The sequence below is a fragment of the Ranitomeya imitator genome, chromosome 2 (genome assembly GCF_032444005.1).
Source record: "Ranitomeya imitator isolate aRanImi1 chromosome 2, aRanImi1.pri, whole genome shotgun sequence".
Taxonomy (NCBI): domain Eukaryota; kingdom Metazoa; phylum Chordata; class Amphibia; order Anura; family Dendrobatidae; genus Ranitomeya; species Ranitomeya imitator.
The window spans coordinates 560,627,870-560,855,515 of NC_091283.1; the positions used below are offsets into that span (position 1 = coordinate 560,627,870).

General features: G+C 44.3%; 3 protein-coding genes across 4 annotated transcripts; 1 reads left to right on the top strand and 2 right to left on the bottom strand.

The window, feature by feature from the left end:
* Window positions 1-17,855: 17,855 nt before the first annotated feature.
* Window positions 17,856-80,416, bottom strand: ACOX1 (acyl-CoA oxidase 1). 2 transcript variants are annotated; one of them, XM_069752060.1, is made up of 14 exons: window positions 80,235-80,416; window positions 79,665-79,824; window positions 74,171-74,331; window positions 45,397-45,504; window positions 44,924-45,043; window positions 44,717-44,832; window positions 44,463-44,632; window positions 44,153-44,315; window positions 43,856-44,046; window positions 43,601-43,780; window positions 21,984-22,089; window positions 21,760-21,903; window positions 21,159-21,365; window positions 17,856-18,443 (listed from the first exon to the last, which is right to left on the bottom strand). In XM_069752060.1, exons 1-14 carry the CDS (start codon window positions 80,341-80,343, stop codon window positions 18,393-18,395), a joined length of 1,986 nt encoding a protein of 661 aa, XP_069608161.1. In that variant the 5' UTR covers window positions 80,344-80,416; the 3' UTR covers window positions 17,856-18,392. The 2 variants fall into 2 exon arrangements, with proteins under 2 accessions (XP_069608161.1, XP_069608159.1); XM_069752058.1 differs by lacking the exon at window positions 74,171-74,331 and adding an exon at window positions 45,716-45,876 and having other exon boundaries at window positions 80,235-80,405.
* A 46-nt stretch (window positions 80,417-80,462) lies between these two features.
* On the top strand, window positions 80,463-102,960 carry TEN1 (TEN1 subunit of CST complex). Its single transcript, XM_069752061.1, has 4 exons — window positions 80,463-80,596; window positions 86,739-86,848; window positions 97,471-97,628; window positions 102,366-102,960. The coding sequence occupies exons 2-4, from the start codon at window positions 86,760-86,762 to the stop codon at window positions 102,494-102,496; spliced, it is 378 nt and encodes a 125-aa protein (XP_069608162.1). The 5' UTR covers window positions 80,463-80,596; window positions 86,739-86,759; the 3' UTR covers window positions 102,497-102,960.
* Window positions 102,961-103,930: 970 nt separating this feature from the next.
* Window positions 103,931-152,810, bottom strand: EVPL (envoplakin). Its single transcript, XM_069752057.1, has 21 exons — window positions 152,632-152,810; window positions 140,751-140,850; window positions 140,188-140,342; window positions 138,468-138,591; window positions 136,936-137,058; window positions 136,211-136,249; window positions 134,403-134,564; window positions 130,677-130,784; window positions 127,705-127,800; window positions 123,765-124,037; window positions 123,085-123,242; window positions 122,703-122,800; window positions 122,341-122,546; window positions 121,939-122,117; window positions 121,174-121,312; window positions 120,089-120,282; window positions 116,429-116,579; window positions 112,493-112,576; window positions 110,312-110,422; window positions 110,139-110,231; window positions 103,931-107,551 (listed from the first exon to the last, which is right to left on the bottom strand). Exons 1-21 carry the CDS (start codon window positions 152,706-152,708, stop codon window positions 104,093-104,095), a joined length of 6,129 nt encoding a protein of 2,042 aa, XP_069608158.1. The 5' UTR covers window positions 152,709-152,810; the 3' UTR covers window positions 103,931-104,092.
* Between the last annotated feature and the right edge of the window lie 74,836 nt (window positions 152,811-227,646).

The window sequence follows — 227,646 nt, forward strand, 5'->3', positions numbered from 1 at the left end:
ACCTGGCTTTCTGTGCCCGGGCCTTCCCTCACAGGAAAATTATCACCATTGGACAGCATACCTGTGTCTCCAGGTCCGGCTCCATCTGGATCTTCCCTTTGCTGCGAGAAACTCTCTCCAGGCCGATTTGCATTGAGACACAGTCCATTTCAACTTCAACAAGTACATCTTTACTAGGTTCTTCCAACAGTACATCCAAAGTTTTCACAGCTTTTACAACAGGCTTCATAAAACGGTGTTCCTTTCCATTCCCTGCACTTCTCTCATGGTCACATAACACAGGCCCAGGTTGTACTGTCCCTGGCAGTTCCTCTGCACCGCTTTGCTACGGCTACGCATCCCTCGGTCTGTTTCACACCAGACACAAGATCATTAGTTCCCGGACCCAGAAGCCATTGGGAGAGCGAGCTGCCCTTCTGTGCTGTTTCCTGCACTTGTACCACAACTCTACTGTCCAAACTCACTGCATCTGTAGATTCCTCCAGTCGTTTCGCACCGGCCTTGAGGGTCTCTACCCAAGCGATGAGTTTCCACATACTGGAACCGCTATTGGCCCCCAACTGTACTGTTCTGATGCTCTTGATGACTGGGCCCCACTACTTTAACGTTATGTGGCTGCTGTGGAGCCCTGAGCCTATAGCCCATGTGGACGGTTTGAGCGTCCCTCACCCTCTGACTCTATTCTAACACTTATAGCAACTTACCATACAGCAGCCTTTCCTGCTATTAACCATCTATTTACTCTATACACTATAATACCCCCATCTAGTGGCTATAAATGGGTACTACACTGTCCCTACCCACTAAACATTTACAATAGAAAATATGTACATTGCAGCAATAGTAAATACAACATAGGACATTTCTATAGTAGCACAAATCAGCAATAAAACATTACATTAAATAGAGCACCCGGTACGGGGGTGAGTAAGGAAGCAACACACGGTAATACACACAATAGTGTAGCAGTACCAGATTAAGGAGTGATAATACACCAAGTTAGTGTAGCAGTATCCCATTTAACAGACAAATATACATAAAAGGCAAAAAGAAGCAAAACAATGCATCATGTCCCCTACAATTAGAAGGGTGAACTGTGCGACATACTGCCTATTATATTATTATTTATTTATATATATAGCACCATTAATTCCATGGTGCTGTACATGTGAAAAGGGGTTACATACATGGTTATAGATATCGTTAACAGTAAACAAATTTACAGTGACAGACTGGTACAGAGGGGAGAGGACCCTGTTCTTGCGGACTTACATTCTTCAGGATAGTGGGGAAGAGACAGGAGGTTGGTGTGCTGCAGCACTGGTGGTGGTGAGGCGGCAGCTCGGGTGGTCGTGGCAGCAGCTCGGGTGGTCGTGGCGGCAGCTCGGGTGGTCGTGGCGGCAGCTCGGGTGGTTGGTGACCTGGCGGCAGCTCGGGTGGTTGGTGACGTGGCGGCAGCTCAGGTGGTCGGTGACGTGGCGGCAGCTCAGGTGGTCGGTGACGTGGCGGCAGCTCAGGTGGTCGGTGACGTGGCGGCAGCTCAGGTGGTCGGTGAGGTATTATACTATATATAGTGGTGGTGAGCCTATGGCAGAGGGGGCATGCGCGCCATCACCTCAGCCCTCGCGCCTCCATGGGGAGCTCTGCATCGGGGTTGAGGTAGCGGCACAGTTCGGCAGGCCTCACAGGAGCACGGCGCCTCCAGGACAGTTTGGTTTCCGTTACTCTGGGGATGTGCATGTTTGGGAAGGGATACTTCAGTGACCGGAGAGTAGCGCATGTAATGGCGCGTGTACTTATCCTGATGCCTGACCACTGGGCTGATAATGTGTGTAGTGATGAGAGCATGTGCATATTGTGTAAATGTAACTGTCAGTAGAAATACAAATCCAAGCACTGGTCACACACAGACACATGTGGTCGGTGCTGCTAATGCTTATTGAACAGCTCCCAGTTTGTGGGCACAATGGTTACTGTGAAATGTTTTCTGGGGGGCTTCTGACTAATCCAGGGCACACTAGGTGGTGCCTCACCTGGACTGTCATGGGGGAGGCGATGTAAATACAGTAATTTGTCATTTGCAACTCCATCAGGGCAAGAATTTATCAGGTAGTCGTGGGGGCTCATATTGTTCTGGCTCCAGGACTGTACAGCAGGGGTGTCAAACTGCATTCCTCGAGGGCCTCAAACCATGCGTGTTTTCAAGATTTCCTTAGCATTGCACAAGGTGCTGGAATCATTCTCTGCAGGTGATTAAATTATCACCTGTACAATGCAAGGAAATCCTGAAAACATGACCTGTTTGCAGCCCTCGAGGAATGCAGTTTGACACCCGTGCTGTACAGTGCAATGTAATTGTACCAGAGATGGAAACCTAGGATTAGGCCTGGACTATGGATGCTCAATGTGGCTAGTAAGAGTCAAACTGCTAATGGAAGGGAACAATCGCTGTAGCACAGCCTGCACTAATGCGCTATAAGGGTATGTGCACACGTATTCTTGAGGTCTGTGAAAACCGCAGGTATAAGGCACTGTGTTTTACCTGCGGAATTACGGCGGATTTACCGCGGTTTTTGTGCGGATTCCACTGCGGTTTAACACCTGTGGTTTTCTATTATGGAGCAGGTGTAAAACCGCTGCAGGTTCCGCACAAAGAATTGACAAGCTGCTGAATGTAAACCGCTGCGTTTCCGCGCGGTTTTTTTTCGCAGCATGTGCACTGCAGATTACAGTACAATGTAAACCTATGGGAAACGCAAACGCATAGGAAACTGCTGCGGATCCGCAGCAAAATCCGCAGCGTGTGAACATAGCCTAATTCTCTGTGCACTACGGCCAGTAGACCCAGAGGTGGAAAGATCATTGATGCAGCTGCACAGGGGCCCAATAGGTAAAGGGGTCTGTTCTTGTACAGGGGCCCTTTTCTGTCTCTGTCTGCTATTGAGTATACCCATAGATGCTGCAGTTAATAGTTTTAAACTGTTTAACTGTAAAGCACTGCGGAATATGTTGGTGCTATATAAATAAAGATTATTATTAGGGTCCACCGAAACAAAGTGGCCAGACGGTGGATGATCCATCTGTCATCCCATAGGCTCCCTAGTTGCAAGATGTCGATGGTTTGTCATTGCAGTTGGAGACTTTCTGATACTCTTGTGTCTGCCATGTATACCTCCACCGTCTGGGCTTCAGAGCAGATTGGTAAAATGACAATACATTGCACTACAGAAGTATTGTACTAGTGATCAAGTGATTGCAGGTTTAAGTCCTAAGTTTATAAGGGAACTAGTAAAAAAGAAAAAGCATAGTTACTTACCGATAACGGTATTTCTCAGAGCCCATGACAGCACCATCAGAGAGAGGGGATCCACCCTTTTGGGACAGGAAACCTATAGGATAAAAGGGCGGTACCTCTCTCCTGCGTCAGTTTGATTTACAGAGCATCAGAGGTCCTCCAGGTTAGTGACAACAAGAAAATATACACTTTTAACATATTGCTAAACAGGATTACACCGTGTCTATAATAAAAATACACACTTCGTATAATAAAGTGCTCACCGCACACGTGATAAGGGGTGGAATAAGCAGGTGCTGTCATGGGCTCTGAGAAACACCGTTATCAGTAAGTAACTATGCTTTTTTCAGTCGCCCATGACAGCACTACCAGAGAGAATTTCAGAGATTGTTGCTTAGGGAGGGACCACAGCCTGCAAAACCCTTCTTCCGAAGGTTAACCCCTTCACCCCAAAGCCTGTTTTCACCTAAGTGACAGGGCCAATTTTTACAATTCTGACCACTGTCACTTTATGAGGTCATAACTCTGAAACGCTTCAACGGATCCTGGTGATTCTGACACTGTTTTCTCGTGGCATATTGTACTTCATGATAGTGGTAAAACTTCTTCGATATGACTTGCATTTATTTGTGAAAAAAACAAAAATTTGTCGGAAATTATGAAAATTTAGCAATTTTCAAACTCTTAGTTTTTATGCCCTTAAATTAGAGAGTTATATCACATAATATAGTTAATAAACAACATTTCCCACATGTCTGCTTTACATCAGTACAATTTTGGAAACATAATTTTTTTTTGTTAGGGAGTTATAAGGGTTAAAAGTTGACCAGCGATTTCTCATTTTTGCAACAAAATTTGCAAAACCATTTTTTTTACGGACCACCTCACACTTGAAGTGACTTTGAGGAGTCTATATGACAGAAAATGCCCAAAAGTGACACCATTCTAAAAACTGCACCCCTCAAGGTACTCAAAACCACATTCAAAAAGTTTATTAACCCTTCAGGTGCTTCACAGGAATTTTTTGAATGTTTAAAAAAATTGAACATTTAACTTTTTTTTCACAAAATTTTTACTTCAGGTCCAACTTGTTTCATTTTACCAAGGGTAACAGGAGAAATTGGACCACAAAAGTCGTTGTACAATTTGTCCTGAGTACGCCGATACCCCATATGTGGGGGTAAACCACTGTTTGGGCACATGGCAGAGCTCGGAAGGGAAGGAGCGCCATTTGACTTTTCAATGCAAGATTTGCTGGAATTGAGATCGGAGCCCATGTCACGATTGGAGAGCCCCTGATGTGCCTAAACAGTGGAAACCCCCACAAGTGACACCATTTTGGAAAGTAGACCCTCTAAGGAACTAATCTAGATGTGTGGTGAGCACTTTGAACCTCCAAGAGCTTCACAGAAGTTTATAATGTAGAGCCGTAAAAAAAAATGTCATATTAATTTTCACAAAAAATGATCTTTTTGCCCCAAATTTTTTATTTTCTCAAGGGTAACAGGATAAATTGGACCACAAAAGTTGTTGTGCAATTTGTCCTGAGTACGCTGATACTTCATATATGGGGATAAACCACTGTTTGAGCGCATGGCAGAGCTCGGAAGGGAAGGAGTGCCATTTGACTTTTCAATTCAAAATTGGCTGGAATTGAGATCGGACGCCATGTCGCATTTGGAGAGCCCCTGACGTGCCTTAACAGTGGAAACCCCCCACAAGTGACCCCATTTTGGAAAGAAGACCCCCTAAGGAACTTATCTAGATGTGTGGTGAGCACTTTTAACCCCCAATTGTTTCACTAAAGTTTAGAATGTAGCATTGTGAAAATTAAAAAATCATTTTTTCTTTCCACAAAATGATGTTTTAGCCCGCAATTTTTTTTCCCCAAGGGTAACAGGAGAAATTGGACCACAAATGTTATTGTCCAATTTGTCCTGAGTACGCCGATACCCCATATGTGGGGGGGAATCACCGTTTGAGTGCATGGCAGAGCTCGGAAGGGAAGGAGCACCGTTTGAAATGCAGACTTAGATGGAATGGTCTGCAGGTGTCATGTTGCATTTGCAGAGCCCCTGATGTACTTAAACAGTAGAAACCCACCACAAGTGACCCCATATTGGAAACTAGACCCCCCAAGGAACTTATCTAGATGTGTTGTGAGATCTTTGAACCAACAAGTGTTTCACTACAGTTTATAACGCAGAGCCGTGAAAATAAAAATATTTTTTTTCCACGAAAATTATATTTTAGCCCCCACGTTTTTATTTTCCCAAGGGTAACAGGACAAATTAGACCCCAAAAGTTGTTGTCCAACTTGTCCTGAGAACGCTGATACCCCATATGTTGGGGGGAACCACTGTTTGGGTGCACGGCAGAGCTCGGAAGGGAAGGAGCGCCATTTGAAATGCAGACTTAGATGGATTGGTCTGCAGGCGTCATGTTGCATTTGCAGAGCCCCTGATGTACCTAAACAGTAGAAACCCCCCCACAAGTGACCCCATATTGGAAACTAGACCCCCCAAGGAACTTATCTAGATGTGTTGTGAGAACTTTGAACCAACAAGTGTTTCACTACAGTTTATAACGCAGAGCCGTGAAAATAAAAAATATTTTTTTTTCCACGAAAATGATATTTTATCCCCTATGTTTTTATTTTCCCAAGGGTAACAGGACAAATTGGACCCCAAAAGTTGTTGTCCAACTTGTCCTGAGAATGCCGATACCCCATATGTTGGGGGGAACCACTGTTTGGGCGCACAGGAGAACTCGGAAGGGAAGGAGCACTGTTTTACTTTTTCAAAGCAGAATTGGCTGGAATTGAGATCGGACGCCATGTCGCGTTTGGAGAGCCCCTGATGTGCCTAAACAGTGGAAACCCCCAATTCTAGCTGAAACCCTAACCCCAACCCTAACACTAGCCCCAACCCCAACCCTAACCCTAGCCCTAACCCTTGCAGCGCTGGGGTCCTGGGTTCTAATCCCACCCAGGACAACATCTGCAAAGAGTTTGTATGTTCTCTCCGTGTTTGCGTGGGTTTCCTCCGGGCACTCCGGTTTCCTCCCACATTCCAAAGACATACTGATAGGGATTCTAGATTGTGAGCCCCAACGGGGACAGTGATGATAATGTGTGCAAACTGTAAAGCGCTGCGGAATATGTTAGCGCTATATAAAAATAAAGATTATTATTATTATTATTATTAACCCTAATGGGAAAATGGAAATAAATTCATTTTTTTACATTTTATTATTTTTCCCTAACTAAGGGGGTGATGAAGGGGGGTTTGATTTAGTTTTATAGCGTTTTTTTGGCGGATTTTTAGGGTTGGCAGCTGTCACACACTAAAAGACGCTTTTTATTGCAAAAAATAGTTTTTGCATCACCACATTTTGAGAGCTATAATTTATCCATATTTTGGCCCACAGTCATGTGAGATCTTGTTTTTTGCGTGACGAGTTGACGTTTTTATTGGTAACATTTTCGGGCAGATGACATTTTTTGATCGCTTTTTATTCCGATTTTTGGGAGGCGGAATGAACAATAAACAGCAATTCCTGAATTTCATTTAGGGGGGGGCGTTTATACCGTTCCACGTGTGGTAAAATGGATAAAGCAGTTTTATTCTTCAGGTCAGTACGATTACAGCGATACCTCATTTATGTACCGCATATACTCGAGTATAAGCCGAGATTTTCAGCCCAAAATTTTGGGCTGAAAGTGCCCCTCTCGGCTTATACTCGAGTCAAGGTGGGTGGCAGGGTCGGCGGGTGAGGGGGTGAGGGCGCTGAGGCATACTTACCTAGTCCCAGCGATCCTCGCGCTGTCCCTGCCGTCCCACGGTCTTCTGTGCTGCAGCTTCTTCCCCTCTTCAGCAGTCACGTGGGACCGCTCATTACAGAAATGAATAAGCGGCTCCACCTCCCATAGGGGTGGAGCCGCCTATTCATTCCTCTAATCAGCGGTGCCGGTGACCGCTGATAGAGAAAGAAGCTGCGGCACCGAAGACCAGGCAGAGGGACAGCGCGAGGATCGCCAGGACTAGGTAAGTATAGCATATTCACCTGTCCTCGTTCCAGCCGCCGAGCGTCGCTCCATCTTCCCGGCCAGCGCCTCCATCTTCCCGGCGTCTGCGCTCTGACTGTTCAGGCAGAGGGCGCGATGACGCATATAGTGTGCGCGGCGCCCTCTGCCTGATCAGTCAGAGCAGAGACGCCGGGAAGATGGAGGCGCCGGACCGAGACGCCGGGAGCTGCAATCAAGGGAGGCGAGTGTTTTTTTTTTTTTATTGCAGCAGCAGCAGCGGCGGCGGCAGAGATTTATGTGGAGCATCTATGGGGCACAGTGAACGGTGCAGGGCACCGTATATGGCACATCTATGGGGCACAGTGAACGGTGCAGAGCACCGTATATGGCACATCTATGGGGCACAGTGAACGGTGCAGGGCACCGTATATGGCACATCTATGGGGCACAGTGAACGGTGCAGAGCACCGTATATGGCACATCTATGGGGCACAGTGAACGGTGCAGAGCACCGTATATGGCACATCTATGGGGCACAGTGAACGGTGCGGAGCACCGTATATGGCACATCTATGGGGCACAGTGAACGGTGCAGAGCACCGTATATGGCACATCTATGGGGCACAGTGAACGGTGCAGGGCACCGTATATGGCACATCTATGGGGCACAGTGAACGGTGCAGAGCACCGTATATGGCACATCTATGGGGCACAGTGAACGGTGCAGAGCACCGTATATGGCACATCTATGGGGCACAGTGAACGGTGCAGAGCACCGTATATGGCACATCTATGGGGCACAGTGAACGGTGCAGAGCACCGTATATGGCACATCTATGGGGCACAGTGAACGGTGCAGGGCACCGTATATGGCACATCTATGGGGCACAGTGAACGGTGCAGAGCACCGTATATGGCACATCTATGGGGCACAGTGAACGGTGCAGAGCACCGTATATGGCACATCTATGGGGCACAGTGAACGGTGCAGAGCACCGTATATGGCACATCTATGGGGCACAGTGAACGGTGCAGAGCACCGTATATGGCACAGCTATGGGGAAATATGAACGGTGCAGAGCACTGTATGGCACAGCTATGGGGAAATAATGATCTATTTTTATTTTTGAAATTCACCGGTAAATGCTGCATTTCCACCCTAGGCTTATACTCGAGTCAATAAGTTTTCCCAGTTTTTTGTGGCAAAATTAGGGGGGTCGGCTTATACTCGGGTCGGCTTATACTCGAGTATATACGGTAATTTTTTTTATGTTTTGGCGCTTTTACACAATAAAAACTATTTTATATAAAAAAATAATTGTTTCTGCATCGCTTTATTCTGAGAGCTATAACTTTTTTTATTTTTCTGCTGATGATGCTGTATGGCGGCTTTTTTTTTGCGGGACAAGATGACGTTTTCAGCGGTTCCATGGTTATTTATATCCGTCATTTTGATCGCGTGTTATTCCACTTTTTGTTCGCCTGTATGATAATAAAGCATGTTTTTTGCCTTGTTTTTTATTTTTTATTTTTTGCGGTGTTCACTGAAGGGGTTAACTAGTGGGATAGTTTTATAGAGCGGGTCGTTACCAAATATGTGTACTCTTATTGTTTTTTTTAATTTACATAAATAAATGGATTTACTGGGAAATGTTTTTTTTTTTTTGGGGGGGGGGGGATTTTTTTTATTTTTTTTTATACATTCTATTTTTTTTTTTTAACTTTCTACCATTGTCCCAGGGTGGGACATCACTGTATTAGATCAGATCGTTGATCTGACACTGTGCATAGCACTCTGTCAGATCAACGATCTGACAGGCAGTTTAGCTGGCTTTCCGGCGCCTGCTCTCAGCAACTCTCAGCAGGCGCCGGCTAGCCAGGTCATTTCATGACCCGGAAGGAGTCCGGCGGCCATCTTGGATCCGGGGACTCCTTCCGGGTCACCGGAGCAACGCGATCTCATTGCGTTGCTCCAGTGGGAGAGCGCAGGGAGCCCCCGTCCCTGCGCGATCCACCTCTATGCCGCTGTCACTACTGACAGCGGCATCAGAGGGGTTAAATGCCCGCGATCGGCGATAGCGCCGATCGTGGGCATTGCTGAGGGGTGTCAGCTGTCATACACAGCTGACACCCGCACCCGATCACCGCAGCGCTCAGCGCGAGACCGCGGTGATCGGTGCGCCGTACTAGTACTGCTGCTGGCACAAATGCAGTGTCGGCAGCGCAGTACTAGTACGGCGCATGTCACGAAGGGGTTAAGTCAGATGAAGAGGCTAGGTCTAAGCGGTAGTGTCTAAAGAAGGTTGAAGGTGATGACCAGGTGGCCGCCTTACAGATTTTGTCTATTGATACCTCCGACCTTTCAGCCCAGGAGGTCGCCATAGCTCTTGTAGAGTGCTCTTTGAGTCCCTCAGGAACTGTATTTCCAGTGGACGAGTACCCAAAGGCTATCGCATCTGTTATCCAGCGAGCTATAGTGCTTTTGGAGGCTTTGAGTCCTTTTCTAGGTCCCTGAAAACAGATAAAGAGAGACCCTTCCTTCCTATGCTGTTGGGAGGATTCTAAGTATTGTACTAGACACCTTCTCACATCTACGGTGTGGATTTTTTCCTCTTTCTTATTTTTAGGATTTGGGTAGAAGAAAGGAAGGATTATTTCCTGGGACCTGTGGAAATTGGACGCAACCTTGGGTAGATAAGCAGGGTTTGTTAGGATTACCCTATCATCCATGATTTGTGTAAAGGGAGGATTTGCAGATAAAGCCTGGAGATCACTTATTCTACGGTCAGATGTTAAAGCTGTGAGAAGGGCCGTTTTAAGTGATAAAGTTTTAAGTGATATCGAATCTATGGGCTCAAACGGGGGTTCTGTTAGAGCTGACAAGACTAAATTTAAGTCCCAGGTTGGTAGCCTTTTTATGTTTAAGGGTTCAGATCTTACAGCAGCTTTAATAAACCGTGTTACCCATGGATTAGCAGCTATATTCTCACTGTATAATGCCCCTAAAGCCGCTATTTGCACCTTTAAGGTGCTTACCGAGAGGCCTAGATCTAACCCTTTTCGTAGGAATTCTAACACTTTAGCAACTGGGACCCCATCTTGTAATTTTACCCCAGAGGTGGACAGAAATTTTTCCAGGTTTTGCCGTAGATTTTAGTTGTTACTGTTTTCCTACTTTTCAATAGTGTGGAAACTAATTTATCCAAAAAGCCCCTTGCCTTTAGTAGTGACCTCTCAAGTTCCACGCTGTCAAGTGGAGACTCTCTGACTGGGGGTGGAGCACCGATCCCTGCGATAGGAGGTTCGGAAGATCTGGAAGAACCCAGGTATCGGTGACCGATAGCATCCTCAGCCAGGAAAACCAGGTCCTTTTGGGCCAGAAGGGGGCTATTAAAATGAGCCTCGCCCTGTCCTGTCTGATTTTTCGTAGAACTGCAGGGATGAGCATAGGAGGGGGAAAGGCATATGTAAGACCTTGAGAGCAGGGAATCATGAATGCATCCAGTGCAGAGGGCCCTTCCCTGGGGTCTTGAGAACAAAATTCTTTTACTTTTCTGTTTTCTACACTGGCAAAAAGGTCTATTACAGGGACCCCCCATAGTTTTGGTGATCTGATCGAAGATGCTTTGATTTAGTGTCCATTCCCCCTGTTTTAAATGGGTACAGCTTAAGAAGTCTGCTTTTTGGTTCTCTACCCCTTTTATATGTAGCGTAGGAAGTTGTTCTCTGCTAAAGTGAAGATTTTGGAAGTGGTCTTCATTAGGGCTTGTGATCTGGTCCCCCCCTGGTGTTTCAGGTAGGCTACCACTACCTGATTGTCCGAGAAAACCCGGACATGATGCCCCTGTAGGCTGTGAAGGAAGTATGATAGAGCGCGGCTGACCTGTCCAGACTCCCTGAGTGATACTGTTGCCCAGGTGAGCTCCCCACCCCGTGGGACTCGCATCCGTGGTAACTATTCGAGATATGTCTATTACCCAAGGGACCCCCTTGGATAGGTTGTTGGAATTCAACCAACAAGCTAGGGAATGAATAGTGTCTGAATTTAGAGTCATATGTCCTTCTAGATGTCCCTTTAGTGTAATCTGATTCCTCAGAATGTCCCACTGGAGGTTTTTTGTGTGGATCTGTGCCCACTGGATTGCTGGGAGGCAGGCAGAAAGGGATCCCAGGAATGACATCGCTCCTCTTAAGGTCATATGAGGGTTTGAATGAGCTTTTGAGACAAGATTTAATATTTTTTGTTTTTTTCTGGTCTGGAAGACGACATTCCTGTGTTATCGAGTCCAAAGTTAGGCCCAAAAACTCTTGAACTCTGGTTGGTTCTAGTTTAGATTTTTGGAGATTTAGAAGCCAGCCTAACTTTGTTAGAGTTTTTATCATATGTTATATGTTTTTTACATTGTTGACGACAGTTTTGGGCTGAACTGCTGACAATTAGAAAGTCGTCCAAGTATGGTACTGTCACGGATCCCTTCTCCGTGGTGTCACTTATTCGTCACGTGCCTGCTCTCACACGTGACTTGGGGTTGTGCCTGCAAGGGTTAATCTATCTCCCCACTCTCAGTCCAGCATTCAGCCTCTGTCCTATGCTGTAATGGGAGCATAAATCACACACTGACCCAGGCCACACACCCGCTCATACACGCTGCCACCACTCATCGAATAAACGGGCGATGAGTCCCGGAACTAATAATACTAATAATGTCTATCACTCATAAGGCTCACACACCTTAGGCTATGGATTCTTTTAGAACATTTAAAGGTTCAACTATTAAAGTTTTATACTTTAATAACAAAAAGTTCAATGCTTACAATAAGAAAAAGGTATAAAAATATGCTAATAAAAAGACATACAACTTATGGAAAACAGTATAAAAATAAACAGGAGAAACTTACAGAAATTATCTAACTGGTAGTTGCTTTCTGCTCCCTGAGGGTAGGATGAATGTAGATTGGATCACACCAGCTTCTCAGGCTGCCCCATCATGTGAACACAATTCTCTGTCTGCAGCCTAAATTTATAACTTTGGTCTGAGGTCAGGTCTCTAGACCGGCCCCTCAGGTTAATATCATAATTGCAGGCTGTTTGATTGGCCACGGCCGCTCTACTAATGAATATATATTATTTTCCTCTTGAGACACTTGTGACCAGGTTCCCAGGAATAGATAGCCTCAGGCCGCAATTAGCATCTCCCCTCCAAGACCTAGGAAGTGCCAAATGTTACCTTCTTCTTGGCTCTAGCGAGACCTCCTGTTGAGATATGGAGACACAATTTCTACTAGTCCCAAGGAAGTACCTATTAACACAGGTGCGACTTGCTTTCAGGACAGATGTTACATTAACACTAGTCACACATATAACCCTAGCCATATGTCACTACACACATATAGATATATATACACATTTCACCACAGGTACCATTAAAATGTATTTTTCTCTTAGATGGGCCATCATTTCTGCTATCAATTTGGTAAATATACGGGGTGCCACTGAAATGCCAAAGGGAAGGGCTTTGTACTGGTATTCCCTTACTTCCCCTCCCATGACCACTGCTAGTCTGACGTATTTCTGGGAGTTCTTGTGGATGGGGATGTGATAATACGCGTCGCTGAGATCCGATCATGAAGCAGTTCGGAAACAGGTTTTTGATTGTTGATTCAATTTTGAAACTTTGGTTCTTTACATAACTGTTTAGCTTCCGCAAGTTTATTATTGTGAGGAAGGACCCGTCCGGTTTTGGAACCAGAAACAATGGGGAATAAAACCCTGTCTCTCGTTCCAGTGGGGGAACTTCTTGAATGACGTCTTTGTCTATGAGCTTTATAATTTCTTGTTCCAACGCATGTTGTTGCTGGGGTGAGGATTTTAGTGGGGTGACCACATAGTTTTGGGGAGGAAGGGAAGTAAAGTTTATTTGAAGTCCCATTTTTATCAAGTTCAAAATCCAGACACTGGTTGAGATTTCTTCCCAGGCCGGGAGGTATTGAGACAATCTCCCTCCCACTCTGGGGGAGGTGTCACTTAGGGGTCTTTTTATCTTGAGGAATTTACCGAAAAGGAACCCCCTATCTCAACTTTTCCCATCATCCCATCTGTTCTGTTCCCTTGGGAGACGTCTCCGAAAAAACTTTCTATTCCGAAAGGGCCGCTTAACAAATGGTGTGGCCAGGTTAGGGAAACCTTTTTCCTTATCCCCTGCCTTTTGTAAAATGTCATCCAGGGTCTCCCCCAACAAAAATTTCCCCTCACATGGAATTGAGCAAAGTTTCTGTTTAGTTTGTAGGTCGCCTGGCCAACTTTTTAGCCATAACATCCTACGTGCTGCATTAGATAAAGCTGCTGATTTAAAAGTGAGTTTAATAGAGTCAGCTGATGAGTCCGCCAAAAAAGCTGCCGCCCCTCTAATCATGGAAATCGATTCTATCACTATAGTTCTAGATACACCGTCTCTTAGTTGTTTTTTCTAAGTTATCTACCCAAATCATTAGAGATCTAGAAGTACATGCGGCTGCTATTGCAGGCCTTAAACATCCCGCTGCCGATTCCCAGGCCCCTTTAATGAAGGTATCAGCTCTTTTGTCAAGGAGATCCTTCAGAGTTCCCATGTCCTCAAAGGGCAGCGCAAATTTTTTTGAGGCCTTAGCTAGTGCTACGTCAAGTTTAGGGGCTTTATCCCATGAAGTAGAATCCTCTTCCTCAAAGGGATATTTCCTTTTAAGGGAGGGTACCGACGAGTTTTCTCTCTATGGCTTTTCCCACTCCTTTTTAATTAATGCTTGAATATTTTCGTTAAGCGGGAAGACTCTGCGCTTTTTTTACCTACTCCTCCAAACACAATGTCCTGTACCGTTTTGTCAGGACGGGGATCCAGCACCCCCATGGTCGATCTTACTGCCTTCACAAGGGCATCAACTTCATCTAGGAGGAGGAGGAACCCCGCCTATCTGAATCTCCATCGTCAGAACTAGAGGAATCGGAGTGGGAATAGGGTACAGGTGTTTTCTCTTTAACCCTTTCCCCTTTAAAGGGATTTAAACGCTGTCTCTACCTCTGATTTAATTACAGATTGTAACTCAGAGGCGAAATTAGGGGTTTCCTCACAAAGGACTTGTCCTATACAGGAATCACACAATTTCTTATCCCAGGTCTGCGGCAAAGCTTTTCTGCACAGGGGACAGGACCTGTGCTTAGTTTTCTCCATTCTTTTTCTCGCCTAAAATAAACGGAGAAGAGGGGACCCCAATTATTTAGTGAACTTTCACGAAGATCACTCACCCATCTTGTGCAGCCACAGGTACCAGTTCTGGAGGAGGGATAGGATCCTGTATGAGATCCGTAGGTGGTGGTGTCGGCTGGTTAGCAATACTGGAGCCTTTACTCTACTGCATGGAATGGCTGCTGGAGCGAGTACTGCGGGTGCCGGCAGAGGATCTCTTTCGCATCCGGCTTGTGCTGGTGGTGATGCTGCTGCTGCGGCTATAATGGCTGCGGCGGCTGGAGCTGCTGATCGCTGTCCTCCATTATTAGGACTGCATGCAGCAAGGAAACACTTCCACGCTGATTTTTAAAAGAGATTTGGTGCCAATCCACCCTCCCCCTCCAGGGCTTCGTCATCGGGAAGCGCTGATCCCCATACATTGATCTGTGCATGCGCGTGCTGCTGCCTGGGACCCGGAAGTAGAGATGCCGGGGTGGCGGCCATCTTGGTGCACCCTGCACACCGTGCGCATGCGCCCGCCCCAAATCAGGAAGCACTTGTGGTCCCCGAAGCCCCTACCCCAATCCGGGGAGGCGGCAGCGCTTCCCTCCACGCACTCTGCAGACCCCTCGGTCCCAGCAGTGGAGGCATCGGACACCGCAAAGGCCATAACAGGGGCCTCCACCCCATCATAGCTCGACTGGCCGGCCCCGGATCTTCAAGGTACCGATCCTAGAAGGTTCCCTGTCAGGGACAGGAAACCAAACTGACGCAGGAGAGAGGTATCAACCTTTTATCCTATAGGTTTCCTGTCCCTGAAGGGCGGATTCCCTCTCTCTGGTGGTGCTGTCATGGGGGACTGAGAAAAAGGTGTTAAAGAAATAATAGATAGGAGGCTATGTCATGGCACTGGGTTCTGCCTGTTACCCCTCTGCCATTCTCTATCTCTGCTCTCTGTCTTGCTTTCTGCTACTTTTTTGATTCTACAATTTACCAGTTTCTCTCCTCTGCCTGCTCCTTTTCATCTGTAGTCTGGTACCCCTGCTTCTTGTTGCCTCTACCTGCTCTGATACCCCTGCCTGTTTTCTTGTTGCCTGTATCTGTTCTGTTGTCCCTGTCTGTTCTGCTGGCTCTGCGATAAGCCTGCCTGCTCTGATGCGCATTCTTGCTCTCGGTTGCTCCTGCCTGCTCTGTTGCCCGACTGCTATGATACGCATGCTTGATAACTGTTGCCCCTGCCTGTTCTCTGCTGCCCTTCCTGCTCTATGTTAGCACTACCTTTTCTCTGATTCACCTGGCTGCTCTCTGTAGCCCTTGCCTGTTATCTTAGGCTTCTTTCACACTTCCATCTTCCAAATCTGCACAGGATCCGTCAAGACGTTGAAATGACGGATCCTGTTCAGATTGTGGAAAACGTGTGCACTGGGCCCGTCTTTCTGACGGACCCGTGGAGGCTATGTACACCGGTTGTGGGATGGCTTTTGTGCTATTTTTTGATCAAAAAACAGTATTACTAAAAACTCTGTGTTACTTAAATGCACTTTTGCTTTTTTTACCTAGTTACACCAGGGTTTTCGCTTACTTTTTTCTCTTGTAGGTTTTAATGTTTTGTGGCCAATGTGTACATGCGTTTAACCTCTGCATGTGTACCAACTCAAGTTTAGCTCAATGTTTGTGTTTTTTTTTCTCTGTAATTGTTGCATTCTGTGCAAGCTGGGGTGTGGCCTCCCTGTTTCTGAGCTAGAGACTATATAAGGCTTCTCCAGTCTAGTGTTTCACTGGTTGGGCCCAGTCCTTTTGTCTGCCCTTATTCACATTGAGGTCAACATTGACACATGGTAAGGTTTTAATATTAGACAGTGTAGGACTGTCCCGATCAGAGTTACCTTGACGAGGTGGGATGGCTTGTGCTATTTTTTGATAAAAAAAAACAGTATTACTAAAAACTCTGTGTTATTTAAATACACTTTTGCTTTTTTTACTTAGTTACACCAGGGTTTTCGCTTACTTTTTTCTCTTGTAGGTTTTAATGTTTTGTGGCCAATGTGAACATGCGTTTAACCTCTGCATGTGTACCAACTCAAGTTTAGCTCAATTTTTGTGTTTTTTTTCTTTGTACACCTGTTGTGTATGCGTCTTCGCAGTGGTTTTCCACTGCGAAAACGCATACACAACACAACACAAACCAGGTAAAAAAAAAAAAAATTGCAGTATTCTCACCTACCGTCGTTCCCGCGCAGCGATGCTCCCGGCAGGCAGCGTTCCTAGTAATACATTGCGAAATCTCGCGAGACCGCAACTTCTCGCGAGATTTCGCAATGTATTACTAGGAAGTAACGCTAGCTGCCGGGAGCATCGGTGACGCTGCGCGGGAACGCCGGTAGGTGAAAATATTGCGATTTTTTATTTTTTTTAATTATTTTTAACATTATATCTTGTTACTATTGATGCTGCATAGGCAGCATCAATAGTAAAAAGAGAGAGCGAGCGAAAGACAATTTCCCTGACGGGAAATTCTTCCACGCATGCTCAGTTTGAAAAGACTGGGTATGAACGTGATAGTGCTTCGTGAAGCTTTGCAGACTGGACAAAGTCGCAGCTTTGCAAAGCTGTTGTGCTGACGCCTGGTGTCGAATGGCCCAAGAAGCACTGACCAACCGAGTCAAATGCACCTTAATCCCTGCTGGGACAGGGGTGTTCCTGACGCGGTAGGATTCCTGAATTGTGGAGCGAATCCACTTGGCTACAGTGGCCTTTGAGGCTGGTAGACCTTTCCTATGTCCCTCCGGAAGCACAAACAGGACATCCGACTTACAGAAGGAAGCCGTGCGAGATATGTACCACCGAAGAGCTCTAACTACATCCAGAGTATTGAGAGCTTTCTCGATACGATGGGTTGGTACCGGACAGAATGACAGCAAGACAATGTCTTCATTGAGATGACAAATATGTAGGTTGTTTTTTTTTTCTTAAATGGTGTTGCACTTCAGACAAAATATACTCTAATTTATTTAATCTTCTTGGTGCCCTGTTTAGTCAATAGGGTGGGGTCCACTGGTTTCTACTCAACTGGCTCTGCTTGACGGACAAGTATCTGCAAGTGTGTGTGAAGAGGCAGTGAAACTTGTTATGATATAGCCTCTCGGATTCATGATGTCCATGAAACATTGTAGGATCAACATCAGGGACATTCCCAACACAACATCACAGTTTAGTGCAGCTTTTTTTTTTTTTTTGTCTATAAAGTGACAACCTCTGTAATTTCTTTATAATGTACAGGCAGACACACTGCCACCTATTCGATGAAATAATGACACAGACACATAAGAAGTCCAGACTGTTATGTACATTATTGCATTAATTACAGTTTATAGTAGGTCACTAGTTTCCAAAATGGCGACATGACAATCTTCTCTTTTCGACCCTGTAGATTGTGTCGGACAGTATAGAAAAATATTATAGTAGTTACCATTTGTCTAGACTATCCAACAAATTCTAAGACATTTTCTAGTTCATTTAGGCAGAAAACTATTTCAAATACAAATTATGCCTACTGGCTAGAGACCGCATAATCCTGAAGATGGCACCCTCAAACAACAAGGACGGGGTGGGTGTTTAAAATCAAGATAAGATTTAGACCAAAAAAAAAAAAATGAATGTATGTCATTAGGGTATTCAGTACAGGTTGACTGTTAAAAATATAAAGTGACGCTAGCAGAAAACCATTACTGTTCCCATAGACTTACTGCTTAACATTACTTTATAAAAGGTAAATCAATAGGGGGAAAGCTCTTTGCAAAGAAAGCTAAAAAAAAAAATTATACAGTGAATTGTGTTGCTCCTGTTTCCTTGCTCTTTAGAAGATGAATCACAGCTTGGACTGAAGAGGTTTCAGATATTTATGGAAGGACGCATGAACCTTGGAAAGAAAAAGAAGCAACATTAGTTTTAATACATCTAAACAAGAGATCATGTAATGTTGCTCATGCGCAGATTACTATAGCCCAGTGTTCCCCAACTCGGTTCCTGGAGAGCCACCAACAGGTCATGTTTTCAGGATTTCCTTAGTATTGCATAATTGCATCACCTCGACAGGCAAGCATTCATCCATCTGTGCAATACTAAAGGAAATCCTGAAAACCTGACCAGTGGGCTTTTGTGGACTGGAGTTGGTGGACACTGCTAGCCGATGATGGGTGCTCCGATGCAGGAACATCGACATGGGTAATACTGTCACATAGTAGCCAAACAGTATAAAAGTCACAAGGGATAAAATGAAAGCAAAAGAGAGACAGAGCGACTCAACAGCTGGAGGGGTAAAAAAAACAAACATCTGAGGCTCCTTATATTAACTGTAGCCCTAGAAGTATACACACTGTATGAGGGTATGTGCACACGTCAGGTTTTTTTCCTGAAAGTCATTTTGGCTAAGAAATCCGCAAAAAATCCGCAAAAAGAATGAGCATGTTCATTTTTTTTGCGGAATGCGTTTTTTTTGCGGTAAAAAACGCATCCATCTGAACAAAAAATCCGGAATGCATTCTAAATGATAGGATGCATATTTTTAGCGTTTTTGATGCGGAATTATAGCGTTTTTATAGCGAAATTCCGCAAAAAAAACGCTAAAAATCCGGACGTGTGCACATACCCTAAAGGCTAGGTGCATCCAGAATTTTTTCTCCCTGCACTTACAAGAACAAAATGTTGAGAGTGTATGTTTTGCGGTTTCAATTTTAAGGATGGCATATGTAATGTGATCCTTCTCTGAAGTAAGATTTTAACAGTTCTCCGAATGATCCGTGCAGAAGAGAAAAAGTGCCCAAAAAGTGTGTGTTGAGAATATTTCTCTAATGCCAGGGTCACACATGCGAGTGTGATGGGAGAAACTTGCGCGAGCCTCTCGCATCAATACCCGGCACTCGGGACCAGAGTGTGCGGCTGCATGTATTTCTATGCAGCTGAACACTCCGGTCCGAGTGTCGGCGGCAGTGCCGGGTAATGATGTGCGAGCTTCTCGCATCACACTCGCAAGTGTGACCCTGGCCTAATCTGATGCATTGCAAAGTTTTTCATCTTTACTTGTGCTGTCGATTCATGAAAAATAAAAAATAAAATATGCAGTTGCTATTAAACTTTTGTCCTTTTTGCCCTAGACCTTTGCTGATATTACCGTTAACATCTTCACAGTGGAGGAATTAGTCATGCTCATTTACCACCCATGGATACCAAAGTCATCAAACCTCTAAACAAGGAATCTACTATATAATTGTCTAAGGGTCACTTCAGTCTTTCTGTCCTTCACGGATATTCATTGGTCGCGGCCTGTCTGTCTGTCATGGAATCCAAGTCGCTGATTGGTTGCGCCAGCTGCCTGTCATGGCTGCCGCGACCAATCAGCGACGGCCACAGTCCGGCGGAAAAATGGCCGCTCCTTCCTCCCCGCAGTCAGTGCCCGCTCCGTACTCCCCTCCAGTCAGCGCTCACACAGGGTTAATGGCAGCGTTAACCGCGGTGTAACGCACTCGGTTAACGCTGCTATTAACCCTGTGTGACCAACTTATTAGTATTCATGCTGCCTATGCAGCATGAATAGTAAAAAGATCTCATGTCAAAAATAATAAAAAATAGTTACATACTCACCTTCCGGAGCCCCCGGATCGAAGCGGCCGGATACCGATGTTCCTCGCGGTGCCCCGGTGACCGCTCCATGCATTGCGATCTCGCAATGCACTCTTCAGACCGGAACGCGCGATGAGCATCGGTAACCGGCCGCTTCGATCCGCTCCAGAAGGTGAGTATGTAACTATTTTTTATTTTAATTCTTTTTTTTTTTCAACAGGGATATGGTGCATACTACGTGACTGGCCAATATACTACGTGGCTGGACAATATACTACGTGACTGGGCAATATACTACGTGACTGGGCAATATACTACGTGGCTGGGCAATATACTACGTGGCTGGGCAATATACTACGTGGCTGGGCAATATACTACGTGGCTGGGCAATATACTACGTGGCTGGGCAATATACTACGTGGCTGGGCAATATACTACGTGGCTGGGCAATATACTACGTGGCTGGGCAATATACTACGTGACTGGGCAATATACTACGTGACTGGGCAATATACTACGTGGCTGGGCAATATACTACGCGGCTGGCCAATATACTACGCGGCTGGCCAATATACTACGCGGCTGGCCAATATACTACGCGGCTGGCCAATATACTACGCGGCTGGCCAATATACTACGCGGCTGGCCAATATACTACGCGACTGGGCAATATACTACGCGACTGGGCAATATACTACGTGACTGGGCAATATACTACGTGGCTGGGCAATATACTACGTGGCTGGGCAATATACTACGTGGCTGGGCAATATACTACGTGGCTGGGCAATATACTACGTGGCTGGGCAATATACTACGTGGCTGGGCAATATACTACGTGGCTGGGCAATATACTACGTGGCTGGACATTATACTACGTGGGCTATGCAATATACTACGTGGCTGGGCACTATACTACGTGGACATGCATATTCTAGAATACCCGATGCGTTAGAATCGGGCCACCATCTAGTTATGTAATAAAGATTTAGAGATTTGTGGAAAAGTCCCTTACCTGTGTTTTATTCAGGGGTGACTTCTTTGCCCATTCGAACATGTTTTCATAGACATTTCCATCATATCTCCCAAGTACACCGCCCAGCTGGGTGTCTGTGTAGTCAAATGCATCCACCAAAGCTACTGCATTAGGCCGGATTACTACCAACAAATCTTTAATCCGCTGCTGTATCTGCTCCAACTGGACAGGTGCCAGGAGGCCAGCCTGCAGGGAGGAAAAAATACTGTAATATTAATCCCTTGTTACCTGGCGCAATGACGATGTACATTTTTTTTTTTATAAAATGGCAACAAAAGTGAATATAATATATATATATATATATATATATATATATATATATATATATATATTATAATTGTCTAAGGGGTACTTCCGTCTGTCTGTCTGTCTGTAACGGAAATCCCGCGTCGCTGATTGGTCCGAATGCACGATTTGGTGATTGTATGACTCCCAAAGCACAGCTATCCCCATAATTTATAGGACGTTCCGAACATAGAGGAGTCAAATGGCTGGGGACAGAACTGCAGGCCGCATGTGGCCCCTATGCAGCTGGTTGTGCGCCAATACATCTTCAAACATGCCCCATTTGCCCATGTACCTGCAGAAAGTCTCCAGTATTTCGGCTGATTCCATGCAGCGTGTAGAGGAGACAGAGGGTGCTCAAGATCCGAAGAGCAGCCACATCCAAGACCTCTGACAACTTGTCCACGAAAAGCTTCACGACCACATAATGACAGTGCGCCTGGAAATTAAAAGTATTATAGTAGCAAGAAAGCCAACAACTGGAATAAAGAGGTTTAACTATTGACGTTCTGGTCTTACTTCGGTTGCCTGGACAAGGTCCACAGAGTTTTTGTTCCAAGCATCTTCTTTACGCTTGCCACGTTTCAGATCAGACTGGACGTTTTTGCATGCAGCCACGATTAGCCTAGAACACAGACATGGAAATGAATGACCGGCCATAAAAGATACAAGGTGTGATAAAGAAATAATCTGAACTGTACTGACTGCAAACAGCTAAGAATACATATAACGGCTTTCCATTAGCTGGTGAGATGCAAACCCAGAAACTGTGATAAAAAGTATGACCCATAGGCTGATCACATTGACACCTAGGAGAATATGGCAGCAAATGTTCAATAACTCAGCAGAATCATTAAAAGCAAGAACATTGTAACAGTGAAAATGACTCATTGGGTGACATTATTGCGATTATGCCCGAAATTGGAGTAAAAAAGTAGCTAATTGCGGTGCACACCGTTTCTGTGCCAAAAAGTGCAGCTTTTTAAACATTTTCCCACTACTCATGGCACCTTAAAAAAAATTAAAAGGGAATGGAGCTTCGTGGAAGGTGAGGGGTTGACACATGCGCTAACAAATTTGTTATAGAAAGTGGTGCAAACTATAGTGCAAATCTATGCCAGCCGATGGTGTAGCTATGACTTCCTGGAACAGGAGCAGCATGCCTTCCGCCCAATTTATTCAGAGGCTTGCTGCTCCTAGTAAATCAGGCACATGTTACACACGGTTCCATTTTTATCACACTTGCACTATACAACAGTGCTCCGGTCACATGATCAGGCTCAATCAAGTGATCCCCTTTCATGGCTGCCGCGACCAATCAGCGACGGGCACAGTCCGATTAGTCCCTCCCCTCCACTCACTGCCCGGCGCCCGCTCCATAATCCCCTCCACTCACACAGGGTTAATGGCAGCAGTAACTGCTCGCGGTGTAACACACTCCGTTACCGCTGCTATTAACCCTGTGTGTCCCCAACTATTTACTATTGATGCTGCCTATGCAGCATCAATAGTAAATATATGTCATGTTAAAAATAATAATAAAAAAAAAAAACCTGCTATACTCACTCTCCGCCGCCTTTCTCGCTCCTCTCCACGCTCCCGGGACCGCTCCATTGCAAGCGGCAGCTTCCGGTCCCGTCCCAGGGCTGGTGTGCGACAAGGACCTGCCGTGACGTCACGGTCATGTGACCGCGACGTCATCATAGGTCCTGCTCACACCAGCCCAGTGGGACGGGACCGCAAGCTGCCGCTTGCAATGGAGCGGTCCCGGGAGCGTGGAGAGGAGCGAGAAAGGCGGCGGAGGGTGAGCATAGCAGGACTTCAACGGGCTATAGGTGAGTATGTTTTTTTTTTTTTTTAAGTCTCTATACTACGTGGCTCTGTGCTGGGCAATATACTACGTGGCTGGGCAATATACTACGTGGCTCTGCTATATACTATGTGGCTGGGCAATACGTGGCTCTGCTATATACTATGTGGCTGGGCAATATACCATACTACATTGGCTTTGCTAAATACTATGTGGCTGGGCAATATACTACGTGGACATGCATATTCTAGAATACCCGATGCGTTAGAATCGGGCCACCATCTAATTATATATATATATATATATATATATATATATATATATATATATATTTATTTTATACTAGATGGTGGCCCGATTCTAACGCATCGGGTATTCTAGAATATGTATAGTAGTATATAGCACTGCCCACATAGCATATAGCAGAGGCCACGTAGTATATAGCACTGCCCACATAGTATATAGCAGAGCCCACGTAGTATACAGCACAGGCCACGTAGTATATAGCACAGGCCACGTAGTATATAGCAGAGCCCACGTAGTATATAGCACAGGCCACGTAGTATATAGCACAGGCCACATAGTATATAGCAGAGCTCACGTAATATATAGCAGAGCCCACGTAGTATATAGCAGAGCCCACGCAGTATATAGCAGAGCCCACGCAGTATATAACACAGAGACTTATGTAACCCAGCCCACGTAGTATGGCAGCTTTCTGGACACCGTCCCCGGCCCGTCTGTCCATGAGAGGAGCAGATGTACAGGCGGTTGTGAGAGCGGTGGAGGCGACATCTCCGGCAGTGCAGGAGCAGCACACGGCCCGTGCATAACAATAATAGGACAGTGTGTAGATGGCGGACAGGCCGAGGGCCCTGCAGGACTCCACAGTGCCGGCACATGGGCTGGCTCCGAAGAGCTGTTCACGTGCGGGGTGATAGTCCGCCCTTCCTGTAGTCCGGCACGGAGGCCGTTGCTAGCGGAGGACATCGTGGCTGCTCCCGGTTGTGTGCGGAGCCCCGGGCACAGGTCAGATGATGGCGGCCGCTGTGATCTTCCTGTTGTATTTCCATGTCCCGCATTGTGAGCGCTCGCTGCTTCCTCACCATTATAACCTGGTGCACCATGTGCGGGTCATGTGTCAGCAGTGACGCACGCAGGGGGCACTGACGGGGGGGTGAGTAGGGAGGGGCCAATTTGCACCACTTGTTAGCGGTGACTGGAGGGGAGTATGCGGGCGCCGGGCACTGCAGGGGAGTAGGGAGGGACTAATCGGACTGTGCCCGTCGCTGATTGTCATGGCTGCCGTGACCAGGCAGCTGGCGAGACTAATCAGCGACGCGGGATTTCCGTTACGGAAGTTGAGGACAGAAGGACAGAAGTACCCCTTAGACAATTATATATATAGATGAGCCGACCGTGCTCATTACACAACTACCCATCGGCTATAAACTATATATTCAGCTGACCGTGCCTCCTCCTAGCAATCGCCGGGAAAGAACCAACCTTGCAAAATTCCTGCACAATCAGCTGAATATACAGACACCGTAAGGCGGGGACCTGGGTGAGAGGCTGACACATGCAGTGCGCATGCCCAGGAATCCCAGCCCCGCACTGTGCATAATGCATAACACACTGCGGGGCTGGGATTACCAAGGTGGGTGGCCGCACTGGCGCAGTCTGCAAGCCTGGCTGGGACGTCAGATGACCAGAGCTTACTGCGCTTGCACGAGACAGTACTACACAGCGCAGGCGACGGATTTCATGGAAAAACAGCGTGGAGGGGGCGGCGCCCGGAGCCCCTGAAGATTTGAGTGACGGCAGTGTGGTGGTTCAAGCAGGGGGGTGAGGACCCGCCTCCCTGGATAAAGACAGGCATTTTGGAGAAGTTATAAAACGCTTTATTTTGGGAATACATGCACCAAAAACTAAAAGAGCCACCTTGTTAGAATGCAGCATTACTGCTGCACAAGGTGGCTTTTTTAGTTTATAACGGCTGGAGGGGGTGACAGTGGCCCTTTAAGTCTGCATTCCAAATGATGCTCCTTCCCTTCCGAGCTCTGCCATGCGCCCAAACTGTGGTTCCCCCCCACATATGGAGTATCAGCGTACTCAGGACAAATTGGACAACAACTTTTGGGGTCCAATTTCTTCTCTTGCCCGTGGGAAAATAAAAAATTGGGGGCGAAAAGATCATTTTTGTGAAAAAAATATGATTTTTTATTTTTACGGCTCTGCATTATAAACTTCTGTGAAGCACTTAATGGGACAAAGTGATCACCACACACTAGATAAGTTCCTTAGGGGGTCTACTTTCCAAAATGGCGTCACTTGTGGGGGGTTTCAATGTTTAGACACATCAGGGGCTCTCCAAACGCAACATGGCGTCCCATCTCAATTCCAGTCAATTTTGCATTGAAAAGTCAAATAGCGCTCCTTTGCTTCCGAGCTCTGTCATGCGCCCACATATGGGGTATCGGTGTACTCAGGACAAATTGTACAACAACTTTTGAGGTCCATTTTCTCCTGTTACCCTTGGTAAAATAATACAAATTGGAGCTGAAGTAAATTTTTTGGGAAAAAAAGTTAAATGTTCATTTTTATTTAAACATTCCAAAAATTCCTGTGAAACACCTGAAGGGTTAATAAACTTCTTGAATGTGGTTTTGAGCACTTTGAGGGGTGCATTGTTTAGAATCGTGTCACACTTGGGTATTTTCTATCGTACAGACCACTAAAAATGACTTCAAATGAGATGTGGTCCCTAAAAAAATGGAGTTGTAAAAATGAGAAATTGCTGCTCAACTTTTAACCCTTATAACTCCCTAACAAAAATTTTGGTTCCAAAATTGTGCTGATGTAAAGTAGACATGTGGGAAATGTTACTTATTAAGTATTTTGTGTGACATATCTCTGATTTAATTGCATAAAAATTCCAAGTTGGAAAATTGCGTAATTTTCAACATTTTCGCCAAATTTCCGTTTTTTTCACAAATAAACGCAGGTAATATCAAATAAATTTTACCACTAGCATGAAGTACAATGTCACAAGAAAACAATGTCAGAATCACCAGGATCCGTTGAAGCGTTCGAGTTATAACCTCATAAAGGGACAGTGGTCAGAATTGTAAAAATTGGCCCGGTCATTAACATGCAAACCACCCTTGGGGGTAAAGGGGTTAAAATAAAAAACAAAACATATACTCAACTTCCGAAGGCCAATTGAAGTCCTGACGCCTGTGTGCGGTGCACGCGGCAGCTTCCGGTCCCAGGGTTGGTATGAGCGCAGGACCTGTGATGACGTCGCGGTCACATGACCGTGACGTCATGGAAGGTCCTTCTCGCATAGCATCCTTGGCACCAGAACCTGCCGCTTGCACTGCCGAGGACAGCGCGCCACGTCGGAGGGTGAGAATAACCTTTATTTTATTATTATTATTATTTGTAACATTAGATCTTTTTACTATTGATAACAAATACCATTGATACATAATTTAGAGAAATACTTCGGGAAAACATCCCATATCAGTTAGGACATGGTAACCAGGACACTCCAAAAGCATATATCCTACAAAGACTCCATGGAGTACAAAGTCCAATACACTCTAATAAAAATTCAGTAATTTTATTAATAATAATACAAAAAATAAAGCATAACAAAACATAACTACAAAGTAATGACACAGACTTCAGACATGATGCTTATACAGAAAGAACAAGGCAACTGTAGTAACACTCGGGGAAGATAAAGCAGATCACCCGTATTACATATGGTACAGCGTATACTGAAAAAGTGCTTAGTGCAATCTAAAGTGCTTAAAAAGTATGAAACTATGTCCCAAACTGGGGAACATAGTACACTACACACTGTATAACCTACGGGACCAGAGGATAAATATAAATGCCAAATATCCTCTGGTCCCGTAGGTTATACAGTGTGTATGTACTATGCTGTTAGCCCCCCGAGTAAGCCCAACGCGAAACGCGCGTCGGGGCTGCTGCAGAGACAGGCACTGGCACATGGGTAAGATAAGCGGCGTATTTGGCATTTATATTTATCCTCTGGTCCCGTAGGTTATACAGTGTGTATGTACTATGCTGTTAGCCCCCCGAGTAAGCCCAAAGCGAAACGCGCGTCGGGGCTGCTGCAGAGACAGGCACTGGCACATGGGTAAGATAAGCGGCGTATTTGGCATTTATATTTATCCTCTGGTCCCGTAGGTTATACAGTGTGTAGTGTACTATGTTCCCCAGTTTGGGACATAGTTTCATACTTTTTAAGCACTTTAGATTGCACTAAGCACTTTTTCAGTATACGCTGTACCATATGTAATACGGGTGATCTGCTTTATCTTCCCCGAGTGTTACTACAGTTGCCTTGTTCTTTCTGTATAAGCATCATGTCTGAAGTCTGTGTCATTACTTTGTAGTTATGTTTTGTTATGCTTTATTTTTTGTATTATTATTAATAAAATTACTGAATTTTTATTAGAGTGTATTGGACTTTGTACTTTTTACTATTGATGCTGCATACGCATCATCAATAGTAAAAAGTTGGTCACACAGGGTTAATAGCTGCGTCAATCGAGTGTGTTACACCGTGGCATAATGCGGTCCATTAACGCTGCCATTAACCCTGTGTGAGCGCTGACTGGAGGGGAGTATGGAGCGGGCACTGACTGCGGGGAGGAAGGAACGGTCATTTTGCCGCCGGACTGTGCTCGTCGCCGATTGGTCGTGTCAATGGTTGTGGACGTTTTGCCACGACCAATCAGCGACTTGGATTTCCATGACAGACAGAGGCCGCAACCAATGAATATCTGTGACAGACAGAAAGACAGACAGAAAGACGGAAGTGACCCTTAGACAATTATATAGTAGATAAAGGGAGGGTTAAATAACGGAAAAAATTGGCGTGGGCTCCCGCGCAATTTTCTCCGCCAGAGTGGGAAAGCCAGTGACTGAGGGCAGATATTAATAGCTTAGAGAGGGACCATGGATATTGGCCCTTTATTTTAACAGCTAGAGCCACAAAATTTTGCACACATACACTTCTAACATTAGTAGTGAGGAATATGTATAAAAAAAATAAAAAAAAAAATAAAAAAACGGATATGAAAAGGTTTACTGCATGTAAACCATCTATGTACATAATTGTCTAAGGGGTACTTCCGTCTGTCTGTCTGTCCTTCTGTAACGGTTATTTGTTCGCAGATTGGTCTCGGCAGCTGCCTGTCATGGCTGCCGCGACCAATCAGTGACGCGCACAGTCCGCAAGAAAATGGCCGCTCCTTACTCCCTGCACTCACTGCCCGGCGCCCGCATACACCCCTCCAGTCTGCCCTCACACAGGGTTAATGGCAGCGGTAACGGACCGCTGCTATTAACCCTGTGTGACCAAGTTTTTTACTACTGATGCAGCCTACGCAGCGTCAATAGTAAAAACATTGAATGTTAAAAATAATTAAAAAAATAAAAAATGATTATATACTCACCTACGCCGCCTTTCCAGCTCCTCGCGATGAAACCGGCACGTTCCGGTCGCACGGATGGTCTGGCAGAAGGACCTGCCATGACGTCACGGTCATGTGACCGCAACGTCATCACAAGTCCTGTGCGCCTGCGCGAACAGGACCTGCCGTGACGTCACAGTCATGTGACCGCTACACGGTCATGTGCCCGCGACGTCACGGCAGGTCCTGCACGACAAGGACCTTGCCGCCGGGAGCGTGGCGAGGAGCGGCAAAGGCTGCGGATGGTGAGTATAGCAGGACTTCCAACGGGCCTTCGGAAGGTGAGTATATGTTTATTTTTTTTTTTACGTCTCTATACTACGTGGCTCTGTGCTGGGCAATATACTACATGGCTGTGCAATATACTATGTGGCTGGACAATATACTACGTAACTGGGCAATATTCTACATGGCTCTGCTATATACTATGTGACTGGGCAATATACTACGTGACTGAGCAATATACCGTACTACGTGCCTCTGCTATATACTACGTGGCTGGGCAATATACTACGTGACTGGGCAATATACTACGTGGCTGGGCAATATACTACGTGGCTGGGCAATATACTACGTGGCTGGGCAATATTATTATTATTATTATTTATTATTATAGCGCCATTTTTTCCATGGCGCTTTACATGTGAGGAGGGGTATACATAATAAAAACAAGTACAATAATCTTAAACAATACAAGTCATAACTGGTACAGGAGGAGTGAGGACCCTGCCCGCAAAGGCTCACAATCTACAAGGGATGGGTGAGGATACAGTAGGCCAGGGTAGTACGTGACTGGGCAATATACTACGTGGCTGGGCAATATACTACGTGGCTGGGCAATATTCTACGTGGCTGGGCAATATACTACGTGGCTGGGCAATATACTACGTGGCTGGGCAATATACTACGTGGCTGGGCAATATACTACGTGGCTGGGCAATATACTACGTGGCTGGGCAATATACTACGTGGCTGGGCAATAACAGGATTTTTGGTTGCTTACTGTAAAATCTGTTTCTTGGAGCCTCCATTGGGGGACACAGGAACCATGGGTGTATGCTGCTGCCACTAGGAGGCTGACACTATGCAAATAAAAAAGTTAGCTCCTCCTCTGCAGTGTACACCCCACCGACTGGCATTATACTCTCCAGTTAGTGAGAAAGCAGTAGGAGAAAAGAACAAGGTTGAAAAACCATAACCACAAACTTGATGAGAACTGTAAACGTGAGAACAGTCATAGAACATATAACAACAGAAACTTTGGGAGGGAGCTGTGTCCCCCAATGGAGGCTCCAAGAAACAGATTTTACGGTAAGCAACCAAAAATCCTGTTTTCTTTATCGCCTCTCATTGGGGGACACAGGAACCATGGGACGTCCCAAAGCAGTCCCACGGGCGGGAAATACCGGATTACTCACCGGTAATGCTCTTTTATAGAGCCCACGACAGCACCCACTAGAGAGAGGGGATCCGCCCCTAGGAACAGGAAACCTACAGAGAGATAAAAGGGGCGGCCCCCCCTCGCTCCTCAGTTGTTTTACAGAGAATAGGAGGAACCGCTGCCAGGTTTTAGTTAACAGGTTCAGGTATACACACACACACACACACACACATATATATATATTACACACACACACACATATTTACAACCTTATACTACATTTTTCTAATATTTACACCTCACCAAAGAGCACCACGTGCAACTATATAAAGAAAAAAAGGGAGGGATGTGAACGGGTGCTGTCGTGGGCTCTATAAAAGAGCATTACCGGTGAGGAATCCGGTATTTTCTATTCGCCATGACAGCACCCACTAGAGAGAATTACAGAGACTATAGACTGGGTGGGTTTACTGAGTCAAGGACCGATACCCCAAAGGTTAGATCAGAAGCAGCTGATAGGTCTAATCTATAATGCTTATAGAAGGTATTAGGTGAAGACCAAGTTGCAGCCTTACATATAAGGTCTATTGGCACATTCGCCCTTTCTGCCCAGGAAGTCGGCAAGGCTCTTGTAGAGTGTGCTCCTACATGCGTTGGAGGATCTTTTCCTCCCGCTTTATACGCCAAGATTATGGCCTCTCTGATCCAGCGAGATAATGTGTTCTTTGTCACTCTGGTACCCTTGGTTTTACCCTGGAAAGACACAAAGAGAGCCCTACTCTTCCTCCAGTCCCTAGTTCTCTCTAAATAGGCCAAGACAGTCCTTTTTACATCTAGGGTATGAAGTCTTACTTCTTCTGGAGTTGAGTGGATCTCATAAAAGGTAGGTAACAAGATCTCCTGAGATCTATGAAAAGTAGTGGCTACCTTAGGGAGATAGCAAGGGTCCGTTTTCAAAATTATCCTATCTGATGTCACCGATAAAAAGGGAGGATCTATAGATAGTGCATGGAGATCGCTCACTCTTCTAGCGGAAACTAATGCCACTAATAATACAGTTTTCAAAGAAATATTTTTTAGTGAAGCTGTATGGAGAGGCTCAAAAGGCGACTGTGTTAATGCATCTAGGACTATAGATAGATCCCACTGAGGAACCTGTGGTATGCTAATTGGCCTTGATCGCTCACAAGCAGATATAAACCGGGATACCCACCTATTACCCGCAACATCATAATTAAAAAGAGCTCCTAAAGCTGAAACCTGAACCTTCAGAGTGCTTACGGAGAGTCCCAATTCCAGACCCTTTTGTAGAAATTCTAACACTGGAAATATAGGAACTTCAGAAGAAAGTTGTGCAGTATGGAATTGAAGAAATTTTCTCCAAATTCTAACAAATTCTGGTAGTTGAAGGTTTTCTACTCTTCATAAGAGTATCGATTAATCCACTAGAAAACCCCCTCAGACTTAGTAACCGCCTCTCAAACTCCAGGCAGTTAAGTTCATGCCCTTTGCCTGAGGATGGAGGAAAGGTCCCTGAGATAGCAGGTCCCTGGACTGAGGCAGAATCCATGGATCTGAAACTGACCTCGCTCTCAGCCATGAGAACCATGGCCTTTTGGGCCAGAATGGGGCTATTAACAGAACTCTTGCGCCTTCCTCCCTTATTTTTCTTATTACAATCGGCAATAGATTCCATGGGGAAAAAGCATAAGCCAGGTCGAATGTCCATGGAACCTGGAGGGCATCGAGCATGTCCGGCTTGTCCTCCCTGCATAGAGAGGCAAACACCTTGACTTGACGGTTGGCTCTTGTGGAAAACAAGTCTATTTGAGGAACACCCCATCGAGCTGTTATCAATTTGAAAATTTTTCTGTTTAGCATCCATTCCCCCTGATGAAGAGTGTGACGGCTGAGGAAATCGGCACGAAAGTTGTCTGTGCCTCTGATGTGCACCGCTGACAGGGATAGCAGATGACCTTCAGCTAACTCCATGATGTCTGATGCCACCTCCCTGAGTTTGTCTGACCGCGTACCTCCTTGATGGTTCAGATAAGCCACCGCAGTGGTGTTGTCGGAGAATACTCTTGTATGAGAGCCGCTGAGCTGAGGAAGGAAGTGAAGTAGGGAATAATATATAGCCCTCAACTCTTTGACATTCGAGGAACTATTAAGTTCTGAGCTGGACCAAAGATCCTGAACCCACTGATCCTGAAAATGTGCCCCCCAGCCTTCAGGACTAGCATCTGTGGTCACTATACTAGGAGGGGTGATTACCCATAGAACCCCCCCTTGAAAGATTTTCCCGATCCAACCACCACCTAAGGGAGTGTAATACTTCCGACGTTAGGAAAACTGTTTTATCCAGACCTCCTCTATTCTTAATGTCTTCCTCCAAAACAAATTTTTGTAGATGCCTAGAATGGAACTGTGCCCACTGGACCGCCGGAATGCACGATGTTAGAGAACCTAGTAATGACATGACCTGTCTTAACGACATACTACGCTTTTTTTATTGCTAAGGATACTTTATCAAATATGGAAATTTTCTTATCCTCAGGAAGCTTACAAATCTGGTCAACCGAATCCAGAAGGAGCCCAAGGAATTTCTGACACGTTACAGGCTGAAGTCTGGATTTTTCCCAATTAACCAGCCAGCCCAGGGATTGTAAGGACAACACTACCTCCTGTAACCTCTGCTCACACTGTAGGGGGTTTTTACCTACAATCAATAGGTCATCCAAATACGGAATGACCAAAGTATCCTTTACCCGTAAAAAAGACATTACCTCCAGGAATAATTTAGTAAAAACCCTTGGGGCCATAGATAAACCGAAGGGCATTGCCCTGTATTGTAGATGACGAATTTGCCCCTCTATACAAACTGCTACCCGAAGAAATTGCTGGTGTAAATGATGTATAGGAATATGGTAATAAGCATCCTTAAGATCCAATACTACCATGTAACAGTTTAGAAATAGATTTTTTTTTATGGCCGAACGAATGGATTCCATTTTAAATGTTCTGGGTCTTATAAAGGAGTTTAGCTTTCTCAAATTAATTATAGTTCTGAAAGAGCCGTCCGGCTTACTAATCAGAAACAAGGGAGAGAAAAATCCCCTCCCTATCTGGGAAGATGGAACCTCTACTAGGACTTGTTTGAGTAAGAGGGATTTAACTTCGGTTTCAAGTGCCTCTTGCTGAGGCCTGGATCTTAAGGTGGTAAGTAGGAAAGAATCCAGAGGGGTTCTAATAAAGTCTAATATGAGGCCTGAAGATATTAAATCAATAGCCCATGGATTAACTGTTATTTCTTTCCATTGATGACTAAATTGTTTTAGTCTTCCACCCACCGGAGAAATATAATTAACGGAATTTATCTGCTGGCTTGAAGGGGCGTTTATTAACCCCTTTCTGCCAGCTGACGGAATAGTACGTCAGCTGGCAGATCCCCTGCTTTGAGGTGGGCTCCGGCGGTGAGCCCACCTCAAAGCCGCGACATGTCAGCTGTTTTGTACAGCTGACATGTGCGCGCAATGAGCGCGAGCGGAATCGCGATCCGCCCGCGCCCAATAACTAGTTAAATGCCGCCGTCAAGCGCTGACAGCGGCATTTAACTAGCGCTCCCGGCCGCGCGGCCGGAGATGCTCGCACTGCGGACCCCCGTCACATGATCGGGGGTCAGCAGTGCATTGCCATAACAACCAGAGGTCTCCTTGAGACCTCTATGGTTGTTGATGGCTGATTGCTTTGAGCGCCACCCTGTGGTCGGCGTTCAAAGCAACCCTGCATTTCTGCTACATAGAGGTGATCTGTACTTCACCTCTATGTAGCAGAGCCGATCCTATGGAGGCTATTGAAGCATGCCAAAATTAAAAAAAAAAGTGATTAAAAATATAAAAAAAATAAAAAAAATATATAAAAGTTCAAATCACCCCCCTTTCGCCCCAATCAAAATAAAACAATTTAAAAAAAATCAAACATACACATATTTGGTATCGCCACGTTCAGAATCGCCCGATCTATCAATAAAAACAAAGGATTAACCTGACCGCTAAATGACGTAGCGAGAAAAAAAATCAAAACGCCAAAATTACGTTTTTTTTTGGTCGCCGCGGCATTGCATTAAAATGCAATAACGGGCGATCAAAATAACGTATCTACACCAAAATGGTATCATTAAAAACGCCAGCTCGGCACGCAAAAAAGAAGCCCTCACCTGACCCCAGATCACGAAAATTGGAGACGCTACGGGTATCGGAAAATCGCACATTTTTTTTTTTTTTAGCAAAATTTGGAATTTTTTTTCACCACTTAGATAAAAAATAACCTAGACATGTTTGGTGTCTATGAACTCGTAATGACCTGGAGAATCATAATGGCAGGTTAGTTTTAGCATTTAGTGAACCTAGCAAAAAAGCCAAACAAAAAACAAGTGTGAGATTGCACTTTTTTTGCAATTTCATCACACTTGGAATTTTTTTCCCGTTTTCTGTTACATGGCATGGTAAAATCAATGGTATCTTTCAAAAGTACATCTCGTCCCGCAAAAAATATGCCCTCACATGGCCATATTGACGGAAAAACAAAAAAGTTATGGCTCTGGGAAGGAGGGGAGCAAAAAACGAAAATGAAAAAGTGGAAAAAGCTCCGGGGGTGAAGGGGTTAAACAAATTTCCTTTTTGTTTGAAATCTTTATTATTCCATCTGTCTCTGAAGCCTCCCCTCCTTCCGAATGGTGGCTTCCTGAACGCCCTTCTGTAAGACGGAATAAAGGGATTAGGAAACCCTTTCTTCCTTTCACCCGCCTTAGTGAGTATATCATCAAGGACTGCTCCAAAGAGGTACTCACCCTGACAGGGTATGGCACATAATTTGGGCCTAGACTGGGCATCCCCCTTCCAGTTTTTTAGCCACAATGCACGCCGAGCCGTATTGGAGAGGTTAGCCGTTCTGGCCGCAAGGCGGAGAGAATCTATTGAGGCATCCGATATAAAAGCCGCAGCACCTTTAATCAGAGGAATAGATGCACGTAATTTCTCCCTGGATACGCCATTTTTAATATTTTGATCCAGCTGTTCCAGCCAGACTAGCATAGACCTGCCAGTACACGTGGCTGAGATTGCCGGTTTGAATGCCGTGACACAGGCTTCCCACGATTTCTTAAGAAGTGCGTCTGATTTTCTATCCATGGGATCGGATAAAGAACCTGCATCCTCCACGGGTAAAGAGGAACGGCGAGATGTAGACGCAACCGCCACATCCACTTTTGGTATTTTAGCCCAGGCATTCAAATCCTCGTCATCGAAGGGGTAGCGTCTCTTACAGGATATTGGCACAAACCCCTTTTGACCTCTACTCCACTCTTTCTTAACGAGGTCCTTTATGGCCTGGTTTACCGGAAATACGTGGCCTTTTCGCTGAGAAAGACCAGCGAACATGACTTCCTGTGGCGTTTGGGGTTCTTTTGACTCAGATAACCCCATCGTATTCCTCACTGACTTAACCAAGTTGTTTATATCATCAGTTGGAAAACAGACAAAGTCCTCTTCCTCTGAAGAATTGGACAGCTGAGAGACATCTGTGTCAACCTCCCCACTCTCTGCTGAAGTATCAGCTTTAGGTGAGGATACTCTTCTACTTCTTTTTTCAATATTTACGGGGGGACCACCTCCCAACGACTGAAGTTCTTCCCGAATTATAAGCCGTATCTCATTCATCTTAACAGACTCCTCCTGGTGCAAGGTGTTATCTATACACGCCTGACACAAACTTTTAGGATAGGAGTCAGGCAGGGGTTCGGTACACATAGCACATTGTTTGTGCTTGATCTTCCCCGTCCTCTTTGCCTAGGAAGAATATAAGCAGAGGAATCAATATAAGCTTCAATAAAGCTATATATACACTCACCCAGCGTATTATCTTATACCGGCTGCGGTGTTGCCTTAGCTTGGGATGTGGAACGGGACGACTTCCTTCCCGATTTGTCAGTGGAGTCACTTATTCTAGAGTGTCCACTACTCTTTTTCCTGGCCTCACCACTGAGTACAAGTGGCTCTTCCACAGGGTGCACACAGACCTCCTCTTGGGACGACATAATGGCACACTGACTGCACTACTAAAACACATTTATAGTGCAGTAACTACCTGTGCACGCCCTTTCCTCCGCTGCAGTTTTTTTTTTTTTTTTTACTTACCGAAGTCCGTATAGCGTCAGGGCAATGGAACCGCCAGAGAATCCAATATGGCGGTTCCCCCGGAAATGCAACACTGACCTCAGAAGTTCAGGCAACTGCATCCGGATCCCGGCTTTACTGCGCATGCGCCGGCGTCTCTGCGTCTTGCCGGCAGATTTCAGTACCCACAGCCGGTCACCATGATACCCAGGGACCGGGGAGAAGCCGACACACCGTCACATCATCCGGAGGGCACCCATACCTGACCCAGGACCGGACGAACCAGGTACATGCCGCTCTCTTGGTCGTTCCAAACAACGATCTCCCAGCAGAGAGATCGTTGCTAAACTTCAGGCCCCGCAGTCGGCCGCAGCAGATGAGGGGGGAGCCAACAGGAACCCCCGACTCTGTCCACCCGCTCTGGAGCCCCTGTCGCTCAGCAGAGACGCACAGCGGCCTCCAGGCGGGTCTTCCTCTTCTACAGCAACTCCATAGAGTCTTCTCTGTGGGTTCCCTTCTAGGAACAGGAAACCAACTGAGGAGCGAGGGGGGGCCGCCCCTTTTATCTCTCTGTAGGTTTCCTGTTCCTAGGGGCGGATCCCCTCTCTCTAGTGGGTGCTGTTGTGGCGAATAGAAAAAACAGACTTCCATCAGGTCAGAGGACCCACCACTGCCGCCTGCAAGATCCTTCTGCCTAAGCTGGCGTCCGCCGAAGCGTAGGTATGGACCTTGTAAAATTTGGCGAACGTGTGGATGGAAGACCAAGTTGCCGCTTTGCAAAGCTGTAGGGCGGAAGCCCTGTGGTGCACCGCCCAGGAGGCGCCGACTGCCCGGGTAGAGTGAGCCTTAATCCCAGGAGGGGGCTCGCTGTTCTTGACCCGGTAAGCCTCCAAAATTGCCATTCTGATCCAGCGAGCGATAGTCGCTTTAGAAGTCGGTTGGCCTCTGCGCGTGCCATCAGGAATGACGAAAAAAGAATCCGTCTTCCGGAAAGTGGACGTTCTGTCCAGATAGATCCTCACTGCCCTGACAAGGTCCAGCTTGTTCAACGATCGCTCCAGAGGATGAGTCGAAGCTGGACAAAAGGAAGGTAGAACGATGTCCTCGTTGAGGTGGAAGGTGGAAACCACCTTAGGAAGAAAACAAAGTGGGAGCCAGAAGACCACCTTGTCCTGGTGAATGACCAAAAACGGAGGACGGCAAGACAGGACCACCAACTCGGAAACGCGGCGAATAGACGTGATGGCCACAAGAAAGGTCACCTTCCAAGATAAAACTGATAGAGGAATCTCCCTAAGAGGTTCAAAGGGGGAAACCCTCAGAACGTCCAGTACCAGGTTCAAGTCCCATGCGTCCACAGGGGCCCTGTACGGCGGGACAGCGCGGGCTACTCCTTGAAAGAAGGTCTTAACCTGTGGCCAAGAGGCTAAGGTCTTCTGAAAGAGGATGGAAAGCGCAGAGACCTGACCCTTCGGGAGCTAAGAGCCAGGCCCGAATCCAGTCCTGCCTGAAGGAAGGCCAAAAGAGAAGGCAGGGAAAAAACCATAGACGTTACGCGGTTGGACTCGCACCAACGGAAGTAAGCCTTCCAGGTTCGGTAGTAGATCCTGGAAGACAAAGGCTTCCGAGCCTGAATCATGGTGTGAATCACCCGGTCAGAAAGGCCGGACGCTCTTAGAACCGCGGTCTCAACAGCCACGCCGTTAAACTGAGCGACCGAGAATTCGGGTGGCAGATTGGACCCTGGGACAGCAGATCGGGCCTGTCTGGAAGGCGCCAGGGAGTGTCCGCGAGGTTGACGAGCTCCGCGAACCAAGCTTTCCAGGACCAATCCGGGGCGATCAGGATGACCGGCACCCCTTCCGCTTTGATCTTCTTCAACAGTTTTGGAAGTAATGGAAGGGGTGGGAACAGGTAGGGCAGCTCAAACTGTGACCAAGGAATGGCCAGAGCATCGACGCCCACTGCGAGAGGATCGCGGGACCTGGAGACGAACTGTGGAACCTTCCTGTTGATTCGAGACGCCGTGAGATCCACGTCCGGAGTCCCCCATCGAAGACAAATCTGATGGAAGACCTCCGGATGCAAGGACCATTCCCCTGCCGTGAGGCCCTCGCGGCTGAGGAAGTCGGCGGCCCAGTTGACCACGCCGGGGATATGCACCGCTAATATCACCGGAACCGTTGCCTCTGCCCAAAGGAGAATCTTGGATACCTCGGCAAGGGCCAAGGAGCTCCGGGTCCCCCCTGATGGTTGACATATGCCACAGCCGTGGCGTTGTCCGTCTGGATCCGGACTGGAAGGCCCCTGAGGATCCTTTCCCAGTGGCGGAGGGACAGAAAGATGGCCCGAATTTCGAGGACATTGATTGGCAGAGATGACTCCTGCGACGACCAACGGCCCTGAACCGTCAAGTTGGGAAAAACCGCACCCCAGCCGATCAGGCTGGCGTCCGTTGTCACCACCTGCCAGTGAACTGGAAGGAAGGACCTGCCCTGGGAGATGAGAGGTGACGTCAGCCACCAGTTGAGAGACCGCTTGACCCGAGAAGAGAGTCTGATCGGCCAATCCAGGGAGAAGACAGACCTGTCCCACTGAGACAGAATGGCTTGCTGAAGGGGTCGCGACTGAAATTGGGCAAAGGGAATCGCTTCCAATGTAGCTACCATCCTCCCCAGAACCTTCATGGCCGATCGGAGGGAGGGAGGCCGAGGACCCTGGAGCAAGCGTATGTCCCGACAAAGAGTGGATCTCTTGTCTTTGGGAAGGAACACTCTGGTCTGACGAGTGTCGAAAAGCATGCCCAGAAAGATGATGCGCTGAGAAGGAATAAGGCAGGACTTCTTCCGGTTGACCAGCCACCCGAAACGGGCTAAGGTGTCGAGAACAAGGGACAGGCTTTCGTGAGCCTGAGAAAAGGACGGAGCCTTGATGAGGATGTCGTCGAGGTATGGGAATAGGACCAGGCCTCTGACTCTCAAGATGGCCATCAGCGGCGCCATGATCTTCGTGAACACCTTTGGAGCAGTTGTGAGACCGAACGGCAGGGCAACGAACTGAAAATGTTCTCGTTGCACTGCAAAGCGCAGGAAACGGTGATGTCCGGGAAAAATCGGGACATGGAGGTAGGCGTCCTGGATGTCTATTGAGCATAGAAATTCCTGGGCCTCCATGGAAGCAATTACTGAACGAAGGGATTCCATCCTGAAGTGTCTCAGGCGAACTCTCCTGTTCAGCAATTTGAGGTCCAGAATGGGGCGAACCTTGCCGTCTTTTTTCGGTACCACAAAAAGATTCGAGTAGAAACCCGTAAACCGTTCTTTTTCTGGGAAGGGAAAGATTACCCCGGATTTGAGCAGAGAAGCGATGGCTGTGAAGAAGCCCGGAACTAGAGCGGGATCTCTTGGAGGACGGGATTGGAAGAAACGATCCCGGGGTCGAGAAGTGAACTCTATTTTGTATCCCGAGGATACAACTTCCCTGACCCATGCGTCCTGTACTGCGGAAATCCAGACGTCCCTGAAAAGGAGAAGACGGCCGCCCAACCTGGGAGTTGGGCTGGAGTCTTGCCGAGAGTCATGCCGAGGTGGATCTTCCAGTCCTGGGCCTGGAGGATCTACCCTGGGAGTAGCGAGGTCGCCAGGATGGAGTGGGCCTAAAGGACACCGCCTTCTTCTCTTAACGTGCCTGTGGCCTCTGTTGCTGCTGGGAAAAGGAGTTTGACGCAGCGAAGCAACGAAAAGGCCGAAAGGAGCGAAACTGCCGTCTAGGAGGAGGGCGACGAGGCTTAGCTTGGGGGAGAAGGGAACTTGTACCCCCGGTGGCGTCCTTAATGATTTGGTCCAGCTGGGAACCAAAGAGACGAGAGCCCTGGAAGGGCAGACTAGTGAGGGACTTCTTAGAGGATAAGTCCGCCTGCCAGGCCTTGAGCCAAACGGTCCGACGGATGGCAACGGCATTGCTGGAAGCCTGAGCCGCACAAGACACGACATCCAGGGAGGCAGAGACCAGGTATTCACCAGCGTGGGAAATCTGGTTGGCAAGTTCCGCTAGTTGCGCGGGAGGCGCCCCGTCCAGGATACCTCGACGTAGATCCTTGGCTCATTTTGAGATGGATTTTGAGACCCAAGAGGAAGCAAAAGCTGGACATAGAGCCGCTGAAGCCGCATCAAAAGCTGACTTCGCAAAGGATTCTATAACCCTATCGTTAGAATCCTTCAGAGATGCTCCGCCGGACAGTGGAAGCACCGTGTTGGTGGACAGCCTGGAAACAGGGGGATCCACTGAAGGAGAGACCGTCCAATTGGCGGTAAGTTCTGGTGAAAAAGGATCTAACACCCCCAGGCGTTTTCCCCTCTGAAAACGTTTGGTCGGATTCTCTCTCTCTCTGGACAAGATTTCCTCGAATTCAGGATGAGGAGCAAAAAATTTAGAAGGTGGTTTGGCCCGTCTAAACGAAACCGCCTGATCTGCGGGTTCCGTAGAGGGATCCTTTATGCCACAGGTTTGGTTTATTGCCCCAATGAGATTCTGGACCATATCCCTCATGGTGGCGATTTGGTTAGAATCCAGCTCCGAAATATCCTCCGAGGGCGCATCAGAGAATGCCTCGCCTGACTCAGAGGATCTGGGGGACGCCGATCGCAGAGGAGGACCGTGTGGCGAGATGGAGCAAAAAGAGGACTCAGACCGACGTTCCGGTCTGGACCTTTTCTGACTGATCAAGGAGGGTTCGGGCGGCGGTTCCTGCGACCCGCTGGCCACTGCAGGGGTAACCGATCCAGCACGGACACCAGGGTTTGGGACACCCGTGTTAAATCAGCCACCGATTGTGACAGAGAGGAGGCCCAGCCTGGGATGGGGGTATCACTCTCGGGCGGAGCAGCCGGGGGATCCTGGGCGGTGGGAACAATCGGGTTGCTGCAGGACTGACAAAGTGGGGAGGACTGAACTGAGGGAAGTTTGCTGTTACAGGACGAACATGCAAAGTACGTGACTAAGGCAGAAGAAGAAGAGGTGGGGGGACGAGAGTGTCCCCCTTTAGAGGTAGACATTTTGAGAGGTCCCTGAAGAAAATGCCAGTGGGTTAGGGGACAGTGGGGCAGAGGGGGGTGTCAGTCTGCAGTGCAGCTACTCACGGACCAGGTCCTGGAAGATGTCCCACTTGCGGTGCAGAACTCCCTGTATTCTGCGCAGATCGTGTCCTGTGCCCACAGGAGAGTGCGGTGGCGAAGATGCGGCGCGCTGCGTGAGCTCCTGCAGCTGAGAAGCGGTGAGCACACACAGACGCTGTCCCTTGTCATGTGGGAGGAAGGGGGCGGAGCCAGCCACAGAGGCGCCGGTGAGCAGGGCACAGATGTCGGGCGGGAGAAAAGCCCGCCCGAAGAAACAGGAAGTGGGCGGAGCGCGGCAGCTGAAGTAGGCCCCGGGAGAAGCCGGGGCCTAAATTAGAAGCCGGTGACCGCTGAAATGTGTGCGGGCGCAAAGGAAAAGGTGCGGGCGCAAAGGAAAAGGTGCGGGCGTCCCGCTGACAGGCGCGGCAGCCGCCGCATGCAAAGAGGAGCGCCGGTGCCGGAAGTAGTCCCCGGGAAGAGCCGGGACCTATATTAAAAGCCGGCGGCCGCAGGAGTCACCTAAAAGGGTATGACCGCCGTGGAAAATTTCAGCGCGGCTACCTGTAGGGGGGGGGGGGCCGCGCCGCAGAAGGTAGAGCGATCGCAGCCGTGGGGAAGCAGCGCGGCCGGACATCAGAGCCGCCGCGCAAAAAAGATGGGCCCCAGTTTTTGTCCCTAATAGCCCCAGTGCAGAAAAGGTGCGGCCGCAGGGATAGTAGTGCGGCCGCAGAAATAGCGCCGCACAAAGAGCAGGGAATCCAAGAGGCCCCCTAAGCACTGATAAGGACTCGGAGCACCAAAGCTCACCTAACATCCCACGCAGTCGTACTAACCTTAAAAAAAACATGGAGGATATTAGACGTCCTTGGAGCTGGTGGACGTCCTCGTCTCCTCCAACCGACAGGCTCTGGAAGGCGAGTGGGCGGGGGACGGAGCCAGGACCGGACTTCTGAGCACGCTTGTGTGCTAGGCTCTTGGTCCTGGAGAGAGATCTATGAGAATACGGGGTGGCAGTACACGCCGTACTCATAGTCCGCTTTGTGGGACTACAGGTGTGACTATTCACCCTGTATCCCTCTGGAAAAACCTGAAAAGAAACGACGCACATTGAGGTAGATAAGGGTCTAATGAAAGACCCGTGTCCACCTCCTACTGACACTAAGCTAAACTGAAGAGTATAATGCCAGTCGGTGGGGTGTACACTGCAGAGGAGGAGCTAACTTTTTTATTTGCATAGTGTCAGCCTCCTAGTGGCAGCAGCATACACCCATGGTTCCTGTGTCCCCCAATGAGAGGCGATAAAGAAATACTACGTGACTGGGCAATATACTACGTGACTGGGCAATATACTACGTGGCTGGGCAATATACTACGTGGCTGGGCAATATACTACGTGGACATGCATATTCTAGAATACCCGATGCGTTAGAATCGGGCCACCATCTAGTGTCTCATATCCTGTCGAGTTTAATAAGGAGATGGCAAAAGCCGGCAATTGAATTACCGGTTTTTCTGCTATCTAGCTCTGTATTAAATATAAATATATATATGTGTCTCACTGACATATTATACACTCCTTGACAGAAGTTATGTCGCTTATCCGTGTTATGTAAATAAAAGCTTATAACCTGACGTTAAATTCCAACACGGCGGCCGGTCCCAGCGAGTGGCCGCTGCGCGCACCCAGATCAACAGGCAGGCGCCCGGACCGAGAGCCCCCGCTATGAAGGAGACTGACCCAACCCCAGGAGTGCTCGCAGGTATCAGCAGCAGATGTCTTGCAGTGGGGAAGGGAAAGGCTGGGCCCCCCGATCTCCACCATCTGCACAGCACCATCGGATGATAAGCTTGCCGTTCCTATCCACAGTGGGACAGGAAAAACACTGGTGGGTGTAGTGGGGAAAGTTCCTTTTAACCGCTTGTTGTTCCTGTCCCACTGATGGTAAGAAGGACCTCCTCCAATGGTGCTGTCAGGTGGTGAACTGGAAATCTCTATTCACAATTCCCCATTAGGAAATCTAAAATTACCTTTTCAAATAATATCCTATTATAGGAGAATGTAGCAAGAAGCATGGTGGGAGATGTAGCCCAATTCATTATTATTACAGATTAGTTATTAAATGCATTCACCATGCCTCTACCTACCAAGCTGCCCGTTGTTTATAGGCTTCCACTAGACTCCCCAGATCATTGATGTCCATCACCAAGGATTGCCCAGCCAGGGGTTGAGCTTGCACGCGCTGCGAGGACACATCATTGAGGTAGGAGACCATTCCTCCAAGGCGTTCTCCAGACAAAGCTGCAGTATAACTTTTAAACAAGAACCTGCGAAAGAACGTATAACTAATGGCAGTTTTTGATCTCAGTAGCATTTAACCCACTGGAGAGCCCCTTGCTTACCTGGCTGTCTGCAGCATCATTACTGTATTCTCCCCCTCATAGGTACATGCAGGCGTAAATGTCACGTAAATGTCAGGGATTCCACTACTGCAGGAGTATCCATGCCCTCCACATGCCATCCTGCACTCCTCAATACCATAGCTTGCAACCCATGTAGTAAAAGCTTTCAATCCCGCCGAAAGGGCATGAAGCTGTGAAAAGACGTGGCACGTTATGCATGGGTGATTCTATATACACCATGTACAGAATATAATGTAAGACTTGGTCACCAGCCATCACGCCATCAGCTAAATTCACCTCTGGAAGCTCACTCAGGTTCCCTTGCTGGATGTCGCCTGTTATTCTATGGTACGTTTGGCTCATGTAGGAGCCTACAAACTGGAATGCATAAGCTGTGGCTAACAGTGGGAACAACTTGTATTGCTGGGTCTGGAAGTCTAGGATCTGTGGTTCAGGCTCCCTGCAGAAGAAAAAAGGGAGTCAATTATGGTAGATATACATTTGAAAACTGTGGCCAACAGCCAACTCCCAGGAACTCCCGTGTTCTCTACGAGTACAGTTTGTATCTTCTTACTGGTATGGCAAGTTGTAGCTAGTGAATACTCACCCAGCTCTGATCTCAGACTGATGTCTTACAGCACTGTAGCGGACAGCAATCGTGCAAGCTCTGGAGAGGCACAGAGCAGAGTCCCCAACAATCATGGAACGGATGAATACCATGGTACCATAGGTCAGCTTATCACTGAGCGGTTTCACGTATTTTCCATCTTGTTCCACCTGAGGAAGATATATAATGGCTGCACATAAAAAGGAGGGGATATTTGAGATATTCCTTCTCCTTATGTGTGTGCAGTGTCTTACCTGTGCATATTTCATCAGCATGTTCTCTCGCGGGATGCGGAATTTGTCAAATTTCAAGAAACCATTGTCTGTTTCATCGTATCCAAACTTGGGCCCAATGTCTCCAACAGTCACACCTAGTAGTGATAGGATGGCCAAGAGGAACACAACTTATAAGACCATTACTTTTATTGAATGGGTTTTTAGTGCATTTTAAATAAAACCCACCTGGCAAAGGCTCATGGGTACTCATGTGACGGATAGGAACAATAAAGGCATGTAGACCCTTGCATTCTCCTTGGGTGTAGAGCTGTGCCAGTACTACAGCATGGTTGGAGGTTTTACCCACTATTTATGAAAAACAATTATTAATATCGCGAATACTGATGGGTAGTACTCTTAAAAGGTGTCCTCCAAGACTCCCCTTAGGATAAGCCATCAAGGTTTGATCACTGAAGAGTTTCCTCTTTAGTACTCCCGAAGATCAGCACACTGAAAGGAAAGGGACTCTTTTAGAAACATTAAAGCTATTTCATTGTGCTGATATTCAAGAAGCCGTGGAGGTGGGACATCTACCGATTAAACACTGGTGGCCTATTCTAATTATGTTCTTTGAAGTGTTGGAGAATCCCTTAAAAACTTCCCTTAAACCTTCAAATATGATAGGCAAACCCCAAATCTCCACCCCAACAGTCTCTTACACCCTCCAGGCCACCATTTGAGGGAGGATACAGTAGGGCTGTTCAGAATGAACTCCTGCGTAGATGGGTCATAGGTGGCTGTTGTCTCCAGTCCTCTCAGATGGGTTCCTGGAATGAATAAAAAAAGGATAGTAAACAAAATCCAGATAAAACAACCCGCAATACCACCCAAATAATGTAAATGGCATGGCAGTGCTAACCCTCCCAGAGAAACCTGCAGAACATCTAAACTACATAATTACATTTAAGTATGTAAGAAACCTGAATATTGTTACAATAAAACCCATGTGAGGTCAAATGTGGCAAAAGCGTTGGTTACCATGTCCCATTTCAGTCTGGGCGTATGTTCCAATGATCTCCAGGTTCCAGGCAGGCATGAAGAAGCGATCCTGCTGCTCGGGAGTAGCCTGGTTCAGCAGAGTGGGCAAGAACATGCCTAAGTGCAGGTCAAGGGGCTCAGGACGGCCCTGATGTACAAAGCTGCAGAGGAATGGGATGGGGTAGAAGGAAGTTTTGGAAAAATCGGGCAATCATCAAACAGAAGGTACAAAGGGGTGTGAAGAAATTTGGAAATCGAATGGTGAAGTGATTTCATAAAGAAGAACAGAGAGGAGAGAGGGAGAGAGAAGAAAATGGTAAGTGAATTGATTTCTGTGGAAAAACAGAAGACTGAATTGGTGTGCCAACCCCAATCATTTTAACCCAAAAAACAGATGTCACAGGCCACGTAAAAGGTTAGCCAATGTATTTATTTATTTTTTGGTTTTACAAACCAGCTACCACTATAATAATAGATTGCATACATATTTTATTCGATCTACCTCTAACCCTCTCATGGCGCTCTGTCTTTGTTTCACAAGGAGCACCTCTGGAGGGACAGCGGTGGATTGTTGGAGGGGTGAAAACAAAAAATGTAAGTTATTACGGTACTTCGGCAGCTCAGCTGTTCATAAAAAATAAAATATAAAATGATTAATTGGTTAACACCCTTTTAAGTAGGATCAATAAAGTAATCTTTGATCAATAGAAAAATAAATCCCAGCTGTATTAGTAAAGGTTCACCAGGCCAGACAGATGAAGTACTATGAATGAACAAAACACTAAATGTATCATAAGATACAAGGCAGTACCAATCTACAAAAGGTAAAACTTGCCTGTCGGCCTTCAAGAAGTGAACCTCACATGGAGGTGACCAGGTCATTCATGGAGTTAACAGGTATTAGACTCGACCACCATCACAGTGTGTAGATTATCCATGTTGCAGGCTGCTGGGTCAGCACAACTGCCCTCATAAGGAACTAGCAAACTTGACCCTTCCCTACCGGTACTTTTTGGGCCACAGCTTAAAAGTGAATATTCAATCTTTATCATCAGAGCGTTTCTAAGAGCTAAAAAATCTGTCCAAATTATATTTTCATTTATTTTATAACAGTGGAAACTCTGTTCTCTTAGTTGCAAATCACCACATTATCTGAGTAGGTGTGTAGGCAACTCGGAGCTTACTGCAAATCTTTAAATTTAATATAAAAATACAAAATCCAGTAAATCCCCCCTGGTGACAGAATTTCAGCAATGAAAGGCTCATCTGGAAAAGGAAAAAGGAAAAAACACCCAGTTAAAAAATACTTGTTCAATCTACCACAGCATTGACATTCATTGCATGTGATCACTGTAGACAATCACTACGGTAGCTATGTTGATGCTAGCTTGAAATGGAGCACTTCTGTGTTCTCCATGAGAGAGCCACTGCCAGACATCTCTGGTGGCAACTTAGCTCTTGAAAAAATAAAAAAAGATGTCAGATCTTTATCTCCCCAGACGATTTTCTATCATCACATACACATTAGACTGTCGGCTAAACCCATAAATCTAGTTGGGTTCGGTTGACATTGGTCTAATGTGTATGAGGACTTTGAGGCCACTGAGCTAAGTGAAAATATGGAAAAATGGGCCCCATGCATGGTTCTTACCTACTAGCACCCCCCTTTTTTAAAGCATCACAGCTTGTAAACGCTTTTTGGTAGCTAGACAAGAGTCTTTCAATTGTTTGAGGGATTGCGTTTACTAGGGCGTCCTTGGTGGGTATAAGTACTTTTACACTACTGCACTTTAATAAAATTGAGGCGTTCTTGTGGTTATGCATTGATATTTATATCTATTTAATAATTGGTTATTTCTTGTGGGGTCATCCATTGAATAAAGATTTTTTATCTTGGATATTTACAGTTTTTCGGAAGGACCAGGTCTTTGGTTCTTAGGCAATTTACCGTTGACCACACTACCTTTTTTACCTTCCGGTTTTATGGGGTGTTTTTGTAGTTTTTTTTTCTTATGTTTTTGTGTATTGTAATGAATAAAATGATATTTATTGATGGTTCCGATTTTGTATATTTTTCATTATTAGAAGTTTGGATGAGTTATTTATTGGTCTTTATCTGTATTTGGCAACTCTATCAAAGGGTGATGGTTGTTTATTTTAGTATTTTTTATTTTTTTGCCTTTCCAGATCAAAATTACTACATTAATCCTCCTCCCCCCTCTGGTATTAGTTTTTGTAGCATTGGGTCCTCTGAGCCTATATGGTTTGTTATATACCTGATTTTAACCCCTTTACCCCCAAGGGTGGTTTGCACGTCAATGACCAGGCCAATTTTTACAATTCTGACCACTGTCCCTTTATGAGGTTATAACTCCGAAACGCTTCAACGGATCCTGGTGATTCTGACATTGTTTTCTCGTGACATATTGTACTTCATGATAGTGGTAAAATTTCTTTGATAGTACCTGCGTTTATTTGTGAAAAAAACGAAAATTTGGCGAAAATTTTGAAAATTTCGCAATTTTCAAACTTTGAATTTTTATGCAATTAAATCACAGAGATATGTCACACAAAATACTTAATAAGTAACATTTCCCACATGTCTCCTTTACATCAGCATAATTTTGGAACCAATTTTTTTTTTGTTAGGGAGTTATAAGGGTTAAAAGTTGACCAGCAATTTCTCATTTTTACAACACCATTTTTTTTTTTAGGGACCACGTCTCATTTGAAGTCATTTTGAGGGGTCTATATGATAGAAAATGCCCAAGTGTGACACCATTCTAAAAACTGCACCCCTCAAGGTGCTCAAAACCACATTCAAGAAGTTTATTAACCCTTCAGGTGTTTAATAGGAATTTTTGGAATGTTTAAATAAAAATGAACATTTAACTTTTTTACACAAAAAATTTACTTCAGCTCCAATTTGTTTTATTTTACCAAGGGTAACAGGAGAAATTGGACCCAAAAAGTTGTTGTCCAATTTGTCCTGAGTACGCTGATACCCCATATGTGGCAGTAAACCACTGTTTGGGCGCATGGGAGAGCTCGGAAGGGAAGGAGCGCCGTTTGACTTTTCAATGCAAAATTGACAGAAATTGAGATGGGACGCCATGTTGCGTTTGGAGAGCCACTGATGTGCCTAAACATTGAAACCCACCACAAGTGACACCATTTTGGAAAGTAGACCCCCTAAGGAACTTATCTGGATGTGTGGTGAGCACTTTGACCCACCAAGGGCTTCACAGAAGTTTATAATGCAGAGCCATAAAAATAAAACAAAATTTTTTTCCCACAAAAATTATTTTTTAGCCCCCAGTTTTGTATTTTCCCTAGGGTAACAGGAGAAATTGGACCCCAAAAGTTGTTGTCCAATTTGTCCTGAGTACGCTGATACCCCATATGTGGGGGGGAACCACCGTTTGGGCGCATGGGAGGGCTCGGAAGGGAAGGAGCGCCATTTGGAATGCAGACTTAGATGGAATGGTCTGCAGGCGTCACATTGCGTTTGCAGAGCCCCTAATGTACCTAAACAGTAGAAACCCCCCACAAGTGACACCATTTTGGAAAGTAGACCCCCTAAGGAACTCATCTTGATGTGTTGTGAGAGCTTTGAACCCCCAAGTATTTCACTACAGTTTATAACGCAGAGCCATGCAAATAAAAAATATTTTTTTTTTCCACAAAAATTATATTTTAGCCCCCAGTTTTGTATTTTTCCAAGGTTAGCAGGAGAAATTGGACCCTAAATGTTGTTGTCCAATTTGTCCTGAGTACGCTGATACCCGATATGTGGGGGGGAACCACCGTTTGGGCGCATGGGAGGGCTCGGAAGGGAAGGAGCATCATTTGGAATGCAGACTTAGATGGATTGGTCTGCAGGCGTCACATTGCGTTTGCAGAGCCCCTAATGTACCTAAACAGTAGAAACCCCCCCACAAGTGACCCCATATTGGAAACTAGACCCCTCAATGAACTTATCTAGATGTGTTGTGAGAACTTTGAACCCCCAAGTGTTTCACTACAGTTTATAACGCAGAGCCGTGAAAATAAAAAATCTTTTTGTTTTCCCACAAAAATTATTTTTTAGCCCCCAGTTTTGTATTTTCCCAAGGGTAACAGGAGAAATTGGTCCACAAAAGTTGTTGTCCAATTTGTCCTGAGTACGCTGATACCCCATATGTTGGGGTAAACCCCTGTTTGGGCACACAGGAGAGCTCGGAAGGGAAGGAGCACTGTTTTACTTTTTCAACGCAGAATTGGCTGGAATTGAGATCGGACGCCATGTCGTGTTTGGAGAGCCCCTGATGTGCCGAAACAGTGGAAACCCCCCAATTATAACTGAAACCCTAATCTAAACACACCCCTAACCCTAATTCCAACGGTAACCCTAACCACACCTCTAACCCTGACACACCCCTAACCCTAATCCCAACCCTATTCCCAACTGTAAATGTAATCTAAACCCTAACCCTAACTTTAGCCCCAACCCTAACCGTAGCCCCAACCCTAGCCCTAACCCTAGCCCTAACCCTAGCCCTAACCCTAGCCCTAATGGGAAAATGGAAATAAATACATTTTTTTTTATTTTTCCCCTAACTAAGGGGGTGATGAAGGGGGGTTTGATTTACTTTTATAGCGAGTTTTTTAGCGGATTTTTATGATTGGCAGCCGTCACACACTGAAAGACCATTTTTATTGCAAAAAATATTTTTTGCAATACCACATTTTGAGAGCTATAATTTTTCCATATTTTGGTCCACAGAGTCATGTGAGGTCTTGTTTTTTGCGGGACGAGTTGACGTTTTTATTGAAAACATTTTTGGGCACGTGACATTTTTTGATCGCTTTTTATTCCGATTTTTGTGAGGAAGAATGACCAAAAGCCAGCTATTCATGAATTTCTATTGGGGGAGGCGTTTATACCGTTCCGCGTTTGGTAAAATTGATAAATCAGTTTTATTCTTCGGGTCAGTACGATTACAGCGATACCTCATTTATATCATTTTTTTATGGTTTGGCGCTTTTATACGATAAAAACTATTTTACAGAAAAAATAATTATTTTTGCATCGCTTTATTCTCAGGACTATAACTTTTTTATTTTTTTGCTGATGATGCTGTATGGCGGCTCTTTTTTTGCGGGACAATATGACGCTTTCAGCGGTACCATGGTTATTTATATCTGTCCTTTTGATCGCGTGTTATTCCACTTTTTGTTCGGCGGTATGATAATAAAGCGTTGTTTTTTGCCTCGTTTTTTTTTTTTTTTTTCTTACGGTGTTTACTGAAGGGGTTAACTAGTGGGACAGTTTTATAGGTCGGGTCATTACGGACGCGGTGATACTAAATATGTGTACTTTTATTGGTTTTTTTTTTATTTAGATGAAGAAATGTATTTATGGGAATAATATTTTTTTTTTTTTTCATTATTTTGGAATATTTTTTTTTATTTTTTTTTTTTACACATTTGGAAAATTTTTTTTTTACTTTTTTACTTTGTCCCAGGGAGGGACATCACAGATCAGTGATCTGACAGTTTGCACAGCACTCTGTCAGATCACTGATCTGACATGCAGCGCTGCAGGCTTCACAGTGCCTGCTCTGAGCAGGCTCTGTGAAGCCACCTCCCTCCCTGCAGGACCCGGATCCGCGGCCATCTTGGATCCGGGGCTGGAGGGAGCAGGGAGGCAGGTAAGACCCTCGCAGCAACGCGATCACATCGCGTTGCTCCGGGGGTCTCAGGGAAGCCCGCAGGGAGCCCCCTCCCTGCGCGGTGCTTACCTGCACCGCCGGCACATCGCGATCATCTTTGATCGCGGTGTGCCAGGGGTTAATGTGCCGGGGGCGGTCCGTGACCGCTCCTGGCACATAGTACCGGATGTCAGCTGCGATAAGCAGCTGACACCCGGCCGCGATCGGCCGCGCTCCCCCCGTGAGCGCGGCCGATCGGCTATGACGTACTATCCCGTCCAGGGTCAGATAAGCCCAGGGCACCTCGACGGGATAGTACGTCTAAGGTCACAGAGGGGTTAAAGGACACAAGTCAACGTATTGTTTAGGATATGGATGAGGTTTTGCTAAATTATCCAAATGAAGGTAATGCTGCCCATGCACAAAAGCAATAGGAGAATGAACACACTGCTGAAATATTAGCGAGTCTGCTTCATTTAGATTGATTGCAACAGTGATTAATAAGAAAATTATCATCATACAGATATGCCAATAAACTCACATCACGGCACGGCAGCAAGACAAAGAAGCGCAGAGCAAGACTGGGTTCACACAGGGTACGTTACTAGGACAGGATTTTACATAATGTATCAATTCCGATATTACTTCCTCTTATACAGTACAGTTTGTATTTGATATAGCAGCACATTGTAGTTTCTATTCGACCACACTACATCACTGCATGAATCCAGGCTATGGCTCAAGACAGTGAATAAGAGACAGCAAAATAATTCTGGCAGCTATTTTCTATGAATAAAACAGGCAACACTGAAATAATTACAAATCCATATTTCTGCAATTTTTTTTACAAAGGAAAATAGGACTTTAATTTGAAATAAGTTCACTAATAAAGCAAATTTTCTAAATGATTTGCACATCTTGTACAGTAAAATGTCTTCATGGTCACTTTAAAGATCAACTATATGAGTGGGAAGGAACTTAATAGGAGTATAGCAGGTATGGAACATTGGGGAGGGCTTTTTTTTTTTTCAAATAATAGTCAGTTGGCTACATTTTTTTGCTTTTTATTTCTCAATCACTTTCAGAATATTAATTACTAAGAGGCCAATAAACCGATTAGTGCACTACCACACGAATGGTGGTCCCCTAAACGGATTCCCATACTTGTTGTAGTAGTATGCAAAGAGCTGGGGGTCCATTTAGATGAGCCGACCGTGCTCATTACACAACTACCCATCGGCAATAAACTAATATATATATATATATATATATATACACACACACAGTGGGGCAAAAAAGTATTTAGTCAGTCAGCAATAGTGCAAGTTCCACCACTTAAAAAGATGAGAGGCGTCTGTAATTTACATCATAGGTAGACCTCAACTATGGGAGACAAACTGAGAAAAAAAAATCCAGAAAATCACATTGTCTGTTTTTTTATCATTTTATTTGCATATTATGGTGGAAAATAAGTATTTGGTCAGAAACAAAATTTCATCTCAATACTTTGTAATATATCCTTTGTTGGCAATGACAGAGGTCAAACGTTTACTGTAAGTCTTCACGAGGTTGCCACACACTGTTGTTGGTATGTTGGCCCATTCCTCCATGCAGATCTCCTTTAGAGCAGTGATGTTTTTGGCTTTTCGCTTGGCAACACGGACTTTCAACTCCCTCCAAAGGTTTTCTATAGGGTTGAGATCTGGAGACTGGCTAGGCCACTCCAGGACCTTGAAATGCTTCTTACGAAGCCACTCCTTCATTGCCCTGGCGGTGTGCTTTGGATTATTGTCATGTTGAAAGACCCAGCCACGTTTCATCTTCAATGCCCTTGCTGATGGAAGGAGGTTTGCACTCAAAATCTCACGATACATGGCCCCATTCATTCTTTCATGTACCCGGATCAGTCGTCCTGGCCCCTTTGCAGAGAAACAGCCCCAAAGCATGGTGTTTCCACCACCATGCTTTACAGTAGGTATGGTGTTTGATGGATGCAACTCAGTATTCTTTTACCTCCAAACACGACAAGTTGTGTTTCTACCAAACAGTTCCAGTTTGGTTTCATCAGACCATAGGACATTCTCCCAAAACTCCTCTGGATCATTCAAATGCTCTCTAGCAAACTTCAGACGGGCCCGGACATGTACTGGCTTAAGCAGTGGGACACGTCTGGCACTGCAGGATCTGAGTCCATGGTGGCGTAGTGTGTTACTTATGGTAGGCCTTGTTACATTGGTCCCAGCTCTCTGCAGTTCATTCAGTAGGTCCCCCCACGTGGTTCTGGGATTTTTGCTCACCGTTCTTGTGATCATTCTGACCCCACGGGGTGGGATTTTGCGTGGAGCCCCAGATCGAGGGAGATTATCAGTGGTCTTGTATGTCTTCCATTTTCTAATTATTGCTTCCACTGTTGATTTCTTCACTCCAAGCTGGTTGGCTATTGCAGATTCAGTCTTCCCAGCCTGGTGCAGGGCTACAATTTTGTTTCTGGTGTCCTTTGACAGCTCTTTGGTTTTCACCATAGTGGAGTTTGGAGTCAGACTGTTTGAGGGTGTGCACAGGTGTCTTTTTATACTGATAACAAGTTTAAACAGGTGCCATTACTACAGGTAATGAGTGGAGGAAAGAGGAGACTCTTAAAGAAGAAGTTACAGGTCTGTGAGAGCCAGAAATCTTGATTGTTTGTTTCTGACCAAATACTTATTTTCCACCATAATATGCAAATAAAATGATAAAAAAACAGACAATGTGATATTCTGGATTTTTTTTTCTCAGTTTGTCTCCCATAGTTGAGGTCTAGCTATGATGTAAATTACAGACGCCTCTCATCTTTTTAAGTGGTGGAACTTGCACTATTGCTGACTGACTAAATACTTTTTTGCCCCACTGTGTATATATATATATACACACAGTCAGAAATCTTGATTATTTGTTTCTGACCAAATACTTATTTTCCACCATAATATGCAAATAAAATGATAAAAAAACAGACAATGTGATTTTCTGGATTTTTTTTTCTCAGTTTGTCTCCCATAGTTGAGGTCTACCTGTGATGTAAATTACAGACGCCTCTCATCTTTTTAAGTGGTGGAACTTGCACTATTGCTGACTGACTAAATACTTTTTTGCCCCACTGTGTATATATATATATATATACTGTGTATATATATATATATATACAGTGGGGCAAAAAAGTATTTAGTCAGTCAGCAATAGAGCAAGTTCCACCACTTAAAAAGATGAGAGGCGTCTGTAATTTACATCACAGGTAGACCTCAACTATGGGAGACAAACTGAGAAAAAAAAATCCAGAAAATCACATTGTCTGTTTTTTTATCATTTTATTTGCATATTATGGTGGAAAATAAGTATTTGGTCAGAAACAAATAATCAAGATTTCTGACTCTCACAGACCTGTAACTTCTTCTTTAAGAGTCTCCTCTTTCCTCCACTCATTACCTGTAGTAATGGCACCTGTTTAAACTTGTTATCAGTATAAAAAGACACCTGTGCACACCCTCAAACAGTCTGACTCCAAACTCCACTATGGTGAAGACCAAAGAGCTGTCAAAGGACACCAGAAACAAAATTGTAGCCCTGCACCAGGCTGGGAAGACTGAATCTGCAATAGCCAACCAGCTTGGAGTGAAGAAATCAACAGTGGGAGCAATAATTAGAAAGTGGAAGGCATACAAGACCACTGATAATCTCCCTCGATCTGGGGCTCCACGCAAAATCCCACCCCGTGGGGTCAGAATGATCACAAGAACGGTGAGCAAAAATCCCAGAACCACGCGGGGGGACCTAGTGAATGAACTGCAGAGAGCTGGGACCAATGTAACAAGGCCTACCATAAGTAACACACTACGCCACCATGGACTCAGATCCTGCAGCGCCAGACGTGTCCCACTGCTTAAGCCAGTACATGTCCGGGCCCGTCTGAAGTTTGCTAGAGAGCATTTGGATGATCCAGAGGAGTTTTGGGAGAATGTCCAATGGTCTGATGAAACCAAACTGGAACTGTTTGGTAGAAACACAACTTGTCGTGTTTGGAGGAAAAAGAATACAGAGTTGCATCCATCAAACACCATACCTACTGTAAACCATGGTGGTGGAAACATCATGCTTTGGGGCTGTTTCTCTGCAAAGGGGCCAGGACGACTGATCCGGGTACATGAAAGAATGAATGGGGCCATGTATCGTGAGATTTTGAGTGCAAACCTCCTTCCATCAGCAAGGGCATTGAAGATGAAACGTGGCTGGGTCTTTCAACATGACAATGATCCAAAGCACACCGCCAGGGCAACGAAGGAGTGGCTTCGTAAGAAGCATTTCAAGGTCCTGGAGTGGCCTAGCCAGTCTCCAGATCTCAACCCTATAGAAAACCTTTGGAGGGAGTTGAAAGTCCGTGTTGCCAAGCGAAAAGCCAAAAACATCACTGCTCTAGAGGAGATCTGCATGGAGGAATGGGCCAACATACCAACAACAGTGTGTGGCAACCTTGTGAAGACTTACAGAAAATGTTTGACCTCTGTCATTGCCAACAAAGGATATATTACAAAGTATTGAGATGAAATTTTGTTTCTGACCAAATACTTATTTTCCACCATAATATGCAAATAAAATGTTAAAAAAAACAGACAATGTGATTGTCTGGATTTTTTTTTTCTCAGTTTGTCTCCCATAGTTGAGGTCTACCTATGATGTAAATTACAGACGCCTCTCATCTTTTTAAGTGGTGGAACTTGCACTATTGCTGACTGACTAAATACTTTTTTGCCCCACTGTATATACACTATTGAACCCGTTCTACGCCCGGGTGGCGAGCATCTATATTGGTATATGGACTCCATCCTGGTATGTGCTGCTCCATCCTGCGTCCCCATCCTGTCATGTGCTGCTCCCATCCTGCACCCCCATCCTGTCATGTGCTGCTCCCATCCTGCGCCCCCATCCTGTCATGTGCTGCTCCATCCTGCGTCCCCATCCTGTCATGTGCTGCTCCATCCTGCGTCCCCATCCTGTCATGAGCTGCTCCATCCTGCGTCTCCAACCTGTCATGTGCTGCACCCATCCTGCACCCCCATTCTGACATGTGCTGCTCCAATCCTGCACCCCCATTCTGACATGTGCTGCTCCATCCTGCGCCCGTTCTGTCATGTGCTGCTTCCATCCTGCACCCCCGTTGTCATGTGCTGCTTCCATCCTGCGCCCGTTCTGTCATGTGCTGCTTCCATCCTGCACCCCTGTTCTGTCATGTGCTGCTCCATCCTGCGCCCCCATTCTGACATGTGCTGCTCCATCCTGCGCCCGTTCTGTCATGTGCTGCTTCCATCCTGTGCCTGTTCTGTCATGTGCTGCTTCCATCCTGCACCCCCGGTTCTGTCATGTGCTGCTTCCATCCTGCACCCCCGTTCTGTCATGTGCTGCTTCCATCCTGCACCCCTGTTCTGTCATGTGCTGCTTCCATCCTGCACCCCCGTTCTGTCATGTGCTGCTTCCATCCTGCACCCCCGTTCTGTCATGTGCTGCTTCCATCCTGCACCCCCGTTGTGTCAAGTGCTGCCCTATTCTGTCATGTGCTGCTCCCATCCTGCGCCACCATTCTTTAATTTGCTTCTCCCATCCATATGCCCCATACACTGCTCCATTATGGTTGATGGCCCTGTGACAAAACACTCTGGGATCGCCTTTGCTGGGGTCAAAGGACACGTGGTTTGTGCATTGAATCTGAGGCGTACAGCAGGTTTCTGAGCAGGCTGACCTCAGGTCAGATTTATTAACGTGAAAGCAACACAAAAAACAAAACATAAAAATAAACCCTAGCCTGTCCGGCACTAACTAAACAAATACGTTGCTATCTCAACAACTGGGGGGGCTTCTCCCACCCAGCTAACATCATACAGATCTTGAGCAGAGCTCTTCACTCACGTTTGTCTCACACAGGCAGGCAATCTGTGTGCCCCAGGCAGACACTGGAAACACCCAGCTGGTCATCTTTTATTCCTGCAATCATTAACCCATTAGCACCCTGAAGATACTGAGTGGCCTAATTCACATAGGACAAACACCTGGGCGAGATATACCTGCCTCCATCTACCACACCAGCATGAGTCTTACATATCCCCCCCCCCCCCCCTTGCTCAGACCACTCCGGTCGAGCAAGAACACTTTTGAAACAGTGCACTCGGGATAGGGCATCGGCGTTCCCCATCTGCACCCCAGGTCGGTGCTCCACCGTAAAAGAGTAAGCCTGCAGGGCAAGGAACCACCTGGTTACCCGACTATTACGGTCCTTGTGGAGGTGCATCCACTTGAGAGGGGCATGGTCTGTGACCAGCCTAAACTTCCTACCAGCCAGGTAATACTTGAGGGAGTCGAGAGCCCATTTAATGGCTAGGCACTCTTTCAACCACGGCATACCTCTGCTCATGTACATTCAGTTTCCGACTGAGATAGAGGACCAGGTGTTCGACTCCGTCCCTCACCTGGGAAAGTACAGCTCCGACACCAGTATCAGAGGCATCAGTTTGTACCACAAACTCGCTGCTGAAATCAGGAGTCACTAGTACGGGCTGAGAGCACAAAGCCCGTTTCAGGCTGTGGAAGGCCTCTTCAGCAGCTGAGGTCCATTTTACCATGACGGAACCCTTCCCCTTGGTAAGATCCGTCAAGGGAGTAGCCATGGCTGCAAAATTGGGTATGAACCGGCGATAATAGCCGGCAATCCCCAGGAAAGCCTGCACTTGTTTCTTGTTCACTGGTTGTGGCCAGCCCTGAATTGCCTGTATTTTGTCGATCTGGGGTTTAACCACTCCTCGGCCAATCACGTAGCCCAAGTATCGGGCTTCTTCAAGCCCCATGTGGCATTTCTTGGGGTTTGCCGTTAAACCTGCATCTCGCAGGTCATCAATCACGGCTTGTACCTTCTGGAGATGAGTTTCCCAGTCCATGCTGTAAATTACGATGTCATCCAGGTAGGCAGAAGCGTACTGTCTGTGAGGCCTCAAGACTCGATCCATCAATCTCTAGAACGTTGCGGGAGCTCCGTGAAGTCCAAACGGCATATAGACATACTGGAACAGACCTTCCGGTGTAGCAAATGCCGTCTTCTCTCTGGCCGCCTCGGCCAGAGGAATCTGCCAGTACCCCTTTGTTAAATCCAGGGTCGTAATGTATCGGGCTTTACCAAGCCGGTCGATCAACTCATCGACCCGGGGCATAGGGTACGCATCAAATTTAGAAACTGCATTCAGTTTCCTAAAGTCATTACAAAACCGGATGGAGCCATCCGGTTTAGGTATCAACACAATTGGACTGGACCAGGCGCTGTGTGACTCCTCAATGACTCCTAAGTCCAACATTGCCATCACTTCCCGGGAGACGGCTTCACGGCGGGCTTCCGGAATCCGGTAGGGCTTCACATGAACAGTGACGCCAGGCTCTGTGACAATCTCATGTTTCACCAACTTCGTCCGGCCAGGTTTTTCGGAGAAAAACTGTCGGTTCTGTAACAAAAATTGCTTAACCTCAGATTTTTGTCGTTCTGAGAGAGTCTCAGCAACCTGCACCTCTGGTACAGTAGGTGAACAAACCGGACGGGGCAGATCCGCCGTTAGGGCAGAGCGGTCTTTCCAGGATTTTATCAGATTCACATGATAAATCTGTTCCGGTTTTCTCTTACCCGGCTGGTACACTTTATAGTTCACTTCACCAACTCTTTCTCGGACCTCAAATGGGCCCTGCCATTTCGCCAGGAATTTACTATCCACCGTAGGGATTAGGACCAACACCCTATCGCCGGGTGCAAATGTACGGACCTTAGCGCCTCTATCATAACTTTGCCTCTGTGCTCCCTGGGCCTGTAACATATGGTCCCTAACAATGGGCATGACAGCGGCAATACGATCCTGCATTTGTGTTACATGGTCGATCACCGTTTTAAAGGGAGTGACTTGACCTTCCCAGGTTTCTTTTGCGACGTCCAGCAGTCCCGGGGACGACGGGCGTACAACAGTTCGAAAGGCGAAAATCCTGTGGAAGACTGGGGAACTTCCCTAATGGCAAACAGCAAATAGGGTAACAAGTAATCCCAGTTCTTCCCATCTTTGTCTATCGCCTTCCGGAGCATCTGTTTTAAGGTTTTGTTGAAGCGCTCAACCAGGCCATCTGTTTGAGGGTGATAGACAGACGTACGCAACGGGTCTATTTGTAAGAGCCTGCAGAGCTCCTTCATTACCCTCGACATAAAGGGAGTCCCCTGGTCGGTAAGTATCTGTTTTGGAATTCCCACCCGACTAAACACTTGTACCAATTCCTTGGTGATCGTCTTGGTAGCTGTGTTATGCAAAGGGACGGCTTCCGGGTAACGAGTGGCATAGTCCACGATGACGAGGATATGTTGGTGCCCACGTGCGGATCGGGGAAGGGGCCCAACCAAATCCATCCCAATTCTCTCAAAAGGGACCCCGATGATAGGAAGGGGTACCAAAGGGCTACGGAACTGAGATTTAGGGGCCGCGATTTGGCACTCTGGACAGGACTCACAATAGTTACGCACATCACAATGTATTCCAGGCCACACAAAACAATGCAATATCCTTTCTGTGGTTTTCTGTACCCCCAGATGTCCCCCCATTATATGTCCGTGGGCCAAATCCAGTACCTTCCGCCGATAAGGTTTGGGTACCACTAACCGTTGCACTGTGTCTTCCCCTTTTTTTTCTACCTGGTAGAGCAAATCATTTTCAAGAACCATATACGGGTACGCTAGCCTAGTGTCAGGTTCTACGGGTACCCCATCTATCATTTTTACATTTTTCCTAGCCGGAGTCAGGGTAGGATCTTTCATTTGCTCGCTGTGGAAGTCATCCACCTGGACTCCCAAATCTGGCAGGCAGGGTGCCGGATGGCTGTCTGCCTCCGCCTCTCGCTGAGGTTCCTCAGTTTCCTCTGTTTCCCCCGCCATGACGGAGAAGGGGTACTGAAGGTTAGATTCATTAACCTCCCCAGCAACATCTTCCTGTGGGGTCTCCTCTAGGGACTCGGGACCTCCAGATGGCATGGGAGAAGATTCACGGGTACAGCTACCGTGAAGGAGTAACTGATTCTCCCACAACTGCCAGAAATAGGGAAAATCCCTGCCCAGGATTACATCATGTAACAATGCGGGAACGAGTCCCACTTTGTGCTGCACTGACCCATAGGGAGTAGAAATCCATATGACCGCTGTTAAGTACGAGCGGGTGTCACCATGCACACACGTCACAGAAAACTTGTCAGACGGACCAGACGGAAGTGCCACCAGACTAGCTTTCACCAGAGTCACCACACTTCCAGAGTCTAGTAATGCCACAACATTTTTCCCATCAACAGATAATTCACACAGGTGTTTCACTGTATCATTTTGACCCGCATTCACACTCACTAGCTGTGTAACCAAAGACATGCGTTTTCTAGAGTCTATAACGTCGCACTGCATGGGTTCAGCGGTAACAGGACAGTTCGCAGAAACATGACCCTTCTCATGGCAGCGGAAACACCTAACAGGTCCCCTACTGAGACCACCGTCCAATACTCTTGGTCTCGGAGTGCGAGCAGTCCCGGACTCCTCCCCCACAGTTTTAAGCGATTTTCCTTCACCCGTGGTCCCTGGAACAGTCTTACCGGTTCCACGAGGAGGAGGCACAGTCCGGGGTTTGGCGGTGTCGTCGGGAAGTCCTTCTGCCACGGAATAACGCTCGACCAACTCCACAAGTTGATCCGCTGTCGTGGGATTTCCTTGGCTTACCCACCTTTTCAGCGCTGGGGGTAGTACTCTCAGGTACTTGTCCAGGACAACCCGCTGGATTATTTCGGGTATTGTCAGTACCTCGGGTTGCAGCCATTTCTTTGTCAAGTAGATCAGGTCGAACATCTGAGACCGCGCTGGTTTATCTTGCTGGTATGTCCACTGATGTACCCTCTGTGCACGGACAGCCGTCGTCACACCTAGCCGGGCCAGGATCTCAGCTTTCAGCTTCTCAAAGTCCTGAGCGACCTCCGGGTCCAAATCATGGTAAGCTTTTTGGGCCTCGCCGGAGAGAAACGGGGCAATCAAATCGGCCCACCGTGCCTTCGGCCACTTCTCTCTCAATGCCGTCCGCTCAAAAGTTGTCAGATATGCCTCGACGTCATCTTCTGCAGTCAGCTTTTGCCAGTATCGACTCACATGGATCCTTCTGGACTCTGCTTCCGGGTCAGCGTCAGGCATGCTCACCAGGCGCTGCGCCACCTGTTGGAGAAGTTGGCGGTCTGCAACCGTCATGTCCAGTAACTTCTTCAGCTGTGCGGCCATCAAGCGATTAGCTTCGTGCTGTGCGGCAGTGGCCTGCTGCTGTACGGCAGTGGACTGTACTAAGGCTTTCACCACGTCTTCCATGCTGTCGCCTGTGCCACGGTATGCCCGCATTCTCCACCACAATGTGACAAAACACTCTGGGATCGCCTTTGCTGGGGTCAAAAGACACGTGGTTTGTGCATTGAATCTGAGGCGTACAGCAGGTTTCTGAGCAGGCTGACCTCAGGTCAGATTTATTAACGTGAAAGCAACACAAAAAACAAAACATAAAAATAAACCCTAGCCTGTCCGGCACTAACTAAACAAATACGTTGCTATCTCAACAACTGGGGGGGCTTCTCCCACCCAGCTAACATCATACAGATCTTGAGCAGAGCTCTTCACTCACGTTTGTCTCACACAGGCAGGCAATCTGTGTGCCCCAGGCAGACACTGGAAACACCCAGCTGGTCATCTTTTATTCCTGCAATCATTAACCCATTAGCACCCTGAAGATACTGAGTGGCCTAATTCACATAGGACAAACACCTGGGCGAGATATACCTGCCTCCATCTACCACACCAGCATGAGTCTTACAGCCCCCATAAGATGCTCCATAGTGTATGCCCCCCGTACACTGCTCCATAAAGGTTTATGGCCCCCATAAGACGCTCCAGTGTGTATGCCCCCGTACACTGCTCCATTATGGTTTATGGCCCCCATAAGATGCTCCATAATATATGCCCCCGTACACTGCTCCATTATGGTTGATGGCCCCATAAGATGCTCCACTGTATTATATGCCCCCCATAAGATGCTCCATTGTATTATATGCCCCCCATAAGATGCTCCATAGTATATGCCCCCCATAAGATGCTCCATTGTATTATATGCCCCCCATAAGATGCTCCATTGTATATGCCCCGTATGCTGCTGCCATATATATATAAAAAATAAATAAATAAAAATTCCATACTCACCTATGGTCGCTGGGCGCCGAGTGCTGGGGGGCCTGAGCAGGCGGGGACACCGGCGCGCTGTGGGGGTCAGGTGCCGGAGTCACCGCTAGCTCAGGCCCCCCAGCACTTGCTATACTCACCTGCCTGTCCCGTTCCACCGCTGCGCGCCGCCATCTTCCGGCTCCTCTGGCTGTGACTGTTCAGTCAGAGGGCGCCGCCGGCGCGCATTAAGTACGTCATCGCGCCCTCTGAACTGTGAACGTCACAGCAGAGGACCCGGGAGACAGAGCCGCACGCAGCGCTGGAATGGGGGACAGGTGAATATACTTACCCTCCTGGCGGTCCCTGACTCTCCGGTGGAGATCGCGGTGTGCGTTCAGTGCTTACGCATATCGCGATCTCCTGGGAGTGTCACTCTGTGGGGGCCAGACTGCGCGGCGCTTGCACAGTCTATAAAGGCTTCGGACAGAGTGACGCTCCCAGCGTTATATTATAGATATATATTCCGATGTTTACGCACACATCTCAAAGGAAACTATATATTTCGTTAGTCATGTACAGTAAATTCACAGCCTGAAATGTCAGAATAAGCTAGATAGAATTGATTCTTTGCGTGTATAGTTTACTGTACATGTACTTTGCTAATAAGTAAAAAAAATAAAAGAAATGTTGTTGGGTCCCCCAATTTTTAATAACCAGCAAAGGTTAAGCAGACAGCCGTAGGTTGATATTAATAGTCAGGAAAGGACCATGGATATTGGCCCCTTACCAGCCTAATGAGACCACCCCTCAGACGTTACCACTCACCTCGGCCGCCGGAACATACTGAGAGTACTGTGAGAACCAGCAGCAGTGATGTCATTAAGGTTACCGCAAGTCACAGCAGGCGATTCTCACGGGGAAGCTCAGTGTGAGCCACCAGGTGTGAACTGCGCTCGTCACTGCCGCTGGTTCTCATGCTACACTCAGTATGTTTCGGCGGCCAAGGTGACCGTTAAACGTTACTCATGTCTACGCTCATAACAGCCTCCAGATGTAGCAGAGTCAGGGATTGTCATGGGACGTCCATATTATGAAATGTGGTGGACTCCTGTGGATTATTTGTTTATGGTAATTTCTAACCATGTATAAGTATATAAGGGGACAATACAAATATCTCGCTGAGGATCTGTTTATACCAAGGAAGGTGACGGGCACAAGGGGGCATTCTTTGCGTCTGGAGGAGAGAAGGTTTTTCCACCAACATAGAAGAGGATTCTTTACTGTTAGGGCAGTGAGAATCTGGAATTGCTTGCCTGAGGAGGTGGTGATGGCGAACTCAGTCGAGGGGTTCAAGAGAGGCCTGGATGTCTTCCTGGAGCAGAACAATATTGTATCATACAATTATTAGGTTCTGTAGAAGGACGTAGATCTGGGGATTTATTATGATGGAATATAGGCTGAACTGGATGGACAAATGTCTTTTTTCGGCCTTACTAACTATGTTACTATGTTACTATGTAATTAATGGGTAAACCAGGATAATTGTTGGGGAGTGCTTCTTATAATTAAGACTTTTTTGTGTGTGTTTATTTTTACTATGGGGTCAGACACCTCTTCATTAATAACCCCTGGGCTTGTTGTCAGCGGATATTCGACAGCTAACATCAACCCAAAAACCATTACCCCAACTGTCAACTCACCACAGCAATCAGGAAGAGTTGAGGCACTTAATGGATGTGCCATTTCTAGGGCGGCTGAGGGTTGGTCTTATTAGACTGGGAAGGGGCCAATATCCATGGCCCTTTTCAGTCTCTGAATATCAGCCCAAAGCTGTCTGCTTTCCCTTAGTTGATAATTAAAAATAAGGGGCACCCCACATTTTTCTTTTATTAGCTAAATACATGTACAGAAAATTACATATGCAGAGCACTGATTAAATATATCACTGACAACTATATTAGTTTGATAACTAGCTTTAAATTAAATAGAGAATTACAGAAAAATTGCCCACACGGAAATTTGCCAATTGCAGCATCACAAAGTTTCAGATCTATGATATTTGAGGTGCAAGGTGAAGAATGCCCACAGAAAATTGCCCACAGGCTGAATTATAGGTTAAATGCTCTGTAGGACGGGGGATAGTATATGTATGTATACATGAGATGCTCTGCAGGGCAGAAGAATAATATATAATTATAGGTGAGATGCTCTGCAGGACAGAGACTAGCACAGAGATATAGGTTAAATGCTCTGCAGGACGGGGGATAGTATGCAGGTATACGTGAGATGCTCTGCAGGGCAGAAGAATAATATAGAATTTTAGGTGAGATGCTCTGCAGGATAGAGAATAGCAAAGATCTATAGGTTAAATGCTCTGCAGGACAGGGGGATAGTATGCAGGTATACGTGAGATGCTCTGCAGAACAGAGAATAGTATAGAAATATAGGCGAGATGCTCTGCAGCATAGAAGAATGTCGGCGAAAATTGCCCACAAAACAACAACAACTATCGACAAGTTTATTAACCCCTTAGTGACAGAGCCAATTTGGTACTTAATGACCGAGCCAATTTTTGCAATTCTGACCACTGTCACTTTATGAGGTTATAACTCTGGAACACTTCAACAGATCCCGCTGATTCTGAGACTGTTTTTTCGTGACATATTGTACTTCATGTTAGTGGTAACATTTCTTCGATATTACTTGAGACTATTTATGAAAAAAACGGAAATATGGCGAAAATTTTTAAAATTTTGCAATTTTCAAACTTTGTATTTTTATGCCCTTAAATCAGAGAGATATGTCACAAAAAATAGTTAATAAATAACATTTCCCACATGTCTACTTTACATCAGCACAATTTTGGAAACAAAATTTTTTTTGTTAGGGAGTTATAAGGGTTAAAAGTTGACCAGCAATTTCTCATTTTTACAACACCTTTTTTTTTTTTAGGGACCACTTCACATTTGAAGTCATTTTGAGGGGTCTATATGATAGAATGGTGTCACACTTTTGTTATTTTCTAAAAACTACACCCCTCAAGGTTCTCAAAACCACATTCAAGAAGTTTATTAACCCTTTACGTGCTTCACAGGAACTGAAACAATGTGGAAGGAAAAAATGAACATTTAACTTTTTTTTGCAAACATCTTAATTCAGAACCAATTTTTTTTATTTTCACAAGTGTAAAAACAGAAATGTAACCATAAATTTTGTTATGCAATTTCTCCTGAATACGCCAATACCCCATATGTGGGGGTAAACCACTGTTTAGGCGCACCGCAGAACTTGGAAGTGAAGGAGCGCCATTTGACTTTTTCAATGCAGAATTGGCTGGAATTGAGATCGGACGCCATGTCACGTTTAGAGAGCCCCTGATGTGCCTAAACAGTGGAAACCCACCACAAGTGACACCATTTTGTAAACTAGACCCCTTAAGGAACTTATCTAGATGTGTGGTGAGCACTTTGAACCCCCAAGAGCTTCACAGAAGTTTATAACGTAGAGCCGTGAAAATAAAAAAATCGCATTTGTTTACACAAAAATGATCTTTTCGCCCACAAATTCTTATTTTCACAAGGGTAACAGGAGAAATTAGACCACAAAAGTTGTTGTGCAATTTCTCCTGAGTATGTTGATACCCAATATGTGGGGGTAAACCACTGTTTGGGCGCACCGCAGAGCTTGGAAGAGAAGGAGTGCCGTTTTACTTTTTCAATGTAGAATTGTCTGGAATTGAGATTGGACGCCATGTCGCGTTTGGAGAGCCCCTGATGTGCCTAAACTGTGGAAACCCCCCACAAGTGACCCCATTTTGGAAACTAGACCCCCCAAGGAACTTATCTAGATGTGTGGTGAGAACTTTGAATGCCCAAGTGCTTCACAGAAGTTTAGAATGCAGAGTCGTGAAAATAAAATATATTTTTTTCCACAAAAAAGATTTTGTAGCCCCCAAGTTTTTATTTTCACAAGGGTAACAGGAGAAATTGGACCGCAATAGTTTTTGTCCAATGTATCCCGAGTACACTGATGTGCCAAATGTGGGGGTAAACCACTGTTTGGGCGCACGGCAGAGCTCGGAAGGGAAGGAGCGCTGTTTTGGAATGCAGACTTTGATAGAATGGTCTGTGAGCGTTATGTTGCGATTGCAGAGCCCCTGATGTACCTAAACAGTAGTAACCCCCCACAAGTGACCCCATTTTGGAAACTAGACCCCCCAAGGAACTTATCTAGATGTGTGGTGAGAACTTTGAATGCCCAAGTGCTTCACAGAAGTTTAGAATGCAGAGTCGTGAAAATAAAATATATTTTTTTCCACAAAAAAGATTTTGTAGCCCCCAAGTTTTTATTTTCACAAGGGTAACAAGAGAAATTGGACCCCAAAAGTTGTTGTCCAATTTATCCCGAGTACGCTGATGCCCCATATGTGGGGGTAACCCACTGTTTAGGCGCACGGCAGAGCTCAGAAGGGAGGGAGCACCATTTGACTTTTTGAGCGCAAAATTGGCTGTCGTGTTTGGAGACTCCCTGATGTACCTGTTGTGATCAGGTGATTCAGAACCACAATGGACCTTGTAGTTCAGAGCACACAAAGTGACCTGACAAATACCAATAAAATAGGACGAGCTCTGAGACGTGGGAACCCTGCTGACCGCAATCCCTAATCCTATCAAACCACACTAAAGGTAGCCGTGGAGCGCTCCTGACCAGTCCTAGGCGCCTCAGGCACAGCCTGAGAAACTAGCTAGCCCTAAGATAGAAAAATAAGCCTACCTTGCCTCAGAGAAATACCCCAAAGGAAAAGGCAGCCCCCCACATATAATGACTGTGAGTTGAGATGAAAATACAAACACAGAGATGAAATAGATTTAGCAAAGTGAGGCCCAACTTACTGAACAGACCGAAGATAGGAAAGATTGCTTTGCGGTCAACACAAAACCCTACAAACAACCACGCAGAGGGCGCAAAAAGACCCTCCGTACCGACTAACGGTACGGAGGTGCTCCCTCTGCGTCCCAGAGCTTCCAGCAAGCGAGAAAAACCAATATAGCAAGCTGGACAGAAAAAATAGCAAACAAAAATAACACAAGCAAAACTTAGCTTATGCAGGATAGACAGGCCACAGGAATGATCCAGGAGAGAGCAAGACCAATACTGGAACATTGACTGGAGGCCAGGATCAAAGCACTAGGTGGAGTTAAATAGAGCAGCACCTAACGACTTAACCTCATCACCTGAGGAAGGAAACTCAGAAGCCACAGTACCACTCTCATCCACCAAAGGAAGCTCATAGACAGAACCAGCCGAAGTACCACTCACGACCACAGGAGGGAGCTTGGCCACAGAATTCACAACATGTACCTAAACAGTGGAAACCCCCCAATTCTAGCTCCAACCCTAACCCCAATACACCCCTAACCCTAATCCCAACCCGATCCATAATCCTAGTCACTAACCCTAACGATAATCACAACCCTTACCCCAAAACAACCCTAATGTTAACCCTAACCATAACCCTAAATCCAACACACCCCTAATCCTAATCTCAACCCTAACCTCAAACCTAACCCTAATCCCAATACACCCCTAATCACAACCCTAACCTTAACCCTAATCCCAAACCTAACCCTAATCCCAAGCGTAACCCTAATGCCAACCCTAACCCTAATACCAACTCTAATCCAAACCCTAACCCCAAATCTAACCCTAACTTTAGCCCCAACCCTAGCCCTAACTTTAGCCCCAACCCTAACCCTAGCCCTAAGGCTACTTTCACACTTGCGTCGTTTGGCATCCGTCGCAATCCGTCGTTTTGGACAAAAAAACGGATCCTCCAAATGTGCCCGCAGGATGCGTTTTTTGCCCATAGACTTGTATTGCCGACGGATCGTGACGGATGGCCACACGTCGCGTCCGTCGTGCACTGGATCAGTTGTGTTTTGGCGGACCGTCGGCACAAAAAACATTCAATGTAACTTTTTTTGTACGTCGCGTCCGCCATTTCTGACCGCGCATGCGTGGCCGTAACTCCGCCCCCTCCTCCCCAGGACATAGATTGGGCAGCGGATGCGTTGAAAAACTACATCAGCTGCCCACGTTGTGCACAATTTTCACAACGTGCGTCGGTATGTCGGGCCGACGCATTGCGACGGCCCCGTACCGACGTAAGTGTGAAAGAACCCCAACCCTAAATTTAGCCCCAACCCTAACCCTAGCTCTTAACCTAGCCCTAACCCTAGCCCTAATTTTAGCCCCAACTGATGTTCTCCTGTCGGTCGGCAGATGGCGATAGATGGCGGGCGCACTGCGCATGCGCCCGCCATTATCTTTTCCCCGGCAGCCAGGAGGAGCATCAGGAGGATCCAGGGACACAGGTGAGTATGATAGGGTCCCCAAATCCCCCTATTTCTCTGTCCTCTGATGTGCGATCACATCAGAGGACAGAGAATTACACTTTGATTTTTTTTTTTTTTTGCGGTCGCCGGTAAACAGTTAATTACCGGCGATCGCAAAACAGGGGTCGGTAAAACCGACCCCGATCATGTTCTTTGGGGTCTCGGCTACCCCCGGCAGCCGAGACCCCAAAGATTCTCCCGATGCCGGCCGGCGCACTGCGCATGCGCCCGCCATTTTGAAGATGGCGGCGCCCACCGGGAGACACGAGGAGCACCGGGGGAAATAGGTGAGTATCGGGGGGCTATCTGGGACCCCTTTTCTCTGTCCTCTGATGTGCGATCACATCGGAGGACAGAGAAATTAAAAAGAGATCGCGTTTTGTTTTTTTTTGCGATCGCCGGTAAACGGTTAATTACCGGCGATCGGAAATGCGGGGTCGGTAAAAAAAACCCCGAATCATGTTCTCTGGGTTCTCGGCTACCCCCGACAGCCGACACCCCGGAGAAAATCCGACTCTGGGGGGCGCTATTCACTTTTTCCACAGCGCCGTTAATTAACGGCGCTGTGGTTTAAGTACCCTTAGCGGCCGCCGTTAAAAGGCGTATCGGCGGTCGCTAAGGGGTTAAGGAGTTCTAATAACAACAATAACAAGTTTATTAAACAATCATTGCACACCTGCAAACAATTTGCTGCCGGGTGATTGTCCTTGATTTCCATGGGCTCCATTGAAATACAATACAGCACAACACAGGCAGCAAAAAAAATGCAGAATGGATTTCAACAAAAATTTCTGGGCCCGGTTTACTTCTCCAGGTTCTACAGATTCGGTTCACTCATCCCTAGTCCCAGAGTACGGATTCTGTTCTTAGGAGTTGTCATTCCACTGTGCCAACAATAATTCTACTCTCATTGTGGTGTATGTGGGCCTAGAGACCATTATTCCACTCTCATTGTGGTGTGTCTGAGCCTAGAGACCCTTATTCCACTCTCATTGTGGTGTGTCAGGGCCTAGAGACCCTTATTAAAATCCACTCTGCATTTCCTTCCATCCTAAGCCTGCCTGCACCTGCAGCATATGTGTATGATGCATAACTAGGTAGGGTGTCTAAAGGTACCGTTACATTAAGCGACGCTGCAGCGATACAGACAACGATGCCGATCGCTGCAGCGTCGCTGTTTGGTCGTTGGAGAGCTGTCACACAGACAGCTCTCCAGCGACCAACGATCCCGAAGTCCCCGGTAACCAGGGTAATCATCGGGTTACTAAGCGCAGGGCCGCGCTTAGTAACCCAATGTTTACCCTGGTTACCGTTGTAAATGTAAAAAAAAAAAAAAAAAAAAAACCAACACTACATACTTACATTCCCGGTGTCTGGTCACATGCCTCGCCTTCAGCTTCCAGCACTGACTGAGCGCCGGCCGTAAAGTACAGCGGTGACGTCACCGCTGTGCTCTGCTTTACGGCCGGCCAGATCTCACCAGTCAGTGCGGGAAGCTGAAGGCGAGGGACATGACCAGACACCGGGAATGTAAGTATGTAGTGTGTTTTTTTTTACATTTACAACGGTAACCAGGGTAAACATCGGGTTACTAAGCGCGGCCCTGCGCTTAGTAACCAGATGTTTATCCTGGTTACCAGTGAAGACATCGCTGAATTGGCGTCACACACGCCGATTCAGCGATGTCAGCGGGTGATCAGCGATGAAATAAAGTTCTGATCTTTCCCCAGCGACCAACGATCTCCCAGCAGGGGCCTAATCGTTGGTCGCTGTCACACATAACGATTTCGTTAACGATATCGTTGCTACGTCACAAAAAAGCAACGATATCGTTAATCGATATCGTTATGTGTGACGGTACCTTCCCTCTTGGTAGTCATAAGTGGACAGGGAAGGAAGTGCATGTCCCAGATTCACTGCCACTGAAGTCAATGGGAGAGTGGAGCTGCTATGGCACTTCCGCTCCTCTGACAGATTCTGACAGAATCTCACTTTTCTGCGGTGCCTACCCACTGAGATGATAATGTATTAGATCTGACCTGCAGTCCCATGTAACTCCACATATAATACAGTGATTCTTTTGTGGGTACTGATAGCAGTGATGGCTCCTCTGGATCACACTGCTGCTGTTTTTGCATGTGCTGCTGTTCTGGGCTGGTGGGAGGAGTAAGGCAGAATCAGTGAGAGAGGAGAGCAGACTAGATCTATCTATTGCTGATAATGACAGACTGCTACAAACCACAGACCTTCAGCATGTTTGCAGTTTTGCACTAGGTCAGCTGTAAATCACAAGTTGATCACACATCATGGGAACATCCTCACCTTTCACCTCAAATATCATAGATCTGAAACTTTGTGATGCTGCAATTGGCAATTTTCTGTGTGGGCAATTTTCCATGTGGGCAATTTTCAGGGAACCGATAAAAGCGCACTGCATACACGTCATACGGATGCTCGGAGAGATAAAAAATGCATTGTACTCACTTAACACTCATCCTACTTTTCTGGAACAACATTGGGGTGTGTGTGTGTTTTTTTTTTTAATACGCTAGTGTGAAGACAGGTTTAGCACAATTGTTTTGTGCATATAGATTATCATTGCTATTGGCAGCACATCTTGTTTCTGTTGCCGATAACGATTACATTTTGGCATGACAATCAATCACTCGACGACCGAGCGTTCTATCGAATGCGTCTTTTCAATTGCTGGCTTCTCTAAATGAACCTATAAATGCTCAAAGAGTTTAACACCTTAATAAAGTCACATTTAGGCTAATGCTACACGGTGACAAGTGTTGCGAGACACTGAAATTGCCGTGTCGCATTACAAAAATCACATGTAATGATTTCCAATGGTGTCGCATTGCACAAAGTTGGAAATATTTCCAAATAACATTTTCTGTAGCAAGTAGCATTTAACAGACTTGCCATAGTCAAAGCAAGTTGCATGTGACCTGCAACATGGCTGCTTTGTTTAGCGCAAATTCAGAGCTTCAAAATAGTCACGCAACAGCAAGTCACAGACAAGCTGCACAAATGCCTTTGTTGTGTGACACACGGATTGTAGCTCCAGCTTTAAATGGAGTGTTGCTGCTTTTTTCTTCTTTCTTGGATAATAAGGTGTTTACGTAATGCTGCATGAATTGGTCACCAACCAGTACATGTACAGACACAGAGGGCTATTAAAGGGAACCTGTCACCCCCAAAATCGCGGGTGAGGTAAGCCCACCGGCATCAGGGGCTTATCTACAGCATTCTGGAATGCTGTAGATAAGCCCCCGATGTATCCTGAAAGATGAGAAAAAGAGGTTAGATTATACTCACCCAGGGGCGTTCCCGCTGTTGGTCCAGGTCCGGCGCCTCCCATCTTCACCAGATGACGTCCTCTTGTGGTCTTCACGCTCCAGTGCAGGCGTACTTTGTCTGCCCTGTTGAGGGCAGAGCAATGTACTGCAGTGCACAGGTGCTGGGCCTCTCTGACCTTTCCCTGCGCCTGCGCACTGCAGTACTTTGCTCTGCCCTCAACAGGGCAGACAAAGTACGCCTGCGCCAGAGCATGAAGACAAGAAGAGGACGGCATCGTAAGAAGATGGGAGGCCCCGGACCGGACCACGACGCCCAACGCAGCAGGACCAACCACCCCTGGGTGAGTATAATTTAACCTCTTTTTCTCATCTTTCAGGATACATCTACAGAATACCTCAATACCTCAGTAAACAGTAAGGCATGCATATATAAGTGTGTTTCCTGTGGCGTGCCCAAGTCCTAGTATACGACCCACCCCGACGCGCGTTTCAACAGTTCTTCTTCTCATGCCTTACTGGTGCCATGGCATAATTCAGATAGTGGTTACAGCTTATATTAGTGCTCCTCTCAGCCTTCCTGCCATTTAGGCTAGCGTCAGTGGCTTGGTTTAGATGCGGTATTAGGAGGATCACATTGATTAGGTATCACACTGTATTAACCTTTGCCTGTTGTGCACGGCATAGCATTTGATGTGAATTGTGTCCTACTCCTAGTGGCCTCTAGTTTGTTTTTTGAGGTACCTAGGTATTATTAATATATGTAATTTTTTGTTAATAAAATTTGTTGTATTTTAACATTGCTTGTGCCATAGTCTTTTATGGTATAGAGCTTTGAGGTATTTTCACGGAATGTGACCAAGCTATGTTTAGCTTGGGTTAATTGGATTAAATGCTGGTGGGCTTAGCTCACCTTCGATTTTGTGGGTGACAGGTTCTTTTTAAGGGATTGGGAAAAAAAATCCTGGCGAATATGGTCAATTTTTTATTCTAAATAATTGGCCAAACTGTCAGCACTGAGGCCGTGGTCAGGGCCTTAACTCTTGGATTGAGGAGGGAATGAAAAGTGTCGAAGAGACGTTTAGGATTGTTGGATCGTGAGGTAATAATGGTATTGAAATAGATTTGGAGAGGTGAAGGTATCATAAGTGACTTGTGCTCCTCTTTCCCTGACCAGGAGCTCTGGTATGAGACGACCATGAGCTGGAGCAGCTCTGCATGGTCATACACAATCATTACACAGCAGGGGCTCATTTATAACATTATCTCAGCGCAGGAACATTTTTTTTTTTTTTTTTTGCATATAACCTAAATAGGCAAAACAACACAACAGTTTTTTCAAAACTAAGAAGCTTTTTTTTTTTAAACTTAGGAGGGGCATTGGAACACTAGAAAGAAATGTTGAGGCCTCACTAAAGACTGTGTAGAGGAAGAACCTGTCTGTATTACCCATAATAAGCAATCACATTGCAGCTTTCATTTTACCACAGCCATTTTAAAAATCAAACCTGAGCTCTGATTGGTTGCTATGGGCAACAAAGAGGTTTTTCTTTTGGACAGCTGATATATGAGGCCAATTTTTTTTTACATTTTTTTTACATTAATAGTTAACATAGTGTGGGCCACGGGCAGCGATCGTAGGGATTGTAACTAGTGATTGCAAAACAGTACTAGTGCAGCACCAATGTCTTACTAGCTAAGTGCAACCTAGTCACTACAGCTATTTATCACCCTCTCTGCTATGCCTGCAGGTCTCTCCTGGCACTGCCAGTACCACTTGCCATTCTGCCCAGTTCAAAACTAACCATGCCCCAGTTCGGTCTGTGCATAGGTGCCAATGGCTTGTAGATTCTTGGCAAGGGGCAGCCACTTCTTGCACTGTGATTCATTGCACTGACTCGCTAGCGTGTTGCTAAACATGCTGTAATGTAAGCTCAAGGGATCCGTCTGAGAGCCTCGACATGTTCTACAGGGGAGAGACAAAAGTCAGAAAATCAGCAGATTGGTGGAGTACATAGAAAATATTGATAAAAATAGAAATAGATGTATAAGATGCAGCTGTCATAGGGTGCGGCTTTTTTATTCTCATTAAATAGTGCATTAACAGTAGTTAAAGTGGTATTCCAATCTCCAAGATCATATCCCAATATGTAGTAGGAATAATATTAGCAAATACCTCCACTTCGAAATGTAGTATAGTTCTTCTGATTTGCCAAGTTGCTCTCCCCATGTGCAGGGCATTGCAGTAGCTTATGCATCCATGGTTACGCCCACTAACAACTAACTATGAGTTGTCGTAACCATGGATATCTAAGCTACTACAATGCCTGCATATGGGGTAAATGACATAGCAAATCAAAAGAACTAGACTACATTTCTAATTGGAGATATTTGCAAATACTTTTATTATTACTCCTACTACATATTGGGATGGGATCTTGGAGATGGGAATACCCCTTTAAGGTTACAAAATGAGTATTAGAGCCACTATAATGCCCATAGGGGTTGTCATCCAGTTTTCCCGAGAAGATTTGAACTGGGTAGTCATCCACAATGTTATTCTGGGTTTTTTCCAGAACTGAATTCAACTCTAAAGAAAATGTGTTGTAGCTTTTATAATGCTTTTCCACTGCCGCGCCTCACACTGCTCAATCATGCTGCATCCATTCAAGAATCCTTTTGTCTAAACTGCATTTTTTTTTTAGGCCGTTCCACTTGCAGCATCACCTGTTGCGCATACACCAAGCAAGCCAGATCCCCACACTTTTTAGCAGCCACCCCCCTATTCTTTGGTACCACACCACCTGCATCAGACTAGAGCCCTACTTACACACGCAGGTCAATGGGGAACAATTTGAAAAAAAAATTCTGTTGAGTTAGGTTTTTGAGCTGATTTATACTAAAATTAGCATGCTGATTCCAAAAACGTTGTCAGTTTTTTTTTCTAGCACGTCAAGTTTTTCCTCCACAACTTACCTGCCAGAGAAGCACAATTGCACTGATATCTGTAATAAGACTTGTTATCTGATTACAATTCGACTCATATAGAGCTACGTGGCAACTTGTAAGAGTGGTCACAACTGAGACAGTGTGGTGAGAGGTGTGTGCAGCTCCCAATACGTCATAATTATCAATATCTTTATCATAGTAGGAATAAATAGGATTTGTGATAGCTTTTCTCTTTACATTGGGCGCTTAGTTGTAGTTTATATATCTTTTATGATTTTTTTTCTTTGTTAGTTTTCAAAGCTTGTAACTTTCCATCTCAGTGTTTTATTTACATATGTACATATTTCCTTTGTTTCAGATCATGTCTGCTTCTTATATATTTCATTTTTTGTTCATATTTGTACTATTTAAAAAAAACAAAACACTTTTTAGGTACAGTAGTTTACATATTTTTGAGAAGACAAAAATCCTATAGTTCAAAAACTTGACGTGATAGAGAAAAACTGAGATCATTTCTGGATTCAGCATCCAAAAATTAGTTAAGAACAGTTGTCTGACCTAACTCTTAAAAAACGGTGTTCCCCAGTGTTATCCGAGTAAATCTGCATCTCTGCTTTCTGTACTTCCATTTAGAAAAACGAAGGCAGACTTTTGTACAAATCACGGAAATAAAAAGAGATGGTGGACGGTAGCGCAGATGCAGCATGGGAAAAAAAAAAAAAAAAAAAAATTAAAATATTCTCTATCCTCCTCTGTGCAAATAACTATAGTATGCAAATTGTCTCTTCAGAGGAAGAGGACTGAACTCTAGCGCCACCTATAGGAAGTAGCAATCCTAACAGTCAATGTTGACCCTTTAACGAGACTTGTCACATGACTTAGGATAAAAGCCAAAGTCAGACTCCATTTGCAGACACTTTGTTTCGGGGGTACTGCCACTCATCAGTGCAAAGTGTGAGATCTGGTTTGGCTGGGCGACAGGTGTCTGACCGGGATCCAAGAAGTAATGTTTGTCCTTCCAGAGAGTGACATGTTAAGCCTGACATGCCGAAAAGAGGAGGCTTAAAGCCACAATGCTTGTCTGGGAAATATGCAAATTGCCTCTTCAGACAGGAAGAGGACTAGAACTCTAGCGCCACCTATAGGAAGTAGCAATCCTAACAGTCAATCTCTAACGAGCCTTTTTACATAACTTAGGATAAAAGCCAAAGCAGAATCTCAATTTGCAGACACTTTTTGGGTGCTACTCCTCATCAGTGCAAATTGTGAGATCTAGTTTGGGTGGGTGAGAGGCGCATGAGGTAATGTTTCTCCTTGTGGAGAGTACCATGGCAATTTGCATATTTAATTTCCCAGAAGAATAAAGCTTTACAGTCTCCTCACATTGGCATGCCAGGCTGGGCATGCCATTCTCCATAAGGAGAAACATTAGCCCCTGAATAACTATAGTAGAACACCATTGGAAAGTAGCCACCAGCCATATTTCAGAGTCTGTTCCTTTCATTTGTAAGATTAAAATGTCTACAACGACCATTTTACTCCATGTAACATTAACCTCTACAGATTTGCACTTTGGTGCCGGGAGGGACCATTCGCGCCAGCACTTTGGACAGTGCACCTATTTACTTAGTGCAAAGCAAGCATCAGTCAGGCAGATGGCAGTGTACAGCGTGATACCACAATACTAGGGCAGAGGTGAAGTCCAAGGTATCTACAGGTGACTGCGGGGAGTGTGTACAGAGGTGACAGCCATGCTACACTGTCAGCCTACGTGACCTCAGAGAAGAGGAGGAAGAGAAACAAAGAGGAAGGCAGCTCTCGCCATACCAGCAGGTGGACCATACAATACAGTGAGAGAAACCTTCATTATAACGAGAGCACGTTCTACAGCCAGGACGTCTACATTAAGAAGACATTGTTCTCTACCGGACTCATCAAAACTCAGATTATTATGGCAGGCTTGGCTCACTTGCTCTTTAGGCTGAACGTTGCTGCCCGTTCACCAGGGCCAATAAGGACACAAGGTTTTTGGGTGGGATTTGCAATGGAGTGCCACCCACTTCTCCAGAGTCCACACAGACTGCCACGAATCTGTGGCTTATCGTCTGCAAACTGTGCATGCATTTCATGAGAATTACAGCAAATTGTGCCCTTGCTATATTGCAAGGAGTGAAATCCGCTATGAAAATCCAACAAACCATGGATCTGAATCTACAACTTGTAGGAGAAATATGGGAAAATCTCAAACCCAATGATCACTATAATTCGGTAAGAATCTTACCTTGTCAAATCCGCAGGTAAAATCCACAGAAATTACGCTTAAATTAAAAGGGGATTTCAAACGAAACCATTTATCACCTATCCACAGGGCAGTAATTAAAGGACACGTGCCAGGTCCCCTGAGCTTTCCATACCACATGGTGAGAACTTTGCTCTAATAAAGGCTTTACGTTGCAGACAAGCCTTGCTAGGTTCTTAAAATGAGCTTTATTCTGCGGCTCCCCATACTAACGAGCAATTAATCGTCCATAGGGGTGCCTCTTCCCACAGAGTAGTCCTGCCATACTACATGCTAGATTGGTGGTTTGGAGCACTTTGGGGACCTGAAATGTTCAAGCTTGTGGAAATATAACATCCGACCAAGGACGACAAATGAAAGGAGCATGCATGTTCTCCCTATATTTGCTCAGATTAATCCGGTTTCCTCCCACACTCCATAGACATACTGGTAGGGATTTAGATTGTGAGCCCCAATGGGGACAGTGATGATAATGTCTGTAGAGCGCTGTGGAATATGATGGCGCCACATGAGTAGACTGTTCAGCTGGTTCTGTAACTACTAGACCAGCTATATGGAGAAACAGAATTAAAGGGAACCTGTCACCTGAATTTGGCGGGACCGGTTTTGGGTCATAGGGGCGGGGTTTTCGGGTGTTTGATTCACCCTTTCCTTACCCGCTGGCTGCATGCTGGCCGAAATATTGGATTGAAGTTCATTCTCTGTCCTCCGTAGTACACGCCTGCGCAAGGCAAGATTGCCTTGCGCAGGCATGTACTACGGAGGACAGAGAATGACCAAAACCGGTCCCGCCAAATTCAGGTGACAGGTTCCCTTTAACTCCTGTGGATCTTCGATTAATCTCCTCTATGATCATGTGTATAGAGGGGCTGATGGTTTGAGTTTTTCACCTCTACTTTAAAAGGAGTCACAAATCTCAATTAACATCTAATATTTCTAAAATTATTAATAAACTCAGTCCATGAGCAACACCCTGAGATAAGAAAAGTGTTGAAGGGACAGAACATGAGAAAGGTGTCAGGCGGCCACTCATGGTGTCTGACGACCGGGCGCTCATTTGGCCTTCAGATATCCCCCGCGACTTCCTCACACAAACGTGCACATGAATGTTCGCTCGGCAGAGCCATGAAATGTTTTTTTTTTTTTTTTAAAGGGGCAAGTAGAGAAAGCCCCTTCCCGGCAGCTTTGGCAGTGGCTGATCTCAAGCACAAAAAGGTCAAAGAACTTCAATTCCAACCGTATAATCATCATCTCCCTGAAACAATCTATGGGGGGAAAGAGTTGGGAGGTCCGCATACATAGCGTCAGATTCAGCCAACTTTAGTCTAATGTGTATGGGGCCTTTAAATCCCAGCTACATCACATGTGCAGCGCATGCGGTATTATTTCTAGCTCTGAACGCCAGGGGCACAGTACGAGGAGGAGTTTCATCCTGCACCCTGGAGTAAGGTACAATTCTGGCTCTATGTGACCTGAACGTACAGTTTATAGGACCTTATCTGCAGAAGAGATTAGATTTTACAGTCTGTACAAACTCCACGGATTTATCGCTACGCACAAGGTCGGTCGATCCAAACAGATAACACATATATACAATGCTGTAGAACGTGTCACCTGTATACCGGGAATTATATTATCTTCTAGATGGTCCACGGCTCAGGAAAAAAATCAGGAGAATTGCTGAGATCTCCATTAAAGGAGAAGTTTAACCTAATATATTCCCAGCACCAATGTTTCCATTGTCTCCCATGAGTCTAGATTTACTTGGCAGCATCAATGATGCAGTATACTGGACAAGTGACCACAACAGCGCATCATTGGTCAGAGGTGACGTGTCCACACAGAAGAAAGCCCTGCAGTCAGTGATCGGCGGTGGTGGTGGGACATAACTGAGGGTCCCACTGATCACAAGAACGTGGGTCCTATAGCCCTGTGTGAATGGAGCGTCGGTCAGCCATGGTCCGTGGGGCAGCGATCAAACACTTTTCACCTGTCCTGTGATAGTAACCTGCCCGATATCCTTCTATAACGCAAGCCTGCAGGTTTCTTACCTCTTGAACCAGTAGATTTCCTCCGGGTCCGATATTCCATGTTGTCGCATCTTCTGGACCATCAGAGCACTTTTCTTGATGGCCAGCTCATAGCGTTCGCTGCGGGACAAGAAGTTGGGGTCTTCATGCTGGAATTCCGGGTCACTGGTCACTAGGTTTTCTGCAATATATAAAGTACGGTCATAAAGATGACATAGTCTTATACCGGCGGGCCACACACCCCATCTGGTCTGGCCCGTGGCTCGAAAAGGAACCCAATGGACGCCATGGAAACGTCAAACAAGAAATTGAATTACTACGATCCTCAGATCACCCCCTGATTTTCGGAAAATCCTCTACACAATACTCCATCCCCTTTGGCACGGCTCAGAGCCTTCATCATGCAAATGTGTATTCAATCAATGAAGTGGGAGAAATCTCTGAGCTGCGCCAGAGGCTTGTCTGTGTGAAATTCAGCACTACCTTACACCTAGCAGGACTTGTGCACAGGAGATCCCCTTTAAGAGCCAGCAGGTACAAGATGCCCCTGCCAAGCGCTGACTGCCCCCCTCCCGCCCACAGTGTGCCCACCGATCTCTCTCCGCCTGCGGGTCCTCTCTGGGCTCCCATCCAGCACATATGTGATGGTCTCCGGGTTGAAGGAGGCGGCGGCCCTCTCCCTGCTCAGGTCGGGATTCATCGCTCGGTCGGCTGTCACTTCTGCTACTGCTCACGGCCGGCCTTTACCCCCTATTACATGATGTGACAAGGCGGCGCCGCCTCCGCGTCACGTGACCAGAGCGGCGGGCGCGGAGGAGAAGCGCGGAAACTACATCTCCCGAAATGCACCGCTCGCGGCGGGGATGATGCTGTGACGGGACGCTGTTTACCTGTGCACAGTCTGCAAACACTTGTCCTGTACATGCTGAGCCTGAGAGGCAGGGATCCCTACAGTAAGTAGCAGACACTAACTGAAGAGAAGTAGAGCATGCACAATGCTGGACTGTGCCCCCAACCCAAGCGTACAAAGCCAAGACCCCCTAACTCCATAAACCCTACAAAGCCAAGACCCCCTAACTCCAGAAACCGTACAAAGCCAAGACCCCCTAACTCCATAAACCCTACAAAGCCAAGACCCCCTAACTCCAGAAACCCTACAAAGCCAAGACCCCCTAACTCCAGAAACCGTACAAAGCCAAGACCCCTAACTCCATAAACCGTACAAAGCCAAGACCCCCTAACTCCATAAACCCTACAAAGCCAAGACCCCCTAACTCCATAAACCGTACAAAGCCAAGACCCCCTAACTCCATAAACCGTACAAAGCCAAGACCCCCTAACTCCATAAACCGTACAAGGCCAAACATCCCCCACACCCATAAACCATACAGGGCCAGGAAACCTCCTTAAAGACTTTAAGGAACCCACCCTTAAACTATATGAAGCAGAGGACCCCACTATAAATCGTACAAGGCCGATGCCCCCCCATATGCCCCCCGAAACCATATCCGGTTGAATGCAATGTATAGTTACACTATAACAATCATCCACTAAGTTTCTAGTGTGGTAAATGTGAAATAATTGTAGACCGCGCTTTCTTACTGCGCAGCTTGAGTGTCGGTGTTTAAAAGGAGCCCGTCTCCTCACAAAATGCTGTTTACTTGCAGATATAGGGTTAATTTGCGCCGGCTTTCAGTCGTGTCGTGATTGCTGACAGCACCGCTCATTATACTGGGAGCCCCGGCACGCTGACTGACGGCCCATGCTGCACAGCAGGCGACCCATCTAAGTGCCGAGGCCATTCCTAAGGTCGCCACTCACCGTGTACACTCCATGACTGAAAGCAGGCGGCTCCTGGGAGGAAATAAGTCCTTTTTCTCCCGGTAGCCATATTTTTAGTAAGGCGGCCAGTCAGCATTGTAATGACGTCACCGTGCACATGTTCCATCTCATGTCACTTCTTTTAACTTCTTCAGGGTTCTGAAACCTTAGGATACGTGCCCACGATCAGGAAATATTTTCGCTGCGTGTGAAACTCTTGAGTTCAGTCATGCAGGTAAATCCATAAGTGTTTATTGAGCAATGCGGATTTACCACATACAGTACATTCTATTTTGGAAATTTCTCTTGTGGAGTCTCTGCAGCACAGGTTGACATGCTGCGGCTCGTAAACCCACACAGCGGGTGAGTTTACTCCACGTCAAATAGAAGCACAGTGGACGTGAGATTTCTATCAATCCCATCCGCTGTGCTTGTATCGTAGGACGCAGCGTTTTGGACGCAGCGCAGGTGAGCTGCATCCAAAACGCTGCTATCCCTGATCGTGGTCACATATACTACAAGTGGTTAAAAGAAGTCAAATGTTTGTTTTTCGGGCGGTTTCTTTGTTAGCGCCTCACCTTGGCATGTCAGGCTTGACATGTTGCTCTCCGCAAGAAGAAACGTTACCCCGTGGGACCCTGCACGGTCAGGCACAGCCATTACACAGTACACAGCAGGGGCACATTTATTGGATTGTCAGCACAGGAACATTTTATTCAACCACATCCAATAGTGGAAGTTATGATTAGGCCGGAGTCGCACTACCGTAGAATACGGGCGAGTGCTTTGCGAGAAAACGTCACATAGCACTCAGACCAGTGTTATTCTATGGTGTATCTCACATTGGCGTTTATTTTCTCAGGCGTATTCGACATGTGTGTAAAATCACAGCATGCTGCAATTACCCATATATCATCTGAGACTTGCCAACGGAAGCCTATGGGTGCGAGAAAAAAATCGCACAGCACTCGGACGATGCGAGTGCTGTCCTATTTTTACACACCGTTGTCCTTTGAAAAGCCGGCAATTCATGTGCCGCATACAGTAAGTAGAATAGATAGAGTTGATATATACACATAAAATACATAGATATATAGATGTCAGTGACACATATATATATTACATACCTAAATAGATAGATGTTCCATGTAGTGTAAAATCATTGCAGGAGCTGACAGGATAGAAGAGATGGATTACATACAGTAAATACAAATAGAATAGGTAGATATACAGATGTCTGTGATAAATAGTACAGTGTGTTCAGCTTATTGTACTTGTATTTAATTAATAAAAAATTATTTTTCTGAAAAAAATGGCGTGGGCTCCCACTCAATTTTTGTAACCAGTGGAAGGGAAGCCAACGGCTGGAGCCGTTGTTTATAGCCTAGGAAGGGGATAATACCCATAGTGCTTCTCAGGCTATTAATATCAGCTCACAACTGTATACTTAGCCTTTACTGGCTATTAAAATATTGAACCCTAAAATAATGATGTAGGGTCCCCCTATAATTAATAACCAGCAAAGGCTATGCAGACAGTAGCGGGCTGATATTAATAGCCTAGGAAGGGGCCATGGATACTGGCCCCACCCCCAAGCTAAAAACATCAGCCCTCAGCCGCTCCAGAAAAGTCGCATCTCTACGATGTGCCAATGCTGGCACTTAGCCTCGCTCTTCCCACTTGCCCTGTAGCGGTAGCAAGTGTAGTGATAGTTTGGGGGAGGTGTCACTTTTGTATTGTCAGGTGACATCAAGCCCCAAGGTTAGTAATGGAGAGGCGTCAATAAGACGCCCCCATTACTAACCCCATAGTCATGTTGTATAAAAACACAGACACCAAGAATAAAGTCCTTTAATTAAAGTCCTAAAAATGAATGAGGGCAATAATATAAATAGAAAACGGCAATGATAGCAAAACCAATCCAAAATATACATGCAGGTTGCCAATATAGGAATGCAGTGAACTGTATATTACCTGTAGGTACGAAGTACAGCCACCATGAGAGTGCTTCAGGCATCTCCTCACTCCGACGTGCATTTCGCTGCCAGCTTTTGCCAGAGGCGTCATTTTTAGTAGAGGTTTTTTCAAAACCAATTGATATTTTCCTGTAGTACATTTAAGTCTAGCAACTGTTTTGTATGTATATATACTGTACCTTGTAGTGAGGCCCCATTGATTGTTATTGTGAGGTGGTAAATAAATAGTATAACAACATATATAGTGGTGAGCTGTGTTAAGGGAGGTCACAGTACCTTGAGGTGCTCTTTACAGCTACCCATTTTTACTCTGTGCTATGTGACAGGATACCCGTCCTTTCCTTATCAAGATTTTTTGTGCTCGGCGTTCCCTATATGGCATTTTCTGCTTTTTTATCATGTTCTTTTTGATTATGAGTTTTTAAATATTGTTCAATAAAATTAATTATTTTATTCTTAACGACCCTTTTTGGGACCTCTTCTTTACTCCCATATTTATTTACATATGGGATTTTGCGTGTGTGTATATATATATATATATATATATATATATATATATATATATATATATATATATATATATATATATATATACACACACAGTACTGACCAAAAGTTTGGACACACCTCATTTAAAGATTTTTCTGTATTTTCATGACTATGGATATTGTAAATTCAAACTGAAGTCATCAAAACTATGAATTAAGACATGTGGAATTATATACTTAACAAAAAAGTGTGAAACAACTGAAAATATGTCTTATATTCTAGGTTCTTCAAAGTAGCCACCCTTTGCTTTGATGACTGCTTTGCATACTCTTGGCATTCTCTTGATGAGCTTCAAGAGGTAGTCTCCAGAAATGGTCTTCCAACAATCTTGAAGGAGTTCCCAGAGATGCTTAGCACTTGTTGGCCCTTTTGCCTTCACTCTGCGGTCCAGCTCACCCCAAACCATCTCGATTGGGTTCAGGTCTGGTGGCTGTGGAGGCCAGATCATCTGGCGTAGCACCCCATCACTCTCCTTCTTGGTCAAATAGCCCTTACACAGCCTGGAGGTGTGTTTGGGGTCATTGTCCTGTTGAAAAATAAATGATGGTCCAACTAAACGCAAACCGGATGGAATAGCATTCCGCTGCAAGATCCTGTGGTAGCCATGCTGGTTCAGTATGCCTTCAATTTTGAATAAATCCCCAACAGTGTCACCAGCAAAGCTCCCCCACACATCACACCTCCTCCTCCATGCTTCACGGTGGGAACCAGGCATGTAGAGTCCATCCGTTCACCTTTTCTGCGTCGCACAAAGACACGGTGGTTGGAACCAAAGATCTCAAATTTGGACTCATCAGACCAAAGCACAGATTTCCACTAATGTAATGTCCATTCCTTGTGTTTAGCCCAAACAAGATTCTTCTGCTTGTTGCCTGTCCTTAGCAGTGGTTTCCTAGAAGCTATTTTACCATGAAGGCCTGCTGCACAAAGTCTCCTCTTAACAGTTGTTGTACAGATGTGTCTGCTGCTAGAACTCTGTGTTGCATTGACCTGGTCTCTAATCTGAGCTGCTGTTAACCTGCGATTTCTGAGGCTGGTGACTCGGAAAAACTTCAGAAGCAGAGGTGACTCTTGGTCTTCTTTTCCTGATGTGAGCCAGTTTATTTGTAGTGCTTGATGGTTTTTGCAACTGCACTTGGGGACACTTTCAAACTTTTCACAATTTTTCGGACTGACTGACCTTCATTTCTTAAAGTAATGATGTCCACTCGTTTTTCTTTACTTAGCTGCTTTTTTCTTGCCATAATACAAATTCTAACAGTCTGTTAAGTAGGACTATCAGCTGTGTATCCACTAGACTTCTGCACAACACAACTTATGGTCCCAACCCCATTTATAAGGCAAGAAATCCCATTTATTAAACCTGACAGGGCACACCTGTGAAGTGAAAACCATTCCTGGTGACTACCTCTTGAATCTCATCAAGAGAATGCCAAGAGTGTGCAAAGCAGTCATCAAAGGAAAAGGTGGCTACTTTGAAGAACCTAGAATATAAGACATATTTTCAGTTGTTTCACACTTTTTTGTTAAGTATATAATTTCACATGTGTTAATTCATAGTTTTGATGCCTTCAGTGTGAATGTACAATTTTCATAGTCATGAAAATACAGAAAAATCTTTAAATGAGAAGGTGTGTCCAAACTTTTGGTCTGTACTGTATATGTGTGTTTTGATGAATATTTCCTTTGAAAATGATGTGTAAATGACAGAGAATTGCAACTCTCGGCAGGGAGACTCAGACCGATTTTTCATATATTTAATGTTACTCCTGCCTAATTCCAAGATCTATTGATTAAAATAAACTCTTGTTTGTTGGAAAATCCCTTTAAGAACTCCATGGATCCTGTTTTCTGCCTGTATGCTTCAAAAGCTGTGAAGGGAATCCTGCTGCTACTTAGAGTTTATGCAAACGATATAGTTGTAAGTACAGTATGTCAGTTGTCGGTGTGTCTTTGTGAAAAAGACTGCAAAAAACACTATTGGTTGCCATGTGAAAACACCCATAGAACTGCACATGCTTCCAATCCTCCTGGGCTTCTGACCATGATGACGTTAAAGGGAACCTGTCACCCCCAAAATCGAGGGTGAGTTAAGCCCACCGGCATCAGGGGCTTATCTACAGCATTCTGTAATGCTGTAGATAAGCCCCCGATGTAACCTGAAAGATGAGAAAAAGAGGTTAGATTACACTCACCCAGGGGCGGTCCCGGTTAGTTTCAGGTCCGATGGGCGTCGCGGTCCAGCTCCTCCCATCTTCATACGATGGCGTCCTCTTGTCTTCTTGCCACAGCTCCGGCGCAGGCGTACTTTGTCTGACCTGTTGATTATAGAGCAAAGTACTGCAGTGCGCAGGTGCCGGGCCTCTCTGACCTTTCCCTGCGCCAGGAGAAGAGGACGTCATCTTATGAAGATAGGAGGCGGTGGACCAGACCGTGATGCCCATCGGACCGGACCGCAGCGGGACCGTCCCTGGGTGAGTATAATATAACCTGTTTTTCTTACCTTTCAGGATACATCGGGGGCTTATTTGCAGCATTACAGAATGCTGTAGATAAGCCCCTGATGCCGGTGGGCTTAGCTCATATACGATTTTTGGGGTGACAGATTCCCTTTAAATACATTTAGCATAAAAACTTATGAAGCAGCAAAAATGAGCCCTGTTGGATAAGAAGCACACTGCTAGTAATGTTTATTGATATAACAGGTAGCCTTTCATTTGCATTATGTAATGTAAGCCTTGCTTTGTAGGGTAAGAGGTACACGAGGAGGATGCTCCCAGCTCCAGCGCTGTATCACTATGTGTGGGAGATCAGTTCAGGAGACGTGGCTGCTGGATCCACCGTGAGGACATTCGGAAGGTTGGAAGCGCTATCTTCTATTTTATGGACCTTATGTTATCACAGTTTAGATAAATTGATTTTTGCTCTTTCTTACTGACTGCAGGCAGAATACTATATACAGTAAGGCTATGTGCCCACATTGCAGAAATGCTGTGGAAATGTCTGCAGGATTTCCGCAACTCCCTGCCGCGTGTAAAACGCATGCGGAATTCACATGTGTTTTCCCGCAAAACACAAGCATTTTTAGCTTGTAGAACGCTTGCGTTTTCCAAGCGATTTGAAGCATCGCTTTGAAAAGTGATTGACAGGTTAGTTACACTTACCAAACATAGTGCTTGATAAGTGTGACCAACTTTTTACTATTGATGCTGCCTATGCAGCATCAGTAGTAAAAGATAGAATGTTAAAAATAATTTTAAAAAATATGGTTATTCTCACCTCTCGTTGGCCCCGGATCTCCTCAGCGGCGCTCCCGGTCCGTTCCGTTCCCAGGGATGCTTTGCGCGAAGGACCCTTGTGACGTCACAGTCGCGTGACCGCGACATCATCTCAGGTGATTCGCGCAATGCATCACTGGGAACGGAAGCCGCCGCGTGCACCGCTGAGAGGCGGGAGGACTACGGGGGCCATCAGAAGGTAAGTATATCCTTATTTTTTATTTAATTCTTTTTTTTTTACAGAAATATGGATTCCAGAGCCTAAAGGAGAGTCTCCTCTTCTTCAGACCCGGGTACCATCCGCATGGTGGGCATAGCCATATGCGTAAAGTGAGTGTTTCAATGCAATCCTATGGCTGCGGAATCACCGCGATTCCGCAGAAATAATGAACATGCTGCGGATTTTACCGCTATGCGATTCCACAGTGGGAAAATCCGCAGCATGGGCACAGCAACTGCGGAATCCCATAGGATTGCATGGGAATGCGGTTTTTAAACGTTTTTATGCATTTCCGCTGCGGCAAAAAACACGGCAGAAGCGCATAAAAAACGCTACGTGGGCACACAGCCTAAAGCAAAAGGCAGCACAAGAAAGCAGAGGGGGACCAAAATATGTGTAACCCTTAATATATAATGGTAATAATAATAGTAATCTTTATTTATATAGCGCCAACATATTCTGCAGCGCTTTACAATTCAACAGTTCATATAAAACAGTCATAAATAACAACGATAGTACAATAATTAAAGCTTAAAGCAACATAATGACCCAGCTCGTAAGAGTTTATAATCTGCAAGTGTTATAAGCCAACCCTGATTGTAGACCCTGTCCATCTGAATTTTAGGAACCTGACCCATTGATCACCAGCGTGGTTTCCTTTCACTGAGAACACAATTTTCACTTCTCAGCAGATTCTCTGCTCCTTTCCCTGACAAGCAGGGCAGAAATCGATGGCTATCACTATTGGTCGATTTTCCATGAACAGGATATTAGTATATTATTGTCTGTGGGGTGAGAAACTGAGTCTCTGTTTTGGCTCATTAGCTGCATGTGCACATTGCTATACTTTTTGCACTCCAGATGGTGCTATACTATGTAGGTGAATGTCTTAAAGGGAACCTGTCAGCAGGATTGTGCACAGTAACCTACACACAGTGTCAGGTCGGCGCCGCTATACTGATTACAATGATACCTTGGTTGATGAAATCCGTTTTGTGGTTGTTATTTAATCTTTATTTTCAGTTTTGAGTTGATGGTATGTTCGTGCTCCAGGGCGGCCTGTGGGTGTGGGGGTCTTCATGTGGTGCTCTGATTAGGTATTCATAATGCAGACTGCTGACCAGTCATTGATCCCTCACTAGTGCATAGAATGTAATAAACTTGGCACTCAACTTAAGATTTTTAAATGCAACAATATTTTAATGCAATCCAGAAGTAGTACAATCCAGAAACATTTTGGTCATACCATGACCTTCCTCAGTGTACCGACTGTTTGAAAGAATTAGGTCTGCTGTTATTATTGGATGCAGTTGGCCTGTATGGATTTAATAGTCCTATTCTTGTTTGAAGGAGAAGCAACCAAAAAGACTGGTGATGCTATTATTTGCAGTGCTTTATACCTGTAGTTTGGCGGGCTGTCCTAGAGGAAATGTTCACTACCAGCAGGCATATACCTGTGATCTGGTCACTCTTGCCTGATTGAAGTTTCCTCTTCTTTTGTCCTCTTCTGGTCCTCCTCTTCTTTGTGGTTGACGTAGTTGTCCTAAAAAACAGCCTCGTATGGAATGGGAGTCCCGTCCTTCTTGTTCAGACCCTGATATCGAGGCCTCTGTGGAAGACCTGTTGGATAGTCTTAGATAGTTCCTTCTAGCATTGGTCCCATCTTTCCAACGGTAGACACGATTTTGCTCATAGTCATCCGTGTCTCTTTGGAATTTCTGTCCTTCTTATCCTCTGTATCTTGTCTATGCTGGTCCGTACTGCTCTTGATCTTATCTTTCAAGTTAAACGAGTTCTTCGGTGGTGCTAGATGATGTTAATTGTGTCTCGATGTTGGCCACCTTTTCTTTGGTGGAAATGATGGCTTTTTGGAGATGTTCTACTGTGAGGAGCATAAGATCAAATGAGCATTTGTTCAATATTTGTTCAAATCTAAGACCGAATTCAGGGATATCACAGAAGAAAGTGGGCCGGATGAGGAACTCTGAGACCCCTTGGAATCCGTTGAGCCCGTAAATATTTAGAGAAGAAAAAAAAATTTCCTGCTCCAAGATGGTGGCACTTGCGTAATGGCAATAAACAACAATAAAACAATAGCTGCTACTGTGCAGGCTCCGGCGGCGCCATCTTAGAGGAGGAAATTTCTTTGTCTCTAGCAAGATCGTGCCGCCAGTGCCTGCGCAGTAGCAGCTATCGGATCATCGATAATTGCTACTTCGCAGGAGTGGCGGGCGCTATTGTGAAATAGATTTTTTTTTTTAGAATATCAGTATTACATCAAACATAATAATTATAAACACAGTGCACTTGCGATTATGCTGCAGCACAGGTGCCACGGCTGGCGCATGCCTGCAGAAGGTTTTTTTTTTCAGTATGTATATACCGTATTTTTTGCTTTATAAGACGCTCCAGATCATAAGACGCACACCAAATTTTGAGGAGAAAAATAGGGAAAAAAACTTTTTTTTAATAAAATGGTGGCGTTTCTTATAATCCATGCATCTTATTGCTTACCGGGGGTGGTGGCTGCGGTGAAGCTGGGTCTCAGGGTTGCTGCTGGAGGAAGTGGGTGTTGCCATCACGCTCTGTCCCATGCTGCCGGGTGCTGCCACCATGCTGTGTCCCCGAAGCTTGCTATCGAACTCTGTCCCGTGCTGCCACCATACTGTGTCTCCGATGCTTGCTGCCACACTCTTTTACTGGGTGCTGCTGCTGCCGCGCTGTATCCCTGATGCTTGTTGCCGTGCTCTTTACCCGGTGATGCTGCCGTGCTCTGTCCCCGATGCTTGATGCCATGTTCTCTCCAATGCTGCCACCTCTCTTTGTCCCGTGCTGAATGGGGGAGCTCTGCAGTTCCATCCTTGCTTTCCTGTGCAGTGGATTCCTTCCACTGCCGGGAGGTGGCACATGCGCAGATGGAGATCTCTGCAACAAGATCTCGGGAGATGAGATTTCAGCACTGAGATCTCATCTCCCGAGACCTCTCGGCAGCCATTTTCCCGGAAAGAATCCACCGCACAGGAAAGCATGGATGGAACTGCAGAGCCCCCCCACGCAGCACGGGACAGAGCAACAAGCACTGGTGACACAGTGCAGCAGCAGCAGCACATGGGCACACTGGGGATAGTGTGGCGGCAAGTATCGGACACCTGCAGCGGCAGCACAGATAATGTGTATCCGCATTGTAAGACGCACCCCCCCATTTCCCCCCCAAATTTTTTTTGGGGAAAGTGCATCTTACAAAGCGGAAAATACGGTATATATATTCATTTTGCAAACTAGGAGGCAGGTCAGTGAGGGATCAGTGACCTGTCAACAGTCTGCATTATTAATAGCTGCTAATCAGAGCACCACATGAAGACCCCCTCACAGGCCGCCTCGCAGCACAAGCATATCATTAACTTAAAACTGAAAATAAAGATTATACAACCACAAGATGGATTTCACCCAAGATATCATTTTATTCAGTATAACGGCACCGACCTGACACTGTCTGTAGGTTGCGCAATCCCGCTGACAGGTTCCCTTTAATTCTTTATTGATTTATTTTTTTTACCAGCATGCAAATGCTGTTTCGTATTGTGCAATGTGAAATTAATATGTAATAGTTGGACAATCACTTTAATGTACCAGCCAGCTTCTCAGTTCTATGCTGAGACTTCTATTCATTTTCTGGGAGTTTAAAGGCTTATTCCCAGAATTGTATTATTTTTCACAAAGCACTGTAAATGCATACTTATTGTTAATATACAGACTATGCCCAAAATAACATTTCTTTCTTGTAACTCTGGTCCTATTTTTATCAGTTTAAACTACATTTCCCAGTAGCACTTGCTGTTCTTCAGTGTTGCAAACTTTTTCTCTCTCTCTTGTAACTCCTGACTTGCTGCTAGCTACCCCGATTAGCTATGCACTCTTTTCTTTTGAATAGTAACCTACCTGACCGATTTAATCTTCTGCTACCTATATCCAAATAGCTGCCTGTAGTGTTCAGTCCTCTTACACTCCTCAACAGCGATATGATTGTTGACTATTGACAGATCAATGACGTGAAACTGAAAATGTACGGTACATCTATTGATGCATATGGCAGAAGATAATTCTGTCATATGCATTAAATGAGCAGCATTCACAGTTTTATATCAGTGGTGTCACTGCAGTATATCACTTCTTTCAGCCACTGTTAAATACAGCCCCATCCCCTTCAACTACAGCACAAGTCAGGAGCGAGGGTATGGAGCAGTCTCAAAGGCTGTGCTTGCCACATTCTTGGCAGGATATGTTTGTGTTAAATAGCCATCATCTGCCTCTAAGAGTAGTGTGTGGAGCTGAGCTCCACCCTTTGCTGTTAGCGTCCTTAATACCACTGTTAATCTCTTGTAACGCAATCCCCCCACCTTGTGATACAAATGCCGGATGCTAATAGGTTGTCATGGCAGCCATGGGTCAGCTGAAGACCTCTATGCCTGGGCCATTCTTGGTGCTGAGCCTTCCTTGGGGACCTCTCTGAGTAGCTTCCCCCCATGACCTCTAGGAGGTCTAAAAACTTAATTGATCTCCTAGACAAGAGTCATTACACTCCGGCTGTTACTAATCCCTTTGGCACAAGGGCCCTATTCCAGGCTGTCTCCCATGTGGCCACTGTCTTGCCTGCACAAATGTCCTGCGTTGCGCCACCTTCCACTCCTCAGATGGCTTCAGACAGTTCCACATTCAACATCGTATATGTTGCAGCAGTACTAATGTAATATACTACGCAACAGGCGGCTGCTCCAAGATATACGTTGGCCTTAATTCCAGGGAACTTAGGCTACGTTCACATTTGCGTTGTTGGGCGCAGCGTCGTCGATGCAACCAACAACGCAAAACACAACGCTGCGTTTTTTGACGCATGCGTTGCCATAAACTAGTAATGTTCTTGAATTCTGGTTCAGGGAAAACGCTACAAGTAGCGTCTTCCGCGCCCTGTCTGGTGCGTCAAATTGACGCATGCGTCGTAAAACGCAATACAACGCATACCGGTGCATGTCCATGCGCCCCCCATGTTAAAGATAGGGGCGCATGACGCATGCGTTGGTATGCGTCGACGACGCTGCGCCCAACAACGCAAATGTGAACGTAGCCTTAGAGTGCTGATACGTGAGCACGTGCGGGACATTTGTGCTGCCAAGATAGTGGCCAACCCCTCTGACATAAAAACGATCCCTCGCCATTTTAAGTCCCACCACAATTGTGACGCTAAATCACTTATTGTGAGGGGGATTGATATTATTTACATGGGTGTCAGAGGGATGGTAACAGTAAAAAATACTTCTTGCCCAAACTGAAACTAAGTGGATTGTCGCCCCCTCAAGGCTCTGAATGAATCTTTCAGTTTTCCTTGCTTTTTATAACAATACTTCCAGTTATATGTAATGATCCCTTTATATTGGTTTGCTGCCCCTTTTGTCCACCTCAACACCTTTGTGTTGTTTTTATTTTCTTTCTTACGTTCTCACTTGCCTTTTTAATTTCCATTATTTAAAACCACCTGTGACCCATGGTGTTTTACAGTGACGTTCTACCTTGTCCACTTAGCCATCATCATCTTCAACAACGTTTCTACACAGCGTCCTGCAAATGTGCCCGCCGACACGTTCAACTTCATTTGATATATTATGTCTTGTCAGGTTTTCTGTGTTGCACTGTTAAGCATGTGCTGATTTTGCATCTCTTGTCCTCTTGATTTGGTCTGGAGACTTACTCTGTGTGCCTCTGCCTTTATGGCTGTGTGTGCTGCGGCCCGCACTCGGCCAAACGTCTTCCTGCGCACGCCCAGGGACTCCCTCCCTGCGCGTGCGCAGCAATGCTTGACGTCCTGTGCTGTAGCTGCCAGGACCTGCTGGGCGCAGTGTGCATGTGCTGTATGTGCCGCTCTCATTGGTCCACAGCGACCTTGTGACTGATCACCAGGACTGTGTGTGCGACTCACCACATCCCCTTGAGAAAGCGGTGTCTGGAACACGCGAAACGTGCGTTGGGGTATTGCCATCCGGCTCAGGGTCACTTTCATACTTCTGGTAAGCTCTGCCCCTCTGTCCTACTTATTACCATGTAGATACCTTTTTTTCATGCTCATGATTTGGGACAGATCTTACCGGGATGCACTACTTATTACCATTGCCTTTTCCGTGCTTTATTGGTAATAATATAAGTTATGTCTGACTATCTTTCTATTTATGATGTGTAACCCTGGTGTATTTTGTTTGTCTTTGCATTTCGTCACTTTACCTTGTTACCTTTTTCATATTAATAATACTCTAATAAAATGTATATTTGTTCTAATCATGTTTATCCAATACTCCTCATTCTCCTATTGCTCATATGACTGGGCTATGTAGCAGACCGTGATTCTTACTATATACAGTACAGACCAAAAGTTTGGACACACCTTCTCATTTAAAGATTTTTCTGTATTTTCATGACTATGAAAATTGTACATTCACACTGAAGGCATCAAAACTATGAATTAACACATGTGGAATTATATACTTAACAAAAACATGTGAAACAACTGAAATTATGTCTTATATTCTAGGTTCTTCAAAGTAGCCAACTTTTGCTTTGACTGCTTTGCACACTCTTGGCATTCTCTTGATGAGCTTCAAGAGGTAGTCATCGGGAATGGTTTTCACTTCACAGGTGTGCCCTGTCAGGTTTAATAAATGGGATTTCTTGCCTTATAAATCGGGTTGGGACCATCAGTTGTGTTGTACAGAAGTCTGGTGGAAACACAGCTGATAGTCCTACTGAATAGACTGTTAGAATTTGTATTATGGCAAGAAAAAAAGCAGCTAAGTAAAGAAAAACGAGTGGCCATCATTACTTTAAGAAATGAAGGTCAGTCAGTCTGAAAAATTGGGAAAAATTTGAAAGTGTCCCCAATTGTAGTTGCAAAAACCATCAAGCGCTACAAAGAAACTGGCTCACATGAGGACCGCCCCAGGAAAGGAAGACCAAGAGTCACCTCTGCTTCTGAGGATAAGTTTATCCGAGTCACCAGCCTCAGAAATCGCAGGTTAACAGCAGCTCAGATTAGAGACCAGGTCAATGCCACACAGAGTTCTAGCAGCAGACACATCTCTATAACAACTGTTAAGAGGAGACTTTGTGCAGCAGGCCTTCATGGTAAAATAGCTACTAGGAAACCACTGCTAAGGACAGGCAACAAGCAGAAGAATCTTGTTTGGGCTAAAGAACACAAGGAATGGACATTAGACCAGTGGAAATCTGTGCTTTGGTCTGATGAGTCCAAATTTGAGATCTTTTGTTCCAACCACCGTGTCTTTGTGCGACGCAGAAAAGGTGAACGGATGGACTCTACATGCCTGGTTCCCACCGTGAAGCATGGAGGAGGAAGTGTGATGGTGTGGGGGTGCTTTGCTGGTGATAATGTTGGGGATTTATTCAAAATTGAAGGCATACTGAACCAGCATGGCTACCACAGGATCTTGCAGCGGCATGCTATTCCATTCAGTTTGCTTTTAGTTGGACCATCATTTATTTTTCAACAGGACAATGACCCCAAACACACCTCCAGGCTGTTTAAGGGCTATTTGACCAAGAAGGAGAGTGATGGGGTGCTACACCAGATGACCTGGCCTCAACAGTCACCAGACCTGAACCCAATCGAGATGGTTTGGGGTGAGCTGGACCGCAGAGTGAAGGCAAAAGGGCCAACAAGTGCTAAGCATCTCTGGGAACTCCTTCAAGATTGTTGGAAGACCATTTCCGGTGACTACCTCTTGAAGCTCATCAAGAGAATGCCAAGAGTGTGCAAAGCAGTCATCAAAGCAAAAGGTGGCTACTTTGAAGAACCTAGAATATAAGACCTATTTTCAGTTGTTTCACACTTTTTTGTTAAGTATATAATTCCACATGTGTTAATCTATAGTTTTGATGCCTTCAGTGTGAATTTACAATTTTCATAGTCATGAAAATACAGAAAATCTTTAAATGAGAAGGTGTGTCCAAACTTTTGGTCTGTACTGTACTTCAATACCATTGTATTGCATTATATAGTATATTAGGTATAAGACGATTGTAAGTTCAAATTCCCTAAGGGGACTAAAAATAAAATTATTTTAAAAAATACCCTAAAAACTGAAATGCCACCATTGTCCCCTATTTTAAAGAAAAGATATGAAAAAAAACAAGAATATTAGGTATCACCAGGTAGGTAAAAGTCCTGTCTGTCAAATGAATAAAATTAAGTTACCCTATCAGTGAAGCTTGAAAGTAAAGAAAAATTTAAATGCCAGAGTTGAGTTTTCTTGGTCGCCGCAACTATGCAAAAAATGGAATTAGTGATCAAAATTTCTTATCCATCCCAAGATGGGGTAATGGGTAATGCAAACAAAAGAATATATATCATTTTTCTTTCTTTTTGCAAACGTCCAAATTTTTCTCACCACTAAAATAACAAATCTGGACAACTTTGGTGTTGCCGTAATCATACTGATATAGTGAATCATGATACCTGGTCATTTTTACTATAAAACGAACACTGTATAAACAGAAAACAATGGTAGATTTTCTTTCTTTTTGCAATTTCACTGTACTTGGAGTTTTTTTTTACGTTTTGCAGTACATTATATGTTAAAATAATTCAAAACTGCAACTTGTCCCACAAAATATTACCCCTCGTAAGTTGATGTTGGCAGACAAATAACAAAGTCATGGCCCTTAGAAGATGGGGATGAAAAGGGGAAAATTGGCTGCATTGGGAAGAGGTTAAGGTTGACAATTTTATATTACAGGATGATTTATGTAAACTAGAAGCTTGGGCTGATAAATGGCAAATAAGCTTTAATGGGGATAAATGTAAGGTCATGCACTTGTGTAGATGTAATAAGATGTATAATTATGTGCTTAATTCCAAAACTCTGGGCAAAACCGTCAATGAAAAAGACCTGAGTGTATGGGTGGATGACAAACTCATATTCAGTGGCCAGTGTCAGGCAGCTGCTACAAAGGCAAATAAAATAATGGGATGCATTAAAAGAGGCATAGATGCACATGAGGAGAATATAATTTTACCTCTATACAAGTCACTAGTTCGACCACACTTAGAATACTGTGCACAGTTCTGGTCTCCGGTGTATAAGAAAGACATAGCTGAACTAGAGCGGATGCAGAGAGTGACCAAGGTTATTAGAGGACTGGGGGGTCTGCAATACCAAGATAGGTTATTACACTTGGGGCTTTTTAGTTTGGAAAAACGAAGACTAAGGGGTGATCTTATTTTAATGTATAAATATATGAGGGGACAGTACAAAGACGTTTCTGATGATCTTTTTAATCATAGACCTGAAACCGGGACAAGGGGGCATCATCTGCGTTTGGAGGAAAAAAGGTTTAGGCATAATAACAGACGTGGATTCTTTACTGTAAGAGCAGTGAGACTATGGAACTCTCTGCCGTATGATGTTGTAATGAGTGATTGATTACTTAAATTTAAGAGGGGACTGGATACCTTTCTGGAAAAGTATAATGTTACAGGGTATATACACTAGATTCCTTGATAGGGCGTTGATCCAGGGAACTAGTCTGATTGCCGTACGTGGAGTCGGGAAGGAATTTTTTTCCCCAATGTGGAGCTTACTCTTTGCTACGTGGGTTTTTTTTGCCTTCCTCTGGATCAACATGTTAGGGCATGTTAGGTTAGGCTACGGGTTGAACTAGATGGACTTATAGTCTTCCTTCAACCTTAATAACTATGTAACTATGTAACTATGACAGATTCAATTGATGTCAGTGGGCATCAATCTCTTAACATTGCCCAGGGGCTTGTGCACACTATAGTCTGAAAAATACAAAACCCATACAGACTGCAGCAGTACAGCTCTATATAAAATTCTAGCGTGGTGTCTGAATAAAGTTACAGGATCGTTACTGTTTTTAAAGTAGGTGATTATTTGGCCTTTGTGTCTCTCTACACACAGACTCAGCAGCTACGACTCTGCCCGGTCAGAGGCAGTGCTCACAGCTCATCACTCTGCAGCTCAGCATAAACTGCACTTGAACACGCAATTTGTAGAGCCCTTTTCTGCCCAACTTGGATCATACTACTTAGCCCTGGGAGAGCTGGACACCATGAATGGTGAGTTTAAATTGCTTTGGTTTTGGGGGGGACGTGCGTGAGTCTTTGAGGAGTACGATGACAATTCTTTCTAGTTTTGGTGACATCTCTGGTTTAACAATAAACTGTGACAAGTCGGTCTTGCTCTCATTGAATTTTTTGCCTACTCTTAGACAGTGTACAGATATCCCACTGCAGGCAGTAACTCAAATAAAGCATTTGGGTATTGTGTCTTCAGACATGATGGAATATGAGTGACCCATGTTAGTAAAGTTTAAACAAAAGATCACAATGTGGTCTAAACTATTCCTTTCCGTAGTGGGAAGGATGAACTTGATTAAAATGATACTTATTCCTCAATTTGGCTTCCTTAAATTTGATTCTATAAAATAAATGCTCTATTTGGAGATTTATTTGGTAGATGGGACAACCACCTGGAAACACTACACAAAGATCCAAAGACGACGGTGATTAGCATTACTAGATCCGTGGTTAGTACTTGGCATCACAGTTCCAACATTTGTTGGGTTGGAGAAAACCCTCTTTTCCAAGCTCTGTGGATGACATTCTGGATATGTAGTGAGAGGGTTCTTTACCTTCTAGTTCGGAAGCAGGCAGATTTCCCTCTGTACACAATTCTCCTACAATTGTACTAATTGGAAAATGTATGGCATAAAGTTAAGCAGCTGTGAAATATTACAGCCCTTAAAAAATATACAACTATTTGGAACAATCGTAACGTTCATAATCTATATCATTATCAGTTTTTGAATATTGGCAAGAAGTCAGGGTCCAAAATCTAAGGAAACAGTGACTGTGAAGGAAGAAGCACACAATAGGGTGAAATCCTAATTTAGGAGACAGTGCAAAAAATAAGTTTGCTCACCTTGGGTGGTTCGTGTGAAGACAGGTTAATAAAGAACCTGCTAAGGGCTGTTTCACATTTGCGGACGAGGGCTTTGCGGAGGACTACGTAGTTCCTCTGTTAAGCCCCGCCCACTGCCACGCCTCTTCCTTCAGCTCCACCTACGTCGGCATGCGTCCTGCGTACCCTATCTTTAACATTGGGTACGCAGAACATGTTGCATTTTGTTGCGGTCGGCGCAGCGTGAAAACAACACATGCTGAGGCATCCGCATGGCCTGCATACCCAATGTTACAGATATAGTACGCAGGACGCATGCCGACATAGGCAGAGGTGAAGGAAGAGGAGCGGCAGTGGGCGGGCTTAACAGAGGAGGAACTACGCAGTCCTCCGCAAAGCCCTCATCCGCAAATGTGAAACTAGCCTAAGACTATCACAGCAAAAGACCTCTTTCCAGCAGCACAGCCAATTTTAAAAAATATTTTCATCCTGTTTTTATAAGGGGCTGAAATCTGACATATTTATTAAAAGATAGTATATTTTAAAATATTCGACCAATTACAGAAGGTATGCCTTTCACAGCTTAATATGCTCTATGAATATTTCCAACTTGTCCAAGTAGATAGTATGTTGGATATGATGTTGAGGTGCACCAAAGGATTTGTATCTTTTTATAGTAATCTTTTATGTATTTCAATCTTACAAAACGCCCTTTGAAATTCGAAGACAAATGTGCAAAAGACGTAGGACTGATTTACAGAATAAATATGGTTTTCAATTCTAGAACACATTCCTAAAATATCTTTGTGAAACTAAATAACTTTTGCAACTCTATGTTGTATACAGAGTGTACAAGACACCCTCAGTCATGTTTAAGGCTATGTGCACACGTTGCAGATTATTTGCATTTTTTTTAGTGTTTTTGCGCTATAAAAACGCTATAAAACCGCAAATAATCTGCATACATTAAGCATCCTATCATTTTTAATGAAATCCGCAATTTCTGTGCACATGATGTGCGTTTTTCCGCATGAAAAACGCATTGCGGAAAAATAATGAACCTGCTCATTAATTTTGCGGTTTTTTCGCGGTTTTCCCTGTCTAATGCATTGGGAAATGTCTGGGAAAAACCGCGTCAAAACCGCGCAAAAAACGCATGCGGATTTCATGCGGAAATCTGGCAGAAAGGTCCGGATTTCCACAGGAATTTTCTGCATGAATTCCTGAACGTGTGCACATAGCCTAAAGGGGTTATCCAGGACTTTATTTTTTTTTTTACAATGTACAGAACTACCTGCCTGTTGATCATGTAGCCTATCTCTGCCGACACAGCTTCTGCTGACATCACATTGCCAGAGCAGTGGCTTCTGTTCCACTGTGCTTGACAGGGTGTGACTGCCGCCATCATGTTGTTTGACATTCAGCTCCCCGCTTCCTAACTACAGGAAGCTGGCTGTCAATTAGTATGACGCCAGCAGTTACGCCTATCAACAGAGCAGCCTGGAAGAAGAGCTACTCTGTTGACATGGAGCAACTGAATTGCTGGCACGAGTGGTCAGTGACTGCTCTGAGCTGGCACCACTTAGAAAAGGTAGGTAGATAACAACTACCTGCCTGTTGGGCCACGTGCACACGTTGAATATTTGGTAATTTTTTTACCTCTGTATCTGTAAGCCAAAACCAGGAATGGACCAATCAGAGGAAAAGTATAATAGAAACACGTGCACCACTTGTGCATTTTTTACCCATTCCTGGTTTTAGCTTACAAATACTGATGTAAAATACTGACCAAATACTGAACGTGTGCAGTTGGCCTTAGTTTTTAGGCACATAGTAGAAAAAACTTGTGAATAAACTCTTTTAAGGATGGATTACGAGCAGATTCAAACTGCCGGAGGTGGGTCCCAGAGGAGGCAGACATTTCGCACGTTATGGAGTTGTTCGTGCCTTCAAACATACTGAACAGTAGTCTTGAACTTAATTCAATATGCCACTGAATGGTAATTCCTAGAGTCACTGATCTAGATTTAAGGATATGTAGATGATCTCAAAATGGATAATATGGAAAGCTGACAATTGCCTGACTCTTGTCAGGGCAATGATTGCTACACATTAGCTATCAGAAACTCGACCAACACACAGATAATTTATTACTGTGGTCAATAATAATTTTATTATGGAGAAAAGTCTACGTATTCTAACAATGCTGCTCTCTTGGGAGCAATCTGAGATATCACACGATCCATTTCTATTTAAAGTCCGACTGGTTTATTCCAGTCCTAATAAAGCACTTTACAGGAAAACTTCAGCCTTTGGCTGGCACAAAGTGGAACATAAAGTAACAAGTCCATACAATACGAAACGATCGAGAGGGAGATGTAGCTCCAGTGCTGCTGCTGCTGATGAATCCACAATGGTTTCCAATGGAGAAAATTTAGTCATAAAACAGGTTTACAGGGTCAACGTGTTTCAGGGCCGCACAGGACCTCTTCTTCAGGACAGAAACCTGGTGGCAACGTCCACAGTGAGCAGAGCCGAGTGCATCACCGGTTTCCCTGCGGCCATCTTCCTGAAGCCGTTGAGATTGTGATCTCGGCGGCCATTTTCCTGAAGCCGAGTGCTGCCGAGATTTCAATCTGCGCTCGCGTGACCTCCGGCGGCCATTTTTCTGAAGCCTCCGGCAGCCCACTGCTTCAGGAAGATGGCCGCAGTGAAATCTGTGATGCACTCTGCTCACCGTGGACACCGGGCCACGGCACCACCACATTTCTGCTCCCGGCATCCTGAAGAAGGGACCCTGCTCAGGTGCACTCCGCATCACCACACCTCTGCCGCAACCACCTACTAAGCCCGCGTTCACACTATAAGACGCACCACTCATTTTCCTCTCAAATTTTTTTGGGGAAAAGTGCGTCTAATTTTCCGAAAAATATGGTACATGTTGCTTTGTAGCAACCATATAAGGTGAGTGTATCCCTTTCCTGCCATCATTTTGCTACCAGTTAAGACCCTATTGCTCTTTCTTTTTTCCCAGTTTCGTTGTTTGCAAGTCCATACAATAGTGCTGCTTAGCTCGCCTGGCTTAGAGTCCAGCTTCTTAGACCTTTAGCAAAGGCACTCAGTCCAGGATATCTGCACAACTCCATGCACACAGCCATGTGTGAGACAAACAGGTTTCATTTTACAAAGTGAACCACACCCAGGGATGGAGATATAGTGAGCAGTCTTCTCTCACAACTTTTCAGCTGCTCCTAATCAACCTGCAATCGCCAATTAACCCCTTTTAATCCTATATATACACTAAACCATTACTCCAGGTTTGTCTCCCATCCATTAGGTGTCCTACAGCCTCCTTACTGTATTGAGAGGTAGACCTCATCAATATGATAAAATTTGTAATGCATTGTTAAATACTCCAGGTTTGAACTATTATGCAAGAGGTTGTTCCAATTATAAGGTCTTATTTGTTCTTTTGATGGGAGATATGAAGGTAAATTCATGGTTGCTATAAACTTATAATCGCTATGCTATTGATGCACTGTACGCCTGCGAGGCCTTTTGATCTTTTTCTTATTTCTGAGAGATGTCCTAGCATTCTTTCTATCTATTCTGGGATTCTGTGATGTTGTATTATATTGTGCAGTCACATAATACCTGTCTGAGATCTATTGTCTCACTGTGAGAATTTGTAGAGTGTGACTGTTTGCATTGGGTTTTGGACTGGGGAGATGGAGTTGGGATGATGGGTTATCTTTTGTTTCTTATGCGTCTCCTTTTTTTTGTGTAAAATAGAAATTGTTAAAGACTATGATATTTAAAAAAAAAAAAATGTGTGACCATCGCTTTTAACCAATTTCCGAACTAACTTTGGTACTGACACTTTTGTTTTTCAGAAGTGCATCCTGTGCTTTGTCCTCGCCTGCTGACCTGCATTGAGGGTGTAGACCTTTCCCTCTTGCAGAATGCAGTAGAAGAACAGAGAAGATACTTTCATGAGCGAGCAGAAACCCAAACAAACCCCTAAACCCAATTTAGGAAATGGACTTGTTGTATATGACGTTTACCCTCTGATGTTTTCCGTCGGTGTGTAGACGATGATCTAATAGTAGCTGATATTGAATATCCTTCTTCACAAAAGAGCCATGGGAGGCTGAGCAGATGTTGTATAAAAGTCTGGAAAGACGTGACCTATGTGGGTTATGTGTCACATTTGTTTCTGAAAGTTTCTGTATCTACTTGTACAAGGTGCGCTGCATATTTCAGCAGCTATTTGGCTTTAGGGATAGGATTGCTTCCAATTACTAGATTACAAAGACTAATGAGTCCAAAGACTAGATGATTCTTTTCTTTCTGTAAATCTTTTAAATCTTTAAACTTTTTGCCAAAGTGACATGTGCCAGTTAACATCAAAGAAAATATAAGTGTTCCCTTTTGTAATTATTCAGTATCAGTTCATTAAGTTTGTAATAAAAATTCAGTGAAACCTTACCAGAAGACAATATCCCTTGAAGATCAGATCTTTATGTGATCAATTTGCATGATATCCTTGTACTATTGTACTACGCCAGTCTTGCAGAAATGGAATGGTCTGAATTCATTAAGAGGTGCACACTACTTAATGAATTCGGCGCCTCTTCTTAGTGGCATGCTTCTTCATGCGCTGTGTCAGAAATGCAATTTCTGTCTTAAATAGCTACATCATTTTTCTTGAATTTGATGGCAGGCGGGTCCAAGCTGCGGTTATCCCCATTTTGGTAGAGCTTAGTCAACTTTTGCCAACTCCACATTGCGCAAAAAAATAGTATTTTCTAAGCTTTTACATCCGTTTTTAGGCACAAAAGTTTTGACAAATCGACCCACTAGTCCTGTAGTGATAAACTTTTGCTAATAAAACACTGATTTTATAGAAACTGCAGCACATAGCCTAGTAAGTGACATATTACTGGAATCTGGCTCACAGACCCTGCATAATTGTGCTTTCAAATTACATAGGAAAGAAAACTGATGACAGATTCCCTTTATGCATATTTTTTCTGGCACCAGCACTTCTCAGATCGGCAGTGTTTTCTTTCTAGGTTATTTGTTTCCTTTTTAACTAGAGTGAAGAAGTTGGGTGTTTTACATTACAGATATTTGGCCTAAGATCCTATTTGACTCGTTGTTTGTGGTATTTGTCCTTTATATAGATGACTTTACTTACACTACTATATCTGTGCCATACACTAGATTTTCTGAATGCATAGCTCGCCACTAAGAATACATGGGACAAATTAGATTTCTCCAATCAGAATAAGGACCTTGCGTTTTGGGTACCAAAATGTTGGACTTTTTTTCTTTTTGGTTCTTTTTAATCTTTTTCACCTTCAGCCTTCAACCTAATTATAATAAATAGATTGGCATTACATTTGTAGCAGTAACTGGCCATTGGAAGTGTAACGGTAAAAAACAGACTCTCTAATTTAGATATAATAAAGATAAGTTCCAGTTTATTGAGCAGCACAAGAAATGGAATATACACCACAGGCATAATTTCCCCCTCAGAGGAACAATATCGTTATTAAACGGGGTACACTTACATAGCAGGAAATAAAAACACAGGTATGACAGGCAACCATCACCATTAGTACTTGTAGGATGTCAATGAAGGTATAGCATTCACAGGGCGGTATACAGCATGCTGATAGCCCTCTGAAGCACCTTGAAGTAGAAGCAAGCCACTAACTGGGTCTCTCCGGCATCGTGCTATGGCCTCCTTGTAGTTCACCTTCTCTTTAGAAGAAGGATCTACAAGGTTCTTTTCATACGTCGATTCATCTTGGACCTGAGCAGCCAGTTCTTTTGTTATCAGACCCTGCTCTGTTGCCTCTGACAGTGGAATCCTTCCTGTCTTTTTGGGATCAATTAAGCCCCCTGTAAGATGCTGAACTACCAGGTATGGCATGGCTGTTTCCTTGGACATTAGACCCTTCTGCACAGCCTCTCCTACTGAGAGGCGCTTCTTGGTGACTGGGTCCTCAACACCTGTAAAAGCTTTCTGGGCATTAAGTAAGCTCTGTGTATTGTTGCTATCTATCACTCCTCTATCTATTGCTTTATTAACTGAATACCTGTCTTTGCTAATGATGTCGACTATACCCCCAGTGGCTGCTTGTGCTTCCAGAAGCTTTTGAGCAGTTGAGGGATCTAACAGTTTTCTTGTTATGGCGCTCCTAACTGTGCATTTGCTGTCTGTGTTGGTATCATACACACCAGCAATGGGAAAACTATCGTCATGAAAAACCTTTGGTGCACTTTGTGTGAAAAAGCTGCGACTTTGGGTTTGGCTTGAGGGAGAGGTGACTGGGGATTTGGATCCAATGATTGATCCAATTGACATTGATTGGGGCTTGTTCTCTCCAGCCACAAGCAAGGCAAATTCTGAAATTGGGAGTTTTCCATCCCGATATAATTCCAGCTCCTCCTTTGTGATTTTTCTGGTTCTCAGAGCATCTTCAATAGAATATTGTTTGCCACTCTTTTTATCTAGGAGAACTGAAATTTCACCACTGGAGCCCATTGTAGAAATTTCTTCCCAGTCACACTCCAACTCTTGCAACTGGATATACTGATGGCGGTCTATTATGCCTCTCTTGTATGCTTCATATGGTGACATTTCTTTCCCATTGTCAGGATCCAGAATGGATATTTTTGTGGAGACATTGGTCTCCCTCATTTGAGTCTCTTGATTGCGTTCCTCTCGGTTTGCACGTGACACCAGATCTCTGATGTTCCTTTCCTTTTCATAAATGCAATCTTTTTCTTTTAGAATTTTGGATTCCAAAAGAGAAAGCTCCTGTCCCATCTGCATCTTCTTTTGACGGTCATTTTCTGCTTTTTGTGTCAACAACTCAGATTCTTTGCTCAAGAAAACACTTTTTTGCTGCTGTTGCCTCCTCAATTCCAGTAACTCTCTTTCTATGGATGACTTTTCTTGTTGTGCTTGCAGTCTGGTCTTTTGAAGATCAGCTTCTTCCTTTGACCATGTGTTTTTTGTAGCATCTACCCTTTCGATCTTTTCTTTCAGTCTTCTGCACTCATCTTCCAGGTCTTGCTTTGCAATACGCTCCTTATTACACATGTCTCGTAATCTGGCCCACTCATTCTCCAGCACTTTATCCTTCTCCACTCTAATAACTTCTTTGTAAATTGTTTTTTCTAATGACTTCTCCCTCTGTAAGATATCAACCTTGACCTGTAGATTTTTGCATTCCCTTTCAATGTTGAGTATCTGTGTCCTTTCTGTATCAAGGTCACTGCGGAGGGCATTAGCTGATTGTTCTAATATGGGGTCCTTCTCCACTTTAACTACTTCTTCCATTACAATCTTCTCCTGTACTGGTGGTGGGCTTTCTTCAATTTCCTTTATTCTGAGTGTGATATGCCTCAACTCTTTTTCTGCAGTCAGTTTCTTGTCTCTTTCTTCTTGGAAATTCAGGAGTCTCTCCTTCTCTTCCACTTGGGTTCGTAATTGTTGTACCTCACGTTCCAGGCGGCGCCTGTTGCCAACCTCTTCATCTAGAGTCCTGTTTAATCTATAGTGTTCTTCTGCTACCTTAGGATCCTTCTGTAAATGAACTACCTCTTGAACCACTACCCGCTCTTCTGGTTTCCGTCTTTCTAGCAACATGTACTTGCTTTGTAGGTCATAAACCACATCTTCCACTTCTCTTCTGTTCTGAGATTCATTGCGTACTTCTTGGCGCAGTTGCTCTGCCTCTCTAATCAGTACAGGGTCATTTTCATACTTGACAATCTCTTTATTCACAACCTTTGTTTCTACCTTTGACCGTTCTTGTTTCCAGTCATCTCTCTCCTTGATTAACTTGGATTTTTGTTCTTGATACCTGTTGTTTGTTGACTCCAGGTCTCGAATTTGTGACTTCACTCTTTCAATTTCTTTCACCACTTCTGGGCTTTTCTCTAACTTAACAATTTCTTGGACAATTTCTTTATACTCCACCACCGGCTTTTGTGAACTCAGTACAAACATTTCACTTTGTGTTGTATTGAGTTCTTTTTCAAAGGAAGATTTTTTGGAATTGGCCTGTTGCAAAGCAATTTTCAGCCTGGAAATTTCTTTTTCTGTCTCTGGCTGGACAACAAACACTTCATTGACCCGTTCTTTTATTTCTACCCTGGGTTTTTGCTTTTCCACTATTACATATTTTGATTGTAGTTCGCTTAACTCCCGGGTCAGAGTCACACTTTTGTTACGCTCTTCCTGTATTAATGTTTTAAGCCTAGCAGCTTCCTTTAGGGTGTCTGGATCTTGCTCTACTTTCTTTACTTCCTTCACAATGACTTTAGGTTCTACAGACTCAATTAATCTCTCCAGTTCTTCGGTCTTGGTTCTAAGTTTCACAATGTTTTCTTGAAGAGACTTTCTGCGGAAGTTCTCATCATCAATCTGCAATTGTAGTGCCTTGGTAGCCTTTAACATCTCAGGATCCCTCTCGACTTTCACTACCTCTTTCAGTACCACTTTTTCTTTAACATTAGGTTGTTTCTGTTCCAGTACCATTACTTCCATTCTCAAGCGCTCTAACTCTAGTGTGATTGAATTATTCTCTTCCTTTAGTTGTTTAATCTCTTTTCTAAGGGTTTGGGCTTGAGCTTCTAGATTGGCATCTCTCTCTATCTCTGTGACTTCTTTTGTCAATAACTGTGGTTTGATGTTCTTCCTCTGGTTTTCTAGAGTAACCAGCTTCTTGCTAACCACCTCTATCTCAGACTGTGTATTTTCCCTATCCCTAGAGGCACTATTTGCTTGGTTCTTTAGAGTTGCAAGTTCACTCTCTAGCCGGGGTTCTCTGTAGTATTGCACCATTTCCTTTTCTTCCAGTCTTTCCACAGGTCTCTGTGTCTTCAGCAGAAGTATCCTCTTTCTGTTTTCCTCCAGTGTCTGCTGTACCTCTGCTACCTTCCTTTTCTCCTCCTCCAGATCCTTTGCCAAGGTTTCTGATTCCCTTGCTGATCGCAATGTGTTCTCTGAGCGCAAGTTGTGCTGCATTGACAATTGGACTCCATCTTGGGTATCTGACTAAAGAAACAAATATACATCAGAGATTATATATTCAGCAATTAAAAATTGAAAACAAATTAATCTACATTAGTTTTGTTTTGTATATATCTAGAATTATTATATTTAGCATCCAAATTTTAACTTTGGATTTCTTGAATGTGCCATAGTAAAATATAACATTTTTTTGCCCTTGAAGTAATAACAAGTGGACAGCTACAGACAGATGGGATGCATGGTGGCATCTATGTTTTATAGGTAGCGAGCAATATAATGTCTTGATCAAATCATGCTTTTTATAGCTCTTAAGACATGGAACCAGTCTTGGGCGGGAGAAAAAAAAACCAGGACAGTTGTGCTTGTTCACACGATAAGTTTTACTATGACTTAAAATAATGATTTTGAATCTTAAAATATGACGTATATTTAAAGGGAACCGGTCGCCCCCAAAATCGAAGGTGAGCTTAGCCCACCAGCGTCAGGGGCTTATCTACAGCATTCTGGAATGCTGTAGATAAGCCCCCGATGTATCCTGAAAGATGAGAAAAAGAGTTTAGATTATACTCACCCAGGGGCGGTCCCGGTACGATGGGCGCTGCCGTCCGGTTCGGCGCCTCCCATCTTCATTCCATGACGTCCTCTTCATGTATTCACGCTCAGGCGTACTTTGTCTGTCCTGTTGAGGGCAGTGCAAAGTACTTTGCTTTGACAAAGACCTTTCCGGTCGAAACGCGTTGCCAAACTCACGCAGGTCATGGTGTTGTCTTTATGGAGCTCATGATTTTTCATGTTTTTACATTTTTTCAATAAAGTTTTTCTATTTTACCTATTTGGAGCTGGAACATCGTTGTTTTTTCCAGTGCAAAGTACTGCAGTGCACAGGCGCCGGGCCTCTCTGACCTTTCTCGACACCTGCGCATTGCAGTACTTTGCTCTGCCCTCAGCCGGGCAGACAAAGTAAGCCGGAGCCGCAGCGTGACTACAAGAAGAGGACATCATCGTAAGAAGATGGGAGGCCCCGAACCGGACCACAGCGGGACCGCCCCTGCATGAGTATAATCTAACCTCTTTTTCTCATCTTTCAGGTTACATCGGGGGCTTATCTACAGCATTCCAGAATGCTGTAGATAAGCCCCTGATGTATCTACAGCATTCCAGAATGCTGTAGATAAGCCCCTAATGCTGGTGGGCTTAGCTCACCTTCGATTTTGGGGGTGAGAGGTTCCCTTTAATTAGATTTAATCAGCCATCATGTGCCCTTCCTGTGGCTGTTAACCTGATAAATCCCGCTGTTAGTCTCTTGTAGTGGGATTTAACACGCCGACGGGCATGTGTCATTCCGTGCTCCAATCAGCGCACATGTGACTTGATCGCTTGGCGTATATAGGTTGTCATGACAGCCGAGGGTCTGTCGTTACGATCCTCATGTGAACACCGGCTAGTGGCCGGCATTCATAGGAGATGGTGATTTCTATAGCACAGGCAATTGGACGATCTCAACTTCAAGTCTCCTAAGGGTATTCAACACAGTAAGCAAATTTTTTTTTTTTTTTTTTTTACAAATTTCTGAATTTTTTCACCACTTAAATAAAACAAACAACTATACATGTTAGTTATCCGAGTACTCATACTGACCTGAAGAATCATGTTACCAGGCCCGTTTTACCATATAGTCAACATGGTAAATAAAAAAAACAATTGTGAAATTGCACATTTTTTGCAATTTCACCGCACTTGGAATTTTTTCCCCGTTTTCCAGTACACTATATGGTAAAGTGAATGGTGTCATTCAAAAATACAACTGTTCCCACAAAAAAACAAGCCCTCATATGGATGTACTGATAGAAAAGTAAAAAAAACAAAGTTCTGGCTGTTGGAAGAAGAGGGAGAAAAAAATGGAAAATGGCCTCAGGAAGTGAAGGGATTAAAAAACCCTGGTAACTCCCCAATATGCATTATTTTAAGACATTAATCAACCTTTATTGAATGAAGAAGCACGACTGCCCTGGGTTTTATTTCCTCCAGCCTAAGACTGGCTCCACAACTGGATATTTCTCGTCATTAATCACCTTATTGCAGCTACAAAAAGTGGCCCCAATGGAAAATAAGTCCCCATTACATGCCAATATAGTTGTTTTGACTTGTCACAGGTGTGAATCTCTACCACCATTTTAAACTTACACCCCATCTTTCATACAGTATTATTATTTGTGTGTCTTTTATTTTTCAAAAAGTTGGGACATTGTATGAAATGCAAAGGGCCTGAGATCATGAGCATCCAATATTGACCATCGGTCTTTTCCTTTGTACACATGGCTTTCTCCAGAATCTCTGAATCTTTCCATGTTCAATCACCTGTCTACTGATCAGTGATCACACAACTGCAGGATGTATCCAGAGTACAGAGCCGGAATATCACACAGCTCTGTACGCCGTGGGGAGGCCGTTCTCAGGTGCTGCCGAGAGTCTGACCCCCGCCAGATAAATAGGGCAGTCCAATTGTTTCATGGTTAACCCTATGTAAATGCTATTTCCACTGTTCCATCACTAATGGGATGGATAAAAGAAATGGAAATCATATAAACAAGAGCTGTGACTTTTACGTTACCTTATCTAGAACCCTCTTAGCAAATTCCATTTGATTCAGTTGCTGCTTGCTCTCCACTGTTGCCTCTGTATACCGTTTTACCAAATCTTTTTCCTGGAACGAAAAATTAGATTCTGAGCTTGCATATCAATATATTCCTCCTCCTTCACGTGAATTTGGAAAAAAAGACCAACCTTGCTTTCAATGTTCTCATGTAGGGAACTACCCTTGGATGTTCTACGAGGAGCAGAGGCAATGGAGGGATCCAGAGTAGAACGATATCGATCAGCCTGAGCCTCATAGTCCTATAAGAAATATACACGACTGTAGGCATTTCACTTGTATGTATGCTGTACATGTATATTTGCTGAGATGTGGTAGGTTTTTTAAAAAATATTCCAGTTTTGTTTTTTTCTGTATTCATGGCCCTTTAGGGATATGTTTTTGTTAGATGAGACTATGTCCATCATTAACCCCACACATCATTAAAATGTAAGGGCCCTTTATTGTATGTCTAGAAGTTAGTACATCGTACGTGGCGCTGCAGTTCAGCCCGGCTTGATCCACACCTATTCGTACACTACTGTGCATGGATAAACGGTAATGGCCCTCCATTCAGCTAATAGGTGGAGGTCTAAAGGGTATTCAAGTGTTCCATTTGATTTAAGATGACAAAAGGCCATAAGACCCAGAAAGAAGAAGTGATTTACATCACTCTCAACTTGGGATTCTCTAGTAAATATTAGATTTTGGTGGTTTATATTTTTGTTAGCTTTTATATTAAGTAGTTGCTAGAAGTGCCAGCACAGCAGGTTCTTTTTTCCCATTGTTCTAAAAGTTATGTGCACAGCATACATTTAATTTCTTCATCAGGTTACACCTCATGTTTTGAAGAAAAAGCAGATGAGGCTTTGAGATGCATATAACTTTAAAGGGAATCTGTAACCATGTTTTTGCTACCTCGTCTGAGAGCAGTATGATGTAGGCAAAGAGACCCCAAATACAACGATGTATCACTCAGATTACTGGGTGCATTCTGAAGTGATCAGAATTTTTAGGTTTAGAAATGAAGCAGAGCTGAGAAAGCTAACCCCGCCCACATCAGGCTGTATGTACATTGTGTATAAACAGCTGCTTATTACAGGAGGGGGTGGAGTCACACTATCAGGTGTTCCAGCAATGATAAGCTCCTGGTGATAAAACAATCATTACAAGTAAACAAAACCACATAACCGAGACATCGCTAAAATCAGTGTTTTAACCCCTACCATTTGCTGTCTTCAGATTACATAGCAAAAACCTGTTGCCAGATTCCCTTTAAGTGATGCAGCGTGCCCAGTCCTTGCTTACTAATGTGTTCCAGACTTTTTTTTTAGTATGCTCTAGAAATGGCATTGTGTTTAATGTAGAACAACCTTAAGGTGATCAGGGTTTTGATTCAATGTTCAGTGATCAGAACTCATGTTTTATTTCACCCAAAGGGGAACTCTGTGGTGTTTTATTACTATCCAGCTGGGGTGCACAACCAGCTGCTCAGAGACCACATACGGCCTGCGATGCCATTCTGTGCGGCCCCCAACCTTACAGACAGTAAAATGTTTGTCAGACAGGTTAACTATATGTGAGCAGCCATGCACAGAAGAGCAGTGGGAGCAGATGAGGAACACGGACTGGCAAGTACTACAGCTGCACGGTGAAGACCTACATGGATTAATGGATGACATACATCAGGAGAATTGAATCTCTTTACCCGTTTGGCACTCCAAAAGGCAGTATGTGAATTCGACAGGTGTCCTTCTGTGGCTGACTCCACAGTAAGCTTATGATCTATTGTAGAGAGCCATGTGCATGCATGATCTCTTTAGGGTGTATTCACACAGGTTTTTACAAGGATTTAGAAGCAGATCTTACTGCAAATCCACATAAAAAATGCTGCAAATACTCCTTGAAAATGCTTCATATTAGTGTTACTGTGAAATGTTCAAAATAGGGTGAAAAAAACGTATTCTGTGCTGTAAAGGAGCTTTTCCCATTACAAATCAGTTGTAAACTTATTCAGAGAATTGAACACGTTTTTATGTAGATTCGGTAGCAGAATCAACAGTATTTCTAAATCTTTGTCAACTAATGCTGTGTGAACATACCATTAGTGCTGATTTGGAGGGAAGAGTCCTGCAAGTAGAATTTGTAACTAGCAGACTTTTATAATTTATACTTTCGATATGCCACAAATGTCACAGAAGGTAATGTACAGCCCCCAAATTGGTTCAGTATTACAATGTGACCCTTGGGCCAAAAAATTATTCTGCACCTTCGCTTTACAGGTTGGTGTCTGTGTCGTAGAGTAATTTCACAACAAGAAAGAAGAAACTTACATTAAGAGAATTTGACAAGTCTTTGGAAAGCTTCACCACATTATTCTTCTCTGGCTCCTTCCTCTGGATCTCCTCTACCAGCCTCTGCAATGATACATTAATACATAATACATTATATGGGTAATGTTTTGCCGCCAGTTTAAAACTATGCAGTAGAAATCCATGAAGTTGCTTTGGTACCCATAGAAAAGAAATGTGAGAAGCCTTTCTGCCTATACTTTCCTCCCTTGTTTGTTCCTTACTATGTGTCGAATGCTGGATGATTCCTTCCTTTGATTTGGATGTTCTTTCTTTGTTGGCTATTATGCAGTCTGTGTATTTTGCCAATTAAAATAATTGACTACCTTCAAATCGGTAATGATACATTTGAAAGCTTATTCTTTACTAAAGAACTCATCTGATTAGTTCTAGACATTTTCACCTCTATTGGACTCCCATGTCACTCGGCTAGTATGTAGGAAGAAGGATGTTGCTACAGTGACGCTACCCTGCCTACTTTGTTACATTAAGGCCATGTTCACATGTTGAGTAAAAATGCAGAAATGGTGACGTGTTTCTATTATACTTTTTCTCTGACTGTTCCACTCCTGATTTTGGCTTACAAATACTAAAGCAAAAAACGCAGTAAATACTCAATATGTGCACGAGGCCTAAAGGTGTCCACGCATTTTAGAAGGCCATTGACCAATTTCTAACTGTTGTTCATCTAATTCTCTTAATTTCTAGTTTAGGTTTAATTTGTTCAAGGGAAAGTTGTCCTATGTTTGGAAGAAAGACTTTTTTTCCTACTGACTTCATAAAACTCATTTAAGGCCTCCTTCACACATCCTGGTGATTTTGGTACTGGAAAAAACAGTACTGGTGAGATCTGTGGTCCGTCTCCTTGTGCCATCCGTGTGTACGTATTTGCTGTCAGTGTGACACGTATGGAATGAAATTAGCATAGAAATTAATGAGTACTATGTATTAAAGATGTTCAAAGATAGAGATCGTGATGTGGAACACGATAGATAGAAATATGTCAGTGTGCTATATAATCAGTACTTTGTGTTTTTTTTCTGATCTGGTTTTGTATTTTTTTTATTATTTTTAAATTAAAATGGCGTGTGCTCCCAGGTAATTTTCATAACTAGCAGAGGGAAAGCCAACCACTGGGGGCTGATATTAATAATCTGAAAAAATGCTCATTAGCCCTAAACGTTGCCAGGCTATTAATAACAGCTCACAGCTGTTTGCTTAGCCTTTACTGGTTAGTTTATAGGGGGACTGCAGAAAAAAATGACATAGGGTCCCCCTATAAGTTCTAACCAGCAAAGGCTAAACAGACAGCTGTGGGCTGATCTTAATAGCCAAGAAAGAGGCCATGGATATTGACCCCTCTTCAGCGGCCCCAGAATGGGGTCTTCAATAAGAAGTGCCAAATCTGAAGCTTAGCCTTTCTCTTCCCACTTGCCCTGGTGCGGTGGCAAGTTGGGTAATAGGGTTGGGGTTGATGTCAACTGCTTTATGGTCGCTGCACTGACATAAAGCCCAGGGGCTAGTAACAGTTTGTGTGAAAAACCTGATATGTGCACCACCATTGAATACAATGGGTGTGCGTGTGTCCCTATTTGTGGTCCTTAAAAATGAACCGCATATGTACTTAAAAAGCGAACGTGTGATGGGGTCCTTTAGGAACTATTCTAGAGCTAAACCATATGCTTAATTAAGTGCGAAAAGAAGGAAAAGACCAGTGAAAGCCATACAGCAAACAAATACTATTGAGAACTCTGCTATTAGAAGTGTAAAGGAAGAACAAAGACAAAAGAATCTGAATAATAAAAATAGAGGAGAAAGAAACCGATCACAAACTAAGATCTTTCTATACAAGTGCACAAAGCATGGACAACAAATAAGGAGAATTGGAGCTACTAATGCAGGAAAAGAAATATGTTATTGACATTACTGAAACTTGGTGGGACGATACACATGATTGGAATACAATTCTAGAAAAATACAACTTATTTGCAAGAAACAGACTTAATAAATGGGGAGGAGGTGTTGTATGTTAGAAAAGCGTATATCTGCACAGAGATTGAAGCTTCAGAGACTTGAAGTTCTGTGGAAACTGGATAAGAATACAAGAGAACAACGGAAAGGACACCATCGTAGGCTTTTACTACAGGCCGCCTGTGCAAGCTGAAGATAAGGATGAACTCTTTATGCATCAGATGGCCAGGTCCTCAAAAATAATATGACATGGTGATCATGGGAGATTTCATCTATCCAGACTTTTGGAATCTCTCTCAGTCAAAAGTAACAGGTCCAACTAATTCTTATCCTCTCTTGCTGCCAACTTTATCTTCCAAAATGTGGAGGAGAAACAAGTGGATCTACTACCTTGGATGTAATCTTCATAAACAAATGGTTGAGGAGGTAAGAGTGGCTGGGACCCTATGAGGTAGCGATCGTGCGATCATAGAATTTTGAATAACTAGAGGAGTAAGACGTGTGAAAACTCAGAATTCAAGGTTAGAATTCAGAAAGGCAGACTTTAAGGGACTTAGAGGATAGGAGGGATCCAATGGCTGGATGTCCTTAAGGCCAGAAATGTCCAGGAAGGATGGGAAATTTTGAAAAAAAGATTTTCAAAGCATAATCGTTAACAAACCCCTGAAAAAGGGATAGGAAGCATTTAAGGAAATCAGATGAACACAGAACTTAAACAAATGCTAAAAAGGAAGAAAGAATTGTTTCTCAAATGGAAAGAGGGAGGCATATCTAAAGAAGAATATAATGCTGTCTGTTGTGAATTCTGTTGTCGAACTCCCTCCTGTGGTCGTGAATGGTACTTCGGCGAGTTCTGTCCATGGACTCCCTCTGGTGGCTGTGAGTGAGGCTGCTGCTTCTGAGGTTCCTTACACAGGTGACGTGGTTTATCCTTTGGTTGGCTGCTCTATTTAACTCCACTCAGATCGTTACTCCATGCCAGCTGTCAATGTTCCTGTGCTGGTTCAGTTCGCTCTTGGATCTTCTGGAGACCAGTCTCTTCCTGCAAGAAGCTAAGTCCCCGTTTGTTATTTTCTGCTCATGGTTTTCTAGTCCAGCTTGCTTTCATGATTTTGTCTTGCTAGCTGGAAGCTCTGGGATGCAGGGTGGCGCCTCCGCACTGTGAGTCGGTGCGGGGGTCTTTTTGCACACTCTGCGTGGTCTTTTGTAGTTTTGTGCTGACCGCAAAGATACCTTTCCTATCCTCTGTCTATTTAGTTAGTCTGGCCTCCCTTTGCTAAACCTGTTTCATTTCTGTGTTTGTGACTTTCATCTTAACTCACAGTTAATATTTGTGGGGGGCTGCCTTTTCCTTTGGGGAAATTTCTCTGAGGCAAGGTAGGCTTTATTTTCTTTCTCTAGGGCTAGCTAGTTCTTAAGGCTGTGCCGAGGCGTCTAGGCCTGTTAGGTACGCTCCACAGCTATTTCTAGTGTGTGTGATAGGATTAGGGATTGCGGTCAGCAAAGTTCCCACTTCCCAGAGCTTGTCCTGTGAGTTTAACCATCAGGTCATTCCGTGTGCTCCTAACCACCAGGTCATAACAGCTGTCTGCATAACCTGCAGGGCACGAATCAGGTTATTCAAAGCTGATAATAAACTAAGGCTTGCAAGAGACTCAAAACCAATAAAAAAGGATTTGGGGGATATGTCAAAAGTAAAGGAAAAGTCAAAGATGCTCTAAGATTTTACAGGATGAGAATGATGAAGTGGTAAAAAATGATGTTGAAAATAAATGTAAGATCAGCTGATCTTCACTGTACTATTGAAGGAATAGAAGAATCCACTCTACCATTCTACGAAGTGAATATATACTGTGTGTGAATATATATATAATATATTTACATTTTACTGTGCATGTAGTTTATCCTTGTGACTTCCATATTTATTACATATGCAGATTCCCTTACCTTCTGGCTTTGGAGTTTGTAGTTGACTTGACTGGGAGAATCTGATGGTGTAATCTGGTTACGTGGAAGACCATTCAGCCAGGATTCCAGGCCATCACTGGAGGATTTAAACTGCTGGTATGGCAAATTGGTATCCCTGAGCATTTTCTCTCTAAAGGAAAGAACATTGAATTTTGACATTTTAGTCACTGAACATTAAAAAAGGTTAAATATAGAACAGTTCTCTTTGATAACAGAATTAACTTTGAAAAATATTGGCTTCAAGAAAAAATTGACAGAGGGAGACATTTCTTAAAGAAGTTGGCAAAGGGAAAGAATAATCCGAAAACAATCTATTTAAATGAGGTTTTTATGTAAAGAATTGCCTTTTCTTTAGTTTAGATTTTTTTTTAGGGGGAGGCTGCTGGTTTGACCTCTGAGAACTGCTTCCTACCTGCCAGCATCCTCTATGCCTGTTCTTATTAGTAGTCCGGACATCATGTTGTGCACGTGTCATGCCACATTCAGTTTACAAATCAGAAGAGTTTCCTGGCATTTCAATATATATGAGACATCCTAGGATCCCATAGTGCTACCATGCAGCGGCCATAGAATACTAATGCGGCTGCAGGATCAGGGCAAATTGATTCACCCATCTCTCTACACAGGATCATATTATTTACAGTACAATAGGTCACAGACCACCATCCCCTCCCTGCGCAATAACCTCTGCACAGGTCATGGAGCATGCCTACAACACATTTGCGCCACAAAGTCAATGAACGGCTGCTGTATATTGTTTCCTACTGTCCACGTGGCTGCACACTTAGAATGGCTGCTTGCATAATATTGTACAAAAAAATAGAATAACTGAATAACATTAGAAAATAAAAGCCTTATAAAAATGTCATTTTTATCAGGAAGTGTACATTACTTTAAAAGCAGTCTCAAACTTATTGTTAACTTATACATATTGGTTTTATCTAAATTGCCAATTTTGACCAAACCAGAAGAAGGTTAACTAGCTGGTTCTGGCGGTCCCTATCGTGAGACTGGGGGTCCTAAATCACTCTTTAATTGGAGCTGTGGTTGAGCATGCAACTGCCGCACAAGTCAAAGTCTGTGGGAATTCCAAAGATGGCCAAACGCTGTCCTCAGTTACCTCGACAGATGGCTAAATAATAAAGTGACAGTACACATGGTTGACCACTGTCTTTTTCAAGCGGGTGTTATATGACCCCCATTCTTGTGATCAGTGGAGGTCAGATATCCACTTGCTAACTAACTTGTAATCTTTAACTCATTCAAAAGTTTTAAATGAGATCTTTGCTTTTCATGTACTGCCAGTCATTCTTTCAATGGCTATCGCAATTACCGCCTCTCTGTAGTAGTCATGGTGAGTAGCCACAATTCCAGACTATGGGAATCTCGAGTTCTACCAGACACAGGACCATAGTAATTCATATGTTTAGTATGACACATTTACTTTAAAGGGAATCTGTCACCCCCAAAATCAAGGGTGAGGTAAGCCCACCAGCATCAGGGGCTTATCTACAGCATTATGGAATGCTGTAGATAAGCCCCCAATGTATCCTAAAAGATGAGAAAAAGAGGTTAGATTATACTCAGAAATGAAGAAAAAATTCCAGCTCAACGAGGCGTGAAAAGTAAAAACGAAATACTTTATTCACTTCAATCAGAAGCAGAGGATGAAACATCAGCACAATACAATAAAAACACTATCTACGCGTTTCAGGTGACAGGGCACCCTTAATCATGATGTCTGATTGAAGTGAATAAAGTATTTAGTTTTTACTTTTCACGCCTCGTTGAGCTGGAATTTTTTCTTCATTTCTGGTCTTCTCACGCTTGACACAGCGTCTCCGTGCTCCGAGCCTTCTGGGACTACTACTATGGTGAGCTGGACTTCCTCTTTTTTTTCCTGTAGATTATACTCACCCAGGGGCGGTCCCGCTGCTGGTCCGATGGGCGTCGCAGTCCGGTCCGGCGCCTCACTATCTTCATCAGAAGACGTCCTCATCTGGTCTTCACGCTCCGGCGCAGGTGTACTTTGTCCTGTTGAGGGCAGAGCAAAGTACTGCAGTGCGCAGGCGCCGGGCCTCTCTGACCTTTCCCGGCGCCTGCGCACTGCAGTACTTTGTTCTGCCCTCAACAGGGCAGACAAAGTATGCCTGCCCCGAGCGTGAAGACCAGAAATGGACGTCATCTTATGAAGATGGGAGGCCCTGGACCGCGACGCCCATCGGATCGGACCGCCCGCCTAGGTGAGAATAATCTAACCTCTTTTTCTCATCTTTTAGGTTACATCGGGGGTTTATCTACAGCATTACAGAATGCTGAAGATAAGCCCCTGATGTCGGTGGGTTTAGCTCATCGTCAATTTTGTTGGTGACAGGTTCCCTTTAAAAGTGCTGAACTCCTATACTAGACACAGCTCGGGCAAGAAAGGACCACAATGCTGAGTTTCATGATCCATGGAGATCTCAGCAGTTGGAGGAACATTGATATTTATCATGCATTAATGGCATAGCTTAAATCAGGGGTCCCCAACTTGTAGCTCGGGAGCCACATGTGGCTCGTAGTCCCATGAATTGTGGCTCGCGGCTGTCTGCCAACTTGGTGCATTAGCTACAGATTTAGTAAACTGGTATGAAGAGCACATCTCAAAATGGTGAACTTTGTGAGTAGTCCTACAGAGAAGAGCAGACCTGGGTACACATCTACTGGTCTTGGGGGTTTAGAGATAATTTAAGTATGGTGTGCTGGAGACAGGATGATACTACCGGTCAGAGGAGGTGCTCGAAGATGGATGTGAGTTTATTGGGAGTGCGTGATGGGAGAATGCTGAATGTGGTGGGAACCCCTGGATCTTGGTATACTGCTTCGGGGTGATTTGTGTGGAAAAGCTATGCTTATTATACCCTTAGGCCGGCTTCCCATTGCGTTAATGCAGTCCGTTCAACGCATAGCGTTGACGGGCTGCGTTAACGCTATAGCATACACGCCATCTCGTTATGCTATACCGCTAGCGCAGATGATTCATCTGCGCTAGCGGTGACGGATCCGGAAACGCTGCATGCAGCATCTGAGGGTCTGTCACAGAATGACGGCACATCGCTAGCACATGCCAAGTATGGAATGCGTTGGCGATGCGCCTGACAATAGGGGTTAATGGCAGCGTTAACGGACTGCGTTACACAGCGTTATGCCGTGGTGTAACGCAGTCCATTTAACGGACTGCATTAACGCAATAGGAACCCGACCTTAATCGGGGCTTTGGTTGCCACTACTGTGAGGGGGGCAGTAGCTGGATGTGACTCACGACCCTCTTGCAAAGCAGAATGTGGCTCTCAAGGTCAGAAAGGTTGGGGACCACTGGCTTAAATCATATGATTACATAAAGAACAGAACCCTTCATACATCATTTTGGTTATGAACCCAGTACTATGGGTCCATACTTAATGGCATTTTTAAATATTTGCCTCGAAAAATCACAAAATCTCCCTAATTTTGGAGCCAGATCATCATGAGTCTGGTCATGTAGCATCTATCTATCTATCATCTATTCCATAATTTCCCACGGGATCAATAAAGTGTATCGTATCTAATAGAAGCAATAGCAGAGTTTCGCACCTCTGTTTTGTCACCACACGGTCTCACCTTTGGTCCAGCTGGTCAGCAACAGAATGGTATCTGTCATTAAGTTTTTGGACCTGGATGCGTTGGCGTGGCAGATCAGGACTGTGCTCATTAGTGTTACTTTGAAGGGAGTTGCATGCCAATTCTGTGTCCTTTAAGCTCCGGTTTAGTTTCAGGAGATTGTCCTGTTTATCCACAAGGTCTCTCTTCATTTTCTGGAGGAGACAAAATATTCATTAAAAAACTATTTAAAGTCAATTAAATAAGCGTTCTCTTGTTTTCTAAATCATATCCAAAGGTAAAAGTCTTGTAAGACGTATAAATGGAATTGTAGACTATGACCTTTCCCTTCAGAGTTGAATTTATGGGAATAAGAAATATGGACACAAGGCTGTAAATGGGCATCATTCTTATTAAGTTTATATAGGCATCATCACAATCTTCTCTATGAAGTGAGTAAGAAACTGCTGCCATCCCACTACATCCTGAGAAGAGTGGCTTTGGATACAGATCCAGCACTATTCAAGAACTTTTTAAGTTTATATTTTCATTTTTAAAGCTATTTTTCTTAGGCCTTAGCATTTTGTTTTCTATTATCGCTCCTGGAAATATATGAATACATTGAAAACAGTGTGTTACTATTTGTTTTACCAATAGGGCGGGTCACTACATATTCTGGCACTATTCTGGCCACTATTATCGCTCCTGGAAATATATGAATACATTGAAAACAGTGTGTTACTATTTGTTTTACCAATAGGGCGGGTCACTACATATTCTGGCACAGACAATGACAGTGTTTAGAGACACACTTTATTGACAAGAAGAGGGTAACTCCCAGGTATAAATGTATATGTACATTTCCAGGAGAACAACAGCGGGAGGCATAATACACAGGTCTGAAAAAAATATCCCTCAAAATTATTGTTTTTACTAAACCAGACTTGTACTCCTGTTGATATAAGCCATGACTAATGTACAATTACGACAGCTGCTCAGCCCTTTACAGTGAAATGAATCATACATTAAGTCTATTTTGTCCTATCAAACAAACTCTTTGGGCTTTTATTTATTGTGAGGAGCCTCAAGACACAATGATGTTTTACCTGAATCTGACTGGCTTGTTCCTGGATACCATTGGATGTAGAAGGAAGAACGCCATCCTGCGCCAAGAAACTCTCAAAGCCTCTGATCATATCATCTGTCTTGCTAATCTGATTTTCTAAGTTCAGTGATGCTTTAGCTCTGTAAGAGAAGCATATCATCTATAAAAATGTAATGGCAGCTGTGACATTTTTAATACATACTGTACTACTGCTTTGCACACTTGGGTCCTGGGTTTCAATCTGACAAGGGGCAAAAAGCCTCTTGTTTGTGTGGGTTTTCCACGACTTCTCCTGTTACATCCTACTCTACAAAAAAAAGCATATGCATAGGCAGACTCGGACTGGCCCACGGGTGAACAGGTGAATCCCCGGTGGGCCCATGTGTAGAGGTAAGCCAATTAACCTTCAATATTAGCATGAGATGGCCCAATAAATTTGATATTCTATGTACAAACAAAACCATCTCCTCGTTCATCTAACAAACTATCCAGTTTATTAACATACATAGAAGCAGATGTTAATTTTAATAATGTTATATTTGCCTGTAGCTAAACAGTGGGCCCCCAAGAATCAAGGTTACTAGTGGACCCTTGCCACCTCAGTCTGATACTGTCCATAGATTAGTAAACCTTAGATGACATTGACCCTATTGAGTGTAGATTGTGAGCCTAGTTGGACACTGGAGCTGGTATACGCAATGGTACTGTGCTTCGAAATATATTGACGCCATATTTGATATAACTATGTACACGTCAGTACACTTACTCTTCTCCATAGAGTGATGACAAAGCTTTGACATCATTGTACTTGTTGTTCACATTGGCCAGTGTTGTAGGCAGCTGAGAGGCTGCTGGTCCTGATGGTTTCTTTGCCAGGAAGTTTTCACATTCTCTCTTTGCAGAATCCGTCTCTGATGCAATCATTTGGAGGCGCCGTGCAGTTCCCTGGGACAATACATAAATGCTGTTATTTTGACAGTTCTGACGGGTTTATACATTTTTGATGTTTGTATGTCAGAAGTATGTGCATGCAGATTATGATACATCTTCTTCCCTCATTCTGGACACTACACTTATAGTTACAGAAAGTATACGTGAAAAATATGATAAAGACAAGATATAAAATGCATGAAACCTGTTGTCGGTTCTCAAGATTGGCCGCACTCACCTCTTGTTCTTTTAGCCTCCCGGTTAAATCCTGGTTTGGTGACGCTTTGTTCACAGGGGTGCGCAACCTTGTCAGTACCTCCTGCTCGGTGCCTTGTAGGTCTCCGTAGATTTTATTCAACTTATTAAGAATCTGTGGTCCTTGAGGGTCCTCACTGGAGACACTTGATGTGCGAGTTGGAGGTATAGGGGCACCACCCACTGGAGCTGTACAGATGGTGTAAAAATATGACAACATATTAATGTAAAAATCGGAAGCAGCACAAACGTTTTGATACGTCACATCAACAATATCCCTGGCTAAAAATACTGGGATGGTTTAGCTTTTAACTCGACATGAATTAACTTGCATAAGCATCTTACCCAGCTGACTGGCTTTTTGAGGCTCACGGCTGCTCGATTTTAAAGTATTTTGAATAGCTGCCTTTTTCCTCTTCATATCATTTAATTCTGTATCCAACCTGATAAAACATATGGACCAGGATTAGAAAACGTACATATGTCATAGACAGTAGGAATGCATCAAAGAAACAATTTATGAACCAACCAACTAACAACTGAGCAAAAAAAATCAGAATTATCATGAACAGGGACCACCATATTGATGACTGGGGACATAACCATGTAAGAGGTCACCCTCCAATCATATTTTCCATTCTGCCCAATATAGATCCTCTTTGTTTTCATAGCTACGGTAATATCCTGTAACATGGCCAGTTACCTCTAATTCTTATGTACTACTCACCTCTTTAACCTGTCTACAGACTCTGGGTCTGGGGGAGGGATCGTAAAACAGGCAGCGGGAGCATCCTTGGTTCCTCCATCACCAGAACCCTGTACAACCCAGTTCTCTTTCTTGCTATTATCTTTCAGTGCATATGTATCCCCTTTGTTTAGCTGGACCTGAAGAATAGGAGCTGATTAGACATTGCTCTGTAGATTATTAGTAAAGTAATTGACTTCGTCTTCCCTACCTTTATTCACTATATGTGTATGAGTGGTGAGCTATAAAGTTGAGCGTCAGTGTTTGAGAAAATGAATTGGATGACATTCTTTTTTCATTGAATTATAAAATACTAGACCACGTACTCTGATTTACAGTATTTAAAAATTGAGCTATGGTAGGTGAAAAACTCATGTAAGTTTGTAATGTAAGCCTTTTCCATTTCACATGATTTAACATGGGACATGGATGGACTCTGCTGCAAGCCAGGTTGAAGACTACCTGCTAAGCATTGGTTTGCTTCCTAGGCTATGTGTAAGGTCCCTCTTAATTAGAATTGGGCACATGCACAATACCTGTCCACCAATTGCACCTGTTGGGCATATTCAGTATCAATTAAGAAAAGTTTGTAGGCCTCTGGCTTAGCACACTGATAACTCATTTATGCTGTACATTTTTCATAAAGGTCAAGAATTACATACATCTCCTGAATCCCAATCACAGATGGTCTCCAAATTAACAGTCTGCTTTGGTCTCATCCTCCTCTGTTTGATAGGAATAATTTCCGGGGCCTTTTGCTTGAGTTCAGACAAGGTCTTCTCGGCTTGGACCAACTGCTTATCCTCTTTCTCCAGCTGTAGAAGTAGATCAGATACTGCCCCTGGAACCTGTGCGTTGGGCTGGGAGTATTTGGTGTCCAAGTTTCTATTTACAGTATTCAGGGTTTCAGCCACAGAGTCTGCATCATCATGGAACTTTACGAAGAGCATAGAGGCAAGTGTTAGCTTTGTTTAGGATAGCACTAAATGACAGCACATAATTTATTACATAGGTACCAACAGGATTTTCTTTACACTGATGCACCAGAGGGTCCTGCTTTATACTAATGTACTAGGAAGTTCTTTACGCTAGGGCGCCAGGAGGTTTTGCGTTACACTAATGCACCAGGAGATTCTGCTTTGAACCACCGCACCAGGAGGCTGTGCTTTACACTAACGCACCAGGAGGCTGTGCTTTACACTAACGCACCAGGAGGCTGTGCTTTACACTAACGCACCAGGAGGCTGTGCTTCACACTAGCGCACCAGGAGGCTGTGCTTTACACTAGCGCACCAGGAGGCTGTGCCTTACACTAACGCACCAGGAGGCTGTGCTTTACACTAACGCACCAGGAGGCTGTGCTTTACACTAACGCACCAGGAGGCTGTGCTTTACACTAACACACCAGGAGGCTGTGCTTTACACGAATGCACCAGGAGGCTGTGCTTTACACTAACGCACCAGGAGGCTGTGCTTTACACTAACGCACCAGGAGATTCTGCTTTGAACCACCGCACCATGAGGCTGTGATTAACACTAACGCTCCAGGAAGCTGTGCTTTACACTAACGCACCAGGAGGCTGTGCTTTACACTAATGCACCAGGAGGCTGTGCTTTACACTAACGATCCAGGAAGCTGTGCTTTACACTAATGCACCAGGAGGCTGTGCTTTACACTAACACTCCAGGAGGCTGTGCTTTACACTAATGCACCAGGAGGCTGTGCTTTACACTAACGCTCCAGGAAGCTGTGCTTTACACTAATGCACCAGGAGGCTGTGCTTTACACTAATGCACCAGGAGGCTGTGCTTTACACTAAAGCACCAGGAGGCTGTGCTTTACACTAACGCACCAGGAGGCTGTGCTTTACACTAACGCACCAGGAGGCTGTGCTTTACACTAACGCACCAGGAGGCTGTGCTTTACACTAACGCTCCAGGAGGCTGTGCTTTACACTAACGCACCAGGAGGCTGTGCTTTACACTAACGCACCAGGAGGCTGTGCTTTACACTAACGCACCAGGAGGCTGTGCTTTACACTAACGCACCAGGAGGCTGTGCTTTACACTAACGCACCAGGAGGCTGTGCTTTACACTAACGCACCAGGAGGCTGTGCTTTACACTAATGCACCAGGAGGCTGTGCTTTACACTAACGCACCAGGAGATTCTGCTTTGAACCACCGCACCATGAGGCTGTGCTTTACACTAACGCTCCAGGAAGCTGTGCTTTACACGAATGCACCAGGAGGCTGCGCTTTACACTAGCGTACCAGGAGGCTGTGCTTTATACTAACGCACCAGGAGGCTGTTTTGTACACTAACGCACCAGGAGGCTGTGCTTTACACTAATGCACCAGGAGGCTGTGCTTTACACTAACGCTCCAGGAGGCTGTGCTTTACACTAACGCTCCAGGAGGCTGTGCTTTACAATAAAGCACCAGGAGGCTGTGCTTTACACTAATGCACCAGGAGGCTGTGCTTTACACTAATGCACCAGGAGGCTGAGCTTTACACTAACGCACCAGGAGGCTGTGCTTTACACCAATACACCTGGAGGCTGTGCTTTACACTAACGCACCAGAAGGCTGTGCTTTGCACTAATGCACCAGGAGGCTGTGCTTTACACTAACACACCAGGAGGCTGTGCTTTACACTAACACACCAGGAGGCTGTGCTTTACACTAACACACCAGGAGGCTGTGCTTTACACTAACGCTCCAGGAGGCTGTGCTTTACACTAACGCTCCAGGAGGCTGTGCTTTACACTAACACACCAGGAGGCTGTGCTTTACACTAACACACCAGGAGGCTGTGCTTTACACTAACACACCAGGAGGCTGTGCTTTACACTAACGCTCCAGGAGGCTGTGCTTTACACTAACGCTCCAGGAGGCTGGGCTTTACACTAACGCACCAGGAGGCGGTGCTTTACAATAACACAAAAGGAGGAACCGCTTTATGTTAACGCTGCAGGAGCTTCTGCTTTAAGCTAACTCACCAGGAGGTTCTGCATTATATTAGTCATGATTTTTATACAGGAACATCGAGTTTTCAATGAACTTTACTGTAAAAAAAAATTATTCTAGCTGAATTGGGAGAGATAAATGATGATAGATGGGAATCTATTTTAGAATATGTGCCTAAGATCTCTATGAGTGAACCTGGGAGGATGTCTCAACTATATGTAATTCATAGAGCTTACAGAACTCCCGATAGACTGTTCAAGGTGGGTTTGCGGTCTGATTCCGAGTGTCCACGATATTTTCAGGAACGGGCTGACATGTTACACATGCTGTGGCATTGCCCTAGATTGTCTGCCTTCTGGACAGTTGTATTGAATCGGATTGAATTGGTATATAGGTGTGTGATTCCCAGAGACCCTTTGGTCTGTATATTAGGTTATGTGGAAGAAATAGCAGCGGTATCTATGGTTAAACTGCTAGATTGTTATTCATAGCAAGGAAATTGATAGCTCGGTTCTGGATCAGAGAGGAGCCTCCGACTAGACGACACTTTCTTACGCAGGGGGATCATATAATTTTATTTGAAAAAAGTATATATACTAAGAGAAATAAACTTGATGTATTTCAAAAGATATGGCAGCCATGGATAGAATGGAATTAGATTCGTGGGGAGGATGCATAATGTTATAGATGATGTTCATACCATACAATTGTATTTCGATTGGTGAAGAAATATCAGATGGGAAATGAGGAAGGCACTAAGGGGGTCTCGAAGGGGGGGATGTAGGAAAGGGGGGGAGTTTTGTTCATAAAACTATATGATTATCTGTGAATAATAGCTTGATGTCATATGTTATAAATGTTTTCCTTAAAGGGACACTGTCACCTGAATTTGGAGGGAACAATCTTCAGCCATGGAGGCGGGGTTTTTGGGTGTTTGATTCACCCTTTCTTTACCCGCTGGCTGCATGCTAGCTGCAATATTGGATTGAAGTTCATTCTCTGTCCTCCGTAGTATACGCCTGCGCAAGGTGCAATCTTGCCTTGCACAGTCGTGTCCTATGGAGGGCAGAGAATGAACTTCAATCCAATATTGCAGCCAGCATGCAGCCAGCGGGTAAGGAAAGGGTGAATCAAACACCCAAAAACCCCGCCTCCATGGCTGAAGATTGTTCCCTCCAAATTCAGGTGACAGTGTCCCTTTAATAGAAATTTATCTGATTAAAAAAAAATTACTCTCCTAATAATTCTATTTTGGTTCTGGTGCATTTATATAGTAGATATGCCTGTGGGTTGCCATATTATTCTAATGGAGCCATGAATTGGAAAAATGGACACTATTAACATATAATAACATCTGTTATATTTTCTTGTTTATTTGCAATCATTTTTTAATTCATAAGTTACTTTGCTAGCTACACTATTCTGGTTATCCAAAACATGAGAAATAAAAAAAGAATACAAAACAATTGATATGTAAGGCTGGCTTGAAATGGCTAAGTTTCACAATCCAGATTGGCAGCGGGCCTCCTGACCCCAACTTAGCAGCCAAACATATGCCTATGTAAAAGCAGACCATGCAATGCATATGTGTGAAACTATGCCTAAGCTGAGACTTTAATACAAAACTCCTTACCTTTTTGTATTCTTCTGCATTCTTTAGATGGTTCTCCTGACAGATGCACAAGTTCAGAAAGTTCTGCCACTCTCCTTTCAGGGCTTCATCATGGGCCTGAAATATAAACATTTATGATCAGATTTTCCACAATGAAATGCAAAATTGTGAAACCAGTAACTGGTAATGCATTTTTCAAAATCCAAAATGCACTTTTTAGCAACAAAAAACCCTTCTAAAAAGTCTCTTCATCTTATAATTTGGATTCAGTCGACCAGAGGGGTGTCACAATCTTCATTGACGGTTTCCTTAATAATTGCCACTGACGACCTGTCAGTCTGGAGTTAAATACCTTTTACAAATTGCTGAGCTTCCTTGATTCTGATGCTTTTTTCTAATTTGTGCTGTGTCACTCCATTGCAGAAATATTCACATCTGTTTCTTTTGGAGCTCAGCATGTGAAATTTCTGTTTGCAGACCAACTGGGCATGTCTGCTTTCACCTCTCCCTCCCAGATACTGCCAATCACAGGTCAGCAGCTGATCTAGCAGTTTATCAGTCTTAGACACTGCTGAGCTGTGATTGGTAGCATCTGGGAGGGGGGATTGAATGCACATGCCCAAAGAGAAGAAATGCACAGTTGTCCTGCAACATAGATTTCACATACTGCACTCCAGAAGAAAGAAGTGAATATCTCTGCAATGGAGTGGCACAGTTCAAAATGGAAGAGCAGTAGAATCAGGGGAGCATGGGGACTTTTATAAGCAATTTAACTTTTTTTTTTTTTTTTTTAGGAAGTAATAGGTCCTATTTAAATACTGCAAGAGATTGACAGTGGCATTTTTTCTGTTTAACATCAGCGATGGGAGCTCAGTTCCGTCCACTGCTGTTAAACACAGATGCCAGCATCATTGACATGTGGATAAAACTCAGCTCCTGACCCCTTCTCCACACATGGTAACCCTCACAATCGCATACATGTATGTATGTGATTATGTGTTACTGACATTAGGGATTTTAAGAATCCACACCTAGGTCAATTTCTACAATTTATGGATGAAATTTGTTCAAATTTGACCTACTTTGCTGCTACTCCATTCCACTATGGATGGATTCTCTCCCATGGAAAATATCACAATTTCAGTATACAGTTAAGTCCATATATATTTGGACAGAGAGAACATTTTTCCAATTGTGGTTATATACATTACCACAATGAATTTAAAACAAAACAATTCAGATACAGTTGAAGTTCAGACTTTCAGCTTTCATTTGAGGGTATCCACATTAAAATTGGATGAAGGGTTTAGGAGTTTCAGCTCCTTAACATGTGCCACCCTGTTTTTAAAGGGACCAAAAGTAATTGGACAGATTAAATAATTTTAAATAAAATGTTTGTTTCTAGTACTTGGTTGAAAACCCTTTGTTGGCAATGACTGCCTGAAGTCTTGATCTCATGGACATCACCAGACGCTGTGTTTCCTCATTTTTGATGCTCTGCCAAGCCTTCACTGCGGTGGTTTTCAGTTGCTGTTTGTTTGTGGACCTTTCTGTCTGAAGTTTAGTCTTTAACAAGTGAAATGCTCAATTGGGTTGAGATCAGGTGACTGACTTGGCCAGTCAAGAATATTTCACTTCTTTGCTTTAATAAACTCCTGGGTTGCTTTGGCTTTACGTTTTGTGTCACTGTCCATCTGTAGTATGAAACGACGACCAATCAGTTTGGCTGCATTTGGCCTGATCTGAGCACACAGTATGTCTCTGAATACCTCAGAATTCATTTGCCTGCTTTGGTCCTGTGTCACATCATCAATAAACACTAGTGACCCAGTGCCACTGGCAGCCATGCATGCCCAAGCCATCACACTGCCTCCGCCGTGTTTTACAGATGATGTGGTATGCTTTGGATCATGAGCTGTACCACGCCTTCGCCATACTTTTCTCATTCCATCATTCTGGTAGAGGTTGATCTTGGTTTCATCTGTCCAAAGAATGTTCTTCCAGAACTGTGCTGGCTTCTTTAGATGTTTTTTTTTTAGCAAAGTCCAGTCTAGCCTTTTTATTCTTGATGCTTATGAGTGGCTTGCACCGTGCAGTGAACCCTCTGTATTTACTTTCATGCAGTCTTCTCTCTTTGGTAGATTTGGATATTGATACGCCTACCTCCTGGAGAGTGTTGTTCACTTGGTTGGCTGTTGTGAAGGGGTTTCTCCTCACCGTCGAGATTATTCTGCGATCATCCACCACTGTTGTCTTCCGTGGGCGCCCATGTCTTTTTGCATTGATGAGTTCACCAGTGCTTTCTTTCTTTCTCAGGATGTACCAAACTGTAGATTTTGCCACTGCTAATATTGTAGCAATTTCTCGGATGTTTTTTTCTGTTTTCACAGCTTAAGGAAGGCTTGTTTCACCTGCATGGAGAGCTCCTTAGACCGCATGTTTACTTCACAGCAAAACCTTCCAAATGCAAGCACCACACCTCAAATCAACTCCAGGCCTTTTATCTGCTTAATTGAGAATGACATAACGAAGGGATTGCCCACACCTGTCCATTAAATAGCCTTGGAGTCAATTGTCCAATTACTTTTGGTCCCTTTAAAAACAGGGTGGCACATGTTAAGGAGCTGAAACTCCTAAACCCTTCATCCAATTTTAATGTGGATACCCTCGAATGAAAGCTGAAAGTCTGAACTTCAACTGCATCTGAATTCTTTTGTTTAAAATTCATTGTGGTAATGTCTATAACCAAAATTAGAAAAATGATGTCTCTGTCCAAATATATATGGACTTAACTGTATGTAGATGCTCCCCAACCATGTAACTTTATGCACATTTTCAGGTAATGATATAGCTGACAGTGGAAAATTTTCCATAAAATATACTGTACATTAAAATCTAAAGAAGTATTTACAAAAAAAGCAAAAAAAATTCTTATGACTTGAAACATTGTTCTGAGCAGTAACATTTTGGGCAGTGATTGTTTGGTGGTATACCTGGATGCAGCTGGCAGCGGGATGTTTGAGCTCTACCATTCTGTCGCCATCATCCAGCAGGCCATTCACCGTCTCTTCCTGAGGCAGCAAATCCTCTGTCTTAAAACGCTGCAATGATAATAATTGCACTTCACTTATAATCTTAGTGGAAAAAAAAGAGCTTCACAAATTTATTTACCGTGACAACCTAATTTTTAGGATTTTCTTTTGCTTTCTCTGTATTCACCATGTGTCGCTTGGCAGTTCCCAAAATGTTGTTCTTTACTGTGTTTGCTCAACTGAGCTAACACAACTGAGAAATCACAGAGGGAAGTAGCAGCTGTACATCAAGCTTCAGAGCCAATGCAGTACGCACCGCTAAGCCCTTCGATGCTCAGACACACCTTGTATGTCAATGGCGCTACTGCGCATGTTCAGGATTCCTGCATTATTGCTGGCACAGTACCGCTATATAGAGAGAAAACATTGACAAGGTATGCATGACCCTTCTACATAGAATTACTGAGGGACAGAACTGAGGGAAAGAAGTAATAATACAGGCACCAATAGGGATATGTTAGATGGCTAAAGGTGGTAAAAAGTGTATATATATATATATATATATATATATATATATATATATATATACACACACACACACGGTATATTCACACCCTCGGCATTTTTGGTGTTTTCCTACCTCACAACCTGGACTTTCACAGGATTTTTCTTGCATCAGTTCATGTAAAGAACATGCCTACAACTGTGAACATTTGGTTTTCTTTTTATTGTGAAACAAACAACAAATAGAACAAAATAACTAAAAACTTCAGTGTGCATAATTATTCACCCCCTAAGGTCAGTACTTTGTAGAGCCTCTTTTTTTTAATTACAGTTGAAAATCGCTTAGGATAAATCTATATGGGCTTTCCACATGAATTTGCCACTGGGATATTTGCCCATTCTTCAAGGTAAAAGTGTCCCAGCTCCTTACAGTTAGATTGTTTCCTCTGGTGAACAGCAATCCTCACTTGGGCTTCTCAACAACTTTGTCCCTGACTTGTTTGGAGATCTCCTTGGTCTTCATGGTGTTTGGTTCGTGGTGCCTCTTGCTTAATGGAGTTGCAGCCTCTGTGGCCTTTCAGAAAAGGTGTGTATATACTGATACATCATGTGACACTTAGATTGCACACAGGTGTATTTCCTGTCTCTAAGCATGTGACTTATAATTGCTTGCCCCAGAAATTTTTAGAGGCTTCATAACAAAAGGGGTGAATACATTTGCACATCCCAATTTTTTTGTTATTTCATTCCATAAATTTAATTTATACATATGTCTTTCTCACTTCACCAACTTAGACTATTTAGTGCTGATACATCACACACAAATCGGATTACAGAAATATTTAAACACAGGTTATGTAACAACATAGGTAAAAAGCCAAGGCTGGGGTGGAGGTGAGGGGTGAATACTTTTCCCCACTATATATATATATATATAGTGGGGAAAAGTATTCAGGTAATATATATACCGGTATATATATATATATATATATATATATACTAGATGGTGGCCCGATTCTTACGCATCGGGTATTCTAGAATATGCCCATATAGTATATTGCCCAGCCACGTAGTATATTGCCCAACCACGTAGTATATTGCCCAGCCACGTAGTATATTGTCCAACCACGTAGTATATTGCCCAGCCACGTAGTATATTGCCCAGCCACATAGTATATTGCCCAGTCACGTAGTATATTACCCAGCTACGTAGTATATTGCCCAGCCACGTAGTATATTGCCCAGCCACGTAGTATATTGGCCAGTCACATAGTATATTGCCCATAGTATATTGCACAGTCACGTAGTATATTGCCCAGTCACGTAGTATATTGCCCAGCCACATAGTATATTGCCCAGCTACGTAGTATATTGCCCAGTCACGTAGTATATTGCCCAGTCACATAGTATACAGCACAGAGCCACATAGTATATTGCCCAGCCACGTAGTATATTGCCCAGTCACGTAGTATATTGCCCAGCGATGTAGTATATTGCACAGCGACGTAGTATACTGCCCAGTCACGTAGTATATTGGCCAGTCACGTAGTATATTGCCCAGCCACGTAGTATATTGCCCAGACACATATGTAACAGGTTAAAAATGAGTTCAAATAAAAAATAAACATATACTCACCTTCCGAGGGAGCCCTTGTAGTCCTGTCACCTGTGTGCGGTGCAGGCGGCAGCTTCCGGTCCCAAGGTTGGATGAGCGCAGGACCTGTGATGACGTCGCGGTCACATGACCGTGACGTCATGGCAGGCCCTACTCGCATAGCATCCTTGGCCCCGGAACCTGCCACTTGCACTGCCGAGGAGAGGACGTGACGGCAGAGGGTGAGAATAACCTTTTTTTTAATTATTATTATTATTTGTAACATTAGATCTTACGCATCATCAATAGTAAAAAGTTGGTCACACAGGGTTAATAGCTGCGTTAATGGAGTGCGTTACACCGCGGTCCATTAACGCCGGCATTAACCCTGTGTGAGGGCTGACTGGAGGGGAGTACGGAGCGGGCGCTGACTGCGGGGAGGAAGGAGCAGCCATTTTTGCACCGGACTGTGACGGTCGCTGATTGGTCGTGGCTGTTTTGCCAGACAGAGGCCGCAACCAATCAATATCCGTGACAGACAGACAGACAGACGGAAGTGACCCTTAGACAATTATATAGTGTATATATATATATATATATATATATATATATATATATATATATATATATATATATATACAAAATGTACACATAGACTGATTTATTTTAATTACTTTGAATTGAAAAATGTATTGTTCAGGTTAGTTTACTAACATGAGCCATGGAAGTGATTGTAGGAACCCCTTTAAGTGAACAGGGGCAGTTGTAGAGTGTCTCTTTCTTGTTGTCAACCATTTTTAGTTTCCTGTTACGTTAAAGCAGACACAAATTGGGTAACAGTAGGACCCGATTCTGCATTGATGTTTTTGCAGTAAAGGCCCCCACACACAGTAGACTGCTGTTGGACGAACGATTCTCGGCTGACAGTTTGGCCGTCTCTCCCATATGGGATTTCCATCTGTTCTCTATACAAACAAAAAAGCTATCGACAGACATTTCTGATGGGGGGCTTATCTCCAAGAGAACAATGACACTGTTAGTCTGAAAACGGACATATTCAATTGACATCTCCCCTGATTTTCAGTCCCCATACTCAACAGAGTGTCAGCCGAACCCATCCATATTGGCGGGTGCGGCTAACATTAGTCTCATGTGTGAGGGCTAAATTTGCTCTTTTTAGTGGCTTTAGTATTTCTTGTTATTCTCTTTAAGAGTTGCACTATTTTTATGTGTTTTGACAGTTTCATGAAATCTGATTTTTACCAAATGTTGCATTTTTTTGGCGCATCTCACTTTAGTCTCTGCTGGAGAAATAATTCCGCCGGTTTTTTATTTGATGCATTTTTAGACAAATGTGCAACTTGTAAAGGATTTGCGACTTTTTGCACTAAAAAAGTCACAAACACACAGTGAAAAAGAAAAATGAAGAGCATTTTTTTAATTTTGTGCCATATTTATGAACCACTTGAACCACTTTGAAGAACTTGTTGATATACAACTCCTTAACAGAATTGATAATCATTGTATGAGTTATCGTACATTCCACATATCGGATAGGGGCGCAAACATTTTGATTGATAGGTGCTTACCTCATATTGCCTGCGTGTGCTAGGCAGATCAGAGATTTGATCACTCCAGTCCTGTTTAAGGATCTTGTTTTGTTCATCACTCAGGTAGAGCAGCTCCTTTGTGCATCCATGCAGGTGGTTGTACAAGCTGCCCAGGTGCCGACCCCGCCATGCTGAATCTTCCTGTAGTCAGCAATAATGCTACAGATTATTTTACAATGCAGAAATCTAAAATCTCAGGAATCCGGCACCTATCACCAGGTCAAAATTGGACAGTTTTGTTCTTATTTTATTCCTGCTTCTCCACTGAATGTTCCGTTTTTTAAATTTTTTAAATCTGCCATACGGTTCCAGATAAAGGGTCTTTTTATTTAATGGTAATTGTTATAGTCTTTACCAAGGGGGTGTTGCTCACAGGATTCTCGGGGGGCTTGTCTTTAGGGTACTCTTCATTATTACCTTGTGAGCAATGCTCTTCGATAAAGACCATAACAAAAAGCACTAAATAAAGAGGTCTATTTCTCTAGAATAGCAGGTTTAAAGAAAATGGAAAACTTGGGGGAGCAGCAGAAATAAACTAAGAGCAAAAACTGGACACTTTTGACTTGGTGACAGGATCTATAATATATTGTTTGGTTCTTTAATTCAAATAGGTCCTAAATTACATACTTTTCAATTTCTTAATGTATCGTCATAATACTGGGGTTCTATTTTTCTGAGACAATACTCAAAATCCACTGAAACGTTTCTCGATTTAGGCTGCCGTCACACTAGCAGTATTTGATCAGTATTTTACATCAGTATTTGTAAGCCAAAACCAGGAGTGGAACAATCAGAGGAAAAGTATAACAGAAACATATGCACCACTTCTGCATTTATCACCCACTCCTGGTTTGTTTGTTTGTAGCACCACTGCCTCAGCCTGCTTCCCAGTCCGCACCTGTGTCCTTGGGGCCGCCGCTTCAGCGTGGTACCCGATGGGGACGATGGTCTCCTGGGGCTTCCGCTCCACGTCTCGCGCTGCCTGCTCCTGCTTCCTGGACGCTGCGTGCGTCCCGCAGGTCTCCTGGCACGCCACTAAGAGACGGCGCGCCATTTTCAAAAATAGGTCTCAGCCAATGGCTGAGTGTCTCGTACTATTTCAGGCACCTCTGCCCTTAGGGAGTTGCCTGAGCAACAAGTGTTTCCTGTTGCTAGTTCTCAGGTTCCTGGCTCTTGTGTGTTATGTTCAGCTTGAACCTTGCTAATTCTGGTTTGTCTCCTCAATGTACTCTCTGTGCTTCCTTTGCCTTCTGGAGCTACACCTGCACTACCTGCTTCTCTCCGTACCAGCTGTTACCCGCTACCCGTTTGAGCTGCCTATCTCCTGTCTCGTTCTACGCTACCTGCAGTACTTGCCTGCCCTGCTTTGTCACGCCCCCTTCGGAGCTCCCCGGGTAGTGGTCCCGTGGTTCCACAATAAGTTCAATAAACAAATGTGCACTTCACCACCTGTGCCTCTGTTTCCATTCGCTACCATGTTGTAGCACAGTATGCAATAAGCTTCCATTCTCCCTCTAGTGGCAGCTACAGACAGTCAGCATGTCATCTCTTAAATCTGTGTCTTCACAGTGGATTTTGAACTCTGTGTCAGGAAAAAATGGGCTCCATCCTTCTAAATGTATAATCAATCAGCACAGAACGATGAACTATCCTAACAAATGGTCGATATTTAAGTCTTGAAAAATCCCTTTAAAATTTTGCTTTTGTAGATGACAATAACAAATCACCCTTCCAGAAGTTAAAATATTTGAGATACTTTGAATTGCATTTGCAGAGTGATACCTTACCTGCAGGCTACGGTACTGGTTCTTAACAGCAGTTTGATCCTGAAAGATCAAAAAATAAAATCCACGTCAGTTCAAAGCAAAAAAAAAAAAAAAAATTTGGCCCTCTGCGTATTCTAATATATACCGATAACCAGCTTTTCTGACACATGAATAGATTTTAATGTGAGGCTCCAATTTTTATGTTTTCCCTCACAATCTCAGAATTCTGATGTAGATAGTTCCTGCATCATTAGTGCTATAGCTCAGGGTCACTAACGCGAATTACATTGCAAAACTCTAAAAGACCCTGATCGTGCAAGTGCTCTGGACATGTAGTTGGTATGGAGAGTTGGTCATTCACTTTTTGCTTTTCTTTGATCTATGTTCCTTCTGTCCAGTAGAATGATCAGAGAGCACCATAGAATTTGCTAATGGTTTCCTCCTGATATAAAAATGGCAAATCCAGGCTACCAGCTGAATTATCATGATATTCTGGTAAAAATAGGGTTTTTTTCCAACCAATAGCATTGATGACATATCTACCAAATAAGCTATCAATGTCCTATCATTGGAGATTAATCCTCCAGGACTAATGACACCCCAAGGTCTAAACCTGCATCAGCTTGATAAAGAAATTCTGTTGCCATGAGCTTCACGCTAAATTAATATTCTGTAGTATTCCGGGTTTGGGTGTTAGTTCTTGTTAAAGGAAAATGTATTAACTTGCAATAATGAGGAATAACTACCTGAGGGAGGTTGCGGATGTCTGTCCCATACTCATCAATCTCTCTCTGCAGAAGGTTGTGCTCAGCAATTTGACGTTCCACATCTGCCAGGCTTGGTCCATACGTAGCGTTATCGATCGCTGTCTGGAAATAGAATCAAATAGATATAAAACGCAGTAATAGAGCATGGTTATGTGTAACTTACATACCTTCTCCGCACGGCACCATAACTGGTTCCTTCACACAAACAGTAATCGTGCCCATACTTTCCCCAGACTCACAAGTCAGCTGCCTCAGGATAACTACCGTTTTGATGATGTCCTTCTGCCAGCTCATATTTCTTGAATCTACTCTGTTCTCATTCTCAAATCAACCTACATTTTCTTACATTCCCTTAATATATCCCATGTATGTTCTGCAGATTATTGCCACATCTTATTTTGTTGCCTTCTTAATTCATGACCTTCTCCCCCATTCCATCTGCACCTCTTAATCTCTGCCACTCACCGCCTACCCATTGTCTGTACAATTCAGTTCCAAATATTAACATTGACAATGTCACCTCCATACACCTCTGACCAACTCTCCTGATACCGCCCCACACGTAATCTTCGAGTCCTTCTATGTTCTTCATTTGTCCGTTTCTCACACTGGGAGACATTTATCATTGCGCTTAGGCAAAAACGTTTGCACAAATTGCGACATTTCATCGATGTAAATGCCAAATTTATCAGTATATTATACCATTTATTACACCATTTTTTTTTAGAATATACGGTATGCCAAAATGTAAAAATGATGAGAAATGGAGTGGTTAAGTACAAAATATCTAGAACTGCATTTCTACTTAAATTTGAGAAAAATAAGTCACATATTCTAGAACTGTTATGGTTTTCTTAAAAAAGGTGTGCAACAAATACACTTAAGTAGTGACTTTTTTTTAATATGCATGAAAAGTTGCAAATGTAACAAAACTGTACCATAACACGACATTTGACATATTGGTCTCACATTCTTTTGCAACATAGGAAAGAGTATCAATTAAAAAAGCCACTTGTGACATATGTCACATCGGCTCAGGTTCATATCTAACATTGGGAAATGTTATGCAAATATATCACAACGGTCCAACATTTGATAAGTGTGGATTGGTAGAGTTGAAGTGAATACACTAAGGATTTGGTGCTGAGGATTACACCATTTTTGATAAATGTGGTCCAGTGTGTCTAAGATGTATTTCTTATTCTCTGAAGCTTCCTAACATATTAGCTTCCTTTCTATCATTTAAACCCTTAAAAGCAAACTGAAAACTCAGATTAAAAAAACAAAAATAAAATCATAATTTTACACAAATGTATAAGCAGCTTTCACACTCAACTCCATTTCTCCTTTCTATCATACAATGTAAGCCCTTGAGGACAGGTCTTTCTAAGTAAGATCATGTTTATTGCACTTTCTTATATTTTATAGTTTGTATATTTCATATTCCACTGTATTTCCTGTAGCTAATGACCGGACAAAGAAAAATGTATAAAAAGGATTTCCAAGTATACCTTTTTGGTGGCTAGGATCTGTGGCCAGTTGACTTTTGGCTCAGGTGGCGAGATATTATATTTCTCGTACACTTCTCTGTATTCTGCACACTCACCAGTAAGTCGCTCATGGAGCTGGCGGATGCTGGAGACAAAGTGTAAGAAGAAAAGATAGCTATGGTATCTGAAGTTGTCTTATAAATATTTGTAAATTACCATCCTGCCTATTTTACAGTATTTTTCACTTCAATTTTCTAATTGGACCTCAGCAATTAAGGTTTTATTATGGTTTGATGGCCATATGCATTGAATGAAAATCGTCCAACGAGAAAACGATTGTCTGTTCAACAATTATTCGTCCCACGTAACTCCAGATTACATTATGGAATGGTGCTGTTCAATGCCGCCACATATGTCCATTGTGATCTGGATTACAGAACGATCGTTTATAAGTCATCTATGAAGATCAACCACATCAGTTTACAGCAGTAAAAAATGATTTGGGGGATATGTCAAAAGTAAAAGAAAAGTCAAAGATGCTATAGGATTTTTACAGGATGAAAATGATGAAATAAGACAGGATGTTGAGAAGGCCGAACTTTTAAATTCCTATTTTGCATCTGTTTTCTCTCAGAAAGGAAATGTAGCATCAACTGATCTTCACTGTCCTATTAAAGGAGTAGAAGAATCCAGGATATCTATAAACAGAAATATAGCGAGGAAACACTTAGCTAACATAAATGAATTCAAGTCTCCAGGTCCAGATGAATTACACCCCAGTACTGAAGGAGATAGTAGAAGAAGTTTTTTAACCACTCTCCATAATCTTTGTAAGTTCTTGGAGAACTCGCAGAAGACTGGAGAAGAGCAAACGTCGTTCCTGTCTTCAAAAAGGGGAAGAGGGTGGACCCAGGGAACTAACTATAGGCCGGTGAGTCTGACTTCCATACCAGGAAAGATCTTTGAACAAATTATTAAACAACATGTATGTAAGTACCTGGATAAGAATAAAGTGATTAACCAGAGTCAGCATGGCTTTGTAACTAATAAGTCATGTCAAACTAACTTAATTTCCTTCTATGACAGAATCACTGACTGGGTGGATCAGGGAATTGCAGTAGATATAGTATATCTTAACTTCAGCAAAGTATTTGACAAAGTATCTCACACCATCCTTATTGAAAAAATTACTTAGTATGGAATGGACAAGGCAACTGTTGAGAGGAGACTTAATAGCTGTCTACAAATATCTCAAGGGCTGTCATATTGTAGAAGGATCATTTTTATTCTCATTTGTAGAAGGAAAGACTAGAAGCAATGGGATGAAACTGAATGGGTGGAGACACAGATTAAATATTAGAAAAAACTTTTTTACAGTTAGGGTGATCAATGAGTGGAACAGGCTGTCATGAGAGGTGGTGAGTTCTCCTTCAATGGAAGTCTTCAAACAGAGGCTGGACAGACATCTGTCTGGGATGATTCAGTAAATTCTGCTTTGAGCAGGGGGTTGGACCAGATGACCCAGGAGGTCCCTTCCAACTCTATCATTCTATGATTCTACGATTCTATGATCATCAGATTACAAAATCTGCCTTGACTGGGGTTTTGAATGAACATTCACCAGTCAAGACGAACGATCGTTCATTTCATCCGTCCAGCCAGAAGGTGATCATTATAGTCGAAATCTGCTATTTCCATTAACTCTGATCTTTTATGTATGGCCTCCTTTTTTCTTACTTACTCCTTCTCTATCTCCTCGCCTTGTGGGTGGCCATATTTCCTTGCTTTGTCCACATCAAGGAAAAGATCTTTAAGCAGGAGCTCAGAGTCCTTTAGGTTCTTTGCATTCTCTTGCTGATGGACAAATGATTTCTTCAGAGTGTAATTACTGGCATCCTAAGAAGAAAAATAAATATTATCTTGTGGATTTAGAATATGACTCCATTATAGCGAATGACTTTAGTAGTGTGGTGGAACCCGAGGATAGTTAGTGACCTGTGGGATGAGATACAATAACTTTTTCTCCACCAATTATAATGTAAGATTGTGTGTAAATTTTTTAATGTGTTCTCTTTTTATTGTAGAATGGTGTTTATGGTAAATGTTGCACATTATTGATACTCATGATGTTATTTTATAACATTTTCTATGTTTTTTTAACAATTTTACCTTCAGCCAAGGTTCTTCTCTGGTAGACATTTCTCAAAATTTGATTTCAGATTTGACAATTTCAGATTTTAAAACAGAATTATTACCGTACCTAAGTTGATGACCGTGGTGTATTTTTAGAAGTCATGTTCATACCTGCTTTAGCTTCTGGTGAGTCTCCAAAATATTTCTTTCTACTTGGTCTGCATTTTTCTGCATGCGAGAGATCAACAAAGCCAGTTCATTGGCAGTCGCTCTAGAGAAAAGAAAAATGACATTTAAAGGGGTTGTCCAGTGAACAAGTTATCACCTATCCATCAAATAAGTGATAACTTGCTGATCAGTGGGGATCCGACCACTGGAACCTGCACAGATCAGCATGATGAGTCTCTTTTATCCACTTATTTCGCACAGTCAACCACCACTATGCATACTCCATGGGTCTTCTGAGAGCTACTCTCGACTTTTTTTTCCCAGCAGCCCCAAAGAAAATGAATGGAGTGTCAGTTGAGCATTCAATTTGCTGGTCTATTTTGTGATGGGGATAAAAATTCTCCACTCTGTGAATCATTGCGGTCGCAATCCCATCTATCAATTAGTTATCACCTACCTTGTGGAAAGGTAATAGCTTGTTTTCACCTTTAAACATTAAACTTAAAAAATGTAGTGCCAAGTCATAAAGTATATAAATTAAAAACAATATTGGTTTAAAGCAGGGGTGGGGAATCTTTTTTCTACCAAGAGCCATTTGGGTATTTATACCATCCTTCGGGGGCTGTACAAACTCCGCCCACAAAGTACATCCTGACTCTGGCACTGGTCCAGGACGTAATCTTTCATTGCATGCCCTTCAGTGTTCAGTAGTGAACACTGCGTGTGTGTGCTAACAGAGCGAGAAGAAATTATTGAGCTGGTGGCAATCAAAATACACCTCCCGGCCCTGAGAATCTGCTCGGGGGCCTGATAATTGTCACCGAGGGCCGTAAATGGCCCTGGGGCCTGAGGTTCCTCACCCCTGGTCTAGAGGGTTATTGACATTTTACACATTTATGGCATCACCACATGCTATACAATGAGCAGCGCGGTTTCAGCTTTAGGACCCTCACCTGTGGTGGTGGCTCTTTTCATAACTCTCAGAATTAAATTAGGAGTATTGTTTAATTTTTTTTTTGCATAAATCAATAGTACAAGCGACTATAAGAAACTTTTGTAATTTATCTTATCAGAGAAATATGCGTCTTTCTCCACTTATGAGCCACTTATTCTTCTGTCCCTTTCCTCCTGAATTCATCATTCACGCTGATAAAAGCAACTCAAATCTATATTACTCAAGAAGTCTATGGAGAGGGGGAAGGGTGAAGGAGTGAGAATCAGATTCTGCAGATTCTAGCTACCGGTAGTTTATCCTAGTTCTGGATTCACAGCTACGTGGGTCAGTAATGCTTTTTAATTTCTGCACAGAGAACGCAGTGATCAATTTATGTGTTTGTATTGTGTATGTGAGATTTCATTCAGCTAGTCTCCACCCACCAACCTACAATCAATTGTACATTAGAGATAGAACCTGCAGAGGGGAAAACTGGTCAGAAATGTAGGTTACAAGACTCATAATGGCTGTAAATTGTGTTATTTCTCGTGTAAACATAAATGACAGCCTATTCTGAAAAGTTACCGTACTTGAAAAGTATATTTCCCCTTTAAGCTTTTCATGCACATTAGGTTGTTGGACAAATCCGTCAATTATCTAATCTTTATAGAGGTATTCGAACTTTAATCATACATCTAATAATGACGATAGGAATGTCTTGCTCCTTCACTTTTTTAAAAACACGTTGTTTTCAAGTACTGGATACTCACTTGTAGGTGGAAATGGAGCTAAACACTACAGAAAGACACATCCTGCAGTTGTTGACCATGGTTGCAGCACAGTCAGGTCCCTAAATGTGATCGTCAGATTGAATTTGAACATGTACAACTTAGAGATTCTAAATTTTTCACGTATTTCTTATATTTTAGGCCCTTTAATTTACTGCAGATCAGTAGGGGTCTAGGTCCTGAGACCCACAGTAATCACTGGAAAGCTCTCAGGAGTGCACAGCCTATGCCTTTCTATTGAATCCATACTCGCTCACGCAGGAGTTGTCTGCCTATTGAGCTGCGCACTTCTCAGAGTTATTACGAGCGATTGTTGGGGTCTCAAGACCTTGACCCACACTGATCTGCAGGTAATTAAAGGGCCTAAAATTTTAAAACCTAGGTCGAAACTTTAGTTACCCTCTAAACAGGCCATCCACTGTAGGCTGTTAGCAATTGTCCAAATGACCATTCAGCTATCACTACTTTAAGCATGCATTGTCAGATGGGCCAAGAGCACATGGGCACTGGGTGTCATACGTAGAGGTAGAAGGCACTGGTCTCTCTCATCATCAGGGAAGGGAACAAAAGATTTGGGAATGTTAAAAACTAGCAACTCAATCTTTGATCTAACTGCAGATGTTAGGGGTCAGTTCCGTAATGCATACTACATAATAGCTCTCCTCCAAGAGAAAGGAAGCTGGCCCTCAAGTGCCATCATGGAAATTAGCTCATCTCCAAGTGGGAGAAAGTTGGTTTTCTAGTGCCATTATGCAAATTAACTTCTCTCCAAGAGGAAAAAAGCTAGTCCTCTAGTGCCATTATGCAAATTAACTCTCTTCCAAGAGAAAGAAAGCTAGCCCTCTAGTGCCATCATGAAAATTAGCTCATCTCCAAGAGGAAGAAAGCTGGTTCTCTAGCGCCATTATGCAAATTAGCTTTCCTCCAAGAGTGAAAAAAAACTGTTTCTCTTGTGTCATTATGCAGATTAGCTCTCTTTCATAAGGAAAAAAAAACATGTCTCTTTAGGGTAATTATGCAAATTAGTTCTCCTTCAAGAGGAAGAAAACTGTCTCTATTGGCATCCACTATTGGCTGTATGAAGCAAGATTTTTCTTGGAGGGAGTTTATTTGCATATTGGCACTAGTGAGGTAGCTTTCTCCCCTTGGATAAAAACTTATTTGCATAATTTTCCCTGGAACATTGTTTGGTCCACACCATCTTGTCAGTCTCCATAAGGTGAAGCAATACCTCCTAGAACACTAATGAAGACAAACTTCAGCAAAAAAAGGAAACATCACAACTTGACAGGATCCCTCCGTCAGTAAGTTTTTCTCAACATTTTATAACAGTCTGTGACATACGGGACTTTATGAATCACTGCTGATTTGTTCACATGATATAAAAACCAGGAAGGAACAGCTGAGTATGTGTCACTTGTGTCTCATATGATAATATGAAGATATATATCCTCGCTATACGTAATCCATGTGACATACAGTATCTGGAGATCCTTCTAACAAAGAAGACCAGGGCTTTATTACCAGATTGTAGAGCTCGTATTATTTTGGTCACTCAACTGAAGACTTAGCCTAAATACTGAAAATACGTTCCTGTGGTTTTGCAATACAATGTTGTGTCTTTGGCATAAACAATTTGAAGCTTCATGCCATACCAGAGATTCATTGCTTATTATTAGAATTCATGATAGACAAATCTTTTTTGGAAATCCCAAACAAAGTTGGCATTTTACTCTAATGATCTTCAATCTACTTGTGCTCTACAAATTATAATCATTTAATTTTTTTAATTTTAATTTTTTTTTTTTTTTGGGGGGGGGGTCTGAGCTTAAAGGCTCATCCGCTTCTGTAAGTATTCTATTGAGAGAAGCAGATGAGAATCTAGTTGCTATGTGACGTTAAGTATGCAAATTTCAAACCTGCGATCACATGACTGCCTACTCGCAATGAGAATAGAGAGGGAGTGTGACAGTGTGCAAATTGCACACTGTCATAATTTGGCAAACTGCAGTCACACAGATTGACTGCCAAAGTTTCGTTTGAGCTTGAAAACCCCCTCTAACTTGTTATTGCCATTGGGTGTATTTGAGAACACACAGTAGGGAACTGAAAAACTTGGAGCAGTGCGGCTCCCCAGAGTGTAACTTGTTCTTAGAGAGAAGAGCAATAAAATTCATATTGTGTAATGAGAGTAAGAAGGCTCTAAGCAAAATTCAGTCCATCCCACAGTTCCCACCTATCGTGTACGCAAGAATGCTGAAAGGTAACAAGCTCTGGGGGAAACGTGAGGCTGCTACATGTTTATTGTGGCCAGCAGTGCGAAAGGGTGTGATCACAGGCTGGGTGACTTACTGTCAAACTGGATGATACATATTTTGTGGTTCAAGGGACAAGCCTAAAAGCCACACCTTAGCCTGCACTATACAGCGCCGTGTGCACTTCAGATGACAAATGTATTTCATGTCCATTGCTAGATTATTATTTATTATATATATTGTTCTGAAACCCAAATCCTTTGCCTTTAGTATTGGGTTGCAACTAGGGTTATAATTAGAGTTGGTTCTGCCCTACAAGCTAAAAATAAACTCGAAAAGTGTGAATCTCATCCTTAAGGTGATAACTACCCAACATTTCCATTAATTATTGAGAAATATAAGTAATGCACCATACTGCTGTAACCTCTGGCAAGACTCTGAAGGCAGCCACACATTTCGAGGCAGGGACATACTACTGTACAGGGGGCCAATTCAGATAAAGGGTCTATGCATATGGGATGTTCACCTTTTGCATTGCAGAAGGTTACATCTGCAGTTCAGGGCAATTTACGACTTTGTAAGATTTCATGTACAATGCTGGTGCTGCAATATGCAGGAGATTGTCCAGAGCTCCTCCATCAAATCTAATATTTTGGTCAGCGGTGGGTTCCCCTGTGATGTCCAAGTGCCATAACAGGACATGTAATGGGGTTAAATAGCATAAAATAATATTAACAGTGGCGATATAAGAAATAAACCTCATAAAGAATAACACCATAACTGCTCACACTCTTTTAATCTAATGGAATTCTACGTGCACAAATTTTAAAGGAGACACAAGGAGTGATTGTGTCCTTTGAATTACAGGGATATTGTCACGTTCTCTTTTCATTGAAGCAACCATTTTCCCAAAAGTTACAATATAATAATATAAGATATAATATATGAGAATGAAATACAGACTTAAAACTGACATATTGAAAACTTCTAAGGGCTGCAACAAAAATAAAAGGAGTATTAGCACCTGAGACATTTCTGGCATAGCAAAAGTATATATGAAAATACCTAATAGGTAGGAGTCCAGAAGAATATGGGAGCCCTTTTCTCCCAGTTAGCACATGAGAGATGAGAAGACAATGGGTGCATGTGGCTTGTCTCCCTCCATTGTAAATTGAACTAATGGAGAGAGTCACATATATAGACTATCACCTCTAACACCTTTCAAAGTGCCAAACAGGTGTTAAGGAACCCCATTTTCCTAATATTTATGGGGGACACATAGATGCCTGTATATCAGTCCTCTTTTCTCTGCAATGGAAACTACATGCAAATAGCCACACTCAGAAAAGCTTGTCTGTTACCAGTAGGTTGGGGCCACACAGAATGGAATTGAGTACCGCAGATTGTGTACCCTTGTTCTAAATGCTACATGCTCGTATATCAAAAAAGAAACACCTACAAAGTAAAAAATAAACAATAAACGAACAATGGCAGAGCATACCAGTGAGTCTCATGCAAAATACAATTTCAAATTGTATTTTGCCCAAGATTGTCCTGTGGTACCATTCCATTTAATACACAACTGTCACAACACAGCTGTCGGGTGACCTGGGACCAGGGGCTCCTTTCCTGGCCCTAACACTAGGGGGCGCCCTGCTCCCTGGGATTCTTCAGATGGCGAAGATGCCGGGGCCTCCACCCTTGATTATGTTCTCAGTTAGCCCTCAGTCTGTTCTCTTCCCCCACCCAAGGAAGAGGGGGTGCTACTGTGCATCACAGTATACCAACCCAACAAACAGGGCAACACAGACGAGAGTTAACAGAAAATTCCAGACACACAAACTATCAACTCACATATTTACAGAGGAGTGCACCGGGGTGTGCAGGAAGGGGGAAGAGCCAAAATAAAGAAGGATAGGGAATTACCATGCGTACAAACCAAACAACATTCACTAATAACTCCTCCGGCTCTCCTTCTCATACCAACTCCTTTCCCTCCGTTAGCCATGCAGCAATGAAGCTAGCTCTGACAAGGATTAGCAGCAGAGCCCAGATTATAAAGTGGAAGGGAGTGGCTAACTGAGCACAGCTGAGAACAGGGATTTCCAACATGGCCGATTAACTCCGTTCTGCCAGAAGAAATAAACACATTTAATATGATCAAGAAGTGCTTCTTCTCAGCGCCTGAGTAGGAGCAATCAGATGCTGTGGTCTTCTGGCTTTGCTCTGTTGCAGTAACCCCGTGACAACAATCCTTATAGAAGTCTATGGTGCCTTAGTATACCTCTGCACCCAGGTATATTCTGTAGGGCTCTTTTTGTGCTGAAGAACCAATAATTCCTCATGCCTTAGTTCAGCCACACCTGAATTGATTGCAGCCCTTCAAATCCAGCTAAAGGGAATCGACTTACTCCAGTCAAGAGGTCAAGACTGAAGGCGGCACTTATCGACTAATGTTAGGAGATAGTTTTACAAAGAGAGAATCAGAAGTAGAGCCACGTGATGCACCTTGTCCAACAGCCAAGAGAGCACAAAATATTCTGAATTCCTGGCCGGTTTCTAGCTCAAGGGCTTTTGACGAAAACTTCTAGAAGAAAAATATAGAGCAATGTGATGCAAATAGGATGCAAATATTAGATATGTCTTCCCAAAGGCAAAAAATATGCAAAGCAATTAAAGTGATATTTATTTGACTTTTGACTGCATTAAACCAAATCTCCCATGTCTCGAGAAGATTACATAAAAAAGCTTATATTATTCTTTTTATTGCCGCAACCTTCCTCAGGAATCTGCAGCATGCAAACACACCCTAATAAAAAAACCTTTAATTGTGGAATAAAGTGTGTTTACATGGTATCTCAAGGTGCAGCCTACGTTATTCAAGGATGTCTATGACAGGTAGTGGCCCTCAACATATTACAGAAGTGAAAGTCCCAGCATGCCCATTCCAGGGGAAGCTAAAGTAAAAGATGTAGAAAATGTAGTTATGTAAAGCAAAAAAAAACAACCATATTACTCATAGCTAGCATCAAAAGGGTTAACCTTTTAGATAAGAGCATAAAGATGTTGTCTTGGAGTGGACCACCCTTTTTTTAAGCTCGATCACTTTTTGGAACCACCAAGAATCAGCAGCTAGTGTTTTAGCGGACCCAGAAAATGTAATACTGTATTGAATGGCCATTTATTTTCCCTGCAGTAGCAGATACAGGACAATGTATGTCTGACCACCTCTTGGTGAGATAAGGTGGTTATTTAATAGATAGATCTAAAAAATAGAAAAAATGTGGCATTCACCATCCATTTAAAAATCTTTTACTGTATAGCTTCTAAAACATGCAAACTGAAAAAGAATCGAAACCGCGCTTGAGGGAAACTAACAGAACCTATACGTAATCCAACAAAGATTGTGTGACACTATACCTGAACATACTGATCCAAGATGGTAGAGGGAGGCACACCAAAAACATAAAGGGGTCCACATGGAAGGTGATATGAAGGACTGTATCAAAACCATATAATGATGATAATAACGGAAATGGTTAAAATAGAATGAGATAAAACACAAACAGTAGTACACAGTGCCAGGTGTGTGTCAATAGGTGCGAAGCACGTACCTAAGGACGGATGATGCACCTCTGGAAAATCCGCCGAAAAAATGCACACTCAGGACTCAAAAAATCCCACCGTAACTGCACACGCTGTGTAAACTTGGCCCCTGCAAGCCCCTAAAATATAAACCGCTAATGATACTCCTAAAACAGCATAAAACTGGTGTGCATGAACATAGGACTCACCTAAGAGCCAGAGTACTGGACACCGGGAGCAGGGATGTCTGTGGCAGCAGTAGGGGGGCGACAGTCGGCAGGATACAAATAGAAGAGTGCTACGCAGAGCCAGAGAAAACCCCGGCCGGCGGTATCTCTGGTTGCGTGCAGGAGAAGACAGGGAACAAAGATGGCCGACAGGACTAACTGGCGTGTGACGTCACAGCTTGCACTACGGAGCAATGTTGGGGCCAAAAAGGCGTACCGACGCGTTTCAAAGGAGCAACGTCCTTCTTCATCAGGGTTGCCGGTCCCTGTTGCTCCCAGCTAATAAAGCCAGAGCCCTGTCTGTCAAAAAAGGCCCGCCCATCCATCCAGTAGAATAAATATGGACAGACAGGGCTCTGGCTTTATTAGCTGGGAGCAACAGGGACCGGCAACCCTGATGAAGAAGGACGTTGCTGTTACGTCACACGCCAGTTAGTCCTGTCGGCCATCTTTGTTCCCTGTCTTCTCCTGCACGCAACCAGAGATACCGCCGGCCGGGGTTTTCTCTGGCTCTGCGTAGCACTCTTCTATTTGTATCCTGCCGACTGTCGCCCCCCTACTGCTGCCACAGACATCCCTGCTCCCGGTGTCCAGTACTCTGGCTCTTAGGTGAGTCCTATGTTCATGCACACCAGTTTTATGCTGTTTTAGGAGTATCATTAGCGGTTTATATTTTAGGGGCTTGCAGGGGCCAGGTTTACACAGCGTGTGCAGTTACGGTGGGATTTTTTGAGTCCTGAGTGTGCATTTTTTCGGCGGATTTTCCAGAGGTGCATCATCCGTCCTTAGGTACGTGCTTCGCACCTATTGACACACACCTGGCACTGTGTACTACTGTATGTGTTTTATCTCATTCTACTGTTTGTGTTTTATCTCATTCTATTTTAACCATTTCCGTTATTCTCATCATTATATGGTTTTGATACAGTCCTTCATATCACCTTCCATGTGGACCCCTTTATGTTTTTGATGTGCCTCCCTCTACCATCTTGGATCAGTATGTTCAGGTATAGTGTCACACAATCTTTGTTGGAGTACGTATAGGTTCTGTTAGTTTCCCTCAAGCGCGGTTTCGATTCTTTTTCAGTTTGCAAGGTTTACATGACAGAATTCCGCACCTTTCTGTCCTGAATCCAGCTGCTGAGGGTCTCTCCTTTTCGTTCTTCAGGTTAGCGCTGGTGTGTTTTTTGTATTTTTTAGCTTCTAAAACATGTTTCCAGGAGAATGATGTGGACACTTGGTGGACAACGGCCATTGAAGCGCAGGAGGCGCAAAACCACCAAGTGTCCACATCATTCTCCAGCAACGATCTTTTTGAAGCTATATAATAGAGGATTTTTAAAGGGATTATGAGTGCCACCTTTTTTCTATTTTTTGGACACATTTGTACAAACTTTCTTATTGGTGAACACTCAGGATCCCATGGGTTCGCTGAGAAAAGCTTTTCCATGAAGCATCATTGCGCTAGCAGAGGTTGAATATTGGTACAATTTTTTTCCTCCCTTTCCATTTGTCCATATTTAATAGATAGGGTGTCATTTTCCAAGCAGATCCCATAAATCTTCCATCCACATAAGAGTACAGGTCTATAAGGAAGTCATATTAGGCAGCACTTTCTCACTATGCAAATGAATACTAGGTTTATAGACTCTATATCTCCTATCACTAGATACAATGCTACGTGCCATCATTGGTATTTAGGTGACGGACCAAGGTTTAGCTATTATTATTATTATTATTATTAGCTGTTGCACCAGGGCCCAGAACATAGCAGCTATGCCTTTCAAAGAAAGTAAGTACAAAAAAGAGTTTGGAAAAACAGCTCACCATTTTGGTTCATGGGTTGTAGGTTCACGGAATTCCGTTATGACCAAACATGATGAATCCAAGAAATGAAGAGGGGGTTGGTTCTAACTCCTTTAAAAAATAATTAATTTTTGGTGTACGTTAAAAATAGATTCCATATTGCACAAGGGAATAGGCAACGTGTTTCGAACACACTCTAGTGTGCTTTGTCTGAGCCACTCAGGAGTTGGAACCAACCGCTCTTCATGTCTTAGCTTCAAAGAAAGCACCTTTATGTCTATCATGTCAAGTCTTACTTTTAGGCCTCTCTTCCATTCGTCTGGACATCTGATGTTTTTTTTCTCTGGCATGGTCTATACACTCTAGAGGGAAACCAAAGCAGGAAATGACCCCATGAATTACTATGGGATCACTCCCAGTAATCCGGCATTTCAGTTGTTATGCCTAATTGGTCTGCGTGAAGCCTGTATCCTTCTGTCTGTTCTGGTAAACTAAGTGCATGTTCTAAGTGCATGTCTTAAGTGCATGTCCTAAGTGCATGTCCTACGTGCATGTCCTAAGTGCATGTCCTTTTCTGATCCGTTACTGCGAATCAGAGTAGGTAATTCAAGGTATCAAGCTTCAGTGAAAAGAGTTACACCACGGAAATCATCCGCTCTTGATAAATTTAGATAGTGAATCTACAAAATCTGCCACGAAACGTGCCCTGAGATTTCTGAAGATGATCTTACACATAGTTTTGTCTTTTTTTATTGAAAGTGGTTTCTTAGAATTGAGCTTGCTTATTATGAGATACAAAGTACCAGTTACAAAAATCTTTTTAATTCAAGATCATATATTGATGAGTATATTTGTCATTCCATCTTGTTGTTACTTGATAAATCAAGGATACAATCAACTTGATTGGTTTTCCGCTTTAATTTTAATATATGATCCTGACCATAGCCTTCGACCACTGTTCTCTTTTTTGCACCTTGTGGATCGTAAAATTTATGTACCCATATGGACAAAAAACTTTTATTAAAATTGCGTTTATTGCAAATACAAAAGTATGTTTTTTCTATGTATAAATAAAAATGTATATTGTTATAATTAATGACTCGAGATCCTAGAATCGAGCTTGCTTGTTGTAGCATGAAATATTCTGAAAAACTTTAATACCAATTATATTTAAATTCTCCACCATTGCCAAGATCTCTGTTTGCTGACAGTGAATAGAAGCATTCTTCCTTACATCCAAAGGCTGAAGGCCCCTATAGACTGTGTACTTTCCAAAGCTAAATTGGCAATAGCAGTCATTGTAGACAATGCTGAGCTAAACAAGCTGGCTCACATTTTGCCTCTTGGTACAGCGTAGCATAATATTAGGATATAAGAGAGATTTGGCTCATGCCAGATTGTTTTAGATACCATGATTAACAGTGATACGCTGATACAATACATATAATAAGAGGGCTATGTGGTCCAAGCTCCTTGAACAGGTTGGATACGGGAGACTGGGTGGGTGTTACTGGCTTTGATTCATTGTCTACCTGCTATTCTGGTTCTTCACAGCATCCTGTCACCGCCTAATTTCAGTGTCACCTTTACCATTCCATTCAGACAACACCCCAATACTGTCCTGAATCACAGCAGCCCAATCGAATTAACCCCTTTGCTTCGGGCAATTCATAAGCTGTGACTTGTTTCTCTGTGCACATTTCCATCCTGACATGTAAATAAAAGATCCAAACTATTTGGGAACATTTATTTTCAGAAGATTCGTAGTGTTCTAATGATCAGAATGACTATAAGTGCCACTTTTTGTAATTCGCTTCTGCATTATTTTATTTTTTTTCAATAATGAATTGACATCTTCCCCTTTTGAAATGTGAGAAGAATAAAAGAAAATTGTAGCAGCTGAATATGCCATTGTCATCACTGTATTAGGATACGGATTATGTACTAGATATGCGGTCCTACATGAAACCGCAGACATCACTTTGCTATCTCACAATCAGTTAGGCCAAATAACATACTCAGTTTTGCTACATACCGTATATATGTACGTCGTCATGAAAAGCAATGTCAACTTCAATCTAAGCATTAAATAATAATATGAATAAATACATAAAATAAAATGTGGATTCCTGAATTGATTGGCTATGGGGAACCAGATGCCAATACCAGGCCAGCAGTAGAATGCAGAAAATTAGTGGTCGTGAGGACCAGTCACAGGCCTATTGCAATAAGGTTCTCCGCCATCACTACTTATACAATTTGGATTACCACCCTGCACACCAGACTCACTTGCTGTACTTTGAAGGCGACTTGCTTGGTGACTTGGTGGGTGACTTGGTAGGTGACTTGCTTTGTCCCTTGAACATGGTGCTGCTGTTGCCCCCTTTGCTGTCCCTCCCGGCGGTCCTGGAGCCTTTGTCCGAGTGTTCGCTGCACCTGAGAACCTGACAGTGACAAGCAGAGAAGAAGAGGTATGTGAGACAGGACAGTACAGAAACAGCAAGCTCCTCCCAAAAATTCTAGCCTGGGCAATGAGAGCAGAATGTGCATCTAACTTGCTAAACCAGTTGTGTAGGACAGAGAGATGTCCCCACCCAGGGAGAGTGTCCCATTTTAAGAGCATATTGTCAATACTATTCATGACATATTTATTAGGAGAATTACGTATGTTTTAGAAGTCAAGATGCAAAATAAAAATGCTTATGTTTCTAATGAGGGTCTAATAGAAAAGTGTTAGATTTTGGCTGCCTATTGCACATTTGATTTTTTTGTATTTTTGTAAATGGCTGACCTGTGGGCAGAGATGATTTCTTAAACAGGTTTCTCCACCATTTTTTTTTGGACAGCTTAGCTAAAAATTACTAACAGCCAAGATTCCTCAAGGATTACAAAGCCAAGAATTAGACTGTCTCATCAAAAGATAACTTTAGGATATGCCCTCTGTGCCTGATTGGCCTTTGTCTAACCTTTAGCAATCAGTAGACTGAAGGAGCAGTTGTTCTGGGAAATTGTCCTGCTACATCGTACAGTATTGACTCTAGTTGGCTTTTTACTTGCAGCTGCATGTACAACCATTGACTACGCTATAATGGTCGGCCTTACAACTGAGCGTAAACTTTGAAAAGCCAACAGCAAATTAAAAAGTTGTCCGGGCACTTTGATTGCGCTGGTGCCATAGTGTTCTAGTGATTGGCAGGACCTCAAAGCTTGGACATTGGTGACATACCAAAGCAGTATGGCACCGATGTCTTCTACTGGACAACCACTTTTAGACAACTATCAAGTTTGCAAAAAAGAGAAGTGTTATAAGGGCCCCTGAAAGTGTGCCGATTATGAGAAAGGGGCCCCCTGACTAATACACACGAGATTGGAGTTGTACATTTGAGAGGTGCTCTTTTTAATGCATTGCTTCATTCTGGCTAAAGGAGCGGCATCTTCAGTGGGGCCACAGTCATTGTGTTTCCAAGAAGGCTGTCTCAGGTAGAAAACCGTTTAAACATTCTTGGATATATTAGTTTAAACACATTAGTAACATTAAATGAGAATGGTAGTATTATGAATACATAATTAGTTACACAATAATGAGCCAACAAGCCTGAATTTTAGTTATATGGTGTAGCTATGTAGAGCTGATAAAATACACAGTGTCTTTAAAATATAGTAAAAAACTTATTTTCCTAACTATCGTGATCATAAAACAGAATGTAAAACATGTTACCTGCCATAATGCCCGTACAATACTGACACTGGGCAGCCATAGCGCTCAAAAAACACTGCAGTGTGAGGAGGTGCAGGAACACCTTTGTGTGGCACCCCTAGGGGTATTTGCCACAAAAATAGTTACTGACAGTAAGTACAAATACTAAAATAGCAAGACTGCACTACCACCTCCGGCCAGAAGGGGGAGCTCCAGAGACTCCCCTTGATCCATTCTGGTCTGAGAGAAGAAATGGCAGTTGGGCCAAGGAGCTGAAAGTGAGAGGTCATACAGTTGAATATCTAACAGCCCTGTGACTGTTACCAGGCCTAAATCACCAGCCTGAGGAGAAGAGGGATAGAGAAAAAGGACATTGTGAGAACCGGGTAGCATTAATCACTACCCAGAACAGGCGCAAAGACGGATACCGGATCCGTGGCTGTATTCATTATATATAATACAGCAACCGGAAAAACGTGAGGTGATATCAGCTTCACTAGGGCCGGACGCAGCAACAGACACAGAGTTCAGCGGTACTCCCAGAGGGGGTAAACCGATAAAAGGACTCGGGTTGCCCGTCGAACCAGGACCCGGAGGGGACAGATTGGGCCGGCAGCCAGTTCACATACAGCAGCAGGGCCACACAGAAATTGCGCACAATAAGAGGCGAAGACCCCGGCAGGGTCAAAGTAACTCAGAGTTCCCATACAGACTCCGGTGACAGGACTGGTTGTAAATCCTTTTATGTTAAAGTAAACTGGTTAAACGTTTCAGTGCCTCAGACTTTCATTTGGACAATAGCTATCTATCCAGGATCAGGATCATCACCCCTGAGAGAACCTGCTGCTGATCAAGTAAGTGCCTGCTCCCTCACGATACCCCTTACACTGTGCATTGCCTGAGGCTACAGCACCGGGTCAAGCCACCCGTGACATCCCCCTCAAGAGACAGACTCCATTGGTCCGTTGCTGGGTATCCCGGTCTCCTGGGCGTCACAATTGGCGTCACGAACAGGATCTAGCCAGCCCGTATACCGGGTATTGTGTGCCGTGATTGGAGCCCAAAACTGTGAAAACTGGGATGAAAAATCTTGAAAATTGACTTTATTAAAGAAAAATCCATTCCCCATTGAAAACTATTGAAAGTGACTTTTCCCCATTGGTTATAATGGAGTAATGATGGCCGCCATCCCCTGAGGTAATCACTTCATAACTGTTAGGCACGAGACTGTTAATTGAGCTACGCCATCACCTGAGCCCCAGTCTAACTGAAAAACTTCAGAATCCGCCATTACAGAGCGCGGTGGGTGGGAGCAGCAGGGGGCGTGTCATTGTGGGCGGCACCAAGCTGAGCGCTCTGACATCAGAGCAAGGGGAAAATCGATCCTGCTGCACAGCGGAACGAATCTACACTATCTCGACGGAAGCGGAGGACCGGAAGGGTCCGGATTAACTAAGGGGGCACAGTATGTCGCAGCACGGAGACGCCGCAGCACTCGGCAACGCTAATGCAGCTGAAAGACAGAGTGTCAATAGAGAGTCCGGCAGCGCAGCGGTGCAAGGAGTGGCGCCCATCATGCCGGTGCTGATGCCATATACCCCGGGTGGCCCATGGCTTCCAATGTATGAAGGTGAGCCTAATACCCTTGACGATTTCAGAGAAAAGATGCTGGCCCATTTTGACATGTTCCCTGTGGGTGAAGTTCAGCGTGTTAGTCTCCTGATGATGCAGTTAAGTGGCCATGCTAAGCGAGAAGTCACAGCATGGGCAGCTGATCTAAAAGGCACTGTTGAACGCATATTTGCTGGATTAAAAGCTACATTTGAAACCACGGCCAGCAGCAAAGCTAAAATACGATTCTTTAGTTGCAAACAAAAAGCTAATGAGGGCGTGAGAGACTTTGCCTTAAACCTGCAGGAAGCCCTTAAATCACTTACACTGGCTGAACCCATTTTTAACACCGGAGCGGATAAACTGCTAAGAGATCAATTTATTGAGGGACTCTACACCCCTTCTCACCGGGGGCATGTGAGCATGCTTGTTTTTAAGAACCCTGAATTGACATTTGCCCAATTAAAGGAGAGCGCTATACGTCTCCAGCTGGCAGAGGCACCTCGGGATCAGGATCCTGCGCAACCCATGGCAGAGGCACCTCAACAACAGGGAGTGCCAGTGACATCAGCTATGTCTGGGGCCATTGCTAAGCCCCTGGGGCCCAGTACTAATGAGGCTCTTCAACAAAAGCTTGACTCTTTAGCTGATGTTGTTGCTTCAATGGCTAAAACCATGCAGGAGATGAGAGGACACAAGATGGAGTTGGCAAACTGTAGAGAGGATGTTCCATGGATGAGACCCCGGAGATACCCGACATGGAGAGGACGACCCCGCGACCGCTACCAACCGGATGGACAGCCCATTTGCCGCCGTTGCCAGCAGCCGGGCCACTTTGCACGAGATTGTGATTTAAACGGGAATCCCCTGGGAATGCGGGCCGCTTCGCAGGAATGAACTTTCAAGGCCCAACACCCTGGCACGACAGGTACATCGGAGGACGACCCATTATCCCTATCGTGCTGGACGGAATTCCCCTCAACGCTTTGCTGGACACAGGTTCCCAGATTTCATCTATACCGTATATCCTTTATAAGAGGTACTGGGCTGATGCAGATATTGATAAAGGGCCCTCTGATGTTGAACTAGATATATGGGCCAGTAATGGTAAGTTGGTACCGAAACTAGGATTCAGGGAGATGACCATAAAGATTGGTAAAGTAGAACTGAAGAAACAGGGTATAATTGTTGTTGATGTTGACCGGCGGAACTGTGAACCAACTGTATTGATAGGAATGAATGTGTTAGAGAACTGCTTTTCCGAAGTCATTTCTGTCTTACAGCAAATTGCTGAAACTGCCCAATCCTGCCAGCAGAGAGTTCTCCGGAGGGAAATAAAAGTATTGATGTTAAGGCAACAGGTAGAAGTTGCAGGTGGAGAAATCGGCAGTGTGAGGGTAAGTGATCCAACGTCTATTGTAATCCCACCAAAAACAGAAATGCTGGTATGGTGTAGAGCAGCCATTGGTACTAAGGGACGAGATTATCAAGCCTTAATAGAACCAGTGTACACCGACAGCAGGCCCACTATACTCACAGCACGAGGGATAGTCGAGGTACACCGGGGACGAGTGCCGGTACGACTTTTGAACTGTGGAGAGGAAGAGGTCACTTTGCCAAGGTATGCTACAATGGCAAAGCTATATACTGTTGACAACAATGCCATCACAACCATTGAGCCCTTAGAACCAACCTGTCAGGTGGAAGGCAATGGCTCAGATGGAGAAATGGAGGATTGGTGCCAACAGCTACACGTGGGCATAAATTCAACACCTACCCATCAAAAACAAGGGGTGTATACGCTAGTGACGGAATATGAACAAGTCTTCAGTAAACACCCATTGGACTTCGGACGGATAGAAGGGGTAGAACACACAATCCCCACAGGTGACCATCCCCCAATAAAAGAAAGATATAGACCCATACCGCCCGCTCACTATCAATGTGCAAAAGATATGCTGAGGGAAATGAAACAGGCCGGGGTAATAAGAGACAGCTGTAGCCCCTGGGCGGCCCCTCTAGTGATTGTCAAAAAAAAGGACGGAACCATGAGAATGTGCGTAGACTACCGGAAGATTAATAACATCACCCATAAAGACGCCTACCCCTTGCCTAGGATAGAAGAGTCCTTAACTGCTTTGAAATCTGCTAATTATTTTTCCACCTTAGACTTAACAAGCGGGTATTGGCAAGTCCCTGTGGCTGAGAGAGATAAGGAAAAGACGGCATTCACCACACCAATGGGTCTATGTGAATTTAGTCGCATGCCGTTCGGACTCTGCAACGCATCCGGTACCTTCCAGCGGCTGATGGAATGCTGCCTCGGACACAAGAACTTCGAGACCGTCCTCCTGTACCTAGATGATGTGATCGTCTACTCAAAGACTTACGAACAACACTTAATAGACCTGGCAGAAGTGTTCGAAGCCTTATCTAGGTATGGCATGAAAGTCAAGCCATCCAAATGTCACCTTCTCAAGCCAAAGGTACAGTACCTGGGACACATCGTGAGTTCGGAGGGAGTAGCACCAGATCCCGAGAAAATAAGCGCCATAAGGGATTGGCCAAGACCTACCAGCGCAAAAGAAGTGAGACAATTCCTGGGATTGGTGGGTTACTATCGCAGATTTATAAAAGGATTTACCAAGTTGGCAGCACCCTTGCAAGACACCTTGGTAGGGCAGACGAAGAAACCTTCAAACCGAAACCCTCCTTTTCAGTGGAACGACGAAAGGGAAGACTCCTTTGAACAACTAAAGAAGGCACTAACCGGAGAAGAGGTTCTGGCATACCCAGATTACCATAAACCTTTCATCCTCTACACCGATGCCAGTAATGTGGGACTAGGAGCGGTGCTGTCACAAAAGCAAGAAGGTCGGGAGAAAGTCATCGCCTTTGCAAGTAGAAAGCTCCGGCCTACTGAAAGAAATTCAGAAAATTACAGCTCCTTCAAATTGGAACTACTGGCAGTAGTTTGGGCTGTGACGGAGCGTTTCAAACACTATCTGGCCGCTGCAGAATTTATTGTCTATACTGACAACAATCCGTTGACCCACCTGGACACAGCCAAATTAGGTGCGTTAGAACAGCGATGGATAGCCCGGTTATCTAATTACAACTTCATAATCAAGTATCGAGCAGGTCGCAAGAATGGAAATGCCGATGCCCTATCCCGGATGCCACACTTGAGAGATGTAGAAGAGGAAACGGGGGAGCTTGAAGAAATTGAACTACCAGCCTTCCATCGTCCCAAGGCAAAACATCATCAGTCAAGTACCTATCAGAAACAACAAGAGGTGAATTTTAATCCGTTAGCACACCATAGATGGGCTGACACCCAAGACAGCAATCCGGCTGTGAAGTTGGTGAAGGAACTGTTGACTGAGCAAAGTGCATATCCCTATGAGGATGCCCCAGAAGAGACCCATCAACTCTGGAAAGAGAGAGGCAAAATGTTCCTGTATCAAGGGAAGCTCTGTAGAAGATACACCAATCCGAAAACACATGAATTGGTTTGGCAGATTATTGTGCCTAAACAAGATGTGAAGATGGTCCTCGAAGCTTACCATAATGGTGCTGGTCACTTCGGTTGGAAAAAGTTAGAAGTACTTCTAAGAGAAAGATTTTATTGGGTCGGGATGAGAAAATCAATCGAACAGTGGTGCAGAAATTGTGGCCCGTGTAACCTCAGAAGAAACGATCAAAAGAACCAAAGAGCACCACTGCAGCCCATAATCACCAAACAACCACTTGAACTTGTAGCCATGGACCACGTGAAGTTGACACCAAGCCGGTCCGGCTATGTCTATGCCTTGACCATCGTGGACCATTATTCACGTTTCTTGGTAGTAGTACCCGTAAAAGATCTGACAGCAAAAACAGCAGCCAAAGCGTTCCAAACGTACTTTTGTAGACCCCATGGATATCCGGAACAGGTTCTCACCGACCAAGGTACAGCCTTTTGAATCAGAGATCTTCAGAGAATTCTGTAATATGTATGGTTGCAAAAAGATCCGGATGACGGCCTATCATCCACAAACAAACGGCTTATGCGAGAAGATGAACCATATTGTAATAGACCTACTAAAGACTTTACCTGAGACAGAAAGGAATCAATGGCCAGAGAAATTGCCTGACTTGGTGGATCTGTATAATCATGTCCCGGTGAGCTCCACCAACTGCACCCCAGCTTACCTTATGCGTGCAAGACCCGGCCAATTACCAATCGATCTAGAAATGGGAATTCTGAAACCAGACGCAGAAGTTCAAGACTCCAATTGGGATATCATACGGCAAAAGCAGTATCGCCAAGTGCAAGAGAGTGTGGAAAGAAGCCTTCAGCAAACTAGAGAAAGACAAGAGCGAACTTTCAACCAGAATGCTCTAGCGACCCCATTAAGACCGGGTGACCAAGTGCTCAAGAGAAATCGTCGAACCAATAAACTGGACAATCAGTGGGAAGCCGTACCCTACACAGTTTTACCAACAAGAGTGGATAATCCTAAAATGTGTCTCATTAGCAAAAACGGAGGCTTAACATCTGTACTAGTGTCAAGAGACAATCTTAAATTATGTCCGGAAGCATTGAAAGAGCCAGACGTTGTCCAGCCAGAACCAGAAGTTATTCAACCCATACAGGTTCAACCAGTAAAGGAAAAAGAAGAGGAAGTGTATCACACCTGTATAGGAGACTTTCCCAAAACCCTACTAACATACCATGGTGCAGTAGTGGTTCCCATGGTGGCCTTTTACCCAACACCGAACCCAATACCAGAAGTCCCAAGACAGGAAGAGGCTGACCCCGTACTACAGGAGGTTCCAGGCCAGGAAGAACAGATTCCTGGTCAGAGTAATCCCATTCACGGTGGACTTGCCAACTCCATAGTCGTGGAATTATCTTTAGCAGAGCGGGCAGATACTACATCCGCAGTAGACAGTAGTACACCACATGAAGAGACACCGCTATTACGTAGATCACAGCGTAGTACCCAGGGTCAATTACCGGCCAGGTATGCAGATTACCAACTATAAAGCTCATAATGTGAATTGTATATATGTTATGCCGTATATAGTTAAACAGAAAATGTAGTATAGTCATTGCTATCAGTCTGCAACGTTTAAGCCCAGTGCCTACAGAGACTTGTCTGTATGAACTTATTGCATATTCTTGAACTTTTTATCAGCCCGGAGGCATTAAATCAAAGCTCCGGAAAGACTGCTTTTTGAACTTTGCTTTTTGCTCTTTTTGAACTTTCTTTAGACTTTATATTGATAACTCCGTTGGAAAAATGGAACTAAATTCCTGGACACTAAGTACAGTGCCGTTCCTAATACCTTCAAGGATAGAACTGTATTAATGGACGCTATTTGAAGTGACTTTTTACAGAACTCTATTTTTGTTTCCTTGAGTGGTTTTTGTAACTTTTCATTTTTAAGACTCTGTACATATTAATTGTTATTTCAAAATGTTATTGTCCCACAGTCCCGGAGTACTGTTCTTAACTAAGGGGGAATGTGGCACCCCTAGGGGTATTTGCCACAAAAATAGTTACTGACAGTAAGTACAAATACTAAAATAGCAAGACTGCACTACCACCTCCGGCCAGAAGGGGGAGCTCCAGAGACTCCCCTTGATCCATTCTGGTCTGAGAGAAGAAATGGCAGTTGGGCCAAGGAGCTGAAAGTGAGAGGTCATACAGTTGAATATCTAACAGCCCTGTGACTGTTACCAGGCCTAAATCACCAGCCTGAGGAGAAGAGGGATAGAGAAAAAGGACATTGTGAGAACCGGGTAGCATTAATCACTACCCAGAACAGGCGCAAAGACGGATACCGGATCCGTGGCTGTATTCATTATATATAATACAGCAACCGGAAAAACGTGAGGTGATATCAGCTTCACTAGGGCCGGACGCAGCAACAGACACAGAGTTCAGCGGTACTCCCAGAGGGGGTAAACCGATAAAAGGACTCGGGTTGCCCGTCGAACCAGGACCCGGAGGGGACAGATTGGGCCGGCAGCCAGTTCACATACAGCAGCAGGGCCACACAGAAATTGCGCACAATAAGAGGCGAAGACCCCGGCAGGGTCAAAGTAACTCAGAGTTCCCATACAGACTCCGGTGACAGGACTGGTTGTAAATCCTTTTATGTTAAAGTAAACTGGTTAAACGTTTCAGTGCCTCAGACTTTCATTTGGACAATAGCTATCTATCCAGGATCAGGATCATCACCCCTGAGAGAACCTGCTGCTGATCAAGTAAGTGCCTGCTCCCTCACGATACCCCTTACACTGTGCATTGCCTGAGGCTACAGCACCGGGTCAAGCCACCCGTGACATCCCCCTCAAGAGACAGACTCCATTGGTCCGTTGCTGGGTATCCCGGTCTCCTGGGCGTCACATTTGAATCTTGAAAAGTCACAGAAACCTTCTTATTCAAGCTGGGACTGTCCTACTGGAGAATAGGAGAATCTCCTGGTGGGCCACATCGGAGGCGTGACTGAGCATTCCACCCCTTGTATGAGTAGTAGTTGGCACAAAACACTTGATTCACTAGGTACAGACAATCTAATCAGTCACTTAACAAGCTACCGACTTTATTATTATACAGAAGCATAGATAAATGAGTGAATGAGGGTAATATTCCCATGTTGCTGAACAGTGGGCCCTCAGAGTCAAGGTTACTGGAGGGGTTTTAGAGTTGTGCTTTAAAGTTTACATACCCCGGCAGAAGTTTTGCTTTCTTGTCCTTTTTTTTTTCAGAGAATATGAAAACACAGTAGTTTGACAATAAATGGCTTCACCCAACCACTAACCATGAGAGGAGAAAAAGTTTTGTTGTTATCATTCATATTCTCTGAAAAAAAGGCCAAGAAAGCAACAATTCTGCCAGGGTATGTAAACTGTTGAGCACAACCTTAGCACCCAGTACAAGACTGTTCATATTATTCTGAAAATTACAGACTATAATATATTAGAGAGCGACATATATAGCAATTCATATAATATTGTTAGGAGAAACTACTGGTATTTGGAGCATAACCCGCTGTATAGACTACTCAGAATGGAATCAAGGTGTCAGAAAACAGTCACCCATTACCCCATTCACCTCCTTGGGAAGAAGGATGACCTGGTACTTTATGACACAAATATAATACTAGTAGAATTTACAGTTTATGGCACTAAATATGCAACGGTTTAGGTACTTTGTGTGCCACCTTCTGGTACCATATTATGAGTTTGGACAGAACAAATCTGTAATACAGCCATGTGTCTTTTCAAAGCTTGCTTTCATAGTGGAAGCTATGGCATTGTGATGGATCCAAACTGTCAGTGATGATCCACATTCAGTTGAATAGCTTCTTTCATGTTCTCATAAGGATTTTAAGAGCAGGAATAAAGCTTTTTGCTGCATTAATCTTAGCATTAAAAATTCAGACCAGGCAACAAGGCTTTGAACTGAAGTGTGAACTATGGCAAATTCCGGCTTTCAGCAGAATTACCAGCACTCAAGACATTGTGAGAGAATGAATAGTCTTACTTAACCATTATATTCATTATGATCAACAACATGTAGGAAACAGGGAAAAACCTGACACAAAGAAAACTAAAAGGGTTACACAGTAGAGGTTACAGAGGAACCACACATATATTAGCAAACGGTAGCAATTAGCACAGAGCCATTGGCTGTTTGCTCAACACAGTCCCCCGAGCACAAGCCTGCAGCTGTTGTATATTCCAAAATGGACCAGATCGTATGCTGTATTAGGCACTTACATTCAACATAATGCCGAACGACTTACCTTTTGACATTAGTTAGTATAGTATACATCAGAATGCATTTTATTCATTGACTATTCTACATGTCATTATATATGTGACTATGATTAAAGCCGTAGTTACTGTACAAAGATAAGCTCTGAGGAACTAACTGCTGCTCTAGCAAGTGAAATACATTGTAAACCAAGAACAGGAACACGGTAAATTGTACCACGGTATTTGAGTGGAGAACTGCTTTCAAAGAGAACAAATGGAAACTCCACGCTTATACTGCATTCTTATTAGCTTTATTCATTGAGGAAAATATATCCCTCCTCTATGATGAAATATTTATGATGAAGGTAATACTGATGAAATGGCAGGAGTGGTAGTTTCAGTCATAAACTATGCTAATTCAGATCTAGTTTGTGATTTTGGAAATGAAGAAAAAAAATCTGATCTGTATATTTTACTTTTCTAATAATAATGATCATCATCATCATCATCAATGTATTGTGTAATATTCTGCATTGTTGCTTCACCCATCAGCTGCACCCCTCCAGAGCGAGCGTCATTTTGCCAGATCATAGTACAAGGTTCATTGAAAAAAGACAGGTAATGGAGATGACTCAGTCTGGCACTGCACTTGACTAAATATCATGATAGATGTGTAATTTGACCCATTAAATCTCATTGTGTATATTCTAGTTCAACCCAAATTATTATTTCACACATGCAGCTGCAGGGACCCGTGTTTTATCCTTGGAAAAATGATCTTCAGTTTACAAATGTACTTTTGCAACCTTTTATGAAAGAATAACTCCTATCAAAGTTTTTAGCCCCTTAATATATTGCAATCATCATATTATATAGCACAATTGCTCATTTTGCCTTTCTACCCATTAAATGCTTCTCTTTTCCATTAGGTCTATGACATCACGTGATTAAAAACTGACTAGCTGATGCTTCTAAGCTCTATGTAGAAACAAGAGGTCTCTTTTCTCTGCATGAGTCATCATTAGAACTACAATTCTACATCACTGCAACGTCTACATAGAACTTAGAAGGATTCAGAGACTCAGTTTTTAATCATGTGATGTCATAGGCTTAATGGAAAAGACAATTAGCTGGGTAGAAAGGCAAAATGAGCAATTGTAAGAACACAGTGCATGATGACTGTAATATATTAAGAAGATAAAAACTAGCCATTTTCTAAATTCCTCCTTGCTGTTGGTGAATTGAAACCTTCCTTTTTGATATTCAAAGGCTAATTTGAGATTTCTGATAGGATTTTGAACCCAGTATTCTACCTTTTGGGTACGTTCACAAGATCATACATGCAATGTATTTTCAGTGTAGATTTTCTAGACAGAAAGTGCATTGTGCAGTATAAAATCAGCATTGTGCCTGAGATTTTGCAACATTTTCTGGTGCTGTAGAGACAATCTAATTCCACAGAATATATTGACCATCGCAGTGGTTTTGATATCTCTAGCATGTCAATTTCTTACTACGGATGTCACGTTTGCATCATGAAGGGTGTATTTTGCAGTAAATCTGCAACAGAATCCACAGCAAAATCTGCATCATTTAGGTAGAGGCTACCCCGCGACACAGATTGCGCGCCAAAAATCCCTACATGCTGCTGCTAGACCAGAGCGCAATGGAGGAGGTGAATTGCACTGCAAGGTGCTGTGAGGGCGATAAGCAAGTTGGGAAAAAATCCAACTGTTACCATCTTTTTATGACTTGCTTGTCACAGTTTTGGTACCTTGTGGGTCGGAATGAGACCCCATTACCTGCATTGTGGAATACAATGGGGAAGACAGTGATTTCTGACCTATGTCACTACCGAAGTCGCCATGTAGCCCCAGCCTTAGTTTTGCCGCAGTTGATCTGCCGTGGATATGTCTCGGCCATGGGGACTTATCCTTCCAGATCTACATTAAGTTAAAATATGAAATTCCAGCTCTATAGACACACACAGTAACATAAGTAAAGCTATGGCGGCGGTGGTTTTGGAGGGACTCTGTAGTTTAGTTCACTCTTTATACCTGTTTCTAGGTGTGGAGTAGAATTACAGGCCTGAGGAATCCTCTCCCTCCACCTTCTGTCTCCGGGCCCAGAAAGGAAAACATGCAGGTACGGCAGAATTTGGAAAAAATGATTGGTATTTCTTCAGAACACAGAGACTGGAAGGGGGCAGGACAAGGGTGTGGTGACTGAGGTGAACTTCACAGCACAGGAGGCCGGTTAAAAATAGGTGACAGCCAGGAACACCCAGTAGCACCAGGAGCGTGTATATTACCTGGGAGGAAGTGCTGCATTGTTCCCAAGGGGAAATGGCTGCGGGACCCTTAGTACAGAACAGTGTATAACACAGCACTACGGGGCATACGGCAAGTGTTGAAATTAACAGGACATGCGGCATATCTAGCATTGTAAAGTACATCAGCACCAGACAAAGAACCGTCAGTCTAAACTTGTCACCCCCACTCTGGTCACTATCAATGTTTGCTCTCTTTGGGGTCTCACTACTTATTGCTGTATTGATCTGTACTGCAATCTATTAGATGGTTTTATTTAGGTGCTGAAAAGTTTTGGGGAAAATTTGTACAAAAAAAATATGATTTTGCTTTTGTCACCATTTAGGTTTTCATTTTTCAGGATCTGGGGCTAGGCGAGGGCTTATTTTTTGCATCCTGAGTTGTCATTTTTATTGATACCATTTTGGTGTAGATACATGTATCCTCTGTTATTGCATTTTATTGCAATGTTGCGAAGGCCAAAAAAGCACTTCTAGCATTTGATTTTCTTTTGTTTAGTGATCAGATTAATTTATTTCATAATTTGATGGATCGGATATTTGTGTATGCAGCCGGGCCAAATATGTGTATTTTTTATAGTTTTCTTTTTTAATGGGGCTTATGTGAACTTTTGCAGTTTTTTTTTAACTTTATACTGAATTTAATAGTCCCTTTAAAAGACTTAAAGCTGCAAAGGTCCAATCGCATCAGCACTGCTATGTATAGCTGAAATCACTATCTCCTATGAACGCCAGCAACGGACCGGCGTTCACAGGAGGCTCGTAATGAGGCCGGCGTCACACTCAGCGTATAAAAATACGGTCCGTAATTTACGGCCGTAATACTCAGAAAAGTCCCCAAAATAGTGGTCCGTATCTCCTCCGTAGGCAGGGTGTCTCAGCGTATTTTGCGCATGGCATCCTCCGTATGTAATTCGTATGGCATCCGTACTGCGAGATTTTCTCGCAGGCTTGCAAAACCGACATATGGACATACAATGGATCCATGTTCTCAAAAAATCATAAAAGCATATATACTGTATATATATATATATATATATATATATATATATATATATATATATGTCATTGAGACACATGTATATATATATATATATATATATATATTAATATTTACTTCAGCGCTAGATAACTTTAAAGCCGGTAATTCAATTACCGGCTTTTGCTATCTCCTTCCTAAACCCGACATGATATGAGACATGGTTTACATACAGTAAACCATCTCATATTCCCATTTTTTTTGCATATTCCACACTACTAATGTAAGTAGTGTGTATGTGCAAAATTTGGGCACTCTAGCTATTAAATTAAAGGGTTAAATGGTGGAAAAAATTGGCGTGGGCTCCCGCGCAATTTTCTCCGCCAGAGTAGTAAAGCCAGTGACTGAGGACAGACATTAATAGCCTGGAGAGGGTCCACGGTTTTTGGCCCCCCCCTCCTGGCTAAAAACATCTGCCCCCAGCCACCCCAGAAAAGGCACATCTCGAAGATGCGCCTATTCTGGCACTTGGCCACTCTCTTCCCGCTCCCGTGTAGCGGTGGGATATGGGGTAATGAAGGGTTAATGTCACCTTGCTATTGTAAGGTGACATTAAGCCAGATTAATAATGGAGAAGCGTCAATTCTGACACCTATCCATTATTAATCCAATAGTCTGAAATGGTTAATAAAAACACACACATTATTAAAAATTATTTTAATGAAATGAACACACAGTTTGTTTGAATATTTTATTGTTCTCTCAATCCACCTGAAGACCCTCGCTCTGTAACAAAGGAAACATAATAAACCAACAATATAAATACCTTCCGATGATCTGTAACGTCCCACGATGTAAATCCATCTGAAGGGGTTAAAATATTTTACAGCCAGGAGCTCTGGCGCAGCAGAGGGCGCATCACCGCGAATGAAGGTAACTACAGGTCATTGACCTACATTACATTCATTCCCTGGGGTTTTACAGCCATGAGCACAGCTGCATTATAGCAGAGCTCCTGGCTGTAAAATATTTTAACCCCTTCAGATGGATTTACATCGTGGGACGTTACAGATCATTGGAAGGTATGTATATTGTTGGTTTGTTATGCTTCCTTTGTTACAGAGCGAGGGTCTTCAGGTGGATTGAGAGAACAATAAAATATTCAAACAAACTGTGTGTTCATTTCATTAAAATAATTTTTTATAATGTGTGTGTGTTTTTATTAACCATTTCATGTTATTGGATTAATAATGGATAGGTGTCAGAATTGACGCTTCTCCATTATTAATCTGGCTTAATGTCACCTTACAATAGCAAGGTGACATTAACCCTTCATTACCCCATATCCCACCGCTACACGGGAGTGGGAAGAGAGTGGCCAAGTGCCAGAATAGGCGCATCTTCCAGATGTGCCTTTTCTGGGGTGGCTGGGGGCAGATGTTTTTAGCCAGGGGGGCCAATAACCATGGACCCTCTCCAGGCTATTAATATCTGCCCTCAGTCACTGAAAATTGTGCGGGAGCCCACGCCAATTTTTTCCGCGATTTAACCCTTAAATTTAATAGCTAGAGCGCCCAAATTTTGCACATACACACTGCTAACATTAATAGTGTGGAATATGCAAAAAAAATGGGAATATGAGATGGTTTACTGTATGTAAACTATGTCTCATATCATGTCGGGTTTAGGAAGGAGATAGCAAAAGCCGGCAATTGAATTACCGGCTTTAAAGCTATCTAGCGCTGTATGAAATATTAATATATATACACATATATGTGTCTCAATGACATATATATATATATATATATACCTATTCTATGTGTACACATTTATTCTACCTATTCTATTGTAAGCTGTCAGTGTGATTTTACTGTACACCGCGCTGAATTGCCGGCTTTTCTCTCTAACACCGCTGCGTATTTCACGCAAGTCACACTGCTGGTCCGTGTGTAATCCGTATTTTTCTGGCCCCCAAAGACTTTCATTGGCGGATTTTTTACGCAATACGGTGACAAACGCAGCATGCTGCGATTTTCTACGGCCGTAGAAGACCGTATAATACGGATCAGTAAAATACGGCTGATAGGAGCAGGGGCATAGAGAAGCATTGTACCGTATGCAATCCGTATTTTCAGCACCCCTTTTACGTCCGTAAAACACGGTAGTGTGACGCCGGCCTGAGAGACGCAGGTACCATCCTCAGAACCTCAGCTGTCATGACATCCCATTAAATCAGCCATCAAGTGAGGGAAAAGATGCAGGCTCAGCGTGTGACCCCGCACCAAAGGCAGAGATACTACTTTTGACAAACAAGTACGTCAAAGATAGTGAAGAGGTTTATGTTATCCATAATCTGTATAATTATTCTGAACAGTAGACTAAAATCTTTCGATTACAAACAGAAAAATAAAGAACTAAAATCAAGTGGTTGCATAAATCGGCAAACTCTTAAACTACCGTGTTTCTCCAAAAATAAGACATTGTCTTATATTAATTTTTGCCTCGAAAGACGGGTAAGAGCTTGATTTCAAGGGATGTCTTATTTTCTCTATGAACAACAATCCACATTTATGCTTGATCAAAAAATCAACATATAGTCAAATATAATTATGTTATCACACACACATTGCGCATACACATATAAATATACAATAAAACCTAAATAAAAACTGCATTGAATGAGAAGTGTAATAATTAAAATATACACCAAAATACTAAATAATTGCAACATTTTATTGAAAACATCATTAGACAAACAAAACCATATAAAAAACATAGAATAAAATTAAAACAGGAAAAGAGGCAGGGGCAGTGCACGCCATGAGCCCTAAGCTAAATTACCGTATATACTCGAGTATAAGCCGAGATTTTCAGCCCAAATTTTTGGGCTGAAAGTGCCCCCCTCGGCTTATACTCGAGTCACGGTAGCGGTGGGGTCGGCGGGTGAGGGGGTGAGGGCGCTGAGGCATACTTACCTAGTCCCAGCGATCCTCGCGCTGTCCCTGCCGTCCCACGGGCTTCGGCGCTGCAGCTTCTTCCTCTCTTCAGCGGTCACGTGGGACCGCTCATTACAGAAATGAATAAGCGGCTCCACCTCCCATAGGGGCGGAGCCGCCTATTCATTTCTCTAATCAGCGGTGCCGGTGACCGCTGATAGAGAAAGAAGCTGCGGCACCGAAGACAGGAGGGGACAGCGCGAGGATCGCCAGGACTAGGTAAGTATAGCATATTCACCTGTCCTCGTTCCAGCCGCCGGGCGCCGATCCATCTTCCCGGCCGGCGCCTCCATCTTCCCGGCGTCTCTGCTCTGACTGTTCAGGCAGAGGGCGCGATGACGCATACAGTGTGCGCGGCGCCCTCTGCCTGATCAGTCAGAGCAGAGACGCCGGGAAGATGGAGGCGCCGGAACGAGACGCCGGGAGCTGCAATCAAGGGAGGTGAGTATGTGTTTTTTTTTTCTTTATTGCGGCAGCGGCGGCACAAATTTATGTGGAACATCTATGGGGCACAGTGAACGGTGCAGAGCACCGTATATGGCACAGCACAGCTATGGGGCACAGTGAACGGTGCAGAGCACCGTATATGGCACAGCACAGCTATGGGGCACAGTGAACGGTGCAGAGCACCGTATATGGCACAGCACAGCTATGGGGCACAGTGAACGGTGCAGAGCACCGTATATGGCACAGCACAGCTATGGGGCACAGTGAACGGTGCAGAGCACCGTATATGGCACAGCACAGCTATGTATGGGGCACAGTGAACAGTGCAGAGCACCGTATATGGCACAGCACAGCTATGGGGCACAGTGAACGGTGCAGAGCACCGTATATGGCACAGCACAGCTATGTATGGGGCACAGTGAACGGTGCAGAGCACCGTATATGGCACAGCACAGCTATGGGGCACAGTGAACGGTGCAGAGCACCGTATATGGCACAGCACAGCTATGTATGGGGCACAGTGAACGGTGCAGAGCACCGTATATGGCACAGCTATGGGGCACAGTGAACGGTGCAGAGCACCGTATATGGCACAGCTATGGGGCACAATGAACGGTGCAGAGCACCGTATATGGCACAGCTAGGGGGCACAGTGAACGGTGCAGAGCACCGTATATGGCACATCTATGGGGCACAATGAACGGTGCAGAGCACCGTATATGGCACAGCTAGGGGGCACAGTGAACGGTGCAGAGCACTGTATATGGCACAGCTAGGGGGCACAATGAACGGTGCAGAGCACTATATGGTTCACACCTATGGGGAAATATGAACGGTGCAGAGCACTATATGGCACAGCTATGGGGAAATAATGATCTATTTTTATTTTTGAAATTCACCGGTAAATGCTGCATTTCCACCCTAGGCTTATACTCGAGTCAATAAGTTTTCCCAGTTTTTTGTGGCAAAATTAGGGGGGTCGGCTTATACTCGGGTCGGCTTATACTCGAGTATATACGGTAGATTATTAGGAATGATTAGAGTAATATGGGGTCAAAGCACACAATTAAACAAAATGCATGATAGATAAATAGATAGGACACCCAATAATAAAAATAATACATATAGAGAATTTAAGATGAGATAGAGCTACATGAGTGGGTTGGGGGACACTCGCTTGGCAACGGGATTAATGCACTCAGGCAAGGTTTCTCACATAAACAGTCTATTTGGTTTATTTACTCCGCATAAACCACATAATATAAAATCCATTTGATTACATCTACCAATGTCTACATATAGTATAGGGGTATATATATATATAGTGAGACACATATATGTATATATATTAATATTTCATACAGCGCTAGATAGCTTAAAAGCCGGTAATTCCATTGCCGGCTTTTCCTATCTCCTTCCCAAACACGACATGATATGAGACATGGTTTACATACATTAAACCATCTCATATCCTTTTTTTTTGCATATTCCACACTACTAATGTTAGTAGTGTGTATGTGCAAAATTTGGGCGCTGTAGCTATTAACCCCTTTACCCCCAAGGGTGGTTTGCACGTTAATGACCAGGCCAATTTTTACAATTCTGACCACTGTCCCTTTATGAGGTTATAACTCCGAAACGCTTCAACGGATCCTGGTGATTCTGACATTGTTTTCTCGTGACATATTGTACTTCATGATAGTGGTAAAATTTCTTTGATAGTACCTGCGTTTATTTGTGAAAAAAACGGAAATTTGGCGAAAATTTTGAAAATTTCGCAATTTTCAAACTTTGAATATTTATGCAATTAAATCACAGAGATATGTCACACAAAATACTTAATAAGTAACATTTCCCACATGTCTCCTTTACATCAGCATAATTTTGGAACCAATTTTTTTTTTTGTTAGGGAGTTATAAGGGTTAAAAGTTGACCAGCAATTTCTCATTTTTACAACACCATTTTTTTTTAGGGACCACGTCTCATTTGAAGTCATTTTGAGGGGTCTATATGATAGAAAATGCCCAAGTGTGACACCATTCTAAAAACTGCACCCCTCAAGGTGCTCAAAACCACATTCAAGAAGTTTATTAACCCTTCAGGTGTTTAATAGGAATTTTTGGAATGTTTAAATAAAAATGAACATTTAACTTTTTTACACAAAAAATTTACTTCAGCTCCAATTTGTTTTATTTTACCAAGGGTAACAGGAGAAATTGGACCCAAAAAGTTGTTGTCCAATTTGTCCTGAGTACGCTGATACCCCATATGTGGCAGTAAACCACTGTTTGGGGGCATGGGAGAGCTCGGAAGGGAAGGAGCGCTATTTGACTTTTCAATGCAAAATTGACAGGAATTGAGATGGGACGCCATGTTGCGTTTGGAGAGCCACTGATGTGCCTAAACATTGAAACCCCCCACAAGTGACACCATTTTGGAAAGTAGACCCCCTAAGGAACTTATCTGGATGTGTGGTGAGCACTTTGACCCACCAAGTGCTTCACAGAAGTTTATAATGCAGAACCGTAAAAATAAAAAATCATATTTTTTCACAAAAATTATATTTTTGCCCCCAATTTTTTATTTTTCCAAGGGTAAGAGAAGAAATTGGACCTCAAAAGTTGTTGTCCAATTTTTCCCGAGTACGCTGATACCCCATATGTGGCAGTAAACCACTGTTTGGGCGCATGGGAGAGCTCGGAAGGGAAGGAGCGCCGTTTGACTTTTCAATGCAAAATTGACAGGAATTGAGATGGGACGCCATGTTGCGTTTGGAGAGCCACTGATGTGCCTAAACATTGAAACCCCCCACAAGTGACACCATTTTGGAAAGTAGACCCCCTAAGGAACTTATCTGGATGTGTGGTGAGCACTTTGACCCACCAAGGGCTTCACAGAAGTTTATAATGCAGAGCCATAAAAATAAAACAAAATTTTTTTCCCACAAAAATTATTTTTTAGCCCCCAGTTTTGTATTTTCCCTAGGGTAACAGGAGAAATTGGACCCCAAAAGTTGTTGTCCAATTTGTCCTGAGTACGCTGATACCCCATATGTGGGGGGGAACCACCGTTTGGGCGCATGGGAGGGTTCGGAAGGGAAGGAGCGCCATTTGGAATGCAGACTTAGATGGAATGGTCTGCAGGCGTCACATTGCGTTTGCAGAGCCCCTAATGTACCTAAACAGTAGAAACCCCCCACAAGTGACCCCATATTGGAAACTAGACCCCTCAATGAACTTATCTAGATGTGTTGTGAGAACTTTGAACCCCCAAGTGTTTCACTAGAGTTTATAACGCAGAGCCGTGAAAATAAAAAATCTTTTTGTTTTCCCACAAAAATTATTTTTTAGCCCCCAGTTTTGTATTTTCCCAAGGGTAACAGGAGAAATTGGTCCACAAAAGTTGTTGTCCAATTTGTCCTGAGTACGCTGATACCCCATATGTTGGGGTAAACCCCTGTTTGGGCACACGGGAGAGCTCGGAAGGGAAGGAGCACTGTTTTACTTTTTCAACGCAGAATTGGCTGGAATTGAGATCGGACGCCATGTCGTGTTTGGAGAGCCCCTGATGTGCCGAAACAGTGGAAACCCCCCAATTATAACTGAAACCCTAATCTAAACACACCCCTAACCCTAATTCCAACGGTAACCCTAACCACACCTCTAACCCTGACACACCCCTAACCCTAATCCCAACCCTATTCCCAACTGTAAATGTAATCTAAACCCTAACCCTAACTTTAGCCCCAACCCTAACTGTAGCCCCAACCCTAACCCTAACCCTAGCCCTAACCCTAGCCCTAACCCTAGCCCTAACCCTAACCCTAACCCTAGCCCTAACCCTAGCCCTAACCCTAGCCCTAACCCTAACCCTAACCCTAGCCCTAACCCTAGCCCTAACCCTAGCCCTAGCCCTAGCCCTAGCCCTAACCCTAGCCCTAACCCTAGCCCTAACCCTAACCCTAGCCCTAGCCCTAACCCTAGCCCTAACCCTATCCCTAACCCTAGCCCTAGCCCTAACCCTAGCCCTAACCCTAGCCCTAATGGGAAAATGGAAATAAATACATTTTTTTTTATTTTTCCCTAACTAAGGGGGTGATGAAGGGGGGTTTGATTTACTTTTATAGCGAGTTTTTTAGCGGATTTTTATGATTGGCAGCCGTCACACACTGAAAGACCCTTTTTATTGCAAAAAATATTTTTTGCAATACCACATTTTGAGAGCTATAATTTTTCCATATTTTGGTCCACAGAGTGATGTGAGGTCTTGTTTTTTGCGGGACGAGTTGACGTTTTTATTGAAAACATTTTTGGGCACGTGACATTTTTTGATCGCTTTTTATTCCGATTTTTGTGAGGAAGAATGACCAAAAGCCAGCTATTCATGAATTTCTATTGGGGGAGGCGTTTATACCGTTCCGCGTTTGGTAAAATTGATAAAGCAGTTTTATTCTTCGGGTCAGTACGATTACAGCGATACCTCATTTATATCATTTTTTTATGGTTTGGTGCTTTTATACGATAAAAACTATTTTACAGAAAAAATAATTACTTTTGCATCGCTTTATTCTCAGGACTATAACTTTTTTATTTTTTTGCTGATGATGCTGTATGGCGGCTCTTTTTTTGCGGGACAATATGACGCTTTCAGCGGTACCATGGTTATTTATATCTGTCCTTTTGATCGCGTGTTATTCCACTTTTTGTTCGGCGATATGATAATAAAGCGTTGTTTTTTGCCTCGTTTTTTTTTTTTTTCTTACGGTGTTTACTGAAGGGGTTAACTAGTGGGACAGTTTTATAGGTCGGGTCGTTACGGACGCGGCGATACTAAATATGTGTACTTTTATTGGTTTTTTTTTTATTTAGATGAAGAAATGTATTTATGGGAATAATATATATTTTTTTTTTTCATTATTTTGGAATATTTTTTTTTATTTTTTTTACACATTTGGAAAAAATTTTTTTTTACTTTTTTACTTTGTCCCGGGGGGGACATCACAGATCAGTGATCTGACAGTTTGCACAGCACTCTGTCAGATCACTGATCTGATAGGAGTGCAGGCTGCTTCACAGTGCCTGCTCTGAGCAGGCTCTGTGAAGCCACCTCCCTCCCTGCAGGACCCGGATCCGCGGCCATCTTGGATCCGGGGCTCGAGCAGGGAGGGAGGTGAGGAGACCCTCGCAGCAACGCGATCACATCGCGTTGCTGCGGGGGGCTCAGGGAAGCCCGCAGGGAGCCCCCTCCCTGCGCGGTGCTTCCCTGCACCGCCGGCACATCGCGATCATCTTTGATCGCGGTGTGCCAGGGGTTAATGTGCCGGGGGCGGTCCGTGACCGCTCCTGGCACATAGTGCCGGATGTCAGCTGCGATAAGCAGCTGACACCCGGCCGCGATCGGCCGCGCTCCCCCCGTGAGCGCGGCCGATCGGCTATGACGTACTATCCCGTCCAGGGTCAGATAAGCCCAGGGCACCTCGACGGGATAGTACGTCTAAGGTCACAGAGGGGTTAATTTAAAGGGTTAAATCGCGGAAAAAATTGGTGTGGGCTCCCGCGCAATTTTCTCCGCCAGAATGGTAAAGCCAGTGACTGAGGGCAGATTTTAATAGCCTGGAGAGAGTCCATGTTATTGCCCCCCCTGGCTAAAAACATCTGCCCCCAGCCACCCCAGAAAAGGCACATCTGGAAGATGCGCCTATTCTGGCACTTGGCCACTCTCTTCCCACTCCCCTGTAGCGGTGGGATTTGGGGTAATGAAGGGTTAAAGTCATCTTGCTATTGTAAGGTGACATTAAGCCATTAAGGGGTTAACTAATTTTACAAGCAGGAGCTCTGCTAATGCAGCTGTGCTCATGCCAGTAAAACCCCAGGGAATGAATGGAAAGTAGGTCAATGACCTGTAGTTACCTTCAGTTGCGGTGAGGCGCCCTCTGCTGGATGTCCTCATATGAACTCGAGCCTGGGAACTTTTCAGAATATTTTCCCACGCTCGAGTTCATATGAGGACATCCAGCAGAGGGCGCCTCACCGCAACTGAAGGTAACCACAGGTTAGTTAACCCCTTCAGATGGATTTACAGCGTGGGACGAGACTGATCATCGGAAGGTATGGGATATTGTTGTTTTTTTATTTTACCTTTTTTTTTTTTTTACAGAGGGAGGGTCTTCAGGTGGATTACCAGTCTAATAAACTATTCCAACAACCTGTGTTTTTATTTCATTAAAAGACTTTGTAATAATGTATGTGTGTTTTTTAACCATTTCATATAAATGGATTAATAATGGATAGGTGTCATAATTGACGCCTCTCCAGTCTCCATTATTAATCTGGCTTAATGTCACCTTACAATAGCAAGGTGACATTAACCCTTCATTACCCCATATCCCACCTCTACACGGGAATGGGAAGAGAGTGGCCAAGTGCCAGAATAGGCGCATCTTCAAGATGTGCCTTTTCTGGGGTGGCTGGGGGCAGATTTTTTTAGCCAGCGGGGCCAATAACCATGGACCCTCTCCAGGCTATTAATATCTGCCCTCAGTCACTGGCTTTACCAGTCTGGCGGAGAAAATTGCGCGGGAGCCCACGCCAATTTTTTCACAATTTAACCCTTTAAATTAATAGCTACAGCGCCCAAATTTTGCACATACACACTACTAACATTAGTAGTGTGGAATATGCAAAAAAAAAGGGATATGAGATGGTTTACTGTATGTAAACCATGTCTCATATCATGTCGGGTTTAGGAAGGAGATAGCAAAAGCCGGCAATTGAATTACCGGCTTTTAAGCTATCTAGCGCTGTATGATATATTATGATATAAATATATATATATATATATTGTAAGGATTTCACTCACTCAGCTGCGACGGCTGACACTCAGGAGACGTGTTCCTTTAAAGTTCACTGGGTTTATTGCTTCATAAACCATGTGGCAAATAACAGAAAGCAAAATGGGCCTTTGGTTCAGGCAAAGAAAAGCAAGTGTCCAGTTCATCCGGCTCAGTCCTGAAGCCGTAACACACTCAGGAGGGTTTCACCTCCACACATCTCTGCTGTGTAAAGGATTAGCCAGTCTTATAAAGAGCTAACCCCACCCAGTAACCCATCACATGATTAGCCATGTGGTCTGACATTACCACAGGTCCTGAAACACATATACAAGATTATGTGCAAGAAAGGAATACTCCGGGCTACATTACAGCAACCAGGCACTTATGTGGCACATACCTCCCATCGACTACAAACCCTTTAGCCATGCTACATACCTCCCCCCTCTGCCTAAAGCCGTGGGGCTTGGCACTTTCCCCCACTAAACAAGGGATCCTTGATAGGGCATCCGCATTACCGTGCAGCTTTCCGGCCCTATGTTCCACATGGAAACTGAAGTCCTGCAGGGCTAAGAACCAACGGGTGACTCTAGCATTTCTTCCTTTCGTTTCTCTCATCCACCTAAGCGGGGCATGGTCAGATACCAGTCTAAATTTACGTCCCAGCAGATAGTACCGCAATGTGTCCACTGCCCATTTTATGGCCAAGCACTCCTTCTCAACGACTGAGTAGTTCTTTTCAGATGAGGACAGCTTCCTACTCAGATAGAGAACAGGATGCTCCTCCCCATGTAGTTCTTGGGAAAGGACTGCTCCCACCCCAACATCTGAGGCATCTGTCTGAAGAATAAACTCTTTCTTGAAGTTTGGGGCCATCAGAACGGGTTGCTTACACAAAGCGTTTTTCATTTCTTGGAAGGCTGACTCTGTTTCTTCGGACCACTTAACCATTACTGATTTTGTCCCTTTTAGCAGGTCAGTCAGAGGCGCAGCCATCGTGGCGAAGTTTGGGATGAACCTCCTGTAATATCCCACGATTCCCAGGAAGGCTTTAACTTGTTTCTTGGAAACTGGTTTTGGCCATGTTTGGATTGCCTCCACTTTATTGATTTGGGGTTTTATTTCTCCATGACCCACTATGTATCCAAGGTACTTAGCTTCTTCTTTACCCAAGGCGCACTTCTTCGGGTTTATAGTAAATCCGGCCTCTCTTATAGCATCCAACACCGCTTGGACTTTCTCCAGATGACTCTCCCAGTCCGGGCTAAAGATGACGATATCATCTAGGTACGCGGCAGCGTAGGCCTTATGGGGTGCAAGGACTCTATCCATAGCCCTCTGGAAGGTCGCCGGAGCTCCCTGTAGGCCAAACGGCATCCGGGCATATTGGAAGCATCCATCAGGTGTCGAAAAGGCCGTCTTCTCCTTGGCTTCCTGTGCCATGGGGATCTGCCAATACCCCTTTGTCAAATCCAAGGTGGATATATATCTGGCGTGCCCAAGCCTTTCGATGAGCTCATCAATACGGGGCATGGGATAAGCGTCGAACTTGGAGATTTCATTCAACTTCCGATAGTCGTTGCAAAACCTCCACTCTCCATCAGGTTTTGGGACCAGGACAATTGGGCTCGACCAACCGCTCTTGGATTCCTCAATGACCCCAAGCCTCAACATACGCTCCACTTCCTTGGAGATAACTTCTCGACGAGCCTCAGGAATACGATAAGGTTTCACATTCACCCGCACATGTGGCTCTGTTAGGACCTCGTGCTCTATGACCTTCGTGTATCCTGGCAATTCTGAAAACAGGTCCCTGTTTTTCTGGAGTAACTCCCGGCACTGCTGTTTCTGGGTCTTTGATAGCGTCTCTGCTATAGTAACCGCTCCAACCTCACCTTCTGGGTTGCTTAACAATGATGGAGTTGCTGTCGGCTCTCTATCTTGCCATGGCTTGATGAGGTTGACATGGTAAACTTGGAATGGTTTCCGTCTTCCTGGTTGGTGAATTTTATAATTTACCTCACCAAGTTTCTCGACAACCTCATATGGCCCTTGCCATTTGGCCAAGAACTTGCTTTCCACCGTTGGAACTAACACAAGAACTCGGTTTCCCGGATTGAACTGCCTCACTCTTGCAGACCGGTTGTAGACCCTGGCTTGAGCTTCTTGTGCTTGGAGAAGGTGTTCTTTCACGATAGGCATCACCTTTGCAATCCTCTGCTGCATCAGGGCCACATGCTCAATGACGCTTCTGTGGGGTGTGACTTCGGCCTCCCAGGTTTCCTTGGCTATATCCAGGAGTCCTCGTGGATGTCGGCCATATAGAAGCTCAAACGGTGAGAACCCTGTGGAGGCCTGTGGAACTTCACGAATGGAAAACATCAGATAGGGTAAGAGACAATCCCAGTCTCTACCGTCTTTCTCTATAGCTTTTCTCAGCATGCTCTTTAGTGTCTTGTTAAACCTCTCAACAAGGCCATCTGACTGGGGATGGTACACCGAGGTCCTCAACTGGGAGATCTTCAGGGCTTTGCATAACTCCCTCATCACCTTGCTCATGAAAGGTGTACCTGTTGTGAATTCTGTGGCTGAGTTCACTTCTGTGGTCACAAGTGGTATTGCAGTCTCTGGGCTTCCTCCCTCAGGTGTTTTGGTGAGCTCGTTGGCTGCCTTGCTATTTAGCTCCACCTGAGTCTGTCTTCCTTGCTCCTTGTCAATGTTCCAGTGTTGGATCTGAGCTACTGCATCTTTCCTTGGGCCTGCTGCTCTGCTAGATAAGTGCTTCTAGTTTGTTTTCTGTTTTTTCTGTCCAGCTTGCTATTTACTTTTGCTGGAAGCTCTGAGAAGCAAAGGGGTGCACCGCCGTGCTGTTAGTTCGGCACGGTGGGTCTTTTTGCCCCTTTGCGTGGTTTTCGTTTTAGGGTTTTTTGTAGACTGCATAGTTCTCTTTGCTATCCTCGCTCTGTCTAGAATATCGGGCCTCACTTTGCTGAATCTATTTCATTCCTACGTTTGTCTTTTCATCTTGCTAACAGTCATTATATGTGGGGGGCTGCCTATTCCTTTGGGGTATTTCTCTGAGGTAAGTCAGGCTTGTATTTCTATCTTCAGGCTAGTCAGCTCCTCAGGCAGTGCCGAGTTGCATAGGTAGTGATAGGCGCAATCCACTGCTGCTTATAGTTGTGTGAGGATAGATCAGGTACTGCAGTCTACAGAGATTCCACGTCTCAGAGCTCGTCCTATTGTTTTTGGTTATTGCCAGATCTCTGTATGTGCGCTGATTACTGCACGCTGTGTTGCCTGATTGCCAGCCATAACAGTACAAGGAGCCACACCAATGATTCCCAATAGAGGGAAAAAAGAAATCCTGACATCATTTTTTTTTCTTAGCTCTGTCTTCAGTCTTTTTTTTCCCCTAGACATTAGAGTGCTTCAGGACACAGCTGTGGACATGGATATTCAGGCTCTGTGCTCCTCAATGGATAATCTCGTTGTAAATGTACAAAAGATTCAAGATACTATTGATCAGAAATCGATGCTAGAACCAAGAATTCCAAAGACATACTGATAGGGAATTTAGATTGTGAGCCCTATCGGGGACAGTGATGATAATGTGTGCAAAATGTAAAGCGCTGCGGAATATGTTAGCGCTATATAAAAATAAAGATTATTATTATTATTATTATTAAGAATTCCGATTCCTGATTTGTTTTTTGGTGACAGAACTAAGTTCCTGAGCTTCAGAAATAATTGTAAGCTATTTTTGGCCTTGAAACCTCATTCTTCTGGTAATCCTATTCAACAGGTTTTGATTATTATTTCTTTTTTGCGCGGCGACCCTCAGGACTGGGCATTTTCTCTTGCGCCAGGAGATTCTGCATTGAGTAATGTTGATGCATTTTTCCAGGCGCTGGGATTGCTTTACGATGAGCCTAATTCAGTGGATCAGGCTGAGAAAAATCTGCTGGCTTTATGCCAGGGTCAGGATGATGTAGAAGTATATTGTCAGAAATTTAGGAAGTGGTCAGTACTCACTCTGTGGAATGAATCTGCACTAGCGGCTTTGTTCAGAAAGGGTCTCTCTGAAGCTCTTAAGGATGTAATGGTGGGATTTCCTATGCCTGCTGGTTTGAATGAGTCTATGTCCTTGGCCATTCAGATCGGTCGTCGCTTGCGCGAGCGTAAATCTGTGCACCATCTGGCGGTATTGTCTGAGAGTAAACCTGAGCCTATGCGGTGCGACAGGACTATGACTAAAGTAGAACGGCAAGAACACAGACGTCTGAACAGACTGTGTTTCTATTGTGGTGATTCTACTCATGCTATTTCTAATTGTCCTAAACGCACTAGGCGGTTTGATAGCTCTGCCATTATTGGTACTGTACAGTCCAAATTCCTTTTGTCCATTACCTTAATGTGCTCTTTGTCATCGTATTCTGTCATGGCGTTTGTGGATTCAGGCGCTGCCCTGAATCTGATGGATTTGGATTATGCTAAACGTTGTGGATTTTTCTTGGAGCCTTTGCGGTGTCCTATTCCGTTGAGAGGAATTGATGCTACACCTTTGGCCAAGAATAAGCCTCAGTACTGGGCCCAGCTGACCATGTGCATGGCTCCTGCACATCAGGAAGTTATTCGCTTTCTGGTACTGCATAATTTGCATGATGTGGTCGTGTTGGGGTTGCCATGGCTACAAATCCATAATCCAGTATTGGATTGGAACTCTATGTCGGTAACCAGCTGGGGTTGTCAGGGAGTACATGGTGATGTTCCATTTTTGTCTATTTCGTCATCCATTCCTTCTGACATCCCAGAGTTCTTGTCGGACTTTCAGGATGTATTTGAAGAGTCCAAATCTGATGCCCTACCTCCGCATAGGAATTGTGATTGTGCTATCGATTTGATTCCTGGTAGTAAATTCCCTAAGGGTCGTTTATTTAATTTGTCCGTACCTGAACACACCGCTATGCGCAGTTATGTGAAGGAGTCCCTGGAGAAGGGACATATTCGCCCATCGTCGTCACCATTGGGAGCAGGGTTCTTTTTTGTAGCCAAGAAAGATGGTTCGCTAAGACCGTGTATTGATTACCGCCTTCTTAATAAGATCACTGTTAAGTTTCAGTATCCCTTGCCATTGATTTCTGACTTGTTTGCTCGGATTAAGGGGGCTAGTTGGTTTACTAAGATTGATCTTCGTGGTGCGTATAATCTGGTGAGAATCAGGCAGGGAGATGAATGGAAAACGGCATTTAATACGCCCGAGGGTCATTTTGAGTATCTGGTGATGCCGTTCGGACTTGCCAATGCTCCATCTGTTTTTCAGTCTTTTATGCATGACATTTTCCGTGAGTATCTGGATAAATTCTTGATTGTTTACTTGGATGACATTTTGATCTTCTCAGATGATTGGGAGTCTCATGTGAAGCAAGTCAGAATGGTTTTCCAGGTACTGCGTGCTAATTCCTTGTTCGTGAAGGGATCAAAGTGTCTCTTCGGTGTGCAGAAGGTTTCATTTTTGGGGTTCATCTTTTCCCCTTCTACTATCGAGATGGATCCGGTTAAGGTTCAGGCCATCCAGGATTGGACTCAGCCGACATCTCTAAAAAGTCTGCAGAAATTCCTGGGCTTTGCTAATTTTTATCGTCGCTTCATCTGTAATTTTTCTAGCATTGCCAGACCATTGACCGATTTGACCAAGAAGGGTGCTGATTTGGTTAATTGGTCTTTTGCTGCCGTGGAAGCTTTTCAGGAGTTGAAGCGTCGTTTTTGCTGTGCCCCTGTGTTGTGTCAACCTGATGTTTCTCTTCCGTTCCAGGTCGAGGTTGATGCTTCTGAGATTGGTGCAGGGGCGGTTTTGTCACAGAGAGGTTCTGGTTGCTCAGTGTTCAAACCATGTGCTTTCTTTTCCAGGAAATTTTCTGCTGCTGAGCGTAATTATGATGTGGGCAACCGAGAGTTGCTGGCCATGAAGTGGGCATTCGAGGAGTGGCATCATTGGCTTGAGGGTGCTAAGCATCGCGTGGTGGTTTTGACTGATCATAAGAACCTTACTTATCTTGAGTCTGCCAAGCGCTTGAATCCTAGACAGGCCCGTTGGTCGTTATTTTTTGCTCGTTTTGATTTTGTGATTTCATACCTTCCGGGCTCTAAAAATGTGAAGGCGGATGCTCTGTCTAGGAGTTTTGTGCCCGACTCTCCGGGGTTATCTGAGCCGGCGAGTATCCTCAAGGAAGGAGTCATTGTGTCTGCCATCTCCCCTGATTTGCGGAGAGTGTTGCAGAAATTTCAGGCTAATAAACCTGATCGTTGTCCGGCCGAGAAACTGTTCGTCCCTGATAGGTGGACTAGTAAAGTTATCTCTGAACTTCATTGTTCGGTGCTGGCCGGTCATCCAGGAATCTTTGGTACCAGGGAGTTGGTTGCTAGATCCTTCTGGTGGCCATCTCTGTCACGGGATGTGCGTGCTTTTGTGCAGTCCTGTGGAATTTGTGCTAGGGCTAAGCCCTGCTGTTCACGTGCCAGTGGGTTGCTTTTGCCCTTGCCGGTCCCGAAGAGGCCTTGGACACATATTTCGATGGATTTCATTTCTGACCTTCCCGTTTCTCAAAAAATGTCGGTCATTTGGGTGGTCTGTGATCGCTTTTCTAAAATGGTCCATCTGGTGCCCTTGGTTAAATTGCCTTCCTCCTCTGATTTGGTGCCTTTGTTCTTCCAGCATGTGGTTCGTTTACATGGCATTCCTGAGAATATTGTTTCTGACAGAGGTTCCCAGTTTGTCTCGAGGTTCTGGCGAGCCTTTTGTGGTAGGATGGGCATTGACCTATCTTTCTCCTCGGCCTTCCATCCTCAGACTAATGGCCAGACCGAACGAACCAATCAGACCTTGGAAACATATCTGAGATGTTTTGTTTCCGCTGACCAGGATGATTGGGTGTCATTTTTGCCGTTGGCTGAGTTCGCCCTTAATAATCGGGCCAGCTCGGCTACCTTGGTCTCTCCATTTTTTTGCAATTCTGGGTTCCATCCTCGTTTCTCTTCAGGACAGGTTGAGTCTTCGGACTGTCCTGGTGTGGATTCTGTGGTGGACAGGTTGCAGCAGATCTGGACTCAGGTAGTGGACAATTTGACCTTGTCCCAGGAGAAGGCTCAGCTTTTCGCTAATCGCAGACGCCGTGTGGGACCCCGACTTCGTGTTGGGGATCTGGTTTGGTTATCTTCTCGTCATATTTCTATGAAGGTTTCCTCTCCTAAATTTAAACCTCGTTTTATTGGTCCGTATAGGATTTCTGAGATTCTCAATCCGGTGTCGTTTCGTCTGATCCTCCCAGACTCCTTTTCCATACATAATGTATTCCATAGGTCGTTGTTGAGGAGATACGTGGCACCTATGGTTCCATCTGTGGAGCCTCCTGCCCCTGTTTTGGTGGAGGGGGAATTGGAGTATATTGTGGAGAAGATTTTGGATTCTCGTGTCTCTAGACGGAAACTCCAGTATCTGGTCAAATGGAAGGGTTATGCTCAGGAAGATAATTCCTGGGTTTTTGCCTCTGATGTCCATGCCCCAGATCTTGTTCGTGCCTTTCATGTGGCTCATCCTGGTCGGCCTGGGGGTTCTGGTGAGGGTTCGGTGACCCCTCCTCAAGGGGGGGGTACTGTTGTGAATTCTGTGGCTGAGTTCACTTCTGTGGTCACAAGTGGTATTGCAGTCTCTGGGCTTCCTCCCTCAGGTGTTTTGGTGAGCTCGTTGGCTGCCTTGCTATTTAGCTCCACCTGAGTCTGTCTTCCTTGCTCCTTGTCAATGTTCCAGTGTTGGATCTGAGCTACTGCATCTTTCCTTGGGCCTGCTGCTCTGCTAGGTAAGTGCTTCTAGTTTGTTTTCTGTTTTTTCTGTCCAGCTTGCTATTTACTTTTGCTGGAAGCTCTGAGAAGCAAAGGGGTGCACCGCCGTGCTGTTAGTTCGGCACGGTGGGTCTTTTTGCCCCTTTGCGTGGTTTTCGTTTTAGGGTTTTTTGTAGACTGCATAGTTCTCTTTGCTATCCTCGCTCTGTCTAGAATATCGGGCCTCACTTTGCTGAATCTATTTCATTCCTACGTTTGTCTTTTCATCTTGCTAACAGTCATTATATGTGGGGGGCTGCCTATTCCTTTGGGGTATTTCTCTGAGGTAAGTCAGGCTTGTATTTCTATCTTCAGGCTAGTCAGCTCCTCAGGCAGTGCCGAGTTGCATAGGTAGTGATAGGCGCAATCCACTGCTGCTTATAGTTGTGTGAGGATAGATCAGGTACTGCAGTCTACAGAGATTCCACGTCTCAGAGCTCGTCCTATTGTTTTTGGTTATTGCCAGATCTCTGTATGTGCGCTGATTACTGCACGCTGTGTTGCCTGATTGCCAGCCATAACATGTACCCTGGTCAGTCAGGATCTCCTTTGGCAGACCTGTCCGGGAAAAGACATGGACCAACTCGCGGGCTATGCTTTTTGAGGAAGAATTTCTCAAAGGAATTGCCTCAGGATAGCGTGTGGCATAGTCCAGGATGACTAATATATACTGATGGCCCCGAGCTGATTTAACTAAGGGACCGACCAAGTCCATGGCAATTCTCTCGAACGGTACCTCAATAATGGGCAGTGGCACAAGGGGGTTCCGGAAATGAGGAGTAGGAGCAGTTAGCTGACATGTAGGGCAGGACCTGCAATAGTTCACTATTTCCCGGTGACACCCAGGCCAATAGAACCTCTGCACAACCCGTTCCTGCGTTTTTTCCACCCCCAGGTGTCCACCCAAGATGTGTGAATGGGCCATGTCCAACACTTTCCGTCTATACGGACCCGGCACTATCAACTGCTCTACCAACTCCTCCCGTATTTTCGTGACACGGTACAACAACTCCCCCCTCAACAGAAAATGGGGAAATCTTGTGTCTGCCCCCGGCTCCTGTACCACCCCGTCAATAACTGTGACATTATTAAAGGCTTCCCTCAGAGTGGGGTCCCTATGTTGGGCAGTCCCAAAATTTTCACCGGTAACTTCTAACTCCAGAATGTCAGATGTAGGGGATACTTCCTCCTCATCCCCAACCAGAACACAAAAAGGAAAACTGTCTGCCTCTGGGTGTGGCGATACCCTTCCAGGGTTCACTGGTTCCCTGCCAGGGAGCTCAGAACCATTTCCCCACAAATCCCAAAACAAACAGAAATCCCGGCCAATAATTATAGGGTGCAACAAGTCCTGAACCACGCCGACTATGTGGGACTCAGTGCCACATGCCGTTTCAATGTCCACCCTGGCCATAGGGTAGTCCTTTGCATCACCATGTATGCACCGCACTCTGACCTTCTTTCCTGGGAGCAAGTGGAGAGGAAAAGTGGCCCTCACCAGGGTCACTAGGCTCCCCGAGTCTAACAGTGCCGTTACTGCTCGACCGTTCACCTTTACGGGACACGCTTGAGGTCCCTCGTTGGATGGAGAGTTCACACTACAGGCTGGATACGCATAGTATGAACAACGGCGTCCCATGCTGCAGTCCATCTGCTCAGTGGTTTGGGAACAACGGGCAGCTATATGTCCTGGCTTGTGGCACCTCCAACAAATAATATCACCCGTGGGGACCTTGGGCACCACCTCCCCCGCCCTTTGTGACCTTGGACGCACCACCCCTTTTTGGGACTCAGCTGCCTTCTGGGACCCCCAGTACGGCATGGGCTGCCTCCCGAAGGAGCCTTCCAACCCTTGGTATCTCTCAACCAGTCCGATCAGCTCGTCGGCATTCTGGGGATCACCCTGGGCAACCCAAGACTGTATAGGCCTCGGGAGGGAATGGACAAACCGATCCATCATCACCCGTTCTACCATCTGTGCAGGCGCAGAGGATTCTGGCTGCAGCCATTTCTGGACCAGGTGCAACAGATCAAACATTTGGGAACGAGGTGGTTTGTCCCGGTGATAGCCCCAGGAGTGAACTCGCTGTGCCCTGACAGTCAGTGTCACCCCCAAACGTGCGAGAATCTCGGCTTTCAATTTGTGATACTCTTTGGCATCCTGCAAGGTCAAATCATAGTACGCCTTCTGGGGTTCTCCCGTCAGGTATGGCGCAAGTACCTCTGCCCACTGCTCTGGCGGAAGTTTTTCCCTCTCAGCGACCCTCTCAAACACCGTCAGGAAGGCCTCAACATCATCCCCGGGAGTCATTTTCTGCAATGCGCGTCTTACCGTCTTCCGGACGTGGGTGTCATCAGCCAAACCTGGGGTTGGGGCGCTCGCCTTGCCCTGGATGGCGGTTGCCAGAAGCTGCATCTGCTGCTGATGCTCCTGCTGGCTCTGCTGCATCTGCTGCCGTTGCTCCTGCTGACTCTGCCGTTGCTCCTGCTGGCTCTGTTGTATCTGCTGCATCAACAGCCTGTTGGTCTCTTGCTGCCTTTGCTCCTGCTGGCTCTGCCTTTTCTCCTGCTGTGACTGCATCTGGACCAAGTGTTTCAGCAGGTCCTCCATTTTCTCCGGCAATGCTTGCTGGCTTGCAACAGCCTTGACCCAGGACATTCAAAAATAAACTCACGTCTCCGCTGGGAACGCTGCTCGCACGTCTACCACCAATTGTAAGGATTTCACTCACTCAGCTGCGACGGCTGACACTCAGGAGACGTGTTCCTTTATAGTTCACTGGGTTTATTGCTTCATAAACCATGTGGCAAATAACAGAAAGCAAAATGGGCCTTTGGTTCAGGCAAAGAAAAGCAAGTGTCCAGTTCATCCGGCTCAGTCCTGAAGCCGTAACACACTCAGGAGGGTTTCACCTCCACACATCTCTGCTGTGTAAAGGATTAGCCAGTCTTATAAAGAGCTAACCCCACCCAGTAACCCATCACATGATTAGCCATGTGGTCTGACATTACCACAGGTCCTGAAACACATATACAAGATTATGTGCAAGAAAGGAATACTCCGGGCTACATTACAGCAACCAGGCACTTATGTGGCACATACCTCCCATCGACTACAAACCCTTTAGCCATGCTACAATATATATATATATATATATATATTTATGTGTCTCACTGATATATATATATATATATATATATATATATATATATATAATTGTCTAAGGGTTTTTCCGTCTGTCTGTCTTTCTGTCTGTCTGTCTGTCTTTCTGTCTGTCTGTCTGTCCTGGAAATCCCGCGTCTCTGATTGGTCGAGGCCACCAGGCCTCGACCAATCAGAGACCGGCACAGCATCGACGTAGAAATCCCGCGTCTCGACCAATCAGCAACGGGCACAGCGACGATGATGTCATAAAAGACGTAGACATCCCGCGTCTCTGATTCAGCGACGGGCACAGTATCGACGTAGATGTCATAATGGTTGCCATGGCGACGATGATGTCATAAAGGTTGCCTCGACCAATCAGCGACGGGCACAGTCTGCCACGAATTCTGGAATCATCATTGTCCATATACTACGGGGACATGCATATTCTAGAATACCCGATGCGTTAGAATCGGGCCACAATCTAGTATATATATATATATATATTGTGGTGCAGTGACCAATGTTACAGCCAGGGGGCGCTGCGTGTGCACTTCAAGATGCACTTGGAGGCATAGTTGTGATGAGACAAAGTCCGGCAGAATTGTAGATGGCCGGTATGTGTGTCGCAGAGGAGGACACTCTGCGCTGTCAGTCTAAAGTTATGTTATGGTCTGGGACCTGTAGTCCCACATGTAAATGTGTAAGTTCTAATGGGAGATTGGCAGGGCTAGTCATGAGAGATGGGAGGGTCAGACTAGCCACACACACCCACACTCCCACCCAGGGGAGTGGTTACAGGTATGTAATGTGACCAGGGTGTGGGTCACATGGTTCCTGTGTTTGGATCTGAATGGTGCCAGTGAGGTTCCTGTGCAAGGTCCTGGACGGTCGGTGTTGGAGGCTCCTGGGAGTGGAGCCGTCCTGGAAGCACCTGGAGACTGTAGACCTGGACGGTCTGTGTTGAGGGCCTGGGACTGACGTGAAGTCAGTGTGAGGAGTAGAACTCCTGAGAGGTAACCCCGGACAAGGGGATTGTAATATACAGCAGAGAAGCCTATCTGCTGCATGAACTGTCTGATGTCCTTTAATGTTTCGTGGTTGTATTGCAATGGACTGTACATCATATGGTTTATGCAGTTTAATAAACCAGACTCATGTGAGGTACCGTGCCTGAGTGCTTGAATCTTGTGCCAAGCGAGTGTTCCCCAACACACTCAGGTAGCGTAATCTTACATATGGTGGAGAATGCGAGGGGCAACGGTCCAAGAAGCACATGTTGCAGCGCTGGCTGATCTGACCCAGAGGAGTAAACGGTCTGAGAACCGGGTGTAACAGACAGGAGTCTGTGCTGACTGGTGTCAGTGAGAGACTGTGAAGTTTTTTTTTTCTCAAGTCATCTTGCTGTGGCTCGGTGATGTCACGAAGTTTGCTGTAACTCGGCGGGGTTACGAAGGTGACAAGCGTCTTGCTGTAACTCGGCGGGGTTACGAAGGTGACAAGCGGCTTGCTGTGGATCGGCGGGTCCACAAAGTCTGCGGCAGAGCATTGTGGAGTACAGCTGCAGTTGCAGCAAGAGGTTCAGCAGTAGCGGCTTGTGATTGCCAGCAGGAGCTGGTGAAGTGTTGAAGAGAAAAAAAAAAAAAAACTTTTTTTTTTTTTTTTTCAAGTTGTGCAGACTCTTAAAGGGCCAGTACAAGCCCAGAGGCATAGGGGTGTACTGTGCGAACTGGGGCCTGAGTGCTGTGGGGAAGTCCATGGGGTGTCCCTAAAAGGGGTAGTGTCCATAAAAGTGGGCGGTGACCCAAATGGGGATGTTTGCCCAAAAGAGGGTGGAGTCCCAAATGGGGGCGGTAACCCGAAGAAGGGTAGTAGCTAAAAAAGAGGTGGAATCTCGAGAAATGGTGGTCTCCCAAAAGGGGCAGGAGCGTCCCAAAGAGGTTCCGCAGACAAATTGGTGCCCAGGGTCTGTGAGTTATGTGTGTCCGGTATGTTGTGTGAACTATCCACCTGGGGAAAGTTTACGGGGGGGTGTCCTGCGGATGCAAGAGATGGAAATGTATGGACTGTTCGATTCTGGGGGCCTGGTGACTCTACTGAGGGTTGCACCTCAGGGACTCGAAATTCCCGGTAGGAAAATCAAGGTCACCTGCATCCATGGGCACACTAAGCATTTTCCTGTAGTCAGGGTGGTCCTAGAGACGGCCAAAGACCGTGCAATCCATGATGTGGCCGTAGTCTCAACCTTACCCTGCCCAGTGATAATTGGCCGGGACTCTAAGTTCTTCACAGACTTGTGGGAGAAGGGAGTGTCTTTACAACAGGTGAATGGAGGGCTCTCAGTTGGTAGTGTTGCGTACCTTAAAACATGTGTTCCTCCCAAAGTTGAAGGGTCAAATGTCGGGTTGACCAGTGGGGAGGGAGCGTCTGCCCAACTTACGAACATGTCACCTGATGTGTACCCCAAGAAGACTAAGTGACGTGGTTAATAAAGCCCCTGAAGCTGACACCCGGTTAGGGAGCAGCGGGAAGGTTCACCATGTAGTGGGGGGTGAGACTGGCCCTGGGGGTGACTGTGACATGTCATGGCCAGTAACAAACGCTAGAGCGGAGTATGACGCTGTGCTATCAGAGGTACTGACACAGAGAAACGACAGGGCTCCACAGGCTGAAGTCATGATAGCGGTGGCAGCCATTCCAGAAAATGTGACCTGTTTAGATGGGGACGGCTGGTTCCCGAATGACCGATTGGGTGGTGGTGACTCCCATTCAGACAGTGACGAAAGCGGAAAAGAAGGCAGTAAGACTGACTCTGGTATAAATAGCAAAGCTTCCTCCCGTCGCCGGAGACGTAAAAGAGGGAAAGCGGCTGAACAAATTGCACCCTCGGAGAAGAGTGTTAAAGAGGAGACAGGGACAGGTGCCAACCAAGATAATGTCCCTGAGATAGAAGTCGCCAACTCCGCGCCGCTGGATCAGGTGCGTTACCTGGAGTCCGAGCTCTCAACAGTCAAGGCCTGGTTTGTAGCAAAGGAAGCACAGGGGTTCCAGGAACTCGCTAAAGGATTGTCTCATGAGAAGCAAAAGGTAACAGATTTACAGGCCGAGTTAAGGCATCTGAGACAAGCCGTTGAGCACAGAGTAGATGAACTGGAGAAGGAAGTCTCTGAGCTCAAACATCACCTGTCAACGTGGCAAAGTGTGAATAAAGCCTTAAGGGAAGATGTGGATGTGCTCAGGGAAGCATTAAATGGTCTTCTGCAAGAGAAGGAGATGCTGGTCACAGACTCACAGCGGCAGTACCAGAGTGGTAGCGAGGTGAAGTTGCCAGTGCCCATCCTGGCCAGGGTTCTGGAAGACTGTAAAGGGGAGGAAGAATTGGCACTAAAAACAGAACAAGACAGTTACCCGGTCGTGGCAGATGTCTTAATGGAAAGGTCCATGGCAAAAGGGGAGCCGTCTGTCCATGAAGAGAGTGAGACCCCGCTATTCAAGTGTGTGATAGATGTACCCGAAGATGTGCAAGAAGCCTGTGCCGGTGAAGGTGTGCATGAGGCCTTTAAGAAGGGGGTCGAAGCGCATAGTGTGAACTGGGCCCCAGAGACGAAACAGTTGGTGATACTGTCCACTAAGGAAGTCACAGTTAAGCGGGTAGCTATCCTGAAGGATATGCACCTACAATGTCTTTGCACGAAACAAATGATCTTGTTGAGAAATAAGGAAGCGGCTCGACTTTTGGAGCATGCCAGGAAAACTCAAAGTCGGCTGGACTTTGTGGAAGACATTGTTCAAGTACCCAGAACTCTGGTGGGGAAGGTCATTGGAAGATTTGGAAAAGTGATGCAGGACCTGGTAAATAGATCCGATGTGGCAAGAGTGAGGATTCCGGAGGATGGTGAAGTCCAGGTAACTGGTGAAGATGAGATGGTTCCATTTGTTGTAATTGGCTCAGTAGATAGTCTTAGGAACATTCAACTGCTTCTTGAATACCGGGTGACGTATCAAAAGGAGATAGGGTATGGAGATACGAAAAGATACCCTAAAGAGTAGAAGAGTCCAAAGGAGTGACTCTTCTATTAGCTCAGGGCTGAGTGACTGAGGTGGGAGACCTGGTAGCAGACGTAGTAGCGAAGGGTCAGATTCAGACCAGACAGTCAGCTCGACTGTAAGTGGGTTGACCAAAAAGGGTCTGCTAAAACAAACAGATGGTGACTCAAGGGTTAAAGCCCAAGACCGACAAACTGACCGCTGGGGGCGGGGGATGCCTGTCAAAGGTGACGTGGGTTCCCGGTATCGGAACCCCATGTTTATGTCATGTGTCCACCCCAATAGGGTTGAACAAAGGGGGGAGGTATGTGGTGCAGTGACCAATGTTACAGCCAGGGGGCGCTGCGTGTGCACTTCAAGATGCACTTGGAGGCATAGTTGTGATGAGACAAAGTCCGGCAGAATTGTAGATGGCCGGTATGTGTGTCGCAGAGGAGGACACTCTGCGCTGTCAGTCTAAAGTTATGTTATGGTCTGGGACCTGTAGTCCCACATGTAAATGTGTAAGTTCTAATGGGAGATTGGCAGGGCTAGTCATGAGAGATGGGAGGGTCAGACTAGCCACACACACCCACACTCCCACCCAGGGGAGTGGTTACAGGTATGTAATGTGACCAGGGTGTGGGTCACATGGTTCCTGTGTTTGGATCTGAATGGTGCCAGTGAGGTTCCTGTGCAAGGTCCTGGACGGTCGGTGCTGGAGGCTCCTGGGAGTGGAGTCGTCCTGGAAGTACCTGGAGACCGTAGACCTGGACGGTCGGTGTTGGACTCTCCTGGGAGTGGAGTCGTCCTGGAAGCACCTGGAGACCATAGACCTGGACGGTCTGTGTTGAGGACCTGGGACTGACGTGAAGTCAGTGTGAGGAGTAGAACTCCTGAGAGGTAACCCCGGACAAGGGGATTGTAATATACAGCAGAGAAGCCTATCTGCTGCATGAACTGTCTGATGTCCTTTAATGTTTCGTGGTTGTATTGCAATGGACTGTACATCATATGTTTTATGCAGTTTAATAAACCAGACTCATGTGAGGTACCGTGCCTGAGTGCTTGAATCTTGTGCCAAGCGAGTGTTCCCCAACACACTCAGGTAGCGCAATCTTACAATATGTGTATATATATATATATATATATATATATATATATATATATATATATATACAGTATTTATGTTTTTACGATTTTTTGAGCCCATGGATCTATTGTATGTCCGTATGTCGGTTTTGCAAGCCTGCGAGAAAATCTCGCAGTACGGATTACATACGGAGGATGCCATGCGCAAAATACGCTGACCCACCCTGCCTACGGAGGAGATACGAACCACTATTTTGGCGACTTTTCTGTGTATTACGGCTGTAAATTACGGACCGTATTTTTATACGCTGAGTGACGCCGTGCTAATTCTGAACACAATCACATCCTCAATAATAAGAGGGTGTTCACACTTATGCAACCACATTACTTTAGTTTTGTTATTTTTATTCCCCCCTTTCACAATATGATTTCAGTTTGTTTCTCATTCAATCTATGTAAGGGGAGTGGTGGAATCACTGTGCCATGCTCCAAGGAGAGTCTGGAGGGAAATGAGGACATGAGTAGGTGAACACCTGACTCTTCACTAAAGACCCTGTTATTGGGATTAGGCTTGGCTCCCGATGGACACCAGATGCTACTCCAGAACCGACCAAGGACACATGGCAGCTGACCCCCAAGGAACTGGTAGCTGGAACGGCCCAGTAGGAGAATACAGCTGATACGGGCAGGAACACAGGAACCACCGATGCAGATGTTCCGGCTGATATACAGATTGGCACAGCAGGTACAGGTGGGTCCGGCTGATATACAGACTTGCACCGTAGGTGCAGGAGGATCTAGCTGCAATACAGACTGGCACGGCTGGTGCAGGGGGTTCCGTCTCCAATATAGACTGGCAAGGCAGGTACTTAGCAAGGACAAACTGGAACAAAGCAAGAACCTGCAGGTACAGCTAGGGACGGACAGACTCAACTAACAGGTTTTAACGGACAGGGATCTAAGAACTAGCAAGCGTGTTGAGAACAAACTAACAACATTGCACAGGCACCTCCATGCAGGTGGAATGCCTTAAATAATAAGTGTTTCCCAGCATAGGATTGCGCGCACAGCCCCTTTAAGAAGGAGGGAGCATGCACGCGCACACCCTAAGCACAGTGCATGGGGATCTGCGCACTATGCCCAGACCCCAGACAGTGACCGGGGAGGAAGAAGGAGGAAGTGCGGAACGGAGGCCATGGCGGTGACTGAGTTGATGTCCTTGTCGGGGAAAGAGAGAAGCGTGCAGGGACACTGGCAATACAATTTATACAGATTAAGTTGACATTAAAGGTGGAAAAATTCTGAAGGAAGTCTTCTTGATATGTTTTTTTTAAATGTCTGAAACCTCACATTCTGAGGCTGCTTTCACACATCAGTTTTTTGCCGTCAGTCACAATCCGGCGAATTTTTACAAACACGAATGGTCGCAGATTGTGAAAAACTGATGCAACGAATCACTTTGTTTCATTGCAGCCATTTGGTAAATTCAAAAAAGTTATTTTTTTTTCTCATTAATGTAAACTCTGCACCCCATCTTGACTGAAAAAAACAGATATGTAGAATTTTATTAAAAAAGAAAAACTGAAATATCACATGGTCATAATCATTCAGACCCTTTGCTCAGAGACTCATATTTACTTCACATGCTGTCAATTTCCTTGTGATCCTCCTTGAGATGGTTCTTCTCCTTCACTGGAGTCCAGCTGTGTTTAGTTAAACTGATAGGACTTGATTTGGAAAGGCAAACACCTGTCTTTATAAGACCTCACAGTGCATGTCAGACCAAATGAGAATCATGAGGTCAAAGGAACTGGCCAAGGAGCTCAGAGACAGAATTTTGGCAATGCACAGATTTGGCCAAGGTTACAAAAGAATTTCTGCAGTACTCAAGGTTCCTAAGAGCACAGTCGCCTCCATAATATTTAAATGGAAAAAGTTTGGGACCACCAGAAGTCTTCCTAGACCAGTCCGTCTAGCCAAACTGAGCAAACGTGGGTAAAGGGTAAGAAGTTGCAGCTGAGAACAAACAGGCTTTATGGTCTCAGCCAACATGGAAAGAGTCCTTAACCCTCTCAGCACTGAAGGAAAGGGAAATCCATTTAAATTAGGACATGAATTACACCATCTCTAAAGAGGAATGTGATTCATTACCTGATATGACCGTCTAACGCCAAGTCTTGCAGGGGGATGTAACACCTTTGTGACAGCAACCCAAATCAAGTTAAAAAGAAATTCAAGCTGTCCTGCAGGATTATGATGCATTAGTGTCAGCACGTACTATTCAACGTCATTTGAGTGAAATGAAATGCTATGGCAGAAGACCCAGCAGGACCCCACTGCTGACACAGATATATAAAAAAGCTAGACTTCAGCTTGCCAAAATGTGAGTAAGCCAAAATCCTTCTGGGAAAGCATATTGTTGACAGATGAGACCAAGAATTTTTTTTTTTTTTGGTAAAACACATTATTCTACTTTTTACCGCAAATGGAATGATTCCTACAAAGAAAAGAACACAGTACCTACAGTCAAATATAGTGGAGGTTCAAACATATTTAGGGGTTGTTTGCCTCTGGCACTGGGTGCATTGACTGTTTGCAAGGCATTATGAAATATGAAGATTGCCAAAGGATTTTGGGCCGCAATATAGTGCCCAGTCTCAGAAAGCTGGATTTGCTTCCTACAGTCCTGCTCACCATTATTGGCACTCTTTCATTTTCTTCATGGACTGTACAATATCTTCAGAAATAAATGGAAATGTAGTAAAGTTATATCCTCAGGATTTTAATAATGAAATATTGTTTTCGACTAACATGTTGCACTTTCACAGAATAAAAAGAATAAACAACATGTGCAGCAATAAAGGTCCCCTAATTAATAGTTGGTTGCACACCCTTTGGCATTGATGACATCCTCCAAATGCTTCTTGTAGCCATCTATAAGCTTCTTGCAATTCTCAGCTGGTATTTTCTCACACTCTTCCTATCCAATTTCTTCAAACTCTTGAATGTTTGCAGGGTTCTTTTTCCCATTGGCAGTTTTCAGCTCACCCCAAAGATTTTCAATGGAATTGAGTTCAGGACTCATTGCTGGCCATTTTAAAACCGTCCATTTTTTTCATGTTTTCAACCATTCCTGTGTACTTTTGGATGTGTGCTATGGGTCATTGACTTGCTGGAGAACCCATGATCTTCGACTCAAACAAAATTTTCCTACAATGGTTAGAACATTTCTCTCTAAAATCTCTTGCTAATTCTCTGATTTCATAATTCCTGTGATACAGTCAAGGCCTCCAGTACCAGACACAGCAAAGCAACCCCACAACATTAGGGATCCTCCACCATGCTTAGTGCTTGGTAAAGTGTTCTTTTCCCTATAAGCTTCATTGCGCCTTCTGTAAACAAGCTATTGCTTTGCATTGCCAAAAAGTTCTGTTTTTGCTTCCTCTGTCCACAGAACATTTTCCCAGAAGGATTGAGGTTTGCTAAGGTGCTCTTTGGCAAAGATCAGTGGTTCCTTTTTATGTATTTTCTTCAGCAATGATTTCTTACTTTCCTTCACCCATAAAGCTCTGCTTGGTTTAGTGTCTGGCATATCGTTGAAACCATAATCCCACACTGTTCCAGGTTTAACCATTCGCACCAACTTCGAAGACATCTCTTTCCCCCACATCCAGGGAGGTTCTTGAAGATTACATGCTTGGCAAACTTGTTAATAACATTGAGCACTATTGAAACTGGGATTCCAAGGTTTTGGAGATGGCCTTATAACCTTTAGAAGTCTTGTGTTTTCTAATAATAGCAGCTCTGATGCTCTCAGACAACTCCTTTGTCTTCATCATTGTGATAATGGAACAGAGCCTACCAGGTGGGTTTTTAAAACACTGAAGTCATCATTCAATGGCTAATTCATGTCACATGGGCACCGACAATTAATCTCAGGTGATTCTCATTTGTGATTTACCACAAGTGAGTCAAAATGTGTTTCCATACTAATTTAATGTAAAGGGTGCCAATACTAGTGTATCACAAGCTTTAGGCTATGTGCACACTTTCAGGATTTCTCGCAGAAAATTCCTGAGAAAAACCTGAAATCTGCATGCGTTTTTGCCGCGTTTTTGATGTGTTTTTTTTTTCCGGACATTTCCCCATGCATTTTGTAGTGGGAAATCCGCAAAAAAAAACGCAAAATTAATGAACATGCTGCGTTTTTTACCGCAATGCGTTTTTTTTTTTCATGGAAAAAAACGCATCATGTGCACAAAACATGGGGAATTCATTCTAAATGATGGGATGCTTATTGTATGCTGTTTTTATTGTATGCGAAAAAAAACGTGAAAAAACTGCAACGTGTGCACACAGCCTTAGGGTTTTCTATTTTTCCCTTTCACTTGATTAATTTTTTTCAGGAGATATTCCACATTATGTACTTGAACTTCATGGGTGCCAATAACGATCAGCAGTACTGTAGGTCATGGGTCTTCCAGCAGGAGAATGATCCCAAACATACTTCAAGAAGCTCCCAGAAATGGATGGAAACAAAGCACTGGAGCATTCTGAAGTTGCCAGCAATGAGTCTGGATCTATATCCCGTTGAAAACCTGTGGAGAGATCTTAAAATTGTTGTTGGGAGAAGGTGCCTCGTATAAGAGACCTGGAGCAGTTTGGTCCAAAATTCCAGTTGAGAGGTGTAAGAAGCTTGTTGATGGTTATAGGCGGTTATAAGCGATTGATTGCAGTGATATATTCCAAAGAGTGTGCAACCAAACATTAAGTTGAGGAAGCCAACAATTTTGTACTGTCCATTTTTGGGTTTTTATGTGAAACGATGTCCAATTTGCCTTTTTTTTTTTTTCTCTCTTTTTTTCTGTTTCAATACACAAAGGAAATAAACATGTGCAAAACAAACCATATGTAATTGCAATAATTATCTGTTACAAATATTTCATACTTTAATTTCTGGAACAATTTAAAGGGTGATATATATATATATATACAGTGGGGCAAAAAAGTATTTAGTCAGTCAGCAATAGTGCAAGTTCCACCACTTAAAAAGATGAGAGGCGTCTGTAATTTACATCATAGGTAGACCTCAACTATGGGAGACAAACTGAGAAAAAAAAATCCAGAAAATCACATTGTCTGTTTTTTTTAACAATTTATTTGCATATTATGGTGGAAAATAAGTATTTGGTCAGAAACAAACAATCAAGATTTCTGGCTCTCACAGACCTGTAACTTCTTCTTTAAGAGTCTCCTCTTTCCTCCACTCATTACCTGTAGTAATGGCACCTGTTTAAACTTGTTATCAGTATAAAAAGACACCTGTGCACACCCTCAAACAGTCTGACTCCAAACTCCACTATGGTGAAGACCAAAGAGCTGTCAAAGAACACCAGAAACAAAATTGTAGCCCTGCACCAGGCTGGGAAGACTGAATCTGCAATAGCCAACCAGCTTGGAGTGAAGAAATCAACAGTGGGAGCAATAATTAGAAAATGGAAGACATACAAGACCACTGATAATCTCCCTCGATCTGGGGCTCCACGCAAAATCCCACCCCGTGGGGTCAGAATGATCACAAGAACAGTGAGCAAAAATCCCAGAACCACACGGGGGGACCTAGTGAATGAACTGCAGAGAGCTGGGACCAATGTAACAAGGCCTACCATAAGTAACACACTACGCCACCATGGACTCAGATCCTGCAGTGCCAGACGTGTCCCACTGCTTAAGCCAGTACATGTCCGGGCCCGTCTGAAGTTTGCTAGAGAGCATTTGGATGATCCAGAGGAATATTGGGAGAATGTCCTATGGTCTGATGAAACCAAACTGGAACTGTTTGGTAGAAACACAACTTGTCGTGTTTGGAGGAAAAAGAATACTGAGTTGCATCCATCAAACACCATACCTACTGTAAAGCATGGTGGTGGAAACAACATGCTTTGGGGCTGTTTCTCTGCAAATGGGCCAGGATGACTGATCCGGGTACATGAAAGAATGAATGGGGCCATGTATCGTGAGATTTTGAGTGCAAACCTCCTTCCATCAGCAAGGGCATTGAAGATGAAACGTGGCTGGGTCTTTCAACATGACAATGATCCAAAGCACACTGCCAGGGCAACGAAGGAGAGGCTTCGTAAGAAGCATTTTAAGGTCCTGGAGTGGCCTAGCCAGTCTCCAGATCTCAACCCTATAGAAAACCTTTGGAGGGAGTTGAAAGTCCGTGTTGCCAAGCGAAAAGCCAAAAACATCACTGCTCTAGAGGAGATCTGCATGGAGGAATCGGCCAACATACCAACAACAGTGTGTGGCAACCTTGTGAAGACTTACAGAAAACGTTTGACCTCTGTCATTGCCAACAAAGGATATATTACAAAGTATTGAGATGAAATTTTGTTTCTGACCAAATACTTATTTTCCACCATAATATGCAAACAAATTGTTAAAAAAACAGACAATGTGATTTTCTGGATTTTTTTTTTTCTCAGTTTGTCTCCCGTAGTTGAGGTCTACCTATGATGTAAATTACAGACGCCTCTCATCTTTTTAAGTGGTGGAACTTGCACTATTGCTGACTGACTAAATACTTTTTTGCCCCACTGTGTATATATATATATATATATATATATATATATATATATATATATATATATATATTATTACTAGATGGTGGCCTGATTCTAATGGGTTATGTATGTATATAGCAGCCACATAGTATATAGCAGAGGCCACGTAGTATATAGCAAATACTACGTGGCCTGTGCTATATACTATGTGGCTGCCACGCAGTATATAACACAGCCCAAACAGTATATAACACAGCCCACATTCTATATATCACAACCCAAGCAGTATATAGCAGCCACGCAGTATATAACACAGGCGACATAGTATATAACACAGGCGAAGTAGTATATAACACAGACCACGCAGTATATAACACAGGCGACGTAGTATATAACACAGGCCACGCAGTATATAACACAGGGCACGTAGTATATAGCACAGCCCATGCAGTATATCACACAGCCCACGGAGCATATAACACTGCCCACGTACTATATAACACAGCCCATGCAATATATAGCAGCCACACAGTATATACTGTAACACAGGTGACGCAGTATATAACACAGCCCACATAACATATAACACAGGGCACGTAGTATATAGCACAGCCCACGGAGAATATCACACTGCTCATGTAGTATATAGCAGCCACGCAGTATATAACACTGCCCACACAGTATTTAGCAGTGTGGGCACCATATCCCTGTTTAAAAAATAATTAAAATAAAAAATAGTTATATACTCACTCCCTGGGATCCAGCGAAACTCTGGCGATGCGCGCGGCTGCCGCCATCTTCCGTTCCCAGGATGCATTGCGAAATTACCCAGATGACTTAGCGGTCTCACAGAAGGTGAGAATAGCAGGTTTTTTGATTATTTTTAACATTACATCTTTTTACTATTGATGCTGCGTAGGCAGCATCAATTGTAAAAAAGTTGGGGACACACAGGGTTAATAGCAGTGGTAACGGAGTGCGGTACCCGCTGCCCGTTACCGCTGGCATTAACCCTTTGTGAGCGGTGACTGGAGGGGATTACGGAGCGGGCATCGGGCACTGACTGTAGGGGAGGGACTAATCAGACTGTGCCCGTTGCTGATTGGTCTCGCCAGCTGCCTGTCATGGCTGCCGCGACCAATCAGCGACGCGGGATTTCCGTTACGGAAGTTACATAGTTACATAGTTATTAAGGTTGAAGGAAGACTTTAAGTCCATCTAGTTCAACCCATAGCCTAACCTAACTTGCCCTAACATGTTGATCCAGAGGAAGGCAAAAAAAAAACATGTGGCAAAGAGTAAGCTCCACCTTGGGGAAAAAAATTCCTTCCCGACCCCACATGCGGCAATCAGACTAGTTCCCTGGATCAACGCCCTATCAAGGAATCTAGTGTATATACCCTGTAACATTATAATTTTCCAGAAATGTATCCAGTCCCCTCTTAAATTTAAGTAATGAATCACTCATTACAACATCATACGGCAGAGAGTTCCATAGTCTCACTGCTCTTACAGTAAAGAATCCACGTCTGTTATTATGCTTAAACCTTTTTTCCTCCAAACGTAGAGGATGCCCCCTTGTCCCTGTTTCAGGTCTATGATTAAAAAGATCATCAGAAAGGTATTTGTACTGTCCCCTCATATATTTATACACTAACATAAGATCACCCCTTAGTCTTCGTTTTTCCAAACTAAATAGCCCCAAGTGTAATAACCTATCTTGGTATTGCAGATCCCCCAGTCCTCTAATAACCTTGGTCGCTCTTCTCTGCACCCGCTCCAGTTCAGCTATGTCTTTCTTATACACCGGAGACCAGAACTGTGCACAGTATTCTAAGTGTGGTCGAACATGTGACTTGTATAGAGGTAAAATTATGTTCTCCTCATGAGCATCTTTGCCTCTTTTAATGCATCCCATTTTTTTATTTGCCTTTGTAGCAGCTGCCTGACACTGGCCACTAAATATGAGTTTGTCATCCACCCATACACCCAGGTCTTTTTCATTGACGGTTTTGCCCAGAGTTTTAGAATTAAGCACATAATTATACATCTTATTACTTCTACCCAAGTGCATGACCTTACATTTATCCCCATTAAAGCTCATTTGCCATCTATCAGCCCAAGCTTCTAGTTTACATAAATCATCCTGTAATATAAAATTGTCCTCCTCTGTATTGATTACCCTGCCGAGTTTAGTGTCATCTGCAAATATTGAAATTCTACTCTGAATGCCCCCTACAAGGTCATTAATAAATATGTTAAAAAGAAGAGGGCCCAATACTGACCCCTGTGGTACCCCACTGCTAACCGCTACCCAGTCCGAGTGTGCTCCATTAATAACCACCCTTTGTTTCCTATCCCTGAGCCAGCTCTCAACCCACTTACACATATTTTCCCCTATCCCCATTATTCTCATTTATGTATCAACCTTTTGTGTGGCACCGTATCAAAAGCTTTTGAAAAGTCCATATACAGTACATCTACTGGGTTCCTTTGGTCCAGTCCGGAACTTACCTCTTCATAGAAACTGATCAAATTAGTCTGACATGAACGGTCCCTAGTAAACCCGTGCTGATACTGGGTCATGAGGTTATTCCTCTTCAGATACTCCAGTATATCATCTCTTAGAATGCCCTCCAGGATTTTACCCACAGTAGAGGTTAAGCTTACTGGCCTATAGTTTCCGAGTTCAGTTTTTGTTCCCTTTTTGAATATTGGCACCACATTTGCTATACGCCAGTCCTGTGGTACAGACCCTGTTATTATGGAGTCTTTAAAGATTAAAAATAATGGTCTATCAATGACTGTACTTAATTCCTGCAGTACTCGAGGGTGTATCCCATCCGGGCCCGGAGATTTGTCAATTTTAGTGAATTTTAGACGCCGCCGCACTTCCTGCTGGGTTAAGCAGGTGACATTTAATGGGGAATTTTTATCACTAGTCATTTTGTCTGCCATGGGATTTTCTTGTGTAAATACTGATGAAAAAAAGTCATTTAGCATATTGGCTTTTTCCTCATCCTCATCCACCATTTCACCCAGACTATTTTTAAGGGGGCCAACACTATCATTTTTTAGTTTCTTACTATTTATGTAGTTAAAGGGACTCTGTCACCTGAATTTGGCGGGACTGGTTTTGGGTCATATGGGCGGAGTTTTCGGGTGTTTGATTCACCCTTTCCTTACCCGCTGGCTGCATGCTGGCTGCAATATTGGATTGAAGTTCATTCTCTGTCCTCCATAGTACATGCCTGCACAAGGCAAGATTGCTTTGTGCAGGCGTGTACTATGGAGGACAGAGAATGAACTTCAATCCAATATTGCAGCCAGCATGCAGCCAGCGGGTAAGGAAAGGGTGAATCAAACACCTGAAAACTCCGCCCATATGACCCAAAACCAGTCCCGCCAAATTCAGGTGACAGGTTCCCTTTAAAGAATATTTTGGGATTATTTTTACTCTCTCTGGCAATGAGTCTCTCTGTCTCAATCTTTGCTGCCTTGATTTGCTTTTTACAGATTTTATTTAATTTTTTGTATTTATTTAATGCCTCCTCACTACCTACTTCCTTTAATTCTCTAAATGCTTTCTTTTTGTCACTTATTGCGCCCCTTACAGCTCTATTTAGCCATATTGGTTTCCTCCTATTTCTAGTATGTTTATTCCCATACGGTATATACTGTGCACAGGTCCTATCCAGAATGCTAATAAATGTCTCCCATTTTCTTTGTGCATTTTTGTGTCTCAGGATATCGTCCCATTTAATTGCACCAAGATCCTCTCTCATCCGTTGGAAATTTCCCCTCCTGAAGTTTAGTGTCCTTGTAACCCCTCTATTACACATCTTTTTAAAGGATACATGAAAACTTATTATTTTGTGATCGCTATTTCCCAAGTAACCCCCAACCCTTATATTTGCTATGCGGTCTGGCCTGTTGGTTAATATTAGGTCTAGCAGTGCCCCCCTTCTTGTTGGGTCCTAAACCAGCTGTGAAAGGTAATTGTCTCTCACAGTTGTCAAAAACCGATTACCTTTGCTGGAACTGCAGGTTTCTGTTCCCCAATCTATTTCAGGGTAGTTGAAGTCCCCCATAATAATGACTTCTCCTTGAGTCGCAGCTTCATCTATTTGCTTTACGAGGATATTCTCCATTGCTTCCATTATTTTTGGAGATTTATAACAAACCCCTATCAGTAATTTATTATTTTTTCCCCCTCCCCTTATCTCCACCCACAGGGATTCTACATTTTCATTAAATTCACCTATATTATCACGCAGGATGGGTTTTAAGGACGATTTTACATATAGACACACCCCTCCCCCTTGCTTATCTGTACGGTCATTTCTGAACAGACTATAGCCCTGCAAGTTAACAGCCCAGTCATGGCTCTCATCCAGCCACGTTTCAGATATCCCCACCATGTCATAATTATGCTCCAACAACATTAGTTCTAATTCGTCCATTTTGTTGGCGAGGCTTCTGGCATTAGTATACTTGCACTTGATGTTCCTCTCTGTACCTCTACTCTTTCTTAAATTATTAACTGTTCTAACCCCATCCCTAATGCCACCCCCAACTTCCTTATTTGTGCCCAGGTCTCTATCTGCACTATCTTCCCCTCCTATAAAATGAATACCCTCCCCCCCAATTCCTAGTTTAAACAATCCTCCAACCTTCTAGCCATTTTCTCCCCCAGCACAGCTGCACCCTCCCCATTGAGGTGCAGCCCGTCCCTAGCGTAGAGCCTGTAGCCAACTGAGAAGTCGGCCCAGTTCTGCAGGAACCCAAACCCCTCTTTCCTACACCAATTCTTGAGCCACTTATTAACCTCCCTAATCTCCCGTTGCCTCTCTGGCATGGCACGTGGTACAGGCAGTATTTCGGAGAATACCACGTTGGAGGTCCTTGCTTTCAGCTTGCAGCCTAATTCCCTGAAATCATCTTTAAGGACCTTCCACCTACCTCGAACTTTGTCATTTGTGCCTATGTGCACCATGACCGCTGGTTCCTCACCAGCCCCTCCCAGTAATCTGTCCACCCGATCAGCAATGTGTCAGACTCGAGCGCCAGGTAGGCAGCACACCGTTCGACGATCCCTGTCTTTGTGACAGATTGCCCTATCTGTTGCCAACAGAAAGACGGAAGTACCCCTTAGACAATTATATATATATATATATATATATATATATATATATATCACAGGTTATTAGTTAATATTACTGCAGATTTCACCCTATGCAATGCACAGCATTTCCACAACTAAAGCTGCAGGTTTTGGGATTTTGCAGAGTTTTTTCCAATACAGAAAATGCCTATGGTAATGTAACCTAATGCTCAGGTAAGTGTACAACAATATTCTAGACTACTGTTTTATTCAACAGGATAAAACCCTTTATGCACACAATGAGATCCAAGAACTAGAGTTGCAAGGTCTGGTGTGGACCAACTTCACCCACTTGCACAACGCCCTCACATCAATCTCATCAAATACTTGATGAACTGGAATGCTGACAGTATGCCCAGCCTTACTTCCTACCATAGGTGACTGACTTCGCTAGTGCTCTGGATAAATTGATGCGAGTCCTTGCAGCCACATTCCGAAATCTTTTGAAAAACATTAGAACAGTGGTGGCTGTGTGTTTTTTTTTTTTTTTTTTTTCAGAAAGGGGTGTTTGACAGACACATGTGAATGCAATGTTCAGATATTCGAATACCTTTACCTATGTCTGCCTGATAGTATTTTAATTTACAGAGGGACATAAATAAATAATCTGAATGCAGTAAAGTGAGAGAGATGCAGTTGTGTTCAGTTTACTGTCAACAGGGAGGGGTCTTATTTGTATTTTAATTATGAATTAGGCTGCCGTCCCACTAGCAGTATTTGGTCAGTATTTTACATCAGTATTTGTAAGCCAAAACCAGGAGTGGAACAGTATAATAGAAACATATGCACCACTTCTGCATTTATCTCGCACTCCTGGTTTTGGCTTACAGATACTGAGGTAAAATACTGACCAAATACTGCTAGTGTGACGGCAGCCTTAGATGTTTCTAGGTCTGTCTGGAATTTTAACATTCTGGATAAAAATGAAAAATGTTCTTATTCAATGGCAACAAGAAGAAATCTAAAACAAATAGGAGAAATTTCATCACACAGTTGTATACCATTACTTTCCAGCATACGATGTGAAAGCTAAATAATAAATGTATGCTCGGGGTGGGAGGAGAGCTGCAGTCTGAGAGTATGTTCACATATGCCATTTCTAAATTACGTGAATTTCACTGAGAAAATGCTGCAAACTTAGGCGGCAGAATACAGGCCACTCAAATTTTGGGAAAATCTTACCCTGCTATTCTTGTAATAAAGACAGAAAAGCTGCTGCCTATATGACCTGTGTGACCATATACTTTGGTGCTGATTCATCAGGTCTAGAGTTTTGTATGCCACTCTTGATAAAGAGCGTGCTGGTGTAAAAACCCCAAATTCATTAAAATGTGTGCACTGCTTAATGAATTTGTCCAAATTTTCATGTGAATTTGCCTGAATTTTCATGTGCCACTGTAAGAAATCTTACTAGAGTCAGTAAATGGAGTATATTTCTATCGTAATTTATGCCTCTATCCTACCACTGGTATCCATATCTTCACTCCATGACACAGACAGCGCCACTGCTTTCTACAATGCCACTCTCGCACCAGCTATTGACACGGTCTCCCCTCTCGTTCATGGCAGAGTGCGACATATCAATAGACAACCCTGGCACAATAACACCACTAAAAGGCTCAGGCAACTGTCCAGGGTTGCAGAGCGGCATTGGAAGAAAACACATTCGCAAGACGACTTCACTGCATTCAAACAGGCAACACTCACTTTTAAATCGGCTCTCACCTCTGCTAAACAGGCTTACTTCACAACCCTTGTATCCTCCCTATCCTCCAACCCCAAACAGTTATTCAAAACCTTTAACTCCCTCCTCCGCCCCCCACTGCCCCCTCCAACCTCCCTCATCTCTGCTGAGGACTTTGCCACACACTTTAAAACTAAAATCGACCAAGCAAGGCAAGTCTTCATCTTTCAACCACCACAACCCCTTTGTATACCAGACCAATGCCAAAACCTCATAACCTCCCTCTCCAAGATCACTGAAGGGGGGCTTAATTGTCTCCTCTCCAAATCACACCTCACCACCTGTGCGCTCGACCCCATCCCATCCCACCTCCTCCCCAACCTCACCACCACACTTTTTCCATCCCTAAGCCACCTCTTCAACCTATCACTAACTTCTGGCACCTTCCCTTCTGCTTTCAAACATGCCACAATCACACCTATCCTTAAAAAGCCAACCCTCGATCCAACTGCTATGTTCAGCTATCGCCCAATATTGCTGCTCCCATTCGCTTCTAAATTCCTGGAGCAGCACGTCAACGCTGAACTTTCCTCCCACCTCTCATCAAACTTGCTCTTTGACAATCTACAATCTGGTTTCCGCCCCCATCGCTCAACTGAGACAGCTCTGACCAAAATCACAAATGAGCTACTTACAGCCAAAGCTAACGGACAATACTCTGTAATCCTCCTTCTAGACCTGTCCTCTGCTTCTGACACAGTTGACTGCTGCCTCTTACTACAGAGCCTCTCCTCCTTTGGCATCAAAGACCTCGCCCTATCCTGGATCTCCTCATACCTTTCCAACCGCACATTCAGCGTCTCCCACTCCCACACTACCTCCTCATCCCACCCTCTCTGTTGGAGTCCCCCAAGGCTCTGTTCCAGGACCCCTACTCTTCTCAATTTATACACTTGGCCTGGGACAACTCATAAAGTTCCATGGATTCTAGTACCACCTTTATGCTGATGACACTCAGATCTACCTTTCTGGCCCAGACGTCACCTCTCTGCTGTCCAGAAACCCGGAGTGTCTATCAGCCATATCCTCCTTCTTCTCCTCTCGCTTCCTCAAACTCAATGTGGACAAATCTGAACTCATCATCTTTCCTCCATCTCTTAGATCTTCCATACCTGACCTATCTATCGCAATTAACGACATCATGCTTTCCCCCGTAAGGAAGTCCGCTGCTTCGGAGTAACCCTTGACTCTGCCCTGTCCTTCAAACCGCACATCCAAGCTCTTTCCACCTCCTGTCGCCTCCAGCTCAAAATTATCTCCAGAATCCATCCTTTCCTCAACCCTCAATCTACTAAAATGCTTGTGCATGCCCTCATCATCTCCCGCCTTGACTACTGCAACATCCTTTTCTGTGGCCTCCCTGCTAACATCCTTGCACCTCTCCAGTCCATCCTTAACTCTGCTGCCCAACTAATTCATCTCTCTCCTCGCTACTCCTCCACTTCTTCCTCTGCAAATCTCTTTACTGGCTCCCATTCCCTCAGCGTATCCAGTTCAAACTACTAATACTGACCTACAGGGCCATCCCTAACCTGTCTCCTCCATATATCTCTGAACTAATCTCCCGATATCTTCCCTCGCGTAATCTCCGGACCTCCCAAGACCTCCTTCTCTCCTCCACACTTATCCGCTCCTGACCCTACCGCCTCCAGGACTTCTCCAAAATATCCCCATCCTCTGAAATTCCTTGCCCCAACACATCCGACTATCAACCACATTCGGATTCTTCAGATGGATCCTAAAAAAACCCCTCTTCAGGAAAGCCTACAACCTACACTGACCTTGCTGCCTCCTCACGACTACCGAAGCTACCGCCTCACCAACGCCGGAGCTCCTACAACCCTCAACCTATTGTCTCCATCCCCACCATCCTGTAGAATGTAAGCCCGCAAGGGCAGGGTCCTCGCCCCTCTGTATCATTCTGTAATTGTTAGTTTGCTTACTGTAAGGGATATCTGTAATTTGTATGTAACCCCTTCTCATGTGCAGCACGATGGAATCAATGGTGTTATACCTTTAAAAGATGTAGGGTTCGATTATCCTGATCACACTTTGGTCAGAGTTTGGTCAAAGTAGAATCAGTTTTTCTCCACTCTCTCCATTCTGTCAATCCATGAAAAATCAGACTGCACTCGTATATCATATGACGCGGATCCGTAGACTTGCATTTCCAATTGGACATGTCTGACTTTTCCCGTGGACCACTCGGTACGAGGAAAAAAAAAATTAGACTTGTGCACAGCATCATAGGATATCATAGGTACTAGTGCTATCCGTGAAAGCCACATATAGAATTCTTACGAGAAAATCAGTTGTGTGCACAAGCCCTAAGAAAGTGGAGCAGGAAGGCATAGCGGGTGCATGGCTTCATCCTTCAACTGGAGTAGGATTTGTGGGGAGATAAAGGCTTAAGAAATAATAATTTTTTTAACACTTCCTTCATATTGTTCACTCTACGGGAATAGACAGTTACTAAGGTTATGTACAGAAGGACCTTTTTGGGGAGTCTCTGGGAGCAGGTCCACTAAACAGCACACGATAGTTGAAAAAATGCTTGAAAGACTTTCTATTAATTTCTATTGAGAAACAACTTGGTCTTCAAATGTTCATTTTTTTGATAATGGTTACCGTATATACTCGAGTATAAGCCGACCCGAGTATAAGCCGACCCCCCTAATTTTGCCACAAAAAACTGGGAAAACTTATTGACTCGAGTATAAGCCTAGGGTGGAAATGCACTCAGTTGGATATGGCTCTTGAGGAAGCAGCTGCTGTTCTCATGTGTGTCAGCCTTGTTTCTCGGTTTTCACATTTTTCATTGGCCCGTAATGCAGCTTTTCTTTTTGCATCAGCTGACATTCGTGCCATGGAATTCCTCTTCTTATGAGGCATTATTGTGGTAAAAATAGTCTGTAACTGGCAGTTTCTATATCCTCTCACATAGACGTAATGTGACGGACATCAGCCTTTCCACCAACACACCCTAATTGACTTGTTATTACCTCACACAAGCTTTGTTATACTGAGAATGTCCTTTGTTGCCTATATTAACCAATCAGAGCTCAGATTAATTAACTGTAGCAAAATAAAGCTGAGCTGTGATTGGTTGCTATTGGCAGCCTGATAAATCCCCAGCCAACTGGAAGCCCTCCCCCCTGACAGTATATATTAGCTCACACATACACATAATAGACAATTCATATGACTGAGAGCTGCCGTATTTCCTATATGGTACATTTGTTGCTCTTGTAGTTTGTCTGCTTATTAATCAGATTTTTATTTTTGAAGGATAATACCAGACTTGTGTGTGTTTTAGGGCGAGTTTCTTGTGTCAAGTTGTGTGTGTTGAATTGCGTGTGGCGACATGCATGTAGCGACTTTTGTGAGATGAGTTTTGTGTGGCGACATGCGTGTAGCAACTTTTTGTTTGTCGAGTTGCATGTGACAGGTTAGTGTAGCAAGTTGTGTGCAGCAAGTTTTGCGCATGGCGAGTTTTGCGCGTTGCGAGTTTCATGTGTGGTGCATTTTAAGTATGTGCAAGTTTTTTGTGAGGCAACTTTTGCATGTGTTGCAACTTTTGTGCATGTGGCAATTTTTCCGTGTGTGCAAGTTTTGCGTGTGGAGAGTTTTCCATGAGGTGAGTTTTGCACGTGTGGCGAGTTTTGCATGAGCCTAGTTTTGCATGTGGCAAATTTTGCGCATGGGGAGTTTTGAGTGGCGACTTTTGTGTGGCAAGGTTGGTGTATGTGTGGTATATGTGTTCAAGCACGTGGTAGTGTGTGGCGCATTTTGTGTGTGTGTGTTCATATCCCCGTGTGTGGTGAGTATCCCATGTCGGGGCCCCACCTTAGCAACTGTACGGTATATACTCTTTGGCGCCATCGCTCTCATTCTTTAAGTCCCCCTTATTCACATCTGGCAGCTGTCAATTTGCCTCCAACACTTTTCCTTTCACTTTTTCCCCATTATGTAGATAGGGGCAAAATTGTTTGGTGAATTGGAACGCGCATGGTTAAAATTTTGCCTCACAACACAGCCTATGATGCTCTCGGGGTGCAAACGTGTGACTGTGCAAAATTTTGTGGCTGTAGCTGCGACGGTGCTGATGCCAATCCCGGACATACACACATACATACTGTACATACATACAAACACACATTCAGCTTTATTTATCAGATCAGTGTTTCTCAACTCCAGTCCTCAAGACTCACCAACAGGTCATGTTTTCAGGATTTCCTTAGTATTGAACAGGTGATAATTTCATTACCTGCTAAAGCATTAATTCCATCACCTAGACAATACTAAGGAAATCTTGAAAACATGAAAACATGACCTGTTGGTGGGTCTTGAGGAATGGAGTTGAGAAGCACTGTATTAGATTGAACTCAAAGGGGAGGTGGCTTAATAGGCCACATAACACACCATCAAAGTGTTTTTGAATGTTTTTGCCTCATTCTGTATTCAGATTTAGGCCGGGGTCACACCTAGCATAGGAAAATACGGTTCGTTTTTTACAGCCGAGTTGCGCAATTATTTCGAAAAAAATTATCCGTGTGTCATCCGTATGGCATCCGTACGGCGAGATTTTCTCGCCGGCTTGCAAAATGGATATAGAATGGATCATGGGCTCAAATATTCGTGAAAACATATATACAGTCTATACAGTATATATGCAGGCAGCGCCCCAGGGTCCTGGTCATTGCAGTAATATCATTCTCCTCTAGGGGGAGTGATGTTACGTTTGGAGGCAATGAAGGAGAACTCTTTGTCAGGTAACACAATGCATGCAACATGTTCACACTCCAGACCTGAAGGGGGAGCTCTAAGCCTGTTTAAGGTGAACTCCCCTATAAGAACATCCTGATCTGGAGGGAAAGGGTTCAGTTCCTGTCAGGGAGACAGAGGATAAGGAGACAGAGGAGCCATGTAGCCTGAAGTGCTACTGCTCATGGGAAGAGATGCACAGAAAGCCAAACATATTGCAGTGAGCGTGAAGGAAGTCATAGCAAAGGAGGGGATATCAGAGGGAGATCAGCCAGGAGCAGGCTGCCTCCTTCTGAGGCGCAGAAATCCAGTGGCCGGGACACCGAGGGAGTAAGGACTTTTATGCTTTACTTCAGAGACTGGCAGGACAGCTAATTGCAGGTTACCTGTCCGCACCTACACCCAGGAGGCACTGTGGCACCCCTCAGAGGCTGGGGCATGCTAGAGTCCCTACAAACAGCCTCAAGCCACCAGTCATACGGGTATTGTCCTATCCATCTGGGGGACAGAGAGAGAGACATAACATCTACAACATCTGTGAGGACCTTATGAGAAGCTTAGCAGTAAGGTACTACAACACCACGGCAATAGAGGAAGGCTACTGATTTCTCCTGGATAAGGGGACTCTGGATTTGCCTCCAAACCGGCCGGACTCTGCCTGCCCCGTGGTCTGTGCTCTGGACTGTGGATGCTGAAGCCTTCAGTAAAAGGTAAAGAGACTGCAACCTTGAGTCCTCGTTCTTCACTGCGCCTCACACCATCCACCATCTACACTCTCGGAAGCCCTGGAGATACACTTCACCTGTGGGAAGGTATACCATCTAGCTGCCATAACATCACCCCAGTTGACCCCTTAGCAGCGTGGGTCACCCTGACCAAATACCACATGTGGCGTCACTAACATTTTCCCTGTAAACACCTTTCCCTTTAACACTGACGTCCCACGGGCCACGGACCGGGTCAGCCACTGTGACCTCCCCCTGAGAACCGAAGGACCCGGTACCGAGTACCCCACTGCCCGCGGGGGCGCTCCATATATATATATATATATATATATATGTCAGTGAGACATATATATATATATATATATATTATATATATTATATATAATTTAATACAGAGCTAGGTAGCAGAAACGCCAGTAATTCAATTGCCTACTTTTGCTATCTCCTTATCAAACCCGACAGGATATGAGACATGGTTTACATACAGTAAACCATTTCATATCTGTTATATTTTTACATATTCCTCACTAATTATGTTAGTAGTGTGTGTGCAAAATTTGGGAGCTCTAGGTGTTAAAAAAAAGGGTTAAATTGTAAGGAGGTGAAACACAAGAAGAGTCCGGGGGTGGTTACCTTCTCGGCTCCGTGCCTGGAACCATTGAGCTGTGCTACAGGTTCCCCAGGGGGCAGACTTAGAGACTGGGACAGGAAGGAAGCCGGGCAGAGAGTGAGAAAGGCACGCGTGCAAGGGTCAGTGCGGCGTGAGCAGCGGTCAGAGCAGGGTGCAGCTGCTCTCCGGGAGAGAGAGTTCCCGGTCAGAGGACAAATACAGGGAGATTGCCCACAAAGACTGCATCTTGTGAGTACATGAAAGCGGACTCTGCTGTGACTGGAGAGGGGCGCTTTGAGACCCGTGCAGAGACATTGGCCCATGCAGAGACTTTGACCCCCTGGGACCCACGGTATCAGTGCAGAGACAGTGACCCCTGGTTCCTACGGTATCAGTGCCAAGCCCTTGATTCCTGGTCAGAGACTTAATAATAGACTGACCATTGTTTTCCCGGGCTAGGCTGTGCTGTAAAAGGTAAAGACTCAGAGTCTGTGCATATCACATTAACTCCCGAAACCCCAGGCAGCGGGTTCCTAGAGACTACTCAGCCTACGGACAACAGAGGGACGACAAGTGCTGCTGTTTCTCGGCGCCTACGTTGGAGAAGATGACCCTTCAAGCAAGTCCTCATAAGACTAATAAGTGTTATTTTCTCAAGAAATCCTGTTACTTCTGTTACACTGTTTGACTCCCATATTTTTGCACTATTTTATTGTTAGTTATATTCTACTGCTTCCTCCCTGTGAGGAGAACCTGATTCCTGCTAATTAACTCCTCAGCTGTTGGTCTGTCTGTTCCGTGGTACTCAGTACCTGCATACTATTACAAAATAATGGAAAAAATAGAGTTTTAACGTAGTCCGTTAACGCCGCCATAGCCTGTAATGGCGAACGCATCGCTAGCGCACGCCCACATTGGGCGTGTGCTAGCGATGTGTCATCATTTGAGTGACGGACCGCGAACGCTGCTTGCAGCGTTCGCAGTCAGTTCCTCGCTAGCGCAGATTGGGGATCTGCGCTAGCGGGATCGGCTAACGCGATCCCTTTTGAGACATTGCGTTAGCGCAGTCCGTAGCACTATGCGCTAAACGGACTGCCCTAACGCAATGTGACCCTAGCCTAACCTCTGGATGCTGGTTGAAGGCCAGTTGTGAACTATATAAAGAAACTTTTTCTTCTGGTCAGTGTGACTCTTCAGGATCTCAGTGTAGGAGTCTATGGATCCGGCTGGAAGAACACAGGACTGCTTCATTGGCCATCACTAAAACCCCAGAGATGTCTTAAAAAAATCCAGGTTAGGACAATCAGATCACCTGCCAAATACCTCACTGCTCTTGGTTAGCTTCTTAGGCTGGTCGTTACCTCCTCGCTGTGGGGGGATGCCAAAAGCAAGGAGCCACTGGTGGGGGGTTTGCAGCACTGGAAGCAGTTCTAATCCCGGCGAGTCAGTGGAAGGGTGATACTCTGTAATGTGCACCATCTTGGGTATTTGCTGGGACTGCTCTGTATGCTATTATGTGTTGGTGGTTCAATGTCATGATCCCAATGGCAGGGGATCACTAAAGGACAAGCACAGATACAAACAAGCTCTAGGGCGATGGAACCTGAGCTGACCGCGACCCTGAACCTAACACACAAATAAAAGTAGCCGGGGAACGTGCCTACGATGATCCTAGACGTCTCGCTCCAGCCGAAGATCTAACTTCCCCTATTAGAAGAAACACAGACCTCTCTTGCCTCCAGAGAAATACCCCACAGAAATAGCAGCCCCCCACATATAATGACGGTGAAATGAGAGGAAAGCACATACGCAGTATGAAAACAGTTTCAGCAAAATGAGGCCCGCTAAAGCTAGATAGCAGAGGATACAAAAGTGAACTGCGCGGTCAGCGAAAAACCCTTCAAAAAACCATCCTGAAATTACTTGAACTCATGTGCCAACTCATGGTACATGAGGAGCAATTTCAGCCCACTAGAGCAACCAGCAGCAATAATCACATATCTGCAGGCTGGACTAAAAACCAAATAAAGCAAAACACCAAAACAGGAAAATCCAAACTTAGCTTGACCAGAAGATTCTAGGAGCAGGGAGCAGAGGTAACAAGACACACTGGATACATTGATAACCGGCGAGGAAATGCCAGCAAAGCCAGGTTAAATAGGAAACTCCCATATCCTGATGGAACAGGTGGAACCCAGAGACCCAGGAAAGACAAGTCACCCAGTACCATCAGTAACCACCAGAGGGAGCCCAAAAACAGAACTCACAACAGTACCCCCCCCTTGAGGAGGGGTCACCGAACCCTCACGAGAACCACCAGGGCGACCAGGATGAGCCCTATGAAAAGCGCGAACCAAATCATCAGCATGAACATCCGAGGCAACCACCCAAGAATTATCCTCCTGACCATAACCCTTCCACTTGACCAAATACTGGAGTTTCCGTCTGGAAACACGAGAATCCAAGATCTTCTCCACAACATACTCCAATTCTCCCTCCACCAGCACTGGAGCAGGAGGCTCAAGCGAAGGAACAACAGGTACCTCATACTTCCGCAACAACGACCGATGGAATACATTATGAATAGCAAACGATGCCGGGAGATCCAAACGAAACGACACAGGGTTAAGAATTTCCAAGATCCTATAGGGACCGATGAACCGAGGCTTGAACTTAGGAGAAGAGACCTTCATAGGAACAAAACGAGAAGACAACCACACCAAGTCCCCAACAAGAAGTCGAGGACCCACGCGGCGACGGCGATTAGCAAACTGCTGAGCCTTCTCCTGGGACAACTTCAAATTGTCCACCACATGACTCCAAATCCGATGCAACCTATCCACCACCATGTCCACTCCAGGACAATCAGAAGGTTCCACCTGACCAGAGGAAAAACGAGGATGAAACCCCGAATTACAAAAGAAAGGAGAAACCAAGGTAGCAGAACTAGCCCGATTATTAAGGGCAAACTCGGCCAGCGGCAAAAAGGTAACCCAGTCATCCTGATCAGCAGAAACAAAACACCTTAAATAAGTTTCCAAGGTCTGATTAGTTCGTTCAGTCTGGCCATTCGTCTGAGGATGGAATGCAGACGAAAAGGACAAATCAATGCCCATCTTAGCACAGAACGTCCGCCAAAATCTAGACACAAACTGGGATCCCCTGTCAGAAACGATGTTCTCAGGAATCCCATGCAAACGAACCACATTCTGAAAAAACAGAGGGACCAACTCAGAGGAGGAAGGTAACTTAGGCAAGGGTACCAGATGAACCATTTTAGAAAAGCGATCACACACAACCCAGATGACGGACATTTTTTGAGAGACAGGGAGATCCGAAATAAAGTCCATGGAAATGTGCGTCCAAGGCCTCTTCGGGATAGGCAAAGGTGACAACAATCCACTGGCCCGAGAACAGCAAGGCTTAGCCCGAGCACAAACCTCACAAGACTGCACAAAAGAACGCACATCCCTCGACAAGGAAGGCCACCAAAAAGACCTGGCCACCAAGTCTCTTGTACCAAATATTCCAGGATGACCTGCCAACGCAGAAGAATGGACCTCGGAGATGACTCTACTGGTCCAATTATCCGGAACAAACAGTCTCTCAGGCGGACAACGATCAGGTTTACCCGCCTGGAACTCCTGCAAAGCACGTCGCAAGTCTGGGGAGACAGCAGACAAAATCACCCCATCCCTAAGGATACCAGAGGGCTCAGAATTTCCAAGGGAGTCAGGCACAAAACTCCTAGAAAGAGCATCCGCCTTCACATTCTTTGAACCTGGCAGGTATGAAACCACAAAATTGAAACGAGAGAAAAACAGTGACCAACGAGCCTGTCTAGAATTCAGACGCCTGGCAGACTCAAGGTAAATCAAATTTTTGTGATCAGTCAAGACCACCACACGATGTCTAGCACCCTCTAGCCAATGACGCCACTCCTCAAATGCCCACTTCATGGCCAAAAGTTCCCGATTACCAACATCATAATTCCGCTCAGCCGGCGAAAACTTTCTAGAAAAAAAATGCGCATGGCTTCATCACTGAGCCATCGGAGCTTCTCTGTGACAAAACCGCCCCTGCTCCAATCTCGGAAGCATCAACCTCAACCTGAAAAGGGAGCGAAACATCTGGCTGACGCAACACAGGAGCAGAAGAAAACCGGCGCTTAAGTTCCTGAAAGGCCTCCACAGCCGCAGGAGACCAATTAGCAACATCAGCACCCTTCTTAGTCAAATCCGTCAAAGGCTTAACAACACTAGAAAAATTAGTTATAAAACGACGATAGAAATTAGCAAAGCCCAAGAACTTCTGTAGACTCTTAAGAGATGTAGGCTGCGTCCAGTCACAAATAGCCTGAACCTTGACGGGATCCATCTCAATAGTAGAAGGGGAAAAAATATACCCCAAGAAAGAAATCTTCTGGACTCCAAAGAGACACTTTGAGCCTTTTACAAACAAGGAATTGGCCCGCAGGACCTGAAACACCTTCCTGACCTGCTGAACATGAGACTCCCAGTCATCAGAAAAAAACAAAATATCATCCAAATACACAATCATAAATTTATCCAGATATTCACGGAAAATATCGTGCATAAAGGACTGGAAGACTGAAGGAGCATTAGAAAGTCCGAAAGGCATTACCAAATACTCAAAATGGCCCTCAGGCGTATTAAATGCGGTTTTCCACTCATCACCTTGCTTTATTCGTATAAGATTATACGCACCCCGAAGATCAATCTTAGTGAACCATTTAGCCCCCTTAATGCGAGCAAACAAATCAGTCAACAATGGCAAAGGATACTGATATTTTACGGTAATCTTATTCAAAAGACGATAATCTATACAAGGCCTCAAGGAACCATCTTTTTTGGCCACGAAAAAAAAACCTGCTCCCAAAGGGGACAAAGATGGACGGATATGTCCCTTTTCCAAGGACTCCTTAACATAATCCCGCATAGCAGTATGCTCTGGCACTGACAGATTGAACAAACGACCTTTAGGAAATTTACTGCCTGGAATTAAATTTATAGCACAATCGCAATCCCTGTGAGGAGGAAGCGAACTGAGCTTAGGCTCCTCAAAAACATCCCGATAGTCAGACAAAAACACAGGAATCTCAGAAGGAGTAGATGAAGCGATAGAAATCGGAGGTGCATCATCATGAACCCCCTGACAACCCCAGCTTAACACAGACATCGATTTCCAGTCGAGGACTGGATTATGAGTTTGTAACCATGGCAGACCAAGCACTAGGACATCATGCAAATTATACAGTACCAGGAAGCGAATCACCTCCTGATGAACAGGAGTCATACGCATGGTCACTTGTGTCCAGTACTGAGGTTTATTCATAGCCAAAGGTGTAGAGTCAATTCCCTTCAAAGGAATAGGGACTTCCAGAGGCTCCAGACTAAACCCACAGCGATTGGCAAATGACCAATCCATAAGACTCAGGGCAGCGCCTGAATCCACATAGGCATCGACGGAAATGGATGATAATGAACAAATCAGAGTCACAGACAGAATGAACTTAGACTGTAAAGTACTAATGGCAACAGACTTATCAACCTTTTTTGTGCGTTTAGAGCATGCTGATATAACATGAGCTGAATCACCACAATAAAAGCACAACCTTTTTTTCCGCCTATAATTTTGCCGTTCACTTCTGGACTGAATTCTATCACATTGCATTATCTCAGGTGACGGTTCAGACGACACCGCCAAATGGTGCACAGGTTTGCGCTCCCGTAAACGCCGATCAATCTGAATAGCCATAGTCATAGACTCATTCAGACCAGTAGGCGCAGGGAACCCAACCATAACATCTTTAATGGCCTCAGAAAGGCCATCTCTGAACCTTGCAGCCAGGGCGCACTCATTCCACTGAGTAAGCACCGACCACTTCCGAAATTTTTGACAATAAATTTCTGCTTCATCTTGCCCCTGAGAGAGGGCCAACAAAGCTTTTTCAGCCTGAATCTCTTGGTTAGGTTCCTCATAGAGCAAACCCAATGCCAGAAAAAAACGCATCCGCATTAAGCAACGCAGGGTCCCCTGGTGCCAATGCAAATGCCCAATCCTGAGGGTCACCCCGCAGGAAAGATATAATAATCTTGACTTGCTGAGCAGGGTCTCCAGAGGAGCGAGATTTAAAAGAAAGAAACAACTTGCAATTGTTCCTAAAATTCAGAAAACGAGATCTATCTCCAGAAAAAAACTCTGGGACAGGAATTCTAGGTTCAGACATAGGAGCATGTACAACAAAATCCTGTATATTTTGAACCTTAGCGGCAAGATTATTCAGGCTGGAAGCCAAACTCTGGACGTCCATGATAAACAGCTGGGATCAGAGCCATTCAAAGATTAAGAGGAGGAGGAAGTAGCCAGGCTGCAATAAGGCTAGGCAGCAAACTCTGAGGGGAAAAAAAAAAAAAACTTCCTCAGACTACTTATCCTCCTACTTCAGCCAATACAATTAACACTTTGTGGGCCGGTTATACTGTCATGATCCCAATGGCAGGGGATCACTAAAGGACAAGCACAGATACAAACAAGCTCTAGGGCGATGGAACCTGAGCTGACCGCGACCCTGAACCTAACACACAAATAAAAGTAGCCGGGGAACGTGCCTACGATGATCCTAGACGTCTCGCTCCAGCCGAAGATCTAACTTCCCCTATTAGAAGAAACACAGACCTCTCTTGCCTCCAGAGAAATACCCCACAGAAATAGCAGCCCCCCACATATAATGACGGTGAAATGAGAGGAAAGCACATACGCAGTATGAAAACAGTTTCAGCAAAATGAGGCCCGCTAAAGCTAGATAGCAGAGGATACAAAAGTGAACTGCGCGGTCAGCGAAAAACCCTTCAAAAAACCATCCTGAAATTACTTGAACTCATGTGCCAACTCATGGTACATGAGGAGCAATTTCAGCCCACTAGAGCAACCAGCAGCAATAATCACATATCTGCAGGCTGGACTAAAAACCAAATAAAGCAAAACACCAAAACAGGAAAATCCAAACTTAGCTTGACCAGAAGATTCTAGGAGCAGGGAGCAGAGGTAACAAGACACACTGGATACATTGATAACCGGCGAGGAAATGCCAGCAAAGCCAGGTTAAATAGGAAACTCCCATATCCTGATGGAACAGGTGGAACCCAGAGACCCAGGAAAGACAAGTCACCCAGTACCATCAGTAACCACCAGAGGGAGCCCAAAAACAGAACTCACAACAGTTCAATAAATTTTTGCCACACTGTTTTACCCTCCCTCTGTGTTGTCTGAGTAGTGTTCTCAGGGCTGCCACTAGGAATTTTGGGGCCCCATACTGGCAAAATTTTCGAGGCCCTATTGAGACTCCGCCCAGGCTCCACGCCTCGAACTGTCCACAGCCCCACAGCTCTCTCTTGGAAAAACTCCACTTCTCACCAATCACACATTAAGGTTGGGGTCACACTTGCGACTTCAATGAGAGAAACTCACGCGAGTCTCTCGCATCAAGTCCCGGCACTGCCGTCGGCACTCGGGACTGAAGCCTGCAGCTGCATAGAAATACATGCAGCCGCAAACTCCAGTCCTGAGTGCCAGCGTCTGTGCCCGGACTTGATGCGCGAGTTTCTCGCATTGAACTCACAAGTGTTATATACTTGACACAAAAGTGTGAAACAACTGAAAATATGTCTTATATTCTAGGTTCTTCAAAGTAGCCACCTTTTGCTTTGATGACTGCTTTGCACACTCTTGGCATTCTCTTGATGGGCTTCAAGAGGTAGTCACCGGAAATGGTCTTCCAACAATCTTAAAGGAGTTCCCAGAGATGCTTAGCACTTGTTGGCCCTTTTGCCTTCACTCTGCGGTCCAGCTCACACCAAACCATTTTGATTGGGCTCAGGTCTGGTGACTGTGGAAGCCAGGTCATCTGGCGTAGCACCCCATCACTCTCCTTCGTGGTCAAATAGCCCTTACACAGCCTGTAGGTGTGTTTGGGGTCATTGTCCTGTTGAAAAATAAACGATGGTCCAACTAAACGCAAACCGGATGGAATAGCATGCTGCTGCAAGATGCTGTGGTACCCATGCTGGTTCAGTATGCCTTCAATTTTGAATAAATCCCCAACGGTGTCACCAGCAAAGCACCCCCACACCATCACACCTCCTCCTCCATGCTTCACGGTGGGAACCAGGCATGTAGAGTTCATCCCTTCACCTTTTCTGTGTCGCACAAAGACACGGTGGTTGGAACCAATGATCTCAAATTTGGACTCATCAGACCAAAGCACAGGTTTCGACTGGTTTAATGTCCATTCCTTGTGTTCTTTAGCCCAAACTAGTCTCTTCTGCTTGTTGCCTGTCCTTAGCAGTGGTTTCCTAGCAGCTATTTTACCATGAAGGCCTGCTGCACAAAGTCTCCTCTTAACAGTTGTTGTAGAGATGTGTCTGCTGCTAGAACTCTGTGTGGCATTGACCTGGTCTATAATCTGAGCTGCTGTTAACCTGCGATTTCTGAGGCTGGTGACTCGGATAAACCAGGTGGCGGACATACCGCCGGTTCAGCCCGTGTAGCTGCACGGGGGCCCCGAAGGTGAGGGGGCCCGATCAGCTGCTGAAATATTTTGTTCTGTCATAGAGCCAGCGGCAGCATCTCCAGTAAGTGGAGAGGAAGGGGGCCGGTACCGTAGTCATTTGCCGTCAGAGAGGGCCCTGCACTCTGGAAAAGATGCTGTAAGGGGCCCGCTTCCTCTCCTCTTGATGCTGCTGCTGGCTCTATGATGCAGGAGAATTGCAGCATTGCTTTCAGTTCCACTTGCAGGGGCGTGGCTAGGCAGTAAATACATTAGTATATTTTGATTGCAAACTTTCATAGCGTCCCTTGTGCACCCTTGCTAACTTGGTCCACGAAGCTCCTCCTCTGGGCCCTCTCTGCTTGTTGTCACATATCTGCTGCTCTAGCATCCATCCTGTGCAGAGCATGTCTCCTGCAGCTGCTACAGACCTCAAAGCCTCTTCTCTTGGAGCCATGGGTGGACATACCACCTGTTCAACCTGTGCAACCGCACAGGGGCCCAGAGCGGGTGGGGGCCCCCCGACGGGCATACAAAGCAATGATTGTGAATGACAGCCGGCGGTAGTATTACTGCTAACAGGAGAAGCAGGGGGGCCCACTCTGCTGCACGCATGTGATATGACAGTTAAATGGGCCCCCCCCCCCCCCTCCTCATCTGCTAGCATATACAGTCATGGCCAAAAGTATTGACACCCCTGCAATTCTGTCAGATAATACTCATTTTTTTCCTGAAAATGATTGCAAACACAAATTATTTGGTATTATTATCTTCATTTAATTTTTCTTAAATGAAAAAAACACAAAAAGAATTGTCCTAAAGCCAAATTGGATATAATTCCACACCAAACATAAAAAAGGGGGTGGACAAAAGTATTGGCACTGTTAGAAAAATCATGTGATGCTTCTCTAATTTGTGTAATTAACAGCACCTGAAACTTACCTGTGGCACCTAACAGGTGTTGGCAATAACTAAATCACACTTGCAGCCAGTTGACATGGATTAAAGTTGACTCAACCTCTGTCCTGTGTCCTTGTGTGTACCACATTGAGCATGGAGAAAAGAAAGAAGACCAAAGAACTGTCTGAGGACTTGAGAAACCAAATTGTGAGGAAGCATGAGCAATCTCAAGGCTACAAGTCCATCTCCAAAGACCAGAATGTTCCCGTGTCTACCGTGCGCACTGTCATCAAGAAGTTTAAAGCCCATGGCACTGTGGCTAACCTCCCTAGATGTGGACGGAAAAGAAAAATTGACAAGAGATTTCAACATAAGATTGTGCGGATGTTGGATAAAGAACCTCGACTAACATCCAAACAAGTTCAAGCTGCCCTGCAGTCCGAGAGTACAACAGTGTCAACCCGTACTATCCGTCGGCGTCTGAATGAAAAGGGACTGTATGGTAGGAGACCCAGGAAGACCCCACTTCTTACCCCGAGACATAAAAAAGCCAGGCTAGAGTTTGCCAAAACTTACCTGAAAAAGCCTAAAACGTTTTGGAAGAATGTTCTCTGGTCAGATGAGACAAAAGTAGAGCTTTTTGGGCAAAGGCATCAACATAGAGTTTACAGGAGAAAAAAAAGAGGCATTCAAAGAAAAGAACACGGTCCTTACAGTCAAACATGGCGGAGGTTCCCTAATGTTTTGGGGTTGCTTTGCTGCTTCTGGCACTGGACTGCTTGACCGTGTGCATGGCATTATGAAGTCTGAAGACTACCAACAAATTTTGCAGCATAATGTAGGGCCCAGCATGAGAAAGCTGGGTCTCCCTCAGAGGTCATGGGTCTTCCAGCAGGACAATGACCCAAAACACACTTCAAAAAGCACTAGAAAATGGTTTGAGAGAAAGCACTGGATACTTCTAAGGTGGCCGGCAATGAGTCCAGACCTGAATCCCATAGAACAGCTGTGGAGAAATCTTAAAATGGCAGTTTGGAGAAGGCACCCTTCAAATATCAGGGACCTGGAGCAGTTTGCCAAAGAAGAATGGTCTAAAATTCCAGCAGAGCATTGTAAGAAACTCATTGATGGTTACAGGAAGTGGTTGATAGCAGTTATTTTGGATAAAGGTTGTGCAACCAAGTATTAGGCTGAGGGTGCCAATACTTTTGTCTGGCCCATTTTTGGAGTTTTGTTTGAAATGATCAATGTTTTGCTTTTTGCTTCATTCTCTTTTGTGTTTTTTCATTTAAGACAAATTAAATGAAGATAATAATACCAAAGAATTTGTGATTGCAATCATTTTCAGGAAGAAAATGAGTATTATCTGACAGAATTGCAGGGGTGTCAATACTTTTGGCCATGACTGTATTATGCTGCTGTTACTGCTGCAGTCTGCGGTGAGGTGAGGGTAGCAGATGCTGGACTAGGAAGAGAGGAGGGAGGAGGAGGGAGGGGGAGAGCCTCCCAGTCACAGTGAGTCACATGTATGGCCACTGCTGCTCTGTGCGCACAGGACCTGTGATGAAGTCACAGGAGGGGAGGAGTCAGTTGTCACATGATCAGGGGCCTCCATGTATTGCAGGACTCTGCTGTGCTGTCATGGTGCTAGACGGTAAGCTTATGTGTGGAGTCAGGAGTTGTTTACAGTGTGGATGTAGCAGAGCCGTGTGTGTGTACGAGGTATACAGAGCGGAGCCGTGTGTGTATGAGGTGTACAGAGCGGAGCCGTGTGTGTATGAGTTGTATGGAGCGGAGCCGTGTGTGTATGAGGTGTACAGAGCAGAGTCATGTGTGTGTATTAGGTGTAGAGAGCGGAGCCGTGTGTGTGTATGAGGTGTACGGAGCAGAGCCATGTATGCAAGGTGTACGGAGCAGAGCCACGTGTGTAGGAGTAACACTATGTGTGGCCATTATACTGTACGCAGTATCATGTGTGGCCATTATACAGTATGTAGTATCATGTAGGGCCATCATACAGTATGTAGCATCATGTGTGGCCATTAAACAGTATGGAGCATCATGTGTAGCCATTATACACTATGGAGCACTATGTGGCCATCATACAAAATGTAGCATCATGTGTGGCCATCATACAGTATGGAGCACTATGTGTGGCCATTATACAGTATGTAGCATCATGTGTGGCTATTCTACAGTATGGAGCACTATGTGGCCATTATACAGTATGTAGCATCATGTGTGGCCATTATACAGTGTGGAGCATCATGTGTGGCCATTATACAGTATGTAGCATCATGTGTGGCCATTATACAGTATGGAGCACTGTGTGGCCATTATACAGTATGGAGCATCATGTGTGGCCATTATACAGTATGGAGCATCATGTAGGGCCAATATACAGTATGGAGCATCATGTGTGGCCATTATACAGTATGGAGCACTGTGTGGCCATATTTTTTTGTTTATAATTATTGTTTATGAAACAGTGTGATCAGCAATGCTAAATGGCTGTGGTTGGGAGGTGGCTATGGGTGTGACTAGTTGTGAAATGGGTGCGGTAAGAGGCGTCGCTTAAAAATTGCTGCGCGCACCGCAAACTTTATCCCTCTTTCCCCTCTTCAAAAGTTGGGAGGTATGGTTTAATTGCGCCCCTACTTGTATATATTTGAGGAAAAGGTGTGTGTAAATGGGTGTGGCTTAAAAAATGGGTGTGGTTTTCCTACACACAAACACAGAACCTGTTGTTAAAAATGTGAATCCCACCCCTGACTATATGTTTACATAACTTTGTTGCGCTATGGAGGGGGGGGGGGGCGGAAAGATTTCTTGCACAGGGGCCCTCTGCAGTCTGTGTCCGCCCCTGCTTGGAGCACAAGGTGAGGGATGGCCGAGAGTTAAAACTGCTGCTGGTTACAATCCGCAGAGCAGCAGTGTCAGGAGGCACGGTGTCCATGATGACAGCAGTGACTTAGGGACTGTGTGCTCCCCCCCAGATGCCTCCTGCCATTACTGATGCAATATCTCCAAGCTCAGAGTGGCCAATGTCTCCAGCCTTCCTCCTGTCCTGCATCTGTGTTGCTGCACTTAATATATACAGTATAATTCTGTATAATATGCGCATACAAACAGTATAGTACACAGGTGTGTATTTTATGAGTATATTCCACTTGTGTATTAAATATATAGGAATATACTGGCTCATTGATAAAGGCAACCACTGTATGTCCCTTTTGCCTAATGGTAGTCTCAAAAAGTTTCCCCACAATGTCTAAAGCCCGCTAATTTATGTATGGAAATACTGTAGACTGTGTAAAGGTAAATATTGAGGTTTTCTCAGAGGAACACAAATTGCAGCTGCAGCCGTATCGGTCCCAAAGATGAAGGGAGGCCCTCCGGCACCAAGGAATATTTCAGCTGGATGTGCATCCGCGAACACACATTCAGCTGAAAGATATTACACCGCAGGGGATCCACCGGCTCACTGCGCTGCAATACACGCCACTGGCCAATCAAAGGTCAGCAGCTGACCTCGGTGTGCCCATGACTGGGGACATATGGCAGTTATGTCATGCACCATGGTGGGGATGCTGAAGTCAACTGGTAGCTCCTGCATTGGCTACAGAAGAGTACGTTGCGTGGTGTGGGAGCGGAGGAAGGTGAGAAGAATAGTTTTTTTCATGTGTTGCAGACGAGCAGGACAAATTATCCAAGGAACTGGACCAGGATATGTCACATTATGCCAAGAAAGGGACCAGGATGGGGCACATTATATCCCTGGAAGGAAACTAGGATGCAGCACGTTCTATCCCAGGAAGGTAACCAGGATGAGGCACATTATCTCCGGAAGAAAACCAGGATGCAGCACATTCTATGCCAGGAAGGAAACACTCATGCGGCATATTCTGTCCCAGGAAGGAAACCAGGATGCGGCACATTCTGTTTCAGGAAGGAAACCAGGATGCGGCACATTCTGTCCCAGGAAGAAAACCAGGATACGGCACATTCTATTCCAGGAAGGAAACCAAAAGGCGGCACATTCTATGCCAGGAAAGAAACCAGAATGCTGCACATGCTATCCCAGGAAGGAAACCAGAATGCGGCACATGCTATCCCAGGAAGGAAACCAAGATGTGGCACATGCTGTCCCAGGAAGGAAACCAGGATACAGCACATAATATCCCAGGAAGAAAACCAGGATGCGGCACATGCTATCCCAAGAAGGAAACCAAGATGTGGCACATACTGTCCCAGGAAGGAAACCAGGATGTTGCACATTCTGTCCCAGGAGGGAAAGCAGGATGAGGCACATTGTATCATAGGAAGGGGACCACAATGGGAGACATTATATCAAGAAGGAGGCCATTTTGGGGGACATTATCCATGGGAGGGGGGACATTTTTACTGGAAAAGGGCCTAGGATGGGGGACATTCTGCCTGTTAGGGGTCAGGATGAGGCAGATCATTACATGGGGGTGAACACATGTCTTTATAGGATCTTAAACACTGCAAAGGTCCATACATATGACCATGCAGGTGGGTTCCCAGGTCCAAATTTTGACAAGTACCTGATAGCATTCTCCCCCATCCCCCCAATTCATTAGAAGATCTTGATAAAGTCTTCTTGCACCCCATAATTAATTATGATGCTATCAGGGACTTCTAATGAATCTGTGGGTGAAAGGTTGGACACAGGACAGAGAATAAGACTATGTGCACTGGTTCAGGATTTGTAGCAGAAAATTCTACTGTAAATTGTGATGTGTTGGCAGGAAAAATGCTGCATGAAATGTGTTTTTACCATGTTTTTTTACATGTTTTTATTGCATTTTTTTCTCCATTCATTATTATAGGTGAAATACGCTGCAAGAATTGATATTATGCAGATTTTAATCTGCTGCAAGGAAAAAATAAGCAGCGTGTGCATGAGACTTCATGGATCTCATTCACTTTTTCTGTACTGTAGAACCTTACATATTTTCCACAACAAATCTGTGTGAGGAAAAAGCAACAAAAATGCAACATCTGCACATAGTCTTAAATTTATATTTATTGGGTGGTGGAGATTATAGTAAATGGGGGCGCAACATCTGCACATAGTCTTAAATTTATATTTATTGGGTGGTGGAGATTATAGTAAATGGGGGCAGAGTGCTGGCTAATAAGTTTATATTTTGAATAGTTTGTGGCTAATATACACTGCTCAGAAAAATAAAGGGAACACTAAAATTCCACATCCTAGATATCACTGAATGAATTATTCCAGTTGTAAATCTTTATTCATTACATAGTGGAATTTGTTGAGAAGCATAAAACCTAAAAATTATCAACGTAAATTACAACTAATTTCCCACGGAGGTCAGGAGTTGGAATGATGCTCAAAATCAAAGTGGAAATGAAGTTACAGGCTGATCCAACTTCAGTGGAAATGCCTCAAGACAAGGAAATGATGCTCAGTAGTGTGTGTGGCCTCCAT

What these genes read in the sequence shown, in the direction of transcription:
- ACOX1 (XM_069752060.1), bottom strand. Translation starts at nt 80,343, where the DNA reads ATGAATCCCGACCTGAGCAGGGAGAGGGCCGCCGCCTCCTTCAACCCG. An exon ending in TATAAACAACGGGCAGCTTG is followed by an intron (nt 22,090 to 43,600) that starts GTAGGTAGAGGC and finishes TCTGTGTTCTAG; the next exon opens with GCTAATCGTGGCTGCATGCA. An exon ending in CACCCCTGAATAAAACACAG is followed by an intron (nt 18,444 to 21,158) that starts GTAAGGGACTTT and finishes TTTCTTTCCAAG; the next exon opens with GTTCATGCGTCCTTCCATAA.
- TEN1 (XM_069752061.1), top strand. Translation starts at nt 86,760, where the DNA reads ATGCTCCCAGCTCCAGCGCTGTATCACTATGTGTGGGAGATCAGTTCA. An exon ending in ACCGTGAGGACATTCGGAAG is followed by an intron (nt 86,849 to 97,470) that starts GTTGGAAGCGCT and finishes CTCTACACACAG; the next exon opens with ACTCAGCAGCTACGACTCTG. An exon ending in AGAGCTGGACACCATGAATG is followed by an intron (nt 97,629 to 102,365) that starts GTGAGTTTAAAT and finishes TTTGTTTTTCAG; the next exon opens with AAGTGCATCCTGTGCTTTGT.
- EVPL (XM_069752057.1), bottom strand. Translation starts at nt 152,708, where the DNA reads ATGTTCAAGGGACAAAGCAAGTCACCTACCAAGTCACCCACCAAGTCA. An exon ending in ATGCAGAAGAATACAAAAAG is followed by an intron (nt 124,038 to 127,704) that starts GTAAGGAGTTTT and finishes CTCTTCGTAAAG; the next exon opens with TTCCATGATGATGCAGACTC. An exon ending in ACTTGTCAAATTCTCTTAAT is followed by an intron (nt 110,423 to 112,492) that starts GTAAGTTTCTTC and finishes TATTTCTTATAG; the next exon opens with GACTATGAGGCTCAGGCTGA.